The sequence below is a fragment of the Prionailurus bengalensis genome, chromosome A1, assembly GCF_016509475.1.
Source record: "Prionailurus bengalensis isolate Pbe53 chromosome A1, Fcat_Pben_1.1_paternal_pri, whole genome shotgun sequence".
Classification (NCBI taxonomy): domain Eukaryota; kingdom Metazoa; phylum Chordata; class Mammalia; order Carnivora; family Felidae; genus Prionailurus; species Prionailurus bengalensis.
This window is the reverse complement of record NC_057343.1, coordinates 219,401,586-219,671,316: the sequence shown is the minus strand read 5'-3', so window position 1 is coordinate 219,671,316 and position 269,731 is coordinate 219,401,586. Positions and strand designations below refer to the sequence as shown.

The following is a 269,731-nucleotide window of genomic DNA, read 5'->3' as shown; positions in this document are numbered from 1 at the left end:
TTGTACTGAGAGTAAGATATCCAAATTAGAATTGACCTTGTGTTGAGAACATTATTTCTTTTAAAAATGCTTAGTTTGGGGCGCCTGAGTGGCTCCATCAGTTAAGCATCCGACTTCAGTCAGGTCATGATCTCACGGTCTGTGAGTTTCAGCCTCATGTCGGGCTCTGTGCTGACAGCTCAGAGCCTGGAGCCTGCCTCAGATTCTGTGTCTCCCTCTTTCTCTGACCCTCCCCCATTCATGCTCTATCTCTCTTTGTCTCAAAAATAAATAAACATTTAAAAAATAAATAAATAAATATAAAAATGCTTAGTTTATGTACCCAAACATGGCACCAACATACTAAATACAATTTTTAGATTCACTTACCTAACCGTAACAGTTGACATGTTTTTTCCTTTTTAAATTAAAGACATTATTTTTTAAAGTTAAGATGCTTTGTGGTGCTTGCGTGGCTCAGTTGGTCAAGCTGCCAATGTTGATCTTGGCTCAGGTCATGATCTCACCGTTCATAAGATCAAGCCCTGCATCGGGCTCTGTGCTGACAGCAAGGAGGCTGCTTGGAATTCTCTCTCTCTCTCTCTCTCTCTCTCACTTTCTCCCCTCTCTCAAAATAAATAACCTTTAAAAAAAGTTAAGATTCTGTAAACTCTACAAATTCTTTCCATAGAATTTTAAACAATTGTTACAATTAAGTGTGTTGCCCAGTGTGTGTTGTATGTGTGCCCAGTGATGATATGAGTATTCTGGTGTTAACCATTTATTCCACCCTCCATAGCTTGATGAAAAGCTCATTGTGGTGAAGAAAAATATGTCTTTAATATTTTAGCTCATCTCCCATTTTCATTTCGGTAATGTGTTGATCAAGTTTAGTGTCCCACCGATAACCTCTTGGCTTCACAGCAGATGCATTGATAACAAAATGTTAGAGCCCTCAAGGGCAAATTTGAATGTTCAGAGTAGAAGACCTCCTCAACTGCATTAAATGTCATATGCTTCTGCACTACTTATAAACACTTAAAATTAAGTAAACACAGATCTGTTCCCCTTAATTATTCTAGTGTAAGGTATTCCTGAAAAGCCTTTGAATGTCCTCTGAGTGACAAGAAATATAGCAGTAATTTTTTCATTCCATATTACAAGGAAGACAATCCTTCCTCCACTTAGTCATACCTAAGAGCCCCATATTCTGTTATTATTTCCAAATCCCAGAAACACAAAATATTAAGTGTTTAAAATGTGCCTAAACACAATGTTTAATTCTTAGCTATTGATGCCAAATTATATTTAGTAAGGCCTATATCAAAAACGCTAATAAAACTTATGTCATATAAGAATTTGAAAATGCAAAAAACAAAATGTGTACAATCAAACATAAAATTACTACATGACCTAGCAATTTAACTCACACATATTTATCCAAACTAAATAAAACATAGAGGCACACAAAGACTCACATGAAAGTTCATAGCAACTTTGTCCACAGTAGCCAAAACCTGGTAATGACCCAAGCACCAATCAATGAGCTAATGGACAAATTGCAATAAATCCAATATATTGAAATACTAATCAGCAATAGAAAGTAGTGAGCTGCCAATAAATTTGAAAGCATTTATGATCATATTATGTTGGGCAAAATAAGCCAGGCACAAAACCATGTTTTGTTCAATTACATTTATATGACATTGTAGAACTGGAAATTAATCTACAGTGTCAGAAGGCATATCAGCCATTACTTGGAACTAAGGGAAAAGAGCATGAGGGCACTTTTAGAAGTTATAAAAATGCTCTGTATTTTAATTAGGGGTGGTGAAAACCATAGTATATGCAGTTATCAAAACTCGTTATAAAGGCACACTTAAAATGGTTGTGGTGTTTTACATGTAAATTATACCTCAATAACGTTGACTTACATTTTCAAAAGTACTAATATTCATTCATTGCTTACTACATATGTTTCACTATTTAATAGCTTTGCATATACTCTTCTCCTTTCATTTGATGATTCAGAATTGTGTTAACAGTTTATAATGTTGCAATTTTTTTGGCATCTTATTTGCAACATAAGTTTTAATTATAAAATAGGTGATGAAAATCACATAAGTAGGAATAAAAATGTTCAAGTCAATCCCATATCCCACTTACACAATAATAATAGACTGTCAATTCAAAAAACTAGTCTTTTCTTAATAATACAATTATTGGAGTAAAACCTACTCTATTCTACTACCACTAATGTAGTATAGTCTTTTTGATATGTTTTACGTTTCTTAATTTTACTGCTATAAGACTTTGATGAAGGTTTCTGCCTATAAAGTAGAATTCCACCAACTCAAAACATTTTTAAAATTATTTCAATTAGAATGTTTTCAATACCTGCTTAACACTTGCATTCTCACGAGAAAGGTATATTTTATTTTAGTCAGAAAGTCAACAAGTACTTATTGAGCTCTCGCAGGATGTCTTATATTGCACTAAGCAAATTTATTACTTCCTTACAAGTACCTATGAAACATGGGGATGTTTTCCCAGAGTTGCTGTAAAACATATTTCACAGTATTGATTAAATAAGGATGGGAGAAAAGAGAAGAAATTGGCATTTCCATGTAAGATTTTTCCTTTTTATGACATAGTATATGCTTTCAGTGAAACGTCTCCCATTTGAGTATAGAAGACAAATTGTATCATGAATAGTATCATACCTATATCAGAAACTGACACTAACTTTAAATACAAAACTCTTTGAGAAAGATTTCTGCTGTCCCTGTGCATCCCTATGAACAAATAAAGGGTTGGAAAATGAGATATTGAGGCAAATAAAAATTCCCTTGGGTCTATTTATTTCATATAAGCTGCCTAAGTGCAACATTCTTTCCAGTGCTAAATCCTACATTACAATTTTCAAATTATGAAACAGACAACTTATCTGAGCCTTGACCCTTTGATTCTTCCCTGTAAGGATACTCAGTTCCTCATTCAACCATCAATCTCCTCCTACGAGCCCACGCCAAAAATTAATTTGAGACTATGCCAGAGAATATAGTCAATGTTAGCTACTTCACAAATAAAGTAATAAGACATGTAACAATGTTGTTTGGAAGATGTTGGTTTGAGATGCAGAAGTACAATCATTCAGACTTGTGCATGTGTGTGGACACAACACTCAGTGAGATTTTATAAGATTTTTTTCTTAAATCAGAAATCATTGGTTATTTTCTGAAACCCTAAGTGCAGTTTTCCCCAAATTATAGCTTTTCAGTGTTCTCCTAAGTATCCAGTCAGAAAGTGATATAAATGTGTACTTGAAATTGCCCCCTAAAAAGTGTGACTGGTATGGTTGTGCTTCTGTAAAGTATTTAATCATCGAACTATGAAAAATGATACTAGTGAGAAGATGCAGTGACTAGCCAGTGCGTCCTATTTTAGAACAGACACAGTTTTATGTTTCTTTTGTAAATGTTCTAGACAAAAAACTTACAAATGCCTATTTTGCTGATCCTTATCATACTAAGTCTACCTTCAGTTCTTGTACAAAATAACAATTAAAATGAAAACAGTATGCCCACTACTTTTTTCTTTTACTTTACAATGGTTTAAATGAAATAATATAGCAAAAAAAAAGAATACTTAAATGAAAACAATACACATGCTATTTATATGCAATGCTCAGCCCCTTGAGTTCAAAAGGAGTAGAAGAATGTTATTATTTCTATTAGAAGGAGTACTGCATTCATTTCTGTGAGTGGTTGACTTCAGGGTAAGTTACAATTTAAAGTTTCCTACTGGGTTAATAGCAAGTACCAAAAGTTCAGAAGAGCATTAGTAATTACTTCTCCTAAAAGCCAAGATTTATTGGGAATATCATGCAGTTTAGCATTACGCATATCCTGATCTTTTCATTGTGGCTTAAAATACATGCAATTTAATGTTTCTGTTCCTAAGACATTCAAAGACTGTCATGATCAGGGTAGTTTATTTGACTATCTCAAGATTGTGTGTGTGTGTGTGTGTGTGTGTGTGTGTATATGTATGTATATACATGTATATATGTATATGTATGTATATGTATATGTGTATATACACACACACACACACACATATGTGTGTATTCTTTGTGAAACGCATAAAACAGTATTAGTAAAAAGATGATCAGTCTTCAACGTCTCTGATCTATGATGAATAGCCATACATGTAACAGATTTCTTTGGCTTTAGCTAGTCTGGTGTAATAAGGGTAGTAGCAGGGTGATTCAAGAACCAGCTAAGGAATTGTCTAAGGTTTTAAGGACCACCATTAAGTATTTGTTACAAATGTGGATCAACCTCAAATTCTGAGATGGATGTGGCTTCAATCCACTGACATGCCAGTTAAGTTCTATATTAGCTTTGTTTTTCATCTTCTCTGCTCCAGAAAGAATCCACTTGGCTTACTGCTCAGATGTTTGTCAACGTCATTGTGGCTTCCTGTTCCATCGTAGCCTTGACCCTTCTCATTGTCCAGCACTCTGCTCCTCTAAGGCTGCTGCCTTCTGTTCCCACTGAACTAGAGCAAACCCTTTTTTTTCCTGGCTTTTATTTCACTCTGTTACAGTGACAACAATTTGGAGTTGCTCTAAGCACTCATTATCTCACAGCTATTTTAATGATCTATTTATTTATTTCTTGTTATAGACTTCTCAGGCTTCCTCAGAGGACTCAGGGGATGGGCAGTGAAAGAGAAGCCAAGACAGAGGGTTGCCGGAGCAATTAGCCATGATGTACTAAGAACCAGTCTGTGTTTGACACGGAGCTCAAGTGCCTCTGTTCTTTCTCCCAGATGTTCATTCCTCACCCTGAGGTGCCTAGGTTTGCTGTGTGAAGAGAGGTAAGTGCCTTGCTGGCTTTTCACATATATTGAGTAAAATGGCCTGAACAGTGCCCTAAGCTTGACTGAATTGTAGACAAATTTCCTCCAGGTTACAGACCCCTGCCCTCCCTTATCTTACTTACTTAGAAACAAAACAAACAAAAATGAAAAACAAAACAAAACAACAAAAACACACACGCACAATGTCTCCATTGTAATTTTTTTCTCTGCTCCTCTGAAATGTAAATCTTCTCCCAGAGGTTTGCCGGTTTTACAATTCAGGACTGTTTTTTTGTTTCTGTATTTGTTTTTGTAAGGACCTACTAACTATCCCTCTGAAAAATGTAATCATCAAGACACAAAGCCTTATCTCCTCCCAGTTTCTGTGAAAAGTCAGGAGCCTCACTTTGATGAACACCAGTTAGCAAAAAAAAAAAAAAAAAAGTGACCCATACAATTCAGGGAATGCTAATTTCCTTTAGAGAGGGTTCCTACCTTGGTTTATACTAGAAATTAAAATTATATAAATTATAGTGGCATATATAATTATATGTTCTAATAATATACAATATACTCTTCTATTAGAATATAATTATTAGTATTACATTGGTATTACATAACTATAGTACATACTATACTGGAAACATATCATAGTTTTATATTAAAACTGAGTGCACTGTTCTGTTAGTGTGGCAAACTGAGGTCGTATGAGCCAATGGGGAATCAGTCTCCGCCAGCAAAATAATAAATTTGGAAGTTGGACTGGGAAAAGAACGTGCTAACATGGGATGAAAATTTCGTGTAAGATTAAATCCTGTGTACAGATCTGAGCTGCTTCAAGTGAATATCTTCCTTATTTAGAGGATATTTTAAAACACATCTTGGCTCTTAATTCTCCATAGCATTCTAACTTCCCTACATAAATAACCAAGATGGAGTTTGAACTAGATTAATCTGTGTCAAAGAAAATGACCACACTAAAAAAATCCATTACTTGGGTGGTAAGTGGCACTATTTATGCATTAATGCACTCTTCCCCAATATATAGGCATTTGTCTTAAGAGCTATAAAGGTGCTTATTTCTTATTTCTTAAGAAATAAAGGTGCTTTATTTCAATCAGTTCGTACAGGTTCTTATTAGAGTTTGGGATAAGCCTATGTTACAAGACAGGGACTCAGAGCAGGTGAGAATCATATAACTCTTTAGGATTTAATATGACTTTTGAGAATAATTACTATATCTGGGGAAAAGGTACATCTGGGACAAAGAAAAGAATAAAATGGAGAATTACAGAACATTTTTATATTTCCTAAGTGATAAAGATCAATACGGGAAAATAAAATACACATAATTTTTGCAGTAAAGACAGAATGAACCTAAATTATTATTTCCTTCTTGCTGATTGCTAATGAGATAAAGGAGGGAAATGGCAACATAGTTCAGAACAATGTAGACCCTGGGTCACACTCTGCTTTTGACTATGGCTTCTCCATGTACTGCCTGAGGGACTTTGATAAGTTGCCTAACCTTTTTCCATCTCAATCTAGATATTTGCAAAATGAAATAAAATATTACCTACCTCATCATACTTGCATAAATTTTAAATAAGTTGATATCGATAAGGTCCTCGGAAAGAAAACAGCTTTGGCACATAGCAAACATTGTTAAATTATTTGTTGAATGACATAAGATAAAAAGCAGAATATCACAAACCCAGTTCACCATGAACAACTACGGAAGAAATGGGGCTGATTTCTGTGGAATGTAACTCAAAGCCTGGTGACTGAAAGAAAGATGACACAAAGCAGAACCAGCACATTAAGGATCCTAAAAGCACCTCAACAGAAGAAGCCACACCATAAAGTCCTAAAAAATAATCTTGAATCTGGTGAGAAGCATATTGAGTGGTAAAATGTCTATTTCCTCTTCCTTTCTTGGAGAGCTGAACAAAGGTGGCTGAAGAAACTGGTGAGCAGGGTGGGTACCGTGGTGGAAACAAGGGAAGGTGAGAGAGATACATATGATGGTAAGAGGCAGGTGTAAAGTGGACAGTGATAGATTTGGGAGATGGGATTAGATACAATAAATTCAGATTCCCTCACTCGTGCCCTCAAGTGGGGATCCTTAAGGGGGGTGGGGGAGGAAAAGGACCACTTTCATACAAGGGAAAGAGAGTCAGAAGTTTTCTTCCTCTTTCTTAAATAACCAAAAGCATCCCATGTAAGTGGAAAAAGAAGTCATCAGGAGGAACACATAAATTGAGATTCTGCTTCCCTTCCACCTGCCTCTTCAGAGCCACACAACAAGAGCTCACCCGGGGGTCAACGATCACCTTTGCTTCTATGGAGCATCAAAGAACCATGCTGACTAGACTGCAGAGCTACTGTCACCAGATACATTTTGCAAACTGATAACCATTAGGAACTTGTGTTGCAGCCTAACAGAAAAGTTAACACCATCGTTGCTCACATCTGCAAAAAAAGGAAATCCTGTCCTGAGTTTCTTTACTCGTGCCATTCTCTGCTGGAGAGAAGTCTCATGTGGGCACATCTGAGTGACAGAGGACTCTGCTCCAGCTGCAGATGAATTTGGAAATGTGAGTCTTGATACCGTTGCCAGGATGGTAGGATTCATAACATAAAGATATAGAAAAAGGGTATTCAAAAACCGTCATTTTCTATCCCTTCTTTCATATTAAACTTCTAATAACCAACATAAATCAACAACAAAATGTGTAACAAAACGTCATGTTATACAAACAAAAACACATGTTCATAGCAGACTGAGTGTCCTGGGCCAGGTTATTTTAATTTTAATTCAGTTTTTGAACTTTTGATTCAAACGTGCTTATTGATAAGGATATATTTAGTGCAGAGTTTTGGAGATCAAAAAAGATAATATATGTGGAAACATTTCTGGATATAAGTTGATAAGTACTTTTAATTTTTTTATTGTGTCAGTCTACAAGAACAAAATCCTATATTCTTTACCTGCTCTTTTAGTTTTTTCCAATTTTTAAAAATACACCACAGTTAAATTATTAATTATGCTTATTTTTTACTGTCAGTTTCCCTTGCTGAAATTCTGGGACTTGAGGACAAAGATCTTTGTCTATTTTAGTCAAATGATGTTTGCCAAGAGCTAATATGAGCATATAATAAATGGTAGGCCCTTAATAAATATTTATTTATGAATAAATTTATTTTCTTATTTTTTTCTTTTCTTTTCTTATTTTTTTTTTCTCAGTGATTCTAATTCTATTTTTTTCTTATTCTCATATAAACACAATAGCAAATTGTGAAGTTCTCCAGGACATATTGAAAGGTTAACCTAAGATATAAATGGGTAAATAAACAAATTATGGATAGCAGAATTGGTACATAACATGACTTTCAGTGTCACTTTATAGAATAAGCCAAGATTTTTTACTTGAAAGTTTTCCTAATTGTGAAATAAAGATGGACTATAAAAGATATTTAAACCTGGTGGCTTCCATCGGTGTTCTATAAATATTATTTTATAAATTCTGGAGATTATATAACTGAATATTTATTCTGAGAGATAGGATGCTTTTTTTTTGAGATATGACTCTTAAGTAGAAAATATGGGGTGTCCTAAGCATTTCTCAAATATTGTTTTTCACAAACATTATGTGAAGTACAAAATCGTGTTTCTCTATTGCCAGTTGTATCTGTTCTCAGGGTTTATCCCATTATGAAAAATGGGGTGTAATAGAGCTTAAAACTGAATGAGCCTTTGACAGTTTGGTAGATCCGATATTTTTCATGTTCCTCATTTCTGGAAAAAAATATACTCCTCGAGTAACATGCATATTTAGGTGAAGGTAAGATGAACGGCTAACTTCCTGAAATGAAAGATAGAATTCAACTTGAAATACTTCCCATCACTTATGCTCAACTCTCTTAGAATATTGTATTAAATCTCAAGCAGTTACACACCTTTAAAAGTCAGCCAACTGAGGCTTATTTTTCTTAACTATATACATCATTTTTATTGTGTCTACTCAATGTAGAACTAGGCACTGTCAGGATACAGAAGCAAAAGGATCAAACATTTTGGGTCATGTGTTATATACCAGAGTAATCATTTTATTTTATATTCACAATTATCTTTGAGACTGATGTTACCATTCTTATTTTACAGATGAGAAGGCAGAAGCTGATTAACTTATTCAAGGGCAAAACATTCTTACTAATTTGCCATTCTCAAAAGACTAACTAGAACTTGTTGACTGAGAATCTAGCCTTTCAAGCATACTATTTTTTAAAAGCACTCTGAAATCTATCCACACCCTTTTCTTTTTATTCAAAAAGGACTTAATAAATGTCAGTTCAGGATGTCACTATTACTGGTCCCTCAACCCCCATCAGGAAGTTGGCCTGTCAGTTTCCTTCTACCATGCTCCAACTTTGAGGATAGCATGGCTTCCGCTCAAAAAATTTTCCCTGCATACAGGCAGATGCTTGATTACATAATAATAATAATAATAAAAAACAATATGACAATGTTATGCAGTTCCTTCTTCCAGCTTCCTAGGAGTTTTGCTTCCAAATTTACCTAGACTTCAATTGAAAGTTTCATCATAAAATGGTAAGTCAGGCTTCATCTTCCATATTGAGAAGTGTTCTTTAAGAACACTATATAAATGCAAATAAATAAATGTGTGCAAGACACTATCTATACGTATATATAGCTACAACTATACATACACAGGTGTTATGTTCCTATTGCAGCTGTAGCAAACTATCAAATCAAAGCGATTTCAAATTGCACAAATTTTTTATCTTACAGTTCTGTAGGTCAGAAACCGAAAACAGCTTCTACTGGACCCAAATCAAGCTTTTGGCAGGTCTATGCTCTCTCTGGAAGCTCTAGGGAGGAATCTGTTTACTTGCCTGTTCCGGTCTCTAGAGAATACCCACATTCCTTGACTCGTATCTCCCATCATCAAAATCAGCAATAGTCACTGTCTCATATGACATTATTCTGACATTGACTCTTCTTCTGTCTCTCACTTTCATTTTTAAGAAATGTTGTGATTTCTTTGGGTCAAACTGGATAACCCAGGATAATCTCCCTACCCCAAAATTCTTAACGATAATCACGTCTGTAATATTCCTCTTGTCTGTAAAGTAAGATATTCACAGATTCCAGGAATTAAGATGTAGACATATTATGAGGGCTGTGATGTGGAAATTGTTGGGGTTCAGAGCTGATGGCCAAGAAAGAATTCTTGAGACGTGTTCCATGCAAAAGATAGTTTTATTAAATCACAGGGACAGGACACATGATCAGAATGAGCTGCCCTGGGGTTGTGACAGGTGGCTAGATTATATACTTTCAAGTGGGAGGGGGTTAGGGGTAACATAAGTTTCTATAGAATTTTGGAAGCTAGGTTTCTAGGACCTTAATGGGACCAGCTGCTGTGAGGAAAATGTCATCGATTAGTGTTTAGTAAAACCTCAGTCATTGGACTCTTCAGATGTGTATCAGTGTGGCATAAACTTGGAGTACGATTTCGAACATCTATCTTGGGAGGGGTAGAGATAAAAGAAGTTTCCAAAGGAATTTTTATATGTTAAAGTAGACTTACAGGATCCTGGGGGTTTAAGATAATGTTAAACTAAGAGCCTTTTGCTCTTAGCAAAGTGTCATCATCTGGGCAGCTGAGCTCCTAAGAGAAGGTCACTCTGCCTGATTAAAGGACTTGTTAATGGGCTGTAGACAGTAAGGAAATTTAATTTTTTCTTTTGCCTTTGTTTCCACATCAGGCATTATTCTGTATGTGTATGTGTATTCTATAATACATTTTTAAAAATCTGCAAACTGGAAGTATTTAATGGGCAACAGTTTTTGTGTGAAGAATCTAATTCTTGCCTGAAAGTAAAAAATTGGAAGAGGTGTGTTTTATTTTTAAGTCCACAGGGTGCTATTTAATAAATGACTGCTCCAGTGAACTGGAAGGTCTACCTTTAAATAAGCATTAGTTCTTTCATATTACTAGAATGTTAGAAGAGAAATTATAAGAAAAATGGTGCTCCAGGGTTGGATATTTGAATAAAATACATGCAAAATATATGGCAATATAAATACTATACTAACCTTAAAGTAAATGTTATACATAAACAAATATTTCATTCACAAATATGTTTTTCTACTACAGTTTAAAATAAATAGATAATCGGGTTATTCCTCAAATTACTAAGTAAACAAAGGCATCTTGTGTGTATGTGTGTGTATATATGTATTTTTTTCCAGGAATATTTCAAAAAGCAGATGTACAATATCCTGTTTCTAAAAACTGTTACTTCTGTTTGTGGATGAGTACAAATCATGTAGTTGTCCCAGTGTCTTCGATGTGATTTGATTTAGGGTCCAAGAGTGAATGGTCAACAAAGAATTCTTGAGACATTTTTGGTACAAAAAAGAGTGGTTTTATTAAAGAACAGGGATGGGATCCTTGGGCAGAAAGAGCTACGGATAGTGAGGAGCAATTGGTTATACAGTTTTAAGTTGGGGAGAGTAGCGACAAAAGGATTCCAGAAGCATTTTCATATGTTGAAGAAGACTTAAGGATCCTGGAGGCCCCGCTGGGGTCAAGTTAAGGTTGCTTTTTTGCCTTTAGGCAAAGCATTAGCATTAAGATAGTTGGAGTTCCAAAGAAAAGGCCTCCTCGGCAGGTCTCTTATATTTGTCAATGGGCTGCAAGCTACAAGGAAATTTAATTTTATCTACCTTTCCTTTTGCCTTTGTTCTCTACAAAGTCTTTAGTAATTCATAATTTCTTTGACAAAATCATACATGAAAAATTTGTAGTCAAGCCCTTTTCCATTTCAAAAGGCTATTAAAATCCACCTGGATCCACCTGGAACAGGTAAATATTGAATTAAAATCAGGTTTTAAATCTTCAAGGCAAATATAGGTGAATAACTTAACATCTTAAATGGGGAGAAAAATAGCAACCTAAAACTCTACGGGCAGAGAAAGTACTTTAGCTAAACTTCAAATTAAACAATAGAAAATTACCGATTACAAACAAAATTACCCATTTTGCATACGTAATTACATGGGTTTTATTTTTTTTTTTGCATCATTAGATACAACTTAGGAAATTTAGCCTTAGCATTTGCCTATTTTGATCAGAAATATATAAATATACAAAAGACTTGCCCTAATACTATTATGCCTGAATTTTCCTTCAAATCACTGATTTAATGCAAAGCAAATTGGTCCTGTTGCTTCATTGCGCTAGTCATTTCTTTCTTATGTAAAGGAACGAAAAATAAAATTTCCCTCTACCCTCCTAGGTTCTTGACTGGAACACCTACCTAATAAAAGAAAAATTAACAGGAGAAAGATACATAAAAGTTTAATAATATGTATACTTCCTATATCCGTGGGAGATACCCAGAAAAACTGAGCAACTCTGAAATGGCCCAAGCCACCACCTTAAATAACATCTACAGATAAAAAGGAAAGGGTACGGTGAAGGTGACCAGGAAAACCACTGTAAACAAAGGTAGTTGTTATGCAGATTAAGTCCTTGGGGCTCAGCCCATTGAGTGCCCAATTTAGGCTCAGGTCTTTATCTCCTGGTTTTCGGGTAGAGCCCATATTAGGCTCCGAGATGATGTCTCAGAGCCTGGAGCCTGCTTTGGATTCTGTGTCTCGTGCTCTCTGCTCCTCCCCTTCTCACACTTTGCCTTCTCTCTCAAAAGTAAATAAAAACATTAAAAAACTAAAAAAAAAAAAAAAATCACTGCTCTTGACTATTATTTTTCCTTTCAATGAAAAGCAATGGATTCATCTTGCTTTCTCTCATTTTTAAAATTTTATCCTGCCTTTTCCCCAAGCAGCCTCTCTTCCGGCATTTGTTAACTATAAAGATCTTTTGTGTATGTTTTTGTTGACCATGTTTAGGGTGGTTAACACTGAATTTGTTATAGATGTAAGTGAAGGGGAGCGGCACATAACACCCCAAAAATGCCTCTTCACCATATTTAAGGCTGATTATTTTTCAGAAACTGCAGACACAGGAGAAGCTCTGAGAACCAGTGGAAGTGATCCTTTTGTAAGACATTTACATTTATAAGGAAAATCTCCCTTTTGTAAGGTGTCCGTCTCTCTCTGGGGGGAAGGGAGGGACCAATCTAAATCTCTAGAAACTCAGAGATGACAAGGGCTCAATCTGCATAACAACTACCTTTGTTTACAGTGGTTTTCCTGGTCACCTCACCTTCTCTTCTTTTTAGCTGAGGAGGTTATTTAAGGTGGTGGCTTCTGCCATTTCAGAGAGTTGCTCAGTTTTTCTGGGTATCTCCCACGGATATAGGAGGTATACATGTTATTAAACTTTTATGTATCTTTCTCCTGTTAATTTTTCTTTTATTAGGTAGGTGTTTCAGTCAAGAACCTAGGAGGGTAGAGGGAAATTTTATTTTTCGTTCCTTTACATAAGAAAGAAATGACTAGCGCAATGAAGCAACAGGACCAATTTGCTTTGCATTAAATCAGTTATCCTCAAACCTGACTGCAATGTATAATCATTTGAGAAGTTTTGAACGGATAGGAGTGCTTTGGCTCCTCCCACAGGGGTTCTAATTAGCCTGCGGAATGGCATGGCAATTTCAACATTTTAAAAGCTCTTCAGGTGCTTCTAGTAGGCTGCTCAGATAGAAAATCATTGAAGGAAGCAGTGAATATGTCAACCTTAGGAATTTTTTAATTCCCTTCTATACCAAGTACATTGTCACTTGTTTGAAATAAATTCTCTTCAGTTGTCAAAGTGGCTCAGTAAGATAGATGTTATTATCCCCACTTTACAGATGAAACACAGACATTAAGAAAATTAACGTGATATGTTCAAAGTCACACATCTAATAATTTTAAACACCAGGGTTAGAAGAAAAATGTGCCAGATTAAAAAACTCATCCTTTGCAATATTCTATCCTCTAGAAGCTAGCACAATCTCCGGGACCTAGGGGCCATTAAAATCCAAGTTAACTATTGCCCATAAATCCGTTTGTGCTAGTATTCTTAAGTATACCTACTTATCACCAAAATCTATGCATATGCAAAATGAAAATATTCATATTTGGAATAGCACTAAAATATAAATACAAATATATTTAAATAGGTTGACAACAAAATATTACTTTAAGAATAAAAACATTATAGAAAAGGGGCATTTGAGTGGCTCAGTAGGTCAAGCTTCTGATTCTTCATTTCCACTCAGGTCATGATCTCACAGTTAATGAGATCGAGCCCCACACTGGGCTCCGTGCTGACAGCATGGAGCCTGCTTGGGATTCTCTCTCTCCCTCTTTCTCCGCCCCTGACCTGCTCACACAGGCACGTGAGTTCTCTCTCTCAATCTCTTTCTTTCTCTCTCAAAAATAAATAAATAAACATTAAAAAAAAATTACAGAATATCCATTTCTACTCTTCAGGTATGCTTTCCTAACTGAACCATAGTGTCATGAAATCTTTAACACACAATATTCTTTTAAGGAGATATACCCTCTGCCACTTCTAATTTATCTTATCTTTATAGTATTCAACATAAAAATATAACTCCAGATTGTCTCCCAATTTTTATTTGAATATACAAAGTTAAACTTTGATTTACTTCACTTAAAAAATATTTGAAATATTATTGAAAACAAGTGTATTTCTGGTATAATTCCTAGTATTCTCCTCTCTGGTTGTGAACTAAAATCATGGGATGTAAAGCTTGTAAATATTTGGTAAGTTAATTTATCATGTTGTATTTATTTCATGAGAACCCGAGTATTACCTTCCTAAAAGTTTTGCTGTGGTGTATTCCAAAAATAAATCACAATCATCGAGGCAGTCCGGTAAAGGAGCAAGATTCGTGACCTGCAAACAGCAAGTTTTAAAGTCTGACACTGACACTGCGTTTATGACGCCCATGATGTCTTTTTGCATCCTTCAAATTCTGCCTCCCCTTTTTTCAAAGTGTGTGATTCTGCCTTCATTGTAAGGACAGCAATTTCTGTTGTTTTTCTTTTCTAAATAAAAACCTTTGGAATACTTAAAGGCAAATTGGTTTAAACCTAACTAGAATAACCTTTGTTTCAGTGCTGAGTACATTTTGCATGTTAGCTCTTTTGTTACATTTGATACCCCACTGCACATTCTATTTTTTTTCCCGTGTTTTCAGTCTTCAAACAAGAAGTTGAGTCTACATTTTAAAGAAGAGTGATTTTTTTTTCTAATTTAAAAACTAGAAATAGGTATTGATAAAAAAAAAAAAAGAGGATGAGGTGTTAAAGAAAATTAGGTAATTATCAAAAATACTTGTGAGAGAATAACACAATGAAAAACTTGTCTGATTGTAGGATCGAATTAAAGTTAGTAGCAGTTCAGCTTTGGCTAAGATCTTATTTTAAAAGAAGACTAAATAGGCATTTTTACTACATGTGGTTTTAATCAGGGTGATATAATTTTCAGTTCCTTTGATTAATGAGTGCATTCTCAGCTCTTAGGTGTTACCTATTTGTTCAGAAGCCATAGAAACACTTCGATTTAACTGGCTTAAACACAATTTTTGACTTACTTAATTAGCTTCTCTAGAGTTGCTAATAACCATACAGCCTTGACTGTGAACCATGTAATTATTTTGACATTAATTCTCTCCCTGGGATATCTCATGCTTGATGTCATCATTTCTCCACTTCAATTTCTGGCTAGTAATTTTACAACTGTAATGAAACTACTATTGGAAGATGTGTGTGAATATTATACCTTAAAATTTTGTGACATAAATAGGTGTCAATTTTAATCTCAATCTAATAGCAACTATATGCTTTATAATACCTGATAAGTTACCAAAAGGTGAGATGAGAAAACCAGTTATATACCTTAAGGAAAGATGAATCAATGTCAGTCTTATCAAAGCATGGATATACATTTTTAAAAATTTGATTCTTTATATTAAATTACCAAAAATTTGGCATACCAAAATTATGGGTTAGACATTTTTCGACCAAGAAAAATTCTCTTTGAAATTATACCTTTGTAAATATATGTGCGCTCTTGAGAGAGAGAGAAAGAAAGGAAAGAGAGAGAAAAAAATCAGGGGGACCGAACTGCAAAAAAGAGAGACAGGTGACTTAGTGGTGAAAGAAAGAATGTTAATATGGCAAATTTATTATGCATTACATTTTGCCTACTCCCCAAATATCGTAATGTCTTAATTTTCAATTCAGGAAAAAAAAGTTTACTAACACCAACCACATGCACAAAGAAATGAAGCTAGGTAAATGCTGATGAATAAAATGAACTACTGGATTTTGAAGTAAAGGGGCTCAGCCAGGTAGTGCTCATTCCCTTTTATACCACAATCCTCAGGAACTTTCTATACCCCTTGAATCTCCAGTCCTTTGAGAAAACCAACTTTTTCCCCTCCCACGATTCTGTGGGACTATCTTGTCTCTCTTTGCCCAGGTCAAATTCTATGGTTGATCATTATAATCATTCTCCCTTACTTCTCTCACTCCATGCCACTTGCTTGGGAAAAAAAAAAAATATCACACCATGGAAACACTTTTTCTGAACCTCTGTTAGTGCAGCTTCTTGGAATGCTGAAAAATACACTTTTTAAATTTTTTTTTTTATTTTTTTGACAGGGAAAAATGTTTTTTAATTACATACTCAACCCATTGAGGTGCAATACTTTTCTTCATTTTTCAGTGAAAGAAGTTAGAAATTAACTTTAAAAAAGCAATCAGCAAATGGCAAACAAATTTCCTTCAAAGTCACAGTCACATATAGAGTGCATCCTGGAAAAGAGGAGGGGCAGGACAGGTTCCACCTGCTTTCATGAGTTTCATCAAGTACTAGACCTACTCAAGGGTGGAGAGAAAGGCAACTTTCAAAAAGGAGTGTGTTATTAAATGAGGCATTTACTATCCTCCTTCCTAAGAGCACCAGGTGGGGGACAAGTGTTCTAAACTAGATCTAGGAAGTGGAATGTAGAGTCAGTCCATCCTCCTTCCCTTAAGGGCTGTCCAATGGTTACTGAATTTTAAAAACATGACTAAATAAAAACAAAACCCATACACACCCCCCCCAAAAGAAAACAAAAACAAAAAGAACAAAAACAAAAACAAAACCCCTAAATGTCCCAGATTATTCTCCAGAGTGGATGGAGCCCTGGGAGCAGGTTCAACAACCCAAATTAGTCTGTTACAGAGTCATCACAAGCATGCCTTGCTTTTAAACAAAAAAACAAAAAAACAAAAAAACAAAAATTTTTTTTTGGAAACGACAAAACAAAAACTAGTACTAACCCCTCTTCTGACAATACACAGTTACTCAAATTAACTAGTACTGAGGAGGGGAAGGGGCCCATACCTATGGGCCTTGTCTCACACGAGTGCATGTGGGTAGGTGCAGGGCATTTGTCATTATTGCAAAATCGAATTTTAATTTTTAATCTTTAGTTTGATTTAACATCGCTTTCGGTACTATGCTGACACCAGCTGTGTGGAAAGGGCTCTGGAGATGTTCATGGCAGCACACGCCTGCGGGTCTTCTTCGGTTCTGGAGGCTCCAGGGCAGCCAATATTGCTTCGTCAAATACATTCTTTAGGCCTTGCTGTGTGAGTGCAGAACACTCCACATACTTGACCGCCTTCAGGTCACGGACCAGCTTTTCAGCAGTCTCTGGAGTGACAGGCTCCTGTTTGTTCTTGGCAAGTTTCTCAATCGCACAGGGGTCATCTTGGAGATCAATTTGGGTCCCAACAAGCAAGAAAGGAGTCTTTGGACAGTGGTGAGTTATCTCAGGCACCCACTTCTCCTTCACACTTTCAAATGAGGATGGAGAGACCACTGAAAAACAGACTAGAAATACATCTGTTTGTGGATAACTCAGCGGTCGTAATCTGTCATAATCCTCTTGCCCTGCAGTATCAAAAAGTCCAAGAGTATATGGCTCTCCACCAATCATAACTGTGACTGCATAGTTGTCAAAAACAGTCGGTACATACTCCGATGGAAAATATTTGTTGTGTAGGATATCAGGAGACAGGTTTTACCAACGGCACCATTGCCCACAATGGCACACCTAATTGCATGGCTGAAACAGTTTTGTATCCACTTTAAATATTTCAAATTCAGTGATGACCTCAGCTTCTCCGCCGGGGCGATGGCAGCCTGAAAAATACATTTTAAATTCGAAATCTGGAACCTGGAGTGTGTCTTTATGTGTCCAGGCATCTTAACTATATTTTTTATTCCATTATTTTTCCTAGTTGTCTTAGATAACTAGTTTCATTCTTCTTTTCTCCTCCAGTGATTTATACCAACTTCACTGTCTTTTGTCTAAATTGGTAAACATACTTTTATTAAGGAAATTGAAGCACTTGAAAGAGAATTTTTCCAGATTCCTCTGCATATCAGCACATCTCCTACCTCCTAACTCATATAATCTTTTACTGCTTGTTATTATATATGAACCATTCATGATCCTCTTTATAGTTAATGTCCTAACTCAGGCATTAATTTGCTTCCCTTTTTGCCTACTCCAGCATATAGCTTCAGCAATGTCCCATATTTCTAATACAGCCTGTTTTTATTTCTATCAAATCATTTACACTGCTATAAAATAAAATATTATTCTTTCAAAGTAAAAGAGAAGGAAGAAGAGGAAAGTGGTGGAGGGGGAAGAAAAGGAGGAAGAAGAATTTCCTAACCCCCACCTGTCACATTTTGCTTCTCTCCCTTCAAATAGCACTTCTCAAATGAATAAACTATATATATTGTCTCTAATCTTTTCTAGTATCTCTTTAAAGACTTTTTCATCACAAAGCAATCTAATTCGCTTTTGTCAAGTTTACCAAGTTACCAATCTAACTTGCTTTTGTCATGATACCTATGTTGCTATTTCCAAAGGCCACTTCTCAATTCTCAGTATATCTAACCTAATAGCAATAGTCCTCAGAGTTAGTCACACACTCCTTAATAAACTTAATCACTAGGATAACACATATTATTTTGTCTCCTATTTCCATGGCTGCCTCCTCAAAGTCTGCCTTATGGGTCATTCCTCTTCTTCCAGATACCTTAAGTTTAGAGTATCCTATGACTTCATGATGTTTTTTTTTTTTTCTTAGCTATGTACACTCAGACCATACATCAGGTGACTGATATGCACTTAACACCTGAAACACGTTTTTACAGAACTTCCAAATTTGTATCTTCAGCACAAATCTTTCTCCCTAACTCAACACATACACTCAACTTCTTACCTGAATTCTCCTCTTATGTATCAAATAATTGCTTGCCTTTATTCCTTCCTCTTCTTTCTTTCTTTCTTTCTTTCTTTCTTTCTTTCTTTCTCTTGAGTTAAAGAGAAAGAGGGAGAGAGTTCAAGTGAGCAAGAAACAGAGATAGAGGGAAAATCCCATGAGGGGCAGAGAGAGAGAGAGAGAGAGAGAGAGAGAGAGAAGTGGGGCTCATCAGGGGCTCATGTTTTACCCAAAGCTAGGCTTGTGCTTACCCGGGGCACGAGCTCAAGAACTGTGAGATCATGACCTGAGCTGAAGTTAGATTCTTAACAACTGAGCCATCCAGGCACCCAAATAATTGCTTTTCTAATTTAACATGTCCAAGATAGAGCTCTGATCTTCTGTGCCAAATCTTTTACAGTCATAGACTTTCCTATTCCATTTGATGGCCATTCTGTTTTTCAAGTTGGAACTCTCCTTGAATCTTTTCTTACCTATTTAATTCATTTCTTAAAACCCAGAATTTAGCCACTTCCTACTATGTCCCCTGCTACCTTGTCAGTGTTTGTCATTTTAATCCCTCAGGTATACAATTACAGTTGTCTTCTACTTCCATCTTTGCCAAATTCCCAAAATCTGTTCTCAGTGAAATATTGAGAGTGGTCCTTTTAAAAATCTAAGTCTGATGGCATTCATGCCTGCATCTAGAATCCTCCTCAAACTCCTTATTTTATTCAGAGTAAAAGCACAAACACTTATAGTCATCTAAAAAGGCCATCCTGATCCTAAAACAAGATCCTTTTCTTATCTCCTATCATTTCCCCCTCATACTTGCTCCAAGCCTACTGGCCTCTTACTCTTCAACTATGCTTGGTAAACTCCTATTGTGAGCCTTTATACCACCTACTTCTACTTGGAATAACCTTCACCTAGGCATCTGCATAGATATCTTTCTGACTACCTTCATGATTTTGTTCAATGTCACTTACTCAAAGCAGAGCACCCTAACTTCTGCCTTGCGCCTGACCCTTACAATCTTGTCCAGTTTACCCAGTCCATGATCCAGAAGCACTTTCCATGACAGTATAATGTATATAATGTAGTTATTATCTCTATAGATTGTACTCTTTCTCCTTCCCCTAGATTAAAAGATTGGCAGGGATCTGCCATATTTATTCTGATAGTTTATATGTCCCATTCATTTAAAATGGTGCCCAGCATAGTAAGATTCAACTTTTGCTAACAACAAACAAAACTGATTCCCAACTGTTGTATGCGATGCACTCTTTCTCTCTCAACTCTTAGGGTTGTCTGTTTATCCTTAATATACTGAAGTTTCATTACAATGCCTACATGCTTGTTTTTGCTGGAATTTGTTTGCACGTATTATTGTATTAGTGTTGTTGTAGATGTTGTTTTAACTAGTATCGAATTCTGAAGACTCATCACATTTATTATGTAAAACTTGAGACCTTTATTTCTTTACAGGTTGCTTGTCATCCATACTCACTATTTGTACTTTTAAAACTCTAATTAAAAGTATTATGAAGCTTTTGGGTTGACACTATTGCTCTAAACTCTTTTCATATTTTCCTTACTTGTTTCCTTTGGACTATACCATGATCTAGTTTAACATGATTTTATTAACTGTGTTGTCTTTACACTTGATCTTAATGATTTGTTGCTGCTTTGATCATTTTAATATTTATTATTCAATTTCCAAGATTTCTGACTTTTCCTGTTTTATAACAAATTTTCATTTTACACAGTCTCCTATCTTTACAGCACTTGGTTCCATTTTGAATTTATGAATTTTAAATATATGAGTTTTATAATTTTTTTGTAAGTATAATTCTGTTTATCACTTTTTGCAGGTGTTACATATTCTGTATGTTTATATCTAGAATTAGAACTTCCTTGCATGAACTTAATTATGAACTGGCTTTCTATCTTTGGGGGGTGGGAGGAATTTCCCCTGCACCAGTTCTGGATTGTATGTGCTTCCTTCCCAGGAATCAAATAGGGCTAAATTAAATTCTAGCATGAACACATATATTTAGTGTTACCTTAAGGAACAGAGTTTCAGTTTCCTTATCTTTACAACAGAAATGTGTACGTACCGATTGTGAAAATGGATTTAAATGATTTAAATAAGAAAATATATGAACTTTCATATATATTAAGTGATTGATATATGATTAATAAGTATTATTAGCAAACTGTGAAATTCTTGAGAACATATTTTGAATCTTGTTTCTTTTTATTCTCAGTAACTACCATAGTAACTGTCATACCATAGGTAGAGTTCCTACTTGTGGAGTGAATAAAGGATGGAAAGGAGGAAAAGTTGTTTGTTAGTTTGTTTTGGCATTTATTTAGAAGGAGCATTAGTCTTTTTAACTTCTTTGTGACATTTTTTTCTGCTGTGTCTAAAGGATACTTAAAAATCACAGTTGAGGGTCATTGGTTGTCAACGCCAGGTATTAGAGTCATGAGAGAAGACAAAACACTGTGAAAACCTGGTCCTCAACTACAGAGTTTTTGATTTCGTTGTTTTTAGGTGCATCTAGTTCGTTACATGTAATTCCAGTGGGCAAATGTTTTTAAAACAATAATAAAAATATAGGGTTAAAAATTAAAACAAGATGGGGTCCTTGGGTGGCTCAGTTAACCATCCAACTTCAGCTCATATCAGGTCATGATACGGTTTGTGGGTTTGAGCCCTGTATCGGGCTCAGAGGCTAGAGATTGCTTCAGATTTTGTGTCTCCCTCTTTCTCTGCTGCTTCCCCACTCACGCTCTCTCTCTCTCTCTCAAAAATAAGTGAACATTTAAAAAAAAATTAAAAACGATTAAAACAAGAAAAATACAAAGTCTATATATTGATCCTTAATACACATAGCCAATATGTATCTCTGATTATTTCACAGATACATCAGCATAATTTGAACAATATTTAATAGACAATAGAGCTTGAATTAGATTTTATGTACAATAACAATATGGCAAATACACAGCAAAATGTTAAAATCAGATGATAAAATAAGCAATAGTGCTGTTAATTATGTTTCAGATTTAGCTGGGAAAAATTGTTCTGAAGATAATGTTTAAACCAGCCTATAGTTTATTCTAAAAATTATATACACCTGCATTCAACATTTTGATCATTTTAATCATTTTAATTAATTTAAAAAATAAACCTAATTTCACTTATTTGTTTTTTACTTGCAACTTTGTTGTTGTTGTTGTTGTTGGACAACTGATGTACTCTAGGCGCTGTATTATGTACTGGTGGCACATAATAGAGACTGATACTTCTCACCTACACTTACATACTAAAAGTAATAATAAACGGTCCACACAATTATAACCAGTGTTACTAATTTTAGGGTGTAAGTTTCAGTTATGTTTTATCAGATGTCAATTCTGATTAGTATTTGAAAGACACCATAATAAAAGATATAATTACTTGAAAGATGAGAAATGATGAAAAATTAATTTTCCTTTAATAATAAAAACATCTTATTTAGCATATGAAATTAAGAGAATAAAATGGGTTCATTGTTTATGTCTAACACAGTACATAATTATATATTGTTTTTATGATAGAATAAATTTTTTACAACTCAGAAAAAGAGAGCTCTGTGAGATTAATGACAGTTTCTAGCCATCTAGACTATACTTTTATTCCATTAATTGTCCAATGACGTATTTGTATCTTTTTTTAATTTTTTTTTTCAACGTTTATTTATTTTTGGGACAGAGAGAGACAGAGCATGAATGGGGGAGGGGCATAGAGAGAGGGAGACACAGAATCGGAAACAGGCTCCAGGCTCTGAGCCATCAGCCCAGAGCCCGACGCAGGGCTCGAACTCACGGACTGCGAGATCGTGACCTGGCTGAAGTCGGATGCTTAACCGACTGCGCCACCCAGGCGCCCCTGATGTATTTGTATCTTAAACCTGGAGCCAAAAAACCCAACTTATTTTGACATCTTGACAGCATTCTCAAAGCATTAAAAAAAAAAAAAGTGATATTTGTAGCAAAATAAACCTGTGAAGTTAGGGGTAATTCTATTTTAATCCAGTTATATATTCAATGTAATAGATTCCTCTAACGCCTATGGATTCAAACAGCTATTAGGACCACCTTGAATATGGTTCCACATTATTACAAGTTTTTAAGAAATGGTCTCTGATGTCATGGAGTTGGGTGCTGGGATAGAAGAATTCTAAAAATAATCCTCAATGGCCCTTTCCTTGTATCATCGCTCCTTTGTGGACAGAATTTATGAATATGACTAGATGTTACTCCATGATTATGTTACATTACCTGGCACAAGTAATTTTGCAGATGTAATAAACATTGTTAATCAGTTAACCTTAAAATAGTGAGATTATTGTGGTCAGTCTAATCAAATGACAAAGCTCTTTAAAAACAGAGTTTCTTTTGTTTAGTTACAGAATGAAAAGGAGAGAGATTGTAGGTATGAGAAGGGCACTTCCCTGCTGCCTTTGCAGGTGCAGAGGGCCTTGGGAGAAGGAACACAGGCCAGCCTCTAGGGGTGGAGAATGGCCTCCCGGCAGAGAGCTGACAAAACAAAACAAAACAAAACAAAACAAAACAAAACAAAACAAAACAAAACAAAACAAAACAAAACAAAACAAAACAAAACGGTACCCCAGATTTATAGCCACGAACAACTGGATTCTGTTGACAATCTAGGTAAGTGTGGAAGCAGATTCTTCTCCTGAGACTCTAAGCAAGCGCCTGGAACTGCCAATTCACTGATTTCAGACTGAGAACATAAGAGAACTCAGTCCAGCTGATCCAATCCTGACCTAGTTATAAGACCAATAAATGGGTATTGCTTTAATCCTTTGAGTTTGTGATAATAGAAAACTGATACAGGTATGAATCCAGCTTCTGCCACTTCTTAGGTGTACAAACAGGATAACTTAAGGAGTTATTATGGGGATATTATGGGGGATACAGAGAAGGGAAAATACGGTTGAAATGCATAGCATAATGGAACATAACAATAAAGAAAATGAGCTAAGAAGAAAAATATAGACCTTTACTTTAAATGAATCATGTATTACACACAAGAAGAAAATCTTAAACTAAGCGTTAAAATGGTTTTAATGCTAAACATTTCCTATTCTATTGTTAAACTAGTATGTATTGAATTAAACTGATAGTTTATAGTGCTAATCACAACTGCTTCTAAATCCCAGAAGAGCCCCTTATATAGAAAGTGTACACAATAAGAATACAAATACCAACGTAAAAAAGCAACAGAAAGAAACACAACAACGCATATGCCAACATGGAGAACTTTGTATGAATTCATTCCATTCTCATCGTCCATTTATTTGCGCTTTTTGTGTACTAACCCCTAATAGCTTTATGTAGTGTTAAGAGACAAAGTGGGGCATGTTATAAATTCTTTTAGTTATGCATTTATGAATTTGAATAAAGATCGCGTCAAACCACCAGAAGCGAGGAATGATCCAGCAAGTGGAGCCAGGCATGGGGAGAAAAGGCGGAAGCAAAGCAAGGGCCTCATTGATTGGCTATAGCCTAGATAGCGGCTTGTGATTGGTTGTCCTTAGGTTTCGCTCTGATAACTTTGAAGCTTTTGCGGTTTCGATTTGGTTTGTTTACCTCAGCCGCCGCCGGGTGTTAGAGCTACTTCAGGCTAATGGTCTTGTTTTATTACGCGTTAGTACTCGTAGGCGTATTTTAAACTGAAACTGAGGAGCAGAGAGATTTCATAACTTGCAGAAGACCGCCCAGAGGTGAGTTTTGAGCTGATGTCCCTGTGGTTAACCTTTCTTAGTCTTCATGTCATTTTAAATTGGGTCTTGGGAACATTTTTCCATGGATGCGAGAGAACTATTGTATCAGAATTGAGTTAAACTGCTGTAGGACACCCAGCTGGGGTTGCAGAACTGCTTGGTTTGAGAAAAATCTCCGCACTTTTGGTGACCAGAGCACGGAAGTGGTGAGCGTGGTAGTGGAGGAGGAACACAGAAGGGTATTTTTGCTCTGTGATACGTTTAACATTTACCATAGCGCCTCGCAAAATGTTGGTGCGTCTTAAGTGCCTAAAGTCATGGAAAGAATTTTAAGATAGGAAGCAGGTGACAAAAGAATTATTGTAAAACAAATGTTGATGTAATGACAGACACTTGACAAAACGTAAGTTGTGTGTGTATGCACACATTTTGATGTCAAACCTGACACAGCTTATCCATTAAAATTATTATTTAAATACAGGAACACATAAAGCAAACGATAATAAAATAGTTACATATCTATCTTAGAGACCCAGTTTGGCTTTATTTTCACAACTACTATAAACAAATATTGCATGAGCCATTTTTTCAATATTAACTTTTAAGACATGGGGAAATCCTAATAAAATCATTTTCAAGACACAGTCCCTGACAGTTTGTAACAGCAGTGCCTATTCTAACTTGAGAAAGAACACCCCGAAATGTTTTGGGTGGCTGGATCGTGCACATTTGCAAATGTGGCATCACACAGCAGCTCAACTAAATAAATTTCTGATCCTATGTTAAATCTCGAATTGTATTATATTACATGATAGTAATAGATTTTGCTATTATCTTAGCTTTTCTTATTACATCTCAAGATAAAATATTTGTGTTTTAGTAGTTTTGCTATATTTTGTCAAATGCTATTAATATGGAAATACGTTTTAGACAAAATATCTGATAAGCCACTTATTTGAAATTTTTTCTCTTATAAAGCATCGTGCTTTCCAGCTTTGTGATTATGTACTCAGCATGTTTCATAAATGAATTTTGGTGTACATTTATGCCAAGTACAGAAGTTCTTCCAAAGCACTTTTTGGAAGTACAGTTTGGAAATCTCTTCATTGTTTCCAGTTGCTAAGCAACACCCCCTCTTTGCCTGTTGCCATGGTTCCTCATGAATCAGAGATGACACAAAGCCATCTGTTTCAACCAGCACCCCTCCTTTCTCTAAAGTATGACCCGCTCTAGTCATCCAGAGGCAAGATGGAGTAAGTTAAATGTGACTTAGGTAGTCTTAGGTAGTTGTGAGAGTAAAACTTCTATAAGGTAATTTTTTTTCTTTTTTTGTTTGAAAAGTAATCATTCCTTAAAAGAAGATAAAATCACTATGCTGCCAAAATGCTACATTTACAATAGACTGAAAGTACAATCTGAAATAATAAAGAAGAAACAAACAGTAAAACAAAACCAAACAAAATAGCTTCAGGTATTTTAAACTATTGGTTTTATTTCCTTTAATTTACTGTGGTGCTTACTATCTGTAAATGTACTTCCTAAAATAACGTTTAAAAGAAATGTTTGGAATATGTAACTAGAGCAGCCAACTTGTTTAATCCCATGGAATCTTTGAAATAGAAAGTGAACAAATTGTCACTAGGATTATCCTGAATAAAAATTGGAATTTGTCTTTGTTTTTATTTTCCCAAAGCAAAACTAATACTATTTCTTGGACTCCTAACTGGATGGTTTCAGAATGTGCCTGGAGATACGGCTACATTGAGCTTGAAAGTTTTACCAAATATCCTTTATAGATACATAAACATTTATAAAGAGAGTGCTAGTCTCAATAATTTGTTCAGAGTCTGTGAAACTAAAAACAGAAAGTAAACTTTCAGTTATTTGGGATGTTAATAGTTTTGGAGTTTACCAGAGTATTTTTTAGCACAGTAAATGTGAACAGTGCCCTTTATTCATAATATTCTATTACATGTTGCCATAACGTACCTTTGTTTTTCAGCTCTGTGCTATGCCTCTCATTTTAAAATCATTTCAAAATCCCCCAGTTTTAAAAACAGACTATTAAATAAGCGAGTTCTGGTGATTCACCTTTGTATACCTCTCTTCTAACCGCTTGGCAAAATGTGTCGGAAACTCCACGGACTTGCTTTTGGGGCCACATCTGAAAATGCCTTTCTTCCCTCTAAAAATAATGAATATTTATAACCAGCAATTTCCAGTTACTAATACCTAACTTGATTACATGTGCATGTATTTGAAGAGTTGTAATACTTGAACATCAGGTAGAATGTGTGTCTGTTACTATGCTGCCTTATTAATCCTGGAAAAAAAAAAGGTAAGGTCAGTGTTACAATATTTTAGTTTTATGACACACAGATGTCTTTAACTCAATGTGCATTTATCAAGGAAAAAGAAAGGCATATATTTCCAGTGAAATTAGATAAGTAGATCTGTAGCATTATCTTCTTAACACCTATGATTTGTCTCAGATTTTCAGTAATGCTTTCCTGTACCAGTTCCCACAATTAAATTTCCTTAAGCACTTGCAAGTAAGATAAAATAAAACACAATCTACTGTCAGACCATTTTGATTACACTTAATGCTTTAATTAAATCAATTTCAATGTTTTAGTGAATATTTTGGATTGATGCCCTGGACTTTTGAACTATATGTCATATGATTCTTAATAGGACACAGAATTCCCAGTATCTTAAAAAATAAAGTTTCCTTAAATTTGAAAGATAGTCCATATTAATGTGGGATTTTCTGTTTATAGAGGACAATATACAGTATGTACCTTGTTAGATTTAGAGTTTGTGTTTGGCCTGGTGTTCTGACGCTGTTTTGCAGTGAGTATATTCTGTAGTTTGTTAACTAAGTATACTGAAATGTTTATTTAAGCCTTTGCATCTTCCATATAGATTGTTTTTGGAAAACTCATTATAAATAAGTTTTAGCATTTTATATCTAAAAGGAATTTGTGGTTAAATATGTCATAACCTTCATCCCTCTTAATGAAAGTGTGTCTTAACAGAGAATATAACACATAGTATTTCTTCACATATTGAGGTGAAATGTTTTGACATAAGTATACACCTAGGAAACCATCACCAAAATCAAAATGATAAACATATTCATTAGCTCCCTAAAGTTTCCTCAGACCCCTTTGCGCTCCCTCTCTTTCACCTCTGCCTGCCCCAAACTGCTCCCCTCCCTAGCTAATCACTCTCTGTTTTCTGCCATTATACATTCGTTTGCATTTCCTATAATTTTCTATCAGTGGAATTAATATAGAGCGTGCTCCTTCTGTTTGGCCTCCTTAACTGAGCAAAGTTATTTTGAGATTCCTCCATGTTTCCAGGTACATATTTCATTTGTTTGTATTGTTGAGCAGTATTCCACAGTATACCACAGTTTTATTTACTGACCTATGGATGAACATTTGGCTATTTCCAGTTGTGTGCTGTTACAAGGAAAGTTGCTATGAATATTTGTTTCTAAGTCTTTTATGCACATGCGCTTTCAATTTTTTGACTAAATACCTAGGAGTGGAATGGCTGTATTATATAATATGCTTAGCTTAGCTTCTTAAGAACATGAGAAAATGTTTTCCAAAGTGATTGTACCATTCTCATTTCTGTTCCCACCAGAGTTTCAATTCTTACATATCCTCATCAACATCAGAATTGTGTTTTTAATTTTAACCATTCTAGTGACTTTGGAGGGGATTTTGATTTGTTTTTCATTTTATGTCATTAATGACAAACAATATGTAGCATCATTTTGTGAGCTCCCTTGCCATCTATATATTTTCTTTGATAGTCATGTCTAAAATATATGTTTTGTCTACTTTTATTTGGTTAGTTATTTTCTCATTGAGTTTTAAGAATTCTTCATATAGTGTGGATACAAGCCTTTTATCATATATGACTTGCAAAGATTTTCCTCAGTCTATGGTTTGTTTTTTCATTTTGTTTTTAATTTTGATGAGGCCCAATAATCGAATTGGTCTTTTGGGGGCCATTTTTTTGGTGTCTTGTCTAAGAAGTCATTGTTTGACCAAAATTACAAGAGTTTTGTCCAAGGGTGTCTTCTACAACGTTTTAATAGTTTTAGATTTTACATTTAGGTCTGTGATACATTTGAATTAAATTTTGTGTATAGTGTTAGGCTAAGTGTGGAGCACAGTTAATTTTTTTACATATGAATATCTTGAAAGTTGCAGCTCTGGTGAAAATATTTTCTTTTTTTTTTTCTTTAAAAAAAATTTTTTTTTAATGTTTATTATTTTTGAGAGAGAGAGAGAGACAGAGAGCAAGCAGGGAAGGGGGCAGAGAGAGAGGGAGACACAGAACCGGAAGCAGGCTTCAGGCTCTGAGCTGTCAGCACAGAGCCTGATGCGGGGCTCGAACTCACAGACTGTGAGATCATGACCTGAGCTGTAGTCGGCCACCCAACCAACTGAGCCACCCAGGCGCCCCATGGTGAAGATATTTTCTATACATTTTTCCACTGAATTAGCTTTATGCGTTTGTCAAAAATCAATTATTTATCCATTGTTTCTGAAACCTGCATTTTGTTTGTTGATCACTTTTGGTATATTTACTCCAATACCAGTCTTAAATATTTGTTTTATGATGTCTTAAGATCAAGTAGTGTTAGTTCATCTTTTTAAAGTTATTTGTAGTTTGATATCTTTTGTATTTTCATATGAAATTTAGGGTCATCTTGTTAATTTCTACAAAGAAACCTGCTGGGATTTTGAATGATTTTATTGAATTTATGTAGATCTACTGTGAGAAAATTAACACCTTAACACTTGAGTGTTCTGACCGATTAACATAGTATACATCTCTATTTATTTAGGTCTTCTTTAAATTCTCAGGGCAGTATTATATAGTTTTCAATGAAAGACTGCCAGAAAAATTATCAACATTTTTGTCAGATATATCTCTAAAAATGTTTAAAGTATTTTAGTGTTATTTAAATGTTTGTAATATATAGAAATATAATTGATCTCTATATATTGATTTTGTTTTCTGCAACCACACTAAATTCATTTATTCTAATAAATTTTTGTTAATTTTATCAGATTTTTCCTTTTATTTTTTTTTGCTTTTAAGTTTTTTCTCCAATTAGCTAACATACAGTGTAGTCTTGGCTTCCAGAGTAGATTCTCGTGATTCATCACATACATACAAGACATACATACAACGGTGCTCATCCCAACAAGTGCCCATAATTGGCTATTGTTGATAGTGCTGCTGTAAACATTGGCGTGCATGTGCCCCTTTGAATCAGCACTCCTATATCCTTTGGATAAATTCCTAGTAGTGCAATTGCTGGGTTGTAGGGTAATTCTACTTTTAATTTTTTGAGGAACCTGCGTGCTGTTTTCCAGAGTGACTGCACCTGTTTGCCTTCCCACCAACAGTGCAAGAGGGTTCCCTTTTCTCCATGTCCTCGCCAACATCTATTGTTTCCTGACTTGTTAATTTTAGCCACTCTGACCAGTGTGAGATGTTATCTCAGTGTGGTTTTGATTTGTATCTCCCTGATGATGAGTGATGTTGAATATCTTTTCATGTGTCTATATACCATCTGGATGTCTTCTTTGGAAAAGTGGCTGTTCATTTCTTCTACCCATTTCTTTCCTGGATTGTTTTTTGGGTGTTGAGATTGATAAATTCTTTATAGAATTTTGATACTAACCCTTTATCTGGTATGTCTTTTGCAACTACCTTCTCCCATTCCATCAGTTGTCTTTTAGTTTTGTTGATTGTTTCCCTTGCTGTGCAAAAGCTTTTTATTTTGATGAGGTCCCAATAGTTCATTTTTGCTTTTATTTCCCTTGCCTTCAGAGACACGTCAAGTAAGAAGTTGCTGTGGTTGAGGTCGAAGAGGTTGCTGCCTGTTTTCTCCTATAGGATTTTGATTTCCTCCTACAAGATTTCTCCTGTAGGTTTCCTGTCTCACATTTTGGTCTTTCATCCATTTTGAATTTATTTTTGTGTATGGTGTAAGAAAGTAGTACAGTTTCATTCTTCTGCATATTGCTGTCCAGTTCCCCCAGCACCATTTGCTAAAGAAACACTCTTTTTTCCATTAGATACTCTTTTCCTGCTTTGTTGAAGGTTAGTTGGCCATATATTTGTGGGTCCATTTCTGGGTTCTCTATTCTGTTCCATTAGTCTATGTGTCTGTTTTGTGCCAATACCATATTGTCTTGATGATTACAGCTTTGTAATATAGGCTGATGTCCGGGATTGTGATGCCTCCAGCTTTGGTTTTCTTTTTCAACATTACTTTGGTTATTTGGGGTCTTTTGTGACTCCTGTAAATTTTAGGATTGTTCTAGCTCTGTGAAGAATGCTGGTGCTATTTGGATTGGGTTTGCATTCAGTGTGTAGATGTCTTTGGGTAACATTGACATTTTAACAATATTTTCTTCCTATCTATGAGCATGGGATGTTTTTTCATTTCTTTGTGTCTTCTTCAACTTATTTCATTAGCTTTCTATAGTTTTCAGCATAGAGATCATTTACCTCTTTGGTTAGGTTTATTTTTAGGTATTTTATTGTTTTTGGTGCAATAATGAATGGGATCGATTCCTTGGTATCTGTTTCTGTTGCTTCATTATTGGTGTATAAAATACAACTATTTTATCAGATTTTTCTACATACAACATTTTTCCTCTGTAGATAGAAACAGTTTTTCTCCTTCCTTTTTTTTTTAATGTTTATTTATTTTTGAGAGAGAGAGAGAAAGAGAGAGAGACAGAGACAGAGACAGAGTGTGAGCAGGGGAGGGGCAGAAAGACAGGGAGACCCAAACATTGAAGCAGGCTCCAGGCTCTGAGCTGTCAGCACAGATCCAGACAGACATGGAGGTTGACTCGCAGACCACCAGATCATGACCTGAGCCTAAGTCGGAGGCTAATCGACTGAGCCACCTAGGCACAAGTTTCCTTCTATTCATAATTTGCTTAGAGTATTTATCAGAAATAGATATTTGATTTTGTCAAATGTTTTTTCCTGCATCTATGCAGATGAATATATCTTTTTCCTTCTTAAAAACATTTTAATATGGCAAAATATATTGATAGAGTTTTAAATGTTAAGCCAATCTTGTATTTATGACATAAACTCCACTTGGTCATGGTATGTTTATTGTCATTTTATATTTTGTTGTATTTGACTACATTAACTTTTGTTTAGAATGTTTGCCTATATGTTCATGAGGGATATTTCTTATAATGTCTGTCTGGTTTAGAGCTGTGCTCATAGAATAAGTTGGGAAGCCTCATCAGATTTATTGAAGATTTTTATAGAATTTTTATTCCTTTCTTAAATGTTTGATAGTTCACTATGAAGCCATTAGGATCAGAAGTTCTCACAGGCGCACCAGGGTGACTCAGTTGGTTAAGTTTCTGACTCTTGGTTTCAGCTCGGGTCCTGATCTTACAGTTCCTGGTTTCAAGCCCCATGTCAGGCTCTGTGCTGACAGCACTGTGGAGCCTGGTTGGGATTGTCTCCCTTTCTCTCTGCTCCTCCCCCACTCAACACATGTACTCTCTCTCTTTCTCTCTCTCTCTCAAAAATAATAAAAATGTAAGAAAAAGTTCTCTTTGAAACACAGGTTTTAGCTACACATTCAATTTCATAAATATGGGACTACTTTTCCCCTATTTTGTTCACATTCTCATATATGCTCTTAGATTTCTCCACATATCCATTTTCTACTGTTCATTCTAGAGTCCCCAAAACCTTAACAAATACCTCTCCTGGTCTCAGTACCTTAACTGGTAGTGTGACCCTGAACCTCATATTAGGCCATTCCGAGGCCAAGATTATTGCACTTGTCTTTTACCATCAGAGTTAGACAGCTGGATATTAAGAATGTGCAAGTGAACCAAAATGGTACCAAACATATCTTCCCCTAACTCTAATGTATAACAGAAGCCTTATATCTAATGATCCATATCAGTTAACCCTCCCTGAATGACGCTTCACCTTCTTGCCTGCAGGTCCTTTGACATGAGTTGTCCAAAGTATCCAAAGTCACCTGTAGCTTTTGGTGAAAATGGTCTAGTCAAGATGCTACACTTCAGGAATTCTTGTATGTTTCCACTTGTCATTTTATTTTATTTTATTTTATTTTATTTTATTTTATTATTTTGTTTTATTTTGTTTTATTTTATTTTATTTTATTTTATTTTATTTTATTTTATTTTATTTTATTTTATTTTATTATTTTGTTTTATTTTGTTTTATTTTATTTTATTTTATTTTATTATTTTTTAGTGTTTATGTGCTTATTTTGAAAGAGAGAGCACATGCAAGTGTGGGGAGGGGCAGAGAGTGAGGGAGAGAGAGAATTCCCAGCAGGCTTTGCACTGTCAGCACAGAGCCTAATATGGGGCTTGATCTCATGAACTGTGGAATCATGACCTGAGCAGAGATCAAGAGTCAGACACTTAACCAACTGAGACACCCAGGTGCTTCTCCACTTGTCTTTTAATGTCTTTGTCTTTGACATATAACTTTCAGAGCTGCTTCCTGGGCCCAGTCTGAGCCCCAAAGTATTTACATTTGGAATAGACCTGAGTCCAGACTCAAAGAAGAGACAGATCCAGATAATCTGTAGCTTGAAGTGGAGCCTCCATTGTGGGCTCATCCTAGACCATTTAACTCCAGCCAACCCAAAGTCACTTTGAGTCATAAAAAAAAGTGTTTAATGCTACTGAATTTTGACTTGGTTTGGTAAACATATCTAACCTATCCAAAAATTGGTCTGTAAGTGGGGTGCTGATGTAACAGAAGCCTAACGTTTGTGGCAGTGTTTTTATTTTTTTGGAACTGGGTGGGGAAAAAAGTGGGCAAACAAATAGAAGTCCAGAAAATGACCATGAAATTTTTATAAGTGCTTGGAAAAATAACCAAAACTTACTGGAAAATCATCATATAGAGATTTTATGATTTTATTTATTTTTTTTTATCATGATAAGTGTACTCTTTTATCTCCATTCTTTATTTCCCCCAACCCCACCTACTTCCCCTCTGGTAACCATGAATTTGTATTCTGTGGTTAAGAGCCTGTTTCTTGGTTTGTCTCTCTCTTTTTTTCACCTTGCTCATTTGTTTTGTTTCTTGAATTCCACATATGAGTGAAATCATACAGTATTTGTCTTTCTTTGACTTACTTTGCTTAGCTTTATACTCTCTCACTCTATCCATGTTGCAAATGACAAGATTTCATTCTTTTTTATGGCTGAGTTGCATTCCATTGCGTATATATGCCACATCTTCTTTATCTATCTATTGATAGATACTTGGGCTGCTTCCATAATTTGGTTATTGTAAATAATGCTGCTATAAACCTAGGAGTGTATGTATCCCTATGAATTAGTGTCTTTGTATTATTTGGGTAAATACCCAGTAGTGTGGTTCCTGGATTGTAGGGTATTTCTATTTTTAACTTTTTGAGAAAACTTCATACTGTTTTTCACAGTGGTTATACTAGTTTGCATTCCAACCACCTGTTACTGGTTTTTAATGTAATTCCATTGTGATCACAAAACATACTTTATGTGCCTTAAATTATTTTAAATTCATTGAGATATATATTATGGGTCACAGTATGGTCTGTCTTAGTAAGTGTTCCATGTGCACTTGAAAGAGTAGCATACTCTATACGCCTTTGTGGTGGTGTATTTACAAATATCTATTAGGTCAGCTTGGCTGATAGATTTGATTAAATTTATTTCTTTACTGATTCCCTGACAATGATTTCAGAACTTTTCTTGTGAATGTAGATATTTAGTGGTGTAAGACACCACAAGGGCTATTTAAATGGCATCCAGAAAATATTGGTATGTTTAGCTTTTATTTTAATTAATTTCAAAGAACTTTCTTCCCTTTTGATTTCTCTTTTACCCATTGGTTAGTTAAAAGTGTGTGTTATTTACTATCCACTTATTAGGGCATTGTGAGATATGCTTATGTTACTGATTTCTAGGTTAATTCAATTAGTCTCAAGGATCATATCTTCTATTACATGATATCTGTTAAATTCATTGAGACGTGCTTTGTGGCTCAGAACATGGTCAGTCTTTACTAATATTCAGTTATCCCTTTGAAAGAATATGTATTCTGTTGTGGAGAGTTTTATAAATACCTGTTAGGTCATGTTCATTGATGGTACCATTCAGGTGTACTGTAACCTTGCTGATGTAATGCAAGATCTGTTATTCTTTAAAGTACTGAGAGAAGGATTTTGAAATCCCTGAGTAGGATTGATTTTTTTTTTCCAGTTTGCTTGATTTTTGCATCTCTGTTAGGTTCATTTTGAAACTCTGTGATTAGGTGCATACATATTTTGTGTATGTTAGATGGGACCTAATGTTAATTAAGCATTGAATCTGGCTAATTATTTCTCACTACTGGGGAAAGACCACGATGAATACTCAGTGTCATGTGAATTTTGAGATTTGCCAATAAGGTTGGTAGGAATAGGTACTATCCATAGCCCCATGTCAGTTCTGCTGCATAGTTCTCTCTAATCCTTTCGGATAGTTATTTACCCAGCCTTAGGTTATTTCCGCATGTGCTAATCAGAACTCTGCTGAACACCATCTGCAGGTCTCTAGGGGTTCTCTTTGTACACCTTTGTTTCTCTTATTTTGTGAGACTAGCTTCCTTGGTGTTCCCAGACTCTCTCTTTCTCTATTTTTTTAGTCTATCAAATTGGCAAAGTTCCCCTTGTTCCGCTTTTATTGAGGTATTATTGATATACAGAACATTGTGTGTATATAATGTATATGTTCTGATGAGATGGATATGCACAGACCTGTGATTCTTATATGAAGTGTATCTAATAGTCAAACTTACTGAGGCAGATAACATAATGGTGGTTGCTGAGGGATTGAGGGAGGGGATGCAATACAAGATGAATAAATTATAGAGATCTGTTGTGCAACATGGTGCCATTGTTCATTTCATCTCTTCAGCTGTGGGAGTCTGCTGTTGTCTGTGCTGGTTCCCCTCTGTACTGCATCCTATAAGCTCTAAGGCACTAGGCTGAACCACTTGTAGGGGTTACTTATCTCCTGCCTTTCTCATCTCTTAGGAACATCCTTTGCCTGTTCTCCCATGCTTTGAAAAACAATTTTGTATATATTTCTTACTTTCTGTTCATTTGTTTCAAATAGGAGGGGATATGCAATCAATGTTATCTTCTTGCTGGAAGCTTTTTTATTTATTTTGAATTTTTTAATTTCCTCCCCCCCTCTTATTTCCTAGGCTTCTTTGCTCTTGTGTTACTTCTAGTTCATCTTTATTTTTTAAATGATTTTCATTTGTATCTACTTCATTTTGTCATCTCATTCTGAGTTTATTTAATTTTGATTTATGTTGTACTTTTTTTTTTGCTATCTTACTTTAACTCATTTTGGGAGAGTATGTTAATATTTTAAATCATTTTTGTGCAAACATCTTTCTGGCATATTTTATTGTTCGTTCATAGGGAGGTAATTTTCCTTTGATTCTCTGTTCTTATAGCACTTTAAGATTTACATTGATACTATTATGTTTCTCATTTCCATTTGAAATTAGGTTTTCTAATTTCTTGCTCTCATAATGGAGCAAGGTCCAGGACATTTTTCTAATGTCACAGACTTCCCTCCTTATATTTATTTTGGGTAGTTTTCAAAATATTTTTGCTTGTGTCCTCAGATTTTCTGGTACTGTTACATAACCGCCTTTTGGGCTGGATCTCTTCTTCCCTTCTGTATAGAAAGGAGCCTAGTGGGTCAGTTTTCAGACTCCTAAGGCACCACATGTCTCTGGCTCCTTCAGTTCTTAAGTGATCCCTTTGCCTTCACCTAGCATTGGAGAAGGTAAAACCCTGTCATTTTCACCTGCTTTTTAGTAAATATCTGTTGGCTGTCCCAGTATTTTCCTTTCCTCAGGTACACCAAATTCTATCTGAATGCTTTCTTTAGTACACAGATGTTTTTAACTGCACATATCTTGTATGTATTGACAGTTTATCAATATCTGCTCATATTTTGGAATAATTTTTCACTTAGTTTTGTTGTAAATGTTGTCCAGTTTTGGGTTTTGCTCTTTTTGTTATGTAAAAATTCAGTGTTTGGAAAAAAATATGCTTTTGTCTCTGTCAATGTCAACTTTCCCAAATTTCCCTCCAGCAACTTCTAATTTCTGCGTTTATATTTATCTTAGACTTTTCTCCTCCTAGGTTTTCCATCTGGAAACAAGTGAGGAAACTTGTTTTTTGCTAACTTTCATGTCCTTTTAGGTAATTTATGTCATAATCACAGATACCATCTGACTTAACTCAAGGTTTATTGTCTCTTATTCCTTTGTCTGTCACCTTATTCCAAAGCAGATTGGTGTGTAGTTCCTCAAAGTGTCATTAAGGAGCATGAAGAAGCAGAGAGGGCTGTTGAGACAGAGAGAGTCCATCCATGGTTAGCTTTCATTTCATCTCACATCATTAAAGCAACTGTATTTGCTTCAGTCTTTTCCTGGTTGCTTGCTAAATTGCTCTCAGATTTTTTGTGTTTTCTTCTCATCCACATTCACCAGAGCCTCAAACCTCATGCTTTCATAGATGTCTGGAGGGTATTTTAACACCTATAAACCTTTTTATTACTGTCATCTTCTTACATGATTTTGCCTATAAGCCCTGATTTCAGTTAGTATAACAATGAAAGTGTTAGATTTTAAGATAAATAAAATAAAAGTCATTTGTTATCTTCAAGTACATCATACTCAACGAGGGAAGGAGTCAGGATAGGACCTTAACTGAATGAAGCTGAGAATTTTAGTTAAAGGTTGAAGCACAGGATGCTGTGGGAACAAAGGCATCTTCACAAAGCTCCAATCCACATAATGCAAAGGTCTAGGAGGATGGCTTTATCAAAGAACAAGACAGAGAATTCAGTTTATATATATAAGTATGTGTGTGTGTATATATATATTTTTTTAATGGAACCACCTTATTTTATTTTACTTTACTTTTATTATTTTATTTTATTTTATATTTTATATTTTATATACAGAGAGATTGCATGAGCAGGGAAGGGATCAGAGGGAGATACAGAGAGAGGATCTCAGGTAGATCCATGTGCGGCAGGCTTGATCCCACAACCCTGGGATCATTATCTAAGCTGAAATCAATAGACATTCAATAGACTAAGCCACCCAGGAGCCTCATCAGTTTATGTATTTTATATATACTATATGTTGATATACAGAGAAGCTGTTGCAAAGATCTATCTATGCTACTTTGTAGGAAATACATGTAAAGATCAATTCATAAATTAATATTTAATCTGAAAACAGAAGATTTCATCAGAGTTTTTCACAACTTTGTAATGTAATATACTATTTACACACTATATTTTCATTTCTTTTGGATAAATCTTCTCTAGTCTTAAGTAGAGTTAATTTAAAATTAATTTCCTGTAGCATACTTGAAAATTTGATAACTTTTGAAAAAAACATGTGATACTGAAATAAAAATTATCGTATTCCCCCAAATTTACTAATAAAATTAATAAAACCAACCTTATTTCACTTAAATTATACTAAAAGTCATTATTTGATTTTTCCCTAAGTTTCCACACAAGTGGAATATTAAAATGTGAGAATATAGAATACACTCAAACTCTTATTTTATTTCAGTCTCTTTCGGAGGAAAGGTAACTAGAAGGATAGCTTCAATAAGTCATTTTATTCAAAGTTCTTTAAGTGTGTTAATGCATTAAAAATAATGTTGAAGTATAAAACCAAACCATACCAGATGAACAAACAAACACATGAGGTATAATCATGAGGTCTCATTTAGGATTCAATCATTCATCCATTCATTTCACCAAGAGTTGTTACGCTTTTACTGTGTGAGAGCAACTGCATATAATACATTCCTTGCAATGATGACCATATCTAACCATGTCAATATAAGAGATTACCTAAGTGACTATGCAGGACTGAGGAAATACTGTAAAGTGCTATGAGGAAATTTTGAGTGGATCCTAATCTTGAATGGGAGAACAGAGTTACTTTTCTGAGGAAAACACATTTCAGCCAAGCAGTTATGTGGAGAAAAGAAAGGAAAGGAAATCTTGTAATGTGAACTACATAAGTGAAAGCCCTAGACAGACAAAAGGAAATTGCAAGACAGAGGGTGGCATAAATGAATCATGTTGAGAAATTCAGGGGCGGGAAGCAGAAGCCTCTGCTGTGTTAGAATTATTAAGAATCGGGCAAATCTAATACTTTGAGCTTTATTTTAAGAATGATGTGTCTTTTAAAAATGATCAGATTTACATTTTAAGAAGAGATCGGTGGAATTTCTACCCCTTAGTAAGGTCTTATCAGGCAGACCTTACAGATAACAACTATAAATTCTGAACATGGCATAGAAAACAGCTCCCTGAAGGTTCTCTATAGTGAATAAACACAGTTTCTAGCAGGGAGGACGGGCTCTGAGGAGATGAGCTATATTTGGTGATTTGCTGTTTTTTCCCAATTTTATTCCAAATAGCTACTCCTAAGATAGTATGATTAACATAGGTAAAATTGTCTGGTATAGATATTCTTATAGCTATTAAGGTTATTAAGATAGACTTTCTTAATCCAAGCCAAACAATTTAGTTTTATAAGGGTTTAATCTTCAAGGCACCTTTTTGTATTCACCCCAGATTATTAATTTTGGTAATCATTTATAATGTCATAAGTTCTATTATGTCATTACATATACAATACCGCTAGTCTTCCCAGTACCTCTAAAATGTATTCCTTCTTTTCTGTAGTTTGGAGATAAAATCCTAAGTCTCAGAAGGGCAAGTTGTTCAGTGTAATTTAGTGACAGACAAGTAGCAAAGAAAGCCATGGTTTAAACACAGGTTTCCATAGTCCCAAACTGCATGCTCTTTGAATGGAAGACTTGCTGAAGAGAAATATTTAAAGTTTCTAAACACATTCCATTATGACAGAGATCAATATGCAGTTCAGCAAACTCAACTCAGTATAGATTTTTTAAAAATGACTTTTATGTTGACGAAAAACACAAGGGTGAATTATACAAACATAGTTTTCTGGAAAACTAAAATCATCACAAGGGAAAGCTTATTGAAGGTAAGTTGGATCAAGAGCCTCAAGTAGAAGTGAGGACATGGTCACTCCTCCTTCAGAAATTGGCTTCAGCTCCTTCGAGGAAACAGTTGTCCTGATTTACAGTTCAGTTTTCTGTAACTAGCTACCTCAGGATTAGCGTAATTTCCACACTCCTCCTCCTTTCTGAAACATACCTTAATTGATTAACTGGTATTTCAGTGAGATTTATATTTTAGCTAATGTGCAATTTAGGATGTGTACTTATATTTAGTGGTACTAAAGACCATATTCATATGGTAAAACCATATTCATTCATACATTTCAGTGGATAACTTTCTATCTTTGTTCTGGGCTAGGCATGGATGATTTTATATTATTATTATTATTATTATTATTATTATCATTACTATTATTATTATTTGGAGTATAATACATGAGAGAAATTCTCTTGACAAATTTTTAAGTGTACAATACAGTGTTGCTAACTATGGACATAGTGTTGTACAGTAGTTATCTAGAACTTACTCATCTTGCATTAACCTTATCTAAAAAACACATTGAACGGCAGTAGAAACACATTGAACACCAACTGCCCATTTCCTACTTCCTCATCCCTGGCAAACTATTACTCCCCTGTCTGTTTCTGTGAGTTTGACTATTTTAGATCACTTACATAACAGCAGTTTTTCAGCATTTGTCCTGTAACTGGCTTATTTCACTTAGCATAATGTCCTCCTGATTCACTCATGTTATCACATATGGCAAGATTTCCTTATTTTTTTAAAGCACAAATTATATTCCATGGTATGCCTGTACCACATTTATTTTATGCATTCATCTACTGATGGACATTTAGTGGTTCAGTATTTTGGCTACTGTGAATAATACTGCAATGAACATGACAGTACAGATAACTTTTAGAGATTCTGATTGCAATTCTTCTGAATATATGCCCCCACATTGGATTGCTAGATAATATGGTAGTCTATTTTTAATTCGGGGGGAATCTCCATACTAATTTCCATAGTAGCTGTACCACTTACATTTCCACTAACAGTGTATGAATGTTCCATTTTCTTCACATCCTAACCAATGCTTGTTTTCTTTCCCTTTCTTTTTTCTTTCTTCCTTTCTTTCTTGCCTTCTTTCTTTCTTCCTTCCTTCCTTCCTTTTCCTTTTCCTTTTCCTTTTCCTTTTCCTTTTCCTTTTCCTTTTCCTTTTCCTTTTTTCTATTTCCTTCCTTCCTTTCCTGCCATTTTAACAGGTGGGAAGTGGTATCTCATTGCTTTGATTTGCATTTTCTAATGACTAGTCATATTTAGTATATTTTATACACTTGTCATGTCCTTTGCACATTTTTAAAATAGGGATATTTCATTTCTTTGATATTAAGTTGTAGAAGTTACTTATATATTTTGGAGACTAATCTCTTATCAGACACATAATTTGAAAATATTTTCTCCCATATTTGTAGGGTTTTTTTTTTTAACTCTTAATTGTTTCCTATGTTTGCAGAAGCTTTTTAGTTTGATGCACTTTCATGTGTCTGTTTTTGCTTTTTGTCTTGTGCTTTTGATGTTGTATTCAAGAACTCATTGCCAGGACTCATGTCATGAAGTTTTCCCTCTTTATTTTCTTCCAGGAATTTTATAGTTTCAGATCTTAGTTTAAATCTTTAATCTATTTTCAGTTCCTTTTTGTTTATGTTTTAAAATAATGACCCAATTAACATTCTTTTGCATGTGGGTATGCAGTTTTCCCAACATTATTATGGAAGAGACTCCTTTTCTCCTTCTAGGCACTGTTGTCAGAGTTTAGTAGGTTACATATTTATGAGTTCCTTTCTGTGTTCTGTTCTGTTACATTGGTTTATATGTCTGTTTTTATTCCAGGGCCATACTGTCTTTTTTTTATTATTTAAAAAAAATGTTTATTGTTTTGAGAGAGAGGAGGGAGAGAGAGGATCCCAGGCAGGCTCCATGCTGTGAGCACAGAGCCCCATGCAGAGCTCAATCTCATGAACCAGATCATGACCTGAGCCAAGATCAAGAGTTGGACACTTAACTGACTGAGCCACCCGGGCACCCCCATACTGTTTTAATTACTGTAGCTTTGTAATATATTTGAATTCAGGAAGTGCGATGCCTCTAACTTTGTTCTTTTTTCTCAAGATTGCTTTGACTTTTGTTGTCTTTTGTGGTTCCAAATCAGCAAATCAAATTGGCCAGCACATTAAAGGATCATACATCATGACAAAGTAGGATTTATCACTGGGATGCAAGGATGTTCAACAGAGGCAAATCAAATAATGCAGTATACCACAGTAATAGAATATATGATAAAAATCACACAGTCATCTCAATAGATGTAGAAAAAGCATTTGAGGGATACCTGGGTGGCTCAGTCAGTTAAGAGTCCAACTCTTGGTTTAGGTTCAGGTCATGATCTCATGGTTCATGAGTTTGAGCCATGCAGCTGGCTCCATGCTGGCAGTGCACAGCCTGCTTGGTATTCTCTCTCTCTCTCCCTCTTTCTCTGCCCTTCCCCTGCTCTCACACTCTCTCTCAAAATAAATAAACTTAAAAAAGAAAAAGCATTGGACAAAAATTTAGCACCCTTTTTTGAAAAACAAAACAAAAACTGTAAACATGCCATATATGAAAAGTCCATAGCTGATGTCATACTCAGTGCAGAAAAACTGAAATCTTGTCCTTTCAGATCAAGAACAAGGCAAGGATGGCCACTCTCACCACTTCTATTCAATGTACCGGAAATCCTAACCAGAATAACTAGATGAGGAAAAGAAATAAAAGGCATCCATATCACGAAGAAAGAAGTAAAATTACATGATATTTTCAGGGAACATGTTACTATGTGCAGAAAATCCTAAGGATTCTGCAAAAATACTATTTGAACTAATAAACAAATTTATTAAAGTTGTAAAATACAGAAATTAACATACAGAAATCAGTTGTATTTCCATACACTATGAACTAACAACACTTACTAAGAAAACAATCCCATTTACAATATCATCCAAAAAAATAAAATACTTAGGAATAAACTTAACCAAGGAAGTGAAAGACCTTGTACACTGAAAACTACAAAATGTTGTAAGAAATTGAAGAGGACACAAATAGGAAGACATCCATGTTCATAGTTTGGAGGACTTAATGTTGTTAAAATCTCCATACTATCAAAAATCTACAGAATCAGTGCTATCCCTATCAAAATCCCGATGGCATTTTTGACAGAAATAGAAAAAAAATCCTGGACAGGGATGATAATGAACATAATAAATATCCTTAATGAAATGAAATGAAATAAAAAGTGAAATTGTAAACAGATATAGACTTAACACATAAAATAATTCACTCGTAAGGTGTTGATGTACCTCAGACAAGATTTCAAAGTGTAACAGTTTCTCTTGCATATATATACAGTTGTGAATAATGTTAGATGATTATTTACTGAATAATTACTCGTAGAATATTACTATTTAAAAATTAATTATACCATCATTTTCTTGCAAAAATAGATGCATGCATGTTCAAAGCCCAAGGAACTGAGAGCGAAAGATGAACATTAGGGAGGAATATCAGTCCAGAAAAACTATTTCTCACAAGTGAAGGATAAATGAGAGAAACTGGAGGAAATAACTCAATGTAACATCTGTCTGATCGACATCTTCAGAGTAATGAATCATCACTCATGGGAAATTACAGAATTGAATTTTATGTACATTTAGCATTACACTAACTCATTGGTTCCTAGACTCCCAATTTGAATCTCGGTATATTTTCTTAGAACTCATAGTCATACTAAAGTGAAAGGATTTTTCTACATTGTTATTCACAAGATTCTGTAAACATTGAGGATTTTGACATGATCTAGTGCTGTTAAATCTTTAAATAATTAGCACCTTATCTAGCTATAAAAGTAGACACTATTATTAAGTGACAGACTTTAGTGGTTTGGTTTCAGAATTAGCATGAGTTATCTTTTAATTACTTCCAAAGTGATGTCTTTTAATTACTTGGATTGGACTTTAAACTAGTTACGCTTTCATATTAATAAAGATTACCAAAAATAGTTATCACTTAAAAGAAAACAGAGACACCATCATTCATACTTACTATCTTGACAAAAAGTTTGAACTAAGTAAGTGCTCAAAGTATCCAAAGAAATATGTGAGTTACTATATTAGAAAGATTTACACGTAGTATAGGAGTAAAGGAATGCCTAAAGATAAGTATATATTTTGAAGTAGGTACTTTTAAAAAGTAAGACTTTTTTTCTTTGCAAAATAAAGTTAGCAATAGTAATCTTCATTTCTGTGGAGATTAAACAAAGTGATAATGTGAAAGAAGGTGAAAGGTGTAAGGTGAGAATGATACTACCTTTGGATCTTCTTCATAGAAATATCTCCCCTATTGCTTAGCTACAAGTGGAATGATAAGTGGAACCCAAGAGGTTTATTAAAGGTTTATTTGTGTAACTTTGGAGAAAATTAAATAATGCATGACCAGTTGGGGATACCATAAGACAGGAGTAGAGATTAGCTCTTGAGGAAAGAGGAATAATTAACTAAAAATTTTGATCATGCTAACTAAAATAGATGGATAAAGTAGTTAGTGATTCAACCAATATTTGTGTAGTATAAGGTAATAAGCTAGCTTCTACGAAATATCTAAAGATTTTACAAACTGGGAAGGGCAATGTGACTTAATCATCTAAATTAAATTAATAGTGAACAGTCTAAATTAAACTATGAGGGCAGTCTGGAGAGGCCTCATGGAAATACAAGTTAATAATATGTCTTCTTTGGAGGTGAAGAACTGGAAAACAGTATGGATTCTTACCGAATGAAAACTTAGCTGCTGTATATTTAGTGCTGGTATATTTTCAGGCAGAATCAGTACTGCACACTCCTATTGTGAATTTAATTTGTATTTTCCTGATTATTTATAAAGTTAATTGTCCTTTTATATATTAAATAATCATGTAAAACTATATTCACTGTTTAATAACAAGTAAAATTATTTTTTACAGGTTATTGGTCTCCTCACTCTTGGAAATAAGAAAATGAAGTAACAACTTTTGTGTATCCAGATTTTATACTACTATAAGATGTTAAATATTCATTTTTTAAATTAAATTTACTTTTTAAAATTTATTTTTTTTGAGAGAGAAAGAGTGAGGGAGAGCGAGCGAGTGGGGGAGGGACAGAGAGAGGGAGAAAGAGAAAATCCTAAGCAGGCTCCATATTGTAGCACAGATCCTGATGTAGGACTCGAACTAACAAACAGTGAAATCATGACCTAAGCCTAAGTCAGACACTTACCCGCTGAGCCACCCAGGCACCCCTGGATGTTAAATAAAGTTTTATTTTGAAATACTTCTAGAATAAGTATGGTTAGTAAGTTATAAATCGTTCCAATTTGATCAAATGCAGTAGTAATTTTTCAAATACATAGAGACACAGAGAATTCTTTGAGGAATTGCAGTGTTCAAACAGATCTTTTCACCAGCTCTGAAGTTCATTCTTGACAACAGGAAAATAGGAAGTACAAGAGGAAGACAAAAGAAATTAAAGGTGAATCTGCAAGTACAACAAAGGAAAATGAGAAAATAAAACATTATATATAAAGACCTAGTACTAGCCACACTTTGAAGAAATTAGCAAAGTGAAGAATGCAATAAATAATAAGAGGTTACATAAGACATTAAGGATAGTGTGGAATAGAGATGGGGAATATAAAAGTAAGGATGATATTATTCCATTGTTCATTCCCTTAAATCATCCCCTACATCCTTCATTATCCTTTATCTTCTACATCACTGCACTATAACTACACACTTTATAAAATGAAGACTTTTCATACAGCTTAGGAGTTAAGATATTGCTTCAGTTGCTTTGCAGTTTTACGTTATATGCTTTATATTGTTCTCTCTCCTCTCCCATTCATCTTTGGTAGCTTGATCACTTCAAATATGAAAGAATCAAAACCAGCTATTTATTTTTATAGATGGTAAAACTAGGATTCATTGGTGTAAAAGTTTTGCTCAAAGCCCTACGGTTAGTTGCTATGATGAAATTAAAATCCAAGGCAGGGTTAATCCAAAGGTAGCAATATAGAATTTCATGGTAAAAGTGTGCAATGATCTCATCTAGACCAGTGTGATTAAGGCAGAATGTTCTGTCATTCAACAGATAATTAGCAAATGCCTGTCTGCCTAATGTACTTCATAGAGATAATGCAAAAATTAGCATAATTCATTTTCTATACTATCTCAGTCAAATGACATAAATAGGCAAAAGGAGAGGAATGTATACCTTTTTTCACTGTTATGGTATACGTATGGAAAGGGTGATATGGCTGTACATAAGAGAGACATTTAGGAAAAATTTATGAATGTAAATTGGGGAAGAGTGTGTGGTCAGAAATGTCAGGTAGATAATATGAGACCCATAGTTTACAAAAAGAAGAGAAATCAGCCCATTAAAAGCCCTAGTCAGCAAACAGACAAAATATGTATTCTAGGTGAAATCAATGATGAGAAAGATGAACTAATTTCAACATAGGTGGGATTCATATTAGTGAAAAGGGATAGGTAGTAAATGAGGGTGTCTGTGGGATACAGTATCAGGGAGATGAGTAATGTGGTGTTAACTTATTTTGATAACATGTATTATTCTAAAAGTAATTTGATAACACTTAATGATATCATTGTAGTCAGGAATCATTTGGTTGTAAGAAAATTAAAAAAAATTAGAATAATAGCTTTGTTACACTGTTGATCTCTGATGACCAAGCTTTACTCACTTCTAATGATGTATTTAATTTCATAAAGTCAGGTATCCCTGTGTTTCTCCTCCCCTGTCCTAAATGTCTCTATGTCTCATCACTGTAACTCTATAATATTTTTTTAAGGGGAACTAGTTACATGAAATGTTTGCCCCTAAAAAGAGGAGGCAGGTTACCAAAAAACAATATTTTAAGAGGAAAATGTTGCTCTTAAGCCTGGAGTTCATGGCATGAGTCTGGCTGGTTAGGTTGCACATTGTGATACTTAAATTGAATCTGGGTGTAAAATAACATAGTCATAATTGAGTGGACATCCTGATGCCCCAGAGGCAAAATGCTCTTCCACTTATATCCCATCACTGGCTGTAATAATACTCGTGTACAGCAGCAGGGAAACTGCAGTGTAAGAGACACTGGAAATATCTTGCATATTCTGTATTGGGTAAATGGACAATAGGTTCATCTGTGAGATGAATTCTGGCATCTCACCAAAAAAATGAAGGAATCAGCTTAAGCCAGACTTCATGAGAGACTGGAACATGAAACTAGAAAGTAACCAGAAGCTAAAGAACCAGCTACAGATTTCACCTGCTTAGCAAAACTGTCACTCTTTCTTCTCTCTTAGTGGTTACTACATTCTTCTCACTGTTTGAAGATTGGGTTTCAACACAAGCTTAAAAAGGGAGAGACTGTTTGAGGGTGCTACTGTACTAATACCATTTAATATGGTGTTTGGTACATATTGGCTGCTCAGTAAATACAGTTTAGTGGTCCAGCGTCTCTCTACACAAAAAATGGAAAGTGCTTACTCCAGGTTTCTAAATGCTCTCTGAGGTTGAATATTCACGAAACAGACTGGAATTGCCATGATCAAATTACTAATTCCTGGTACAGAAACACTAGCCCTGTAGGATTTCCTTTTTTTCAGTGTTCACTCAACAACATGAGTTAGAGTAGATTCTTGAGAAGCAGATTTGGCTGAAGGGATAATGGAGGCATAGAAAATAAAAAGGCCATGAGGCACACATGGGTGGCTCAGTTGATTGAGCATCCAACTCTTGATTTTGACTCAAGTCATAATCCCAGGGTCATGGGATCAAGCCCTGCCTCGGGCTCTGCACTGAACATGGAACCTACCTAAGGTTTTCTGTCTCTGTCTCCCTCTGCCTCTCTTCCCCACTCATTCTCTCTCTCTCTCTCAAAAAAGTAAATAAATAAATAATAAATTTAAAAATGTCTTAAAAAAAGAAAATACAAAGGCTGTATCTTTTCTGTGCAACTCTTTTGCACTAGAGTTGGTGAAGAGAATAGGATTTTTTCTTTAATAGAGTATAAAAGCCCTCTAAATGTTTTCCAAGAGGTAAGATAATGTAATACAGTCATTATGTCCTTAGAAATTATCACTGGAGGCAACATAATTCTTTGATGTTAGGAAAGATGGGATCCTGAGTAGTTAGCAAAAGGGAGTTAGTATAAGGTAATACATGGTGCCATTAGAAATGCAAGGGACAGGTGCCTGGTTGGCTCAATTCGTTGAGCGTCTAACTTCAGCTCAGGTCATGATCTCACAGTCTGTGAGTCCAAGCCCCACATTGGGCTCTGTGCTGACAGCTTGGAGCCTGGAGCCTGCTTTGGATTCTGTGTCTCCCTTTCTCTCTGCCCCATCTTCTGCTCATGCTCTCTCTCTCTCTCTCTCAAAAATAAACAAACATTAAAAATTTTTTAAAAAATGCAAGGGAAATAATGATATACTTTATAGCTATTAGGGTGAGATATGTCATGTAATCTAAACATATATCAGTATATTATAGGACTTGGAATATGATACAATAAAAGGTTTAATTTAGAAACAGGAAAAATCTCAATGCTTGTAAAGTCTAAATGGGCATGATCTTAAGGATCAGAACTGCCAATGTCATATGTGTCCTTCAGTGTAACCATGGGTAACTATGAATGTCAATGAGGACACTTAAATTCACATCTCTGAAAAATGTTGATCCTTAGGTAGGTGTACTCATTCATTTCAACAATGGATTATAAAATTAAGAAGTCCTTTGGGACATGTGGATATCAGACACCTTGTGGAATATTGCTTTTAACAGAGGAGCTTCAGAAGATTATAATATCTTGCTAGTTTAAACTACATTTTTTGCTGCTGATGATTAAATTTTGTAATCAAATATTTTGGCTTTATCTTTGATAAGGTAGGTAACCTATGTATCACATTACAAATACAATTTTACAGGAAATAGTTATTCTTTGGTAAATTTAGGCAAAATTATAAAATCTATTCAGTATTTTATTTATTCCTAGTTATTTTTTTCTTTTAATTTTGATGAACAGTAGTCCAATCTTGGTACATATGAATGCCTCATTTCCAAAAGCCCTTATCTTATGGGAATTACACATATTCCTTGAAAGATTTTGTGGGAATCACAAGTGTGAGAGAATTTTTTTTTTTTTTTTTTTGCTAAATGGAAGGGCCTTTTTCATATGAAATTATATGTACCATTAGGGTGTACAAAATATATTTTGATTCAAACCAAAATTAATAGTGGGCTGAATTGGTATTGAAGTAGAGCATAGTTTATAAATAAAATAATCCACAGTGAGATACAACGATATCCAAAATATTTAATTAGAGCAGTAAAGACACAAATGTATCTTCATTAACTTGCAATTACACAATAATGGGTGCATGCCAGTTGATGAGGAAGGTCAACCGGCTGCCCTCCTTGAAAGTAGACTCTTGACATACTTATGGGAAGTCAAAGCCTGGAGGGCAGTTTGCATCCATTAGCATGAGTTTACGGTTTAAAATATGTATGGGTTACAGAGATTGCATATTATCATTTATATTGAAGGAAATTTAAAGATCTGGAGGACAAACTATACAAATTGTATCAAAATAAAAAATAGCAGTTTTTAAAATCATCCTTTTTTGCTACTACTGGTTTGATGCATTTGATCATTTGCCACTCAATCCACAATTCTTTTCAATTTTAAATACCAAGAATCTGTCAAGTGGAATTATATTGTTGATTGAAACAACTGAAATCTGACAACTTATTTTGATTAAAAGTATAAACAACAGTATTTAGATATGTTCTAAATCTCTACAGTATGTGTCGTGTGATCTGTTAATAAATTCAATAATAGTAATTCAATAATATTTACCTATTATGTTTATTATTAGACTTTCTTATGCTTCTGTACCTTGATGTACTAGTTTCTATGATCTGGGCAAATAAAATCAGCCATTGTCTGCCTTCCTCCTTCTTGATTTGAGCCAAGCAATCTGAAAGGAGATCTAGAACACAATTCATCAGACACATATTTATTTGCTACCTTCTTACTAAGTAGAACAAATCTTTCATAATTAACTTCCATAAGAAAGATTGTGATGGCCTTGTTTCCTCTAAAACCCAAAAACTGAAGATTAAATGCTAAGAAAAAAATAAAGACAACAGAAATCCCAGATGACAAAATCTTTTCCTTAATAAAGCTTCTCATGAGTTTTTTCCAGAAGTTCAGAAACAACTCCAAAGTTAAAGACTGATGAACAGATTTTTTTTTTTTACTTTGCACAAAAAGACACAGGAAAAAAAGGAAGGGAAGGAAGTTTTATCACCCTGTTAACCCCGGGGTTAGTATCTGTTTTAGGTTTAATTCAGTGTTAGTGAACAGACAAATACAGAATATTCTGTGCCTAGCACTTTCAGAATTTTCAGTTATTTTGCTTTTGCAGAATAGTCTCTTTTAGATATCTATGACCTATGTGACAGTAATGCTTTCCAGGCAAAACCAAAATAAACTCAAAGGTGGGAAATGGAGCTGGTTCAAATGTCTTTATAATAGGTTGAGCATAATTATATGATATAAATGCTTCTAAATCTCAGTGGCATATTATATTTCCCAAAGATACCAAAACAATATCCCCAGATCCTTTAACTCTTTGAATAAATACAAAGCTCTAGAACTTTGACACTCTTCTATTGGGAGGATCACCTTGGTTTCACCCTCCCTTGAATTCCCTTGAACTCTTCTGTCTGTTTTGATCAATAGAATATGACAAAAGTGATTTTTTGAATTCTGGGACGATATTATAAAAATGTCATGCTTATTCTTTGAACCTGTACACAGTTGAGTGAGGAAACTTAAACTGGCCTATGTACAAAGTGCATATGGAATAGGTAGGTGTGGTGGTTAGGGTTGACAGCTTACTGGAGGTTGCAGATTTCAGCACATATATACTTTTAGACCTATGATTGAAGACACTTGATGATTACAGTGCGATGGTGATGAGTTGTAGTGCAGAAACACATCACTCTGCCTAATTTCCTGACCAAAGAATTTGTAAGAAATATGAAATGTTGATTTATACTGCTAAGTTTGGGGTGGATTGTTACACATACTAGTAACTGGAGTGCTTTTGTGTCAGAACGTTAGATCTTAAGTATGTCACCATTAATGGTGACGTTACTTGATTCAAAAAGCAGATTATCCAAAAATAGCTCTGTGTACTTAATCTGGGTTGTCTGGACAATGTTAGTTGAAGGGAGCTTGCCTTTCACTTCTCAACAGAGAGCATGCACATCACCTCTGTTTCCCATATGTCCTGTGGCTTCCACATTCTCGTAGGGGGACTTCAGTATCCCATGGTCACCGAGACTTCCATGATCTGGGCAACAGCTGATACCAGACATCTCTAGTGAATTACTGGTACCAGAATCCAGATGAAGCTAGTACCAGGTTGTCTAGTAGAACATTTCATGGATAAAGTCACTCATACTAATAGACTATACAGTCGCACTAGTAGAATGTACAATTATAACAATATGGAATAGAGTTCATTTACTAAATCAGGTACATACACTTACTGCCCAACAGATGACCTGAACCCTGACACTTCTCTTTATGCAAATAATGGGAAAGTTGGGAATCTGAATCTTACTTCCTGAACTGGCTCTGAGGTTTTTTCTTCCCCCAGGTGAACCAGTTTCTTAACCCATGCTATGTGACATTGTGGAATTCACCAAATATGCTATTGTATATATAAGCAGTGACCTAGATTTGACTTACCTTGCATGACAATTAGGAAGTCAGTTATCGGTTACAATTCAAGATACTTAAGTTCAACATCACATTTTAAAATTTCTTAAATTACATGACTGTAAAGAAAAAATTCAAGACTTCAGAAAGTTTAAAGTTTATTTTGTTCTACCAATAAAATGATTATTCAGGGATCAATTAATCAGTTACTTAGGAATTAATAAATTCTTATATGTTGAATAATGAGGAATATGCAGTACTCGTGTCAAGCTAGCCTAACTCAATTGCATTTGTTTTTCCAGATATTGCTTAATTTTCAGAATATTTTGTCTGTTAGTGGTGATACAGTTTATAGTTCTTATTTGGCAATTTTTACTCCAATATTTCTTATATTTATATGACTGTTTCCCACTGAAAATTTTACTTTTCAGCCCAAAAAAGAAAAATCTCATGTCTCAGCTGTGTTACTTTCACCGAATTATGCATGTTCTGTGCATATAATATTTCCTAAATTTTTAAAATCCAGAAATGCTCTAAAACCAGTTTTTAAAAGGAAGTTTATAACATCTAAGTTTATCAAATCAACTCATTGTACACCTTAAACTTACACTATATTATATCTCAATAAACCTGGAGAAGTTTAAAAGCCCAATAGTATGCTTTTTCATAAGAGCTTACAATTCTCTTTTAAATATTATGGTAGTTAGCTCAAGAATGTTTGAGCTCTCAGTTTTGTGGAAGGAAGAAATTCCTGAAGAATGTGTCCATGGATGAAAACCTGAATGCCAAAAGTAGTAACACATGTATAACCAGGCCAGATATCTGTGTAGTGATAAAACTGTAAGCGATAATGTATATTTTCAAACATACTGACACTTATTGGGGTATATTACTAGTTGGAGAATATTTCTTCTGAGAGTTTTTCATGATGCTGTCTCATCAGTATTCAGTCAAATGGAGCTGTGCACATATCAAGCAGATAAAAGCAAGTCCTTGATTAATACACAGACTGTTTTTATCTACACACTTAAAAATAGGGCTAAACTTCTTTCATTCTTCTCAACATACATGACTATGTCACTGAGATATTTCTCTTTCTTCTTAGATATTATAGTGGAGCCTGATGTCCATTATGGAGTCCAAACTCCATTCACTTAAGACATGGCTTTTGTAGACCTATTCTGGTTAATATCATTATATACTTACATATTTTTCCTATATGTATTCCTGATACCCCTTGACAGTTTATAACTGTCCTTCTTGCTGATTAGAATGATACTTCCTATAAGATTATAAACATTATAAATTAAAAAATAATGCAACTATCTCATAATTCCCATTCATTTCAACACTGAATTATAAAAAGGCTCTGTTAGGGGTTGCTTAGATTAACAACTTTTCTTTTGACTGAGCCTGTTTTCAGAGACAGACATACTAGAAAGTAGAAGCAGACCCACCGAATGAGTGTCAAATAAGGGGAAAATATAGCTAGATGGGAAAATTCACCATTTAATATCTATTGCACACATGATCTTCTCATTCAGTATCATTTTATGTCATTCTAATAATACCATTTTTTTCTTAAAAAAAAACTTATCTCAGTGGTTGCTTTGCTTTTACCAACCAAAGTAGAAAGGATTCGTCCATAGAATATCACAAGGAATGAATCCCTACCTGTCTGTCATTCTTAACAGGAAGGGAGTGTCACTGCTTAGATATATGAAAAAAATTAAAGGAAGGAAACAATGAGCAGAAGTCTGAGGAAGCACTATCTTGAGTAAAACAATGAAAGGGAAAATGATTTTCAATACAAATTATATAAATTGTGTCTGTTTTGTTGAGGTCTGAATTCTAGCGTGGTCAGCCTGCTAAGATCATAAGTAAATTCAGTACTCTAACAGGTTATTAAGTACAAATATGGGGCTTTTTTGTGAGAAGATCATTATTGTGTTGAAAAATGGTGGATAAAACATTTGGGCGTTCTTTCCATTCCCATTTCCCTTGTTATATTTGCTGATTTGTACGTAACTTAAAAATATGCTATAGCTATGGCACACTGAAATTTGAAGAAAAAATAAATTTTGCATTCCAGATAGGATGAGCCACGAGTCTTTCCATAAAGTTAACGACTAAGATAAAATTCTGCCTTCACCTAGGGGACAACCATTGTATCAGGGACAGTAAAACCTTGGATTGTGAGTAATTTGGTCTGCAAATATTCCACAAGATAAGTAAACATTTCCAGTAAATTTTAACTTGATAAATGAGCAATGTCTTGCAGTATGTGTGGAATGGGATGCCAAATGTCACATGACCATAACTGAGCCAATGGTTCTTTTCTCTGTCTGGATGTGGGATAGTGGGTGATTATCTCCCACGTTCAGATGCTTGGTCTCAGGCTGCGGTGTTTGTTAGAAATAAGTGATTTTTCAGAACGTTGGAAGGTGCCCACAACTGGTACTAGTGTATTTTTTTTTTATCACTTCAAAGCATCTATGAACAGTCCTTTGCTTTTCCATACAAGAGGAAGCTTAGGAATACTTTGCTTCATTCTAGGTCATTGGATAGTTTTCTTGATAAGTTGCACAAAACAAAAAGATTCCATTGAGCCAATAGACAGCAGAGATTCCGTTAGTGATAGTGAAAGTTGTCATACACAATAACCTTCCTCTCTCTTGTCTCCCTCACACCAGCCAGGAAGGATTTCAAAGATGAGTGCAGGTTAATTTGTTTTTCTTTATATTTTGTATTTATTATTTTGTATTATATTACAGCATTGTAATCATTTTTATATGAATATTTTGGGGTTGTGGAATGAATCATCTGAGTTTCCATTTTTTCTTATGGGGAAATTCGCTTTGATACACATATGCTTTGGATTACAAGCATATTTCCGGAACTAATTATGCTCGCAAACCAGTGTTTTACTGTAATAAAATCTGATACTTATCAAGTTGAAAATAGTCTGTGGTTCTTAACTTAAATTGTGTAAACATAATATTAACCCTGAGGAAGGCAATGGCTAAAATTCATCATAGTGAAATGGACATGCAATAAATGGTTGATTGTTGGCTACAGTTTTTTAAGTTGTCCAGAGCCAAGAATTACCTTATTTTTTTTCTTTCCAAGTTTTTATTTAAATTCCAGTTAGTTAATATACAGTGTAGTATTAGTTTCAAGTGTAGGATTTAGTGATTCATTACTTACATACAACACCCAGTGCTCATCACAGCAAGTGTCCTCCTTAATACCCAACACCTATTTAACTTATTCACCTGCCCACCTCTCCTCTGGTAATCATCAGTTCTCTATAGTTGAGAGCCTGTTTCTTGGTTTGCATCTCTCTCTCTCTCTCTCTTTCTCATCCACTATGTTCATTTGCTTTGTTTCTTAAATTCTACATATGAGTGAAGTCATACAGTATTTGTCTTTCTCTGACTTATTTCACTTAGTATTATACTCTGTAGCTCCATCCATGTTGTTGCAGATGGCAAGATTTCATTATTTTTATGGCTGAGTAATATTCCATTGTGTGACATTTTTATCCATTCATCAGTCAGTGGGCATAGGGCTCTTTCCATAATTTGGCTATTGTTGACAATGCTGCTATAAACTTCAGTGTACATGTATCCCTTCAAATTAGTATTTTTGTATCCTTTGGGTAAATACCTAGTGCAATTGCTGGGTGATAGGGTAGTTCTACATTATTTTTCAGAGTGGCTGCACCAGTTTGCATTCCCACCTACAGTGTAAGAGTGTTCCCCTTTCTCCACATCCTTGTTAACACCTGTTTTCTTCTGTGTTGTTAATTTTAGCCATTCTGATAGGTGTGAGGTGATATCTCATTGTAGTTTTGTTCTTATTTCCCTGATGATGAGTAATGTTGAGTACCTTGCTTTTGTAGAAAAACTGTGTAAAATTCAAGGAGTAATTGATTATTAAACATTAAAAATTTTAAAAAGAAATGTCTCATAAGGCATATTCAAAAAGATGAACTTCTAGAATATTAATAACTCAAAGCTATTTTACATGTTATATATGAATAAGTATATTTATGCATATAAATTTATAATACCTTTTGCAGGAAAATATAGAGCTCAACTTCCGATATGAAAAGTTCATTAACTTTCAGTACAAGATGCCAGATAAAGTTACCAGATAGGATAGAGAAGGGAAGACTACAATTTTCTAGTCTGAAGCTACCTTTATTCTTCTCTGGACATCTGCTATAAAGAATGATTTGCAGTCCCTCTGGAAATGATGTTAGGGTGTTCCTCTAATTACCAAAAAGCTAATTAAAAGACAAATTATTGGAAAAGCTTCAAATGTAACTCACCTGTTGGGCCACAATCTATCTGTACCATATAGATAAGATTCTAGAGAATTTGTATAATCTTAGCCATTAAGATAAACATGAAGAATAAAGCCAAGTTAGATAGATTTGAGGGTGATAAAAGGTGTCACTAAAGAAAAGTCACCATTTGTCATTCCAAACAGGAACTGCTGGATCTCTCCCACTAAAATTAAATATATAAAATTTATTGGAGGACATTCACGGCTCTGATGCTAGACTTACAAGAAATGGAGTTGTCCTTTAGCATCATTACCTCTTACTCTTTTGCTATTTACCTCCTTTACACAGTTGTTTCTTATTTTTTCTTTTATACATTATCTGTTGAATCTCACCAATAGTCAATTTGAATTTTACTGTCTTCTACGTGTTTCAATACAAACAAGAACATTTCATTTTCCCCTGTCCTCACAATATAACTTAATGACAGCTCTTGGTTATATTGATATTTATTATTTGTTCTAAGTTTAAACATTGTTTGTTGCCAACTGAAGTAATATCACATTCATTTTCTTGTACATTTTCTATGTGGTCATATACATATACCTATATATTTTTTTTCATTAATTTATCCCTAGCTCTTTGATAGACTTTTGAAACATCTATGAAATTGTCTATATCACATATGCTACTTTTTTGGTCCCTTCTAGATTTCTTTGTCTTTCTGTTACTGTCTGCATGGGTTGATCTCTATTTATTTCTCCAAGACACTCTTACATTTTCTTGAGTCATTTTTATTTCTTTTCCAGGATGTATTTCCTTCATTTCTTTTCTAGAGTGTATTTGATGTAAAGATATCATATCTTTATCTTTCTTTTTTTCTCCCTATTTTTGTATAGCACATAAGTGTATGGAAAGCAACGATTTTGAGAACATTCAGATCTAAAGGCAAAAGGTTGCAATTGAGTGAGCATAAAATGAAGTAAAAATTTTCACATTGTGGAATCTCTATAACCAATTTTGATTGACAGTATTTTAATTAGAGGAACATTGGCAAATTGTTCTAAATGATTTTACCTACAAAATCAACTTCTCCCTCTCTTTAATGAGAAATTAGTCATCCTCTGTTTATAGTTTAAACCTAGTTTAAGTTTTCCTAGAGGCTTTAAAACAGATGGTAGCATCTGCTTAAAGCTGATACGGTTTATTAAAGTAGAGAAGTACCTAACCACTGAAGTTTTAATTCAGGATTGTTGGGATTGTTATCAATCCTTCATGTATCCTCCCACAAAAATGCTTGAAAGTTATTTGTATGACATGAAAATGTAAATAACTTAGAAGTATGAAAAGGAAGATAGATAAAAGCTGACAATGCATACTTTCTCTAACAAGACCAAAAGTTGTTGATTCCATTTGATTTGCTATCATAGGTATATTTCCTCCCACATTTTGAAAAAAATCTTTCTAGTAATTTATTTATTTATTTATTTATTTATTTATTTATTATTTTTTTTTCAACGTTTATTTTATTTTTGGGACAGAGAGACAGAGCATGAACGGGGGAGGGGCAGAGAGAGAGGGAGACACAGAATCGGAAACAGGCTCCAGGCTCTGAGCCATCAGCCCAGAGCCTGACGCGGGGCTCGAACTCACGGACCGCGAGATCGTGACCTGGCTGAAGTCGGACGCTTAACCGACTGCGCCACCCAGGCGCCCCTCTAGTAATTTCTTAAAAAATTTTTTTATTTCATTTATTTATTTTTGAAAGACAGAGTGAGACAGAGCACGAGCGGAGGAGGGGCAGAGAGAGAGAGAGAGAGAGGAGACACAGAATCTGAAGCAGGCTCCAGGCTCTGAGCAAGCGTTCAGCACAGAGCCCGATGCGGGGCTCAAACCCACCAACCATGAGATCATAACCTGAGCTGAAGTCGGACACTTAACCGACTGAACTACCCAGGCGCCCCCTTTCTAGTAGTTTCTTAATTTTTTCCTTGTTTCTTTTCCTTTAAAAATGCTTGCTATTGGTGCCTTACGTTGTTCTCTGACTTACTTTTAGGGAATACATCTGAAGGCACTATTGACACTAGCTGGTTCTCCTGTAGGTTTATGTACTTTAAGCTCTGCATACTAAAGGTCTAGAGAGAAGAACAGGTATTCATTAGTCGCCTTTACTTTAGGTATATGTGATAGTTAATGTTATGTGTCGACTTGACTGGGCCACGGCATCCAGACATTTGTTCAAATACAGTCTGGTTGTTGCTGTGAAGGCATTTTTTACATGAGATTAGCATTTAAATAAGCCAACTTTGAGTAAAGCAGATTACTTTCCATAATGTGAGTGGGCCTCATCCAGTCACTTGAAAGCCTTAGCAGAAAACAGACCGAGATCCCCTAAGGAAGAGAGAATTCTGTCTCCAGATTGCCCTTGGAATCAAGCTACAACATCAACCTTTCCCAGCATCTCCAGCCTGCCAGCCCACCTGGTTGATTTTGGACTTGTTAGCCTTTACAGTGGTGTTAGCCAATTCCTTAAAATAAATTTTTCTCTCTGTATGTATACATATCCTGATGGTTCTGTTTCTCTGGCGAACTCTGAGTAATACAGTACAGTAAGAGTCACAGTGCCAGTTTAAAGACAAAATTTAGAGATGTAGGAAAGTTTTCTAAGGAAGAGGAAGTGTTGGTGTCACAGTTTAAACTTAGGTCTGTTTTCAACATTGTCTCTGGAGGATAGTTACTCAGATAATACCACATTTGAAGAGGATTTAGTTCTTTCCCTGCTGGCTTCTAAGTTAGTTTTATTGTATGGTTTTTTATAGTTAGCATGAATGAATTGCAATGTTCTATCAAAAGCATTGCCTTTATACAGTAACAGAAATAGCTAGAGTAAATATCCCTTCGTTTATTTAAGTGGTTCAAAGTAAAAGCATTTAGAGTCATTGCATTTCCATGCTGTTTTCCCATGCACTGCACTGAAAGAAACTGGAAAGTTGGAGGCCCTGTGAACAATTAGGCCTCAGAGCTAAGTTGTTAATATGGAAGTGCATTCAATTATACTTTGTATCCCAAAAGTATGCTAATTTAATTCACTCTCCCTTGTTTTAAATACACCATCCTACTATGTATAATTCTTTACTGAAATATCAAAAGATTGTAGATATTTAATAGATTATAAAGGCAACTCAAATTCTATAAAACGTTTGATGTTTAAAAAAAGTAAAATTTTGATTTATTTTGACTTTTAAAATACATAATTGTTTTGGGGCTCCTGGGTGGTTCAGTCAGTTAAGTGTCTGATTTTGGCTCAGGTCGTGATACTGCAGTTTTGGGGTTCAAGCCCCACATCAGGCTCTGGACTGACAGCTCAGAGCCTGGAGCCTGTTTCAGATTCTGTGTCTCCCTCTCTATCTGCCCCTCCCATCCTCACGCCATGGCTGTCTCTCTCTCTCTCTTTCTCTCTCTCTCAAAAGTAAATTAATCTTAAAAAAATTAAAAAAAAATTAAAATACATAATTGTTTTTTTATGATGTTAAATTCACAAACTACAGTGGAATATTTTGGAGGAAAATATAATTGCTGACCCATTCTTCTCTTTGCCTCCCAACAAAATCAGTTCTTCACTACTCCTCCCTAGATTCAATTTCCCATGGCACAAAAATTTAATTTTCTTTTTTGTGAGTATTTCTAAGATCTTCCTAAACATGCATTTCCTAAGCTCAGACTGCTTATTGCCTTAACCCCAAACAAAAGCTCCCAGAAGCCAACTCTACCACTCAAGTATGTTTTATAAAATGAAGGAGCCACAGACAGATGGTTCTCTGTGGACTTCAGAACCATAGTACACACTCTTGTGTATAAGTTGAAGCGTATTTCTTCACAGGATGTGGAAAGGATGGTGTCCATGTACCTGCCAACTCTTCCGCTGATGAGTAACAGCCTGATTCTTTGATGTGATGCTTGTTGATGGCATTCGTAGGCAACACACAGTGACTGCTCATATGGAGTGGATTTCAATGCCATTGTATGGCTGAAGGAATTGAATGCCCCCACCTCCCCATAAGGATGGAATATTTCTTCAGAAAAGCCCATAAGGAGATGGGTACACATTGTCAGTGAGTCATTAATACTCTTGAGAGGACAGGTTAGTGAGGACTAACAGCTCTTACTGGCTAGGTGGCTGGATTATATACAGAGTACATGTTGCCTGGAGCAGATACAGAGGTCACAGATCCATGTGCCACAACGCCCAAGATTTGGTAGGTCATTTTTATTTACAAACATTTTTTTTAAATGTTATATTTATTTTTGACAGAAAGAAAGACAGAGCATGAGCGGGGGAGGGGCAGGGAGAGAGGGAAACACAGACTCTGAAGCAGGCTCCAGGCTCTGAGATGTCAGCACAGAGCCGGACGCAGGGCTTGAACTCACAGACCACGAGATCATGACCTGAGCCGAAGTCGTAGGCTCAACTGACTGAGCCACCCAGGCATCCCAGTAGGTCATTTTTCAACCAGGTGATTGTGGAGTTCATGGTCACTGAAGCCTGAAAATCTGGTTTGAGTGGTAACTGGATAGAAACAGACTGAGGATTGATAATGATTGGTCTAATTAATCAAATGGGAGGATTAAGGCAGGAGACATACCACCATTTGCTGTTTTTCTTTATTTTTACTTTAGCCATTCCAGTGAGTGTGAAGTGGCATCTCATTGTGGTTTTAATTTGCATTTTCTTAATGACCAATGATGTTGAACATCTTTTTTCAAGTACTTGTTGGTTTTTTGTATTTCTTTGTTGAGAAATGTCTATTCAAGTCTTTTGTACATTTTTAATTTGGGTTGTCTTTTTGTTAATAAGTTGTAATACTTTTATCTTCCTTATGTTATTAAACTTTTACCAGATAAATAATCGGTAAGTATTTTCCCATTCTCTAGGTTGTCTTTTCTGTTTCTTGATAATATTCTTTGATGCAGAAATCTTTGATGTTTTTATATAGTCCAACTTATCTATGTTTTCTTTTCTTTTTTTTAAAGTTTTGGTGTCACTTCTAAGAATCCACTTTCAAATCAGATGTCATGAAGATTTACCTCTGTATTCTTTAAGATTTTTATAGGTGTATAACTTAGATTTAGGCTGTTAATCAGTTTTGAGTTCATCTTTGCATATGCATTTAGGTAGGGATCCAATTTCATTATTTTGCATGTCCTTATGAAGTTTTGGCACTATTTATTTAAGAGCCTATTCTTTCCCAATGAATGGTCTTGGTACCCTTGGAAAAATTCAATTGACCGTGGATGTTTGGCTTATCTCTGCATTCTGGAATTGAGACTCAAGGCTGCAATATCAATTTCTACCTGATTTCTGACCTGTATTCCTTGTGTGTGGTTACTCACATCTCTGTTTCATTCACTTGGCAGTCAGTGACCTCAGAGTGATATTCTTAAATGTCTGGATTCAATAAGAAAAGCTAAACAAAAAATTGTTCTGCTTTTTTACATTATTTTGATAGATGCCTCCCAAGAAGTCACTTTAACCCAGTGTGGTTGAAATGATGTCCACCCTGTGTGCCAGCAAACATTCAGGCTGGTCAAAACACACAACTCAAATTTTTGGAGGACAAGATCTTTATATTCACTGTGGCATCAGCAAACCACATCAAAAATGCAAACTACCATCCCAAGATTGTCTACAATAGGCTGGGAATCAGGGACGAGGAGCTGCTTGCTGAAATACCAAAATTCAAAATAATACCAGTTTCTTTCTTCAGTAAGCACTCCCCTGGACACCACAAGCATTCGACTAGACAAAAAAGTTCTGAAATAGTTTATTCTAACACTTCTTGCTAGCGCAACAGTTATTTCAGTGCGGGAACCAATTCTTAGAGCTCCCTACTCCACCAACTTCGAGGACATCATCCCATTGTTTGTAATTTATATCTGTTATAAATTATAACAGTTATTATATATACAGTATTTATGTATTATTCAATATAAATCATTAATGTCTGTAATCATCATAGAGCTGTTTCCTAGTATAATTTTTGTGGGTCTTAGTTTGCATCTGACTTTTTCTATTTTTGTTTATTCCCATGATTTCCACATTCTTCCTCACATGCATACTTCCCTCCCTGTTCCTGGTTTGTTATTTCACATCTTTTAACAGTTATTCATATATAATTTCTTGTTAGAATTATGGGTTTTCTTGCTTTATGGGAAATTACCTTTATTTTCTGTTTTTCCTTCATTCTTTTTTTTCACAGTGTATTTTAGCTTGAGGAACTGGGCAGAAACATCAGTTCACTTCTATTGTAATTGAAATACCTAGCCACAGAAACATTATTTTTAGGATCTAAAAATGCAATAAATTTAAATTTAATATTTTTCTGCTTGAAAATATATAGAAATCATCATCTATTCATAGTAGTGGTAATTTATCCAGTAGCTAATACTTTTCCTAAATGCATATCAAAACCCAGGTAATCATACATAAGTTATTATGGTAATGTCCTTCAGATATGCACTTTAAAGAAAGAATTACATTTTCAAGTATTTCATTATGATGATACAGGTGTACAAATTATATTGTAATATTTTCATTACTCATATATAATTTTTTTTCTTTTTTCTAATAAGACAAGGAACTACAGAAAGTCTCAGGCTTAATAAAAACACAACTTTATAATAAATACCACAAAGCTTTTCTGTGGGTACTCCTAATTTAGCTGCTAAATTTATGCTAATATTAATTCATGTCTCCTAGAAGATCGGAGAAAATATTTTATTCAATTTTATTTTCTACTAAATTAATCCAAAACTGGTATTTAACAAATTTGTTATGGAGCCATTACCTTGAGATTAGAATTTCTTGAATTTATATGCTATCATAAATAGATTTTTTAAAAACTTAAATTACGAATGCTACCATTCTGCATCTTAATCTTTCTTCTTTTCCAGTTCTAAATCATCATGGCTTATATAGATATTCGGTCCTTAAGGCAGTTAAACATAATCCAAAACAAATTGAAAATGTCTTGGGTAGATGTATCTGTATAGTTTGAGGATTTTGTAAAGATAAGAAAAAGAAAGACATTACTTTCTTTAGGAATTCAGACAAAATCTGTAAAATTGAACATAATGTGAAAATGCTTTGATTACTTGGGGAGATTTATGAGTTCCTGCTTTTATTACCTTAATTCCTTGATTTTAGATAAAACATTGATAGAGTAAATTACTCATAATGTGCTCTTCTCAGCATCTTTGGAAAAGTAAATGTTGATACTATAATTTTTAAAATAATTTAAGTGTTTTAAATAGGGACAGTATATTTAAGAATAGATTATAAAAGTATAAGATAAGGTCTGTGTGAATTTACAGAAAAATACAATTTCAGCACATAATCAAATGCAGTTTCTGAAGCGGAGTTTTGCCACAGGTCTTTCTGAAATAATTCTGCAACAGTGAACTCCCCTTGTGGTATCAGTAAGTGATGTTCCTAACCTCCTAAAAACAGACAGTGATTAAGGTCAATTCCTTCTTCAATTCAGAGGATTTAGACTATCAGTAGAATTATTAATGACAGGTTTTCATTTATTCAGCAAATACAGATCTCTGTGAAAAAAAAAGGTGAGTATCTCTTATGGGAATTAAAAGACATACCATTTTTGATAACATATTACATATTGTCCATTGTTCAAGGACATAAAATTAGGTTTGACACATCATATCCAAAAAAAGCAGCAATTTTCTAACTCACACAAGAAATGTTATTATCATCAGCCATAAGCCATACATATGTCTCCATTTCTATTATCTGAATTTTCTTTTATCTAGTTTTTTACCATGTACAATTTTAGAAAATATATCCAATAAACCCATAGATATATGGCCAACTAATATTTGAAAAGGGAGCCAAGAATAGTCATTAAACAAAAGACAGTCTCTTCAATAAATGGTACTAGGGAAATTGGATATTCACATGTAAAAGAATGAAACTAGGGCATGTGGGTGGCTCAGTCAGTTAAGCATCCAACTCTTGATTTCAACTCAGGGCATGATCCAGGGTTGTGGAATTGAGCCCTGCATCAGGCTACATGCTGAACATAGAGCCTGCTTAAGATTCTGTCTCTCCCTGTGCCCACTTCCCGTGCTCACTCACTCTCTCTTTCTTTCTCAACAAAAAAAAAAAAAAAAAAAAAGAAAAGAAAAGAAAAAAAGAAAAAAAAGAATGCAATTAGACCCCTATCTTACACCTCTCATAAAAATTAACTAAAAATGGATTAAAGGCATTCCTGTAATGCCTGAAACCATGAAACTCACAGAAGAAAATATAGGGCAAAATTGTCTTAACATGGGTCTTGGCAATGATTTTTTGGATATAAAACCTAAGGCACAAGTAACAAAATCAAAAGTCAAGGATTAAAAAATTAAAAATTGCCTGTACAGCAAGCAAATAATTAACAAAGTGAAAGACATCTATAGAATGTGAGAAAATATTTATAAATCCTCTAATAAAGGGTTAATATCCAAAACATATAAAGAGCTCATACAACTCTATAGCAAAAACCAAAACCAAATAATACAATTTAAAAAATGGGCAAAGGACCTTAATAGACATTTTTCTAAAGAAGATATTTAACTGGCCAACAGGTACAGGAAAATGTCCTTAACATCACTAATAATTAGGAAATTGCAAATCAAAACCACCATAAGATATCACAGAACTCCTCTTAGATTGGCTACCATTTAAAAGGAGATAACATGTGCTGGTGAGGATGTGAAGAAAAAGGAAGCCTTGGGCACTCTTGGTGGCAATATAAATTAGTGCTGCCACTACAGAAAACAGTATGGAGATTTCTCAAAAAATTAAAATCAGAAATACCGTATGATTCAGCAAGTTCACTTTTTGTTATTCATCCAAGTAGAAAGAAATCACTATGTTGAAGAGATTTCTGCACACCCATGTTCACTGCAGCATTATTTACAATAGTCCAGACATGGAAACAATCTTAAGTGTGTATCAACAGAATAATGGGTAAAGGCAATGTACTGTTTATCTGTCATCTATTTGTCATATCTAACTGTCATATCTATCTATATCTATCATGTATCTATCTATCATTATCTATGTATCTATGTATCTATCTATTTATGTATCTATCTATCATCACAACACCTATAGAAATGTATAGGAATGCTATTAAGCCATAAAAAAGAGGAATATCTTGCCCTTAGGGAAAACATAGGTGGATCTTGAGGGCATTATGTAAGTGAGACAAATATTGTATGATTTCACTTACATGTGGAATCTAAAATGAAAACAAACTCATGGAAAAAAATAACAGATTTGTTGTTGCCAGAGGAGGGGTGGTGGTGAGACAATTGGTGAAAGTTGTCAAAAAGTACAAACTTCCAGTTATAGGATCTGTAATACTGGGATGCAGTATACAACGTGATGATTATAGATTAACAGTGCTGTGTGGTATATTTGAAAGTTGGTAAAAGAGTAGATCCTAAAACTTTCTATCCCAAGGAAAAAAAATTTGCAACTATATGAGGTAATTGATGTTAACTAAACTTACTATAATTATTTTGCAATATGTACCCATGTCAAGTCATTGTACTGTGCACATTAAACTTACACAGTGTTATATGTCAATTATGTCTTAATAAACTGGAAAGAAAGGAAGGGAAGAATTACCTTTATTTAAAGACATGTACATATAACAGCAAGGTAACAATGCAAAGGTAAACTTAAAGGTAAATATAGCTTCACTTTCATATTTATGTATTATATTATGGACTTGTTTTTAAAATTACTTTGGAATGTTGATCAATAAAAGTTAATATTTTCTTTAATTTTTTCAATGTTAAGTAATTTGTCAATCAAAATATTCATCTCCACTGCCACAGCTCTGTTTAAAATCAATCATCAGGGTTACCTGACTGGCTCAGCCAGTAGAGCATTTGACTCTTGATCTTAGTGTTGTGAGTTCAAGCCAGACACTGGTGTGGACTGGATGCAAAAATGAAATGAAATGAAATGATATGATAAAATAAAATAATAAAATAATAAAATAAATAAAAATAAAAATTAAATAATAAAATTAAAATTAAATAAATTACTAGCTATGAGGTACAGTCTAAGCTAATTAATTTGACATAAAACCTTCCACAACTGAATCTGGTGTCCTTTTTCAGTTCATTTCCTACTCACTATTCATCTTCCAAATACCAAAGAATTAAATATTTCTTTTTTTTTAAACATTTATTTATTTTTGAGACAGAGAGGGGCAGAGCATGAACGGGGGAGGGTCAGAGAGAGAGGGAGACACAGAATCCGAAACAGGCTCCAGGCTCTGAGCTGTCAGCACAGAGCCGGATGCGGGGCTTGAACTCACGGACTGCGAGATCATGACCTGAGCCGAAGTCGGATGCTCAACCAACTGAGCCACCCAAGTGCCCCAAATATTTCTTGTTTTTAAGAATAAGCTGGTTAATCACTTCATTTAGGCAGACTTTTGTTTTAAAGTTTTTATTCATTTATTTGAGAGAGACAGAGACAGCATGAGCGGGGGAGGGGCAGAGAGAGAGAGAGAGAGAGAGAGAGAGAGAGAGAGAATCCCAAGCAGGCTCTGCGTTGGCAGTAGAAACCGTGAGATCATGACCTGAGCCGAAACCAAGAGTCGGACGCTTAATGGACTGAGCCGCCCGGGGGCCCTTCTTTCTTTTTTAAATACTTATTTATTTTGCAAAAGAGAGCATGCATGCTCAAGCTGGGGAGGGGCAGAGAGAGAGGGACAGAGAAAGAATTACAAGCAGGCTGTGCACAATCAGTATAGACCCTGACACAGGGCTTGTACCCATGAACTGTGAGATCATGACCTGAGCTGAAATCAGAGTCGGGCACTTAACTGACTGAGCCACCCAGGTGCCCTTAGGCAGACTTTTCTAACAATTATTGATATCAGGAAGGGCGGAGGGGAGAGGAATATATAACTAGTCTTGGATATTACCATGAATGTTTGGTATTGCCAAATGTTTGGATTACCATGACGTTTCTCAGGCTATACTGCATGTCAGTCTTCTCTTTGTGTTGTAATTTCTGTAGTAAGAAGTTCATTTAATAGAAAGGTAATACGTTCTTATCATCATCATCATCATTTCTATTATTGTAAGCCATCACCTGCATCCTCTCAATCAGTTACTGAAAAATAATAAATAAACCATTAAATATTAACATAGGGTCGATGAATAGATGCAGTTATTATAAAAACAGCGTCAGCATCAGTAATAACAAAAACAACCAAAAACATAAGTTGCCAAAGTCTAATTCTATTAGTGAACATACACATTTGTCTATTTGTTCATCCACTTTCTCCTTCATTATAGACCTATATTCAGCAAATGCTTTAAAAATATCAGGAGCTATGTTTAATGGAAGAGGAACAAACACAATTAATAACAGGTGGTCCCAGGGGGTTATCTAGGCTGGAGGAGGGACCTCCATTCTGACTAGTTCCACAGCCTCAGCTTTCACTGGTTCATACACGTTTCACACACCTCTCCTATCAATATTGGATGTTTGCTGAGAGCTCATGGGGAGAAGAAAATACATTGCGATGAAGTACAAGAGTCAAGTAGCTTCCAAAGCCTTGAAGGAGATAATTAAGTAGAAAAATCAACCAAAATTAATTGAGGGATCAGAAAGTGCATGAACACCTGCAAATTCATTTTGGTAACCAAACCAGTGTGATTCTGTTTAGTTCATTAGCTATAACTGTGCATGTGTGCGCACTCATGCACACACACACACACACACACACACACGCACACACAGTGTGTGTGTATGTAATATATACATACTAATAATTATATATATATATATAATTCCACTTACTGTTTTCACAACCTAATATACTTTTCTTTCTGATTTTTTTTGTTTTGCAATTAAAAAAATACACTATGGGATTAATCAAAATATAGCCATACAGAAGTCTTCATAGAGACATGCTGAAATCCATAGTTTAAAATGACATTTCAAATAATATCATTAACAAAATTATGTGAGGAAAGATTAAATAGTTGTATTAAAAGTTACCTCTTGTGGGGGGCACCTGGGTGGCTCAGTCGGTTAGGCGTCTGACTTCAGCTCAGGTCATGATCTCACGGTCCGTGAGTTCAAGCCCCATGTCAGGCTCTGGGCTGATGGCTCAGAGCCTGGAGCCTGCTTCCGATTCTGTGTCTCCCTCTCTCTCTGCCCCTCCCCTGTTCATGCTCTGTCTCTCTCTGTCTCAAAAATAAATAAAACGTTAAAAATAAAAGTTACCTCTTGGGGGATTAAGATAATGTATGAACGTGATTCTATCATATAACTGCTAATTTTTGCTTGCTGCTTTTTTACTTGATATTACCTTAATGTTTGAGGGACACAAAGTTACTTTTGTAGTTTGTTAGAGCTTTCTCTATTTTAGCAATGTTTGAAAAATAATCTAAACATCTATAGTAGGAATGATAACTATCTCCAGTATACTAACATAAAGTTAAAGCATCTTTTCTGTTCTCATTATACAGAAATAGATGGCATACCTGTAATTTCATTATTTTGAAAACATATTTTGTCTCTAGACTATGTTCTTTTTCCATTTTGAAATTGAGCTTTAGAGTGAGTTTTGCAATATTTTGTTTTTTTCTCCAGTGATATAAAATACATATAATGATAAGGTACATTTCAAATAATGTCTCCTACATGGTATAAATTATACATCTTGTGAATTCCTTTTGTTAAGATAGTGTTGACTTTGTAGAAGTCCTGAAAAAATCCTGTATTTAACTAGTTCAAAATGAGAAGGGCTAGAATAAATTGGAATGATAATTGTTGGATTTAGTCAACTCTGTGCGGCTGGATTCAAAGTTTAGAAGGAATATATTAATATTTGGAAAACAATTTTCATTCAAGATATTATTTAATTTTGTTTATTTTTGTATCTTAACTGACTCTGGTGAAGAGTGTCCTTTTTTGCACAGTGAAAAAGCTGCATTTCTCAAAATTTGTGTCATTTAAGTCATAATAGTCTTCTTGTACTATTTTGGAGATTGATTTTCATTGGAAAACACAAAACAAAGTTTCACACAGGGCCTAAGTATTTCAGAATATAGCACTTTCCCTATAAATGCAGTTTAACACAGGGCCTAGGTATTTCAGAATATAGCACTTTCCCTATAAAGTGCAAAAAATAGTAATTGGAGGATGAGCAGCTTGTAGATGTTCATAAAATGTTTTAAAAATGAATGTGTGTCACTTAAAAACTTTTGCATTTCTTAATATAGAAACAAGTTATATTAAGCCATGAGAAAGGACAGGTTTTTATTTTTTTCTTCCAGAAAATGCCACCATATCTACAAAATCTCTTTCACTTCCATTTTAAAAGATACCTTACTCATAATTTCAACCAGATTGAAAAAATCGTCTCATAAAATTTCTGGTACAAGAAGTTTACTGCTTTGCTCTCTTTTTACAAGATGTGTTTCTAATTATCTTTCTTCCATATAAATGTATATTTCAAGTGCAACACAATTATGACCAAATTGATGGGTTCTCAAGATATTTACAGACTCTTAGATTTCTATAGCTCTGTGTAACGGTTTTTATGATTTTATTTTAAAATAATTTTCCATTGACTAAGAATTGACCTTATTGACTCAAACTCATTTAATTAGTCTTTTACTATATGCATAAAGAAGTTCCCTTTACATTGCTGATACTGGTGCTTTGTATTTTTTACTTCATCATTTTTGTGGAAAAATTAACCAAAGTTTATAATATTTTCAAAGAACTATTTATTTTAATTATTAAGTTTTGTTATTTTATATTATTTCCTCCATTCTGAATTTTTAAATTTTATTATTTTTTTCTGGCATCTTGAGATGGTATATTCACTCAATGAATTTCTACTGTAATTTGATATAAGTATATGCACTAAAGGCTATGAAGTATCCTCTGAGCAAAGTGTAACTGCATCTCATATTTCATATGTTGTTTCTTCATTATCCTTCATTTATTTTTGTTTTAATATTTCTTTTCTTTTTTGTGTGAATGAGAGACTGCAAGCAGGGAAGTGGGGGTGGGGTGGGGAGAGTGAATGTTAAGCGGGCCCTATGCCAGCATTGTTCCAGACGAGGGGCTTGATCTCATGACAGTGAGATCATGACCTGAGCCAAGATCAAGAGTCGGACATTTAACCAAATGAGCTACCCAGGCACCCCTGGTTTAATATTTCTTGTAAATCATAGGTTGCTTGAAGTGTTTTGTTCCAAATGGGTGAATTTTTGATTGATTGATTGATTGATACTCGTTTCTACTGTGTCACAGATGTCTTAGAAGAAGAAATAATATAAGTCAAATCTTGAGAAAGTCGTAATGTATCAGAATTCCTGATAAACATTCTGAGTGTATTTACTAGTAGAATGTTAATGGAAGGTCTTTATTTATAAAAAGTTTTAACAGTACATAATCTGTCAATATAATTTATTATAAATAAATGTTTTTTATGGATTTATGGTATGCCAGATTGTCCAAAAAATGTGGAGTAGTCAAAAAGCCTGCTAATCGGTTCCATTAATTAATGGCTAAAAGTGATGATATTCTAATTTTTTTTTTACATTTATTTTTGAGAGAGAGAGACAGAGTGTGAGCAGGGGAGGGGCAGAGAGAGAGGGAGACACAGAATCAGAAGCAGGCTCCAGGCTCCAAGCTGTCAGCACAGAGCCTGATGTGGGGCTTGAACCCACGAACTGTGAGATCATGACCTGAGCCGAAGTCAGCTGCTTAACTGACAGAGCTACCCAGGTGCCCCCAAAAAGTGATGATGTTCTAAAATCAAAATAACTTTTGTTGTGTAGCAATCTCTGTATTTACACTGCTTGGAAGAAACATTTTCTGTTAAATCTCAAACCAAAGATAGGCCCAAATATATGAATCAAAAGAGCATTTTGGTGGAGTTGTCATGGGCTGTGACAAAATCATTAATTTTGATAAATATAACATTAGGTTCATGTTTATCATAATCATAAGCGCACCTTGGGTTAATTGCATCCATACTGTCCTACTGCAACTCGTTGCTACTTATAACCTGATCCCAACCAGCCACTTGACTGGCATTTCTGACTCCACCTAAGACTGACTATAGTCTCTTCTGTATAGAACATTATAAGTAAATTTTCACCAAAGCATAATAATCTCAAAAACACATGGTTTTGGGGCACCTGGGTGGCTCAGTCAGTTGAGTGTCCGACTCTTGGTTTTGGCTCAGGTCATGATTTCATGGTTCATGGGTTTGAGCCCTACGTCAGGCTCTGTGCTGACAGCAAGGAGCCTGGTTAGGATTCTGTCCCTTCCTCTCTCTCTGCGCCTCCCCCCTCACTCTCTATTTTCTCTCTCTCAAAATAAATAAACTTTAAAAAAATGCATAAAAATATGGTTTTTAAATGAGCAACTGAAAGAACTTCACAGTTTGAGGACACCCATGACAATGGTGGAGGTCAAGAAATAGAATGTTACCCATGTTGCAGAAGCTACTCTAGCTTTCATCCCAATAACTACACCTTCCCTATCCCATGGTGAGAACTGCTGTCTTGCCATCTAACTCTATGGTACTTTTGTCTGGTTTAATGTAAAATTAATGATAAAATATGTGTGCTTTGCGTGGCTTCTTTTTCCAACATTATCTCATAATAGCCATCCTTGCTGAGTATATTTCTTTTATTTTCTGTCACTACACTGTTGGTGAACATTTGGTCTGTTTCCATCTATCTGCCATTATAAAACCATGCTTCTCTGATGGGCATTTTTGTGGTATTTCAGTATTCATGAACACTCATGTATACCTATGAGTACAATTATCAGTCTTGAGTGCCTATATTAATAAATTTACTAGAAAATGCCAAATGATTTTTCCAGGTTGCCCTACTGATCTGTAATACCACAAGCAACATATTAGAGTTCCAGTTGCCTCACATCCAACACCTGTTCTTTTCAGGCCTTCATAGTTTGTTAATTGTGTGGTGTCTAATAGTATCTCATAGTTTTCTTAATTTTCATTAATGAATCATGAATTTCCATTAATTTGTTTTTAATTTATATCACTGCAGCTGATAATAAGATGAAGCATCTTGTCAAATGTTTATTGGTCATTTGGATATACTGTTTAATGAAGCATCTAAAAATCTCTTGCCTGCTATTCTATTTTAATGTCTTTTTTTCCTGTTGGTTTGTAAAAGTTTATCATGTTTTCTGGAAAAAAGAAGATCCCCTTTCAGTTTTACTCTCATGATGGTTTTTAATTTTTCTTAATGTTTATTTTTGAGAGAGATAGACACAATGTGAGTAGGGGAGGGGCAGACAGAGAGGGAGACACAGAATCCGAAGCAGACTTCAAGCTCCGATGTGGGGCTCGAACTCACAAACTGTGAGATCATGACCTGAGCCAAAGTCAGACACTTAACTGACTGAGCCAGCACCCAGGCACCCCACTCTCATGATGATTTTTGATCACAAAAGTTGTTAATTTTAATGTAGCTCAATTATTAATATTTTTCTTTATGTGGAGTGTTGATTTCTATTTAAAAATATTTTCCCCCCAAGTTCATAGTTTACCCATTCTGAAAGTAATGCTCCGTATCAAAGCATCCCAGTATTCAGTGGCCTCAAACAACAATATTTAATTTTTCATGACAAGTATGCAGCAAGGTTGGTATTGGTAGGGTAACTCTGCTTCTCACTGAACAACATGTGCTGCTGCTGTACTGCCTTTGCTTCGGTCTTTAGCTCAGTTGGAATGGCCCTCCAAGTGCCTCTCGTCTTCCTCCTAGGACTGGAGGGCTCACTGGTGCATGTTCTTCTTGTCAAGACCAAAGTGGATGATGAAACCCTCAAAGCTTCCTAAATCCTGAGCTTCCAAATGGCACCTTGTCATTTCTGGTTTATTTTAGTTACATACATACATACATACATACATACATACATATATACATAACAAGATTGGCAAAACGAAAGTCCAGAGGGGACAAGAGGTTAATCTACTTCCTCATTTTAGGGGAAGAAATGGCAGACTCATATGTCAAAAGTTTGGGTTAATAATGAAATATATTTCATGAAATAGTGAAAAATATTCTCTTCTATATTCTCATATAATCTTCATTTTTTAATATTCTTTTTTAGATATAAATTCTACCTATATCTGACTACTGTGAATGGCTAAGGTAGGGATCAAGTTTTTATTTGCATTTTTATATGGGTGTTCCCATTTAATAATTAGCATTTTTTTAAAGACTGGCTTGCTTATGCAGTTCTGAAATGACATTTTTATAAAGATTAGCCTACTGTTAGTCTCTATAGCATGTCTTGGGCTGTAAGTGTATCCTTGTGACATAACCACATTATTTTATTGTTACAGCTTTAATAACATCTTAATAGAGTAAATCCTCTATTTTTTTTCTTTTTGGAGAATATTTCAGCTCTTCATGGAGGAATACAGTCCATATAAATTTTAGAACCAGATATTCAAAATCTGTTAATTTTTTTTGATGGGGTTATGATTGGAATTAAATTGAATCAGTAGACAAATTTGAGAAAAACTTAAATGTTTACAATGATAAGACTTATAATACTTTAAGCAACTATAAATTGATTTAGGTCTTCATTAATGTCTTATAGTAATGTCTAATAAATTTCTGTACAGAGCCTGGCATATCTATTAGAATTTTTACTGAGCATTTGATATTTTTCATTTATTTGTGTTATATCATTTCTAAAAATCATGTTTTGTATCACTGAAATATAGAAATGCATTGATTGTATCAGTGGCCTTGCAAGCAGTAAACTTTTGGATCCACTTAAATTGGATGACACTTACTTGAGGTCTCTGTGGTTTTTATAGACAAGATCATACCATCACCCATAACAATTCCTTTTTAAATTTCTTTTTTATAAGTTTATTTTTGAGAGAGAGAGAGAGAGAGAGAGAGAGAGAGAGAGAGAGAGAGAGAGAGCCCGTGAACAAGGTAGGGGCAGAAAGAGAGAAGGAAAGAGAGAATCCAGAGCAGGCTCCGTGCTGTCAGCACAGTTTCACCAACTGTGAGATCATGACCTGAGCTGAAATCAGGAGTTGGACACTTAACCTCTTGAGCCACCTGGGCGCCCATCCTTTTAAAATTTCTTATACCTTCTTTTTCTTCTTACTCACCTATTGCACTGGCTAAAGTCACTGGTGCAGTGGTGAATAATGCCGGTCTCAGAGGAAGATCTTCCTGGCTGTTTTGTAAAGTATAAATTAATTCAGTTTACTTTTCTGTTTCAAACACCCTAAAGTTTTCCCATAAAAATTAAAATAAAATTTGAATAGTTATGGAACTCTGGCTACCTCTAGCCTTTTTTTCTGTATGTTTCCCTTGATTATCTCACTTTAATTATATTTGGTTATTTGCTGTTTACTTTCATTTATTTTACAAAGATGCACATAATCCTCTTGGTGGGCAGTACACATTTAACGGTTTCCTCTAGCTTGCCATATTTGTTCACACCTAGAAATCTAACAGTTGATTTTTTCCCAGTATTTTAATTTTGAAATAGTTTGTTTTACAGAAATAGTTGCAAAAGTAGAACAAAGAGTTCATGTGTACCCAAGGAAAATATATTATATAACCATAAGACATTGCCAGCACTCAGAGAATTGCTGTTAGTGTACTGTTTTTTTAAATGTTTATTTATTTATTTTGAAGGGGGGGGGAGAGCGCAAGAGCAAGCAGGGAGGGGCAAAAAGAGAGGGAGAGAGAGAATCCCAAGCAGCTCCTGTGCTGTCAGTGCAGAGCCCGATGTGGGGCTCGATCCCACAAGCTGTGAGATCATGACCTGAGCCGAAATCAAGGGTCACTTAACCGACAGAGCCACCCAGGTGTCCCTGTTAGTGTACTTGTTAACTGGGCTGCATAACTTAACTTGGATTTTGGCAGATTTTACATGTACTGTCTTGGGGAGTGGGAAGGATTTGGCCAGGGAATAACTGTGATGTTTTATCACATGAGTAAAATATGTTTCGATAACTGTCACCTCAGTCAGGATACAGAACTGTTCTATCACCACAAAGAAATCCCCCCTGCTAAGCCCTTGTCAAACCTTTCCACCAATCCTAAACCCTGGTACCTGCTTATCTATGACCGCCATTGTAATTTTCTATCTTTGAGAATGTTACCTAAATCTAATCATTCACTATGTAACTCTCTGGGATTGAATTTTTCTTCACTCAGCAAGATTTATGTATCTATCAATGGTTTGTTTCTTTTTGTTCCTGAGTAGTAGTTCCTTGTCTGTTTATCCATTCACTGTTAAAGGACATTTGGGTTGTTTCCAAATTCCATGTTTTTGGCTATTACATGTGCAGCTGCATGAAATTAACATTCTCCCAGTATTGTTACTTGTTTCTCAGTCTCACTTCATTCATTCAGGTCTGTAATAAAATAAGATATAATATTCTATTTCCTATATACACCGTTTTCTAACTCCCACATTGTAATGTAAGTCCCATATCAGAAAGGACTTTATTCATCTCTCACATCCTGATTCCTAGAAGAATTCTTGATATAAATTATTCTTATTAATGTTTGTTAAGTGTTAAATGTTTTTATAAAACTACTTACTATTTCTTATTTTATATAGCTCATCAATAATTCCATATACTCCATCATTAGTCTCCATTTCCCACTGAGCCCTTGATCTTGGTATCACTATTTAAAATCAGAATGTTTGCTCTATATTTTACAGATATTAAGACTTATCCTAATTTTTCCTTCATACGCAGAGACTACGTCTTGTGAATATCTGCTATAATTCTAAACTTCAGTTCCTAAATAAACATCATCAATGCATTTTGAGGGGTGACACTTGTGTTCAGCTCCTCAACTATATAATGCAACTTTGGTGAAATATTTTTTACCTGTTAAAATGTTAGGTTACCATTGTGTAACCTGCTGTTTTTATTTTCATTATTTTGTAGAGAGTTGTGAGTAAATAATAGTATCAATACAGACATTTAGAGAGTATTCATGGAAAAATAAAATCATTTGCTTATAAAGCACATTCATAAGACTATAGCCTTAATTATTTTATAGAAGACAGGCAATAAATGATAGAAGAGAGTTTAGGTGTGAATAAAATTTCATTCTGAAATACCTGTTGCTAATTTTAGTTCAACAATGGACATGCTAATTGTGAGAAAATACCATAAACATGTGACATGATTCTAATGTCTCAGCTTCCCCATCATCTGTGTGAGAATATAAACAGAATGTTTGGGGTCGGTAAACTCATTAGGATAGAGCACAGTGCTAATAATTAATAGGATTTACTTTCTTTAGCCATTTAAAGACCATTGAGAATCTGATGTAGATAGGCGAAAACTGCATGCAAGCAAGACCATGTGTAAACATTTTTACCTTAAGTAATATATAATCTGAATAACTGAAACTTACCAGAAACATACATGTATACACACACAACCCCCTACCCCACTGTACAGTGGAGTATGGCTGCCAAATCTAAGACAATGGATGTATAAACTACCTCTCATTATTTCCTAAGCTGTGCTTTCTTATGATTAATTTACAAACATTTTTGAACTTCTACCTTCATGTTCTGTAAGTACCTTGAGGTCTACAAATTGAAATAATTGTACATTTTAAGTATTACTTTAATAGTCAAATGTAAGTTTTTGTAACGGTTTTTCATTATAGAAGACATCTCTCCCTTTACTATATCTAAAAACATAAAGTTTAACTTCCATTAAGAGTATTCCACTAGGCAACTTTGTAACTCCAGTTCATTAACTTATTATTTTAAAATTTTATTTGTTCACTCAATAAGCATTTATTGAGCAGTTTTTACAAGCTAAAAGTTATGTTTGTTGTATAGAGTTGAAAACAGTACAGATAATTCCTAAAAACTTATGTGTACACACACAGATACACACACACAATGAAAAGCCATCAAAAGAGAATGAGAAGAAAGTTCTAGTGCAGGAGAACAATGTTGAGATAATATAAACATGAAAACTGATATGCCCATTGAATTTATCAATGTGAAAGGGACTTTAGGGATGAAATTTAGGTTCAGTAGTTTATTATGATACGTCGTTAAGAGTTGTGAAAGAGAAATTGTGAGTATAGAACTTTAGAATAAAGAAATAGGCTAATAGCAAAATAGGTATGTGACAAAAAGATACTTTGTTATTGCTTTGTGTGTGTGTGTGTGTGTGTGTGTGTGTGTGTTTTGTTTTGTTTTTTATTTTAATGGGAAAGACTAGCATCCACTTCAATATGTGGTTGTAGTTGAACTGTGAAGGCAAGATGTTGAAATACATTTCACAGAGGATAATAGATATGCCTGACTCGGTAACATATGTTCATTCTACTGAAAGTCATAGTTGCTTATTTAATCAGTGCACTGAGAAAAACCATACAAAATTATTACTTTCTTCTGTCAGAAGTTTTCCTTAAATTCTTAATTCTACTTTCATTTACTTGATACCATAATAGAATTTTCTCAGTGTAGGAAATGCTAGATTATTGTAAGCAGAAATAATCCACATTAAACTTCATATTTTGTAATGAATTATAGCCCTGTTTTTCTGTGTATGAAATGCAACATGATGAAAATATAGAGTTCACTAATGTTAACTTCATTGCTGATTGATAATTGACAACCATGTATATTATAGTCTAAATGTTGAGAACTCTGAAAGAGAATAAAAAGTCCTAAAGAAGAAATGTTAGATGTAGAGTGGTGAAGGCATCGAAGGAAAATGGAATATAAGGGTGTAAAGCAAAGGAACATTATTCTTGGAAACCAGCAAAATAAGACACGTTATGAAGGTAAATAACTATAAGATCATAGAAGTAAAACAAGGGTACAGTTCTTAAAACCTGACTTTTGTCCTATACTTAAATTATATTATTTAATGGAACTAAATCTTTATAATTGATTGTACTATTTCAATACAGTACAATCCAGATAAAGCCCTTTATCTCTCCCTCAGCCTAAATGTACTTTATTACTTTATTTGACAAATTTACTAAGAGTCTAACATGTCCACAACTCTGAAAAGTACTATAGATGAAAAAAAGATGCCCCATTTTGTGAGGAGATCCAATAGTTAGGGGAAAAATGCATATAAACTGATAAGCTGCAATAAAATTTGCTAAATGTAATTACAGAGGTTACAAAATGTGCTACAAAATGGGAACAGAGAAAACTGAGAAATTATACACCTAGGAAATAGGGGAACACTTTATTGAGAAGGTAGTATGTAGATGTTCCCTGAGTAATCAGTAAGAGAATCTTCACAGCCATTAAGAATGAGGAAGATAGATTTCAATGGAGAACTGGGCAAGAAGCTGCAAGGACAGTGTTATCTTCTCACATGCAATTGTAAAGTTCTCATCAGAGAAATTGGCATGCCACCTGATGAACTAGAATATGGTAAATAGGAATCCTGTGCTCAGAGAGCCCATATGTCTGTGTTCTGATGTAGAGTACCTCTTCTAATTCCTACCTTCTTTTTGTGGGTATCTTCTATTATGTATCAATATCGTCATTAATGTGTGTCCTTTTGAGGCTATTTTAGCCAAAATGTTATAACTAGTCTTAATAAAAAGACTGTAAAGTCTCCATATGTCATTCTTAGGAGTCTTACTGGTTAAGAGAAAGGTATAAATTGAGCCCAACAATGAATCTAAACTGTATTTCTATTTGACATGGATAGCTTTACAATGCCATTAATTAATTAATTTTATTCCTTTTTTTTTTTTTTTTAGTCTCTCCTTTTTTTTAGTCACTCTTTAATTTTCCGGTATAGTTAACACGTAGTGTTATATCAGTTTTAGGTGTACAATATAGTGATTCAATAATTCTATACATTAATCAGTGATCAGTACATAATTCAAAACATTTTTAATGTTTATATATTTTTGAGGGAGAGAGAGTGTGAGCAAGGGAGGGGCAGACAGAGAGGGAGACAAAGAATCTGAAACAGGCTGTAGGCTCTGAGCTGTCAGCACAGAGCCTGATGTGGGGCTCCAACCCACGAACTGTGAAATCATGACCTGAGCCGAAGTCGGACGTTTACCTGACTGAGCCAGGCTCCCCAACATAGTTTTTTTAAAGTGTTCTGTCTCCCAATGTATTATGTTGAGTCTGTGGATGAAGAAATCAACGAAACTGACTTGGCCCCTATCTTACAAGATTTATATTTGGGAGCTGGTAGGGAGGTGTGCATTAAATCAACCTTGAAAACATTATTGATTTAAAATTGTGTTGAGTACCACAAAGGAGATGCACATGTTGTTTTAGGAAGAAAGTGAAGCTAAGCTTTCTAAATAGGGAATAATTCCCAGAAAAAGATAAAGATGGATATTATCATAAGAGAATACGGTTCCTCCTGCAGCTGCTGTTATTAATATTTAGTTCAAATTATCAGAGCATTTTATCTTCCATATGCCTGATCACTATTCAGTTTGGCTGCATTTAGTCATCAATTTAGCACTTTAGAAATTAACTAGGTCTTGGTTTCAGAGTCAATACTACTCCTTCCTCTTGCCTGACATCTAGTGGGAGAGAGAATCAGTGGGAGAATCACCAGGGGAAAATAAGTGAAGACAAATCCCTAAAGGGAAAGAGCAAAGAAGATACTTTTCTGGATCACTGTATTTTATAGAATGAGTAAGACTGTACACGTTTATTATGATAGTATGCTTCTCTGTGCTTTCACTGTGTATTCTACTGCGATTTTAATATATTGCCCTACAAATTTCCCTAGTAATTAGCTGACAGTATCCTCCCCTGATGTTGCATCATTGGCTGAAAAGTAGCTTTCTCCTCATTATGGCTTTCTTCTCACTAATCCTGAAATACTACATGCATTTATAATTTAACATGACCTCAAATTAGCTTATTCAAGCTCTTCCTGGAATATCAGGGCACTATTTAATGGCGTTTAATTTTTCTGTCAAATCTAACTTTCAGACTCCCAGAGATGAGGATAAATCAGCATATGGATTTCAAGGTTAAGAAATTGACTCAAATATCATACAAAATAATATGCCTTTAAAAGATTTTTTTAATGTTTATTTTTGAAGGAGAAAAAAGATAGTGAGCAGGGGAGGAGCAGGTAGAGAGGGAGACACAATCAGAAACAGGCTCCAGGCTCTGAGCTGTCAGCACAGAGCCTGATGTGGGACTTGAACTCACAAATTGTGAGATCGTGACCTGATCCGAAGTCAGATACTCAACCAACTGAGCTATCCATGTGCCCCAATATACCTTTTATGTAAGAATTTAATCAATGTATCTTTGTAAAGTGTAGAAGTACACGCGAATGGCTTTAAATAGCATGTCAAAAGATACTTAATTGAGGTACGTTTTACTTCTAGGAGAGTAGAAGTAGCAATTGACATTCATAGTTTCATTGCCAGTAGCTCTACCCTGAGATAAGAGGAAAAACATGTATTTACAATCGCTGTATCATTTTTAGGTCTCTCGTGTGTGTGTGTGTGTGTGTGTGTGTGTGTGTGTGTGTGTGTGTGTGTACAGTATGTCACTGTACCTTTAGATGGTTTTCAAGTTTCTTTTTGTAAACAACTAATTCTATAGGGAATTTTTAATTGCCCACAAATAATGAGATAAAAACGGAACTTTCAAATAACTTCAGTTATGAATGCATTAGTCTCTTCCACAGGCAGGCTCACACTGATTAGTAAAATAGAAAGTACGAATATCTTGATATTTCCCGTGGGGAAGTTTAAAAGTAACTTTTCATCATCTTTAATCTCTGTATATTCATTTTCATATTCTATTTTTTTCTGACTTTGCTTTTAAACTGCAGTGTCTTTAGGAAATCCCATTATTTCACTTTGCTTTATGGTTGAAGTTATGGCCGTATGTTTTTCACTGCTCTTTTGTTGTTTTGTGAACAAGGAACTGTTCTCAATGGCAGTGTGTAATAATCACAAGAAAATTATAGTCACAAACATATAAAAGGATAATTGGTCAAGTAGGTTATATTGGGTTAAGAGATTCTCTAAAATTGGCAATTTTCTTTAAGTTATAAAGAAAGTGTTTTCAAAAACTCGTGAGGCATTTGCAAGGAAAAATGTACAGCAATAAAACAGGTATAATAAAAAAGAAGAAATGAAAAAACTTTAGATAGGTGAAGGTTACCAGAAACGAATTTAATTGAATGCCAAATACAACCATAGATTATATTTTTAGGATAAATAATCAAATGTATAATGAAAATAATATAAAAACTCACATAATTTTAATATTGTAGATAGCTAATATACTCGCCAAAATTTGATTACCCCAATAGGGAATAATAAGGGCTAATTGTCATCAGCATGGAAGATACTAGCAAATTATGTAAAAATGCCTGTGAATCTGTATAGTACTTGGGGGAAAAAGAAAATGTGTGAGCCTCTAGAAAATAAAGTATACTTTAAAAAATACCCTTTAACTTGAAAAACTTAGATGTTGAAAGAAATGAACTGAAAGCAGAAATACATGAGTCCTTTTGAAACCTAAAGGCGTATGGTAATTCTCTAAAAATAATTTTAGTCATGTAGTACTTAAGAAAAACAATCCTCCATTTGAATACAAAAAGTACTTTGAGGAACACGATACCTTCTATTTGGCCTGAAAGCATAGATCTGTAGTATATTAGAAGTTGAGAAAGCTTTTGAACATATAATGTCACTTTTACGGCATGGACTAAATTGATACAAATTCCCTGAAAATATAATGTATTAAATCAACACATTTATTGTATACTTGTCATACAAAGCCATGCCTACTGTGTATAATATGTGTACAATATGTATATATTGTGTATATATGATCCAGGCCCCATGTGTATAATATGATCCAGGCCCCATGTGAAGCCATGTAGACATATTTTGGAATGTTATGTCATTGTAAAAAGGGCCAAGTTTTCGTGAAATGAGAAAACATGTGACCTGGCTTTCACTGGTCTGACACTTAGCAAGAAAACCACAAACCATACTCGTGGACTTGAGCTTCTTAGGCATTATTTGTGGAGTCTGTAAACAGGAACATGCTCAAGTGAAGATGAAGAGGAATGCTAGAAAGTTCTTGAAGGTACAGATTGTTACAGATTTGTTGCTGTATTACCTCCGAGCTGTTTCCTCTGACATCTTCCTAGATGAGCCACTGGATCAAGCTTGATACATACAAAGTACAGGATGTGGGTTCCACAGGAATTACTCTGGTCAATATGTTTCATGCTCTTATCTAAGCTGATTAAATATGATTGCATTCTCCGATTATTTATAATAACTCTGATATCTATCCAGACATGGAAAATCACTAAAAATCTTCAACTTTTATTTTTTTTAATTTAAAAAAATTTTTTTAGAAGTTTGTGTTATTTTTGAGAGAGAGAGGAGAGAGAGAGCACATCTCATGGTATCGTCTCGGCATATCCTAATACAACTAGTGTCAAATTCAGCCTTTAGTATGAAAACATTGTAGGTTAATTAACATTTCACACGTGTGTGAGTATGAGAGGGAACTTGGGTACAGAAAAGCTGAAGCAAGTCAAGTTTCTGAGAAGCAAGTAGTGAAGAATGTTGGTGATAGGTGATTTATGCTGTGTGTGTGCTTGTGAAGGTCTGTGTGTGGGGGGGAGCAAGTTGCAGAGCATTCTTAGCCTCACCGTCAGTGCAGGAGAATTGTCTAAATACCATCGAAAAAAATATGTGAATATAGGATAGTTTCATCTATTCTGTAGGGACAATGTGAAATCCCTATGGCAAAAATAGAAGATAATGCAACATTGTTTTTGGAGGGGGCGCTTCCCTAGTTTATTTCACTTCTGTAAAAGTGTAAGAACTGTTTATGATTGATTGATTCAAAATTAGATATCCTCATAACAGGTCAGGTAATGTATGCTGAAGTCACTAATTGGTCATGCTCAAGGCTTAGTATGCTCAAGCCTTCTGTTCCCATCAAGAACTTCCAGTCGCTGTGCTTATTTTTCATCTTCCGTTGGCACCGCTAGGCCAACATTTAATAATTAAACTACAGTGTCAACTTTCCCTGGATCTCCTGCCAGGCTGCTTTACATTTTTCTGCAGTGGTCAGCAAAATGTGATTGGCCTTACTACGTATTTATTACGGATAAGCTTTTCTTATCGATAGTCTTTTCTTATGTTCCCCATAGTATCAATTCTAAATGTGTTGTATGTTTCTGTATAAGAAAGTAAAAGAAACTTTACTTATGGTACTGAGAATTTTTAGGTTATTGAGGATTTTCCTTCAGCTCTTTCTGTTAACTGAAAAATACCTGTATTTTGTGCCTATATTAAGTCACTCTTACTGTCAGTCACATTCTTTTCTAGACTTCATAAATAATTTGTTTGACCAATTAGTGACTTTATATCTTGTTCTTGACTCATCAAAGTTTAATCTGCAGTGAATCAAACTCTTCCTCACTTGAATGTATTTAACAGGCTTTTATCTATGATGATATTGCTAATTAACATCCCTCCCACTTGCTAATGAACTATATAGTTATGAAACAAGTAGTATTGATTTAAGTCAACCACTTAACACAGACTATTCAGAATGTGTCTTATTGCCTGTCACTATTTTAAGTTGTTGTTTTAAATGTTACTATTATATAGATGAAAATCACCAAATAGCACCATCATTCATTCATGCATTCAATCAACATTTATTAGCTGTACTGGTAAAAAAAAGATTGGTCCCTGGCCTTAAATAATTTACATTCAACTGAGATGGTAGAAATTCAACAAGTAGAAAGATAAATTATCTTTCAGCTGATAATAAGCACTATAGATAAACAAAACCTGGCAGGTGAACAGAAGAGTGGATCGTGCTCTTACAAATAGACAGATCAGGAAGGTCCCTCTCTTGTGGCAACCTTTCAGCCAAAATCTGTGGGAAAGGAGAAAGTTCTCCCAAGGGAGGGTCGAGACAACATGTCTAAGGCATAAGCAAGATTGGTCTGTTTAAGGAACTTTCAGAGAATAAAACATGTTAAGGGGATAGTGTTAGGGGAAGAGGCCAGGTTACACGAGCTCAAAGGAAAAAGAGAACACAAAGAATTTTGGATTCTATTTTGAGTGAGATGAGTACTCATTATAGGTAAAGCACAAGAGATCCCTAGTCTGACATATTATGAAAGGAGCCCTCTGGGTGTTGTGTGGGAAATAAATAAGTAAGGAGAAGGGGCAAAACTCTTTGTTGTACAAAAACTCTTAAGCAAGATGGCCTTAGAAAATTTTCCCTGGTTTCCAATGTGGTTGTCCTCTGCCTGCCTATGAGTTTACTTATTTGATTACTCTCTTTTCTGTTCTCTAAGTGTAAATGCCAGAGTTTTCTCTTCATTGGCTAATCAGAACATTTTCCTTTTTTTCTGGTTCTGTTTCCCTGAGAATACTTCAAACTTTTGTAATGTAAGCCAAAAAGGACCAATGGCATTTTTATTGGTTTACAGGTAGTGAGTTTCTCTCTGTTACATTCATATATACACATGCACATATACACGTGGGTATATTTACACGCACACATATACATTTGGTTGGATTGTGTGTGAGTTCGAGAGATCAGTGGACACCTCTCAAGAAGATTCAGTAAGAAAAACCTACTCTAAGGGAGCTCTGCAATGTTGCTTCAAATGTATGAAACAAAGTGCAGGGGCTTGGAAGGAATATTGAAAAAGGAAATATTTAAGGATTTAGAAGCTTTAGTGGATCAAAGAGTTGAACCCATTCCCAGGGCAAGAAGATAAATTACGTAATAAGGTAAGTAATAAGAGTAATAAGGTAAGTTGTCAGGAGATATTTTTATCAGTGCCTTGTCCAGTATATTTACAAATAAAAGATTATATGCAATAGATGCTTTATCTGACAAGGTGTACCCAGTATAACTATTAAAGCCTGGGTGAGGAGACTGGGTAGAGTGTATCAAAAATGGATGATTCCTTCTGAGAACCTTATAATTAATATTAAATAAGTATACACTAGGTTTTGTGTAAACAAGATGGGATGGGTAAAATAGTTACTAGATAATTTAAACATTGCTTAGAGCAGAAAACAAAACAAAATCACTTTAAAAGAAGAGAGGACTAGAGATATTTTATAGAAGTGTTAGTATAAACATAACCATTAGAAAAATATACAAACCTTCCCTGAAAACAAAAGTACATATTTTTTTAATGTAGGCTCCACACCTAGCATGGAGCCCAACACGGAGCTTGAACTCAGAACCCTGAGATCAAGACCCAGATGCTTAATGGACTGAAGCCCCCAGGTGCCCCTAAGGAATAAAGTATCCTTTGAAAAAAAAAAAGACACTACAGAGGTGCCTGGGTGGCTCAGTCCATTAAGCATCTGACTTCGGCTCAGGTCATTATCTCCCAGTTTGTGGGTTTGATCCCACGTTGGGCTCTGTGCTGACAGCTCAGAGCCTGGAGCTTGCTTCAGATTCTGTCTCTCTCTCTGCCCTTCCTCTGTTGTGCCTTTCTCTCTCTCTCTCTCTCTCTCTCTCTTTCTCTCTCTCTCTTTCTCTCTCAAAAATTAATAACCATTAAAAATTTTTTAAAAGCTTTCAGATTGTCAGAAAAACATCTAAAACCCTTCTGTGTGGCAGTAACACATGCGGAAGTAACACGTGTAGAGGTATTTAAAAGGTGAAGACTAAAAAAAAATAGTCAAACATATACCAGGAAAATACCGATAAACAAAAATAGAGATTGTACTCTTGATATTTAACGAGTTAGATCAAATATTAATTGAGACAAAGAGGACTTTTTTAAAAATTTTTTTTTAATGTTTATTTATGTTTGAGACAGAGAGACAGAGAATGAATGGGGGAGGGGCAGAGAGAGAGGGAGACACAGAATTGGAAGCAGGCTCCAGGCTCTGAGCCATCAGCCCAGAGCCCGACGCGGGTCTTGAACTCACAAACCGTGAGATCGTGACCTGAGCTGAAGTCGGACGTTCAACCGACTGAGCCACCCAAGCGCCCCAGAGGACTTTTTTTTTTTTAATAGTACAGGCTACATACCTAGCAGTGAAGTTCATACAGAGAACATTAATAAATATTTGTCTAAAATTCAGAACATTGCCAATTGTCATAAATCTGAAACTATGGGAGATACAACCAGAAAAAGTTAACAGTAGCAATAGGCATCTTCCAGGGGTGGAGTAGACCTATAACACATAACCATAATAGTTAAAGGAGATATTATATGTAACTATGGAGCTTGGGCTCTGTGATGGTTAATATTACCTGTCAACTTGGGTGGGCTGTGGTACACAAACAGTTGGTCAAACATTACTCTAGGTGTTTAAATTAATATTTAAATTGGTGGATTTTGAGTAAAGTACATTGTTCTCTGTCAGTGTGCCTCATCTAATCAGTTAAGGGCTTAATAAAATAAAATGTCTGAACTGGCCCTGAATAAGAGAAGATTCTGTAGCAGATAGATTTTAGATTTGAATTGGAACATCGGTTGTTCTAGGTTGCCAGTTTTCTGGGCCATACAGCAGATTTTGTATGTGCCAGCTTCTGTAATTGTTAGCTAGTTCCTTATAATAAATAGATTTCTATATATATATATACACATTCCATTTGTTCTGTTTCTCTGAAGAACCCTAATATTGACCTCAATAAAAGATACTACTCCTTTTTAAGGATCTGCAGAATACTCACACACACACACACAAAGAAAACAAAGAAAACTGGTTATCCTTTAGTCCACAAATTTAATCCATGATTATAAAGTGGTATTGAGAAAATGGAATTCAAGGAAGGTTTCCCAGATCATAAAATTTACATGATGGATAAGAAGGAGTCATCCTTGCAGAAGTTGCTGGAAAAACCCTTTAGAGAAAGGGAGTAGAAAGAAAAACTCCCTTGAATTGAGAAAGAAAATCTCAGCATTTTCCAGTAACAAAGCTTGTGTGACTTGCCCAGTATAAAAAAAAGAGACTGTGACATAAAATGATTATGTAGGAGGATTCAGCAAGGGCCACATCACAAAGATCATACTGGAAAAATAATTTATTCCAAGATTAATCATTTCATGGGAATTTTTTAGTGATCTGATAGCGTTAAAAATTGTATATAATATTTGCAGAGTTAAAGTAAGAAATGGAGCAGAGATACCAGTAATTAAGTCATAACATGTGGTGACTGGGGTAAGTTAGAAGGAGTGGATATGCAAAGAAGTGGAAACCTTGAAATTTTGCATGTAAGATCAAGGAAGTTTACTGACTGAGTAGCTATAGGGTTAAAAGATAAATCAAGAATGATAGAGACAAGTGCTTAGGATTTTGCTTTGCAGTATAATAAGTGATGAGGTAATTATAGTGTACTATGTAGCATTTGGAAAGGACAGATAACCAGGACTTGGGAGACCAATTAATACATTCTACAGGAAGGGAATCTAAGCTAAACCAAAAGGGCTAACAGGGAATGGGCATAAATTATTTTAGCCAACAAATAGTATGTATAAACACCTTGGCTAATATAGAGACAATAATAACTATGCTGCACTAAATTGAATCGGTTATAAAGCTGGTGAAGTTATCAGGTGCCTAGTTATGAAGGACCATATGAGGCATATTAAGGATTCTAGACATTATTTAGAAGGTTATAGATACTTCTTGAAAGTTATTAAACTTGGGAGTGACATGATAAGGTTTGCTCTTCAAAAGAACACAACAGGTGCCCTTTAGGAGATTACAGAAAAACATTATTAGAAAAAAAAATTAGACATCTGTTTTAGGAAATTAAGTAGAATAATGGTGGTCCAAATTTGGGTAAAATATAGAGGTCAGAGAGAGCACTGTGGGAGAAATTGCGTGATTTAGCCATTGGTACATGGTAAATTCCTTATCAGATAGATATTCATAGGCATTTATATGAAAAAAAATGGGCTTACTTTAAAATACTCCAGCACTATTGCAAACCACAGAAAGTAGAACAAATAAGATGGTCAAAATGTTAGTAATTCTTGGATTGAATGGCAAGCACATACATTCTTAATACAGTGTTCTCTTCATTTTTCTCTGTGCTTTTAAATTTCTATTTACAACATTAAAACTAGTGAGGAAGGGGTGCCTGAGTGGCTCAGTCGGTTGAGCGTCCGACTTACGGCTCAGGTCATGATCTCACGGTTCGTGAATTTGAGTCCCGCATCAGGCTTTGTGCTGACAGCTCAGAGCCTGGAGCCTGCTTCAGAGTTTGTGTCTCCCACTCTTGCTGCCCCTGCCCCACTCATGCTCTGTCTATCTCTCTCTTTCTCAAAAATAAATAAACATTAAAAAAGACTTAAAACTAGTGAGGAAAAACACCCCTTAGAACTACCAATGTATGGAAAAAAGAGTGAGGCTGTTTATGTCATGTCTTTTGGTAGTGATAGGAGCAGTATGTAGAAAGAACGCTTTTCTGCCATGTATTTGCAGCACAGTTACAGGGGTTTTTCTGCACATCTCATAATAGAGTGTGCCACCTTTAAAACGGAACATGGCCTGCAGTGGGCCTGAAGGCAGCAGGAAGGTTGCTTGTCCATACCGCTGCCATGACTGTGCTGCCTGTAGTGTGTGGGGGGCTCCTCCGGGAAAGAAATCTAGGAGGAGTTGAAAGCACATTTTCCACCCCCAATTACAACTTTCAGTTTGTAAGATTCAGACTCCTGAAACTCCCTGATAATTGTCTTTCCCTGATTACATAAAAGATGTTTCAAGGAATTGAGGACTGGGGAAAAAGTGTGCTCATTCATCAAAAGGTTGCTATATATCTTAGTAACATCCTCCAGTTAAGTAAATAAGAACATCTTAAATAAATTACATTATTGGTTTCTGGAACGATTTAAAATTATTATTATCATTTTAGAGCTTGCTTCCTTATATTATTGGACATAGTAAAGGAAAGCATTTCTATGCAGTCTAATTTCTAAAGAGCTAACTTTCATAGTTTCTTTTCACTATAACAAAGTATAGGAGGGAAGAAATTAGGTGGAATATAGTCTATCACAAATAAAGTGCCATAGACACTTTAGACACTATAGACACATAGACAAATAAAGTCTATCACAAATAAAGTGGAAATGTTTCTTGAAAAAAAGAATGTGCATCAGTGCCTGGGTGGCTCAGTAGGTTAAACATCTGTCTTCAGCTCAGGTCATGATGTCATTGTCCCTGAGCTGGAGCCCCACTTTGGTGAGCCCTGCTTCTCTTCCCTTACTTTCCCTTCCCGTCCCTTCCCGTCCCGTCCAGTCCCGTCCCGTCCCGTCCCGTCCCTTCTCTCCACTTCCCCCCACCCCCGGGATTCTGTCTCTCTCTCTCTGCCCCTTGCTCACTTGTGTCTTCTCTCTCACACACACAAAATAAATGCGCATAAAACCCTATTGCATTTTAAAGAGTAAATGGGAAAATTAGAAGGCGTTTATGAAAAAAATATGTAGATTTTATTTACACGTGTAGATTAATATTACATACTTCTCCCCTTGTTTTCTACAAAGATGGATATAGTCATATTACATAAAATGTTACTGATGGGTATGAATGCAAATACACTTTATAGTTATTTAAAATAAGGCCTTAAAATTATAATATCCAATATTTTAATAATGATAGCAAAATATAGCAATTTTATTCTTTTTCTATAATTTGCTGAAAATAAATGTAAATCACTAAATTAGAAAAATCCTCAGTATTAAGCTAAATTATAAATTATACAGCTATAAAGAATAAAACTTAATAATAGCTATCAAATAACTAAAATTTGGGTAAAATTAGAAAAAAGCCAAGTGAAGTGTCTTCAAAATGAAAAAAAGAAAGAAAAAACTGACCAATGGTGCTTTATAGGTTAAAAAATGTGGTTGGGGTATGGAAATAAAAAGAGGAGGAAGTCTTCTAGTTTGACCCCTTACCACATCACAGACCACAGTAACCAAGAAAAATGGCCTGGAGGTGAGATCATGGCAGAAAAGAGATCGGTTTCGGTGGCCTCTGTAATTATTTTCCCAAGTAGATTGTAGAGTAATGAATGCATTGGACATCACCAGCGAGAGCACTCTGACTACAGTTTGTCATCATGATGATCTCCCACCTAGAGCATATGCTCGTCTCAAAAGGAGTTCTTAAAGTGCAGAGAGACATACGGCTCCAATGAAGGAAGACCTGAATGTAAGAGATAATCTATTCTAAAAAAATATAACAAAAATTAAACCTGCCGGCTACCTTCTCTCCTATCTCCCAGGATACTGCCTCAAATGCAATATTTTCATTGCGTAAACAGAGATGTAGACAAATGTGTACCTATTCTATATTGACATTAAGCAAAAAGAATATCCATGCATAGATGTTACAAAGAAAATGGAATAAACTACAAAAATTAAAAAAAAAATACTAGATGAAGAATATATAACAGGAAGAAAATTTTCATGACTGAACAAAATTTCAAGTACATAAGCACAATTCATTATAAAGAAAATTGAATATGTTTAGAAATATTTAAATATATAAGAAAGAATAATTAATAAAAGTTAAATGAAAATGTGCTGACAGAATTAAAAAAAGGAATGGGAAATACATCTATTTTAATTATTTAACAACATTAAAGCCACATGTTATGGAAAGAAAGAGAACAGACTTTGCTAAAAATAAATTCATGGACCTAAAGAATATGTTTCAAGATTTGACATAAAATGAAAAAGGAACAAAAGTATAAAAAATTACTAGAAGAGAACTGTATTCGGGGCTCCTGGGTGGCTCAGTCAGTTAAGCTTCCGATCTTGGTTCAGGTCATGATCTCACAGTTTGTGGGTTGAAGCTCAGTATCAGGGCTGTCAGGGCAGATCCTGCCTTAGATTCTCTGGCTCTCTCTCTGCCCCTTCACTGCTCGCATGTGCATGCTCTCTCTCTTTCTCTCTCCCTCTCTCTCTCTCAAAAATAAACATTAAAAAAAGAAAATAACCATATTCAGACAAGTGGGCATTCTGTGTAAGCATAATTGATATTCCTGAAAAACAGAGTAACATTAAATAACATATGAAAATAGTTTAAAATGTTTTAAAAAGGTTTTTGTGAAGTAAATGAATATAATGTGTAACTGTATTTTCCAAAAAAATGAAACATTTAAAACTAATTAGGAAAATATAAGTTTAAATGTTAAATGTTAAATTAAGGAAAATGAGGAAATGTTAAAATTAAGGAAACGGTATTTTTGTTTCACAGAAGAAGGAAAGAATACATTCTGTTGGTCTCATACGTCCTTGTAGTAACATTTAAGTTCAGAAAATAAGGATTTTAATGGCCTTTGAAGAAAAGGGCTCTTCACGAAATACTGTGTTCTATGGTGTTTTTTTTTGTGATTAGAGAGTAAAGAAAATAAATTACTTTCATTCCTTTTATGAAGTCAGTATGACAACATAAAAATCAGTCAAAGTGAAATATCTTTTATGGATCACAGACACAGTCTCCTTCAGGTTAACTCTCTAAAATTTTAAATTATTAATTTTATAAATAAATGAGAAAAAACTATATGAGCTGTTTAACTCACCTCCCTTGGCAAAGTGTATATTCATTTTATGTTAAATAATAATAATAACAACAACATAATAATAATTATTTTTGATACAGTGCTATGGGCTATATTTTGTACCCCAAATTCATATGTTAAAGTCATAACCCCCATTAATTTCAGATGTTACTGTATTTCAAAATAGGGTCTTTAAAGAGGTAACAAGTTATTTGTGGTCATTAGAATGGGCCCTAAATTATTATGACTGGTGTCTTGAAATTCCTCAAATTACCTTCCTTGCTGACATCACACATTCTTGCATGCAGTATATTACACATTCATTAACATATGTAGATATTGTGAGTTGAATTTGAGGGTACAAGGAAATATACACCCATTAGGCAGCCTTCTTAAATAGTAACACCTGAAAAAGGTTTTTTTTTGGTGGCTTCTTGAAATGATGACAAATTTCAGGATCTGAGAATAATTGAAGAAAAATCCAAAAAACACAGTCAGCTCTGGAACGGCAGATAATGGATAAATATTCCAAAGTGAGGAGTGCTATCTTAATCTTATTATTGTGTCTAGTTTTACTAGAATTCTCTTAACCAAATTCCAATTATCTGTCTTGCCAGGCTAACTGATGCTTTCCATTTTCTCCTTGATTTTCAGACAAATGGAGTCAGTTACATTTACAGCCAGTTATACTATAGTTATGTGCCCTCTTAAGGTCAACCCACTATGCACAGTTGTGCACAGGGAAAAATAGGGTCAGGGATAAAACTATCAGAAACATTTTAAGTGATACACACAAAATTGAGAGTAACCTAATAAAAATGATAGCACAGATTTACACATGTTAACAGTTGAATGCATAAATATGATAGATAACGCACTGCACCTTGAAAAGGCCCTGAAGCTTCTAAGTATCAGAAGAGTTGCAGCTTGTTAGTTGTTATGAAGAGATAAGAAGGGTTATCTGAAATCAGAAGGAAAGTTGAAACACCTGTTGTCCATGGGCATGGCTTATAGCATACACAGTGAACTGTGGTAACTAGTAGATGTTTGTATGTGTGCATGCTCGTTTGTGTGTATACTTTTATCTTCCAAGAAGGCTCGATTCTGCTGGGTGGAATTTTATCTGATCACCTAGTGATTCTTGTTGATGAAATCACATACAAGCAAATTTGAAACTAGCCTCGTGCTCAAAATATTCCCTAATACATCAATCCTGTTGGGGCAAATTCCTGTTTAAGAAAAGCACGATAGTAGAATGAACTGTATGTAGAGAATTCTTCAATTCTAAACATTAGGTAATATCATGAAATGTGTATGAATAAAATATATGTATGGAAAGTCTCTTTGAAAATAAGATGCTAAAAAAATGGCATGTATTTAGGTTAGGGTGAGACAGTATAAAAATACAAGGAAAGAGTTCATGTAAACCTGCCTGTATACTCAAACTGCACATTTTTTTCTTAGAGTTCTTGTTTCACTTTAAAGATAGCAAATTTTAGGGGTACCTGGGTGGCTCAGTCAGTTAAGCATCCCAATTTCGGCTCAGGTCATGATCTCGTGGTCCATGAGTTTGAGCCCCGTGTCAGGCTCTGTGCTGACAGCTCAGAGCCTGGAGCCTGCTTTGGATTCTGTGTCTCCCTCCCTCTCTACCCTTCCTCTACTCATGCTCTGTCTCTCTCTGTCTGTCAAAAATGAATAAATGTTAAAACAAAAATTAAAGACATCAAATTTTAAGTGTCAGTTTTACACTATCAAGGTAACTGATGAAAGGAAATAAAGAGAATTCTAATCACAATATCCATTTTTCAAGAAAAGAAGTTGGGCTTATATCTTCCAATAGATAGATACATTTATTTATGTTTTAGTTAATGTAAAATTATTAATTTTTTAAATTATTTTTCTCTTTAAACACGTTTGGTGGACACTGATCAATATTTTTGTCTGTCATATTAGGTTAGATGTCTCAGTATTGTGTAGCATAATTAACAGTAGCTCTTTGTAACAAATACCCCTCAGTCTCAGTAATTTATTACAAAATTTTATTTCTCCTTCACATCCCTTCCATGGCAAGTTGCAACACTGTCCTCGGTGGCACTCCTCCAGTTTGTCTATTTAGAGTCCTCAAAATTAGTTAGGTCATTGTGGCCTCTTCCGTCTTCTGGAACACAGCCACTATAGTCATTGGAGAATGGGGAAAGGGAATGTGGGATGGTATAAAGGTTTCATGGCCTGGAAGTTCTATATGTCTCTTCCACCTCATCTCATTAGCTGGAATTCAATCAAAAGATTCTATTCTAAATAAAATGGGGTTGAGAAATAATAATCTTTTCTGATGCCTAGCTGATGTCTATCACAAGCCTGTAGAGAATTTTATTACATTTTATTTTGTGTGTTTCAAGTTTTTCTTTGATAGAAAGAGCTGGATCATTCTAAAGAGAAGAGTAATACATTTTTTTTGACAGCAATACCAATAATAGTAAGACCAGTTTATTAGTCCTTAAAGTGGAATAGTTTTCTCCAGCATGCAAATGTTCTTGTACTGACTTTCTTGATGTGGCATAAAAATTTCATTCTATTTCAAAATAGTAACTAATAATTAAGGTAAGGGAGGAGGATAGTTGTTGCCATTGTTCATTTATAAAAACTAATTTATACATGCCCCAGTAATTTTGCTCCCAATGAGTAGCAATGGTAGTAGACTCTAATGCTTCTCATTCATATGGTATAGTATTTTCAAATGCTAGTTTAACATACTATCAAATAATAGTTTAACAACTAGTGTTGTTGGACACAAGGAGAAAAAAAGAAAACAAAAAACCCTGTGTAGCCACCAGCCAACGAAGTCATGAGGAGTAAGTGATTTTCTGGCATATCAAGTGAACTGTTTGGGGGTGTTTCTGATCTCTTTGACCAATAATTTTGTCTCTATGCCATTAACATCACTGTTTAATCATGCCGTTCATATTTTAAGTCCAGGGCCCACATGGCATAATTTTTCAATTTTTATTTACCCAACAGTCTGTACTTAGATTCCATCTTGTGTCATCATGATCACCACCACCATCATCATCATCTCTATTTTATAGATGAGGGAAATAGTGCCTGGTTGAATTTTCAGAATTTAAACCCAGAAAGTTGACTCCAGAATTTGTCCTTCTATCCATTCTACTATGGTACTGATTTTTTTAAGTCTTTAGGCTGTATATCATCAGACAACTTTTATCCCTTTGGAGCACTACATTGTTTGATCCAATTTACAGACTTCCAATCCATGAGCATTAAATTTTGTGTTATTAACTATTCCTATTCCATTTATTATGAATTAGAAAAAAATTAACTTTGTATTGAGCTATCCTTGCATAGATGAACTAGAACCTACTTAGTCAACTACATTAATTTTTTCATACAGTGTATAATTATATTTTAATTATTATGTTATAATACATTATTTTCCATATTATAGTATATTATTTAACTTGCTTATATTTCAATTTTTGCATAAATTCTCATGAAAAAGAAAGTTAAATGTTTCCTTCTTGACACTAACCTCAATAGATTTGGAGAAAAATTCTTCACTGATCTCATAAAAATAAAAAATGCAAATTTCAGTCATTTTCTGGATTTACAAAGTCATAAAAAATACAAATAAATAAAAGTAAATATTATTGGAAACTTTGATATCATCCATATATACCATCATTTATTTCTAGTTTTTTTTTAATGTTTATATTTGAGAAAGAAAGAGAGAGACATAGACAGAGCATGAGCCAGGGAGGGGCAGAGAGACAGGGACACACAGAATCTGAAACAGGCTCCAGGCACCCATGCTGTCAGCACAGAGCCTGATGCGGGGCTCAGATCCACAATCTGTGAGATTATGACCTGAGCTAAAGTCAGATGCTTAACCAATTGAGCCACTCAGGCGCCCATCTAGGTTTTAAAAAATAGTAGCTAATTAGTATTGGCAAATATAATAATAATAATAATAATAATAATAATAATAATAATAGCGTATTTGTAAATGCCACTCAAAATATGCCAATCTGTTTTAAGAACTTCATATACTAATTCAGTTATTTATTACAAAAACCATATAAAGTTGATGCCATAATAATCACTATTTTTAAAATAAAAAACATGGTGAATTGGGTCGGAGAAATAAATATAAAGCTTGAAATTATTTCCTCAAGAAAAATTCTAATCTTGGGTTTTAATTTATGAATTTATGGATTTATTAAATTTATGGATTTAATTTATGAGTTTATTATTGTTATTTTTAATATATGAAGTTTATTGTCAAATTGGTTTCCACACAACACCCAGTACTCATCCAAAAAGATGCCCTCTTCAATACCCATCACCCACCCTCCCCTCCCTCCCACTCCCCATCAACCCTCAGTTTATTCTGTTTTTAAGAGTCTCTTATGCTTTGGCTCTCTCCCACTCTAACCTATTTTTTTTTTCCTTCCCCTCCCCCATGGGTTTCTGTTAAGTTTCTCAGGATCCACATAAGAGTGAAAACATATGGTATCTGTCTTTCTCTGTATGGCTTATTTCACTTAGCATCACACTCTCCAGTTCCATCCACGTTGCTACAAAGGGCCATATTTCATTCTTTCTCATTGCCACGTAGTACTCCATTGTGTATATAAACCACAATTTCTTTGTCCATTCATCAGTTGATGGACATTTAGGCTCTTTCCACAATTTGTCTATTGTTGATAGTGCTGCTATAAACATTGGGGTACAAGTGCCCCTATGCATCAGCACTCCTGTATCCCTTGGGTAAATTCCTAGCAGTGCTACTGCTGGGTCATAAGGTAGGTCTATTTTTAATTTTCTGAGGAACCTCCACACTGTTTTCCAGAGCGGCTGTACCAGTTTGCATTCCCACCAACAGTGCAAGAGGGTTCCCGATTCTCCACCTCTTCTCCAGCATCTATAGTCTCCTGATTTGTTCATTTTGGCCACTCTGACTGGTGTGAGGTGATATCTGAGTGTGGTTTTGATTTGTATTTCCCTGATGAGGAGTGATGTTGAGCATCTTTTCATGTGCCTGTTGGCCATCTGGATGTCTTTAGAGAAGTGTCTATTCATGTTTTCTGCCCATTTCTTCACTGGGTTATTTGTTTCTCGGGTGTGGATTTGGTGAGCTCTTTATAGATTTTGGATACTACCCCTTGGTCCGATATATCATTTGCAAATATCTTTTCCCATTCCATCAGTGGCCTTTTAGTTTTGTTGATTGTTTCCTTTGCAGTGCAGAAGCTTTTTATCTTCATAAGGTCCCAGTAGTTCATTTTTGCTTTGAATTCCCTTGCCTTTGGGGATGTGTCGAGGAAGAGATTGCTACGGCTGAGGTCAGAGAGGTCTTTTCCTGCTTTCTCCTCTAGGGTTTTGATGGTTTCCGGTCTCACATTCAGGTCCTTTATCTATTTTGAGTTTATTTTTGTGAATGGTGTGAGAAACTGGTCTAGTTTCAATCTTCTGCATGTTGCTGTCCAGTTCTCCCAGCACCATTTGTTAAAGAGACTGTCTTTTTTCCATTGGATATTTTTTCCTGCTTTGTCAAAGATTAGTTGGTCATACTTTTGTGGGTCTAGTTCTGGGGTTTCTATTCTCTTCCATTGGTCTATGTGTCTGTTTTTGTGTCAATACCATGCTGTCTTGATGATGACAGCTTTGTAGTAGAGGCTAAAGTCTGGGATTGTGATGCCTCCTGCTTTGGTCTTCTTCAAAATTACTTTGGCTATTCAGTGCCTTTTGTGGTTCCATATGAATTTTAGGATTGCTTGTTCTAGCTTCGAAGAGAATGCTGGTACAATTTTGATTGGGATTGCATTGAATGTGTAGATAGCTTTGGGTAGTATTGACATTTTGACAATATTTATTCTTCCAACCCATGAGCACAGAATGTTTTTCCATTTCCTTATATCTTCTTCAGTTTCCTTCATAAGCTTTCTATACTTTTCAGCATTCAGATCTTTTACATCTTTGGTTAGATTTATCCCTAGGTATTTTATGCTTCTTGGTGCAATTGTGAATGGATCAGTTTCTTTATTTGTCTTTCTGTTGCTTCATTATTAGTGTATAAGAATGAAACTGATTTCTGTACCTTGATTTTGTATCCTGCAGCTTTGCTGAATTCATGTATCAGTTCTAGCAGACTTTTGGTGGAGTCTATAAGATTTTCCATGTATAATATCATGTCATCTGCAAAAAGTGAAAGCTTGACTTCATCTTTGCCAATTTTGATGCCTTTGATTTCCTTTTGTTGTCTGATTGCTGATTCTAGAACTTACAACACTGTTAAACAACAGCAGTGAGAATGGACATCCCTGTCGTGTTCCTGATCTCAGGGAAAAGCTCTCAGTTTTTCCCCATTGAGGATGATGTTAGCTGTGGGCTTTTCATAAATGGCTTTTATGATTAAGTATGGTCCTTCTATCCTGACTTTCTGAAGGGTTTTTTTAAGAAAGGATGCTGAATTTTGTCAAATGCTTTTTCTGCATTGATTGACAGGATCATATGGTTCTTACCTTTTCTTTTATTAATGTGATGTATCACGTTGATTGATTTGTGAATGTTGAACCAGCCCTGCATCCCAGGAATGAATCCCACTTGATCATGGTGAATAATTCTTTTTATATGCCGTTGAATTCGATTTGCTAGTATCTTATTGAGAATTTTTGCATCCATATTCATCAGGGATATTGGCCTGTAGTTCTCTTTTTTTACTGGGTCTCTGTCTGGTTTAGGAATCAAAGTAATACTGGCTTCATAGAATGAGTCTGGAAGTTTTCCTTCACTTTCTATTTTTTGGAATAGCTTGAGAAGGATAGGTATTATCTCTGCTTAAATGTCTGGTAGAATTCCCCAGGGAAGCCATCTGGTCCTGGACTCTTGTTGGGAGATTTTTGATAACTGATTCAATTTCTTCACTGGTTATGGGTCTGTTCAAGCTTTCTATTTCCTCCAGTTTGAGTTTTGGAAGTGTGTGGGTGTTTAGGAATTTGTCCATTTCTTCCAGGTTGTCCAATTTGTTGGCATATAATTTTTCATAGTATTCCCTGATAATTGCTTGTATTTCTGAGGGATTGGTTGTAGTAATTCCATTTTCATTCATGATTTTATCTATTTGGGTCATCTCCCTTTTCTTTTTGAGAAGCCTGGCTAGAGGCTTGCCAGTTTTGTTTATTTTTTTTCAAAAAACCAACTCTTGGTTTCATAGATCTGCTCTACAGCCTTTTTAGATCTATATTGTTTATTTCTGCTCTGATCTTTATTATTTCTCTTCTTCTGGAGCATTTGGCGTGTCTTTGCTGTTCTGCTTCTGTTTCCGTTAGGTGTGCTGTTAGATTTTGTATTTGGGATATTTCTTTCTTGTGAGATAGGCCTGGATTGCAATGTATTTTCCTCTCAGGACTGCCTTCACTGCATCCCAAAGCGTTTGGATTGTTGTCTTCTCATTTTCATTTGTTTCCATATATTTTTTAATTTCTTCTCTAATTACCTGGTTGACCCATTCATTCTTTAGTAGGGTGTTCTTTAACCTCCATGCTTTTGGAGGTTTTCCAGACTTTTTCCTGTGGTTGATTTCAAGCTTCATAGCATTGTGGTCTGAAAGTATGCATGGTATAATTTCAATTCTTGTATACTTATGAAGGGCTGTTTTGTGACCCAGTATGTGATCTGTCTTGGAGAATGTTCCATGTGCGTTCAAGAAAAATGTATATTCTGTTGCTTTGGGATGCAGAGTTCTAAATATATCTGTCAAGTCCATCTGATTCCATGTATCATTCAGGGCCCTCGTTTCTTTATTGACCGTGTGTCTAGATGATCTAACCAGTGTTGTAAGTGTTAAAGTCCCCTGCAATTACCACATTCTTATATATAAGGTTGCTTATGTTTGTGAGTAATTGTTTTATATATTTGGGGGCTCCTGTATTTGGCACATAGACATTTATAATTGTTAGCTCTTCCTGATGGATAGACCCTATAGTTATTATATAAGCCCTTCTTCATCTCTTGTTACAGCCTTTAATTTAAAGTCTAGTTTGTCTGATATAAGTGTGGCTACTCTAGCTTTCTTTTGACTTCCAGGAGTATGATAGATAGTTCTCCATCTCCTCACTTTCAATCTGAAGGTGTCCTCCGGTCTAAAATGAGTCTCTTGTAGACAGCAAATAGATGGGTCTTGGTTTTTTTATCCATTCTGATACCCTATGTCTTTTGGTGGTCGCATTTAGTCCATTTACATTCAGTGTTATTATAAAAAGATATGGGTTTAGAGTCATTGTGATGTCTGTAGGTTTCATGCTTGTAGTGATGTCTGTGGTGCTTTGTCTCACAGGATCCCCCTTAGGATCTCTTGTAGGGCTGGTTTAGTGGTGACAAATTCCTTCAGCTTTTGTTTGTTTGGGAAAACCTTTATCTTTCCTTCTATTCTAAATGACAGACTTGCTGGATAAAGGATTCTCAGCTGCATATTTTTTCTATCCATCACATTGAAGATTTCCTGCCATTCCTTTCTGGTCTGCCAAGTTTCAGTAGAGAGATCTGTCACGAGTCTTATAGGTCTCCCTTTATATGTTAGAGCATGTTTATCCCTAGTTGCTTTCAGAATTTTCTCTTTATCCTTGTATTTTGCCAGTTTCACTATGATATGTTGTGCAGAAGATCGATTCAAGTTACGTCTGAAGGGAGTTCTCTGTGCCTCTTGGATTTCAATGTCTTTTTCCTTCCCCAGATCTGGGAAGTTCTCAGCTATGATTTCTTCAAGCACACCTTCAGCACCTTTCCCTCTCTCTTCCTCCTCTGGAATACCAATTATGCGTAGATTATTTCTCTTTAGTGCATCACTTAGTTCTCTAATTTTCCCTTCATACTCCTGGATTTTTTATCTCTCTTTTTCTCAGCTTCTTCTTTTTCCATAACTTTATGTTCTGGTTCACCTATTCTCTCCTCTGCCTCTTCAATCCGAGCCGTAGTTGTCTCCATTTTATTTTGCAACTCGTTGATAGCATTTTTTAGCTCCTCCTGGCTGTTCCTTAGTCCCTTGATCTCTGTAGCAATAGATTCTCTGCTGTCCTCCATGCTGTTTTCAAGCCCAGTGATTAATTTTATGACTATTATTCTAAATTCACTTTGTTATATTGTTTAAATCCTTTTTGATCAGTTTGTTAGCTGTTGTTATTTCCTGGAGATTCTTTTGAGGGGAATTCTTCCGTTTTGCCATTTTGGATAGTCCCTGGAGTGGTGCGGAACTGCGGGGCACTTCCCCTGTGCTGTCTTGAATAACTTGCGTTGGTGGGCGGGGCTGCAGTCAGACCTGATGTCTGCCCCCAGCCCACCGCTGGGGCACAGTCACACTGGTGTGTGCCTTCTCTTCCCATCTCCTAGGGGCGGGATTCACTGTGGGGTGGTGTGGCCTGTCTGGACCACTTGCACACTGCCAGGCTTGTGGTGCTGGGGATCTGGCGTATTAGCTGGGGTGGATTGGCAAGGTGCACAGGGGTGGAGGGGCATATTCAGCTCACTTTTCCTTGGGAGATCTGCTTCAGGAGGGGCCCTGGGGCACCAGGAGGGAGTCAGACCAGCCGGAGGGATGGATCCACAGAAGCACAGCATTGGGTGTTTGCCAGGAGCAAGCATGTTTCCTGGCAAGAACTGGTTCCCTTTGGGATTTTGGCTGGGGTATGGGTGAGGGAGATGGCACGGGCGAGGGAGATGGTGCTCGAGCGCCTTTGTTCCCTGGCAAGCTAAGCTCTGTCATCCGGGGCTCAACAACTCTCCCTCCCGTTGTCCTCCAGCCCTCCCGTTCTCCGAGCAGAGCTGTTAGCTTATAACCTTCTAGATGTTAAGTCCTGCTGGCTGTCCAAACACACTCCGTCTGGCCCCTCTGCTTTTGCTAGCCAGACTTGTGGGCTCTGCTTGGCCGGCGGGCCGCCCCTCCGCCCCGGCTCCCTCCCGCCAGTCCCTGGAGTGCGCACTGTCTCTCCACCCTTCTTACCCTCTTCCGTGGGCCTCTCACCTGCGCTTGGCTCCGGAGAGAGTCCGTTCTGTGTCTTCTGGCAGTTTTCTGGGTTATTTAGGCAGGTGTGGGTGGAATGTGAAGTGATCAGCAGGACGCGCGGTGAGCCCAGGTCTTCCTACCCTGCCATTTTCACAGGGTCCTCTGAACAGTTCTTTTAACAGGATAGTCAAAAAATAGTTTCAAAGAGAGAGGGAGGCAAACTAGAAGAGACTCTTAAATACAGAGAACAAACAGCGGTTTGAGTAGAGGGGTGGTAGGTGGGGGACAAAATGTGTGATGGGCATTGAGGAGGACCGTTGTTGGTATGAGCACGGGGTGTGGTATGTAAGCAATGAGTCACAGGAATCTACCCTTGAAGCCAAGAGCACACTGTTAACACTGTATATTAGCTAACTTGACAATAAATTATATTAAATAAATAAATAGATAGTCAGAGGAAACTTGGTAATTGTCTCATTCAGTTTCAAATTCCAAACTAGGATTATGTCTCTGTGAAATTCTGTTTAATGAGTTTTTTCCTCTCCAGTTTAAAAAAATGACCCCTCATGATGACCCCTCAGGAAAAAAAAAATATATATATATATATTGGATATGGTTTAACTTATTTTATGTTCACAATATTAATCTCCTTCCTGTGCAAACATTTTCTGTCTTCACTATTACTTTGCCAGTGCATCCTTCACAAATAGTACATTGTTCTAAATATGAGCCTCATTGTTGTTAATAATAGTAAGTAATGCAAAAATACACTAGATTTAGGAAGAATGCATGCTTAACAATTCCTTAATGTCTCACTCTACCCACTTAATTTGCAAATGTTTTAACATAAAGGGAAATAACAAACAGATATTTGGTGTAATATTTGGCACTAAATGTTTTAAGTGTAATACTGCTTAATGTCTTAATAGCAGTCTTGCAGGTTACTCATTATTATCCTCATTTTGCAAATGACACAAATAAGGCAAAGAAACTTTCTCAAAGGCATACAAGTAAGAAAAAGGATTTGAGACTGTCTGGGTAATCCCTGGGTGCTTTGCAATGTGCAATACAGTGGTGTACTACAAAATTGCACGTGACTCAAAAGGATAGTTTCTTAGATTATTTTATCTGAGTAACTCTGAGAAGACAAATGTTGAATGAAAATTAAGAAAATATTTATCTACTAGCTTTTATCTGTTGCTAAGTTTTGCATAATACTATACAATCAAAGAGTATTTATATTTTAGATATACTCAGTCAAAGATAACACTACATTAAAAGACACGTTTTGGCAAAGTAAATATTATACAGTATTTGTATCTTCCACCATGTCAATAAGGGGAAAATCAATTAAGAAAAATAATGAAGTATAGACTCCTATAAATGTTTTGATTATTTCTTTCTGTGGTTGCCTTTCTCATCATAAAGCTTATCTGCTTAGTGAGAAAGGTTATAATTTCCACTTAAAAAATCATGTACATAAACAAACCAATTTAAAGTTTTAATAGAAGTTAAAATGTTGACTAAGTTAAGCAGCTTTTTCAAAGTCAAATAAACATTGTAGATTACACATATCATTTTCATAGCTTTTACTTTTTATTTGGCATATCAATTCCAAAATGATTTTTCACAAACACTTATAATTTCATTAATTTTAGTATTTCACTTCCTTGCTAAATACAAGTTAATTTCTAGGAATAATAAACTATTTTAATAAGTTTTATATAAATGTAGATTTTATTGAAATATAATTATATGTTATAAATCCCAAATAAGTTTTCACAACCCTAATTGCATTTTCATTGTCTTCAGGAACTTCTGTGTTTATTTTACTTCCTATGAAATGGATCACTACCATTCAAAATCTTCATTTGTGTTTATTTTAAATGTACTTCTGTCTGTGTAAGTATATGTACATAAGTGATATGTAAACATACAAATAAACAGCTGCTTCTTTGCTTCCAGCTGTGTTATTTGTTAATATGCTCTTAACCTCTTTTCTTTGTTTCTCCTTGGTTTGTGTTATTCCAACACATTCAGTTCTTTCTCAGAAAGTTACCATTTTAACAATGTGAAAATATTTTCCTAACATAAACAATAGATCTTCAAGCCTAAAAGAGGAGGGAGAAGATGAAGATTGGTAAATGTCAGGAGAACTTGGGATTCAAAGAAAGCTATGAGGGTGATTCTGTATGAAATATTAAATAAAAGTGAGATATTCAATATTATGTATTGAAAGAAGAAATATACAAAACCTATATGGAAATAAAATTATATCAGTATAATAAAAAAGGAACAAAAGTCTCTAGGAATAAAACAATTATGTATAACAGTGGGTATGTAAATCATTTTCAAGAGCTCTCACCTTAAAATAAAAGCAAGTGGAATATACTTTAGTGCCTCTCAAAACTAATTTCTACAAACCAATATTTTGAAGAGGAAGAGATGAGAAGTTCAGCTTCTACTGGAGCAACATTTTTAATGTTTATTTACTTTTGAGAGAGAGAGAGAGGGTGAGCGAGCAGGGGAGGGGCAGAAAGAGAGGGAGACAGAATCCCAAGCAGGCTCCACACTGTAAGCACAGAGCCCCATGTGGGGTTCGAACCCACGAAACATGAGAACATGACCTGAGCCGAAACCAAGAGTTGGATGCTTAACCAACTGAGCCACCCTGGCACCCCTGAAGCAACATTTTTAAAGTGTAGAAAGAAAATATGTGTTTCCAAGTAAGTCCCACTGTTCTGTTACTTTGATAACAGTGTTATTTCTATTTAATAATATTGATGATTCTTAGCCTTTTCCTAGAAATGGTCCCTTGTCCATGTGTCTTAATCTGCTTAGAGGAATAAAGCAGTCTTTGAAAATTTGTTCATTCAGTATGTAAACATTAACTGTTACATTAACATACCTTCTTTAAGTGTTTGAGTATCAGTCGTTACTATATGTGGAAAAAATAGTAAGGAAGCAAAAAATTTTATAATCAGAGTACATATATTTAGAAGGTAACTTCTAAATTTCATTTGCTTGAGTACCTTTTATCTTGTTAATATGTTTGATTTTGAAGATCATTAATAAAGCCAGTTGAACGTTTGGGATTGAGAAATGACCATTTAATTTCTAATGTTTCAATTCCTATTAGCATGTGATATGCTTTGACTATTCTCCTCTTGAAAAACTGCCTCATCATTTCTCTGTTTTTCTCCTCTTTTTTTAGCTACTGATTTTCAATCTTGTATGATAATTGCTCTCTTTTCTTCTATCCCAGAAATCCAGAAGTTTTAGGTGGTGCTGTCCATTAAAACTGTGTAGTGATGGAGATGTTCTGTAATCTGTGCTGTCCAGTAGAGTAACCAGTAGTCACATGTGGCTCTTGAGCTCTCAAATGTGACAAGTGAATCTGAGGAAGTGATTTTTAAGTTTGATTAACCTTAATTAATTTAAAAAACAGTTATAAAAAAATAACCACAGGTGACTAGTGACAACTGTAATGGACAGCATCGATTTATGACTCAATCATTCCTAGCTTTTCAAATAACACACACTCTTAAGTCTTTGAATTTATTTCCATTGCTTAAATACTCATTCTTCTGCTGATCAATTTCAAAACTATACATTGAGGTAAGATTTTGCTATAATTTTAGTAAATGAGACCTCTGTATACTTAAATGTCCAAGCAAGAATCCAAAGCTACGTTTCTTGACCCTGCATTATCACCCATATCTTCTCGTTCATAAATTTCTATTTCATTTCCCTCAATTTTTTAAAAGTCAGTCCAGCTGTTTCCTTCATTGTCATTACTCCATTCAGGTTGTAACAATCTACTATCTAAATGAGAGTAATGGCATTCAGACAAACCTTCCTGATCCTAGACTTGGTTTCATGAAATCCATCTCAATGATACAAGTGAGAATTAGCCATCTATTTTACAAATATGTTTGCCAGATTCTTATATCTATGCTTATGGCATATATATTCTTAAGCATTTTAAATTGGTAATCTCAGATCATTAATAGCCAAGTTCAAGGCCCTTTTAACGTGTCCCTGAAGCTATCATTACCATTGCTTTCAGAATTGGGTCTTTACACATGCTATTTCCAACTGTTTAGAATACTTATTCTCCTGTAAACCCCAATGCTTGTTATAAAATTTTCTCTAGTCACACTTTGGGTTTTTTGCATATGTAGAGGTTAATTCATCTATGATTTGTTTTTTCCAGCTAGCCCTGTCAAAGCCTCTCTACATTTCTGAAACAACTTGTGGTATTGATATAGGTGAAGAATGAGGTTCTGGGATCAGAATAAGCTGTCTGGGTTCAAATCACAGTACTCAGATTACTGGCCTTGTGATGTTTTGTAAATCAGTCTTATAGTGACTGGGTTCTGCATCTGTAAAATTTGAATCATAATTGGATATCATAATAGAAATTATTATGACTGCAATTGAAATATCATGTCGTAAGGCTTAGGGCTAAAAAAGACTGGCACAGAGTAACTGCTTACTGTACATAAACTAGCACTAACAATAATGAAGATGATAAGAATTTCCTTTATGATGTAACTTTTAACTTTTCATTGCAGTGTTCTGTGTATGTATCTTAATCTTTTGAAAATGAGAACCATAAAAGACAGGACTATTTTGTTATTATATACCAAACACATAGAATAGAATATATTTATTTAACAATAATTAACAAAAATATTTGTTAAATAAATGAGCAAATACATGCATAAATGAATGAAAATTTTCAGGGAACTTAGAGGTATGGCTGATTAAATTGTATAGTAACTTGCATACTTTGCCCTTTTTATATCTAATAAAGCATTTAATTTGCCTGTGATAGAGAATAAATTATTAGAAAATCATTTGCTGTGTTCAACACACACACACACACACACACACACACACACACACACACACAGAAAACATATATATTGTTTGGAGGTTGAATGACCACCTCAAATTTGATGATTTACTGGAAGAACACAAAAAATTCTTCCTTCCTTCCTTCCTTCCTTCCTTCCTTCCTTCCTTCCTTCCTTCCTTCCTTCCTTCTTTTCTTTCTTCCTAGTTTTCTTAGAATTCCAAACAGCCTCCATCCCACAGACCATGAGATCATGACCTGAACTGAAATCAAGAGTTGGATGCTTAACTGACTGAGCCACCCATGTGCCCCATGATTCTATATAATAGTAAATTATACTCATGGCCAAGGTTTATTAAAGCCACAGATACACAACAAAAGCAACAAAACAAATGCAGATTGGATGGAGTCCAGAAAGAAGACACAGGTTTCCAACTTCCTTACCGAAGGCTACACAGAACTTTCTTTCTTTCTAGAAGCTTACTACAAGAATATGTGTGGAATCTCTCTGCCTATAGAAACTTAGTTAAGTCTAAGAATCTGGGGATTTATGAAGGGCAGGTCACATAGCCACATCGTATTATACTCCCAGCCATAGCAACAGAAAGTCAGGACCCCCAACAACCAAATTACACATCATCAATCTTGAATTTTGTGCAAAGAAAGCCTGAGAAACTGGTACAGCATGGTACGTTGTTCTAATTAAATAACAAAATCATCAATCACTAACATTAAGGACCTTCTAAGGGCCACATTCCCAGGTGTTGGCCAAGGGCCAGTCAAGATTCAAAGTTCTCTTGGAGATATGCAAGTAGTGAGCAGTCATACCTACTATTTAACTCTTTCCTAACATGTAAAGAAATAATCTTCATTGTAAGAGAAAAAGGCTTACTATAGAAAATTTGGAAATTATACAAGTATTTTACATTTATAAACACCCTAGTCACAAAACCCAAAGAATGGTTAGTATTTTAAATGTTATTTTTGCAGGCATATATTGCTAGTGCAGTTTAATCATATTACCAGTTTGTTTTATTAGTATATGAATATGTTTTCCAATGAGTGACAAAATAAAAATTTTATTTTAATTGCTTTATTCTTTGGTTTAAATATGATTGCTTAACTATTTATGTTCATATTATTATTACTTTCTTAGTTTTACAAAGGCTGTTGTATCTATGAAATTTTTTTCTATTTGTGGTAATTTCTTCAGCATACCTTCAGAGAAGAGAAAGTTGTTGGCAAACCTTCACACAAATCTGATAAAGTCTGACTTAGACTTTAGGGTTCTGGCTTGGCATACAAGGAATGTGGAAGTCCTGACTCTGTCCTAATAATAAGTAAAACTGTGGTCACAATTTCAGCAGCAATAATAATAAGTGTAAATTCTTGGGTGTCACCCTAGAACAAATAAGCAGAAACTCGGGGGTGGAGCCAAGCAATCTGTGTTTTAACAAACCATCTTGGTGATTCCAACACTGGCCAAAGTAAGCAACTTGGGACAGCTCTGGGTTCTCAAATGAACTGCAGATTTTAGAAAAGAAATGAATAGAAAATCTAAAATAAATAATGATTTTTGTAATCATGGCTTAGGATTTCCAGATGGAAGAGAGGAAATGCAGCAAAAGGAGAGAGATGAGAGTTGGTTCACATGAAGTTTTGCAAAGGCATTAGGAGCAGTGTTTAGGGCTCTTTAGCTATAGCACCTTGTTTGGAAGGAAGGAATGGAGGGAGGAAGGAAGGGAGGAAGGAAAGAAAGAAGAGAGCAGGACCAGTATTTTATTCACTCTTGCAAGTAAAATACCAAGAGCTAGCTAGATTCTAGGCCTCAAACTGCATTGTCAGATGTCTTTTGCTTTCTCTTGTTTATACTTTCTGTCTTTTGTGTTGGCTTCAATCTCCAGCAGGTTCTTTCTAATGTGTAAAAATGGGCCTCGTTTTTTTTATGCTTTACGTCCTTAAAATTGATCACATCTATGTCAGTGATCCGGAGATCTCCAATTGCTGCTGCACATGACTGGGTTCAACCCTGTAGTAACCACTGCTCTGGAGGATTGAAATTCAAGAAGACTGATCTGAGTTATGTGTCCATTCTTGTATTGGGTGGGGTTGACCATTTGACATATTGCCTCCCCAGGGTGACCTGTTCTGGGACATAAGATAGCCCTGGGGAGATAATGAGCAAAATGCAGTGCTACAGATGGCTGCTTTATAAGAATTGAGCAGATATATTTGTCCCTTTGGAAATTTTGAGGTAAACTAGCATATGAGGCAAATAGACTCAGTCCTAATTCATTCTTGGCATGAAAATTAACTGGGTTTAGTCCCAAAAGCTTAAGCAATAATTTGGAAGCAGTCTGACTCAGCAGCTTTTATAACTTCCTAGGTGGCAGGGCAGGATTCTGAACTATTGGAGAGAATTCAAGTTAGATAAAGACTAAATAGTGTCCATTCAAATTAGTGACAAAAAACCATTGGTGACCTTGGCAACAAAAGCTACAATGGATTGACAGTAAGGGAGCCAGATGGCAGTGCTTTGAGAAGTGTGAATGATAAATGAGGCAACAGAGACAGGGGGAAGAAAATGCTTTTAAAATGTTACATAGTAAAGCAAAGTTAATGAAAATAGAAGTTTTCTCAACTTATAGAAAATATAACAGTCATTATCACTGTGTTGTAGAATTACAAATAACTATAATTTTGTTCATATTTTTCATACATTCTAAATTTACTACATTGAACATGTATTACTTTATAGTGAGGAAAAAAATAAACAGACTTTTAAAAATAAGCATTTAGGCTAAAACCCTGAAAATGCTGTAAGGCAAAAAAAATGCATCAAACTCAAAATCCAATTTCCGGCGCACAACCAAATAAGGTGAACATCTGGATCTCCTGAAGCAAATGGAGAGTTGTGTGCTTGGCCCTGTAGCTGCTCAGTAGATCCAGTGAATTCACAGAAGAGTTCAGGTTTAGACCCCGGAGCTGTTATGGCAAACTGTACATCTAATTGACAGCTTTTCTGCTCAAAACATCAATAATCATTCATTGTGGGCTCTAGATCCTGAGCAAGACTCTGAGGGCTCATTTCAGCAAGTTATAGCTTTGCAGTAACCTTTGCAGATTTATATAAGGATATTACAGTGTAAAGGACAAAGTGGGACAGTGTTAGGGACATGTTCTTACTCACTAAAAACCTAGGTTAAAGCTCTGCCTTAAAAAATACACACACGCACAGGTGCGCGCACACACACACACACAGCTATAAAACCAAAACTTTATATCATTTTCCATGTGTTCTCAGCTAAAATTTACTGAGTCAACCGCCTATGGAGCCATTAATTTTTAGTTTTCCATTGCATTAAAGTGTAACGCAATGACAAAAATGTAGAGAGCAAATTATTGATATAAAGATATCTTGATAGATCTTAAGTTATTCTTGTTATTGTTCTAGTGAAAATAGTTTGAAGATTTACCTTTACTGCTAGATGATGGCTCATATTTGAGGAACTTAGCCCCTTTACTGGGAACAATATCTAGACCTGTATAGTCCCGTATGATAACCGCCATCTACCTGTGGCTATTTAACTTTAAGTTGAGCTAGATTTCAGTAAAGAAAATTATTCAGCCATTCTAAATACATTCTGTGTACTCAATAGCCAGATGTGGCTGGTGGCCACCATACATTTCTGTCATACAAACAGTTTCTTTGAATAAAACTGGCATAGATGTAGACTTCTTGGAAGTTAACGGGTGCCATTTACTCCAGAAGCTGGGTAAGAATGATCAGTTTTGTATTAAATGATGGCTGTAGCAGAGATGGCTAGGTTTCCTCAGATCATCAATATTTATTTATTAACTGATATTAATAATAATCAAGACTTCATTTCTCACCCTTGCTTGAAGTTGATAATACCAAGTGACTAAATTTCAACTGCAGATAAGCAGTCGTGCCTTTTAGTGGTCTGCAGGAACTTTCTGAAGGAGAAAGCGGACACTTGGTCTATACTTCATTGAGGAAATGAGCTCCATCTTGGACTACTAAGGTGAAGGTCATAGCTAGAAATGATGAGGTGGAAATAAGATACCTGAGATCCTGATGGGCCAGCACTGCCGTATCAACCCAGGGTAGAGTAACTGGAAAAGAACTATAGCTGTACCATGTTTAACAACTGTATTTTAGGTCTTTATAACTCAGGCACAAACCAGAGAATAAAGAATTTTGTGTGGTAGTACACATGGGTTACCATGATGGTAATCACCTCTGAATCATCGGAGGACCTGGCTTTTCCTGGCAAGTAGGTGTAAGAGATGGAAAACAGGTAACTGCTCTTTATATTGAGATAGTTGTGCAGATACAGCCAACTCCTGATTCACATTTATTCTTTTGTCTTGTTGACTAATTGAATAATGATTTGGTTAAGAGAAAATGAGTACTTCTAGGTTTATCAGCCTGATTTCTTATAGCTTCATCTAGCCATATGTGTACCTCTGCCTGATGATAGGTAAGAAAAGTGTACTAGTCTTTTAAAAACATTCAGTGTTCCCATATAAAAAGGGACAGAATCAGCTTGGGCATGTCCTTTGTCTTTTTCCCTTCACTCTCTTTCCTGATAGAATTTGAAAATGGTACCTAAAAGTGGAGCAACCCCCCCTACAATACGAAAAAGAAAAATTTTACATTAAGAAGAGCAGAGAAGTTTTGTTTCATGATAGCAGTAAGTCACAAACTATTGAACACAGTGAGAAAAATCAGATTTTATTTGGTTAAACCACTATAGAAGTATCTTGATACATGCAAATAAATAAAGTGCTAAATGTTACAGAGGCCTTTATAGAAAAGGTTCTAGGTATGGATAGAGACTTTCACCTATAATGCAGGGCCATTTAACTCTTGATTTCAAGGATCATATGTGAAGAGGGCAAGGACTCATGTAGAAGCAGTAGTGGAATACATCAAACCCATAACCCCATTTCTGGTTTCAACTTAGTAGAAGCTGTAATTCTATTACTGTTCTTCCATGTGGTTATAGTCAGAGTCTCAGCCAAATATCTCCAGTGGGCGATCCATTTCTGTGCTTCAGAGGCCTCCAGTCATCTCCTTTTCCAGATCATGATTTAACATTTTGCTTACTTGTGCCTTTGAGCACCCCTGGGAGATTTCACTAGCCAGTGAATGAAATCAGAATTTCCTTTTGTTTCAAATAAAATCCTTCGTATTCATGAACCTCTGTAATGGCCATATCTGGAACAGGCTTATAATAATTTATCGGTTGGTTGAAGTTTCATTCTTTCTGCTGAAGAGAAATAGAAACTCGCTATGACATCTTGAAATTACATAGAAGGGGCTGGGAGTGTGGAAACATCTTTTATGTCATTAAGAGAAAACCAAGGGTGATTATTCTAACATATGAAATGAATTCGTAATTATATTTAAAATTATTTATAAAATTATCTTACAAATTTACTTGACATTTGTAATTTAAAATGTTGGGCCACCTGGGTGGCTCAGTCGGTTAAGCGGCCGACTTCGGCTCAGGTCATGATCTCGCGGTCCGTGAGTTCGAGCCCCGCGTCGGGCTCTGTGCTGACAGCTCATAGCCTGGAGCCTGTTTCAGATTCTGTGTCTCCCTCTCTCTGACCCTCCCCCGTTCATGCTCTGTCTCTGTCTCAAAAATAAATAAACGTTAAAAAAAGTCATATATTCTACCAATACTTCACATATTACTTAAATTTCCCCTCTCACGTTCATAGATTCAGTTACTCAATATCATTTATCTAGTTAAGTACCTGTTGACAACTGCTAAAATATATCCGCCCCCAAGGGAAGAATTAACTTCAGTCTCACTTTCTATAGGTTACCCAGATATGCTACAGATTTTTCAACAAGGGTTATCAAAAAGTAATCATTCCGTAAATTTGTGAGAATTTAATTTAGAGGAATAATACTTAGTCATAAAAAGCATAGCTCTAACCCAACATGCTTTATTCCAATTTATTTAATGTACAGACGTTCATCACATATTCAGGACATTGCCATAGCTGTTCTATTTAAAATGTCAATTCTAGGGGGCACCTGGGTGGTTCAGTTGGTTGAGCATCTGACTCGGGATTTCAGTTCAGGTCATGATCTTGTGGTTTGTGGAATCGAGCCCCCTGTTGGCACTCTCTCTCCCTTGCCCTCTGCCTCTTCCCTTGCATGCATACTCTCTCTCTCAAAATAAATAAATAAACTTAAAAAACATAAAATACCAGTTCTAGGATCCTGCTATAGACTATGATGAAGTAGCTAATCTCTGCTGAGGCTGGTTATAAAAGGCAAAACAAAACAGTTGCTTATAGGTATCAGCAATTACCATAACCAGGACAAGAGAGACCCAAGTCCAGAAATACAGAAAAACATGATGATTTGAACCTTGTGTTCAAAACAGTTTTTCCTTCCAGCGAATTTTCTATTTTCATTATTTGGCACGGAGACCAAACCAAATTGGGTACTAGTTCTTGTGGCAGAGTCCTTGGACTAGATAAACAAAATCTAGAATACAGGGATACTAAGAAGTTAGAACATGAGGCATAAGTCTCTGAAGAATACAGAGCTGCAGAGGGGTAAGACTTTTATCCTAGTTGCAGTTTCCGCTTGATAAGATAATTTACACTAAACAACACTGCCCTTGGAAAGTTGGGAAACCTAAGGTAATACATGCTGCTTAAAGGATAAATTCTAAGCTTCGTGAGTCTTGGGAGACATAAATGTAGGCTTGGGGATTTCTAAGAAGCCTAGAAAACAGTCTAGTCATCAGAATACTTTTGAGACCCTTGATGTCTTAGGCCCTTAGGATGCAACCCAGTAATGTACCACTGGTCCACTGGTTTTCATTATCTCCCTATCAACTTAAATCATTATGAGTGGAAGATAACACCATCCAGAGGTTCTGTACTTACCCATTCACAATTTGTGTAGTCAGTCAAAAATTATCAAACATGATTTGACACATGACCAGTGGACACAATTCTCAGGAAAAGAAAAGAGAGGGCAGAATTCCTTATATAGATTATCAAGATACTGATGTTATGAGATCCAGATTTTAAAAGTAAAACCAAATTATTAAAAAAATAAATATAAAACGATATTCACCAGAGGTATGGAATCAAGTTTTTAAAGCTAATATAAATAGTAGTACGCAAAGTATTATAATGCAATGTAGATTTTAAAATGTGGGTTGAACTGCAAATAGGGCCTAGAAGAAAAGAGAGTTAATACATCAGAAAACACATAGTAAGAAAATATAAAGATGGAGGCAAACAGGAGGGAAAAAGAAGGGAAACACAGAACATACATGAAAAAATATGTCAAAAACAGTGACATATTCTTAGGTGTGATAACTAGATTCCTAGAAGGAGAGGAAAGAGTAAGGGGCAGACACAGTATTAGAAACAATAAAAACAAAAAACTAAACACAGTGAAAAAAACCAACTTCCTGAAATAGATCACTCTACATTTTCCTAATTCTCTAAAAAGTCACAGAGTATAAATATCAAGAAAACCACGTCTAGAAACATTGTTTTACTGACGGTTTCCACAACAAATTACCACAAACCAAGTGGCCTAAAATAACAGAAACCTTTTGTCTCACAGTTTAGGAGGCAAAAGTCTGAAGTCATTGTGCCAGCAGGGGTGTGCTCTTTCTGGAGGCTGTGGGAAGAGTCCATTTCTCACATCTTCCAGCTTTTGGTGGCTTTCCCGCATTTCTTGGCTTTCCTTGGCCTGTGGCTGTGTCAGTCCAATCACTGCCTCCATATGCACATTGTCTTTTGTTCTGTGTGTCTCTGTTAAAACAGCCTCTGTCTTTCTCCTATGATTGCACTAGGGTCCACCTGGATAATCCAGGATAAACTCTTTTTCTCAAGATCCTTAACATAATCTCCTCACTTGCCAGAGAATATATTTACAGGTTCTGGAGATTCGAAAGTGAATTATATTTTGGATGGTTGGAGAATTTTTCAGCCTACCACGCACACAGTAATACTCCTACTGAAAGACTTAGGCAAAGAGAAAAATCAGTATCAGCCAGAGGAAGCAAGACACGTTACCGTAAAAGGAGCAGCAGCAGGGGCACCTGGGTGGCTCAATTGGCTAAGCGACCGACTTTGGCTCCGGTCATGATCTCACTGTTTGTAAATTCAAGCCCTGAGTTGGGCTCTGTGCTGACAGCTCAGAGCCTGGAGCCTGCTTCGGATTCTGTGTCTTCTCTCTCCTCCCCTCACCCTCCCAACCTCCATCTCTAAAAAATAAATAAGTGTTAAAAAAAATTTAAGGGGCACCCGGGTGGCTCAGTCGGTTGAGCGTCCGGCTTTGGCTCAGGTCATGATCTCACAGTTTGTGAGTTCGAGCCCCAAGTCAGGCTCTGTGCTGACAGCTAGGAGCCTGGAGCCTGCTTCGGATTCTGTGTCTCCCTCTCTCTCTGCCCCTCCCCCGCTCATGCTCTGTCTCTGTCTCTCTCTCTCTGTCAAAAATAAATAAACTTTAAAAAAAATTTAAGATAGAAAAAAATGGAGCAGCAGTAAGAGTAATATCCTACTTTTCAACATAAATGATCTAAGTAATAAGACAATAAAATGAAGTTTTTAGCCTACTTAAAAAACAAATACCAAACCAGAATTCTGTAACAAATGAAAATATCCTTTATGAATAACAGTAAAGAGTCATGGCTAGACAGTAAAATCTAAGATAGTCATCAGGAAATCAATCCTAAAGAAAATATTTAAAAAAAGTTCTTTAGGCAAAAGTAAAAGTGTATCACATAAAATTGCTGAACAACAGAAGGTAGTGAAAAGCATAGGAAAGATAAGATATGTGGATGCACTTAAATACAATTAACTGTTAAATCATGATGCTGTGTTGGTGGATTAAAAAGTACATTGTATTAAAGTATATGACAATGTTAGCATTATTGGTGAGATGGGGGTAAATAAGTACATGGTTTTATGGTTCCTGAGTTACTTGGCTGGAAGAGCCAGGGTTTGTATGAGAGGTGGTAAAAGAAGTAATTGAAGATTCAAGCCAAGGATTCATCATATAATCCCTTCCATCATGGCTAAAAGTAATGTATAATTAACATGTTAACAGATAATATGTGACAGTAAAAGACAATTTCTTTTCTTTTTAAAGAAAATTTTTTAATTCACAATCGTGATAAAAAGAAAGAAATGAACACATTTCAGAAAGGATAAAAGGGAATAAATACTTATGAGGTAGATTTAAACCCATGACTTACAGTAAATGAAAATGTATTAACTGCTCTCTAGTGTATTTTATTATTGTTCATTATTATTTACTTTTGATTTTGGCTCAGAGGGTCATGAACACAAGGTTTGTGGGTTTGAGTCCCACATGGGGCCCTCTGCTGACAGCTCCGAGCCTGGAACCTGCTTCGGATTCTGTGTCTCCCTCTCTCTCTGCCCCTCCCCATTGCTCTCTCTCTTTCTCTCTCAAAAATAAATAAACATTAAAATTTTTAAAAAAACACAACAAAGGGAAAAAATAGGATAATGAAAAGCATTTCAGGATGGAAAGCATCGAACTTCTGGGAAACACCATATTCTCACAGTCTAAGCCAGGCCTCTAGCATCATAGTCAAGGGAAATTACTGAGTGCTGAAATATGAGAGGTTGCGTTCTTTGAGGTATGCCAGAAATTAAGTAATATTTAAAAGATCTATAAACACATTAGTGATAAATACCACCATTTAAAATGTTCTTCCTTATGTAGAATAATGCTTATAAAGCATGTTTTAAGATGTCTGCTTAGTAATTCTTGTTTCAGGCCTATATATTTCTCTGGCACTTATCTAATCTGTCACTGTGGAACATTGTGACATTTAGTCTGCTCTCTTGATACATGGCCTATTTGATCTGGATTCTCAAGTGCCCTGCCCAAATAGAATTTAGATGGTGTTTTTAATCACCATCCAGTACTGACATTTTATTATGCGATTCCAGTGAACTCTTCCTCCTTCTTTCCGATGAGTGATATATGAGGTTTTCTTATGGCAGAGAATGAAAGACTCTTTATAAATTTCATCTTCAATAGAAGAGTCCTCTGTTAATACATATTTCATAGGCTGTCGCAGGCAGTCTACTTTTCCTTGGCGCGTTCTGCCATTTTCATGTTTGGAACTTACTTTGGTGATCTCCTGTTTCATGATGTCATAATCCAAAATCGGATATACTTGTATTGACTGTCAAACACGTCATCTCTCTTCTCAAACTATGCCTACTGGCAGTTTAATGCAATGTGTAGCTTTTTCAGAAAGCTCTTAACAAAGTAAAAATCAGAAAGGAGGAATGACGGAAAGTTGGCATCACATTAAAAGACAAAAACAAGAACATTCCCCCTACTTTGGAGTCTTATGATTATTGATGTGGAAAAGTATGTACTTTTCACATTGAATTTATTTGGTATGAAGAATCACTAATTTCTAAACCATTCACAGTAATTTGCCTATTATTTTATTAATGTCTATATTCATCAGCTATTTATTTTTAAAAATGTTCCCAGTTTTTTCATTAAGATATACCTTCTTGAATTAATTTTCTTTTTCCAAAGTGGAAATATAATTTTAGAATTAAGCCGTGATTCTCCATCTGTCTTTGAGTTAAATATATAGGCTATTATCTACATTTATATAAATTAAAGTACCTTGAAAAATACCAAGGAATATTCAAGAGTTTATGAAGGTGGTCAACTGTTGCATTAAATTCTAATGTAAGTGCAATTCTCTATATAATCACTGAAAATCCGAGTGAAAAGTGAAAAAAAAATCAAATATAAATGGGAGTAATTAAAAAATTGTAGTATATACAGAAGTTAATATTTCACCTCAACTCAATAAATACTTCTTGTGTTCCTACTGATTTTAAAGGTACATGATAAGAACGGAGTTTGAGATAGAGAAAAGCCTCTACCAAAAACAATGAACCCACTGCTTGCTTTCCATTTCAGTGACAGAAGGATTCAGTCTCCAGAACATTTGTCAAAGGAAGCAGATTTTAAAAATTAAAACACAGGATTTTAGGATTGATAATTATCTTTTGTAAATTACTTTACACATTCAAGTCTTTCTGCCATTTTTAATTGGTTTGGTTGTTTGCATTTTCAGTATTTATAGCAGTTGACTTGTATGTTATAATAAAAACCTTTTGCCAGTATCTCTATTGCAAACACTTCCTCCATTGTTGTGACTTGCCTTTACAGTCTTATAATGGTGTGTTTTAATGAACATTCTTGACATTAACGAAGTTCAGTTTATCAATATTCTCCTTTAAAGTTATTCCCTTCCTTAATGAAAATTTGACTATTCCAAGTTCATGAAGACATTTTAAGTATATGATTCATCTGGAATTGATTATTGCTGTTTTTAGAGAACATAAAAGTCATAATTTCTTTTTTTTTGTAATAAAGGTGTTTAATTCATCAATTGCTATTTATGAAAGAAAAAAAATTCTCTCCATTTTTGGACTATCTTTTTAGGTCCAATGGTCAATTTCATTTAAACTTATATATTTATCACATTGCTTTAATTATTGACACTTAATGAGAATTGAAATTATATGGTAGTATAAATCCCCAGGTTTGTTTTCTTCAGTAGTATTTTCGCTATGGCCCTAAGTAGTTCCATATTCAGTTTAAGTCATTCTGTTATCTTTCATACATCTTTAAAATCATTGTGTTAAATTCTTCCAAAATGCCTACTGGAATATTTGGGGGATTTAATTGAACCGATAGGTCGTTTTGTGGGAACAAATGTGCTCCCAGCACATTTCTAGGCAAACACCATCTCTTCACATCTAATCTTAGGCCTTTATAAGAGGTGTTATATTCCAGAGAAAACACTAAATGCTGGTATATACGATGGGTCACTTTCTTTGGGACTATGCCAAAATTAAATAAAAATAAATAGACACTGAAAACAAATTAATGATAACATCATTAAAAATGTCCCATTTATTTAGAATAATGCTTACAAGGACCTTTGACTTTTTATGATTTAAAAATTTTTAATCCATGATCATACTGTAGTTCTCCATTTTAAAACAGTTTCTGTCTTTGGGAAGCCTGGGTGGATCAGTCGGTTAAATGTTCAACTTTGGCTCAGGTCATAATCTCACGGTTTGTGAGTTCAAGTCCCGCATCGGGCTCTGTGCTGGCAGCTCAGAGCCTGGAACCTGCTTTGGATTCTGTGTCTCCCTCTCTTTCTGCCCCACCCCCACTCACACTCTGTCTCTGTCTCTCTAAAAAATAAATAAACATTAAAATTTTTTTAAAAAAGTAAAACAGTTTGTATCTTTCTTTTTCTGAGGGATAGCTAGCATTTACTAAAATGCATAAAATTAATCTCATGTGGACATTTCTGTACCCAGTAATCCTCACCATATTAAGGAATAGAACATCCTTCCAGCATCCTTTAGATTCTCTTATGTACCTTATAGTCTCCGGCTCTTGCCTTAGTAAGCCACTCTTCCGATTTCTATAAATATTAGTTAATTATGTGGCTTTGTGAAGATAATTGAATGGAGTTATACAGAATGCACTACTTTGTGTTTGGCTTCTTTCACTTCAGCATACCTTTTTTGAAATTCATGGTTTTGTGTGAACTGATATACTAACATCAGTCAATATAATATACAATTAATGAATATGCTAAGTAACTAATATAGTGATATTAATATAATGTTAATTGCATGGATATGTCAAAGTTTATCCATTTGCCTGTGAGTGGACATTTTGGTTATTTTTCCATTTTGAATTATCTGGGTTGAAGTGTGGGTAAAATTACAAGACTGATTCATTTGATACATAGATTATTTTAATTATTTTAAAAGCAATGTAATCTTCTGTGATGACTCTGTTCCTCCTAGTGATGCTAAGTAGTATTGTCTCAGCTTGTTTTACTTTATTTTAGTGCCTTACTATTAACTCAGGTAAATTTGAGTGAGTATGTAATATTCTTGATTGTTTCCCCATTCTTTTGTTGTCCCCAAATGCAATGTGTTTTATTGTGAAGAAGAATTTGTGTAACATATGCAGAGACAAAGGGCGGTAATTATTTATGATTAGTGAATACCTATCTATGAATTGTTACATAGGTCTGTCGTCTTGTTCTATATTTTACTTCCTTGGCTGGGAAAGGAAGCAATTATGAGAATATTATACATTAAAAACTTTCAGCCACATGTCTGTCTGTGTTCAGTATAATTACATGTTTTTCACATCTCTGCCTACAATGATAATATGGATGATTACCACTGCAGAATAGGGCATGTGCTCAGCATTTGCTTGATTTTCTCTGCTTTCTTCAAAATGACTGCTTTTTAAAAATTCTTTTTAAAGTTTTTTTTTTAATGTTTATTTATTTTTGATAGAGAGAGTGAACAAGGGAGTGGCAAAGAGAAAGGGGGACAGAGAAACTGAAGCAGGCTCTGCCCTGAGGGCAGAGAGCCCAGTGGGGATCTCAAGCTCATGAACCCTGAGATGATGGCCTAAGCCAAAGTCAGACGCTTAACTGACTGAGCCACCCAGCTACCCCTTTCAATGTGACTGCTTTTAGATATGTTTTCCATTGAAACACATCACACACATGTGATACAATGTCTTAACTAAATGTTACTAAAATATGGGATCATATGGTTAAAATATGATTATGCCATAGTTCATTTTGTGTCCATTTTTGATATAGTTTAGACTGTTAATTAAAATAAGTTGGGTGTCTTAACTTTTCTTTTTCTGTTAGAGATTTATATTATTGCCATCATCTGTATATGAATGGTAAAAATTTACCTGCAAATCCTAGTGACTTTTTGTGATAATTTTTAAAACCTTTATTGGAGGATGATTGATAAGGAATAAAACATTTAAAGTGTACGCTTTGCTAGGTTTTGACATACATATATACACCAGTAAAACTGTCACAGCAGTAAAGATACTAAGTATTTTCTCCTGTGCTCTTTTGTAGTCCCTTTTACCTTCTCCTCCCTGGCAAACTACCTCTACAACTGGAGTACTTTCTCCAGCTCCTGATTGAATTGCATTTTCTGGAACTTACGTAATTGGATGAAAACATATGTGCACTTTTCTCTGTGGCATACTTATTTTGAGACTTGATCATGTTATTGCATATTGTTGCAGGACTTATTCCTGACCAGCAGTCCTACAGCATGGATCTAAAACAATATACTTGTTCATTCACCTATTGATGGCTATTTGTTGTTCCTGAATTTTGCTTTGCCAAGTTGAATTGGTATAAACATTAATGTGCACGTCTTTTTGTGGACATACACTCTCACTACTCTTGGCTAAACACCTAAAAGTGGAATAATTTGATAATGTGGGAAATGTATATTTCACCTTAGGAGAAACCGTCAAACTGGTTTTCTGAATTGACCATTCCCTTTTATAATTCCACCAGAAGGATTGTTCTTTATTGTCACCAACACTTGCTTTGATTGGCCTTTTTAATTTTAGACTTTCTTTTTTAAAAATATTTTTATGTTTATTTATTTTTGGGAGAGGGAGAGAGAGAGAGAGAGAGAGAGAGAGAACGAGAACGCAAGCGGGAGAGGGGCAGAGAGAGAGGGAGACATTGAATTTGAAGCAGGCTCCAGGCTCTGAGCTGTCAGCAAAGAGCCCGGACACAGGGCTCAAACCCACCAACTGTGAGATCATTACCAGAGCCGAAGTCAGATGCTTAACCGGCTGAGCCACCCATGCGCCCCTTTATTTTTAGACTTTCTGAAGATATATGGTGATACCTCACTGTGTATTATATTTGCATTTCCCCAACTACTAATGTAGTTTAGCATGTTTCCAATTGCCTATTTGCTGTCTCTTTATCATCTTCGCTGAAGTGTAAGTTCAAACATTATGCTTATATTTAATTTTGTGTCTTCTAATTGAGATTTGATGCTTGCTTTTATATTTTGAATACTTTATTAGATATGCAGTTTCCAAATATATTCTCCAAGTCTAATTCCTGCACTTTTATTCTTTTAACAATGTCTTTCAATGAGTGAATGTTAATTTTGCTCAATTCTGAATTATGAATTTTTAAAATTTTATGGATTTGTACTTTGATATTTATTACTTCCTTTCTCTTTATATTTTGGATTAAATTTGCTCTATTTTCTGTTTTTTTTTTCTAAATTTTGTACAGAGATCATTGATCTGAGAAACTGTTTTTTGTCTTAATGTAGGGATTTTTTGTTCTACATTTCAACATATGTGCTGCTTTATTGGAATCCCTCAAACTTTGTTTTTCTTTATATTGTGTTTCATTTTTATTCTGTTAAAAATACATTATAATTTTTTTTTTGATTCTTCTTTGACCAGTGAGTTACTTAAAGGCATGTTATTTAATTTCTCAATATTGGGACATTTTCTGTATATTGTCCTATTATTGATTCCTAATTTAATTGCATAGTGGTCAGAGAACATACAATATAATACTTGCATCATTTTATATTTAATGAGACATTTTGACTCCAGATATATTCTATCTTGGTAATTGTTCTGAATGTACTTGAAAATAGACTGAATTTTGTTTTGGATAAACTGTTCTAAACAATTTAATTAGGTCAAGTTGGTTAATAGTGTTGTTAAAGTCTTCTATATCCTTAATGATTTTTCTGTGTACTTTTTCTATCAATTATTGGGGAGAGTAGCATTCAAATCTTGTGGATTTGTTTATTTCTTCTAGCAGCTATATCATTTTTCTTTACTTATAATTTGATATTCTATAGTTATGTTCATGAATGTCTAGGATTATTGAGTTGTCTTGAGAATATGACCACTTGGACGTTATGAAAGGATTCTCTTTATCTTTGTTAATAATTCCTTATCTGAAATATACTTTTTGTGCTACGAATATAACCATTGCAGCTTTGACTTCATTAGTCAACATGGTCACATTTTCTCTTCCTTTTATTTTTAACCTAGTGGAGTCTCTCTATTTAAAATTGGTATTCTTTAGTTAGCATGCAGTCTAATCTTGAATTGTTATCCAATAAGACAATCCCTCCCTTTAACTGGGTATGTTAAGAATATTTATATATAAGGACATTATTGATACCAGTTGGTTTATATCTACAATCTTAATAATCACTTACTATTTATCTCATCCATTCCTTGTGTCCCCTTTTCTCTTCATCTTCTTTCTTTTGGATTAATTTTTTTTTCTGAGTCCACCTTTTCTGATGTTTTAAGCCTATTAGCAATAAATCTTTGTATTGTGTTGGTTGATTGAAGAATAGTCATCCATCCATACACACACATTCCTTTTAGGGTCCTTCACTGTATTTTGTTTTTCTCTATTTATTATGGACATATATCTGTATCTATACATCTATATCTGAATATCTGTATCTGCATCTATTTATCTATCTTAGATGATGATAGACACTTTCCTATACTCAGAAAAATTATTTGTATTGTAACATGAAGATTTTTGCTGTGCATAAAATCTTAGTTTTTTTTTTTTCTTTTACAAGCTTGTTTATTGTGTGAATATATTTTGGACCTATTTATATGCTATAACTTATTATGCTTCACTAAGAACTTGTTTATTCATTTTTTATTGATGTAAAATATACATTATATTAATAGATCATAGCTATCATCTCTTTTATTGTTGAGATTTTTTGTTTTACCAAAATTGTCATAATTAACAAAAAATATTTCTACAGTGTATATTCTAATATTTACCTCCTTATGAATACATGGTACACTCTTTCTAGGCTGAGTGGGCCCAAAGTGAAATTGCTACTCTTTTGATATGCTAAAATTTGGTTTTCCAAATTCAATACAATAATTTTTATCCAATTTACACTTCATTCAATAGTTTACTGAAGTTCCTATATTTATACATCTCTTGAATAATTGGTATTGTCAGACATAAATGTATTCTCTGGTTAATGTAAAATAGTATCACATAGTGTGTATTAACTTGCAGTTCCTTTGATCATAGTTTTCGTTTTTTTCACTTTGGTTTTGATTTGTAGTTTTTACATACATTATAAATACTAATCTTTTCATATGTACCTGAACTTAAAATATTGTCAATTTTATGGGATAGCTCTGTCTTTGATTTTGTTGTCTGACATAGGCCTTTTATTTATTTTTTAAATGTAGTTAAATATTCTAACCCTTTCAAATGTAGACTGTACATTTTGTATTCAAATAAGCTGCCATAAACTGGGGTCATCATGATATTCATGTGTTTTCTTCCATACTTTAAAAAATGTTTGCTTTTCATATATAGATCCTTAATCCAATTGATGTGTGTTAATACAGAACTTTTTTAAGGCATACTCCTGATGGTAATACCAGGGTTTTCAATAATATGAAAGGAAGCTTTATGTTAATTCCTCAAGTTGGAAGAAAGCTTGGGAATTTCTACAAAAGTCATTTAGTTTCACCTTTTCTTAGCATATATTTCCTTCTAACTGAGTCCTAGATATACATAGGTTTCTATGCCACTTTGTTAACACACTTGTTTTATTTAGTCATTTCGTTAAGGGTCCCTACTGTATTTCTCCAGTCAGAATGATCCTGTATAAATAAATATTCAATTCCTAGATACTGGAGGCAGTATTTGAAGCAACATGCATAGTGTCTGTGATTTCACTCATAAGTTTCTCCATGGACTTTATGGTCATTCTTTGAGTCTAAACCCCAGGAATTCTAGGTTCATTTATTTTGAGCTCAACAGTATGTTTAAAAGTATATTATGTAAGGTTTTTTGTGAAGCTGTACGTATAGGTTTGTATTTTCTCTCATAAGACATATTGATGGATATAATGCTTCCTTTAGCCCTGAATTGTTTTCAGTTTTCTAATATACATTATTTAAATTTTATTTTTATTATCGATTTCAAATTATATTGTACCACAATTAAAAATTGTCTTCTCTGTAGCATTTATCCTTATGGATTTCTTAATAATTCCTTTGTGATCACTTTTGTGATAAATGTTTATGAATGTTACATGTGACCTCAAAAGGGAACATTAGTTTTAAGTTTTTTGAGTTATTCAGTTGTTCATAGACTTATTAAAATGTATGTGCTTGGCATGTCTATTTCTGTAAAAATTTGTGTACAAATGTTCTAATCTGATGATTTTCCATTTTTGTGACGTTCATAATGTCTTTTGTGAATATACTATATATATAATATATATATATGTATTTGCTTCATGTATTCCGAGTCAGGTTTGCAATATTTATACAATATAATTGATTGCTGTAATTTCTTAGTGGGTCGTTTCTTTTAATTCATTAACTTCATATTAGTATCATTAATAATTAATTGACAATTATTTTGTTATTAAACTCCAATTAGTTGAAAAGTAAGTAATCGTCTAATCGTCAAAATGATTATGAAATCCATCTTATTAATTACTAAATTCCTTTAATCTCTGCTAATGGACTTCATATTAAAACACAGTGATCTAATATTTAGTGTTTCTATGTGGGATTTCTATTTTGCATGCTATCATTTTTCATTGCCCTTATGTTCAGCCTTTCCGTGGCATCCTGTTTCAGATGGGCATTCCAGCTATTGCTACACTTTAAAAAGATGCACAGTTGAACCTGAAGTTGGATGACAGTTAGTACATCTGTTGACCCTATTTACATTAATACAAATTATTGATAGAGGTGTGTTTACTATCCAGTTTTTAACATCCTGATTTCTCTGTGGTAGTTACTATTGACTGACTAAACCAAAACCCATACCTAACCCTCTTTTTCCCTTCAAAGCAATCAATTACTGTCATCTACTACTTTTTTAAACTGGTGGATGCATGTAGGCTCAGGCATCTGAGAAGGAAAAGCAAATGTAGCCATTGGCACCATTCCCCTTTGCTCTTAATCCTGTTAAGGGCAAAGAGCCAGAAGCTGTGCAGACCCTCTCACAGCCGCACTCTATGTGTGCTGATACACAGCTGCCTGCTGAGGGAGATGGGGGAGGGGGGCGGCAGCGGGGGGGAGGTCGACTATTTACTGAATAGCTGAACCAGTGTGAGCACATTCTGTCCCCCGTCCTGCATTTTCATTTTCTTTCAACATCGTGTTTTAATCACCCTACACTCTTTAATAAATTTAAGCTTAATTAAAACTTGAATTATACTTTTAAATTTAAGCCTAATAAAACTTAAATTACACTTTTTTTCTGGGCTCTGTTCCTTCACAGTGTTTCCTCTCTTACTGACTAGTTACCAGCATCAACTTGTCCTGCAGGCCAGAAACCAGGGATCATTTGTGGTTACCCACTCTCACTCTCGCCCCATACATATTTGCTACGGACTTTAGTTCATTGTATATTTTCTTGAATTCACCTCTGTATTCTGCCCTTTGATACTATAAAAGTTTTCTGGTTTACTCTCCACCTTCCAGGCCCCTTTATATACATCTGATATTGCTATGAGGAAACTTGTTAAAATTCTACAGTAATTATGCCAGTCCTGTTATTAAAATTATTATGTGGGCCCCAAGATTTCAAAATGATTTTCACACTCCTTGTCTTAAACACACAATTTCTCAATAGGCCATCTCTGTTGAACTCCTCCTTTGTAAGCCCACCTTCACTCCACATGCTGACCCCTCTTTAGTCAGTGGAGAATTAATTATCTTCTCTGAATGTTGAACAATTTAACACTGTTGCATCTAAATGTAGAATATTATTTCAAAAATAATACTATCTTTTCTTAAAATCTTAAAAGGAAAGAAAACTAACTCAATCTTTCCCAAAACTCAGCACCATTGTAAATTTCAACAAGCCTTCCTAGAAACTCTCTTCATAGTTCTTAAATGCTCCTGTGCACACCTTAAACTAATTGAAACTGTTATCATTGGGTGATATTTCTGTCATTTATTCTGACTGGACATTTATCACAGTGCAGTCTTAAAATATTCTTTTAAATCATCTCTTGGCTGCACCTTTGAAGAAACTACTCACTACTCTGAATCTTCTGATCACCTTTTCATATTTTCTCAAGCCACTTTTTGAGAATCTTGTTGAAATGTTTTCATACTTCCTCAATAAATCACCCCAACCAGATTATTACAAGTTGTTCTTTCTCTTGGTTCAGTTTAGAGCAAGCAAATACTCATATAGTATGATTTCATGACACATAAGCTGTTTGTCCATCTCTGGGGTACTTCCTTGTTCATAGCTAGTTTTCGGGGTGTTAAGTTTGGGATTCACTATGAGTGAATCTCTTGGCTTCCTAATATCTGGAAGTTAAATGGCATTTTGAAAAAAAAAGAAATCTTACTTAAATATAACACAAATTGTGAACCATTTGAACTGTTTTTTTTTTTTTTCTCTCTTAATATGGTACTAAACGTATATTTGCATTTTAAGCCATTCATAGCTTCTAGGCCTGTCTAAAAGCAAGCTGATGATTCCTCTATTCATGTGTAATAAGATAAGGGTTTGATTGAGCTCCATGCAAGTATGTGTGCTCCTTGTTGCCTTTCCATATTGCAGAGAGAAAATGCTAGCACCTTCAAAATGTAGACATTTTATCAATTGAAAAATAGAGTGTACTTTCAAAGTTATTCCCCTGTTGCTTCCAGATCGATTAATACATGTACAGTGCCTGGCATGTTGTAGAGGTGTCAGCCGATATTCTGCTAGAAAAGGGAGGTAACTCAAAGTGGCAAGTTTTGAGAAGAGCTTAATAAAGGGAAACCAAAGGGAAAGTATAGGACCTTGGGGTGCCGTAATTACCCAGAGCCCTTAAAGTACCGTGAGGCAGCAAGGTCACTGGAAACCAGGGCAAGTTAGCTGTAGGAGAGAACTGCCTTTTGAAAAGCTGAGGTTTCTTGTAGGGTCACAGCAGGCCTACGGCAACTACTAGAGCAGTGATCCAGGATAATGAATACCACCGACTTAACTTTCCCATGTCTATTAGATCTAGTGTTTCCAGTGTTCTGGCCCTCAGATGCAAGGGATCCCACCGAGTCTATACAGGTTAGCTTCCCAGAGCAGACAACAGATAACAAAATGGAGAATGAATTGAGTCACAAAGGGAAGACCTCCAGAACAGTCTACTTCATTACCCCCTCAGCATTCATCCTTACATTTTATTTTGGTGAAAATGTAATTTTTACAATGCAGGAGAACTTGAAGTTCCAGAAGCTACCACATCAGCATTTGCTGATGTCAACTCAGTTCAACTTCCCCCTGAAACTGAATGTATTAGACATCATTAGTGTTCTCCATATAAGGCAGTGAGGTTAAGGTGGTGTACTCATTAATATAGCACAGTCTTCGCTTCAGTGGATGAGAAAAACTGAATTTGTAATTATGTCTCTATATTACTAGTACTTCCTACTACTTCACTTTCCCTCAAGTAGCCACTCAGTTGAATGGCTACTTTAACCAATGGGGTGAACTTAACCTTCATATTTTGGAATAATTTTTTATTTGAGTTTACCTCAGTTTTCTATTAACCAGGATTATAACGTAAGAAGGTAGTAATAGGTATCCTGAATAAATACCTAGAGTTCTGGGCACTGTCCTGCTGTCTTTCATAGTGTAGCAGAAACCAGTTTTCTTCTGGTGACTGAGATAAATCTCCCTGGTGAGCATACTCTCTTTCCCTTCGTGTTCAGTCAACAACATGAGAATTCCAATCTGGACAGATGACAGTCATATTTTTTGCAATTCAGTGGAATTTTAACTGTATTCCTCAGAGAAAACATGCCTTTATTAGGCTCAAAGATGTCCAAGTTAACCAAGTCAAAAATTGTGATTTTGAAAAAACATTCTCCAAATAATTTTTAGGTATAATCATATAATTTGTCTCCCCTATGCCTTGGTTCCCAGTACTAGGCATTTTGCTTATGGAAGAGATGACATAGCAGATGCTGGTTTATGGCAGTTGCCTTATCCTATAGACTGGCGTCTCGATTTTTTCATGTGATCCAATTTCTGATTTCCTCACCCTTCTAATAGCTAGTTTTTTGTTTTGTTTTTGTTTTTGTTTTTTTGTGATGGAACCTGTGAGAACCCGTTAATTCTGTGAGTGTGAATCGATTGCCACATTCATTTTTTGTAAAATGTGTCCAGTGGGTCAGAAGAAGTATTGTGTGTGAATCTACAGAGATAGACACAGCAATTGCTATGGAATCAAGTTCCCTCCCCATGCTCCCTCAAAGATGATTTGTGCAATCAGATTTCCACCAAGTGGTTAGCTATTTTTTCCAGGTAAGTGGGAATGCCTCAGGGATTCAGCATTGGCTCCTGCTATGAGCATGTTTCGCATGCAGTAGTGATACTGTCCATATTAGCCTTGATAACAAGCTCATGTTGCTGAGCTCCTGCCTATCCACTCTCCTTGCTTCCGTTACACGTTTACAAGAGGACATTGGGTAAAGTAGCCTGGGGAAAGAAGCTGATATTTCTACTTCTGGTCATTTTATATATATGATAACCACATGCTTTCTTTGCATTAGATGCTTTGGTAAACATTCATGTGCAACATAAATATCTTCACACTTCATGGCCATGCATCCATACATCATCATTCCCCTAGACTTTCTGCACCACGTTCCAATATTCCAAATAGGGTTTCATTTGTTTCTTTGCCACTGGTCACCTAGTCAAAACTAAATATTTAGTCAAAACTAAATATTGTTCATGAATTGCAAAGATCTACCCATAAAGAATAATTTCCCTTCTCCGTTGTCTTTTAGAGCTCCTGCTGAGTGGGGTCACAGGGAAGAAGTCATTCACTTTTGACTGATAGCGGCAGAATATGCAGATATATTAATAAATCAGGTTCTCACTGTTTTCTGTTCCATTAATTTGAGCAGAGGCACAGGTATGAGATTGGCAGAAAGAAAAAAAGCAAACAAGCAAAGCAAAAGGAAAGCAAAAGCTAAAGGAGATCTAGTTCAGGAATCTGTGACATCTGCACAGCCAAGTTTTTTTTTTTTTCTTCCCTGAGTTTTAGGAACTACTCAGGCCCATGATTTAGTCACATTGTATTAGTTTCCTGTTTCTGCACTAACAAGTTGATCACAAACTTAGTGGCTTAAACAATACAAAATAATTTTCTTACAGTTCTAGATGTCAGCATTCCAAAAATCAAGGGATTGAAAGAGCTGCATTATTTGAAGGCTGTGGGGAGAGTCTGTTTCCTTAACTTTTCCAGCTTTTAGAGGACACCTGCATTCGTTGACTCATGGAACTGTCCTTCATCTTCAAAATCAGCAATGATCTCTAATTCTGTCATCTCATTTTTCTGACACTGAAACTCTTGCATTCCTTTTATTAGGACACTTATGATTACATTGGTAATCACAAGGGTCCTGCACAATCTGCAGGACAATGCTGCTCAATCCAGGATAAATTAAAAAAAAATTGTAAACATTTATTTATTTTTGAGAGACAGAGAGAGAGAGCACAAGCAGGGGAGGAGCAAAGAGAGAAGGAGACACAGAATCTAAAGCAGGCTCCAGGCTCTGAGCTGTCAGCACAGAGCCCGACGTGGGGCTCAAACTCACAGACCTCGAGATCATGATCTGAGCCAGTCGGCCACTCAACCAACTGAGCCACCCAGGTTCCCCAATCCAAGATAATTTTTCAGTCTTAAGATCCTTAATTCAATCATATGTACAAAGTCCTTTTGCCATGTAAGGTAACTTATTCACAGGCAGACTTCAGCATGAGCTGCACACAACATTTCAAATGGAGAATAATTTGTCGGTAGGAAAGGTCATGGCCTTTTCCCCAAATCCTGTGATTTAAGACTCCCAGTCCCTCACTGAGGTTTATCAAGGCTTCATGAAAATTATCCCTCTAACACTGTTTCCATAACAATAGGTTTTTTGGGTCATAAGGCTCAAGTGTCAATAGTTAGCATAGCAACCTGGATCTATTGGAGAGCCCTTCTTGCTCTGGGCCAGCTCAAAATTAGCCACCTTTCAAATTACCCAAGAAGTATGCTGAAATAGGATGGCCAAATGTGATATATATTGCCTTCATAATCTATAAAAAAGATTCTATTCTGTTTATTGTATGCACTGTCCTTATTTTTTGATTGTGGTTGTTGAAAGATGCCACAATTTTTCTTTCTTTCTGAAGCATTAGAAAACATGTGCGCCCCCCCCTCCCCCCGACCACTTGACTCTAAGACATTTCAATCTTATAGATCCCTGAATATTGAGGGGTCTGTTTGTTACCCTTTGGCATCCTGTGTTTTACTAAGGATTTAGGGTGTTGGCTACTTCCTGTGTGTCTGTTTTGGAATGCTCATACAACCAGAGATGTAATGGACCAGTGTTGTATTCTGTACAGCATCAAGACAACACATGTCCTTAGTCTGGAATATTTTATGACAGGGAGATGGGAGTTGACATAGCCCTGAAAAAAACAGGAAGGGTATACTCTTGTATTTATCATATAACAGCAGACTGCTTATGTTTTCCTTTGCTGGCAGAGATAGGGGGAAAATGCATTTCTATTTCAATAGCTGTATACCAGGTGTCAGGGTCTGTGTTAATTTTCTCCAGGGGAGATACCATATCTGGAAATGCAGCTGTGCTTGGAATCACTACCTAATTATGTGGGTGATAATTGACTGTCATTCTCCTTGACACATCTGGCTATACACTGTCCAAATAGGCATATTAAATGGGGATGTGGTAGGAATTAGCACTCTTGCATATTTCACGTTATTGATGGTGGCACTAATCTTTATAATTCCTCTAGGGGTGTGATATTTTTGTTTTGTTTTGTTTTCTAGTAAGTCAGGGTTGGGCAGGTGTGATTCCACTGGCTTCTACTTGGCCCTTCCTACAATAAAAGTCCTCCCTCTGTGGATTGAAGAACCAATATGGGAATTGTGACAGTTATCTCTTATGTTTGCACCCTGTATATAGATTTTGGGTTGAGAGGAACAACTATAGAATGCATCTAAGATTGTACTCTAGGTTCCTTGGATCCAGACTCCATCTATCGCCTGACCTCTATAAGTCCCCACTTCATTAGTTTCCAGAAACAGTTCAAAGCCAGGAGATAATAATCCCTAAAAGATTTGGTATTTATTTTCCACTTGAGAAGGTTTGAAGAAAGATTAAAGTATATATACCATATAGCAAGGTTCTTCCTCAAGTGGATTCTGGCTCCTGCTCAATCCAGATGCTGTAAGTCTTTAAAGTCCCTTCATTTCTTAAATGAGTAGAGAGGCCATGAATCTGCACTACATAATTCAGGCAAGCTTTCTCCCTCCCAGTTCTAAAACTTTTTCTTATTTATATGTCACTGTATACTATATTATTTTGGTAATCTCATTCATTTCTAAAACCCCAGCAAATAAATTACCCAGCACTCTATATCCTTGAAGATCAAATAAATAAATAAGTGATCCATACAATGTGGCTTGTGGTGTAATTTTTTCCATCATGTCTGTAAGAGTTAAAGGCTACTACTTGGGCCTCTACTCACAATTTCATCATTCCCATTGAGATCAAGCAACCCAATTCCATTTTTGCCTCTCCCACTGTTGTCTACATCTTACAGAATTCAGTATCCATAGGGACTTTCAAGAATTCTAATGGCCCCTCCTCAAAGCATTTCTCCATGCCTTGATAAAGAATAGATTTATTTCAGATGATCTCTCCCACGTCATATGAATGAAGGGTAGCTGAGTAGATCACATTCCCAACATTCTGCTTCCCTAAAACTTTGGGCCAGATGCATTAGAGAATAGAATGATATATTGTACTGTCAATCTCATTAACTGTAGGTGACTACTTAAAATTTTTTTGAAGTTTCTTCATTTTTGAGGGTGTGAGAGAGATGGAGTGCGAGCAGGGGAGGGGCAGAGAGAGAGAGGGAGACACAGAATCTGGAGCAGGCTCCAGGCTCTGAGCTGTCAGCACAGAGTCTGACACAAGGCTTGAACTCACCAACTGCGAGATCATGAACTGAGCTAAAGTAGGATGTTTAACTGACTGAGCCACCCAGGCACCCCTATAGGTGAGTGTTGAAACCATGATTTATTTAGCAGATTTTTTTTTAATTTACATCCAAGTTAGTTAACATATAGTGTCATAATGATTTCAAGAATAGAATTTAGTGATTCATCACTTAAGTGTAACACCCAGTGCTCATCCCAACAAGTGTCTTCCTTAATGCCCCTTGCCCATTTAGCCCATCTTCCTCACGCAAAATCCCTCCAGCAACCCTCAGTTTGTTCTCTGTGTTTAGGAGTCTCTTGTGGTTTGTCTCCTTCTCTGTTTTTATATTATTTTTGCTTCCCTTCCTTTATGTTCATCTGTTTTGTATCTTAAATTCCACATATGAGTGAAGTCATATGATATTTATGTTTCTCTGACTGACTTATTTTGCTTAGCTTAATACACTCTAGTTCCATCCCATTGTTACAAGTGGCAAGATTTCATTCTTTTTGATGGTTGAGTAATATTCCATTATATATATATATATATATATATATATATATATATATATACACACACACACACACACACACACACACATATGTATATATACGTATACATATATGTACACACCAGGGCTCTTTCCATACTTTGGCTATTGTCAATAAGGCTGCTATAAACATTGAGGTGCATGTGCCCCTTCGAATCAGCACTCCTGTAGCCTTTGGATACCTAGTAGTGCAATTGCTGTGTCATAAGGTAGTTTTATTTTTAATTTTTTGAGGATCCTCCACACTGTTCTCCAGAGCGGCTGCACCAGTTTGCATCCCCACCAACACTTACTTACCAGGTTCTTAAAGTAACTTTCAGGCATTTGAGCCATTGCATTATACCATGACTTCTAGGTGAAAAACCTATAATTTTCACAGTCATTCGTTCTCTTGTATCTAAACCCCTTATGATTTTCTGTCAAATACCCCCTCTCCCAGTGGAGCAATACTGTTTGTTAAAGTTTTGTAATTATGTGTGTAGCTGTACCTTACCAAAAACCTTTTATTTTCAAGACATTTTTGTAACTAATATAGACTTAAATTTTTTTCATACTTATTTTTTTTTTAATTAAAATATCCATTTATTCCATGCACATCTCTGAGCAAGGCATTGAATTGGTTGTTGGTACTCCACGTATGATTAATATATGGGTATTGCCCTCAGAGTATCATTCCTGCCAACGTTCTGCAAAAACTGGCCCTTCGTGGAGGTGAATAGCGGCCTTTCCAGTACATTTTCTTATCTCATATTTATTCTCAAGCAATTATTATTATTTTTTTTACTGAGCATTACCAGCTTTTATTATTATTATTACTACTACTATTTTAATATATGAAATTTATTGTCAAATTGGTTTCCATACAACACCCAGTGTTCATCCCAAAAGATTGCCTATTCAATGCCCATCACCTACCCTCCCCTCCCTCCCACCCCCCATCAACCCTCAGTTTGTTCTCAGTTTTTAAGAGTCTCTTATGCTTTGGCTCTCTCCCACTCATATTTATTTATTTTTGAAGGAGAGAGAGAGAGAGAGAGAGAGAGAGAGAGAGAGAGAGAGAGAGCGCCTGAGTGGGGAAGAGGCAGAGGGAGAGAGGGAAACACAGAATCTGAAGCAGATTCCAGCCTCTAAGCTGTCAGCACAGAGCCCAACACAGGGCTCAAACTCACAAGCCTTGAAATCATGACCTGAGATGAAGTTAGACGCTTAACTGAGTCACCCAGGTGCCCTTGTAATATAGCCTTCCATTTATTTTGTTTTGTTTGTTTGTTTTCGTGCTATGTTGACCCAGCTGGAGGCCCTGTTAGTTTTCCTTTTTGAGCAGTTAAGATTTAATTAACACAGCCACTTCCCTTACTGATTCTCATGCTGCAGGCCACTATGCACCCACCCTCATTACCCCAGGACCTGGTACTAGCCAACTGGGGTTAGGCCTTATGCCCAGGAATCCACAACATTATTTAAATTAGCCAACCCATAGAGACCTAGGACCAAACCTAGCTAACCCCACCCTACTCACTCTATATAAATTGCCCCCTAAGCTCCAGATTTCTGTTCCCCTGTCGCAGGTTCAGCTGCCTATGTGGCCCTGCCTAGCTGTCTTCTCTCCTTGGAGCTAAATAACAGAATTTTGCCCCTTGTGTACTTTTGAGTGTTTGTGTGTTGTGTCACACCATCAAAAGAATCTTTAAAGCTTATAAAGTTTTTTCTTTAATGTTTATTTATTTTTGAGACAGAGAGAGACAGAGCATGAATGCGGGAGGGTCAGAGAGAGGGAGACACAGAATCTGAAACAGGCTCCAGGCTCTGAGCTGTCAGCAGAGAGCCCGACGCAGGGCTCGAACTCACAGACTGTGAGATCATGACCTGAGCCGAAGTCGGACGCATAACCGACTGAGCCACCCTGGCGCCCCATCTTTAAAGCTTATAGAACATTGATACTGTGAGCAGAATGGTGTGGCCATGACCACTGATTCGTCCATATCCTGTTGGAGGCTAGCTCTAATGTGTAAACTCCAGCAGCTAGACACTTACCCAGATGGGTCTTCCTTAACACAGGAGGAGTGATGAGCCGCTTGAACCACATTTTCCAGATTTTGCATTCCAGTGGGTTTTGGTCACAGCCTATATTTTCATAGCAGGCTATTCCAGGATTCCTTATGTCTTTCACTTTGATATTTCTTTCTTATTATTTGAGACAGAACCCTGGTTTATCCATTTGTTTCTGGCAACCCCTTTAGAAGAAGGTGTTGGTTGGGCTACCCCATGGTAGTGAAATAGCATCCTGCTATCACTGGTGGTGACACTTAGGTAGGGGTAGCAGCTACTTTCTTCTTTGCTGCCACCTAGCCAGCTGCTGTCACCAGCAAAATACAGGATCTCCAGATCCTCAGGAGTACTGTGAATTACACCCTTAAAGCCCAGTGGCCCAATGTTTAATCCAAAAGGGATCTCTGGAGCAAGGGAAATACCTCATTCTTTGCATCTCACATCCCAAACCCAACACCTGCCAAAGTTACCCAGTTGCATGACAATGCAAGGTCCCTAGCTAAGGTGCTTGAACCTTAGTGAGTGCTTCTCCAAATTAACATACCAAGGCACTGAGAATTCAGACCAGGGGGCTATCTGTGCTGTCCTAAAAGGAGCATGCTCTAGTTCTCTAAGTGCAAGTTTTAATGGAAGCTGGATTGGAAAGCTTTAGAATGAGAGAGACACCTGGACTCCTCCCTCCCTGCTCCTTTCCTATAACCACCTAGAAATTCTGCATAAGGAGTTACTAAAAACAAACAAACAAGAAACAAAAAGCACATAAAAACCTAGATACAGGTGGGGGATATTTTAAAAATTAAAAATAAATTATAATTTGACCGAATTGGAAATCCAAAATTTACTAAAATAATTTATGTAACATAAAGATAAAAAGGACACTGATTGGCTTTTGGACCTCTGCATCACAGGTTCTAAATTACATTTGGCATGTGCTAAAATTCACCAATTGATAAAACTTCATGGATTGATCAATACTGGGGTTCAAATTACAGGTATACTTGGGGATCCTACTGAATTTAAACATGATAACTAATAATTTGAGGATTAAATAATTAAATATGATAGAGAAAACTCAGTATACCTCACTTTATAGATTTGCCTAAATTTTCCAAAGTCATAATACCCATTGCCCTATAATATTCCATAATGGGTATGAAGAGTCTGGCACAATGAATACCAAACTGAAATTAAGTTGAGCCTTTGGCAATTATAAATTGGCTTACCCAAATAAGACTCTGTGGACACCCCCATTTAAGTTGGTTAAGATGGTTCAATGTAAGTTAAAATAGGACCTCTAAGTATTAAAATGTATTAGTACACATTATAATTATGAATTATGAATTAATTCATTAATTATGAATTAATGAATAGGTGATTATCTTCACTGCTTCACCATTTGACAGTCTAATTTTGTCTATTCTTAAGCCTAAAAAGATGAATGGTGTCTCACAGTCCCATACTGCAGGCTTAATGCTGTGGTCCCATTCATTAAGGTCTCCAAACCCAATACCCAGTATTACTGAAGTTACTAACTTCATCCAGTCAACAGCCAGTAAATATTTTGTTAGTATAGATTTAGCTGATACATTCTGATTAGTTCTATTTTAACAGCCTCTCAGCTGCAGTTTGCCTTCACCTCCAAGAGGATACGGTATATAATTTTTAGGCTACCCATGGGTTACCTAAGCAGCCTTGCCATTGCACACAGTTTTTTCAGTGAAGATTTCAACTGCTTCCAACTTTTTCCAAGAGCACAGAGGTGACATTGCATTGATGACATCCTCTTCCCAAAAGTTTCATTTGACACTCATTAAGGATTCACATGTGCAGTATCTTTTAGTCATTTTTGAGTTCTGGAGGCAACATATTCCTCACTTACAAATTTTACTTAATCTCACTGATGTTGCTACTTATAAATCCATTATAAATGGAGTTCTCTCCAACAAAGGCTGTAAAATCTGTGCACATCAAAATCAATAGGCATTCCCATTAGTTCCCCCAGAAATGCCCTGACTGCGGAGTCTTTAACAACCTCTTGCCACATTCCCTGGAATCTCTGGACCACCTGTGATGACCATAAATTGTTGGTGGGTTTCTGACTCCAGAGATTACCTTTCTCAACCCAGTATTATATACCTTTAAGTGAAAATTGCTGGTCATGTACTAGGATCTTTTGAGAATAAAGACTCTTACAGATTCTTAAGCCAGTGTACCCAGCTTCCCATTGCAGTTAGTTCCATGGAATTAGAACCACATAAGCTCAGCAAGACTGCAATGGCTTCTTTGATTCAGGGTGGAGCCAAACTTCAGCCCTTTTCATTTTCCACATGCAGGAGGGGATGGTCTCCCCTCTTCTCAGTCTTTGACAAGACACAAGGCATTAAGTGCTGGAGGGGGTCATCCCTCCTCAAGACCCCTTGGCTACCAGGGGCATCTCTAGGGATTAACTGAGTCAGTGGGAGTGGGAATCCATAGAATATATGAATGGCATTGCCACCATCAGAAAATTGCTGGAGCTAAGTGAAATGCTTTCCATCCCTAGCAACGATGTCCCAAATAAAAATGGGACTCAAAGTGAGCACAATAGGCCAAACTTCAGAGTGATATTTTAGTACTGGATGCCAGAAAATCACCCCATCTGCACATTTTTTTTTACAAAGTTTTGGGCCATTGCCTAAAAGTTGTCCCCTTTAGGATTAAAAACAAAACACACACACACACACACACACACACACACACACACACACACACACATACACACACACAATGTCTGGGAATCTCTTGCTCCACAGATTTATGGAAACGATCAATCAAGTTGGCATATCTCTACATAATCTAAGGTCACAATATAATGTCTCATAGGACACTCCTTGTCCCCTTGGAGTTTCAGACATTGCTAACAGAAACCAAGGAACACATGTCACTTCTCTGAACACACAATGCGGTACTCTTTAAAAGGCATGCAAGAGGGGCGCCTGGGTGGCGCAGTCGGTTAAGCGTCCGACTTCAGCCAGGTCACGATCTCGCGGTCCGTGAGTTCGAGCCCCGCGTCAGGCTCTGGGCTGATGGCTCAGAGCCTGGAGCCTGTTTCCGATTCTGTGTCTCCCTCTCTCTCTGCCCCTCCCCCGTTCATGCTCTGTCTCTCTCTGTCCCAAAAATAAATAAAAAACGTTGAAAAAAAATTAAAAAAAAAGGCATGCAAGAGAATGTTCATCTCTCCAATAGGTACTAGACAGCCAGTTTAATAGAGACACATTAGAGACTCCTATTTATACTCCAGTCTGACAAAGGGAATTCCTAAATGGGTCTCTAGCTTGCCCAAGGCCTTAATCACTCTTAATTCAAGGCCTCTTGGCTGACTTCTATCTCACACCAACTATAAAAATACATTCCCTTTGCTGTTTTAAAGGGGGACATGTCTCTCTGCCATGTGCATAGAGACTAATTATATATGAGGTTATTTAATAACATCTGTCTCTATACTTATGGATTTTTTCAACCTGCTTCTGTTCCACATTGGGCTGGAGGTCAAATCAAAGGTGCATTCTCTCCTGAGTCCTGTTATACATAGGCTGTCCCTCTAGTATTGAACCCATGTGAACCTAAGCTTCTACCACCTAAAAACGCTCCTTAGTATTTAGGTTATAAGGAGTGGTTACTTAGTCCAGTCTTTCCCTCAAATCCTCTACAGGAAAGTAGAGTGTAAACTACCAAAAGGGGGATTAAAAAAGCTTGCTTCATAAATAAAAGTCACATTCAGAAGTAATAATAAAATCAATACCATATCCCAAATTATAAAACCAGACAGCTCTTCCTTGGTAATAGTACACGCTGGAGAAAAATCAACATTAGGCGACAAACACCTGTCAGGTGCAGCTGCACACCCTTCTGTTTACTGTCAGTCTTGTTATTACTCGTCTTGGTGCTTCCATTGGTTTGAGATTCAGAGCTCCAAACCCTTCAAGTATTAGCCATTATTTCAACCAAATATGGCAAATGCTAAGACCCACTTGGGTCTTATCAAATTTTGTTAATACAAGCACTGTAGACCAAAAATCTTGCTAACTTCCCTATCAGCCACCGAACTGACAAAAGAGGCTTAGAGCCCATGGTGATTGGTTCAGGTAGAGGGTCCACCTACAGAAAAGATCAAAGACCTACCAATATCTTGATTGTATCTTTGTGGGACCCTAAGCAGAGTACCCAGGTGAACCACTTGGGTCTTCTGAACTGTAAACTGTAAGATAACACGTTTGTGTTGTTTTTAGATGCCAGGTTCACGCTGAATTGTTGTGAAAGCAACAGGCAATTGAAATTATACATGTAAGCATGTATAGGTCCACACACATGTATGTATAATATATATATACACATATTTTGTAAATATGAAATGATGAAATGGAGAGAGAAAAATATTCAGAGATGCACATCATATTTTAAAAATGCTTATAGACATTATTTAAGAAACACTCCAATTAGTTAAGGTTCTCAGTTACCTACAACAGGATTCACTCTGGTTAGATAAAAGCAGAAAAGAAACTTCTTAAAACTTAAAACCATTTTAAATGATATTAGGAATTTCAGAGTCTCCAAAAAATCTAGAAGCCAGTATTATATACAGCAAGATCAATGCATTGGGGCATCACTAACTACATTACCAATTTTGCTGCCATCCCCATCAATACTATAGCTTCTTCGGGTCATACTAATTACTTGCAGGGTTACTGGCTGAAACTGGTGGCTTCAGATAGATGAACATAGCACCAAACACACTAAAACATGGTTTCTGTGTATGAACGGAATATTTGATTGGCAATGTCTGAGACCGAGCATCAAAGGAAACTATGAGAATCAGTTCTGGTGTACATCTTAGGAAAGCAATAGTCATTATATGAGAAACAGTACAAATACATATAGGGCTTTGTAACTACAACAACAATTAGACACTCAAACTCTAATAGACTAAGAGTTGCTGTTAAATGTCACAAAAACATTTTTGGTGAAATGTTTTCCATGAAATTAATCTTAATAACGTTAAATAAATCTTTTTTCCCCTTATTTCCGGTAACTTTTTTTTTCTTTTACAAAGATTTTATTAATGGTCTTTGCAGAGCAAAATCCAGACTCCAGATCTAGCTGCTGAGGCAACCCTGTTATGCAGTTGGTACTGGCTGTGTCCCAGTGGGCGGATCTGGCTTCCACCCTTCTGTTCTGAGATGGGGGTGGTGGGAAGTATCTCATCTTTGATTTCCACAATGCTCACATGATCTGTCAGGGACTTCTTAGGGCCAGTCTTACCACTTGTGTCCCAGGGAAGCATGATCTTCACTTTGATGCCCAGGGCACCCTGTCTGAGCAATGTCAGTGTAGTAGTTAACGGAGCCCCCAGTGTGAATCATCAGGCCATCCACAAACTTCTTGGGTTTAGCTTTCTGTCCTCAGAGTTTCCCGGACACCAGCACCTCACAGCCTTTGGCCCCACTCTCCTTGATGACCCGCAGCATGGGCCACAGCAGCCCTTCCACACGGCGAGGCCTCCTAGGGGTTTGTAACACAGAGACTCTGCCTGGGTCAGCACACTGACCTCTTGGGGCCACCTTTCAGCATAAAGCTCTACACTGCATAAAAACTCTACAGGGAAACCAAACCTCTGCTGAACCACAGCAGTCATTTCTTGAATCCATAGGTCCTTCTCCCCAAGAACATCCTGCGTCCTGTTGGCCAAGAAAATGATTTCTGTCCTGGTTGATGTAACTCGGACTCCAACCCAGGAGTCGCCATCTTCAGCCAGCTCCGAGTGAGAAACTCATTCCGTTCAGCTTTGAAGATGCCATCACCGACAAACTTCCTCTCGGAAATCTGCACCGCATGTACCAAGGAGCCCCACCACCTTTATAATAAGACATTCCAAAATATTCTAACCTAAATGGAATTAGTAGGAACATACAAGATAACATTTGTGTAAAATTACTTTCCAACCAGTAAAATCTCGATGATACATAATGTGGGATTTTCAGCATGGTCCTAAATTAGATGGTGAAGTTAGCTTTATATGCATTATAGTAGCTAATAATTATAATATTAAATAACACTATAAATTTGTGGCATTCAGACTCTCAGTTTGTATATTTAGAGAGGTAAATATAAGTAGCCAAATGTTTTGGATCTCAGTACAGGGGAAAAAAATCAACTCCATACCTGTAAGACAGTTTGAAAAGATTTTTCTCCCTTTATTTTAAGATTCTTAGCACATCTCATTTTCATAACAAGAACTGAGTTATGATTTTTTCACATTTTGTATCATAGCATAATTCAGTGCAGGGCTTTCGGAACCATAATTCCTAACCATGCACTTTGCTTACAGATTCACTTGAGAAATCTCATTCTTTTTACACATCCTGCATGGAAACAGGCAGTTTGCTCCTACCTCGAAATAATGTATTGATACTAATAATGAAAACATCTAAAAAGGAAATCATTCCAAAGTAATATTTCTTGGGAGATGAGTTGAGTTATTAGCAGTTTGTTAGCAGGGACTAAAATTCTTCATCTTTTACTCTTTCTGGGATTAGAGCAGTGATAACATTTCTTTTGTGGTTCAAGGGTAAAACCATATTTTAAAAAGTACGGAGTCAAATGAGTCTTAACCTAAGCGATTCTTTGAACTTACAGCATGGCGGTTTGACTTGTAAAGAGATGGGATAGAATCTGTAAAAATAAAAGAAAGAAAACCTTCTTCAGGCTCCTTCTCAAGGAAAATTCTGTGTATTCTGGATAAACTGTCTGATAACTATCTTTGCACCTAGTGAGAAGCAGAAACAAATTTACACTGAAAATTAAATAAGGCAGCAGGGTGTGTGTGTAAACTTTTGTAGTACAAAACCTCATGAAAATGACATATGTAAGGAATATAGTGGTATTACAAGTAACCAGATTGTCTCGATTGGGGCACTTGATAAATGTAATATCGCCAGTTCTTGTATATTTATATCGTATACCCTTCTATGTGACACACTAAACTTCCCTTGGGTGTAACCATCCTATGCTAAACATGGGCCTATGTACAGTACAGTAACATAGATTCATGATCTTACTTAGGTTTGGGAAAGCAGAGGCAATGCCTATTGTAGTTTCAAATGACTCCTGTGTGAAAATATTTTTACTCAAAAGTTTATTCAAAGACACAGTAAGCTTAGAGCAACATTTCTTTTTTTTAATTTTTTTTTTTTTTTAGTGTTTATTTTTGTGACAGAGACAGCATGAGCGGGGGAGGGGCACAGAGAGAGGGAGACACAGAATCTGAAGCCTGCTCCGGGCTCTCAGCTCGCAACACAGAGCCCGATGTGGGGCTTGAACTCACGAACTGCAACATCATGACCTGAGCGAAGTCAGATGCTTAACCGAATGAGCCACCCAGGCGCCCCTAGCAACATTTATTTTTTAAGAGTTAAGTTTATAAGTTTCACAGATCTGGGAGCTTGTTAATATCCAGCCCAGGATATACAGTTTCAGTTAAATGTTGAGGTAGACAGAATTCCACAGTGGTCTCCTGTGACGCACACTTTTATATAATCCTTCCCCGTGAGGGTGGGCAGAACTTGTGAATATTTCGAAGTATCACTCCTATGATTAGGTTGCTAATCAGCTAACTTTTTGGTAATCAAATAGAAGATTAATCTGGGTGGGACTGACCTAATCCTTTGACATCTTAGATTAAGCGTCCTGAGAGAGTCTCCTGTTAAACTTGAGGCGGGACACAAATGGCCAGGTTGTGAACTACATGTAGAATTGCACCCATAGGGCCTTGCTTCTGCAGCCACAGGGTAAGTGGTTCCTGCCAACACTATGGGAGCTTGCAAGAGTACTGAGCCTGAGATGAGACAATAGCTCCAGTTGGTTCCTTGATTTTAACTTGCTCAGAGCCTGAACTGAGGACCTTGCTAACTCATGCCTGGCCTCCTGATCCATGCAAACTATGAGATAATATCTGATTTTCTCAACTACTAAATGTGTGGTAATTTGTCACACAACACTAGAGAAATATCACAATAGTGTCTTACAAAATGTCTTACAATAACTAGTATTCTAAAAAATAATTGGTAATTGCAACAACTCAATTTCTCTGCAGAGTATGGATGAAAACTGTGAATATCCATAGTGCTAACATAACTGAGCAAAGAGAAGATAATAGAAGACAATAGGGAATGGTAGGACGTGTGCAGAATTGAGGGGTGAACTCTAATTCAGCAACTGGCAATGATGTTAAATGTGGCCAAATCTTACGTTTCTTTAAAAACAACCAAAAAACTCTAGGTTTTTCTGTGTGTGTGTTCAGAACATGAAATCAGTTGGCAGTAACATGCTCCATGCTCTGCAAAAAGGAAAAAAAAAAAAAGAAAGAAAGAAAAAGAAAAAAAAATCCGTGTGGACCAAAAAAAGAGGTCAACAGGACAGTGTTTTGTAACCTGTGGCATAAAGTTTAAGAATAAATACATTTGCTTAAGTTCTCCTTTTTAAGATAATCTTTGTGATTACATATTTGTCCATATGTAAACACTTGTTCTTTTTGTCTCATTCACTCATTTCCCCCCGCCCTGCATTCATTTATTTACAAAAGAAATACTCACTGAGCATCTGTTATGGGACAGACAGTATTCAATGCATAATATACAAAGAATACAAAAATATCCCAGCCCACATGAGGCTTATTTCTCCCAATACCATACATGGAAAAGATAAAATATATACAATGTAAATGTTGATAAGACCTGTAAGGGGAGAAAAAGTAAAGAAATTACAGAGAGAATGAAAGATTAGAAATGGGTGGTGGGGTGGAGAAAGACTGTTTCATGTGCATGTACTTTATTCCAGGTGGTTTCCTATGTGCTAGACCAACAGAGTAAAGAGGATACAGTGCTCTTTCTCAAAGAGCTTGTTATTTGGTGAAATTGATGTACAGGTAATTAGACTATGTTCCAATAAGTATTTGTGATGCATGACAGGACACAGCAAAGGACAGGGTATTAAGCAAACATGCAGGAATGCCAAAAGTGGACTCTGAGAGTTCCTAAAATGTGTGTAAGCTTTCAAATGTTTGCTAGGAATTTTAATTAAATAACCTGTAAGTATCTTTTGACCCTCTGAGCCTCTGTGATTTAAATTCAAGGAAAATATTTTCAAATTCTGTATGAGAATGCAACCTGTCAAACTTGAGATCTCCATAACATCCTAGGAATCTTTTGGAAAGTAGTTTTCCTCATAAACTTCCATATGAAGTCATGCCTAGAAAGACATTTGATATGTGGAAAACATGGAGAGAGTTTGGTTCTGAACTTTGCAACATTTCCAGAGGCACAACAATCCTAAAATTTCAATTTTCAGAGTCCCTAGAAGACAAAGGTGACCTTAGATGTTTCAGATATGTTCTCCTGATGTAAGGAGTCTTTAAGCTGTGGTAGGGAGGAGATGGAAAGGATCTAGACTTGTGGAGTAAATTATCACTGCAGGGAGGACAAGGTCACCCCAGAGAGGAAACTGCTGTATCCAGGATGGCAGTAGAACAGATTTTAAGTACTAGTGAAATTCAATAAAGAAGGCACAAAGTTTGCCAGAGTGACTTAAACAGGTCAGTTTACAGAGAGTTCTACTAAAATTAAGTTTACAAAAATAAATTCATTGTTTTTCTCCTTGGAAATCAAGGGCTGTGTATCTTGATGACAGTGACCCATGAAGTCGTCTAAGAAGGAAAAAGGGAAGCCTAGGAGGTGCCCAAGCTCTTTTGCCCCAGGTTGGCTTCTCAGTATCAGTGGAGCTACACAAAGTGGCTACTTTTTCCATTGTAGCCGAGAAGCCCAGCCATGGAATGGCAAAGCTTGAAAGCATTCTTTCCTACCTCCACGCATTCCTGAGAAACCTCTCGAAAGAGTTCAAGAAATTTCAGTTAATTCAAATCCGAGTAACAAAAATGGAACCTACTTTCAGCAGAGATAGAATTACATGGACGATTACATTAGAATTTGGGAGAAAAAATACAAAGCGTTTGTCCCCCTATACACTGCTTTCAAACTTTTAAGGATTCTCTTTCAAAGATGGTCCTTGCTGGAAACCAGAGTGGATATTTTCAACCACAGTGTGTAGCAGTAAATGAATTACAAATTAGGTGACTTTGGTAATCACAAAATTCTCTTTTTTAGAGATAGTTTATAGTAAATTGTGACCATGTTAAAAGTTTTCATGTGTTTGTTTCCTGATTTAGCAGTATTGTGTACACTTTCAAAACCACTTTCTGTATCTTCTACAAATATATGAAAGGTTTCCTGACTCCAAAAACAAAGAGGAAATGACTAGTCTGTTAAAAGAAAAAACAGAAGGTTAAATTAAATTGCTTTTCTAAAGGACAGCACAAAGTAATTATGTAGTAAGGGGTTAAGATCTGGAGCAAATTTAGCAGGGTATAGTAGTTAAATGTTGCCCTCTAAAACCTAAAATATTGGGGGATTAAGATAAAAGTAAGCCATTCATTATCAATAATGGGTCATTTTTTAGAAATATATTAATGGTTTTTTTAAGTTATTACTTGTGTGCAACTGTTAAATTTTTTCTCTGTTGAAAAATCAGTGCCAAGGACGGTCAGTAGAAATAGGCTATCTCCTTCTTCTCTTTCTGTAATTTTCCACAGTGAAACTTTGAATACTGTTGCAACTCTCTTTTCCCTGGAGTTGGGTATGCAGTACACATAATGAAATAGTACAGTTGGATTGACTTCACCAGTTAACTTGGTAAAATTGCCAGTTGATCTTGGTCATTGAATTGACTAATTAGTCAGCCAGTATCTTCTTACAAGTTGAAACTTTTTACTGTAAAGAGATCAAAACTGTCTTTCCTTCATGTGATCCCAGTTTCTATTAGTAAAATGCATTCAATTCATATCCCTTCTCTTTATCAGGCGTATGTCCACCTTTCTAATCTTTCCTCCCAGGAATAGGACCCTCATGGTGGTAAAGACTGTGGTCCAAATGATTTTTTTTTCTCTGTTTTTGTTGAATTTGCTGCACGGTGGGTAATCAGAACTGCATCCTTGTGATTTTGCACAGAGGAGTCTCATTGTATGACCATTATTCCCATGTCCTTTGGATATCATGTTAACACTCACTGTAGAAGTCCACCTGCTTCTCTTTTTCCTTCAAACATGAGGTGTTGTGTATTATGTGGGTTCCTTGGGTGACCTCACATTATCGAGCAACCACTAATTCTCTTAGCACAGTTGTCTTTCGTGTGGCATATTAGCCCCTTGAACACCAAATGGAGGCCAAGGAAGATCAAACTACCAGTTGGTACTTACTAGTTTGTTTTCATCTTTAACTTTGTCTTTTCTGTTACTCCATCACTGCTGGATGCATGGAGTCCCAGCTTTTATGTTCCTGTACTTTTCCCTCACCTGTCTGGATGTCTTTGAGTACTTTAATCACCTTGTTTTATTTCCAAAGTCTCTCCATGCCGGTATAGCATTTCTTCTTTTGCTTTGCTTTTGGAAATGTCCTGTGCATTCGTCTCCCTTTTCTGCTACCCTGTGTTTTAGTGCACACAGAGATCAACTAATCCAGACCTGATGGTGAAAAGATTGCAAAGAAAAAAAAAAAAACAACTAATTTTCTAGCACATCCAAGTTCACTATTTCAACAAGATTCCCCAAGTCAGCTTCAAATTGTCACTTGAAATTAACCCACCTCAAGATTATTTTACTCTAATAATCCATTATTCTTTTCTTATTGCAGTAGTTTGCACTGCTCAACTCCTGAATTTAATGGTAAGGGATTGAAATGGAGCAGAAACACACAAAATAGAAGACAAATTCAAAATGCCTTTATAATCCATTGTGTAGTCATGGAATAATAGTTATTAGCCATGTTTTCTCTTAAATTCGATTTACTTCTCTTGAGTCATTCATCTTAATCAACCCACTTTAAATAATTACCAGATAATATCTGAGCAGCCTCAATAACTCAGGATTTAGAAAGGCAATACAGAATTTATTAAGAATGACAATTATGATTAGGTAATAAATGACATACAATTTACTAATGACTAACAAAGACCCACATTAATAAATGTCAAGTCAAAATTTTATATGTGCGGCTATGCTAATAACATTAAAATCCTTAAACACTATAAGATTGCTGAAAGTCTTTGGTAAGGGTGGATATAAATATTGGTTTAGTGAGGATCCTTTCCTTTTGTTGTTCTGAGTTGCAGTATTTATCAATCTTTTGAACCCTTTGTGTTCAAATCTCATATATTGATTAATATTTGTTATTTCTTTGTATTAACACTTTGACTAACAATTATATAGCATACTAATCTATCCTCATTTAGACAGAGTTCATACTCTAATAAACTATGTTCAATTGCTAATTTTCTAGAATGAAAAGTGTTCTTTTCCTTCTAGTTAATATGTAATTCTTTTCATTCAATGCAGAATAAAAATGAAATTGGATGACTTTAAATATGTCCAAAACCTGAAAATTACTAACCACAGCTGCCTTTTACTGTAGGTTATGTGTCCACTCTGCTCACATACAATTGTTCAAATAAACCACAGTGACTAACTGGTGTAGCCTGGATCTCTGTCTTTTTATGTATCTCTGGCCTATTCTTTAAAAGGAATCCCACTGCAGACAATCTTTTGGGCCTTACAAGCTTGCAGTAAAGCAGTATTTAATATTCCTTCTGACTTCAGAAGCTGAGTTAAATTGTTTAGATTGTTTGCCTGCATTCTGACATAAATGCCTACTTTAACTTGGCAAATAGCTAACGTTTGGCATACTGTCATTATTATACTTGTTGGTCTAAAGAAGTAATTTGAGTTTATATGGCAGTGACAGTTAATATTTGAAGCTTTCAATTAATCAGATATATATTGCATACTAGATGGAACTATAATTCAGGTTTGTATTCATTCAACTCTTTTGGTGCCATACACAATGCACGGAATGGAATTCAAATATTTTCTTTGAATTTATATTTAAACTCACAAAGAATATAGTGCGTAGTTACCAATTTCAGAAAAAAAATGACAAGTTTGTGTTTGAGATTATCTTTTTTTGTTTGAAATTCAAAAATTTATTTTTATTTAAATTATTTCCATGTTTTTCAAATGACAGAAGATACAGCAGATGTAAAACACAGAAGCAGTAATAATTAAAACATATATGTGCTAACATGCATTTATATATCAGTTTTTAAAATTAAATTATGATAGTGTCACATCTAAAACTGAATACCTGGAAGTTTCTGGAACACTTATTTAAATTAGTAGCTGTCTGCTAAATATTCTGTGCTAAATAAATGTTCCACAAGTAAAAATAGTCCCAAATCATCTTTTTGTTGGTCATTAATTATCATTAACACATTTATTTATTAGGGGGACAGGATCACCTAAAACAACTTAGAAGTATTCCAAAGCTAGTGACAGCTAGTAATGACTCAATATTAACATCGTGCCCTGAAAATTATTCATTCAACTTATATTTGAGTAGAGGAACAGTTTTAAAATGTGATTCTTATTTTCAAGAGTGCATTTAAATTAATCCAAGATGTTGTGGCAATGGAAATTCCTAAGGAGTTTAGAAATGATTGGAAGTGCACCTGACAGTGTGAATTGCCTTGAAGACCAATTTATGTACAAAGACTTTCAAATATTCATCAAATTTATATCTATCTATCCAACTAAGCTTCACATAATTTCTTATTATAGGATTACTTTAAATCAAATCTTTAAACCAAACTGCATAGTTTGTGAGATCCACATATAAAAATTCAAAGAGATTATTTTCTAAATTTTATTCTCTATTATGCAGCAGTTTACTGGTTACCTTGAAATGACAGAAATTCTGCAGCAAAATGATTCTTGCATAAACTGGAATGCTAAAACATTTTGGGGAATAAAAGAATTCCTATAAATGTTTAAATAAAAATTTTATTGTTACAGAACATTTTGCCCATATTAACATCTGTTCCTGTTTGGGGAGATTTTCTTCTTGGCAAGGTAAGACTGTATCTATCCAATGGTTCTCAACCAGTCCCAGAATGCGTGGAGAGCTGCTCAAAGAGCTCATCACTCTGCACCTGTTCAGGCTGCACAGCCCAATTTTGAACTGCAGAGTGAAAGCAGAAAAACACACACAAGGTGCTGTAACTCTGCAAAAAAGAATCATATTATGTGTCCCTTGTTGTCAGAATTCATGAATGCCCCACATAATGTGATAGTAAAAAGAAAAATCTTTGGATTTATCATTACTGTCTTTAAACCTTTAGGACCATATAGTGCTGTTAGAATCTTCTAAAGTGAACCCTCAAGTGTAATTAATTATTAACCGAAGTTAAATGCTTCATACACCATATTTTCTACTTATTCAAATCAGTCATGTTATGACAGACTAGCCCATCTATCTGCAGGAGAGTGCTGGTTGCTTCCACTAACTCAACAACTTCTTGTAAGTCACTTAACTTTAGATTCCTGATCAGTTTTGTTTCCATCGTTAATACTGAGGCCTTCTGGAATCAAGGACAGAATTTGAATCAGAATTCAGGAGTCCAGAGGGACCTTATTTATTAGTAGCTCTGTCCTGGGAGACAGCACATAAAAGGCTAATTGGGCTCAAAGTCTGAGGAAACAAAGTTCCACTCTTATAAAGTGCAGATTTACACAATTCCATGGATTCTCAAAGGATGCCTTGGACCTAAAAAAGTCTCTGTACCTAAAACATTCTCCTTTTCCATATCACTCTTCTTATTCACATAGTATGAAGAAGCCACTGTTTTATTTATTTTCTTGAAAATATTTTATTTTGAAAAAGTATAAAGATTCAGGAGAAAAAACAGAGTTTGTTTTATTTGAGAAAGAATTTGGCTCCTACGACCCTATTTAAACTGCCAATCTTTGGGAAATAAACAGCAGTTGCAAATAATACAGTGAATTCAGATATTCACAAACAGGGCCAATAAAATACAAATTTAAAAAATGAAATCACTCATTAGGTTTCTCTAGGTTCCGAAATATCTTAGAATATCTTTAATTCTATTTAAGCAGAAAACTGATGTAACCCGTAGGAAGAGCCAGCAAGAGTTACAGAAATCTGAATATTGCTGCTGCCAAGATTTACTTTTAATAAAATTAGCTGAAGGCTAAGTTTTAAGAAATTCCCATTACACAACCTTGAAACTTGGAAATCGATGATGGTGTTGGTTTTGAGCCCATGTGTCTCTCAGAAATGAAGTGATTTGTTACTTGGGATAGCTAGTCTTCTGCCAATAAAAGCAGTCCTGGTGTTGGTGATGGGGGTCTAGGTACCACTAAAAATATATATATCATTGGGAGATCATGTCTTTCAGTAGATGGAAAATATAAATCACGCTACGAGAGAAGCTTTATAGTTCTTGTACCCAGCCCAAAACACTGTGACTGTGCATTACCCCTTCTAATCTATACTTCTTGGTATTTTGGGTTGTCACTATTACCATTGAATAAATGAATTAATGCTAGACAACACATATTTTAATGAGCATATATAGTAACAAAAAATAATTGCATAAAATATGTTTAATTGTAGTTGATTTTTTTTAACAAATAAAATACTTATAAATATTTCTTATATTACATTTGGGTCAAGGAGTTGGTTTAACCTATAACTATAAAAGTATTTCTTGTGATCTCCATGCCCTTGGTCTCTAGCGTTCACTCAAATCTTGTTTACATCATACTGTGAGCTGAGGGTAATTATGTGCAAATATGAAACTAGCATTATATTCTTTTCCAACATACCCCAAATTTTTCAATAGATAATTATTGCAAAAAAGACCTCCAATTTGAATTATTGTTCCATTTTAGTATCTTGAAACAAAAATATCTACCAGGGTAGCAGTCTGTGATTTATAAAACATTTTTGGGTGAATTATTGTCAAATAGTTGTCAAATTATTGTCAAATTCATAAAACATTTTCGAGTGCTTCATGTCAAAATTAGACATGAAACAGGCAGTGTAAGAATTATATAATCATTTAAATAAAAATCAATAATTGAGGACACCAGGTCGCACAATTACTATATGAAATGCATTGGTATTCCTTTTTTAAAAAAGATTTTATCCTTAAGTATCTCTACACTCAACTGAGTCACTCATGTGTCCACATCAGTATAAGTTTTTTAATGAGTACTTAAAGGGTCCGTTTATGTATGAATTTATTGGAAGAAGAATAAGAGAAATTTCTGGCGTGTTAGGTTAAAATGGGATTGAGTAGAGAACATGTCATCTGTCTCAGATTGTAGACATGGATGAAACTTTGTCCGTCTCATAATTTTAAGGGATGTTCTATTTCCCTGAGAAAAAATTCCAAGCAGCACTCTTTAATGGATAAGAGACCTTTGCCAACACTTGTGTCATAGAGCATCAAATGGCCTCACAGAGGAACAAGGAAAATCATCAAAGATACCCAGGAAAGGTGATAACAATCACCGAACTTAATGGTGCACAGTGGCAAAAGATGGGGCAGAGGTGTTAAATAGCATTAGAGGAAAGAAACCAAATCAAAAAACCAGGTAGCTGAGTAGACTTTTTATAAGCTAGCACTAAGGCACACTTTAATCCAAAATTTCACAATTCATTTGGAGTCCTGCTTCCTTTTCATTCTGTGTTTCTCTGAGTTTTGGGTCCAGTCTGAGGCTGTACTCCATATGATAGCAAAAACGGTAGTGTGAATTTTAGTCCTTAAAACACCCATGTCATTCTGTCCTTAGGACAATTCCTACCTTCTCAGAAAATGGTTGAAATTTACTATGATTCAACTAGATAAGGTCAGATGCCTACTCCAGAATAATGCAGCGTTCTCAGAGAAATGGACAATTCTGATCAGCTTAACCTAAGTAAAGGCCTTCACTCCTTGAACTAGGTGTGGAGTAACTTTTCTGGAAGATGTTTAGTTCCTAAAGTGGGTTTGTCAGGGGGTCGCCAAGGAGGCAAAGAGGGTTCATTATTGTTAAGAGGGCAACCATCAGTTATCTACTGTATTATCTTGTATGTGTTGTAAAAATGAAGTGAAATAATGCATGTAGAGTCATTTTCACAATGTGTGGTCACTATTAACCAATTATTTTTCAGTGACAATGATGTGATATTCTTAGGATGTGAATATATAATATAGAAATGCATTTAGGCAACTAAACCTACTTCTAGGTAACTTGGGAGTTGAATATTGGCATCTGATTCTGACCTCCTTCCTAACTTAACATAAAAAACACTGATTTTATGTGAAAATAAGGGCTATGATACATATCTGTGCTGGAAGTTAGAAAATGTTAGTATACACGTCAACAACTTAGAAAACTATCTGCCAAGGAAAATTATCTGAAAGAAGAGCCAAACTGATCTGCAGTTATTCTCAAATGCCTCCTAAGAAGTGCACAGAAATAACAAGATTCTACACTAACCCTTTTCTGAAGTGAGAAAGTAGTAGAAACCATTGGGCGCTATTAAGTTACGGAGTACACATGTACAGAGCACTGAAATCGATGTCATAGCGAACAAGGATATTGTGTCTCATCTTTACCACACAAAGGGGGTAAATAAAATAGTACCAGTTGTTAACAGCCACACAAAACTTTAAATAGTTCTCCATCATAAAAACAATCATCCTACCTTGGACATCCCTGGAAAGACTTCTCTCCTTATCCCTCTTATCTGGTCCCCTCAATGGGCAAAATTAAACTACTCTATATTTTAATATTTTCTATATTCCTTACCTAGTCCTGAATGATTTGTACAGCAGTCAAATCACTAATAAACTTCATTTCAGTTTTATTTTGTTTTCAACATTTATTTATTTTTGAGAGACAAAGTGTGAGCAGGGAAGGGGCAGAGAGAGAGGGCGACACAGAATTCAAAGCAGGTTCCAGGCTCTGAGCTGTCAGCACAGAGCCGGATGCGGGTCCCTAACCCACAAACTGTGAGATCATGACCTGAGCCGAAATGGGACGCTTATCTGACTGAGCCACCCAGGTGCCCCATTTTAATTTTAAATACTGATCAAGCAGAGGATTTTCTCTGAAAGGATAAATAAAATAATCAGACACATGAAAACATTGTTTCAAAAAAAAAAAAAAACGAACAAAAAAAACCCCAAACCCAAAAGCCAGAAACCTCCGAAGTAAATCAGTAGTTGAATTAATGCAAAAATTAAGATGTCTAGGAAAGTTTTATAATTTTTATTATCAAAAATTTAAGGTGTGCCTGGGTGGCTCAATCAGTTACGTGTCCAACTTCAGTTCAGGTTGTGATCTCACAGTTCGTGGGTTCCAGCCCCACATCAGGCTCTGTGCTGTCAGCAGAGAGCCCACTTCAGGTTCTCTCTCCTGCTGTCTTTCCGCCCATCCCCTACTCACATTCTCTCCGTCAAAAATAAATATTTAAAAAATTAAAACAACTTCTCATAAAATCAGAGAATATCATAGGAATTTGAAAATATGATCAATGTATTAAACAAATTGGCATGGTGAATACTTAGTGTAATAATGAAAGCAAAGAATTGAAGTTGCAAATTATTGTTAAGAATTTTTTTTGAAAGAAGTGGTATTTTAAAATGAATGAAATAAGACAAAGAATGGTACAGCAAAGCTAAATTCTGTATAATAGTAGTTTAGAAGGAAGTAGATTACAAGAATCAAAAAAAAAAACTATAAAAGGAGCATTTATGATGTGGAAGCAAATAAACTGAACTTGTAATTTCAAATAAAATAAAAATCCCACAAAAAGTAGGGAGAATGGGACTCCAAAATTTTGAAAATCTGGTTGTAATGTTTAAATTTCAAAGACAAAGAAAAATACAGCTTGATATGGAAGAGGAAATGGTTCATAAAGAGGAAAAAACATATGAATATGTGAGCAAACAGAGGATCAGACTGTCAAATCAGAGTCATACAAATCAGTTCTTACCCAGGATTATACTTTACTAATAACATGAAAGGCAAACAAAGAGGTTCAGATACAGCTGGGAGATTTTTTTTAATGTTTATTTATTTATTTTGAGAAAGAGTGGCAAAGAGAGACAGTGGGGGAGGGACAGAGAGACAGGAAGAGAGAGAATCCCAAGCAGGCTTTGCACTGTCAGCCCAGAGCCTGATGCGGGGCTCGATCTCACAAACTGTGAGATGATGACCTGAGCCAAAACCTGGATCAACCGACTGAGCCACCCAGGCGCTCTGAATGTTTCCATTTTATACCAAGATGGCTTATGATTTTATATAGAGCCGCCTGGGTGGCTCAGTCGTTTGAGTGTCCGACTTCGGCTCAGGTCATGATCTCACAGTTTGTGAGTTTGAGTCCCGCGTTGGGCTCTGTGCTAACAGCTCAGAGCCTGGAGCCTGCTTCGAATTCTGTGTCTCCCTCTCCCCCATTCACACTCTGTCTCTCTCTTTCTCTCTCAAAAATAAACATAAAAAAATTTAAAGATTTTTATATAATATTTTCAGAAAATCATGTATACCTAAATCCTTGGATTTTAGCTGTGTTTACTATAAGGAATCCAAGGCCAAGGATATTTGGCTAAGAGTTTTGATAAATAAGGACTCTTCTACTTTCAAGACAATATTAAGAGTCTCTTTAGGATGACTTTCAGTTAGCAATTTGCAAGGAAATTAGACCAGGTCACCTGTCTCTTTCCCTAGGAGCATTTCCCCAGTATTCAGGTCAGCAATGAATCATGGTCTAGCTGCTTTAACTCTTTTTTTTCCCATTTGTATTCCTTTCAGTTTAATATCCCCTTGCTATATATATTTTTAAGTTTTTAACAAATATTTGTCTTACAAAATTTTCTCCAAAATCTTTTTACAAAGTAATATGCAAAAGGACCACTGGGATTTGAATTTTCCAGTGAGAAATGGCAGTCCCCCCTACAGCCAGGGTAATGTGACTCCATACCTTCTGCCTTCCCTCTAATTCAGACTTTCCAGCTCAGCAGATGTACAATTTGCTACAAAGCTAATAATAACATTACATTCACTAGAAATTGCTCTTGGCCCCTACTCCCAGTCATCTAACTTTATTTTGACAAATAGAGAATCCTAGAACTGTCATAATAGAGGGATTCACAATTAGCCTTAATGAGGCCAGATGAGGTAAACTTATGACCCAGGCTAAAGTATCTCTGGAATATACACTGTCAAAAATAAAGTTACTGATACGATGTTTCAGGGCTTCAATTTACTTGGAATGCTTATTTAATCTCAGACCTGGGAACACTAGATTAGGAAAACAAAAGAAAAAACGTGTTGAAGAGGTAAAAAGTTACACAGTTAGGCAATTGCATTCTCCACCAACCAGATTTTAGAAATCTTACTTCCTTTCATAATTCAATTTGAAGGCCCACTAATTTAACTAAAATATCCCAGCTTTTTATAAATTTATGTATATAACTGAAGTACAGTTGACACACCATGTTATGACAGTTTCAGATATACAATATAGTGATTCAACAGGTCTGTATACGTTATGCTATGCTCAGGCGACACTATTTTAATACTGTTGACTGTGTTTCCTATTCTGCACCTTTTATCCTTGTGACTTATTCATTCCATAACCGGAAACCTATACTTCCCACTCCCTTTCACCCATTTTGCCTATCCCCTATCCCCTTCCCAATGGCTACCATCTGTTTTTCTTTGTATTTATGGGTTTGTTTCTACTTTCCTTTGTGTTTTTACAACTTTTTAAAGTAACAAGTATTTGCATTTTTCATTCTGTTTTCAATGAGGTCACTGTTCTAGGGACAGTAAGATAGTTGTGAATTATTCACCTTGATTGATGTATGTTGATCAAAAGAAATTCATCCAGGTAGTCCAAATTGATAGAGTTTGCTAAAGACCTTAAATTGCATTCTTCAAGGCTGGTTTTGTTACAGCATAGGGGTAGTGTAGAATTAGGCATCATTCTGGTTAATACCTACATGAGGCTAGAAGAGAAGTCTCATGCAATCCATTTGACATCTATGCCCTGGAGAATTTTGCTTACAGCTGCTTTCAAGTGATGCCTTTCCTGTGTAGATGGGGCACAGTTCTTTGGCACAGTGACCCTGTAGTTTGATTTTGTCCTTGGGTTTCTGTCATCTCAGTCCATCAGACACAAAGTCTAATTACTGACACAACTAGAACCAGGCAACCATCTTTGGGATATAACCAAGGCATCTGATTTAGCCTTATAATCGTTTTTGAGTCTTCAACTATGTTTTGGTTTTTGGTTTTTGGTATTCTTTTCTTTTTTTTTTTTTTTTTTTGGTGGTCATCTTCATGAACTACTTCTTCAAATTTCCACAAGAATTACATTCATTCTGAGCCTATTTGTCTAATTATACATAAGTGCTATTGGCTATATCCTAAGATTCTGTGCATATTATTATAATGCATTGAGAATGGGAGACACATATAAATATATAGAGATCAATAGTTGAATTAATGCAAAAGTTAAGATGTTTAGGAAAGTTTTGAAATTTTTATTATGAAAAATTATGTATATATACATATATTCCATCATCAAGCTGATTTCCAAACATTGAAGTGTCCCTTAATCCAGGAAGCCTCATCAGTGAGTCAGGTGGCCAACTTTGTCTTGGCGGAGATAGAATCTGGGGCTCTGACAGACAGTCATGGGAGCAAAAGATCTTTGGAACCTTCTCTCCTTCACTTCTTGGGCAGTGAATCAGCCTCCTCCTGAACACAGTAAACTCCCCTTAAATTCTGTTCCCTTCATTGTGTTCTTTGACATAATCCAGTTTACGAGTGGGCTTTACCCCACTGCTTCCTCTTGTTTACTACTAGAAGGCTGTTTTCCCCAAACTATTGAATGTAGCTTATGATTTCCACTTTTATTTCACTCTCAGTAGGAGGCAAGATATTAGCTTTTCATTCAGGCCTTTTCAGGTTCTATGGCTTTAATTGAAGCAATAAATTTAGCACCTTATTTGAGAATTATCTGTTATAAATCAGGATCCTCATAATTGGATTTGAGTTCGTTCAGACTAGGATATAGAGAGTGAATTTGCTAAGGTGTTTGAGGAGTTTGGAGCATGGCTGGGGCTGCTCCCTTCACCAATAAAACTTTGATAATAAGCTGTCAAACTTTTAATAGAAAAACTATATATATTTACTTTTTTCACTCCATTTTTAAAAACTAAATAAACAAAACCACCCAGCCGATCAGGCTGTCATTTCCTCACAGGCCTTTTCAAGTCTCCCCTACAGCCTCCCTTTCTTTTGTAAGGTGTGGAATTTCCCCCCTAATTATGTAGTTCTTTTACCTTTAATACCTTCTCCTGAATATTCCCCTTCCTTCCCAAGTGCAAGTTTATACAAGGCACCCAAGATCAAGAGCCCACCCTATCACCACATCTAGAAACATCCTTGTCAATGGCATTGCATTCATTTGTTTTGAAGTGCCAGGGTGGGTCAGTTGGTTGACCATCTGCTTCTTGATTTCAGCTCAGGTCATGATCCCAGGGTCGTGGGATAGTGGGATAGAGCCCTGCATCAACCACTGTGCTGGGCTCTGTGCCAATCATGGAGCCTGCTTAAGATCCTCTCTCTCTCTCTCTTTCTCTCTCCCTCCCTCTCTCTGTTTGCTCCCATCTTCCCCGCTCTATCACTCTCTAAAATAAATAAATAAATAAATAAATTAGTAAATAAATTAATTAATTAAGTTTGTCTCTGTGGCTATCATAAAGACAGTAGGAAGTCACTTATATGGTTAACATTTTGACTACTTAGGAAGGATTCCATTTATATGTTGGGAAGGGTAGGACCGTTACCCTTCTCAGGGTGGATGTGCCCAGTAGCATTTATCTACTGCTGCAGATTAGATGGAATATGCCTGGAAACTCCTGTCCATAAATATGTGCAATCTATTGAGTATCTGTATCAACTCACATAAATCCCTTTCACTCAGTAGAATAAAAAATTAGTGATGTGCCTTCTGAATATTAAGTCTAAGAATATGTGCCTATATAACTCACCAGGTTTCTGTTGATATTGTTTCATAAAACAATCCAGCTATTTAAAAGAATACTCTCTTTGGCCTCCAGATATCTGTGTATTCTTACAGATAATAGAAGACCTTAATTGAGTTACCTTGTAAGTGAATATCACATTTCTTCACTGCCATAAGGCTTCTTAAGCCAACGGCTTAAGAAAGCTTTTCAGGGATAGGTAAACTAGTCTTACATACAGAGTTTTCTCTTCATTTCATTTATTCTTTCAAATTTTTAGACTGAACGAAGGCTGTTAGCAATGACCAAGGAAGAGAAATTCTGCTATACTTCTTTCAGTCTTATATTAATAATTATTTAACTACTGGATCTCTTTTCTCCAAATTCCACTGGTAAGACTCCCCACAATTTACCCCATCATTTCCCTCATACAAAGGATGGGTATGTAATAATTCTGTCATCAAAGTCTCATTATGTTTTTTTCCCTCACCTTTTCTTCTAAAAAGTACCCTATTATGATTTATGAGCCTGTAAAGCAATCCTATTTATAATGCCAGTGAAAGGTAACACAAAAATTGAATTGTCAGATCTGACTCACACAAATCAGAGACATTACCCAGCATTAAATGTTACTAATAATATGAAATACACAATCATGCAAGAAGAAAAGGCAAAGATGGGAGAAATCTGCACATTCTGCATAGTTCCTTGGTACTTGTTTCACATTGGACACATTCCCTCTGGCCCAATGGGATAGATGAGGTCACTAAGTGTAGTTTCTGGGTCACTTCACCCAAAAGTAAGAGCTTAGGTTTTGAAGCATCTTTGTTTTTTTTTTGTTGTTTTTTTTTGGTTTTTTTTTGTTTTTAATTTTTTTTTTCAATGTTTATTTATTTTTGGGACAGAGAGAGACAGAGCATGAATGGGGGAGGGGCAGAGAGAGAGGGAGACACAGAATCGGAACCAGGCTCCAGGCTCTGAGCCATCAGCCCAGAGCCCGACGTCGGGGCTCGAACTCACGGACCGCGAGATCGTTACCTGGCTGAAGTCGGACGCTTAACCGACTGCGCCACCCAGGCGCCCCTGAAGCATCTTTGTTTTATATTCAGATGATTCTAGGGATTGTGTGACATTTCCCAGGGAATCATGATTCATAAATCTGTAGATTTGAGATTTGTTTACTATAAAAAATCCTAAAGCATGATAATTCCTCTAAGACTAATCCATAGATACTACTCTTACAGTAAATATCAGAAGTTTATTTACCAAAAGATCAAAATGTAAGAATACTTGCAAGGAGATAAAACCAAGCCATCAACCAACCTCCTTTTTCCCAGGACAACTTTCCCCAACAAACTTTCCTTATAATTTGGGGAGGAATGGATTCCAGGCCAGCTGCTTAAGTTCTTCTACAACCCAGAATGAGTTTGGGTGAGTCTATAACTCTAAAATCTAAAAGTTAACAGGGAACAATGTCAGAAACTTGATGGAAAATGAGTTTGATCTAAGACTCCTAAATCTAATGATATGTGTTAAATGTATAAGAAAAATAATGTATATGCAGCTCTAGCTAATTAAATACTTCACATGAAAGTCTTATTTTTTTGAAAATCTGATTTTTTAACAAAAATATTCACCCAGATTTTTAAAGAAACATTATGCATATGTCTCCATTTTCTACTTAAACTCTTACATATATATATTTTTAATTTGATTCCTTTTGAGTTTATTCTGGTGTATGCCGGTTGTATCGATCCAATTTTAACTTTTTCCACATAACTTCCTGCTTCCCAGATATCTTTTATGAAGTCATCTTAATTCCAGGATTTCAGATACTCTTTTAAAAATATAAGTCCCCATAATAGGTTGATTCTATTTCTGGATCCCTATTCTAGTTCATTGGTCTTAATGTTCATCAGGAACTAATACCAAAACATTCTTGTTACGATGGGGCATGTTTGTTTTTTGGGGCTGCTATAACATAATATCACAAACTGGATGGCTTAAATAAACAGAAATAAATATGTCACAATTTTGAGGCCAGAAAGTCCAAGATCAAGGTGCTGGCTGATTCAGTTCCTGCTGAGAGCTCTCTTTATGGCTTATAGGTAGCCACCTCCTTGCTATGTTCTCACAGACTCCTTTCTCTGTTCATTCAGGAGAGACAGACTAGCAGATAGACAGGGAACATGCAGGAGAAAGGGAGTTTTCTGGTATTTCTTCTTATAAGGACACTACTCCTGTCAGATAAAGGCCTTATCCATATGATCTCATTTAAACTTAATTACTTTCATAAAGTCTCTATCTCTAATATAGTCACATTGGGCGTTAGGACTCGAAGATATGATTATGTGGGAACACAAACATTTTGTATATAACATGGGGTTTTATCATATGTACATATTTTATTATCTAGTGGAATCTCTCCCAGCTCCTTACTATAGCATATCATTTTTAGGATTGTTCTTACTATTTATTCTTATGTCTTTTCTTATATGAATACTATAATCAATTTCACTCATCCACACACACAAACGCAAGACTATGTAATATGAAGTAAGCTTAACATAATAAGATATTTCACATATGTGTATATATTGATATTTATATTTATATATATGTGTGTTTGTATACCTGTAATGGGGGGAAAAAAGACACACTTGTTTTCCAGGAAATTTGAACATTTACAAAAGCTACATTAACCTATATTAAATCATTTGTTAAAAGTCACAATATACCATAAAGTAAATCTAATTAAATGCAGTATATGATCAAAATAGAAAAAAAAAGTGTACATTTATTTGGAAGAATAATGGATTTCCCAGTTAGACACTTTAGGTCAAAGGCAAAATGAAAATAGATGGAAAATGATTTTTAAATGTTAATGAATATAATATATACTGGAATTTGAGACACAGTAAAGTTAGAGAGTGAAAGAGGACTTCAGTTACCTCCATTTTGATCTCAGTCTGTACTTTCTAATTGATTAAGTTCTTCTTTCCAACTTATCTCTTACCTCAAGCAAAAGACCCTGAAAGCAAAGTATCCCCAGGCGGAAACTGAAACTTCCCCCTCCACCAATGATCACTACCCCGATTCAGCAAGACCCCATGTGATTGACCCAAAGACAATGATCAACCTGACCTTTGCTGCCCACCTAAATGTACCCACTGACCTTTGTCCTACATTTTTCTCATATAAACCTAGAGGTATTTTCAGCATTTTGGAGACAGTCTGTGAAACACTAATCCACTGTCTTCCTAGTGTTGGCCTTATTGAAATAAATCCATTTATTGCTTCATCACTGTTAATTTCTCTGCCTTTGGATTTTGACAGTGGTGGATGGCTAAAACTGGTCTGTAGGGGACTCCTGAGCCAGGTGTTTTTGCACTCCTGCACCCTGGCTACAAGAATAGTGTTAAATATTTATACAAACAAACCATAGGCCCCAAATAGTGTCACCTAAGGCCCTATGTCCTTAAACCAAGACTTAAACCTAACCTAACTGCAGTTTCAACTCTCTAAGGTATGAATCCTTTAACCAATCACCATTGACATTTCTTAGTCAGCACTAGGAAATTTATTGATAGACCCTTTCTCTTCCCTGTAAGAGGGTGATGTTGATAAATAAATAAATAAATGAATAAATAAATAAATAAATAAATAAAAGATTCTTCATTAATTTTTTCTCTTTTTTTCACTCACTTGTTACTTTTAAAAACATTTCCTTTTATGTAGTACTTTGGACTTCCCCTATACTTGCTAGATGGGATGCTGCCTAATTCATAAATCAATTAATAAAGCCATTTAGGGGCACCTGGGTGGCTCAGTCAGTTAAGTGTCCAACTTCGGCTCAGGTCATGATCTCATGTTTTGTGGGTTTGAGCCCCACATTGGACTCTGTGGTGACAGCTCGGAGCTTGGAACCTGCTTCAGATTCTGTGTCTCCTTTTCTCTCTGGCCCTCTCCCACTCGTGCTTTCTCTCTGTCTCTGTCTCTTGCTCTCTCTCTCAAAAATAAATAAACATTAAAAAAACAAAAAATAAAGCCACTTAGATCTTTAAAATTTACTCCGTTGAATTTTTATTACTTAACAACATAAACATAATGAAAAAAATAGAAAGTAAATGAGTTAAGAAAGAACTTCAAAAAATATATAAAACTTCAACAAAGCAAACCAAAAGAAAGCAGAAATAGGGAATAATATAAAAATTAAAAAAAATCAACAATCCCAAACCATCCATAAAATGGAGGTGCTAAATGAATAAAAATAATAAATATGTACCCCCAAATAAAATTCAGAAACCACTCAATAGCCTAAAGAAGGAAAAATAAGAATTATAAATATAAGAAATCATACTACCGTGCTATAAAACTAGAAATCAACCACAAGAAATAAACCTAGAAAGAGCACAAATACATGGAGGTCAAATAACATGCTACTTACTAAACAATGAGTGGGTCAACCAAGAAATCAAAGAAGAAATCAGAAAACACATGGAGACAAATGAAAACACAATGGTTAAATCTTTGGGATGCAGCAAAAGGTTTATGGCAACACAAACCTACCTAAAGAATCAAGAAAAATCTCAAACAACCTAACCTTACACCTAAAGGAGCTGGAAAAAAGATAGACAAAACTCAAAGCCAGTAGAAGGAAGGAAATAATAAGGATTTGAGCAGAAATAAGTAAGATGGAAACTAAAAACAAACAAAAACAAAACAAAACAAAAAACCCAAACAGATCAAATGAAACCAGGAATTGGTTCTTTGAAAAGATCAATAAAATTGGTAAACCTTTATACAGACTCACATATTCATACAAAATAAATAAATAAATAAATAAAGTGAAGAGAGAGGCGTGGGGAAAGGAAGACTCAAACAAAATGAAATGAAAGAAAAATAACAACTGACACCACAGATACAAAAGATTATGAGAATATTTTGAAAAACTGTGTGCCAACAAATTGGACAATGTAGAAGAAATGGATAAATTCCAGGAACTATATAACCTCCCAAAATTAAGTCAGGAAGAAATAGAAAATTTGAACTGACTGATTACCAGCAATGAAGCCGAATCAGTAATAATAAAAAAAAAATCCCAAAAAACAAGTGTTGGGACTCTATGGCTTCACAGGTGAATTCTGTCAGACATTTAAAGAAGAGTTAATACCTCTTCTTCTCAAAATGTTCCAAAAAATAGGAAAAGAATGAAAACTCCCAAATTCATTCTATAAGGCCAGCATTACTGTGGTACCAAAACCAAATAAAGACACCACTAAAAAAGAGAACTATAGGACAATATCCCTGATGTACATAGTGCAAAAATCCTCAACAAAGTACTAGCAAACTAAATCCAACAATACATTAAAAAAAAAAAAAGAAAAAAACATTCACCATGATCAAGTGGGATTTATTCCTGGGATGCAAGGGTAGTTCAGTATTTGCAAATCAAGCACTGTGATACATTACATCAATAAGAGAAAGTATAAAAACCATATGATCATTTCTGTAGATGCAGAAAAAGCATTTGGCAGAGTACAACATCCATTTATGATAAAAACCCCCAACAAAGTAACTTTAGAGGGAACATACCTCAACATAATAAATGCCATAAAGGAAAACCCACAGCTAACATCATACTCAGTGGTGAAAAACTGAGAGTTTTCCTCTGAGGTCAGAAGCAAGACAAGGGTGCCCAGTCTTATTTTATTCAACATAATACTCAATTCCTAGCCATAGAAATCAGACAAAAGAATAAAAAACATCCAAATTGGTAAGGAAGAATTAAAACTTTCACTATTTGTAAATGACATGATACTATATGCAGAAAACCCTAAAGACTACACCAAAAACAAACTACAACTGATAAATGAATTCCGTAAGGTTGCAAAATACAAAATCAACATACAGAAATAAATTGCATTCCTATACGTTAATAATGAAGCAGCAGAAAGAGAAGTTAAAACAATCTCATTTACAATTGCATCAAAAATAAAAAATGCCTGAGAATAAACTTAACCAAAGAAGTGAAACACCTATACTCTGAACATTATAAAACATTGATGAAATAAATTGAAAACAATACAAACAAATGGAAAAATATTCCATGCTCATGGATTAGAAGAAAAAATATTGCTAAAATGTCCATGCTACCCAAAGCAATCTACAGATTTCATGCAATCCCTATCAAAATATGAATAGCATTTTTTCACAGAACTAGAACTATCAATTCTAAAATTTGTATGGAACCACAAAAGACCCTAAAAGCAATCTTGAAAATGAAGGCCAAAACTGGAGGTATCACAATTCTAGATTTCAGGATATTCTACAAAGCTGTAGCAATCCAAGATAAATAGTACTGGCACAAAAATAGACACATAGATCAATGGAACAGAATAGAAAGCCCAGAAATAAACCTACAATTATATGGTCAATTAATCTCAGACAAAAGAGGGCAAGAATACACAATGGGGAAAAGTCTTCAACAAGTGTTGTTGGGAGAACTGGACAACTACATGCAAAAGAATGAAATGGGACGCTTTCTTACACCCATACATAAGGGTAAACTCAAAATATATTAAAGACCTAAATGTGAGATCTGAAATCATAAAAAATCCTGGAAGATGGCCTAGGCAGTAATTTCTCTGCATTGGCCGTAACAACACTTTTCTAGATATATCTCCTGGGGCAAGGGAAGCAAAAGCAAAAATAGACTATTGAGAATACTCAAAATAAAAATCTTCTGCACGGCAAAAGAAACAATCAGCAAAACTAAAAGACAACCTATTGTATGGGAGAAGATACTCACAAATACATATCCAATAAAGGGTTAGTATCCAAAATATATAAAGAACTTACACAACTTAATAACAAAAAAATAGTCCAATTAAAAAAAGGGCAGAAGGCATGAACAGACATTTGTACAAAGAAAACATACAGATGGCCAACAAGTACGTAATAAGATGTTGAACATTACTCATCATCAGGGAAATGCAGGTCAAAACCGTGATGAGATACTACCTTATACCTGGCAGAATGGCTAAAATCAAAAGAACAAGTTTTGGTGAGGATGTGGAGAAAAAGGAACGCTCATGCACTGTTTGTGGGAATACAAATTGGTGCAGCCATTGTGGAAGACAGTATTTCAGTATTAAAATAGTATGAAAATAATATAAAAAATTAAAAATAGAACTACCATATGATCAAATAATTCTATTTCTGGGTATTTACCCAAAGTGTATGGAAACACTAATATAAAAGATGTATGCACCCATACATTATTGCAGCATTATTTACAATAGCTAAAATATGGAACATTACTCAGCCATAAAAACAAATAAAGTCTTGCCATTTGTAAAAACATGGATGGATCTAGAGACTATAATGCTAAGTGAAATAAATCAGGGAAGACAAATATCATATAATTTCACTCATATGCAGAATTTAAGAAACAAATGAGTAACAGAAACTGGGGCTGTCTCTCTGATTTTAGGGGGCAGGATGGTCCTGCCCAGTTCTACAAAGTTGGGATTACTTTTGCAAGAACTGAAGGGACAGGGCCACCCACAGAGTCATGGAGATGACTCTGTTACTGCAGTAGGACTAGAGGGCAGAATATTGAACTAAAGAGGATTATTTGCAAGCCATAAACTCATGAAATTTGCCTTGCTAGGACTTGGACTTGCTTGCTATCCATCACCTCTTCCTCTTTGAATGGGAAGATCTATCTTATGCCTGTCCATCATTGTATTTTGGAAGCATGTAACCTGTTTAGTTTTGTAACCAAACCAAATGTGAGTTTGCTCCTTGGTGAGTCACAGATAGAAATTACACCAAGTGGAATTGTCATGCAAAGGAAACTTTTAAATAAGGAGACCACAGGGAATAACCTCCAAAGCTGTGACTCTCTGAGTAAGGGTGGATGGCTCCTTTCATTTAGAGTTAGGATAAATATTTAGATAAGGGAGGCTTGTTATCATATGTAGAGATGGGAGTAAGGTTGCACCTTGGGGATACATGCCTATACATACATTGTGTGTTATGTAAATGAGCCTTATGCTTCTCCTTGGCTGAAGACTTTAGTATTATAATGAGGTAAAGGTAACTAACTGTTGGTCACTCTGTGGGTCACTCCATGGTCCATCTACACAAGTCTGAATCAAGGGTTGAGTTCAAACTGGTCTGGGTGGTGTGGCCAGTGGAACTCTTTGTCATGGTAGTCATTACTGCTTGATGGATAGGGAAAGACACCAGAGTCCTCTCCATGTTCATGCACCTAGGAAAGGTCATATGAAGACACAGTGAGAAGGAGGCCATCTGCCACCAAGGAAGAGAGCTCTCACTAGAAACCAAATTGGTTGGTACCTTGATCTTGGACTTCCTAATAGTCTCCAGGACTTTGAATAATAAGTTTCTATTGTTTAAGCCAACTAGTTTTTGATATTTATTATGAAAGCCCAAGTAGACTAAGACAATAGGTTTCATAGTCCCAAGAATCTTCTCTGGTCTCTGAGAAACCTGTGACTAGGTGTATTATTACAGCAATGGTGAAGAGTAGAACTATTCAAGAAAAGCAGTCACTGCAGGGAAATTTGGGGCAGCCCTGGATACTGCTGGGAATTGTTACTTACATTACTAGCTAACATTTACAAGAGCTGTCACTGTTAGTTTCACAAGCTGCCAGGAACTTCTGTCTCTAGGAGGGTTTGACAGCTGATGGAGACACTGGTGTTAGGGCCTCACCTTTGAGGGTGCATCAGGAAGTGTTTCTGTCAAGAGTGACTGTGTCTGCCAAGAGGCACTGCAGTCAAGTAAAGCCCTTAGGACAAAGCAGATCCTGTTCTTTCACTTTTAGAGAGAAAGTGACTGGTGGTGAAGGTATTAAAAACCTTTTACATGATAAAAAGCTGAAGGACTAGAGAATGTTTAACTTAGAAAAGTTAACATTCTGGTGATGTGAGAAGTCCATTCAAATATCTGAAACCATCCATCATGGAGTAGTGTTCTATAGTTTAAGATATAAGATTGGAATGTATGGGTGGAAGCTTCAGGAAGTCAATACTGGCTTAGTATAAAAACTTTTTTTTTCTTTACTTGTAGAACTGTCCAAAGATGTAATTGAACTACAGTGACCTGTTTTTTTTTTTAACTTGTGAATTAGAAAAAAAAATGGTAGATTTCTAGAAGAGTTGCAAAAATATACAAGTTCCACATATTCTTCGCCATTAACATTAACAACTTCTGTAACCATACTATAGTGATCTAAACTAAGACTAAAACTAATAACAAAAACAACAATGATAATATTGATAGAATATTATGAACTAAGCTATAGACTTTATTTGGATTTCACTTGCTTTTTCCACTGGAGGCTTTTTTTTTCTTTTTCAGGATCTAATTTCAGATCTCACATTACATTTTGTTTTCACGACTCAATGACTTGTAATATCTAATGAGGCCTTGCTGTATTATTACTGAAGTGATGAATTAATGCCTATATTAATTAATATAACGCCTATATTGTTAGCTGCATTTATTATAACAATTTTATATTAATTAATTGTGACTATTTTGTCATAAGGCAAGTTCAAATTTATTTGGATACATCAGTTTGGAATTTTGACTGAATGGCACAGTAAAATTATTACAAATGATATTGGCAAGAATGTACTTATGTAGAGTTCTCCAAGATGCTCTTTGATAACACTCTAGTGATTAAAATACATAGTAATAATATGAAAGTACTGATGCACAAAATTATGCAGGAGTCTAAGTACAAACTTCTGGATATTGGATTTAAATATTAATTTCATGTATCTTAATGGTTATAAAATATTTCACCACTTGTACTTAAACACCTGGTCAGGCTCACTGTATCTTATTTATGTATTTAGGTGTGATATAAATAGGTGGAGAAAGTTGATAATATGATAAGCTGAATATATTTAAAAAATTCTTTATCCATTAGTGGTTATTCTAAAACTTTTCTGCCTGAGAACTTGTGTTGTTGAGACTATAGACCCAAACCTCATTGCCTTTGAATCCATAACCTTGTTAGGTGGATGAAACTATATGGGCAGCCTAACAATATGTATTTTTTAAATATTTATTTGCTTTCTTGGTTTGGCTAAAAAGAAATCGGGGCTCTAGAAAGAATATTAAGATGAAATCATTATTAAACAGTATGGCATACACCTAAAAAATACGAAATTTGTACAGTATCCCTCCAAAGTGTTAATGCCTGTTTGAATTGAGAATGCTAGGTTTGGATTTTTTTTTAATATAAATTATTGTCAAGTTAGCTAATATACAGTACATACAGTTTGCTCTTGGCTTCGGGGGTAGATTTCCATGATTAATTGCTTACATACATCACCCCATGCTCATCCCAACAAGTGCCCTCCTCAGTGCCCATCACCCATTTCCCCCTTCCCCCCCACCCCCCATCTATCCTCAGTTTGTTCTCTGTGTTTAAGAGTCTCTTGTGGTTTGCCTCACTCTCTGTTTGAAACTATTTTTCCCCTTCCCTTCCCTCATGATCTTCTGTTAAGTTTCTAAATTCTTCATATGAGTGAAAACATAGGATATCTGTCTTTCTCTGACTGACTTATTTCACTTAGCATAATACCCTCCTCACTCTCTTACCTAAAAGTATGTTGAATGGTGCAGTGCTTTTATGACCAAGAAGCAAACTAGTTATGTAGGATGGAAATTTTGAACAATTCAGAGTAGTTACTTTTCCCATTATATATATGTATATATTATAATATAATAATTATATATATAATATACAAATAAAAGATTTATATATATATAGAGAGAGAGTATTTAGGAAAGTCTGTTCTCTTCCTAAAGTTTCTTGTCTTTTTTTAAATTTACATATTCTGGGTCAACATATGTCTGTAAGGTATTTCGTTGGTGACAGTTTCATCAATCAAAGCAAAAGAACCTCAATATGATGCTGAAACTCAGAGTCAGAGCCATGTACTCACCTGTTCCTGTCCATGTAAAAAGCTGTCTTCCAGGGATTATACTTTGATGAGTCTTTGTTTTGTCTAATTAACTTCTCTTATAACTGTGACATTGGAGGAAAATTAGCTAAAAGTTGTTGAGTTAAAAGAAACAGATAATAATGTAGTTTTGTCTCATTGAGATAGGTATAACTTTTAAAACACAGTCTGACTGTTGGGTTTTACCAAATGAATCTTATTCAAAAGGGAGATATAGTTGACCCATACATGACACTCTACTGACTGGGTCTTACATGAATATGTTCCTATGGAAGTTAAGCTTCCAGTTTTGTTATATAAGAATCTTAGGAGAATTAGAATAAAAATCCACATTCTGAGATTTCTTTGTCATGTAATATGACCTTATTATGAGAGAATTTACTTAATTGCTATAAAAAATGTTCAAATAAACCTGTTCTCTAGAGGGACATTAAGGAGTAAGATGAACTCTTTGCATCCTTTCATACAAACCCCCCTGATTTTGAGAGTTACGGTGTTTTCATGATCAGTAATAGAAATCGTTCTTATGACAGATCCATTTACTTACTTTCTCATTACCTATTGCTCCTACTGTGTAATTTACTCCTTATATATCATGCTTTACTTCTTACCAAAAGCTCTTATTTGGTTCTATTTTGTTGGCAATGGAATTTGAGTTAAGTGCTTTTTCCCCAAAATTGGCCCTCTGAAACCACTCCTTAAAATCTTCCACATGCTTTTTTTTTTTAATATGAAATTTATTGTCAAATTGGTTTCCATACAACACCCAGTGCTCATCCCAACAGGTGCCCTCCTCAATGCCCATCACCCACTTTTCCTTCCATCCCACCCCCCTGGAATCTTCCACATTCTTGGGGCACCTAGGTGGCTCAGTCGGTTCAGTGTCCAACTTCGGCTCAGGTCATGATCTCATGGTTTGTGGATTTGAGCCCCTTGTCAGACTCCATGCTGACAGCTCAGAACCTGGAGCCTGCTTCGGATTCTGTGTCTCCCTCTCTCTCTGCCCCTCCCCTACTTGTGTTCTCTCTGTCTCTCAAATAAATAAGAAGTAAATTTTTTTTTTTTAGAAAAAGTCTTCCACGTTCTTCTTTTGTATGTCTTCTGCGCATATTCTGAGCCTGCTTTTGTCCTTCAATAAAATATCTGGATAATCCTGATTATAGAGCTCTCTATGATTAGTGCTGGAATATAATACTATCTTCCTCTCTGATTTTATTTATTAAGACACTATTTTTTTTCCAGTAAGAAACTAGGAGATGTTTTATCATTCAGTTCCATGAATGTATCCTCTGTCCATTCCACTGTCCTTGTTCTTCTCTATACTTCCATAATTTTGCTATGCTCTTTGCAATACCTCTTGTATTGGAGCTCCACAAATAACCCTCATTTTGAAGATTTGTTAGTAGGACTCGCAAGACTCTGTATATAATTATACTGACTACTAAGGTTCATCACAGTGACATAGTAGGAGTGTATAGTCAGATGATAATGGAAAAAGGCATGGTTGAATTCTAGAGGAATTTGTGTTCAGGCTGTTTTATGCTCTCACCCTCCTATGAGTGCTCACAGAGAGTATTATTCTTCAAGCAATGAAAATGCGCCAACATGTATGTGATGTTTCTAAAGGGAAGCCCATTAGAGACTTAAGGTTTATTATTGGTAGGTAGTCACATAGGCACCTTCTACCTAAAATTTATCCAAATTCCAGACTTCCAGATTAAAAGCAAGTATTGAGTATAAATCTTTTGCACAGTCTAGGCATGATGAAACATTATCATTTAACCCTCTCAGAATCCCAGTTCTGAGCTTTTGATCCAGAGAACAACCTTCCAAGCAATCTCAAACCTAGTATGTTTACTCTCTTCTGTGTACTCTCCAACTTATTTTCTATTATAATTGTTTTGTCGAATCCATTTTCTACAAGGCAGAAAAATGGTTTCCTAGCCATGAATTAAATTATGGTCTTAAATCCTTGAAGTCATTCCAAAGATCCCTTGTAGGGATGTTTTGTAGATAAGATCAGATGTAGGAGATCAGTTTGGTAGCAACCTTCTCAGGGAATTATTTTGATGTATCCAGGTATTTTTTGCCACTTACACTATGATCATTTTTCAGCTCATACATCCTCTACCATTGTTGGAGGTGTTTAAAAAAAATATGTCCATACCTGTGTGTGTGTGTGTGTGTGTGTGTGTGTATTTTTCCGTTTAGTACAGAGTTGACAGACATTCCATAAAGAGTCAGATAACCAATATTTTAAGCATGGCAGGCAATGCAGTCTGTGACAATCATTCAACTTTGTCATTTTAGCAGGAAAGCAACCATAGACAACAGGTAAAGGACTGGGAATGTGTGTTCCAATAAAACTTTATTTACAAAAGCAGCTGACGAGTTAGATTTAGACCACTGGCAAAGTTTATTGACCCCCAATTTAATGCAGATGAACTTAGTCACTTACATTACTAAACCAAAATCTCTACACATATATACTATTTCCAGAATTATTCCAGACTCAGATGTGTTTTATTTTAAGGAGTTATAACTAGAAAGGAAAGAAGGTGGTAGGATATAAGAGGTATTTTTATACAAACCTCCTCTGTCACACTAAATTTTTGTGTTAACAGTTTGAGGGAAAACTTTTTGCTATGTGGATAGAGATGTTTGGTTTAAATGCTCAATTCCCTCTCATCTTATAGGAGTGGAGTAATAGATATTTGGGCTTAATGAGATTTTTGTTATTACATGAATGGCACAGTGTGAACAAAGTAAGTGTAAGAGAACCCAGATAATTGTCTATTACCAAAGAAAGACACACGGCATTCAAGAATAAGGCTCCAGAGAAATTGTTCTCACTGCCACTTGAGCTATCAGTGGTTTTTCCATTTTGGCTGCACATTATAATTGTTCCAGAAATTATGAAAATTTTTAATTAATTTACCTAGAAATAAAAGATGATATTCATCAAAGATAATATCTTAGCATCTTTTAAGGTACTATCAAGATGCAAAATTAGAATTGGTAAATTGTGATGTACAATGACATATTTCTACAATTCATACATAAGATAGCTAACTATATATGAAACAATACAAATTAATCACCACACCAGAAAATTAAGAGAAATACAGATTTCTGATTCCCATTCTGGTTCACATTTAATAGAGTGATGTGAAATAGAAAGATTCTGAGATAGAGATATGTTTGTGTTTTCTTAAACAGGCCATTGGTGGGGAATGAAAGAGGGATTGAGAATGATTGCACATATGGTTCTGGAAATATTTGTAGAGTAAAATAAATGGACAAATGATGATGCTAAAACCGAAATACAACAACTGTTTCAATATTGTGGACTGGTAAACAGTCTATTTGCTTGTATCTAAACAACTCTACTGGTAGAGTAGGCCACATTAACTATTTAGTTATTTATATATATTTAAAATAATACCTATAGTAAAAGTACAGTGAAACTAAGTAATCATGAACCCAGAATTCCATATTCGCTTTCTGTATCCTAGAATTTGCAGTCAGATAGTTAGCAGTCACTTAGGCTCGCTCTGTCATTTCAGGACCTCACAGTTTACACAGTTGATGCTTTGAGCCTGCTTAGAACAATCTTGAGAGACTTTACCATATATATTTAGCATCTAGGTTAGCAGTCTAGAAATGTAAGGTCTAACCAGTGTTACTAATATGATAAATTCCTGCTCTGTTTGTATTTAAATACTGAGAAGTTTTAGTGTTCCTTATATTCAAGAAATTGGTTCTATATCTCTTCAGTTAAACAATCTTCCACCCCAAAGTGCCTATGATTATTATTATAAAGTAAAGTATTACTGTTACAAAGTAAAGGAAACAATATCAAGTTTCTTGCTAAGCAAGAACTTAAGGCAGCAAATGACAGGGAAGTAATAATTTAAATAAGTTGATTAAATATATGTACATCATTCTGCTTTGGCAGAGACAGGAAGGGGAATAAGAGTACAGAAAAATAATGGCATAAAACTATCATTTGCGGGGGGAGGCGCCTAGGTGTCTCAGTCGTTTAAGCATTCAACTTTTTTTTTAAATTTTTTTCAACATTTATTTATTTTTGGGACAGAGAGAGACAGAGCATGAACGGGGGAGGGGCAGAGAGAGAGGGAGACACAGAATCGGAAACAGGCTCCAGGCTCTGAGCCATCAGCCCAGAGCCCGACGCGGGTATCGAACTCACGGACCGCGAGATCGTGACCTGGCTGAAGTCGGACGCTTAACCGACTGCGCCACCCAGGCGCCCCTAAGCATTCAACTCTTGATCTCAGGTCAGGTCATGATCTCATGGTTCCTGAGTTGGGGCCTCGCATTGGGCTGTGTGCTAATGATATGGAGCCTGTTTGGGATTATCTCTCTTCTTCTCCCCGCCTTGTTTGCACTCTCTGTCTCTCTGAAAACAAAGAAATATCATAGGATTTCACTCATACATGGAATTCAAGAAACTTAACAGATAAACATAGAAGGGAAGGAAAAATAAGATAAAAACAAAAAAGGGAGGCAAACCACAAGAGACTCTTAAATACAGAAGACAAACTGAGGTTGATGGGGGTGGAGGGGTGAGGGGATGGGCATTAAGGAGGGCACGTGTTGGGATGAGCACTGGATGTTATATGTAAGTGATGAATCACTGGGTTCTACTTCTGAAGCCAAGACTGTGCTGTATGTTAACTAACTTGAGAATAAAAAAAAAATAGACTATTGTTCAGCCATAAATACATACATACATACATACATACATACATAAAATAACTTAAACAATCATTTTGAATGGTTTACTCCTAAACTAATTGCACTGATTCTGCATTTGCCCAACCTGAGTGTGGAAAACAGTCTTCTTTGGATTGCTTACACTGCACAAAAAGGGAGAAGAGAAGAAAGTTTTGTTCAGAAATGAATACAGAAATAAACCCCTTGAGGTAAATAAAGGTTCATCTGTCGTGTAGTTCTTTATAAGGAAATCTTTAAAAAGGTTAAGGAAGAAGAGGAAGTGGGAGGAGGAATAGAAAGAGGAGACAGACACGGAAGAGAATGGTCTGAGTTCGTAAATATTTGGAGTAAGAACAGGATAACCAGAGTCAATCCAAAGAAACGAAAGTGGAAACAAAGTGGAAGCTATTCTGATGCTATTTTGAAGGGTTCTGGATCTATAATTTCATGTACCAGAATGTGTTGTCTGTCAGAAGTCTTAACTCGGCATTCTCTAGAAGGAAGAAGGATAGTAAAGTTACTAATAGAACATGTTACTGAAATGAGATTAAACCAGATTGTTCTGTTGGCCCTTACTAGATTTATATCTTCCGTTGATGTTACTTACATAACTGTAAAGCCTCAGTTTCCATCCTGGTGAAAGGAGAGCAGCAACTTTTAATTTATTAAAATTTTCATTTATTAAATTTGTAATTTATAAACTGAGAAGATTGAATCAGATCATGCATATAAAATGCTGTTTAATTTTTCATATTATTTACTGCTGCTTCTGTCGTCTTACTCCAGTGTGACTTCAGTAAAGTCACAGGATTCACCATGTGGTTATTTCTCAGAACCCATAGTCACTAAATCTAAGCAAAGGAGTGTGAGATGTATTTTGTCAAAGCAAAATGGCTTTCCAAAAACCACTGTCACTGTGTACATTTACAAATTTTGTTTCTTGGTTATGCTTCTTGATGTAAGTAATTCTTGGAACATTGCCATATTAGTGACAACAATGTGGTTTACCAGAGTGATGCCATCTCCGTAAGGGAACCTATCGGTTTCTGATGGGGTCAGCAGAAGAATCTGTTTTTTACCCTATAAGCAATGTGTAGGCTTAGGATAATGAGATGAGATTTTATGAGAATATTTTCTCTCAAGAACAGATTTCCTGGTGACAGGAACAGCAGATTCCACAAATTTCCCCAAGTTTAACAGGAGCTATGCTTTGAAATTATATGGAAATATGATATTGATTTTATGGTTGCTTGATGAGAGGGACTAGAAGTGCTACTATTTTAGAAAACATGAATGTAATAAATCATTCAATTTAGTGTGACCATTTTTCTTTACCTCACACTTTTGTGGTTCTGTGCTTTGTAAAACCTGTGTTCAGTTATGTTTCATTCCTTTGTTTACCTTATTTTTAAACCTTATCTAGAGGGTGATGTTATGCTCATTGATTCTATATAATATAGAGATACAGAGAAGGTAAAAGGATGTTTTAATGTTAGGGTTGTTTTAAATAAGATCACATCTTCACAATCATTTTGAATGATATTTAGGATCCCCTGTTCTGAAAGTTATTAGAAACCCTTTTATATTGCCTTTAGGATATTAAGGAATAGAAAAGCAGATAGCTTTTCATGGGCATTATCATAGACTGAATGTTTGTGTGCCCCCCAAAATTCATATTTTGAATTTTGAAGCCCTAATTCGCAATATGATGGTATTAGGAGATGGTGCCTCTGGGATATAGTCCGGTGTAGATGAAGTCATTGGGGTGGAGCCCTCACAATGGAATTAGTAACTATAAGAATAGGTGTGAGAGAGCTCTTTTCCCTCTGATATGTGAGTACACATGGCAAAGACTTCTGTCTGCAGATCCAGAATGCTCTCACCAGGAACCAGACTTCCCGGCCTCCAGAACTGTGAGAAATAAATGTCTGTTGTTTAGGCCAACCGGTCCTTGGTGTTTTGTTATAATAGTCTGAGCTGACTAAGACAATTATATAATAATTGTGAACCTTAAAACAAACAAGCAAACAAAAAAACCTGAATCACAGAAACTTCCTCTGTTGGTACATTCAAATATTTAATTTTTAAACAATGGGAAACCTGCTTGTTTCCTACCTCCTTAATCTTTCTCAGCAATATAAACCAAAGGAAAACTAAAGTCAAAACTTAAAATGCCTATGGAGTATTTAAGTAAAATCTTATCACTTAATGTTGATAATTAAATCAAATGGAGTATACCTATGGATGAAGTGAGACCATGGGCTAATAGGACTTTTTTAGCAAGGGTATCATTTGGGTACGACTTTTATTCCTTATATGTCAAATTCAAGCTTCAGAATTTAAGCATATATAGCTTTCAAATTAAAGTGTATATTTAAAGAGATGTATATATGTGTATATATATATATGCATAATTATAGTTATGTACATATACAAATATATATTCAATAACCTGGAATATAATAAGTATCAAAAATCAGAACTGCTTTAGCATGAAGTGACTGTAGCAAGATATTAAAAATATCTATACCAATATTTATGACCTAGATAAATAAGCAACTGAAAAGATTAAGAAATTTGAAAAAAATAAGTAATTACTAAGATTCCAAAGGGGGGATCTTTTTAAACTAGATTTGAAATTAGTAAATAAGTAGAAAAATCACCTTTTAAAGTGTAATTTGTAGTTATTTCAATAATTATTGAAGTGTCTTTAACTAAATAAGAGAGCAGAAACTCTGGAAAGCTAAATTTCCTTCAAAGATATTAACTTGAAATGAGCATGAAAGATTTTTATTTCTATAATAACTTAAAGACCGTTTTGCCAATGCAAAAAGAAAAAAAAAGAGACTTTAAATGCAGCTTAAGCACAAAGATACACTCCAGGCTACTGAGAAAAGTCTACTTAATTTTATTGATTTTTTTCCTTCAGTTTAAATTCCCTAGTCCCCATGGTCTTTTATCATTTTTATTCAGAGGTGAATATGAGGTCAAAATTCAATTTTACTGTATCTTTTATATTATCATTTATAATCATATCATGGAATATTGAATATCATTAGCTACCCATTGAAACTTTTAACCCAAGAATCCAGCTTAGAATATTCTCTAGAATAAATTGAAGTTCCCATTTATTTTACACAGCTTGTATATTTTTAAACATATGCAATAATTTCTGAGGGAGAAATACAGTAACTTCAGCAGTATTTACTGTTATTAAGCTATGAGTGGGTTTTAAAAAGCTTAGCTGACTTTTGACTTACATTTCTTAAAAATACATAACTGTTGTAGAATGCTGGAGATAACTCTTCCTATGCATACATTGTGCCACATTCCACAAAAGGTTGTATGCTATTTCAAAAAAAAAAAAAAAAAAAAAAAAAAAAAAAACAACCCAAAACTTTTTTGGTCATGTATGAAGGCATAAAAGATTTAAGAGAGGCCACTCCCTTACCACTTGAGTCAGTTCTGGATTTAAGGATTGGCAAAAATAAGCATTCTGATGCACACGTGAAATATGCAGAAAATGAGTTTTACCTTAGCTATTTGTAGGTGTCAGCCTAAGGAATATTCGTGAACACACATTCCTGTGTCTCCCTACCACATACCCTTATGAGCAGTCACTCTCCCACTGGTTGCCAGCATGAGTAGAGTGAAGTCTGTAATCTCAGGGTAAGACTAAGCTTTTCAGATTTCTTGTAGCCCAGCCACATTTCTGAGTAATTCTGGTATATACTTTTTAATATAAATGTTTTCAAAAACTTCTTTGTGATGAGCTGTTTTACCCACATGTAGCATCATAGGTCCTGGTTTGAGATACTTCTTACGCAATCAGTGCCACGTCACTGCATTATCTAGTCATCGTACACAACCGGTCACACCACAAGTAGATAATGTAAGCTTTAACAATTAGGAAGGATGGATAATGAGACAATACGGGAAAAAATCATTTTTGAGTAAAAGTCCATTCAAAGCACGAGATAGACTGATGGATATTATCATTGATTAGATTCTATATCACATTCAGTGTAGAATCAAAGAATATCCACAATTATCTCAGAAGTCTTTGAAAAAAATCTTGCTCCTTTCTAACGATTTATCTCTGTGGGAATGGATTTTTTTTAAAGCCATTCCACCAAAATAACATGGTATAACATTGAAGGCAGAAGCAGATACAAGAATCCACCTGTCTATAATGAAGGGAGACATTAATGTAAATGAAGCCATTCCTCTCACAATTTTTTTGTACTGGAAATGTGTCTGAAATAAAAAAAAAAAGGTTACTGATGTTAACACATGCTTGGCTTATCACGGTTATTTTTAAATAAATAATCAATCTCCATTTTAATTTCAGGTATGGTAATATTACTGAAAAAATTCACATCATCATAATCTCTGGGTTCTCAATTGTTTTTAAGAGTATAAAATATTTCTGAGAAGAAAATTTGAGAACCACTGCCTTATAATTAAAACCTTTTCACTTAGAAAACAAAGATGGTGTCTGTTTCAGATGGTGTCTGTTTTAGATGGTGTCTTTAGTAACATAGCCTGGAATTTTACAATGTTCCTTACTGGTGTTTGTTTGTTTGTTTGTTTGTTTTTTAAATCTCTTTCATTTGATCTTTTGAGGCTTGCCTTAATTTTAGGGGGGACAATCTACTTTTTTTAACCTCTCTTCCTAATTATGCCAATGCAACTTCTATCTCTGGTATCTTACCATCTCTTCCTTGATATATTGTAGTTTACCTTTTAAAAGTGTTTGTATAGGACACAGCTTCATTATGACGTTTGTGTAATGATGGCATGTTTGTTGACAATATTAACGCACCCAAAAGCAATATTATTTTTCTTGGTAAGAATGCTTCATATTTCACAGTTTTTTAAGTTCCTTTTTATTTTTGAATTTATATTGTTTATTTTTAACTTATTAATATTTATAGAAGACATTTTTCCCTGAACCAACTATTAAAAAAAAAGTTTGTGTTGTGGGGGGCAGGAAGGGGAGGGTAGAGTGATATTCTTGACTAATTAGGAAATTCCTTTAAAATTTTTTTTTAAATCTTTATTTATTTTTGAGAGAGGGAGAGAGAGAACCGGGAAGGGACAGAGAGATGGAGACAGAATCTGAAGCAGGCTCCAGGCTCTGAGCTCTGAGCTGTGAGCTATCAGCATAGAGCCTGACTCAGGGTTCAAACCCAGGAGCAGTGAGATCATGACTGTGAGCTGACTGAGACACCCAGCCACCCCAGGAAATTCCTTTTTTTAAAAAAAATAATAAGTCTAATGTTTATTTCTTAAGAACAAGTTGACTTCATGAGCTCTTTTTTAAAACAATGCAGCTTCTCTTTAGTGCCATGAGACACTCTTATTCTGCAAGTATGAATTTTCTGTATGATCACTTGTTTCAAAATACTTTTGATTCAAGTGAGTGTCATTTGCTTAGAATCTCTATTTCTATATTTGTGAAGAAAGAGCTTTAGGATTTGCAGTAGGATCCAAAGAAGAAATTCACTGTGATTTTAGAAATGTATCAATTGTGGTGTTTTTTGAAGTATAATATTCTTACACATGCCTATTTTCTACCCCCAAAAATGCTATACTTGCACTTGAGGTATGTTTTTCAATAGTCATGTTATATTTAATTCATAGATTTATGTGGAAAAGCCAATAGATGAAATCCATTTATGTATACAGTATGTATATGTATCTCAATTTGTTGTTTCAGATTTTTCTATAGAATGAAATATCGTTTTGAATTGCACTTTTGATTTCAACGCTCACAAGTGTTTTATGTCAAAATTTTATTGTAAGTGTATTTCTGGCATTTGAACTTGTTTTATATTTATCTATTATTTTTGTTCAAGTAAATGTATGTCAAATGTTATGACGCACAATACAAAATGATATGTTTTCTGAGATGTGTTTTTAGATTTGATGTGACGTCAACTTTTGTACTCCCTTGCTAACAGATATTCTATTTTATATTTAAATATAGTAACCTCTTGGGGCGCCTGGGTGGCGCAGTCGGTTAAGCGTCCGACTTCAGCCAGGTCATGATCTTGCGGTCCGGGAGTTCGAGCCCCGCGTCAGGCTCTGGCCTGATGGCTCAGAGCCTGGAGTCTGTTTCCGATTCTGTGTCTCCCTCTCTCTCTGCTCCTCCCCCGTTCATGCTCTGTCTCTCTCTGTCCCCAAAATAAATAAACGTTGAAAAAAAATATAGTAACCTCTTACATATTATTTAAAATATGTATATATACATATATATATACATAGACAAATGTGTTTTATGTGCATATATCTATATATATTTCTTTTATACATCAGTGTATATATATATATGTATTGATTTTATAAACAAGACTTTAGATTTTCTACATAAATATATCTTACTATCTATTTATCCTAATATTTTTGTATATTTATTTATACCTTAATGGACTACTGGTTACATTTGTGCTTTTCACTTATGTTGAAAATTTTATAAATTCAAAGAAAATGAAGAATTATATAATAGAAATAGAAATTAGTGGAGCTTAAACTTACTCATTGGTGTTATATAGATATTTGAATCATAAAAATAAATATTTCTTAGTTATTTGACATTTTCTTCTTCGTGAGCTTGCCAATTGTACCTATGCTTTTGGGAAAATACTCCCATTTCTTTATTTTTCTAACATAAAACATGCAGATACCACACCTACACCTTTTCTTTCATTTAAAATTCTTGTCTTACTCGATACGACTGCAAAACTGCATCACCCTCTGACTTTTTAATCTTTAGATGGCCTTAATGATGGTTCCTTGTGATTTCCTGTCAGATATAGAATATGTTTGGTCAATTCTTAAATAATTATGTTTCAAAGTTTTGTATGTAATGTCCATGTCAGATACAAATAACACTATCCTCCAATAAGTGGCGTCTGTGACTGCTCAAGAAACCATTAACTTGGTTAGATAACATGTTCTAACTCCTGCCATCTTGAAGGTCATGCTGATTTTATTGATCTGGTTTGCTATTTCTTCCCATTAACTTTTCTTTTAAAGGCAATTGCACTGAAGAAGAAGCAGTATTCACTGACAGCTTTCAGCCCCATGTCACCCATGGAGATCTTTACTTCTCTGTGGTGTTTTCGTGGTTTAGGTTGTTAATGAGCTGTCTTCTGCAGGCTGATTGTCAGTTCATAATACTATGCTGATTCGGCAAAGCCATCCCTAATCTCCTTCTGTGTGCACTTGTAAGGAATGGTTATCAGTTTTCTAGAGTTTCTTTGTTAATAATATCTGAAGGAGTTGTTATGATGCCCTTGGCTTATTGGACTAGAAAGTTTCTTTAGACAAAGTAAGAAATGAACAATCTATCATGGCCTTCTGAATATCTTGTTGCCTTTTTGTACATAAGTATATAAAAATAATTGACTAAATTCAGTCTTACCCTGTACTTTTCTAAACTTTTATGGTGAAGAAAAACAGTCTGCTATTGTATTCATGTAATATTCAAGCAATGAGTAGCTAACATAGCACATAGAAATATGCTTTTAAAAGTTAACGCCAGGCTCTGCAAAGATCTTTGAGGAAAGTTCATATACAGATGCTCTGCTGATTAGAGCCAGTTATCTTTTACACTCTGGTATGCATTCAAGGCAAGAAATGGTAACTCTTTAAATGTATTGACATTTTATTGCAAATTTGATTGTATACTTGTGTGAATGTGTTAATTTTGACATTTTGAAATGTGACATTTCAATAATTTAAAAATATGTTCTGTTGGAGCGCCTGAGTGGCTCAGTCGGTGAAGTGTTGGACTCTTGATTTCAGCTTAGGTCATGATCTCACAGTCGGTGTGTTCGAGCCCCGGGTTGGGCTCTACACTGACAGTATAAAGCCTGCTTGGGATTCTCTGTCCCTCCCTCCCTTGCTTCTCTCCTGCTCACTCTCTCTGTCTCTCTCTCAAAATAAATAAACTTTAAACAAAGTTTAAAAAGCGTGTAAAAAATGTTATATTAATGCTCCATAAAAAACTGAAATGCTGACATAAATTAGTGAAGGTTTTTATAGGCTATATACCTATCAGTTGGCTTCAGTTAGATGATTCTAGTGAATATTCCTGATGTACTACCTACATTCCCTTTACCTAAAGTTGTAACCATCTGCAAGGTGCAGGTAATGGCTTAAGTTTGTAAGCTTATACAAGGAATTGTCCTTGGCTGAGAAAAGCCATCTGGAAAGATATCCACCCCAACTCTTGGAGTCTGTTATATACTTTTTTGACTAGGCAAAAAAGTCTAGGCTTTTGTAAATAAAATAAAGAATGAAATGTATTCTATTTTGTAAGGTTAACATTAGGAAGTGTATGTGTATGACATCAGCATCTGATTTCTACTATAAATACATTTATTTTATAGAAACCTGATTATTTGAATACATTTTCTTTAATTGACATTTTTAAACATTTTAAAAAATTTTAATTCCAGTATAGTTAACATTCAGTGTTATATTGGTTTCAGACATACAGTGTACTGATTCAACAATTTTATACAATACTCAGTGCTTATCATGGTAAGTAAACTCTTTAATTCCCATTAGCTATTTCACTGATCCCCCCACCCACCTAGCCTCTGGTAACCATCAGTTTGTTTACAGATATTTTTGTTTTTGTTTTTGTTTTTTTTTTTTAAATTTGGATCCAAGTTAGTTAACACATAGTGTAATAATTATTTCAGCAATAGGATTTAGTGATTCATCACTTACATGTAACATCCAGTGCTCATCCCAACAAGTATCCTCCTTAATGCCTCTCTCCCCTTTAGCAGTTTCCCAACCCAACACGCTACCAGCAACCTTCAGTTTGTTTTCTGTATTTAAGAGTCTCTTATAGTTTGTCTCCCTCTCTGTTTTTATATTACTTTTGCTCTCCTTCCCTTATGTTCATCTGTCTTGTATCTTAAATTCCATATGAATAAAATCATATGATATTTGTCTTTCTCTGACTGACTTATTTCACTTAGCATAATACCCTGTAGTTCCAGCCACATTATTGTAAATGGCAAGATTTCATTCTTTTTGATTGCTGAGTAATATTTCAGTGTGTTTGTGTGTGTGTGTGTGTGTGTGTGTGTGTGTATATATATATATATATATATATGTATGTATATATATATAGCCTCTTCTTTATCCATTCATCAGTTGATGGACATTTGGGCTCTTTCTATACTTTGGCTATTGTTGATAGTGCTGCTATAAACATTGAGATCCATGTGCCCCTTTGAAAAAGCACACCTATATCCTTTGGATAAATACCTAGTAGTGCAATTGCTGGGTCATAGAGTAGTTCTATGTTTAATTTTTTGAGGAACCCCCATACTGTTTTCCGGAGTGGCTGCACCAGTTTCAAGAGGGAGAGAGAGAGAGAAGAGAGAGAGAGGGAGAGCGAGATCCTCTCTCTCCGCATCCTCACCAACATCTGTCATTGCCTGAGTTGTTAATTTTAGTCATTCTGACAGGTGTGAGGTGGTATCTCATTGTGCTTTTGATTTGTATCTCCCTGATGATGAGCCATGTTGAGCATTTTTTCGTGTGTCTGTTAGCCATATGGATTTATTCTTTACAAAAGTGTCTATTCATGTCTTTTGCCCATTTCTTCATTGGGTTATTTGTTTTTTGGGTGTTGAGTTTGTTAAATTCTTTATAGATATTGGATACTAACCCTTTATCTGATATGTCATTTGTAAATATTCTCTCCCATCCTGTCAGTTGCCTTTTAGTTTTGTTGGTTGTTTCCTTCACCATGGAGAAGCATTTTATCTTGATGAGGTCCCAGTAGTTCATTTTTGCTTTTGTTTCCTTTGCCTCCTAAGACATGTCAAGTAAGAAGTTGCTGTGGCCAACGTCAAAGAGGTTGTTGCTTGTTTTGTCCTCTAGGATTTTGATGGCTCCATGTCTTACATTTAGATCTTTCATCCATTTTGAGTTTATTTTTGTGTATGGTGTAAGAAAATCATCTAGGCTCATTTTTCTGCATGTCGCTGTCCAGTTCTCCCAACACCATTTGCTGAAGAGACTCTCTCTTTTTCCATCGGATATTCTTTCCCACTTTGTCAAAGCTTAGTTGGCCATATGTTTGTGGGTCAATTTCTGGGTTCTCTACTCTGTTTCATTGATCTATGTGTCTGTTTTTGTGCCAGTATCATACTGTCTTGATACTACAGCTTCCAAATACAGTTTGAAGTCCGGAATTGTGATGCTTCCAGCTTTGGTTTACTTTTTCAGGATTGCTTTGGCTATTTGGGGTCTATTATGGTTCAATTCAAATTTTAGGATTGTTTGTTCTAGCTCTGTGAAGAATGCTGGTGTTATTTTGATAGGGATTGCGTTGAATATGTAGATTGCTTTGGGTAGCATCGACATTTTAACAATATTTTTCTTCCAATCCATGAGCAAAGAATATTTCTCCATTTTTTTGGTGTATTTCTTCAGTTTCTTTCATTAGCTTTCTGTAGTTTTCAGTGTATAGATTTTCCACCTTTTTGGTTAGGTTTATTCTGAGGTATTTTATGGTGCAATTGTAAATGGGATTGATTCCTTGATTTCTCTTTGTGCAACTTAATTATTGGTGTATAGAAATGCAACAAATTTCTGTGCATTGGTGTTATATCCTGGAGCTTTGCTGAACTTATGGATCAGTTCTAGCAGTTTTTTGGTGGAATGTTTTGGATTTTCCATTTAGAGTATAATGTGAAAGTTTGACTTCATACTCACCAATTTGGATGCCATTTATTTATTTGTATTGGCTAATTGCTGAGGCTAGAACTTTCAATACAGTGTTGAATAACTGGCAAGAGTGGACATCCCTGTTGTGTTCCTGACCTAAAGGGGAAAACTCTTAGTTTTTCCCCATTGAGGATGATATTAGTGGTGGATCTTTTACATATGGCTTTTAAGATCCTGAGGTATGATCCTTCTATCCCTAATTTCTTGAGAGTTTTTATCAAGAAAGGATGCTGTGTTTTGTCAAATGTTTTCTCTACATCTGTTGAGAAGATCATGTGGTTCTTATCCTTTCTTTTATTAATATGATGTATCGCATTGATTGATTCACAGATACTGAACCAGCCCTGTATCCCAGGAATAAATCCCACTTGATCATGGTGAATAATTCTTTTAATATATTATTGGATCCAGTTTGCTAGTATCTTGTTGAGAATTTTTGCCCCATGTTCATCAAGGAAATTGATCTGTAGTTCTTTTTACTGGAGTCTTCCTCTGGTTTTGGAATCAAGGTAATGTTGGCCTCATAGAAAGAGTTTGGAAGTTTTCCTTCCATTTATATTTTTGGAACAGCTTTTAAAGAATAAGTATTAACTCTTCTTTAAATGCTTGGTAGAATTCCCCTGGAAAGCCATCCAGCCCTGGATTCTTGTTTGTTGGGTTATTTTTGATTACTGATTCAATTTCATTACTGGTTATGAGTCTGTTCATTTTTTCTGTATCTTCCTGTTTCAGTTTTATTAGTTTACATGTTTTTAGGAATTTTTCCATTTCTCCCTGATTGACCAATTTGTTGGCATATGATTGCTCATAATATTCTCTTATCATTGTTTGCATTTCTGCAGTGTTGGTTGTGATCTCTACTCTTTCATTCTTGATTTTATTTATTTGGGTCCTCTCCTTTTTCTTTTTGATCAGTCTGGGTAGGGGTTTATCAGTTTGGTTAATTCTTTCAAAGAACCAGCTCCTGGTTTTATTGAAGTTGATATCTGTTTTTTGATTTTGATATCATTGATTTCTGCTCTAATCTTTATTATTTCCGTTCCTCTGCTGATTTGGGGATTTATTTGCTTCTCTTTTTCTTGCTTTTCAGGTGTAAAATTAGGTTGTGTATTTGAGATCTTTCAAAATAGGAGAGCTAAAGAGTTTCCCAGACAAACCAAAACTAAAGGAGTTCATGACAACTAAACCAGCCCTGCAAGAAACTTAAAAGGAAACTCTTTGAATGGGGAAAAGATAACAAAGCAAAAAGGACCCAAAGCAAAAAAGATTAGAAAGGACCAGACAACATCACCAGAAACACCAACTCTACAAGCACCACAGTGGCACTAAATTTATATCTTTCAGTACTCACTCTAAATGTTAATGGACTAAAAACTCCAATCAAAGACACAGGATATCAGAATGGATAAAAAAATTAAAAAACCAAGATCATCTATATGCTGCTTATAAGAGACTCATTTTAGACTTAAGACACCTTCAGATTAAAAGTAAGGGGATGGAGAGTTTTATCTCAATGAACTTGTGTTTCAAAACCCTACATTTCAGAGACCCCAGAGGCTTGGACCTATGCTCTCTGGGTGAGGGTCTCACTGAACAATAGGTGGGTACCAGCTTGCCCCAGAAAACGTGGAGCAATTGCACAACGGCAGAAGTTCAGAGATTATGCTAAATCACAACACACAGCCAGCCCCAGGTTTTACCATACTCTTGCATCTTTGTGCCAATACCAGCATACGTAGCTGCTCTCCAGGGTCATCTGGGACCTTTGCCTGAGGGGAAGCTGTATGGCCTCTACCAAAGGTACTCCAAGCAGGAGAACTGCTTCTCCCCATGTGGCACATGGACCCCTCAGACCCTGCTGCCTGCTGCTAGGGATTTGCCCTACTTCTTCACCAGGGCATTGCCAGGCACTGAGCTCCAGAACCTCAGACTCCCTGTTCCAGTGTTTATAGAATCCTGGTGTTATTGAAACCCTCTCCTTTCTTCCCGTCAGTGGTTTTGGGGAAAAGTTTTCTTGTTGAGTCCCTGTGTTGTCACTGTTTCTTTCTCTCCAGATACTTTCAGGGGAGTGCTTTTCTTGAACAATCCCAATGTGCTGCATTCTCCCCCTTTCTCTTTCTCTGTCTTCTCTCCACCAAAACAGCTCCCTACCCTTTCCCCCAGTTTTTCTCTCCCCCCAGTTCCCCTTTCCATACCGCGTACATGCCAAGTTCTGTGGCTCAAGTTATGCAGATTGTCGTGGTAAGCCTCAGATCAATTTCCTAAATGTTCAAAATGGTTTGGTGCTGATCTAGCTGTGTTTCAGGGATGAGAAAAGCTCAGGGTCTCCATGCTGTTCTGCCATCTTAACTCTTCCTCCTTTGAGTGAATACATTTTAATCTAAAGTCTGTGAAAGTCTCCCTATAGAATATCTAATTAACTGGTATTTGGAAACCCCAATATTGACAGAATTAGCTTATTAAAAACAGATGCATGACTATAGGCATTTCAAGATAGTGGGTGCTTGAATTGGGAATTGTCTTCCCTCATCAGACTAGGGGAATTTTCTCAGCCCTAAGGAGATTCTTATAAGAATCATTTTGATGAACTATTAAAGTCTGAAGAGGATGTTTTCAACTAGATATTTCTCTGTATTTTTCCCCATATGCTGAAAACTTCAAAGAAGTTATCCATGTGTTTCCATATAATTTACTTTTATTTTTTTTCACAGTGACTATTTCTGTCTTAATTATATCCTGAAAGATAGAGGTGTTATTTTTTACTTGTTCCTAATTATTAGACATTTTTTAAAATTTTGCTTTCTTCTTTATTTCCCAGAATAGATTGAACAATCCACATGTTGGGAAAATTAGTATTTTTGAAGATGTGTCATTTGTGGAATGCATTACACAATGTGTCAAACAAGTAGTTTCCTATCAAACAATTCTGTAGATCACATTTCATACTATTTTGTTCAAGATTTTTGGTATCAAATTGATATCTTGTGTTATTGGGTTGCTGTCTAATTGTCCCTCATGTGCTTCCAGTTATTGTATATTGATTTCCATGTGTATGGTGCAAGGTTTAACCTGCCCAGAACAGTTATCTTTGCCACAAATAAGGAGAGAGACATTATTTTTCTATGTTTGTATGTATTATCTTTGCCACAAATAAGGGGAGAGGCATTTTCTTCTGTGTTCATACCTAAGCTTTTCTTCTAGGCTATGTTCATATCTTCATGATAGAGCCACTTTAATAAGAGTAAGCCCTTTCCCTCTCGGTGAACAAACCCAAGTTCATGTGCTCCAAGAAAGAAGGGATAGCCACTCATAAGGGAATTTGTTTTCTAGGATATATGCTTGTTCATGGCTATCACGAAATTTTGTGGCTGATGGAATTTTAAAAAAATATTGGCAATCCCAATGTATGGGTTGTGTGATCACTTTGGGGGAAAGAAACAACAACAATTCACATAAATTTAGAATTAATAAATCTCTCATACATAACTACAATATAAATGTGGTTAGTAATGCTTCATTTTTCTCTTGGTATGACTCAGCTGAATAAAGAAGGAGTATACACTGTCTTTGTTAAAGACCATTGAACATACATTCCTGATAATTCACAAATTATCCAAGATTTTACTCATTTTGTTGGAAAGGGAAGGGCAATGTCATACCAGATTAAGGAGCAGGATTCTATGTTTGGAATGATAAATCATAAAGGAAATTAAAATCTATATTGCATGATATCGTCTATCTCTGGCTTACATGTGTCAAAAAATGTTGGTAAAATGCTACCTAGACCACACTACTAATGAAAGGCAAAAGTATTTACTGATAAAAATATTATATGTATTAGGAAATAAGGTGGAAATAACCAAGAGAATGTTTCTACTCAAAACACTCAGTTGTGAGGCAAATTCATTTAAAGGAAATACTGGAATATGGATATAGAATTAGAAAAATGTCAGACCCAAACGTCCTGACTCATTCTTGGTTAAAAGGAAAAGAAACCACAGGTCACAAATTTCTTTTGCATATGATGGCAAAGTTGGGAGGAAAAAATGTTTACATAATACTGTGAACATAAAAAGTGTCAGAGTAATTATTATGCTTGGTTGCACAAGTAAGAGAGAAGGTTAAAAGGATGATTACATAAGGATAACTTCAAGTGAGATTAATTTTTGGAATTGAATCTATATATGTTCTGTAATCATGGCCATGAAATTGCCTTTAAGCCATTTATTCCAATAAAAAAATAATAATAATAAAGCTTTCATGTTTTATTCTGCAGTTAGGTACAAAAAAAATGTGTGGAAAGATTCCATGGAAAGCAGCCATTACCTGTAAGGGTAAAATTAACTTCACTGTTTAATTCCAAATTTCCTGTAGTCACAGTGTTTGCAACGATGCCTGTTAGAGGGAATTTAGTTGAATCAAACATAGAACATCTCTGCTGTTGATTGATGACTTACTAAACACAAACTTACATTGATTACATTGATAACAATTATACATTTTCTTATTCTAAACACAAAACATTTAGTCACCAGCTTAAGTGTATCTTTAAAATTAAAAGAAAATAAATTGATGCTGACTAGATACACACAGCATCATACTGAGGAATTTCTCTTCTATAGTTTGCTAAATAACTTATGAGTAGATGATAAATTTTTATTATTAGCATTTTTTGATTCAACTAAGAGAAGCATATGTTTTATCTCCTTTAATCTGTCAAAATGTTTGTTTTTATATGGAATCCCCCTTTCATGATAAACTTTCATTGATATTGATGGTCATGTATTCAATGCATTGTTTGTATATTTGACCTAATATTTAAAAGAAAGATATAGAAGGGATTATGTTCATAATTGAGATTGGCCTATGCCTTTCCTTTGCAGTGGTGTTTTGTTCAGTTTGGTAAAAACATCACTTGGGTTTCATATGAGTTGGGTAGACTTCCTACTCTAGACTCTTGGTGAGAAATAATGAAATATATGTTTCATGAAAGATTGTTAGAACTTGCCTATAAAATTGTTGGATTTAGTGCAATTTGGGTGGATTTTTCCCTCAGGACATGTGCTGTGGGTTGAATAGTGTGCCCCCAAATTCATGTCCAACCAGGACCTCAGAAGGTGTCCTTGTTTGGAAATAGGGTCTTTTACAGATGTAATTTTACAGATGTAATTAATTAAGATGAGGTCATATTGGATAAGTATCGGTCCTAAATCCAATGTCATTGATGTCCTTATAATGAAAAAAACTTCGCAAACATTAGTTTTATAAGCTTCTTAGATAACCCACTGTATCCCAATTTGTTTTCACAAATGCTAAAATGAAATTGTATAGTATTCATAAAAATAAGGTCATTCACATAAATTTAAAACATGTCTTTTCTTTTCCTTAAAATGTTATCTTCATATAAGAACACTGATTCTTTATGTTAACATTTGAGACACATGGCTTAGACAAATTTTAAAGCAAACCAAAAACATTGTATTGATAAATTTGATGTGTTTGGTAGACAAGACCTTATAATATGTGGAAGCTATGGGAGAAAATATTAAAAGTGATTAGTAGTGGAAAAGTTGTGAAACTGGTCAAGAAAGTAAGCTATTCCTAAGTATATTTTTTCATAATTTCTCCCAAAGATTATCATATCAGTACTTTAAATTTTGATGTCTCCTATCCAGTTTCCTGAAACCATGGACTGCACAATTATACCACTACTAAGAACATTAAGAAAATAAAATACAATGGATTAAATTCAGATTTCTCTTGTGTTGAATGACATCTTTACTAGTGGCTTAAATTATTGCAACCCTAAAATGAGTCAAAAAACTTTAAACATATTGGAGACAGACACAATTTCATTAATAGGTTTAATTATTAATTAACTTCATTAACAGGTTTTGATTTATAAAGTTTAATCTAGAGCTAAAACAATAAAAGTTACCAAGTAAAAACCAATAATTTTCTTCTAGTCTTTTCAAACATTTTCTAAGAAGTTTTTATAATCTGCTCAGTGGAAAACATCATGTGAAGTCTTTATTATGTAAAGTTTTCTTTAACTCAAATTTTAGACTTATCTTGGAATATAGATGAATTTCTGTTAAAAGTTAGATTGGGAAAATCAATCAATTTCATATATGCTACCAAGCAGTCACTAAATTGAAACCCATCTATCTTCCATTTTATTCTGGTATCTTAAAGTGACATTTCTTTGAACAATTTCTTTTCTTCTAGCAATTTTAGTTAATATTTCCCCCTTGACTACTTTTAGTTTCCATCTTTGAAACTTTATCATTGTTAGTTTGCAATTCTTCATTCTGTGTTTATTTCAACTAACTTTTAGAATCGTTTTGGACTAATATTCCAAATAATACTTGGAGAAAAAAAAGAACATAACACTACAATACAACAAAACAAAAAACATATCTCAGTAAAGGTTTCTATGTCCTAGCAATACTATTCATCTTTTCAAAACAACACTCTATTGAGAACTCATTCTCTTGAGGGAGCACTTGTAAAGAATTTTTGCAACTCACAAGCTAAGTTCCAATATTTTATTTTATAGCAAGAAATAAGGTTACGAAAAGTCCAAGTCAACTTGTATCAGCGAGTAAACTACTGTGATGTGTAAAACATGGCAAGCCAGACTTCCTCATCTAAAACTTTTTGTGTAATAAGAAAGTAAAACCAGATCTAAGTATCTGAGTATTTTTATCTAAGCACAGAACCAATTATAGCATTTTGAGGTTATGAGAATCTTTTGCCTCTTTATTTATTTTTTAAAAGAAAAATATTATTTTTAAAGGAAAGCTCAACATTCTTTGTTTTGTACTTTTTTAAATCATTTTAAACTTGATATTTTTCTTCCAAAGGTAGTATTTTCAGTTACATATGGATACATGTAGAGATGTATTATTATAGTGTGAAGGGATCATAGAGATCATAGAATTCACATCAGGCATACATTACATGTGAACGTGAAGCACATTAATCAAGAAAAATATAGTTGTCTAAAGTGTCTTAGGTATCTCTGCCTGTATGTACATTACTGTCTCTCTGTTCCTCTACTCATTCAATATCAAACTCGTGCCCTCTCAACCTTTTATGCTATAATCCAATACATATTTTAGTAAATTTGCTTGGAGTTCATAATTAAACAAGACAGTCTTACATCATCATGGAGCATCCAACCTAATGAAAAGAAAACATATTAATGTTAAAAAATAAGTAATATATAGTATAATGATAAGTAAAATTTAAAAAAATTAATAAAACGTGATGATTAGGGAGGGTGGGTGTTGGAGAGATTTAAAGAGATGTTCAGGAAGGATTTTCTGAGAGCTGAAACATGAATGATGACAGGGAATAACCATGCAAAATGTGGGTTAAAGAGAATGAGTAGAGACAGGAAACACAGGTGAGAACTGGTTTACCTTAGGGGTCACGAAGAAGCTAATGTGTTGTATTCAGAATGAGGAAAACAGATGGTGTTAAAGGCAGATTTTGCACTGTAGTGGGGTTTCTGGATGGTCTGATGCAGAAAGGATGAGTCGGTATCAACTTTTTTGCGTTATGTAAAAATGGATCCTATCAGGTCAAATATGTTATCAAGGGGCAGTTCCCACACATATTCATGATGAGGTAGCCTTTGACTGGAGTGACAGTTGTGGATATCAAGGGAAGTGATCCAATATAGGCCAGATTTTGGAAGTAGGAAAGAAAGAACTTTCTGTAAGTTTAAATACATCAAGTTAGGAAATAAAGAGCCACAAATTCAACCCCCTTCCTAGATACCTGGGTAGCTTCACCTCCGTCAGGTTCTATAAAGCGCTATGAAGATAGAGGTGCTGAAACACAGCGTTACTAAGTAGGTGGCTGATCTAATGTTTAGCTCTTGAGCAGTTGGCACCCAAGCTCAGAATGTCCCCATCATATATGGCAGGTCATTAGAATGCTAGCAAAATTCACCATAGTCACATATCTGTTACGAAAAATGTAGAATATCAATGCGACAGGAAGGAAGGCTTTATGGGAGAACAGTCTGACTGTACCCATGTGGTAAGAACCTTCTTTGTGCTTCTGTCCTATTATTCCATTGGAGACCAGATAAAGGAATGAAATGAAAATGTTTCCTGCCTTGATACTGTCCAACTGTCCAAGTGGGTTGATGAACTGAGATGGGGACACTAGGGGGATCGTGATCTTTGTAGGAAGGATTCTATCATTAATTTTACTTTTTAAAAATTATTTTAAAGCTTGAAATAACTCTACAGATTATCTAGTCACCTCACTCGTGATGAAAGAAATATGACTCAGAAACATGAAATGACAACTTGTCCAAGGTTGTGTGACAAGTTACGACTGCAGCGGAGACTAGGATGCAGAATAGCCATCCGTTCGCTTCTTTCCACTGACAGCACAATGCATTTCAGTTTACCACTTATCTGCCAAGAAAATATATTAGTTAATAAGTGCTTAGAATCCAACTTCCTGGAAAACATCATGGTATGCCTTTCTTGTGTACACTTATGTTTAATTCAAATCACAAAATGCCCTTGGAATGTAAATGAGTGTGTGCTTCTCGGGTTAAGTGGTAACATTGTGACAAAGAATAATTTAAAATGTAAGCAGTTTTATTAGTTATTATGCACAGTGTAGAACAGAGATACTATCTTGTGGGTATAAACGTTTTATCTTTTCTCTAAGTGGAAAAATGCCTTGGCATTCTAGGGATCAGCACAATGAAACATACCTAGAGTTTGGAGACAATTAATTATACCTTGGCTCAGCCTATGAAAACCCACACAATGCCTTCCACTCCACTGAGCCTCAGTTTCCTTTTTGTGAGTTACGAATAGGATAAAAGAGTGTTATTATAAAAATTAAACAAGATAGCTCCTAAGAGAATGTCTAGAGCATAATATGCATTCATTAAATGTTAGATTTAACCAATATTAGAATATAAGGTGGCTTATCACTGTTTTCATTCAAAAACAGTTGCTCCTTGAAGGAATCTTAAAATGCTACCTGTATCTTCCCAGGCATAACTACTCATATGGTCTCTCTTACAGATATCATTGCATGCCTTTTCAGAAATGTGATTATTCACATTTGAATCACTGGGAGGAACTATTCAAAAATGTAAGAGATGCTAGGGAATACTTTTAATGATTGTTCAGCAGAAGTTTTCCTTGGGGAAAGTGTAATCATTAAAACTCCCAGGTATTTTATTATCATCTCATGCAATTCCCTGAATAACCATATCCCTTGTTAATCCACTAATTTATTCTGAGGCTTGTCCTACTGACTAATGTCCCCAGATGTCTTTTGACTGAGGAGAAATACTGTCAATTATGGAGTTTCTTTTGACCTTTGACCTTTATATTTTCTACCTAGCGTTGATTATTAATATTGGGATGATATTTATTATGCAGAAGGTATTTTTATCTGAGTGAACCACTAGATAAAAATTAGTGTGGAAGAAATACTTTCCTACACTCAATATGTGGTTTCATGAAGGAGTAGTAGTTCTGGACAAATCTAGAATATTATTTTATTACCTGGAGATCTAACTACAAACACAGAGCTTCCAACTTTATGTCCCCAAGATTCCTATAGAGTTGGCATGGGTAGTGCTCAGGACTAAATATTATTGAGAAATAGGAATTTCTGACAGAAGTTTTATTTTCCAAAATGCAAAGCCACTTCACACTGCATACAAATGTAATGAAAATGCATATGCCTGAATAACATGTAGCAGCAAAACCTTGGATTGTGAGTAACTTGTTCTGTGAGTGTTCCTCAAGCGGAGCAAACATGTGTAATAAATTTTAACTTGATAAACGAGTGATGTCTTGCAATACAAGTAGCACGTGATGCTGAATGTCACATGATCACAACTAAGCCAATGCTGCTTCTCTCTCTCTCCCTGTGGGATTGTGGGTGATTATCTCCCATGCTCGGATGCTCAGTCTCAGGCTGCAGTATTTAGCAGAAATCAGTGATTTTCAGAACGTTGGAAGGTGCCCACAACTGGCATCCAACTGTTGCATCATGAGTGACAGCAAGAGGTTATGGAAGAGATCTCATCTGCAGAGGAGGAGGAGAAAAAGGTGCGGAATCCCTCACTTCAAATGAGATTAGGGAGATGTGTAAAATGTTGGAAACAGCACCAAATTTTGCAGAAAAACACCACCCGGATAAGACTGTAGCAGTGCGAGCAATGAATCTGTTAAACCACAATGCAATGTCACATCTCCATGAAATCCTCAAAAGGAGGCAAAAGCAAGTGTGATTGGATAAGTTCCTTGTTAATGTTGCATGAAAAGAAAGAGATTCCATTGATTAATAGAATTCAGTGATTCTGTTAGTGATCGTGAAAGTTGTCCTGCACAGTAACCCTCCTCTCTCTTGTCTCCCTCACACCAGTCATGAAGTGTTTCAAAGTCAAGTGCAAGTTAGTTTGTTTTTCTTTATAGTTTGCATTTTCTTTATTATTTTATATTATATTATAAAGTTCTAATCATTTTTACATGAATATTTTCAGGTTGTGGAGCAAATTATTTGAGTTTCCATTTCTTATGGGGAAATGTGCTTTAATATACAAGTGCTTTCGATTACAAGCATATTTCCAGAAAGAATTATGCTTGCAAACTAACCAAGGTTTTACTGTCTATGTGAATTATAAGAAATTTAGTGACTACATGGACCTTATTTTATTTATCTGTCTCTTCATTTAATATATTTTACAAATATTTATGGACACCTTTCACCTTTCAGGTTATTTCTAGATACTGGGAAAAATGAAAGAAAAAAGAAAAGACAGTTGCTGATAAAACATAGCATAAGATCTAGTAAGGAATGTATATTAATCAAAGAATCACACAAATAAATAGAAAATTAAAAGTCATTTATAAAGTGCTAAATAGAAAGGCCCTTGGTGTTATGAACTGCATTATGAAGCAAATTATAGTTAGGCCAGCAAAAGATCACCTAATGAAATAATGGAGGTAAGATTTAAGACAGAAAGGGTGCCTGGGTAGCTCAGTTGGCTAAATGTCCAACTCTTGATTTTGGCTCAGGTCATGATCTCATGGTTCTTGAGCCCACATCAGGCTCTGGGCTGACAGTGTGCAACCTTCTTGGGATTCTCTCTTTCTCTCTTTCTCTGCCCCTCCCCCACTCGTGGATTCATTCTCTCTCAAAATAAATAAATAAAGTTTAAACAATAAAATAAAATTGACAAAACAGAAGTAACATGGTAAATGGAGGAATGAATGAGAAATTGCTAGTCTGAGAGACGAGTGTTTTGGAAAAGCCCTGTGCTAGAATGAACATGAAGTATACGAGGTAATAATAAAATCAATGTAGTATATCTGGGGCACCAAGGTCAAGATGGGAATATGTTTACATGAAGTTAGATAGGTAGGGAGGATTAGAGTACCTAATCTTGTTTTCTGTTTTAATACATTTTGCTTTTTATCTAAGGACAAAAGATACTAAGATATTTTAAGCAGAGGGCAGTGTGATCAGATCTGAATTTTGACGAGTGGATTCTATTTGACAGAGGAAATAGCTTAGTTAGGGCCAACCTTGTATATACTGGGATAGACTGATTTATCCCACTACATAGGTGCAATATTTCATACCAAGATTTATGGTAGCTGGAAATTGCCAGATAGGAGAGGAAGAAAAGCTAATAGATTCAATGGATATAAATGACCAAGAAATGTTGATAGCTTGAATAAAAATGGAAGAGACAGGGAAATGTTGAATTTGGTTCCTGGGTTCTCAAGTTTAAATATTTATGATGATGCCATCTATCAAGATAGGGGACCCCCACAAGAGTACAAAAACATGGAAAGGGGAGTTCAAGAGTTTTATTTCAAACTTGTTAGTTTTAAGGTGAATTGAGACTTCAAAGGAAGGTGCCGTAGAAAAATAGAGATACATAAGTATAAAGCTCAGATGACAGAGTTTGCTGGAAACATTAAAGTAAAATAAATCTGATAAAAGTGATAATTGAATTCACTGACATACTGTTGTTTATTGTGGAAAAAAATGACATAAGGAGAATCATGTTCTACACACAAGATTTGATGGAACCCAAAAAGGATAAGAAAAAAAAGAGGGCACTAGAGAGAGGTAGTCAGTGATGTAAGAAAAGAGAATGAACTCAAAGAATCCAAGAAAGGTGAAGGTTTCAAGAACAGAGTGGCCAGGAGTACAAACCACTATAGGATTCACTGTCACATGAGTCACCATTGATCTGAGCAAAATATATTTTGGGGGAGTAGGAGGAGGCAGTCCCAATTATAGTGAAGTAATTAGTGAGTGATAAAAAATAGATACAACTTTCATCAAGGGTTTGAAGAACGTGGCTACATAGTTGAATATAGGGACGTATGATTGCTGCCTTAAGATGGAAGTTTAAATTATGTTTGCTTGGGTTTTTCCCCCCTGTGGAAAAAGAAAAATAAATCTTGAGTATCTACTAAAATATACAAAGAGAAAAAGAAATACATTAATTTGGTTTGAGAAATAGAGGTAGAAAAAAAAAACAGCCAAAGTGCAGCCTTGCAATAAAAATAGAAGATGTTAACATTACATGAAAAAATGCCCATCAAGAAAGAGTCCTAGTAAATGCAGGTAAACCGGGAGAGCTGTTGCAGTAAAATAATGAGTGTGGAAATGATTAGATTACAATAAGAAAATGATAAGAAATAGACATGGGATTTTTTTTCTTTACTATATTTCCTTATTTTCTTTACTATATTTCAGCAAGTTTACAAATTAGAGAGTTACATATTCAGCCTGAAAAAGGGGAAGGGAGACTACTTGGAAGTCCATGCCGCATAGCCAGATTACTTTGTATTTTTCCTTATGTCAGCAAGTTAACCACCTCCAGGTCCTCTTCCCCATAAATACTTGAAGACAATTCAATTGACTTACTCTCCTCTTTCAAGCCCAATTCTCTCCTCCTGGAGGAGAAAAGGTTTTACTCATCTTATGGTAGTATTTTTAATTGTAATAAACAAGTCTCCCTTATGAAAGAAACACAATTTTAACCTTTAAAATTGTAAAAAAAACCAAACCAAAACAAACAACAACAACAACAACAACCCTTTCAGATTCTCTGGAAGGTAAAGGTTCAGAAATTATGAATCTATTACTTCTTTTTTTTTTTTAATTTTTTTTCAACGTTTATTTATTTTTGGGACAGAGAGAGACAGAGCATGAACGGGGGAGGGGCAGAGAGAGAGGGAGACACAGAATCAGAAACAGGCTCCAGGCTCTGAGCCATCAGCCCAGAGCCCGACGCGGGGCTCGAACTCACAGACCGCGAGATTGTGACCTGGCTGAAGTCGGACGCTTAACCGACTGCGCCACCCAGGCGCCCCTATTACTTCTTTACTTGATATAGAAAAGAACTTTCAAAGCATCACAATGTAATTTCATTCCACAAAGTAACTATTTTTTTCTTTAATTTTCTTTTCATCTTATTCCGCATATTTTTCGCGTTTTTAATTTTCCTAATCTCATTTCCCCTCTGCTCTAACCTGCTTTCTCAAATCATCTTATAATTTATATAATACTGGTAAACTTTTAGGAACTACTTTTATGAGTTACTGATTATTATAAAAAATAATCATGGGGAGCCTGGGTGGCTTAGTTGGTTAAGCATTGGAGTTTTGATTTCGCCTCAGGTCTGATCTTACTGTTTGTGGGTTCGAGCCCTGCACTGGGCTCTGCGCTGACAGTGCGGAGCCTGCTTGGGATCCTCTCTACCTGCCTTTCTCTCTGCCCCTCACCTACTCATGCTCTCTCACTCTCACTTTCTCAAAATAAATAAGTAAACTTAAAAAGATGTCCTCTTGCTATTAAAAAAAACCCTAATTACTATTTTTAAAGTAATGCATGATTAGATGAGTTAAAATCAGGTACTACACAAGATATGAATTGAATATTAAAAAGACTACTTTTCTTCTGTTATGAGATGTAACAAGGTGTTCATTTTACTACTCATGTTCTAGAAAAGTACAATTTACACATACAAATATATATATATGTACATTCACATACATAAATGTTTTTATATATAAATATATAAATAGTTTTTATTGTATTTATTGTACGGGCTTACAATTCACAAACAGTACTGTAGTGGATATTTTATTGAATGTTTTACTGAAGGATTACAGGTATTCTATTATATTTTATTCCTGATAACATTCTTGAAGTGTGCTCTGCCTGAAAGTAGCATAGGCACTGCTACTTCTTTTGATTATCATGAGTAGGGCATACTTTCTTCATGTATTTACTTTTAACCCTTATGTGTTTTTATATTTAAAGTAGGTTCCTTGTAGAAATACATAGAATTGGGTCATGTTTTCTGATTCATTTTGACAGTCTCTTTTAATTGATATATTAAGACATTGACGCTAAAAGTGAGTATTGATGTGAGTATTGATAGATTTAATATCAACCATATTTGTTAGGGTTTAATATCAACCATATTTGTTACTGTTTTCTATTTGTTGCCATTATTCTTTCTTCCTAGTTTTTTATTTCACCTTTTTTCTATTTATTGTGCTTTAGAATGAGTGTTTTTATATGATGCTATATTCTTTCCTTTTTCACGATATCAGTTATATATTTTTAAGCTTTTCTTTAATGGCTCCCCTAGAATTTTCAGTATACATTTACAGCTAATCCAAGTGCACTTTTAAATTGCACTCTATTACTTCACACGGAGTGTACCTTATAATAACAAAACGTTCTAATTCCTTCCTCCCATCACTTTCATTACTTTTGTGATTCATTTCACTTATAAATAAGCATGTGTTTGTATATGTATGTATATATATGTACATACAAATATTTTGTTGGTATTATTTTTAACAATTTAAAATACCTGCTGGAAAATATGCAATATATATCTCCAACCCAGATTTCTCTTTTGAGGGCCAAATGTTGCTATATTTTGAACAAACTGCTATTAGATCAATTCAGATAAAGAATATGAAAAGTTTTTATTTTACCTCTACTTAAATTTTTTGATGCCCTTCCTTTCTTCATGTAGATCTTAGTTTCAAACTATTATTTTCCTTCTCTCTAAAGAACTTCTAACATTTTTTGTAAGGCAGGTCCACTGACAAGATTTCCTTCAATTTTTGTTTGTCTAATAGTCTTTTTCTTTACTTTAGATGGATAATTTTACACACTGCAGAATTCTGGGTTGGAGTTCTTTTTCTTTCAGCACATTAAATATTTCACTTCACTCTCTTCTTGCTTTCATGGTTTTGGGGAGAAATAGATACAACTCTTTTTCCTCTGTAAGTAAGGTGCTTTTTTTCCCTCCTCTAGTTTTCCTTCAGGATTTTTTTTATCTTTGATATTTTGAATTTTGAAAATGATGCTCCTATGTGTAGTTTTTTTTTTCTTTGTTTGTTTTGAATTTATCCTGTTTGGTATTCTCTGATCTTGGTGGATCTGTGGTTTGGTGTGTGACATTAGTTGGGAGATATTCTCAGTCACCGTTTTTTCCAAAATACTTCTTCTCTTCCTTTTCTCTCTTTCTTCTGTTTTTGGTCTCCCCACTGTACAAATGCTACATTTGTTGTTGCCACACAATCCTTGGATACTGTGTTCAGTTTTTATTTTTCATTATGTTATCTTTACTTTTTGGTACTTAAGGATTCTATTGATATGTTCTCCAGGTCAGAGATTCTTTCCAGAGCTGTGTTCAGTCTAGTGAAGAAAAAACAAAAAACAAAAAAACCAAAAAAACCTATCAAAGGCATTCTTTATTTCTGTTATAATGTTTTTGATCTCTAGCATATCTTTGTGCCTTTTTTTTTTATTTTTAGCATTTCCATCACTCTGCTTACATTGTCCATCTGTTCTTTCAGTGCTGTCCCTTTTAGAGCCCTTAGCACATAAATCATAGCTGCTTTAAGTAGCCTGTCCGATAACCTAACATCCTGCCATGTTGGTTCTGACGCTTGCTCTGTGTCTTCAAGTTGAATTTTTTGCCTTTTAGTAATATTTGTATTTTTTTCTTGATAACCAGACCTGATGCACCATGTAAAAGGAACTGCTTTAAGTAAGCCTTTGGGAATTTGCAGTGAGGCATGGTGGGAGGGGAAGCATTCTGTAGTCCTGTGATTAGGGCTCACTTTTTCAGTGAGCCTGTGCCTCTGGACTGTGAACTTCATAAGTGTTTTTAATTTTTCTTCCACCTTAGGTTATACATGATGGCTAGCATGGGCTGAAGTTAGGTGGTTCCCTTTTATGTGGAAGACCATAGGTGACTAGTCTCAATTATTTCCTTTCTCCAAGGTAAATTAGGCTCTGATAATACCCCAGCAGCTTAGAGTTCTGGTTAACTAGTTTCTCCTGAGAGCAGGCTTGTGTAAGAACAGAGTACTCTGACATACTTCAAAATCCTTAGTAATCAAGAGGCGACATTTCGCCGATATTTTCCCTGGGAATATGGTTGAGCCTTTGGAAATTAATCTCAGGAAAGTGTGTGACCACCTATGACTGGATCCTTCTGGAGTTCTTAACTCTCAGACTTGTCCACCCTGAATCTTTAGCAATTCATTAATTACAGTTAAGGTTTTCCTACTCTGGCACTGCTAAACATGAGTTTATACCATTGTCTGCAACTCTAAATCATCATCCACCACCTGGATCATTCTAGCATCTCTCCTTGCTTATCTGTAAATTCCCAGCATAACAGAGAGAAACTGAGCTCCTAATTATTCAGTTATCAGCATACGTGTGTAGTAGTATCAGAAATATTAGCCCCTACTCCATGGGAAGCAACCAGAATGCCATATTGATGGGTAGTTTCTTTTGTCTTTAGTCCTCAAAACTCCATTCATTTCCAAAATTAGTTATATCAGCACCTTTTTCTTTTTCAGACATTTGTCATACAGGTAGATTCACTGGTAAAAGTCTATTTTTCCTCATATCTTTCAAGTTCCTAAATTATTTTTTTAGAAAATTCTTGTCCATTAAGTTTCTTTCTTTATGCTGTGTTTGACGTATCCGTAATGCCATATAGGCACCATTAAATAATAATAATAGTTCACCACCATCAAAATCCCCTGTGCTTTCTGTTGAGACCTTCCTTTTTAACCCTCAAACCACTGGCAGCCACTGAACTTTTTACTCTTGCATTAATTTTCCTTTTCCAAATGACATTTAATTGGAAACATACAGTATGTAGCCTTTTAAAACTGGCTTATTTTACTTAGAAGATTTTTCCAAGTCTTTCCATGAGTTGATAGCTCATTTCCTCTTACCATTAAAAATATTCTGCTGTATGGATATGCTGTATTTTTATTTATCCATTATATGTTGAAGGACATCTTAGTTGCTTTGAATGAATCTGCTAGAAACATTTATGTGCATTGTTTTTGTAGAAATAAATTTGCAATTCACTTGGGTAAATACCTAGAAGCATAATTGCCGATTGCATTGTAAGACTATTTTCATAAGAAACTGCCGAGTTGTCTTCTAAAATGGCTAAAGATTCTGCAGTTTTGCATTCTCACAGTGTTCATGCCATTTGATATCTTTGCCAGCATTTGGTGGTGTCAGATTTACTGAGTTTTCTTTTTAGTATTGCAGATATTCTAATAGATATACAACAACATCTCATTGTTTTATTTTGCAGTTCCCTACTGATAAATTACTTTGAGTACTGTTTTGTTTGTATATGTTCTTTGTTCGGATCTTTTGCCCATTTTTTTTTTAATTAGACTTTTATTCTTTTCGCGGTGAGTTTAAAAGTCCTTACATGTTTTGGATACAAATCACTTATCAGATATCTTTTTTTCAAATTTTCTCCTATGTGTGGTTTGCTTTTCATTCTGTTGATAGTGTTTTTTACAGAGTGAAAGATTTTAAATTACTAAAGTCCAGGTTTTTTTTATTTTAAATAAATCATGATGATCAAAACTCACTGGAAAACCTAAGAGCAATTAGGTTTTCTCCTATGTTTTGTTCCAGAAGTTTGGTCAATTTTGCATTTTGCATTTAGGTCTGTGATCCATTTTGAGTTAATTTTTGTGAGATTTGTGAATTCCTTGTCAAGATTAACTGTTTTGCATTTGCATGTCCAGTTTTTTTCCTAACAGTTTGAGGAATAGACTGTTTTTTTCCATTGAATTGTCTTTGTGCCTTGGCCAAAAACTGGTAGACTGTATCTGTATGAATTTATTTGTAGGTGCTCTAGAAAATGGTTATTTTCCATTCATATAGCTGGTGTTTTGTTTTGTTTTGTTTTTGCCAATACCACAGCATCTTCGTTATTGTTGTTTTGCAGTAAATCTTGATATTAGATAGTGTCAGTCCTCCAAATTTGTTTTTTTTTTTTTTTTTGTCACTGTCATGGTGACTGTTCAGTGTCTTTTGCCTTTCCATACAAACTTTAGAATAAGTTTCTATCATGAACCTCAAAACACTTTGAGACTCATTACCTGGTTCTAAATTACTTCAAAATTTTTAAGTATTTCTTACAGCAGCACCTCACTCTCATTACCAAGATCTTTATTAATATTCTAGGTCTGCCATTAACAAAACACCACAATCTGAGTGATGTTAAACAGAAATTTATTTATTCTTTCATAGTTTAGTAACCTAGCAGTCCAAAATAAAGTTGTTGGAAGGTCCCATTTTCTCTCTGAAGGTTGTTATTCTTCCATGCATTTTTCTAGCTTCTTATTGTTACTAGAAACCATTGGCATTTTTTGGTTTGTAGATGCATCTCTCCAGTGTCTTCCTCCACTGTCACATGGCATTATCTCCAAGTGTGTCTGTGTTCAACTTTTCCTCTTCTTGTAAAGATACCAAGCGTTGGATTAGGATTGACCCACAATAATCTAGTATGACCTCAGATTAATGTAATTATACCCACAAAGACCCTATTTACAAAGGAGGTCATACTCAAGTACCACAGTTAGAAATTCAACATATCTTTTTAGCTATACAATTCAACTTATAATATTGCATAATAGGAACTGATGTAAATAAGTCTTTCATGTGAGATTTTATGTCATAGGGTTAACATTGGGCAGTTTTTAAGATTTACTGTAGCATTAAATGGAAGAGGCCTCATGATTCTCAGGTGTTCTTGTTTTTTGTCTTCTCAGGTGTCTCTTGTTTTCCCTAAGCCCACCTTCCCCCACCCCCTATTTAAAGAGTATTTATTATGTTTTTAATTTTTATTTAAATTCCAGTTAGTTAACATACAGTAAACATTAGTTTCAGGTGCACTATATATACATGTGTGTGCGTGTGTGTGTGTGTGTGTGTGTGTGTGTGTGTGTGAGCCTTCCTCTTAAAAAAAGGTTGAGCTTTGTGGCTCTTTCGGCTGTAATCCTCTGTTCGCATACTTGAGCCTTGGATGCAGGGGTAAAGAGTTGGAGAGAAAAATGATTTGGTTTCAGCATCTAAGTGAGCCTCTGTTTCTGGACTGCAACCTTTAAAAGTGTTTCCTTATTCTCTCTGTTCCCACAGGTTAAAAAGGAAGGCTAGAAGGAGCTGGAGTCAAGGAAATGCCCTTCCACCAAGTGAAATGTCTTTTTCACTGGAAGAAGGCATTTGCTAAGGAGAACACTCTCAGCATACTTCAGAATGGTTACTTTCCTCTCTTCCTGCCAGAGATATGAGGTGAGGTTTCTTTTTAATATACCTTTATTTTTGAGGAACTAGTGGGGTTCTTAGAGGTAAACCCCACAAAAATAATGGGGTTCTCCTAAGACCAAAAACTCTAGGAGATTCACACTCACTGTGTTTCACACACATTCTCCAGCAATTTGTCAAAATTACCTTTTATATGTTTCTACCAGCTTATGACCCCAGGAACTTCGACTCCAGGTAAGCTTTCTCTGTGATGTTGTGAATTTGCCAGTCTCTCCAGATTTCAAAGTGTCAGTTTGGTCTGTGATCTCTTTTCTCTGATGGATCCAAGAAAATTTATTGATTCTTAGTTTGGAAATCTTTCTTGTGGTAAGGATGGTATTGAAGACTTCCAAGCTTTTTCATGTCAGTGTTGAAACTAGAATCCCGTTGCTTTCAATGTTTGAAAGATAGTTTCATCATTTTTAAGATTCTTGTTTGGTTCTTTACTCACCGTGACCCTGCCTTTTGACCACCATTGTTTCCACTGAGCAGTCAGATATTTGGGTTTCTTTTGTATGAGTAGCTTTACTGTGGCTCCTTTTAAAATTTGTTGTCTTTGGTTCTTCACCATCCTTACTATTAATGTATCTGGATGATATGTTGATTTAAGATTTTTCTGCTTCTATCACTGTTACATTGATTGAGTTTTAATATTGTTCTACATAGATATGTCTGGTATGAAAATAATTTGGCTTTGATTTATCTTTTTATATATTATTGGATTTGATTTTCATATATGTTTTACATGTGTGCATCTATGTTCAGGAAATAACATTCCCTTCTTGTATTGTCCTCATTAGGGTTTTGTACTGAGGTTGGTTACCCTGGGCTCGTGAAAGATGAGGAAATGTTTTCTCTATTCCTATTAAGAATTAATGTAAATTTGTTATTCATCAAATGTTTCACGTGTTTTGCCAATGAAGCTATAAATTTGTGCAGGTTGTTTTGGGGTTGGGATGATCTTTAACAATAGATTAATTAGTGTGAATCAGACTAAATCTATAATCTTCAGTCTTACTTAGTTACGCTATTGAGGAATTTGTTTTTTATTTAATCCAATTTTATATGTATTAGGGGAAAGCTCTCCTTTCATACCAAGTTATTTTTTAATGCATCTCTGTTCTCTAGAATATAGCATTTTATCCTGCTATGTGACTATATGATTTGTATTTTCTCACTTATTTCTTTATTAATCTTTCCCGGGATGTTATCATTAAAAAAAACATTTTCCTTTGTTGATTTTCTCCATTGTAATGATACCAGTCCATTAATTTTGTGTTGCCGTTTATTATTTTGTTCCTAATACATTTTGTGTTAGTTTGATTTGGCTTTCCCATAAAGTCTCGATGTGAAGAATAAATCATATAACTTCTGACATCACTTTTCTTATATAGAGATTTAACTATCAACTTCCGTCTGAGCTTTTAGGTTCAGGTACATGTTTTGAAATCTATTATTGTCTTTTTTTCCTACTTATTTTATGGATTTTCTTGACTCATGTATTATTAAGAATTCTGTGTTTTAGTTACAAGTGGTGTGGAGCAGGTATTTTCAGACTTGGCTCTTTCTAAAATAATGGCCAAAACTCCACAGGTCACAGAACCAGTGTGAGTGTTTTGCCTGCTGCTATTTCTATCTCAATTATGCAGTTCAGTGTGGGAAATAACCATCAGCTGTATGTATGAAATCACCATGTGCTGCACTTGAGCTGTAGTTTCATTATTTCTCCTAGCCTAATTACAACTAGATTCCATTCAGATGCCACTGCTTCCACATACATCCATGTTCCATATTGTCCCTCATGAGAAAATATCAATAATTCGCCTATAGTCCAAAGGTTTTATCACTGTACATACTAGCAACAATTGAGTCCTTATCGTCACTTTGAGAGAGAGAGAGAGAGAGAGAGAGAGAGAGAGAGAGAGAGAGAGAGAGAGAGAGAGAAGTCCTATTCTAAAATACCATTCTGAAGGTCTTTCTAGGGCCACCCTTGGTACCAGGTGCATTAGTTTTGATTTCTCCAACAACACAGAGCTTGACATAGAACTTGAGTGCATATATTTTAATGCAAAAAATTATCTGAGGAAGAAGACAAGTAAACTGGGGAAGAGTAAGAAAATAGAGAAAGAAAATAAACAAAAAAGTTATTGACCTCATTTCTTCTTTAGTTAACTGGGGCATGATTCTGCTGAGATCATTTGAGGAGTTGTATGAGAATACCTAAAAAGTATTAACATTACAGATAGAGGGAAACATATCTCTATTGGTTCATTTTCCTCATTGGTCAGGGGTCCTAGTATGGAGCACAATTTCCTTATAAAGTTGGATTTTTAAATGTTCAAGAACCCAGTGTGTTGCTTGAAATTCAGATTCCACAGTGTTACAGAAGGTGTGGCATAGAAATGTAGAATCACATGATGGCATTGAAGCAAGGTTCTGCCAATGTCTATCTGCAAGATTAGTTACCATAGCATAGTTAAGATCAAATGTGGGCTAAGAGAATTTCAGGTGATACACAAGACAGGTCTGATACAATAGTGTATTCTAACTCTTAAAGTTGTAAGTACCCAAAGAATGTTTCAAAAATAGAAGAAAGAGGTAAGTATGCCAAGTAGATAAATTCTCTTCTCTAGTTTATGTTTAATATTTATTACATTTTCTAGATAGAAATACTAAAATGTAATAGTTTTGGTCACCTTTTGTGTCAGTATAACTAAACTATAGTTTCCAGTTTTTCAATCAAACACAAATATGTGTTTGGTATTATAATGTGTTAAGGTAGTTTGTAGATGTGACTAAATCATATTACCTGACTTTAAAGGAAACTTAATCCTTGATAATGTGGACCTGATTCAATCAGTTGAAAGGCCTTGTTAGCAGAGCTGAGACTTCTTTGAAGAGGCATAACTTCTGCCTCTTGATAGCAGCTTTAGTTCAAACCTAAGAATTCTAGCTAGCCTTTCTATATGCCTTGCCCTAGGGACTTCATACTTGTATAGCTAGGACACACAATTGTGTTAACCAGGTATTTATAGGATTCCCTTAATATATATCTTCCACTAGTTCTCTTTCTCTGAACATTCTCTGTTACTGACTTTGTTACCAAAAGTGGTTCTAGAGAAAAGAATTTTAAGAATGTGATTTTTGGATTGGTTCTGTGTCTTCTAAAATTTGTTCTCTAGTCAGATTACATACAAAGCCACTAAAGACTTTATTTTCAAGAGTGAAGAGAGCACTGGTGTTTCACAACATGATATGGCAATATCCATGAGAAAAATACATCATATATTATTTTTTAATGTTTATCTATTTATTTATTCTGAGAGACTGTGTGCTCCTGTGCACATGAGTGAGGGAAAGGTGCAGAGAGAAAAAGGGAGAAAGAGAATCCCAGTAGGCTCCATACTGTCAGCACTAAGCCTGACATAGGGCTTGATCTCATGGTCAAGACATGGGTGCTTAACCAACTTAGTCACCCAGTATCCCTCATTGTATATTCTTTAAAAATATCCATATAGTTGTTGAGATTCTGTTCACTAAATAGAACATTCAAACTAAAAGCTTATGGGATTTGCTAGTTGCTCATAACTGAGCTGTAAAAATAATGAGGAAAGGATGGAACAATCTCACAGCTTCAGATTACCAGTTTAAGTTCCACATAAATGATCTTAAGTCTTCTATATCTGCTCCCAAATAAAGTCTATGCCCTGGAGACTCAGGGCCAAACTTTCTGAAAGTCATTTTTTGTGAGTGGTTAAATTACAACTCAAATTGAGTTCCAAATTAGTAAAATTTCTGTTAAAGCTATGACATGTATGGGGGGGGGGTGTAAAAATGGCATCCTGAAAATTGGAATGGGAACATATAGATAGATGTTGATAAATCTAGGGACTTTGACACTTAGATTCTACCAACTCTTCTTTGCCTGTAGAATTAACTCTTCTAGGGGCATCTGGGTGGTCAGTCAGTCAAGGGTCCAACTTCAGCTCAGGTCACAATCTCACAGTTCGTGGGTTCCAGCACTGCGTGGGGCTCTGCACTGACCGCTCAGAGCCTGGAGTCTGCTTCAGATTCTGTGTCTCTCCCTTTCTCTGCCATTCGCCCACTTGTGCTCTCTGTCTCTCAAAAATAAATAAACACTTAAAAAAAAAAGAAATAGCTGACTATGAAGTTTAGCACTTCTTTGCCTAAATAGTCTCCACTGAATTAGTTGCCATGCATGGAACTGCTAATCCTCTTTAGGTCCTACCTCCATTACCTTTCTTGTTTCTAGACCAATAACATGCCCCATATGGCCACAAAGGGTAAAAAACAAAGCTTGACCCACAGAGAATTCTTCAGTACACCAACAGAATTACATATTTTTCCCTAATTTATCCTAAAAGAAATCTGAGGAATATGTATGGAAAATGATCAAAAGGGTTTCAGATCATAGTAGAAGGAATATAAACTTGGGTCAAGATGAACTTATTGATTTGTGCCCACTAAACAGATTCCAGATTCAATGTTTCAGCTTGAAGATTTAGAAAAGGCTGTAAGCCGTTTGCGTGGTCTCCTGAAACATGGACCCAAAATAAGTATATTGAAATACCAGAAATTTCCTAGCCTATAGAGAAAAATAGCAAAGCTTATGGAGGTTGGATTATTAGAGTGTAATTACCTTATAAGAATTTTTCATCTACCCCAGTGAGATCCAGAGGACATACCTTTCACCACACTGTGAGGGAAGCCCCACCATACTTGAGGAGCTCTGGGGTTTCACTCTTTTTTGTAGGTCAGAAGTTACAGTAAGAATTGCTACCCTTGAACTAGAATCCCTAAATTCACTGGATGTATTTGGATCCTGGAGCAAAAGGACAAACTGGTGACATTTAATCACCAAAGACAAGGAAGGTGGGTTTACCATAATGGACAACTGAGGCAATGCATTGACTAGTTAATCATAATATCCCCAGAAGAGAAATAGGACAGTCTATCAAATATTTATTTGATCTGTGTAAGCAAAGGAGTTCAGGATTGAATGAGCAGAATTCTTATTTTAATTGCCTAAACACAGTCATGGCTCTTACATTAGTTCTCAAACTGGAGGCAATTTACAAGATATAGAACCCTTTGAAGGAAAAAGAGTCTGGGTCCCCTTGAACAAGAACTCTGCTAAACTCTCAATTAGTACTGCTAATGTATCTCTGACTTTTCCATAGGCACTATACAAAGTTAGTGTGACTGTGCAATAGGGAGAGAGAAATAATCACAATCCTCTGAGATTGCTAGACATTGGCTGTGAACTGGTAATAATTCCTAGAAATCAAAACATCTGTTGGCGCCCATGAGTCCCTGTAATGATTTTTGGAAGTTAGGTGATCAATGGAATTTTAACTTAAGTCTGTCTCACAGTGGGCCCAGTGGAACTCTGAACCCATTCTGTCTTTATTTTTCCAGTTCTAAAATGTATAATTGGGGAGAAAAACATATTCAGCAACTATCAAAATATCCACATTGGTACCCTGACCTGTGGAGTGAGGACTTTTATATTACAAAAGACCAAATAGGAGCCACTACAACACCTCAACTGACAGAAATATTAAACCAAAGGCAAGGTGACATTCCTGGAGTGATTGCAGAGGTTAGAGGCACCACTGAGGACTTAGAAGATGCAGGGGTTGGGACTCCCTCCGTATGCCATTCAGTTGCCTGTTTGGCTTGTGAAGAAAGTAGATGTGGACAATGACCATCCTCCTAAAATTAATTGGTTGGTGACTCCAATTGCAACTGCTATTTCAGATGAAGTTTTATCGCTTTATCACATCAGCAGATACCTTGGTACCTGGTATGCATCTATAATCAGTCAAATGTTTTTGTCAGTGTTACCATTGTTTGTTCATTTCTTTCACTTGGCATGGCCAGTGATCCTCCTTCACTGTACTACCTCATGGGTATATCAACTCCATGGCTTCATGGCATAATCTAGTCTTCAGAGAACTCGATCATCTTTCCCTTCCATAGGATATCATATTGATTCATTACATTGATGAACTTATGCTGATTATACCTCAGGTGCAAGAATAACAACTATACTAGACATACCGATAGGAAATTTGCATGTCAGAGGTTAGATAATCTAAAAACAGAAGAGCCTTATACCTCAGGGGAATTTCTAATGCTCCAGTGGTATGAATATACTTTCTAAGGTAAAAGATAAATTGTCACATCTGTCTGCTTCTAGACAAAACAAGGTACAATGTCCAGTGGGATTATTTGAGTTTTAGAGGCAACATATTTCTCATTTTGGTGTTAATTTGGTCCAAGAAGCCCCCAAACTTCTATTTTTAAGTAGGACTCCAAACAAGAGAAGGCTTCACAACAGGTCTAGAATGTTGTGTAAGATACTTTCCCACTTGAACCTCATGATCCACCAGATCCAGTGCTATTTAAACTACCAATGAGAGATAGTCATACTGTTCGGAACCCTTGGAAGGTCCCTGTAGATGAATCACTGTGCTGACTCTTAGGAGTGCTAAGAGTGTTTCTCTTTTTGAGAAACAGCTTGGGCTTGCTACTCTACTAACCTATATGGGTAACTACTCTACTTCTGAAAAACAGTTTGGGCTTGCTACTGGAACTTAGTAAGGGCTGAAGGCTTACCCATGGGCCATTACTCACCAAACTTTAGCTGCTCATTATCAACTGGGTGTCATTTGACTCAACCATAATGTTGAGTGTTCCCAGCAGCACTCCATTATCAAATAAAAGTGATATGAGATCAGCCTCTTGCTTTCATGGTCAGCTTAAGAATAAGATAGGGACACACATTTTTATGGCCCTCAGTCCTACCTTACTTTCTCTCTCCTAATCTTTATCTGTGAACTCATGGGGATTCCATTATAACTAGTGGACTGAGAAAGGGAAAGCTTTAGCCTGGCTTATAAATGCTTCTGCAAAACATACAGGCACCACCCAAAGTAGACAACTGGAGCACCAGGGCTCCTTTCTAGGATAGCTCTGAAGGACAGAGATAAAATCCTCTCAGTAAGCAAAACCTCAAATGGTAAACCTGGCTGTTCATTTAGCCTGGAAGGATAAGTAGTCGGAAGAAGTGGTCTGTATGGGTTGTGACCAGTGGTTTGGCTGGATGGCCAGGGACTGGGAAGACACATTCGTGGGAGATTGGTATCAAGAAGCTCTGGGGAGGGTGTATTTGGATAGTTCTTTATGAATAGAAATCAATGTGAAGATAATTGTGTGCCATGTGAATTGTCACCAAAGTGTGACCCTAGCAAGGGAGGGTTTTAACAAGCAAGTGTGTAGGATGACTCATTCTGAACAAGTCCAACCTTGCTCTAGCCACTGCTGAATGAGTAATCTACCAACAGCAAAGAACAACACTAAGACTACAATGTAACCTTCATTCCCAGTATGACCCTCATTCCCAGCTGGTGGTCAACCAGCTACCTGGTGGTTGATTACTTACATTGGAGTGTTTTTATCATAGCAGGGGTACCCCTTTGTAGTTCCTGGAATAGTTACTCTGGATATGTATTTTCCTTCTCTGAATGCAAAAACATACACTTGTAGATTTATACAGTGCCTAATCTGCCTTCATGGTATCCCACATAGCATTTCTCCTGATCAAATAAGTCATTTTGCAATAAATGAAGTATGACAGTGGGCTCATGCTCATGTAATTCATCTATCTTATCATGTTTCCCATGATCCTGAAGCACTTGACTAGATAGAAGAATAGAATGGCCCTTTGAAGACAGTCACAGCACTAACTGGGTGGCAGTGCCTTGTAGGACTGGGAAGTGATTTCCAGGAAGCTGTCTATGCTCCACATCAGTCTCCGGGATATAGTGTTGTTATTCCCATTGCCAAGAATTGCAGGTCCAGGAATCAGTATGTGGAAATGGAAGAAGCCCCACTTATGATCCACTGGCAAAATATTTACTTGTCATTCCTCCGTTAGGCTCTGTGGGTCTAGAAGTGTCAGAGGGAGGAATGCTTCTTACATGAGAGACAATAATGATTCCACTTAAGTTGAAATTTAACTATCACTCGGCCAATTGGATTTCTCATGCCTCTAACTCAACAGTCAATAAAAAATGTTATTGGGGCACCTGGGTGGCTCTGTTGGTTGCATGTCCGACCTCAGCCCAGGTTATGATCTCGCAGTTCATGAGTTCAAACCCTGCATAGGTCTCCCTGCTCTCAGCACAGAGGCCCCCTTGAGATCCTCTGTCCCTCTTTCTCTCAGCCCCTCCCCCTCCTATGCTCTCTCTGTCAAAAATAAATGAACATTAAAAAATAAGTTCAGACTTACAACCACACAGACCCAGCCTGTTCTTTAAAAGAAAAGGTGGGGGGGGGGGGTGGCGCCAGGGTGGCTCAGTCAGTTAAGCGTCCAACTTTAGCTCCGGTCATGATCTCACAGTCCGTGAGTTCGAGCCCCACGTCAGGCTCTGTGCTGACAGCTCAGAGCCTGGAGCCTGCTTTGGATTCTGTGTCTCCCTCTCTCTGCCCCTCCCCTGCTCATGCTGTGTCTCTCTCTCTGTCTCAAAAATCAATAAAAAAATTCTTTTAAAAATTAAAAAAAAGTTATTGTACTAAATGGGATGATTTTTTTTATTGATTATCGAAGGGAAATTGTGTCATAACCATAAAGTGGAGATGAAGAAAGTTATGCCTGGAATACAGAAGAGTCCTTAGGGATCTCTTACCATGTCCTGGGATTAAAGTCCATGACAAACTTCAGCAATCTAATTTATGCAGAACTGCTAACGATCCATACTCTTCAGCTTAAGGTTTGGTTCACCACCTAACCACCACCCCTCCCCACCACCAGTGCAGTGATCCATCAGCCAAAGACTTCGCATCCTTCTCTGAGGAAAGAGCATGTGTTTAGTTGTATGTGGGGTAGTTTGTATCCCATATGTTGTTGGTATGCTTGTTTAGATATTAATTATGGATCAAGGAGATGAGGTGCCAGTGTGAGAAGAGGTAGACTATGATGGTCAATTTCATGTGTCAACTTGGCAAGGCTGGAGTCCCCAGTTCTTCAAACACTAATCTAAGTGGTGCTTGGGAAGGTATTTCATAAACATGATGATGAAGTCGATAAGTGATATTATTTTAGATAATCTTGATAGGCCTGATTTCACCTTTGAAAGGCCTTAAGAATTGAACTGAGGCTTCTCTGAAAAAGAGAAAAAAAAATGTGCCTGTGGACTGCAGCTTTACCTGATGCCAGAGACTCCCAGTTTACCATTCCTGACATTACCTACAATGCCAGACATCCATAGCCAGTTCTAACAATCACATAAGGCAATTTTTTCCTTTGCAATAAATCATAGTGTATATCGCCTAATGGTTTTGTTCCCCTGGGTGATACATATTTTGACACCTGAATTGATACAGTATCTGAGTAGTATGCAGAAGGAAAGTAATCCAGTTTATTGTTTTAGCACATAGGCTGATTAAAAACACTGACAATTTTAGAGCAGGATTTCCCTTCACACACTGAAATTTATTTATTTATTTATTTATTTATTTATTTATTTATTTTTAATTTTTTTTTTCAATGTTTATTTTTTTGGGAAAGAGACAGAGCATGAACGGGGGAGGGGCAGAGAGAGAGGGAGACACAGAATCAGAAGCAGGCTCCAGGCTCTGAGCCATCAGCCCAGAGCCTCACGCGGGGCTCGAACTCACGGACCACGAGATCCTGACCTGGCTGAAGTCGGACGCTTAACCGACTGCGCCACCCAGGCGCCCCCACACACTGAAATTTAAAGCAACAGGTTAAGGGCTCCTGAGTGGCTCAGTTGGGTGAGAGGCTGACTTCGGCTCAGGTCATGATCTCACTTGAGTTTGAGCCTCATGTCAGGCTCTGTGCTGACAGCTGGGAGCCTGGAGCCTGCTTCAGATTCTGTGTCTCCTTCTCTGCCCCTCCTCTGCTTGCGCTTTGTCTCACTGTCCCTCTGTCTCTCTCTCTCAAAAATAAATACACATTAAAAAAAATTTTTAAACAACGCATTATAGTAGCTTCCTTAAAGACATGACAGGGAACATAACCTACAATTTCTAATAAGCAAAAGGAACAGAAAATGAAATATATTTGATTCTTTTTAATATATTTACTGTCATTAAATGATTCAAGCTGATATTTCTGTTTTCAACGCAGCTGTTCCCTTTGATGTTCAGGTATGTGTTTAATCCCTTAAATTACCAAAATCTTTATAATAATCAGTTTTCCCTGTATTTTCAAGTAGACTCCATTTTAAAGAAAGTCTTACCTGATTGCACATTAATATTTAAGTGATGTAAAATGCATGAAAGAAATTTAGAAGCAGGCTTTTAGCATGTTAGATATGTTGGAACTGATGGGAAATATCTATAATTAATACATTGTTATGCATTTATTCATGTCATTGTCTTAGTTATATTTAGTCATAGAATTGATAATGATAATGAACAGTAACCTCTGGTAGAAAAATGTTTAAATGTTCAGTTATATGCTATGCTGTTTAATACATCTTTACTTGGCGGGGGAGGAGATTATTTTAATGTATGTAATACAGATGTAATCTCCTCCCCACCCCCAAGTAAAGAAATAAATTTACCAATGTTCTTTTGTAAAGTAAATTCAATGGTTAAATATTTAATACAAATATACCTATACCTATATTCACTGTGGCTTTACTTCTAAAAATGAGCTGTTTATCTCTTCTGCTAAAAAATGTTGGGAGATAGGCTTATGTCATTCATTACTAAGGAACATTGTAAAAGGGTATATATGAAAGATAGTTTATAACCTGTCTCTATCACCGTATTTAGATGACCAGTGACATTTTCTGTGTCCCATCTTTTAGTTCATATTGAGACTCATCTTTTCTGTAGTGTAATGTGAACCACTCATTCCTTTGATTCACAGAGTAATAAACAAATGATGAACATTTTCCTTTTCCTTTTCCTTTTCCTTTTCCTTTTCCTTTTCATATTGGTTTACGGATTCTTTTCAGTCTGCTCTTTTATACTGTGTTCTCAAATAAATCTTAATGCCAACTCCATTTTGATTCCATTAGTTTGGTCCCAAATTTGCCTAGTAAATATGCTTTTTTTTTAAAGAATGCATTTCATTAGAAAGTTGACACATTGACTTCCTAGAATGACATTGCTCTTGACCATGGAGTTTAGAATCTTTAATGTTCGATCAAGTGTCATCTTACCCCACTCAAACTTGTACACATGTTATAGAAGGATCCAGTGGCAAAGGTAAAACAACAGATTTTATCTGTTGATTGAACCTATTAAGTGAAACAAGTAGCTATTTAGTATGTATTGCGATTTCCTCAAGATACATACTCATATATAAAAATGTATATTAAATACAATTAGCTTTCCTGGAGATTACTTTTAAAACTTTTTTTTTTACCTGACTGGGAATTTAAATTTATATTTTTATATCAATATGGAGGAAAATTATCTTAATTTTTGAATTACATAATTTTAAGACACTTTCTGGTCAATATCAAAAGTAAAACCTTTTTTAGTTTTATGTATTAGTTCTCTCCTAATCCTCTGCAATATTTATAAAAGTTATACCAGGCTAACCTGACAAATAGAATGTGACAGATAATGGAGTTGAGGTTTAGAGAACATGTTTTACTTTCTTAAGGCCTCAAAGCTAATTAATGGTAGAAACATAATTTATATATATTTTTTTCTGACACCCTGGAACAAATTCTTATGTATTATTGGACTTTTTCTAATTATAAACATAAAAAAAATAGTTTACAAACTGATATCTCAAACAACTATAAAAGGTAACTGATGACTGGGAATAAGTAAGGGAAGGAAGGAAGGAAAGAAAGGAAAGAGGGAATGGGTCCTGTTCTCTCTGGCTTCCCCATGTCAGTGGTGTTGGGAAAACTGAATATCCACATGAAAAATAATAGAGTTTGACCCTTACACCGCCCCCCCACACACAAAATCAAAGACTTAAGTATAAGATCTAAACTCTTAGAAGAAAACATATGGGAAAATTCTGATGCCATTGGACTTGACAGTGATTCCTTGAATATGACACCAAAAGCACAGGTAAGAAAAGAACAATAAATATATTGGATTATATGAAAATTAAAACTTTTGTGCCTCAAAGACACTATTAACAGAGTAAAAGGGGAACCCATTAAATGAGAGAGGTTTGCAAGTCTTATATCTGATGAGGGGTTAATATCTAGTACATGCAAAAATACCCCTATGCAACTTAGCAGCAAAAAGTAAAACCTAATTAGAAAAAATGTACAAAAGACTTGAATAGACATTTTCCAAGGGTGATACGCAAATGGACAGTAGCATATAAAAATATACTTAACATTAATTATTATACATGCAAATTTCTCCAAATGATAATGATCTGCCACCTCATACTCATTAGGGAAATTGAGGGGTGGGAGGGGGGATTGAATGAATAGTAAAATGGTATTTTCTATCTCCATAGTTTTTCGTTTTCCAGAACATCATTCAGTTGGAACCAGGCAGTATGTAGCCTTTTTAAACTGGGTTATTTTACTTAATAGCATGCATTTAAGATTCTCCCGTGTCTTTTCATGACTTGATTGTTCATTTCTTTTTAGCACTGAATAACATTTCATTGTCTGGATGTAAGACTGTTTATCCATTAACCTACTAAACGGCATCTTGGTTTCTTCCAGGTTTTGGCAATTATGAATAAAAATGCTATAAATACCTGTGTTTAGGTTTTTTTGTGGACCTTAGTTTGCCGCACATTTTAGCAAATACCAAGGAGGACAATTGCTGGATTGGTATAGTAAGGGTGTGTCTAGTTTTGCAAGAAACTGATTTCTAAAGTGATTGTATCATTTTACATTCCCATTAATGAATGAGGGTTCCAGTTGCTATATATGAGCCATAACCAACATTCAGTTATCTCATTGTTTTATAGCATTGCCTTGAAGAATTGAGGTTATATCTAGAAGCATCAAATCGGTGGCCAAGCTTAGCTCATACTCCCTTCTTTGCATTTTCTAGGGGCAGTGAAAGGGAGTATCTTGTTCCTTCATCTTCTGTATTAATCCATGAAACACTTTCATTAAGAAATGCAAAAAACGGGAAGAATGTTAGGATATTATTAAGATAAAAGTAAATGAATAGGAACATAAATAAATATAAATAAAGCACTGAACATTATAAGATCAGAGTAGTAGATGATCTATTTATCTCTCTCTCTTCTTAACTTTAAAAATGGTGACATTAGGGGCGCCTGGGTGGCTCAGTCGGTTAAACGTCTGACTTCAGCTCAGGTCACAATCTCGCGGTCCGTGAGTTCGAGCCCCGTGTCGGGCTCTGGGCTGATGGCTCACAGCCTGGGGCCTGCTTCCGATTCTGTGTCTCCCTCTGTCTGCCCCTCCCCCGTTCATGCTCTGTCTCTCTCTGTCCCAAAAATAAATAAACGTTAAAAAAAAACGGTGGCATTATTATTAGTGCCTCTGCAAAGGGCTATTGTAAGAATACCTGACCAGTGGCCCAATGACCATTTTTCTGTGGTATAAATGTCACAGTTATTATACTCTGTTTTTAAATGTAAATTTAATTTTGCAAGATAGATATAATTAGTTCTGTTCATACATAAAGAATCTGAGGCTTCAAAAGTCAGTGTTTTCCTGAGGTTTCATTACTAGAAAATACCAGAAATTTATTTTTTCCCTGGAGTAAGAAGAGGTATTAAATCATTTTGTGAATTTTCAGAAGTGTTAAAATTTAGAAAGGAAATTGTTCTGATGGTAAGTAAAGGTGGGTGTGTGATATAAGTTCAAATGCATGTTCTGTCCAATCATAGATCTTTATAATACTCTAATATAAAGCTATATTGTTAGATATTAATTATTAACATACTTGTCCTCTACCCCACTAAATTTTGAGCACCTACAGGTTTAAAACAAGACATACTTCAATTACTCTTTAAATCCTAGAGTCCTTAGCATGGAGCTCAATTTATAGTGTTCAATATATATGGGTCCTATTGATGGACTGATTGATTGTTTGAGTCCATGAAGGGGCTTATGAATTCCAATTATTATGGAATAGTAACAAAAGGTGATATGTTAACTGAATATTATGCATCTAACTTGTTCCATTGGAGAATAGTGTCTGCTTCGGAGAATAGTGTCTGCTTCAGTATATATATTGTCATGATGAACTACATATGTAAATGAACATGTTTTATATGTATATGTATATCATACACCACACGTGTGTATATATAACATATATATGCACATTGTATATGTGATAAATACTTCAATATAAAATGTAGAATGAATATTGTTTTACAGAGACAAGAAAGAAATGTTTGTAGCAATTGTGTCTGTTATAGAGCTTATATCTCACAATCCTGCTGAGTCCCTAGTTCTAAAAGAATGTCTTTCCTGCTGAGAGCAGTGCTTGGTACATGCATGGCTGGGCTTTTTGAATAGTGTTGCATCCTGTAGCAGTGAGTCATGGAGGTGCTGAGAGGCCTCGATTCTCATTGATTTGAGTGGCCACATGGGAAAATAGCTTCAATTTATTATTTTATCATTATTTATCCAGTCCCAGATTATTTTATGAGTTCATATCACTAAAAACAAATAAAATTTTCTATTATTTTCCTATTAAAAGTAAAAACATTTTACATATACTATAGCTGATAGTTTGTGATTATTCTTAAAGAAGCTAACGATGCTTTTTCTTGTTTTTTTTTTAGCCTTTTGCAGATTTTGAGAATCAAGGCAATTCTCATGTGCTTTTTGAGAATCAAGGCAATCCTCATATGTTTTATTTTTCCTTGCAGAAATTTTTACGTTGAGATACAGTAAGATAAATCCATTGCTTAGATTTTTTTTCTTGGAGAAAGAAAAATATGAAGGTGATGATAGATTGATGTTGGGTTTTAGACGTATTTTTTTTATGATTGATTTCTCCTTAAGAGAATTGTTACGAGTTTGTCATGCATTTATTGGTTCTTAATAGAGAAGATATTTTTTACTGACAAAAATTATGAACAGAATTTTCAGTTGATTTCTAGGAAAGGTCATTTAGAAATAAATATTGACTTATTTTTCTTTGTTAATATCAATAATTTTGGTAATAAGAATTTAATTATAGAAGGATGAATGGTATGATCATTTACCAAATGTAATTACATGTCTGTTTTTCCCAACTGCCACACTAAGAATTAGTGACTAATAAGATGTATCTGAAAGATTTAATGGGCATTTGGAGTCCACTTAGTTCCTCCATAGTGAATGTCTTTAAAGCTCCAGTGTGCTCTTTTCTTAACACTTGGTAACCTGGCGTCTGTTTTTAACTTATCCTACAGTATCACCTGTACTTAATTCCTCAGTTTTCATCCCCTTTAACTTTTCTTCAATATTTGTTGCTCAGTTTTTATCCCAGCTAATACTATGCCATCTTCTGTATTAATGTATTCTTTAGTTTTTCTAAATCTCACTGTCACACTCTGTGTTTCCTTTAGTTTTGTCTTTATTTTGCATTTATTGATACATGAGACATTTATCTCTTGCATCAAAGTGCTTATGTTTCTTGAATCTTCATTTTAAATTTGACTCCACATTTCTAGCTAATATAACTCATGCCTTCTTGGATACCACACAACTATCTCAAATGCAATGTATATAAAATTAAATTATTTCACCCCTCCCATCTCTACAACAAGAATAGGTCCTTTTGTATATTTTACGTCTTCTGAAAATCCACAGAATAATTCTCTTTGCTCTGTTTTTCTAGAAAAAAAGGGACTGCGTTTGTGTTTTTTCCTTTCTTTGTGCCTTCTAAATGGGATATATATTAATTTACAATGTATGAAATAATTTCACATATACTTTTTTCAGCTGATATTCCTACCAAAAGCAACCTGTATTTTATAGCAAGATTAAATGGCTTTACTAAAAAAAGTCTGTATATGTATAAATAAGGATCTCATTACCTGTTTATTTAAATCTTTACTTTGTGAAAAGACAAAGTACAATTGGATTTAGTTTGGATAAAAAAAATAGTTTGGATTACCAAATATTCCCCACCCATAGAGAAAGTTTAGATAAGTTAAATGATTATATTTTGTTTGCTTGAGCTAGAGAGATCAGGAAACTACAAAGCAGAGTTGAGGAGAAAGAAGAAGGGCAGAATGCCTATAAGCTTCAGTGCAGGCAAATAAAAGAGAGGGTTGAAAGATAGTTCTCTTCCTTTTTGTCTTGCATTTAGGTAGAAGGGGGCCAGTGTTTCTTCCTTCATCTGGGGGAACTGATGTAAAGACCCCAACAAGTCCAGTAGAATGCTCTCCTTGTGAGAACTCTTTCTTGGCAGTCTTTGGAAATGTATGTTTTTCTCTGAATCTTATAGTCTGAGGAAAATTGTTTAGGAACATGGGAAATGTAATTCTCTTATGATAATTAGATTTTTGACAATCAACAGAGATATTACTGATTCACAGGTATCCACCGATACCAAATCAAAATCAGGACCCTTGATCATTTCTGAGACTCAGAGCAAGACCAGATGGGAAAGAAGTGGTCATGGTCTAATCAATGAGTCCCGCTTGTAGTTGTCACCATGTTATGAGTGTTTGTTTGTGGACCCAGCTATTGTACAAAGGTGAATCACTTTTCAAAGAAAATATGTATATTAATATGCCTATATACACGGTACACATTATACAAATCTTACGGGTGATGTTCCAAAGTATAACCTGTTTTGGGAGCAGTTGTGCTCTAACTTCAGCAGTTTACAAGGTAATTTGAAGGTCATGTTTATTTGAATACTACCCAATAATATTTGCTGGCATTTCTCAGTGCATCAGTGCTCATTATGGGCTCATTATGGGCTGCAGTCCATTGAATACAATAATAAACTTAATATTTCTTATGCTTTAAGTAATGTGTAGATATCTGTAATTATGAGTAACAAGTATCAAACATATTAGATATAGTTCAAGAATGATTCCTGGTTCTAGAATTTTATTGAATTCCAGAGAATTCTGTTTTCTCAATTCTGAATCCTGAAGATTAATATCTGTTGGTAAATGAGAAATATTCTGAGTAGGTTATAATGTTTGGAGTTCGACATGGAGATTGACTCTGTAAATATGGATTATATTTCTGTAGTTTAGAAAACCTCAACAAAATCTGGAATCAAGCACAGAAAGTTTAATAATTCCAGTCCTAATTCCAGAATTTCTATTTTTCGTTAATGTAGCTATATTATTCTCCCCATTCTTCTTTTCAAGTGCTTTAGAATTTTTCCCTTTTACATCTGATGAAGACTTCATCATGCTACCACATAGTAACCTGCCTCATCTTTGCAAGTCTCTACTTTCTCTAGTCAGTGCTAGGCTGTCTTCCTAAATGAACGTTTTCTCTATATCCCCCCGCCTTTTAAATGATAATCTTAGTCTTCTGGTATTAAAAAAATGGAGAGAACCCCCATGGCCTTTGAAAAATGACTATTTCCCTTTTGTCTTTCAAATCTCATAAGATATCTCGTATGGCCCACGATAATTTGAAACAATGCAAAGAAGAGAATGCCAGGAAATGGAGTTCTGGCTTAATTAGGTTGATGCTATTCAAAAACTACCACAATCAAACATTATCAACTTGGTATCTGTGCATACTACTTTCAATCAGATTTAATATGTATTGCAAATAAATATATTTGCAAAATCATTCTTCTCCCTAACAAAATATCTGTTCATAGAGCTGAGAACACAGGAACCTTCTCTACAAGTAGGATGGAGAGCACTTTTGTTTTTTACCCATCTTCAGTGAGTTCCGCCCCCCCCCCCACTTCTAGTTGAGTAGAATTTCTTCTTCAATTAGAATTAGAATGTGACAGGAAAGGAGAGAATTAAGATTAATATATAGACAAATTATTTACTTCATAACAAGTAGGAAATACTCATGCCTATTACATTATTGAATTCTAAATTCAGTCACATAATTGTAGCTAGTTGTAAATCTCTATTGAGTGAGCTCATATTAATAAACTCAATGTGATCCAGTATGGGGAAGAAGTTCAAGAATTCTCTGAGCTTGCACCAATGGGTTAAGGCTTAGGGCAGAAAGCCGCCACAGGGTGAAAAAGCCCAGCATAGAACAAAGCATAGAAGAGAAAGCTGCTTCCACAGGACAAAATTGTCCGAGAACAGGTAGATGAACAGGTAGAGGCAGAAAGCTGCCACAGCACGGTGAAAGTGCCCACAGCTAATTAGTGATAAAAATGCCTTGTTAACCCTGAAGTAACCCCTAGAAAAATTAAGATAAACAGACACAGTGCCTGGTGTCTGCAGTAAATGGCTCTCTGCTCCGCACTGGGACTTTGATTTTTGACCCTAACTGCTAACATTGCATAGCTTTGAAAATCCCTTTCTCTCACATGCACGAGTTAATGATCACTGTTTTATTTTCTCTTTCTGCACGTTCATCACATATGTAAGCCTTCTGATCCTAATAAATACAGAGAGAGACCCTTACTCAGGGCTCTTGTCGCTTTCCTGGACATTAGCCTCTCTCATATTCAATTCTGCATCCATTCTCTTGCTGGACAAGAGAGAACTTCAGACTCAAAATCTGCGACGGTCCAGCTTATTTTCTTTCCTATATCATGATCCCCCAATCTTGAAATACATCCCCACACATGTTCCCTAGGTTTCTTTTGATACCATGTGGCAAAATCATGCAATTATATCTTTGATATACCTCATCTCCTAATGAGGTTATACTTTGTCATTCATTCTGAAAGTTCTTTTTAACTCAAGTCTGATGATAAATATGGGATCAATGAAAACTGAAGTAGTATAATAAGCCAAATCACTACCCTAGGGTGTTCATGTCCTAATCCCCAGAATCTGTGAATGTGCTATCTGATATGGCAGAAGGGACTTTAAAATGATTAAGTTAAGGGAATTAAGATGGAATTGTATACTGGATTATGTGGATGGGCCTAACAGGAAAATAGAAAGGCTAAAATCAGATAAGGAGATGTGATGATGAAAACAGAATCTGAGACTGAAAGATACCACACTGCTGTCTCTGAAAATGGAGAAAAGGGCCCTGAGCCAAGGAATATGAGCAACCTCTAGAAGGTGGAAAAGATGAACAGATTCTCCCTTAAAGCTTCTGGAAGGAAATGTAGACTTGTCAACGTTTGTTGTAATTTGTGCACAGAAACAATAGAAAAGTAATATAAAGGTACGTCTTGGAGAGGATCATCAGTATTTTGAAAAGCAGTTATTTCAGAGGAAGTTGTCATATATTTTTTTCAGGCAAGGGAAGATTAATCTCATTGAGGGTATAATGAGATGTTTCCACAAGTGAAGGAGGATTAGAAAAATGTAGAATTTAAGTTCCTTGGTTTTATTGAAATTTATCTATAGATGCATTCTGATTTTCGAAGTCCTATTCCTACAAAAAGTGACACTCGAAAATTCTGGAATTTCTTTTGTCTTATAATTCAGTCATAAGCAGGATTAGATCTGGGGCTTTGTTTTCAGAATTCTTAACCTTGCAGCTACGAGTTTCTTTTAGAGCGTTAATAAGCAAGACCTCAGTAGTTAAAGTCATGAGCTCATCTTTTTACTCTGAGTTCTCTTGTATATTTGGAAGCAGTTGTCTAACTCAATTATATTCTTTATTTCCACTATATTATTTATGGCAGCAAATAATTTATCACCTAATAATCTTCATAGACACTTGATTATAGGTATCTACAAATGACACGTCATTGTTTTGGCACATGTTTTTTCATATATTGTGAACTACTAGCACTGTCTATCACTGGAAATACTGTCATTAATGCCTTGAAATATAGTCCTATAAGAGAAATCATTGCAGATGAAGTGTACCAAATGATCTCTTTCTAAGGTTTTGTTCTACTGGAAACACTCCCTGTACAAAATTGTGTATCAGAAAGTTAGAGAAGAACTCACTAGAGAGTATGGATAAAAGCATTTATTATAGACAGCAGAGGGGATATTTAAACAGATTGAGATGGCTGCTCCCATATCTGGAACTAGATTCTAAAGTTTGTAGGGCCTTCAGTAAGGAAAGATAAACAGGAAGTAGGAAAAGCAAGGAAAGCGGTAAACCAGGTGGGTATGCTCGTGCACACAAGAAGACCTGGAACCGTCCTCAGTCTCTAAATACCTGGATGTCTTCACCTTCAATGACAGGGTTCCACAGGAGAGGATAATGCCATTTATCATGAAGCAAATCGTACATCTGATGATTGTCCAGGAGTTGGACACCTGTAAGGAAGAAATCTATCAGGATTTCTTCTAGGGATGTTTTGGGTCTGCTTGCTGCCTCATATCAACAGCGATTGCCCAATTATGCAATAAATAATTTCTGCACTAACTCTTTGACTATAAAAAGAATGAGTCTGCTGCTTCACGTCCGTCTTCAATATCACAAAGAAAATATCTGCGTTTCACAATAACGGCATACTAAGCAGGAAAGAGAAATCTGGGAAATTTAGTCCCAACCTAGCTGAGTTGTCCCAATAAAAATCCACAATACCACACAAAATATTTAAAACCAGTGTACTAGTGTTGGGTATTCACTGTAGGTAAAAATCATAGTGTTGAAATAGTGTCCCAGATACTACCTGTTTTTATCTGGATTTGAGCCTTTAATTATGGGGAGTTTGGGGCCCTGAGGCATGGAAGAACACTCATGGGAGGGTTGGGACAGTGGCTATTAAATAACCTGTGAATGAGTATTTCAGATTTTAATCACTTTTATCAATGTACTGTTGTAACAGTTCAACAAATACTTGAAGGATGAATGAACATTCATATGGTCTTGATGTTTAGTAGAAGTGTCCTTGTATCTTCCAACTTCCTTCCTCTTTTTAAACTCTTAGTTTAATGGACTGGTTCTAATAACACTTAATATTTATTTTAAATAAATTTACGTCTGGTTATGGTGAATATATATTTCAAAGATTCTCCAGGTTACAGATTTAATGAGAATTATTTGAACATATTTTTAGTTTACTTAATATATTTCAAATACAGGCATAGATTTAACCTATCAGGAAGATGATCCAAGGATCTGAAAATATAAAGTGTCTTAATTTCTGTGTGTGTGCATATGGAATAAGCTAATATGTTAAAATTTTTGTTTTTCATTTTATGCCAATTACTATTTGCATAGTTATTTTGTGAAAGCTTAAAAAAATCAGTATTCCTTGTTACATGTCAGAATAAATTCTACATTTGCAAATTTTATATGAAGATGAAAATTGTAATTTCATCACTTATATATGAATAATTTTACATTTATAATCTCACAAAATAATTATATAAACTCAATTATTTCCCTTATTCAAAAATATTCTAATTCAATGTTTCTTTTAATTTAATTTTTTATAATAGTAGCTTAAAAATATTTTTTTCTAAATTCTAAGTTTTATATTTACACTATATGAAATTGAAAGATATAAAACTTTCTCAAGAGGAAACTAAAGACTATTTGACCCTTAAATCTCATTTTCTTCCTAAAACTCTAGAGAACCCAGTTCATTATTTCTTCAATTCTAATACTAATAGTATTTTTCTGAGTGTATAAAATCTCCATTAATGCGTAAACTTGATTTCCATTTTTATAATATATTTTGGCGTTAGCCCATCTGCTTTTAATATATGCAGTAAACCTAAATGACAGGAAAAAACTTTAAAAATGATCCATTACATTAGTTATAATTAGTATTCTCTGATCATTATAGTATATTTCAAATAATTCAATATTAAAAAATAAAATTGATTTATTTGTAAATACTTTTAGGCAATACAAAAAGGTGTGTGTGTGTGTGTTGGGTGAGGGCTGTGTATGGAAAGCCATCTAGGAACCCAATCACTCTGTCACTTGAAGTGAGAAAAATTGGGATTTATATGTTTGGTTTTTTTCCTAATATATGTTGCCTTTCCATGTTCACTGATAATGTTGATGTAACAGAAGTAATAGAGTACTTAATATTTCCCAATTTCTATGGATTTTACATACTTGCATACTTATTAATTTTTATTGTAGGTCTTTTGTACTTTCATGACAGTATGTCATCTGTTCATTCATTGAATACTGGCTGCGTGGTGGTGAATAATCTTCCAGGCAAGATAGCTGTTATTTAGAGTTATTTATTCTTGAAAAGGGAGAAATTCTGCAGTTACGTGCCATCAGCATCCAGTACTTGCAACAGTTCTCGGACAGGTGCCTCAGCCTTGTAAAGGGATCTGGACATGACCACTCAGGCATTTACCCTTGGTGTTTTTGCTCATATTCATTTACTCTTCACTTTAACTACTCCATTTGGGCAGAGCTTCACCCAGGTTATTTTAAGTCACCACTTGCAGAAGAAACTTATGAGAGATGAGTTAGGGAGACAATCTGGTATGCTCTGCCACAGTGGAATTTGGGATCAAAATTATATATTACTTCTGTATCATTCATTCAAGTTCACCCCACCTGCTCCCTCAGGTATATTTCTCTGGTTGAAGAGGCTTTCTTGGAGGGGTGATCCAGGACCTTCTCCTGATGGTCTTATGGCTATTTATTTTAAATACTGTAAATAGAAGTACCAAGAGATACACAAGTGTATCCAGTGGAATCCCAAATCTATTTATGACTGTCTCTATTAATTTACAACTACTCCCCTTTCTCATGATAATCAGATTCAGTTACTCTTGCTAATAGGGGAATGCTTTTCTTTGCCTTTGCTGGACTCACATTAGAAATCAACTTGACAAGGCAAAGCAACACCATTAAATTTAGTTAAACTCTTAAAATGTATCTTGGTGGAAATAAGCCTTTCTGGAACCCAGACTCTTGTAAGAAATCTACATTTGTAGGAATTAGGAATCAGACATTTTCAAATGTGTCATTGGCAGTAATGGAGAATAAGGCTTGCTTCCACCCCTCAGTTCCTAGAGTCATGTATTTAACCTACCAAAGCCAGAACACATATACTGACTCTTGGTTAAAAGTATATTCTCCATTGTGACGTATGTTATGTCAGTGGTGTCAACATCAAAATGTCACCTAATTCTATATCAAGAATTTCAGTGTTCTAATAGGCCAGAAGTTTCTGCAGAGGGAGTGAGTGTTACAATCCCTGCATCTTCTGATTGTGTTTATTGCTATATTATTGTAAGAGGTGGGTCTGTTACAAGGTACGCTACCTGGGATTAGATACTCTATGATCCCTTGGGAAGTACCACTGGCTGAAGTATTCTCTGCAGAAAAGGCAAACCAATATCTGTAATATGGGTCTCTTCTGATCAGAATGAAGCATTGACTGACGTTATCACCTTACAAGTAAGTGGCTGTCTTCTCAAGGGATGATCCTATTCTTGTATCTCTAAAATTATTTTATCTACCTTTTTTTTTCCTGAAAAATGGTTTAGTTTTTTGATTTATTACTTTGGTGGAGAGGAACTTGTTTTCAGTTCTTCAATTTGGACTTTCCTACCATGATAAATATTTACAGATCAAAGAATCAGTGTAATGTTTCTGCCAACTTCTAAGCATGTTCATTTGATTTATAGATTTAGATATTGAGAGAATAACTAATTGAGCTGAGGAATGTCACCCAAACCAAGGAATTGCCCACTTCCCAGGTCAACTCACATGTGGTGATGGAATGATACAGGGTTAAAACAGTTGTTAGGGACAGAATTATGTACCCTCAAATTTCATGTTAAAGCCCTAATCCCCAATGTAACTATTTGGAGATAAAGCTTATAAAAGGGTAATGAAGGTTAAATGAGATCATTAGGATGGGGCCCTAATCCAACAGAACTGGTGTTTTTATGAGAGCAATATCAGGGATGTGCATGCATGGAGAAAGGGCCATGTGAGGATACAGGTGGGGCCCTCTGCAACAAAGAGAGGCCTCAAGAAAAAACAAACCTTCCAACATCTTGATTTAAGTTAAGCCTCCAGAAATTAGAGGAAACAAATCTGTGTTGTTAAACTGTTCAGTCTGTGGTGTTTTTTTTTTTTTTATGGCAGCCCTCACTGACAAATACAGCTTCTCAGTACTCTTTATCTATCTATCTATCTATCTATCTATCTATCTATCTATCTATCGATATATCTAGATATATCTAGATATAGATCTATCTATCTATCTATCTATCTATCTATAGATATTTAACGTTTATTGTTGAGAGAGAGACAGAACATGAATGGGGGAGGGAAAGAGAGAGAAGGCGAGACACAGAATTCAAAGCAGGCTCCAGGCTCTGAGCTATCAGCACAGAACCAGATTCAGGGCTCAAACTCATGAGCCCTGAGATCATGACCTGAGCAGAATCCAGACGCTTAACCAACTACGCCCCCCAGGTGCCCCGGAGCTCAGTACTCTTGCTCCAACTTTGGATCACTGTGAAGGGTCAGCTCAGCTTCAGAGATCCCCACAGGATCAGTTGAGGCCTGTGACTGCATTATTGTTTACATCCTTCCGTGCTAGGTAAATAGCTAGTAGGGCAATTGCTAGATGGTAAGGTAGTTCTGTTTTAAACTTTTTTGAACATAAGGAACATAAATTCTGTATTTTGGATACTAACCTTTATATCAGATATGTCATCCGCAAATAATCTTCTCCTATTCCATAGGTTGCCTTTTAGTTTTGTTAATTATTTCCTTCACTGTACAGAGATTTTTATTTTGATGGGAAGCCCCAATAGTTTATTTTTGCTTTTGTTTCCCTTGCCTCAGGAGACTCATCTAGAAAGAAGTTGCTATGTCCGGTGTCAAAGAGGTTACTGCCTGTGTTCTCCTCCAGGATTTTAATGGTTACCTGTCTTGCATTTGGGTCTTCCCTTCAGTTTGAATTTCTTTTTGTTTATGGTATAAGAAAATGGTCCAGTTTCATTCTTCTGCATGTTGCTGTCCAGTTTTCCCAACTTTCTTGCTTTGTTTCAGATTACTGTACCATACAGTTGTGGGTTCGTTTCTGGATTTTCTATTCTATTCTATTGATCTATGTGTCTGTGTTTGTGCCAGTATATACTGTCTTGATTACTGCAGTTTTGTAGTATAACTTGAAGTCTAGATTTGGGATGCCTCCAGCTTTGCTTTTCTTATTGAAATTTGCTTTGGCTATTCAGGGTCTTTTGTTGTTCCATACAAATTTTAGGATTGTTTGTTCTAGATCTGTGAAAAATGCTGGGGATTTGCATTAAATGTATGGGTTGCTTTGGGTAGTATAGACAAACAATGTTTGTTCTTCCAATCCATGAATATGGAATGCTTTTCCTTTTCTTTACGTGCTCTTCAGTTTCTTCCATAAGTGTTCTAGAGTTTTCAGAGTACAGATCTTTCACCTCTTTGGTTAGGTTCATTCCTCAGTATCTTATGTTTTTTGGTACAATTGTAAATGGGATTTATTCCTTGATTTCTCTTTCCATAACTTCATTATTGGTGTATAAAAATGCAACAGATTTCTGTATGTTGATTTTGTATACTGTGACTTTCCTGAATTTGTGTATCAGTTCTAGCAATGTTTTTTGGTGGAGTCTCTTGGGTTTCCTTATAGAGTATCCTGTACCTACAAATAATGAAAGTTTGAGTTCTTCCTTGTTGATTTGGATACTTTTTATATCTTTTTGTTGTCCGATTGCTGTGGCTCAGACTTCCAATTCTATGGTGAGAGTGGACATCCCTGTCTTGTTCTTGGCTATAGAGCTAAAGCTCTGTTTTTCCCCATTGAGGATGATATTAGCTGTGGGTTTAATGTATATGGCCTTTAATTATGTTGAGGTATGTTCCCTCTAACCCTGCTTTGTTGAGTTAACCATAAATGGATGTTCTACTTTGTCAGATGCTTTTCCTGCATCTATTGAATTGATCATATAATTCTTATTTTCATTAATGTGGTATATCATGTTGATTAATTTGTGAATATTGAGCTACCTTGGCAACCCAGGAATAAATCCCACTTGATCATGGTGAACAATTCTTTTAATGTATTGTTGGATTCGGTTTGTTCGTATTTTGTTGAGAAGTTTTGCATCCATGTTCATTGGGGATGTTGCCCCATAGCTTTCTTTTTTAGTGTAGTATTTATCTGGTTTCAGTATCAGTGTAATGCTGGATTCATAGAATTCATTTAGAAGTTTTCCCTCCTTTTCTGTTTTTTGAATAGTTTGAAAAGCATGTGTTGACTCTTTAAATATTTGGTAGAATTCCCCTTCGAAGCCATTGAGTCCTGGACTTAATTTTTTATTACTATTTCATTTTCTTTGCTGGTTGTCAGTCTGTTCAAAATTTCTATCTCTTCCTGTTTCAGGTTTGGTGGTTTATATGTTTTTCAGAATTTATCCATTTCTTCCAGGTTGTCCCATTTGTTGGTATATGGTTTTTCATAATATTCTCTCGATTTCTTGTATTTCTGTGGTGTTGGTTGTTATTTCTGCTCTCTCATTTGTGATTTTATTTGGGTCCTTTCTCTTTTCTTTTGGTAAGTCTAACTTTTTATCAATTTCATTAATTTTTTTCAAAGAATCAGCTCCTGGTTCATTGATCTGTTCTATTATTTTTTGTATTTTAGTTTCTATATCATTTGTGTGTTCTAATCACTATTATTTCCTTCCTTCAGCTGGCTTTAGGCTTCATTTTTTTTTCTAGCTCCCTTAGGTATAAGGTTAGATTTTTTATTTGAGATTTTTCTTGCTTCTTGAGGTTAACTTATATCGCTATATACTTCCCTGTTACAACTGCTTTTGCTGTATTCCAAAGGTTTTAGACTATTATGTTTTCATTTTCATGTTTCCATTTATTTATTTATATGTATGTATGTATTTATTTATTTATTTATTTTAGTTTCTTCTTTGATTTCATAGTTGACCCATTCATTGCCTAGTAGCATTTAATCTCCATGTATTTGTGATCTTTCCAATTTTTTTCTTGTGCTTGACTTCAAGTTTCATAGTGTTGTGGTCAGATGAGTGGTATTATCTCAATCTTTTTGTAATTGTTGAGGCCTGATTTGTTTCCTAGTGTGTGATGTACTCTGGATAATATACCGTGAGCACAGAAATAATTCTTAATTAAAAAAATAAATGATTTTGTTCTATTTGCTACATTATTCACTGGGTGTACACACACAGACGCACACACACACACACACACACACACACACACACACTCAAGAACTCTTCCTCTTTACAGTAAGCAATGTCAAATGCCCATCTGAGCACTCAAACTTTAATGACACCTTTTTGCCTGACAGTTTTTTCCAGGGTGATCTTGACACCCTAACTTCTCTTCCATTTCTCCTTTACTATGACCAGGAGGTCGAACTCCCTAAAGATATTTTCATTTTCTAACTGTATATAATGTTTATTAAATGTTGTCTTTAAGATTATATGCTTGGATCCCTTCACGCAGGCTCTCTGACTGCAAGAGAGAATATATTTCTCTCCTATATGTGGTCTCATAGAACTCTAAACATAAGTCTGTTGCAGCCCTTACTCTTTTTTAAAAGTTTTTTTTAAAGGTTTTATTTATTTTTGAGAAAGAGAGGGAGAGTGGAGGGGCAGAGAGAAGAGAGAGAGAGAATTACAAGCAGGCTCCATACTGTCAGCGCAGAGCCTAATGTGGGATTCAGTCACACAGAACCATGAGATCATGACCTGAGCTGAAATCAAGAGTCAGATGCTTAAAAAATTGAGCCGCCCAGGCACCCCACTACTTTTATCATAATGATTTCTATGTCCTTTCTTACTCCTAGGCATATCACTTACTGTATCACTACCTGAAGTATCTCCCTGTTTGCTTCTTCTCATCCCAGTCCTTCATTTTCACTATCACACCATAGAGAGTAACTGGAATCACTGAATGTCTTGACAGATGTGAGTGGAAATATGAATTTAGCAGCTATGTAAATGTGAGACTCAACATAAAACTCGGATGCAGGAACTCTCTATTCATATCCTAGAACCCATGGTACGACAGAAATGATGATGGAGGGGGTTTCCTAAAATTCTCTGATACAAAGTTGTCCTATTTACCTTTAAATTATCTCCAGATTCTCATATCCAAAAGGTTGCCACTACCGCAGAGTGGAGAGTGGCACAGGTTACAAAATACATCATGTTTATTTATTTATTTATTTTTATTTCCAGAATTGTACAGTCTATCTTTTTGAAGTTATACCTATCTTTATTATTTAGGCTATACTGGGGTTAGAATGAACTGTGTGAAACTATTTAGAAGTTTCAACTTAAAGTAAAATCTCCTTATCTGTAGTGTGATGAATGCTGTAGCACATTCTAAATTTTTTTTCAAATTGATATAAATCTGTATAACTGGATTTCTTAGTGTAAAATATGTACCATCTTTGTCTCCTCTCTACATTAACTATTTCTAGTTAAGAGGACATATAAGCTTTTTATTTCTTAGCAACAAAGAGTCCTATTAATATAATTAAAATGATAATTTAATGTTGTAAATCTTGACTAAGCCAATTTAATGACCTATTTTACAGTTTCTAAAGGAAATCAGTCCCATTGACTAATCAAATGTTAGCAGATCCAAGCGTTTGTTGTATCAACTATGTGTAACCAGTTACCTAAAACTGCTAAGTAAGCACTTTCAAGAATATCCAAGTTCATCATCTCAAGAAACTCCTATACCCAACCCTTTCACAAATGACAGCACACAAGTCCTGTACTGTATGCTAATTCCAAAAGATGCATATGAAAGGAAAGAGTCACTATACTAACAAACTATTCATTCTTTCATAGCCCCATTGTGGCAATCTCTCCTCTTACTTTATTGGATGCATTATATTCTTCAAAGGAAATATTGATAACATCTACTCAGTGGTAACTCAGACCATGAATCCTAGGGAATTTTCCACATCAAGCAGCATAAAAATTAAGATCTTCTGAAGTTACCTATGTAGTTTTATCAAAAGAAAAGGTGAACTTTATAGGTACATACAAGATGCTATGGACACACTAATTTGAGGGGTAATTACTTCTTTAGGACACAGTTGTGAACGTATTTTCTGTTGGGAATATTTAGAAGTAGATGTAGAAAATTTACTCTTAAATAATATAAAAATTTAAAATCTGTTCAGGAGTTAAGTATTCACCTGTGTTTTTCCCCAATAGCTATGCTATATTGTATTTATATATTAACACAATACAATATTATATATTAAACTGTAGGGATGCACTAAAATGTGAGCCAAAAAAACCAAAACAGCAACAAAAAAACAGTACTACTGCAGGCATCTTGAATCATTTGAAGCCATGTTTTTAGAAGTTGGAGTTCTGAGAAATTATCTAATGGTAAGATTCTTCCCTAGTTATTCTTTTCACAAAATATTTGAGAACATTAGGAAAAGAACATAAAAATCGTATCATTGATGTAGATTTTTTAATAGAAGTTTTTCAAGTGTACAAAGTAAATGTATTCACACAAAGACATTGTGATGATATAGTTTACCAAGATCAGAAATAAAGGTGCTATAAATACTTTATCATTATTTGTGGGTACATGGAAAACCCAAAAATGGAGATGAGTCCAATGATGAATAATGAAGGTAGGTATGTTAAGAAGGGAAATATTAGGCCATCAATTTTATTCTTTTAAATAATGTCAGTTTTCTAAAATACATGTTTGCCCTTATTTATTAATATCAATTTTAGGAAATGATTTTATTTTTATAACTGCATTTATTTCTTGTATCTTTTTGACAAACAGAAATTGTAACTTAGAACCAAGTGCCTCAGCTAAACTCCCACGGAGAGTAGATTACAGGTTGCCACCCTCTTTGATATTCATATTCTAAGATGCTCAAGAAAGATAAGCCCTGGAATGTAAAACTGGCAAGAGCCTCATTTATATATATTTAAAAAAATAAACACATCTCTCAAAGATATAGAGAAATGATTTGCAAACACAAGTGTTTTCTTTTTCTGTGCTTTTCTTTCTCTTTGCTTTTTTTTTTTTTTTTTTTTTTGGAGTGGGGATGCTAAAAGAAAAGATAGGTTGTCTTTCTCTTTTGAGATTGGGGGAATCTGAAATTTATTATTTTTAGATTAGTATTTACCTTTCTGATGTGTCTGCCATTTGTTTCTATTTGATAGTAACACTACAATTCTTGTCATTATCATCATTACTAGTTCTTGTTTTCTCTGGGTAATTAAAGAAAAATCTGACTATATAAATAGCTAGTAAGTCTCCAATAGAGTGCAAAGCAAAACAATTATTGGAATTACAACAGGATGAGTTTTAATGTATTTTTTTAAATTTTGTAATGTTTATTTTATTTTTGAGACAGAGACTGAGCATGAGCAGGGAAGGGGCAGGGAGAGAGGGAGACACAGAATCTGAAGCAGGTTCCAGGCTCTGAGCTGTCAACACAGAATCTGATGTGGGGCTTGAACTCACGAACCACAAGATCATGACCTGAGCTGAAGTCGGACGCTCAACTGACTGAGTCACCCAGTCGCCCCCAAAATTTTTAAAATTAAGTACAGGGAATCTGGGTAGCTCAGTCAGTTAAGTATCTGACTGCTAGTTTTGGCTCAGGTCATGATCTCACAGTTCCCCATGTTGGGCTCTGCACTGATAGCATGGAACCTGCTGGGGATTCTCTGTCTCCCCTTCTCTCTGCCCCTCCCATGCTCATGCCATCTCTGTCTCTCTCAAAATAAATAAATAAACTTAAAAAATGAAAAATAAAAATTAAGTACAATATTTGCCTTGGGGGAATTACCCTTAAATATATTGATAATTAATGGTTAAAGCAGATTGGTGATTAGCAGTGCAATAAAATTTTTCTTTATCATACATTAATTACACAAACTGTCATGATGTCTTTATGCTTGACCCTGGAGCTTGATAATCTAAATTTTTATCTAAGTGTTTTTCTTATAAAGCTCACTGCATTTCTCTTGAGTTTTGTTAATCACATAAGTTACTTTATATTTACACACTAATCTAGGTGTGTCAGTAACTACTCAGTTTTCCCCAAATAATTTTTCTCAGATGTGAAACACAATGACACTCATTGCCATTATTCAGTTTCAAAGTTTTATTATGAGGCACTCACCGAATATCAATTGTAATTCCAGTGTTTAATTTACATAGCTTTAATTGTTTTAAGTCATTAAGACAAATACAACATATGGGACAATTTTCACATTGGTCAAAATGTATAGCTATATTGATGTCAGTTAGGTCTCCGTGAATAATAGACATCCACCTTTGTTTATCTACTTGTACTCTTCCTGGAGAGAACCTCCTCATTGTTAACTGACATTGAATCTGTCCTTTGCAGCTTCTGTCCATAAATGCTAAATTGTTTGTCTTCTAATGAGAAATTTTTCTTTTCTTCAACATCTTTCTGTATTTCTTGATGCGGTCGTAGGCTCAGTACTCTAGTTGTTCCCTTTTATATGCATAGGAATCATTACTGGGACTATGGGGGAAAATAGTGCAATAGGTTTAATGTTTATCTTCTAGTAAAAAATCCTTAAAGTAATTGAAGAAGCCATCACTGAAGTAGGAAGGCAAAGTAAAATATGAGAATACTAGCAAGTTCTCTGGAATACCTCCTTTCGTTTGAGTTAAATACCAGTATCACTTACTGGGGAAGACTTAGTTTTCAAGTGCTTGTGGAGGCCACAGTTCAGTCCTCCTTCTATGCTGGCGTCTCATGGGATGCATTATTCTTGCTGGATATTCATGTCACTTTATAGCTTTCTGACTGGTCAGTAGCACCTGAAAGGCTCCCTCTCAGCATGGGGAGAGCCCATCTTTCCTCTGGAATATTGTTACGTAGATGAAATCCCCTGATAGATAAAGGTGACAAATTTCTTCATGTGGGTCCATCCAGGTCCTTTTGACTTTGCCTCTGGTTTCTTAGGAAGAGAGATGCAGTGTTTAAATATGAAAATGATTATAAGAAGATTCAATTAAATTTAGCACAGGACAGATTCTCAGACCCAAATTTATAGGCCTGTCAAACATAAGCCCAAAAGAAGAGGCACCATCCCTGCAAGCAGGATTACTGTAGTTCTTAATAAAACTAATAGTAAATCTCTAGGCCATTTTGTTAAATTGGGTTTTTTGTACTTGCAGTTGTTGTTCTTGAGTTTGGTTCATCCATTCCATTTGTCCAAAGAACTGAAGATCAGGAAATATGAAAATAACTAATAGGAATCTGTAAAACTTTCATAAATTTCTAGATTACAGTAGGAATAATCCTCCAATTTGATTCAGTATGCTCTGATACCCCAAAGTAGGAGTTTTGTGTATTCCATAATGAAGCCACATTTCCTCCTTTGTACAGGCAGTGATTCTGTGAAATGCAGCTACCACCAGGTAACTTATAAAGTTGATGGGCAACTTCCTGAAAATATCTTAGGAATGGACTATAAAAAATTCTGACATATAGAATGTTTCTTAATATGTTTTGAATACTTTTATCTTTTTGGTAGGTACACTAAGAGCCTAGGTACTCAGATGCTTGTATAGGCAACACAACAATTTTAACCAAGCAAATAAAGACTGTGGTGTAGAAATTATTTCATCAGATAATTCCTATTACTCATTGAATTATTTTTATCCTCTTTCTGTAAGTCCATTTGTTCATTTCCTTTTGTGACTTTTTTTTTACATAAATGAAAATTTTTATTATGTTAAAAGTGGGGCTTCTAAGTTTGGAGTCTGCCATATTTTGAAGTTTTTCTGTTTTTTAAGTTTGTCAGCAAAATTATTGCCTTTAGAAATGTTTTTCTGCCCTATGTGAGCTCTACATTGCATTACTGATATCTAAGCAGGCAGTTAGTTATAAAGCCTCTCACAAATCAGTGATGAATTTTCTGTGCGACATTTTAGTTCTCATCAAAGTCAAGAATCCCCTATTTTTTCTAAATGTTCCCTGTTGCATGACAGACACCAAACACTCCCAAACACACACAAACTCACTGTGTATGTCCGTATAATAATCTTTAAATCGTAAACCAACAATTTTAGTTCCTATAACTGCCATAAATTCAGCTACTTGTACCTACTTAATTTCAGACAAAATACAAGCTTTCAGTATTTCAAGGGAAATAACCACAGCATTGGATAACTTAAGTTGGCAATTGTTGTCCCAAGGATGTGACTCATAAGTAAATACTGCCATATTCCTGTTCCAAATACAGATACATCAGATAGATCCAGTGAGGGACTAGTGTCTTCTATTAGCATGGTATAGTCATGATCCTCTATTTGAGCAGCATCTGGTTAAAACACCAAACAAAACAACAACAATGAAAAATGCAGCAAGCTTTAGGGAACTGTGTCTCCCAAGTAGATATCAGTATTAGAAAATAATGCCCGGGGCAAATGGGTATCTTATTCGGTGAAGCAACTGACTTTTGATCTTGGCTCAGGTCATGATCTCACATTTCATGAAATGGAGCCCCATGTTGGCATCAGACTCTGTGCTGACAGCACGGAGCCTGCTTGGGATTCTCTCCTCTTTTCTCCCTCCCATACATGCACACGTGCTCTGTCAGTCTCTCTCTCTCAAAAATAAACATTAAAAAAAAAGAGAAAATAATGCTCATTCATAGCTAGTCTGATAGTGCACTGACAAATGCTGGGTCCTGTGCACTTGTAAGGTAGCAGCTTTCCATAACCCATGGGTAGGGCTAGAGCTCTTTACAAGTGTGGCTTGTTGGACTGCTTGGGGCATCCAGGCATTCCCAGTGTCACCTCTTTCAGAAGAAGGAAGAAATATACCATTGATCTCTAGTCCACATCCAAATTTCAGTTAAAATTTCACTAGCAGCACCTTTATTTTCATGACAAAAAAAAAAGGTTTTTCAGAATCTTGAATTTCTAAGCTAAGAGAAAGACAATAGCAAGTTTAAGTTGTTCAAAATCTCTGCAGTTCCTAGGAACTATCCTAGGATCTGGAGAATTACCTTGCAGTTACTGTGTCAGTGGTTTTGCTGCTTCTGCAAAAGCTGGGATCCACTGTCTATGATATCCTACTAGTCCCCAAATTGTCTATTTGGGTTTTTGTTTAATTGCTTTTTTTTTAAAATTAGGCTATCACATTTGCAAGCTCATAGATTATAACATTGTGTTAATTAGCTGACTCCTGGACTGTAATACTTGCTGCCTTTAACAGATGTCGTAAATATTTTACTTCACTTTGGCAATATTGTAATGTCTAGTGAGGCCTTATGCCCCTGTGAAGCAAGAAATTGTAGCCAAATTTGAAGTGTATATTTTGCATTATTATTTCATTTCTCAGGGTATCAGCAGATCATCTACATAGTAAATAAGTCACGGATCCCTCTTGTGGGACAAATTTCTATAAGTCTCCTTATAAAGGACTAGATAAAATAAGAAGAGTACTGAAATCTTGTGGCATACTGTGCCATAAATACAAACTCCTTCCTAAACAAAAACCAGTAAGACTTTGAATCATCCACACACTGGACCAGATGGATTTGTTAAATACTTGCAGAACATTTCATCCTAAAGCAGCAGAATACATATTTTTCTCAAGTGCACACGGAACATTGTCCAGAATAGATCACATACTGGTTCACAAATCAGACCTCAACAAGTACAAAAAGATAAGTATCATACCATGCATATGAAACTTGAAATCAACCATATGAAAAAATTTGGAAAGGCCACAAATACTTGGACATTAAAGAATATCCTACACAATAATGAATGGGTTAACCAGGAAATTAAAGAGGAGATTAAAAAAGTACATGGAAGCCAATGAAAATGAAAACACAAAGTCTAAACCTTTGGTATGTAGCAAAGGGGTCATAAGAGGAAAATATATAGCAATCCAGACCTTCTTAAAGAAGGAAGAAATGTCGCAAATACACAACCTAATCTTACACTTAAGGGAGCTGTAAACAGAATACCAAATAAAGCCCAAGACCAGCAGAAGAAGGGAAATAATAAAGAAACCAATGATCTGAAAATCAAAAAAACCAACCAACCAAACAAACAAACAAAAAACAGAAGAGATCAACAAAAGTAGGAGCTGATTCTTTGAAAAAATTAATAAAATTGATAAACCCCTAACCAGATTTATCAAAAAGAAAAAGGACCCAAATAAAATCACCAGTGAAAGAGGAGAGATCATAACCACCACCACAAAAATGCAAACAATAATAAAAGAATATTATAAGCAATTATATACCAACACATTGGGAAATCTGGAAGAAATGGATAAATTCCTAGAAACACACAAACTACCAAAACTGAACAGGAAGAAATAGAAAATTGAAAAGACTCATAACCAGTAAAGAAATTGAATCAGTAATCAAAATTTCCCAACAATCAAGAGTCCAGAACCAGGTAGCTTTCCAGGGGGAATTCTACCAAACATTTAAAGAAGAGTTAATACCTATTCTTTTGAAACTGTTACAAAAAAAAAAAAAAAAAAAAAGGAAGGAAGACTTCCAAGCTCCTTCTACAAGGCCAGCATTACCTTGATTCCAAAACCAGGCAAAGGCCCCTATAAAAAGGAGAATTACAGACCAATCTCTCTGATGAACATGGATGTAAAAATTCTCAACAAATACTAGAAAACTGGATCCAACAATGCATTAAAAGAATTATTTCCTACAATAAAGTGGGATTTAGTCCTGGGGTGCAGGGCTGGTTCAATATCTGCAAATCAATCAATGTGATACATCATATTAATAAAAGAAATGATAAGAACCACATGATCCTCTCAATAGATGCATAGAAAACATTTGACAAAAGACTGTATTCTTGGGGCGCCTGGGTGGCGCAGTCAGTTAAGCGTCCGACTTCAGCCAGGTCACGATCTCGCGGTCCGTGAGTTCGAGCCCCGCGTCGGGCTCTGGGCTGATGGCTCAGAGCCTGGAGCCTGTTTCCGATTCTGTGCCTCCCTCTCTCTCTGCCCCTCCCCCGTTCATGCTCTGTCTCTCTCTGTCCCAAAAATAAATAAAACGTTGAAAAAAAAATACTGTATTCTTTCTTGATAAAAACCCTCAAGAAAGTAGGGATAGAAGGAATATACCTAAATATCATAAAGGCCATATACAAAAACCCATGGATAATATCATCCTCAATGGAAAAAAAATGAAAGCATTCCCCCTAAGGTCACAAACACGACTGGGATGTCCAGTCTCACCACTGCTGTTCAGCATAGTACTGGAAATCCTTACCTCATCAATTACACAACTAAAAGAAATAAAAGGCATTCAAATTGGCAAGGAAGAAGTCAAACTTTTACTCTTTGCAGACAGCATGATCCTATGTAGAAAATCTGAAAGACTCCACCAAAAAGCTGCTAGAACTGAGATAGGAATCCAGCAAATTCTCACGATATAAAATCAATATACAATCAGCTGCACTTCTATACACTAAAAATGAAGCAGTGGAAAGAGAAATCAAGGAATCAATCCCATTTACAATTGTGCCAAAACCCATAAAATACATAGTAATAACTATAACTGAAGAGGTAAAAGATCTCTATGCTGCAAACCATAGAAAGCTTATGAACAAAATTGAAGAAGACACAGAGAAATGGAAAAATATTCCATGCTCCTGGATTCGAAGAGAAGATATTGTTAAAATGTCAATACTATTCAAAGCAATCTATACATTCAGGGCAATCCCTATCAAAATAACACCAGCATTCTTCATAGAGCTAGAACAGACAATTCTAAAATTTTTATGGAGCTAGAAAAGACCCTAAATAGCTAAAATAATGTCGAAAAAGAAAACTAAAAGTGGAGGCATCACAATTCCAGACTTTAACCTATATTACAAATCTGTAATCATCAAGACAGTATGGTTCTGGCACAAAGGCAGACACATAGATCAGCGGAACAGAATAGAAAACCAAGAAATGGACCCACAAACATATGGGCAACTAATCTTTGACAAAGCAGGAAAGAATATCCAATGAAAAAGACAGTCTATTCAGAAAATGGTGTTGGGGCATCTGGAAGCTACATGCAAAAGAATGAATGTAGATCACTTTCTTACACCATACACAAAAATAAACTCAAAATGGGTGAAAGACCTAAATGTAAGACAGGAAACCATCAAAATCCTAGAGGAGAACACAGGCAGCAACCTCATTGACTTTCACTGCAGAAACTTCTTACTAGGAATGTGTCTGGAGGCAAGGGAAACAAAAGCAAAAATGAACTGGGACCTCATCAAGATAAAAAGGTTCAGCACAGGAGAACCTGGGTGGCTCAGTTGGTTAAGTGTCCAACTCTTGCTTTTAGCTCAGGTCATGATCTTATGATTTGTGGGTTCGAGCCCCACATCAAGCCCTGTGCTTGAGTGTGGAACATGCTTGGGGTTCTCTCTCTCCCTCTCTCTCTGCCTTCTCCATGCTCAGTGTCTCTCTCTCAAAATAGCTACACTTAAAAAACTAAACATTCTTTATAAAAATAAAAGGTTCAATACAGCTAAGGAAACAATCAACAAAATGAAAAGTCAACCGACAGAATGGGAGAAGATATTTGCAAATGACATATCTAATGAAGGGTTAGTATCCAAAAATCTGTAAGGAATTTATTAAACTCAACACCCCAAAAACAAATAATCCAGTAAAGAAATGGGCAGAAGATATGAACAGACACTTTCCAAAGAAGACCACCAGATGGCTAACAGGCACATGAAAAGATGCCTAAATACACTCATTATCAGGGAACTACAAATCAAAACCACAATGAGATACCACCTCAAACCTGTCAGAATGGCTAAAATTAACAACTCAAGAAACAGCAGATGTTGGTGAGGAGATGGAAAAAGAGGAACTCTTTTGCACTGTTGCTGTGAATGCAAGCTGGTGTAGCTACTCTGGAGAACAGTATGGAGGCTCCTCAAAAAATTTTAAAATAGAGCTACCCTATGACTCAGCAATTGCACTACTGGTATTTATTCAAAAGATTCAAAAATGCTGTTTCAAAGGGGCACATGCACCCCAATGTTTACAGCAACGTTATCAACAATAACCAAATAATGGAAAGAGCCCAAATGTCCATCGATTGATGAGTGGATAAAGAAGATGTGGTATATATACACAATGGAATATTGGTGATCAAAAATAAAAAAAAAATCTTGCCATTTGTAACAACATGGATGGAACTAGAGTGTATTATGCTAAGCGAAATAAGTCAGAGAAAGACAAATGTAAGATTTCACTCATGTGGAATTTAAGAAACAAAACAGATGAACATAGGGGAAGAGATGGAAAAATAAGATAAAAAGAGGGAGACAAACCATAAGAGAGTCTTAAATACAGAGAACAAACTGAGGGGTATTGGTTGGGGGTTGGGCTAAATGGGTAATAGGCAATAAGGAGGGCACTTGTTGGGATAGGCACTGGGTATTAAATATAAGTAATATGAATCACTAAATTCTACTCCTGAAACCGTTATTACACTATTTGTTAACTAACTTTAAAAAACAAAACAAAACAAAAAAACATTGTGAGATATCCACTAGAGGAATAGGGAAAAATAGAAAGCTGAATATAGATCAACTACAGAGAAAAAGTTTACAGATGATGGTACCAAAATCAGAATAGTTACAAGGTTAGGAACTACAGTAGTTACTAGAATGACACATTTATTTACTAAGATCTTGAAAAAAATCCATATAGTAGTGAAATGGTGACAATCTTAATCAAATTTACCTCCCTTCTTCACTGGAAGTGTGAGAGAATTACAGAGTAACTTCCATTTTTACTTCTTGTTTTCTAGTTATTTTATAACTATTTTGCTGTTTCTAATTGAACACTTGAGAAAGGATATTATTTTATATATGGCCATGGCTAATCATTTTACTTAGCTATTTTTAATAGTTTTATATATCAAATTAAACCAATATCATTATGCTTCAGGGCCCAAAGTAATATTGATTTCCATTCATTCAGGACATTTTTCCCAACATAGTGTGAGATTGACACTCTATACCATACCATGTTTCTTTCAGAAAGGACAAAATAACCACGTTAGATGCCTTCCTCCCTAAGCCCCAGGGAACTCCTTAAGCATTCCATCTGGAGTACAGAATATGGATGGAGGTCTTTGTATAGCAAATATCTCCCCAATTGGTTTATGGATGAATCAGGAGAAAGAATGCATGTTCCTCTGTTAGAGGAAACTATTTCTATGAAAACTACAGAAAAAGAAAAAAAAAGGAAAAGTAACAAAGGAAAAAAAAAGTAGAAACCTGATTCAAAATACCAACTAATTTTGATTTATCATCATGCCAAAGGCAAAAAAATTCTATGAAACAAATAACCCCAATACTTACCAGAAAAGGCAAGGATAGGGTAGCATAAAAAATATTGAAACATATTTCACCATTTCCTACCCCTGAGATTCCCTCAATCCATCAACCTAAGCCATTTGACAATTATTTTCTGGCTGAGAGTTTTATCCTTCTGGGATTTCCTGAATATTTGTTCTTGCCATTTCTGCATTTGCCAGAGTCTCTTTCTACTATCCATCTTCCAGTGTCCTGGCCTCTTGCAATAATGATATACGGTGTTTGTTTCTTCTTTTTCTGCCTTCAGAGGATATCGGACTAAGGATTATATTGAATAAATAGTTCTAACTCAGCAGTTAATGCTGTGTTTTTGTTTTTATTTCTACTTGTCTCTGTTGTCCTTAAAGTGAGTAGCTGCTGCTAATATTTGAGTAATAGTCTGTCTTTGCTACCCTACCACCTTTTCACTAACTTGAGTGTGAATAGTTGTCATGAGAGCACAGGGGAAGAAGAAAAAAAAAAACTTTAGTAATATTATCAGGTGAATAAAGCAGGTGAATTACCTAGGAGGCCTGGGGAGCCTCTCAATGGCATCAGCTCCATTGGCAATTGGAATAGGAAGGGCTGATTTCCTTCCTATTAAGGTGAAAACAAGGTAGAATTTATGGTGTTGAGTTTTTTCTCGGTGTTAGCATTTTTCTACTTAATAGTTCTGTTTACCTTTTTCCAAGTGTCTAGTGTAACTACTGTCCAACTGATCGCCTTCATGTAGGGGCACAGTATTTTATCCAAGTTCTCAATTATTATCTGATCGCATCTCTTTTATTTCTGCTTCATCGATATGTGATGCATTGATGTTGCAAAGGATTTTTGTAGATGAAATTGGGCTAATATATGAAATGAACTCAGAGCTAGGGCATGAGATTCATAAATTTATGTCCCCAACTAAGCAAGTAATTCATTACCAGGTAAAGATATTGTGCACCCATCCCCCTTTGCAGGGAGCTCCATAAATGAAAAAAACAAAAACAAAAACAAAACAAAACAGAACAAAAACAAAAAACAAAAAAACAAGAACACATTCATCTAAAAGGTCATTCTTCCTTCTTCTTAGAAGTTGATCTGAGGAATGTACAGAAGTAACAGATGCAGCAGGATGAAAGAGAGTGGGGACAGTAGGAAAAGGAGGAGAGTTCTATAAAGAAAAAAATAATTTTAATTCTCACCTTTCTATTTTTCTCAAGATTTTCTCCTGGCTATCTAAGTTTTAACTTTGCTATAGGTATGATATACATCACACAGATACCTGCAGTCTATTTATTTTAGACAAATTCCATCTAAGGACTCCCATAAATACCTTATTTCATCCAAATCAGAGGCACCATCCTCAGGTTGCTGCAAAACTAGATTCATGTATGTTTACCTATTCCAAATGTGACAGAAATATATTCCCATTTTTGAGAAAGAGGCATTTCTGGCTTAATATGTTTTTCTACCATCAAAACTAATGGCGGTCTTGACTGGTTTTAAGAACCTATATTACCAATACTTACTTGACCATAAAATCTTGATTTTGGACAGTGTGTTTTGTCTGGTTCCTATTTCAAAAAGCACAGAGCCAAAAGGGAGACTTTTTATAATTTGAGGTCTCTTGCCTGATTTGTTATAATGCCAAAAGACCCTCAGCAGGCCCGCCCAAGTTGGGAAACTGTCAGACCAGTTCCATCCTCATTGTCAAATTGTTTAAGAAATATAATTAAAAATAAAATACCCTGCCAACCCAATAAACCTACCCCAAAATAAAAGAACAAATTATCTTTATCACTGAATAAGCATTAAGCCAGACTGTAATGTGCAGCACAGGTAATTTGCTGAAGAGATTATGAAGACCAAAAGAAATCTCACCCTATTAGATAGCCAGACAGACACAATCAATTACATACATGCCATTTTTTATTCAAAGGAACTATAATACTTCATATGTCTTTGCAACAAGCAGAAGTTACTACTTGGAATCAAGTGCCTAGGCTAACCTTCCATTGGAGAGACACTCTACTTGATGTTCACATTTAGAATAGACTTCTCGAAGATCCCCAAGAAAGACACCTGTAGAATTCATAAGTGGGAAAAGACTCTTTCGGCTTTTAAAAATATTTAAATATATCTCAGAGATACAGTTTAAAAATACTGTTTCTCTAAGAAAATGCTGAAAGAAAAGTATACGGAGGCTATCTTTCTCTTTGGGCACTAGGAAAAAATTGAAGATTTTTGGTTTGTGTTTAACACTGCAATATACATATTTGACATAGCTACAGCTAGTGAAACTTTTTTGCATAAATACGTGCAATATATGATTAGGTTAGTGATTTCAGTAATGGAAAAAAATATCTGATTTCTGATGATTTTATGGCTATGTTCTTGTAAGTTTAACTAGAATAGTATATCATCTTAGTTAAGTTTATTATATAAAAATTAAAATAGTGGTTAATAAAACTACTTGTCAAATTCTGATACATATTTATTATTTCATTTACTCCTACATTAGTCCTATCATCTTCTAAAGTTTATAGATAAGGAAATTGGGATTGCTGAAATTAAATAGTGAATACATTAAAACATTCTTTCAAGGGTAGATAATTGATATTACAGGTAAGAGTGACAAATATGCAATTATAATTCCTTAATGTCCATAGATATCCTCCACTCCCTAGTCTTTACTGTCATGATTTATTACTGAGAGTAGTTGGATTGTTTAAAAAAAAAGAACTGAGTCACTATCATTTTGTGGTTAATCTTGAATAGATAGATGGTAAATCAGTTCCAATTATTTTCCTGGCTCTCCTATGCTATTACTTTAGAAAATTTATTTAAATTACCTTAGATTGACTAATTTTGGCTACAAATAGGTTAAACAATGTGTGCATCTCAGAATACACTTGATATATATTAAAATATGTTAATGTTCCTGAAACATTTTAAGTGCTCAATAAATGTCGGTTTCCTCCCACTTAATATTTAATCAATACCACCTACCCCCATACCCGACCAGTCTCATTTCAAGGTAGTCATCAGATTAGGTTTTCAAGTCAGGTAACCTTCTATTCATAAGGTTATCTTTCTTTTATTCAACAAAATTTAAGTTTATTTATTTATTCTGAGGCAGAGAGAGAAAGAAGGTGGGGAAGGGGCAGTGAAAGAGGGAGAGAGAGTGAATCCCAAGCAGGCTCCACACTGACAGTGCAGAGCCCAATGCAGGGCTCAAACTCACAAACTATTAGATCATGACCTGAGCTGAAATCAAGAAAGAGTCAGGTGCTTAACCGACTGAGCCACCCAGGCACCCCTCTCTTCTATTCAAAATATAGAAGTAATACTACCTCTTTGGGGGCCTGCAGGTGTTTTTTTCATATAAGAAGGCAGGTCAAATAACATATTCTCATTTGATTCGTCCAGAAGCACAAAATCTTTGATATTTTTGTAAAGTATAAAGAATACACATTTAAGTATTTTTTTTTCTTTACTCTTTCAGGGCAGAGTTATCTAAGTTATTTTCTGTGTTATTATAGTTGAACAATCCTATATGCACGAATAAACTAGGAATTTCTTTAGTTGTTTGAGGAAAAAGCTGAATTAACCATGGCCCCTCTTTTTCCTGCAACACCTTTTTGTTGATCAGTTCATCACTGACGTGATGCTTTATGTTTCATGATATTCTCATGGTCCTCGTGGTGAAGGAATCAAACTTCTTCCACTAAATGCTTCACCATGGATGTATAGACTCTCAACTTTACGGTACAACATGACAGTTAAAATTTAATTTCAGCCATTTCTTCTTTTTGGCAAAAAAAAATGTTGGAAGGGACAAAGACGTGTCAAAGGGCACAAGCTGGTTATCTATAAGGAGGTTTTCTGGCGTCAGCTGCATGCCACTTCTAGTTACACATATATTTGGTACAAATTTAGACACATATGCATGCCTCAGGAAAAAAGGAAATGAGGTGTAAATCTTACTCAGAGAAAAATATACCATAAGGAGTTCTATGAAGACAGAACTGATATCTGGCGACAAGTTGGCATATCTGCCTCAAAAATGATATTAATTTGTTCTTGAAATGACGTTCTATCCAGTACTTTATATGACCACTTCTTTATTATTCATCTTAGTATGCTTATGGCTTTGTTAGAAAACTCTCCCATGTCAAACCATTTACCTTTATCATTCACCTCTTTTTTTTTTTAAGTTTATTCACTTATTTTGAGAGAGAGAGAGCAAGCAAACAGGAGCAGAGAGAAAGGGAGAGAGAGAATCCCAAGGAGGCTCCCGCTTCTCAGGGCAGAGCCTGATGTGGGGCTCCATCTTACCAACCCTGAGATCGTGACCTGAGCTGCAGTTGAGTCAGAAGCTCCACCGACTGAACCACCCAGGTGCCCCTGTCATTCATCTCTTACCCTATCTTAATTATTTGCAGAATATGAATAACAGACTCATATTTTCCAAATGGTTATTCAATGATTCATTCATTTTGTTTGCTTTTTTGTCCCTTCTCAGAAGAATGCAGGCTTTCTGGGGAGAGAAAACTGTCTGTCTTGTTCAGAGATGCATTTCAAGATCTTCAAATAGTGCTTGGCATATAATAGGCATCAAATAAACACAAGTAGTTGGGATACATGCGTATAAAGTCAATTATTTCTAAGTATTTTTAAACACCTCAGACTCCATAAAAACGAACTCCTACCTATTTTATCCCTTAACCACCTCAAGTATTTTGGGAATACATTCCATTAGAAATTATAAATATATTTCTATTATATGATGAGAAATTTAATGGTTTTGCACACTCCTACCTTTGAAATAAGTGGAAACAATACAGACAAAAGAAACCATGAAAAATTATATAATTGCTATGAAAACAATTTTATTGTCAGAATATTAATTCACACACAAGAGAAAATGATACTTTGAGGATACGTAATGCGTTTTTTCATCAAGCTCAGAAACTGCTCCATTTCAGCATAAAGACAACATAAGCTTAAATTTAGTTGTAGCTAATAGAGCTACAACTTAATGTAGCTTAATGTTGTTGCACAACATTAAGGCTGCAAATGCTTTTAAGAATTTTGATGCTGTAGTACTTTTAAGCAACTGTGATGCAATTAATTTCTACTGGGCATGGGCAATAGGCACCATTCAGGCACTTACACAGAAAATATAGAAATTGTTAACAAAGTAAATTAGAATTGAAAGAAACCTGTAGTAAAGGAAAGTCATTTTGGTTTGCATGATTCCACAGCACAACTTCTCTTGATTCATTTCCAAACTGATAAAAGTAGAGAGAAAACCTTACACAAGACCTACAAACCAGGTTTTTTTAATCAAATTCCAATGGTTGTAACTAACCCAGCATCCTATCCAGACATTATTTTCTTGAAATTTGGTGATTTCATGATTCTGTGGCCAACTTTAGAGATTATTATACTGTGTAAATTACCTCCTTGATGTAAACTATTTTCTTTCTTTAAGCCTGCATTTTTCTTATTTTAGTTGGTGTACATCATTTTTTTTTTTTAGATTCAAGATGAGAGGGATAATGTCCCTGCCCCTGTTTCTTCAACTTTGGTAATTCCTATATAGATTATTGACATACTACCCAATTTCCATCAGTGTCTCACTTGTCTTTTAAAGTAATGCTATCCTCTGGTCCATATAGCCTATTTTTTGCCTTTTGAATCTTCATATGAAATACGTGTTGCCATACTGTTTGATTTTTATTTTTCCTAACTAGAGTTGGAGGTCTTGAAACATTCAAGGGTATATTTAAAATATTTCAGAATAAACTGCTTCAGGTTTTAAAGGGTTCAGTACTTGAGAAAAATGTGAATTTACTAGTTCAGTTGTCAGCAACTTTTTCCATTACATAATTTTTAAAAATATGATATATAATAGTAACTCTGTCCGAATTAGGGATTCTTTGTGCCATTTTAAAGTGGGTGGTTTCTTAAAAATGACAAAGCCTAGTGGGAAACATTTCAAACTATGGAAAGCAGCTTCTCTGGTATGTTTTGTTACAGGGCACTTCGGATCATTTGCCTGGCTCTATCTCTTTGGTCACTTCCTCTAAACAAATTGGATTTCCTCGAGGAGCTTGGCCTGTGTGCAGCTGATAAGTAGTGCGGCCGGCTGTACTCGTATTGGTATTCCTTCTAGAACTTTGACTTGTTTCTTTTCATCCAATTTTCTGGTTGTTATAGTTTGCACTGATGTTTTTCCTCTTCTGCCTCTCCTTCCCCTTTCACTCAAATACAATTTCTTGTCCTTTTCTGTGCTTAAATAATAAGTTGCTTTGTCAAGCAGTACTAATATGCTGTCTCTAGTCACATTCCTTGGAGTGACTCATCCTGTACAAAGGCATTTTGTGTTGCTTGCCTCCAAAAATATAGGTAAATAACTATAAAATCTGCAGGAACGTGGATTAGAGTTTAACATAAGATGCAATGAAAAAAAGCCACATTAACTCCATAAGATTTTTTTGCATTTCTGCATTCAGTAAGTTAAACTTGTATTTGAGGTTACAAAAATCATAAGAGATTAATGTTCCCCATTCTTGGATCTATAAATTAGGAGGAACCGTGTGTGATTGTAATAAACAACAACCAAAAAGCTCTCCAAAGAAAAGTGCATAAAAATGAGCATGCTGGCAAATCTTATCTATGGCTTGTCCTTTATATTAATGAAGTCCCTAGGATGAAGAAGGTAGAATGTTTGGAATTGGCAATTCTGGTTATTATTTGACATATTTATTTGAATTAATAAGCGTAGAAACAATTTCCATCAAAGGATTTAAAATAGTAATTATAAACATTGCGTTATTCAGCATAATGCTGGGATTGATGAGGGTAAGTAAAGGTTACATGTAAACCTTTCATAATGTTTAGAATCAACTCCATAGGTCAAATAAATTTGCATTAAAATGTGTAATAAATAATTTAATACCAAAATACAGTCAAAACAGTAAAAAGGCCAAAGCTTCTCCTTTATATATGTGAATCAATCTACTGCAAGAGTGTGATAGTGACTGAGTCAGTTCTATGCAAAGTACTTTCAATCCAGAATAGAATTAGCTTAAAAACCACAATATTGTGCATTTCAAATAATGAAAATATACACAGCAATGAATCACAGGATAAAAATATATTTTGTTTGTTTTATGTGTTTATTTTAGATTATCTAAAGACAAGCCACATATACTAGCAGAGATTGTTTAAATAGTTTAATCAACCAGAACCAAAATATCTTACTTTTAAACTAGGCAATTTTCCAAAGACTATAATGCCAGTGAAATATTGGTGTGTCAACTCTACTTTTTCCTACAGGGTAACGTTTTCGTAAGCCTGATAAATTGTATCATTAAAGAAATTGACCTAGATAATTATTTTCTGGCTCTTTTTTATGCTACTTTCTCTGCTATGGTACATAGATGGCAAAATTTAAAATTTAGTTAACCTTATAATATTTAAAAAGCAAATACAGATTTAATTCAATTTGTTCCTTCTAAGCAATTTTCATTACATACTTACTGTAATTCTTTGCACTAATATTAGAAAGAGCAATCTAGAATAAAACATACTGATGCTTGTCCAAATGCTTTTCAGACTTTGAGAATTGTAGTTTATCATTTTGAGTGTTAAAATGCTAAGAGATTATAAAAAGGAAAAATAAGAACAAAAGACTAAACAAATAAGAAACAATAAAGGAAACCCTGATTTTTTAAAAAATGAGATATATTGGGGCACGTGGGTTGGTCAGTTGGTTAAGTGTCTGACATCGGCTCAGGTCCTCATCTCACAGTTCGTGGTTTCGAGCCCCATGTTGGACTCTGTGGTGACAGCTCATAGCCTGGCGCCTGCTTTGGATTCTGTCTCTCCTCTCTCTGCCCCTCCCACTCAGGCTCTGTCTCGATCAAAATAAATCAACATTAAAAATATTTAAAATTGAGATATAATTGACACATACCATTATATAAATTTAAGGTATACGTCATGTTGATTTTTTTAAAAAGCTTTTTTGAGAGAGCATGTGCACACATGTGCACAGGGGGTGGAGGAATGGGGCAGAGAGACAGCGTAAGAGAGAATTCCAAGAAGACTCTGTGTTGTCATCAGGGATCCCAGTGTGGGGCTCAATGCCAGGAATCCTGAGATCATGACCTGAGCCAAAATCAAGAGTCAGAGGCTTAACTGACTGAGCCACCCAGGTGCCCCCATGTTGATTTCTGTGGTGGGAACAATTAAGATCTAGTCTGTTAGCAACTTTGAAGTTTATAATATAGTATTATTATCTATAATCACTATGCTTTGCATTAGATCCTCAGGACTTCATTATCTATTGTTTTCAAGTTTGTATCCTTAAACGACACCCTCCCAATTCCTCCACTCCCCAGCCCCTAATAACCACCATTCTACCCTGTTTCTATGAGTTCTGCTCTGCTTGAGTTAGATTCCACGTATCAGTGAGAACATACAGTAATTGTCTTTCTCTGTCTCACTTATCTCACTTAACATAATGCCCCCGGTCCATCCACATTGTCACAAATGGCAAGATTCTTTTTTTTTTCCCTCATGGATGAATAATATTGCATTGTGTGTGTGTGTGTGTGTGTGTGTGTGTGTGTGTGTGTGTACAGCACATCTTTATCCACTAACCCACTGATGGATAATTGAAGTTGTTTCTGTATCTTGGCAATTGTGAATAATACTACATTAAACACAGGAGTGCATGGGTCTTTCGATATCATGAGAGAACTCTGATTTTTAAACAAGTTCTTTTATTTTTTTAAAACGTGTATTTATTTGGGGTGGGAGGGGGAGAGAGAGAAGAAGAGAAAATCCTGGGCAGGCTCTGCACTTTTAGCACAGAGCCCAACGTGGGGCTCAAACTCACACACAAACTGTGAGATCATGACCTGAGCCAAAATCCAGATTTGGAGCCTCAACTAACTGAGCCACCCAGGTGTGCCTAAACAAGTTCTTTTAAATGATTAGGTAGTTGGAAAATGCCGTATTCTTAAGGGAGCAAATAAACTAAATGTCTGCTTATACTACATCAAAGATTAAACTATTTGTGTACAATCTGCCTATATAAATGTTGTATTAGCTTTTACTTTTTGAGCCTACCAATTTAAATTTTTACCCCAAATCTATAACACAACTATATATAACAGATCACTGAGACTACTTGAAATTTATTTTCAGTCACCAAAATGTATTAAGTACCTACTTTATGTCACATGATATGCCAGCCTTTAGTGATAAAGCAGTCTGTAAGATTTTTTTCCCTAACTCATTTAATTTTCTGTTCAGTGCTGCGGACACAATATTTCTGTTTTCCAAAATGAAGTTAAAACTACAGTAAATAAAATGATAACCTATGGAAGCACCAAAAAAGTGGAACTAGGCTCATTTGAAATAACAAGTGATACTAAATCTGAGGTTGTGAGGTGCAGGAAAAGGATTGAATGATCATTCACAATATAGAGAGAGGATGTGCAAAGTCCCTGCAGCAACAAAGACCATCAGAAAAAGGGATCAAAGAAAGCAGCTAGAGATTAATGAATGAGGCAGAGTTCCATGAAATTAAGTTGAGATGAAGCAAGAGACTTTCTGCTAGGCATGTTGAAATTCATTCTACATTTAATAGGAATAGAGTGGTATTAAGCGAGAGAGCAACAAGAATAAATTTGCTTTTTAAAAATATCACTCTTGCTGTCATTTGGAGAAGGGAGCAGAGGTGACAATTTTAATGGCAATGAGGAGATCATTTAGGAGTGTATTTAAAGGGTCCAGATGAGAGATGATGGTATTGTGTTAGAAAGCAGAAAATACCTGCCCAGATGGGCAGCTTAAATATTGTTATATTGTAAAATTTATGTAATCCACATATTACACTTTAGTCATGTCTTTTTAAAACAGTATATACTATTGTTTTCTATATACTAAAAATATACTTTGCACAAATAGATTGTTATGACAATCTTTAATGTAAACATATTTTGAAAATTGAATTATATTTTATGTAAGCCAGAAGATCTAGTATATGAAGAATATATATTTAAGGATATATGTGTGTGTGTATATATGCACATATATATATACATATATACTTAAAATGTACATATTAGTCTTAGTCTATCAGTGTAAGTCTTACATATATATTCTCTTTTATATATATTTTGCATAATTTATGTAACATGCATTTTAATAAGTTTTTTAAATTAAAAAAAATTTTTTTTGAGAGAGAGAGAGTGTGAGCAGGGGAGGGGCAGAGAGAGAGACACACACACACAGCATTCGATGCAGGCTCCAGGCTTAAAAATATTATTATATTTATAAAGATGTAATGGATTTATATAAAGTTAAATTAATGATAGATATGATTCATACAGTAAATTCCAGATTTTAATTTCTTAATTTTACCTTTTCCATACAAGTATTATATATAAGAACTTACAATATTAAAGTATTTGATTATTCATCTGTCAATGTTTAAAACAAATTTGGCCATTTATCTTTTTACCTGGTATTAGAGTCTCCTTTTTCAATGATATAGTTCAATTTTTTAACTTCAGAAAATTTTGTTTTGAATCCAGTTTTGATTCTTTGTTTTCTCCAAATGTTTCTGTGTGGGTGCAGATGTTTTTGGGATAGGAAATATTACATTCTCTTTCCTTTCACAGAAAGTTTGAATTCTTCATAGATGCTTAAGCCTAAAGTTTTATGGCAGGTGAAAATTTAAATATAGTTCAGGTTTAATAAGTCACATAACCTCCTTCCTCTTCTCTAATACTGAATCACTATGAAAGGGCTCTAATTTGACCAGGTCATCACGAAATCTCCAGGAAGGACAATAGTGTGGCATTTGGGGGTTTTGATTATACTTCATTAATTTTACCCAGTTATTACCATACGGTAGTAAGAGGGTCTTTTCAGTGCAGTAATACAAAATGTGATGCTAAGAGGTCTATAACACAAATAAAGAATATTCTATTTTCTAAGTAGTTCACTCTCAAAAATTTAAGAATTTACTGTGGAATTTCCATGATTGGATGCTGCTTTACTGCCATCTGGCTTCATATACAATTAGCAGTGGAAAATTTGAAGGAGCAACCATACCTTTTTGAGTATGCATTGGACCATTTTGAATAATGCAAGCCAAATTTCCTCTGTAAGACCCTCTAAATATTTGAAGAAGGGTATCGATGTTTTTAACTTTCATGTGCCTTCACTGAGTCATTGAATATGAATATTGTTAGTCTCTCTCTAAGAAATATTTTATATTCCTTTATATTTAGTGTTAATTTGTAATTTAAGCTTATCCTTTTAAAAATATGATATATAAAATTGTCTACAACACTCCAGAATCAATCATCATATGACACAATATAGCGTGTTCATTAATATTTATCTTCAGAACTCTACTGAGCAATCTAAAACTTGTTAATAATTGTATCACTTACATTTAAAAATTGGCTTATAATTAGTATGGAAAGATAAGTAAAATGATTCTTCTTTAAAATGTATTTAAATATTAATGTTTTTACATAATCAATACGTATAATCATTTTAAAAATTTGTTTCTCAAAGCTCACTCTCTCTTCTCTTTGTTTCTGTCTCTTCCTGTGTGTGTCACTCTCCCTCTCTGTCCCTGTACACACACTCAAATACATGAATTTTTAATTACCAAAAGGATTGTCTTACAGTAGTATAACCAAATTATCAAGAACTGAGTCTTGACAACACATTATCAGTCAATAAACCTAACTTTTCTTGATAATGAATTGGAATACTTTTATTAAAAAAATGGTTTAAATTATATTTTTATTTGTCACTATTTAAATGATGCAAATATAAGCTTGTTCACAATTAAATTTCCCCTTGGTAAATATAAACATGGGGATTTAAGTGAGTAGAACTGTAAGGAATATGAAAATTAATTAATCCTGGAAAAAGGAACAAAACTTTGCTATTCTGTATGTTCATGAGCAGAATAGGTGTAATTCTTACTTTATATTATCAACTAAATTTTTACCTTAAAAATAAGTTGAAGTACCACAACCTTTTATATAAAGTCCATTTTCCCCCCAAGACAATATGATTAATATGACAAGTATTGTATATGACTTGTCTTATTTTTCATTCTTCTTCTTTCTTTGGTTAGCTCTACTATAGCTGTCTTTCTCAACATGCCAGTGAAAGAGTTCTTACTAAGGGCACCAGCACTGAAATCTTACACAATATTAATCCCATGTTTTCATCCTAATTTGCCGCTTAGCAGGATTTGACTGCATTCCATCCTCAATTTCTTGAAAGACTTCCAATCCCAGGCATCAATGACAATAGAATATCTTGATTATTGGCTTTATTCCCCAACTACAGCTGAGCCTTTCCTTCTAGGCCTCAAAATACTAGACTGCTTTAGGGCGTCAGCTGGGCTTTTTTTTTTTTTTTTTCTATAATGCCATCCATCCTTAAGGCTTTGAAATATCCTATATTCTGGTGATTTGCAGATTGAGAGCAACAATCTTGATATCTCCTAGGAGTTACATACTTATATGTCCATATTTCCAGGTTACTTAGAATCTTCTTTTGGAAATGTAATAGTTATCTGTATTTTACATGCATGAAGTAGGATACTTGAACTTCTCTCTTCCGCTTCCTTTCTGCTGAAATGGATCTGTTGATCCATTTTCATGTTATAGAATCAGCATTCTGTTACAGCATAAAAATTACCCTGGATGTATCTGTTCATGTACTGCCTTCAGAAAATTCATTTTCTTGGTTCTGTCTCCAAAATATTTCCCAAATGAGCTTAGTCCCCTCTGTCTCCACTAATTCTATTTATTATACATCCATTTTCTCCTACTTAGATTAATACAAGAGCCTAACAATTAGTTGGATTTGGATTGCTGTTTTAAATAGATTCAATCATGTCAACCACCTGGTTAAAATTACCCAAAGGCTTTCTACTGGAATTTGAACAAATCCAACCTTCCTGTCATGGTTTAAAAATCTGATACCTGCCTCCTCCTGCAGTAACATCTCTGTAACCTTCCTTACCGTGTTGTAGCTACATTAGCATTCTTCTTCCTTCTGGTTATGTCTGCTTTCTTCCCATCTCTCGGTCTTTGTTTCTGCTGTTTCCTCTGAATGGGAATGTATTTCCCTAGGATGTGTATGTGACTGGTTCTTTCTCATCATTAAGTCCTAAGTTCAGATGTTACCTCATTACCCTGATCATTCTATTTAAGGTAACTTCCCAGTCACCAGTTTTCTCATGCTAATTTATCACCATATTGATCACTCTCTGAAGTATCACATTTATTTTGTGTGTAATTCATTTTCTGTATCCCTGACTTTCAGACTCATACTGGAAAAGGAAGCTCCATGGTGGGCAAAGCCTTCTTTGTCTTGCTCAGTTATATATCTCCAGTGCTTACTATGATGATTGACACAATCGAAAATTATGGGTAAATATTTTCCTCAGTAAATATTGGTGAAATGTCAGCCAGTTAGGCCGAATAACAGATGAACAACTTAATTTCTCAGAAATAAGAATAAATTGCAACTTTGTAAAATGGTATTATATTACTTAAACTTTTTAAAAATTATGTACTTATTGGGGCACCTGGGTGGCTCAGTTGGTTAGGCGTCCAGCTTCGGCTCAGGTCATGATCTCAGGGCTTGTGAGTTCAAGCCTGGTGATGGGCTCTGTGCTGACAGCTCAGAGCCTGGAGCCTGCTACAGATTCTGTGTCTCCCTCTCTCTCTGCCCCTTCCTTACTCATGCTCTGTCTCTCTGTCTCTCTCTCTCAAAAATAAACATTAAATTTTTTTTTTTAAAAATGTGCTTATTAGCTTAATGACTTTCTTGTGCCAGACATTAGTGATACGGTTTACCTAAGTTAACCCCATGACATTGACTTTGTGAGGAAGATGATACTGTCTTTATTTAATGTCTCAGGGAGTAGTTACAGAGAATTTAACTCATTTGTGGATATACTCCTATTAAGTTATGCATCAGTTATGGACTGAACTTTGTCCTTTGATATAGAATGTTCACTAATAGAAAAACTCACAAGGCTTTCAAAATGCTATTTTGTGTCAATGTCATCATTAACTATAGTCACTGTTTAATTTTTGGGGAAGTCTTATGTGGTGGCAGGCATATGGCTTTTCCACATTGTAAAAATATGACACATTATAAGGAAAACAAAGTACATTTTTAAAATAATGAAATGTGAAATAGCCTTCATCTGTGTCTTTATTTTTATAACAGTCACTATTCAAGAAGCTATTATAGATGCTATCAAGCTCATACTTCATTTTGACATGTTAACATTATAAGTATTGATATAGAAATAAATATGTCATGAAAACAATAAGCCACATTCTAAAGAACTATACATTGAACCTATTTTCCTAAAAACAGAAGAAACTTATCATAAAATAGCCAGTTACTATTCAGGTTGAGAAGGGATCATATCCCTTACAAAATCGTTACCATTAAAACTTAAAAAAATACATTTTGAGCATTGATATTAACATTATTAACAGCAAAAATATCTAATTCTGTTAATTATTCAATTTTAAGTTAATTACTTAACAAATCTAAGTTAAACAATTTAAGAATTTTAAAATATAAGTATAACTTTGTTTTGAGTCTAAAATTTTTATGATATCCATCATATTCTAGAAAAAATACTCTGCTCACCATTACGCTTTGCATTATGCAGCGTTTCAAGTTCTTACTCTTCAAAGCCTCCTTCCTGCGTGGGGCCATGGCAGCCGCGATGCTGACCTGGACCCAAGGTTCCTTCAGTGGCTGCTGTCCCCTGTATGGCACCGTCACCCTGAATGGCTCCTCCCTGGCCTTATCGTGATCCTCGGCCCCATTCCTCTGCTACTTTGCGGCTGGGGTCTCTGGCCTCCTGCTCCCGCCCCCCCCCCCCCCCCCCCCCCCCCCCCCCCCCCCCCCCCCCCCCCCGTCTCCTGCTTCTGCTCTTCTGGGTCTACAGCAACTGCATCGAAGACTCCCTCAGAAGCCCCTTAGGACTCCTCATTGCACTGGCCATCCTAGCTATAGCCATCTTCCTGGCCTTAGTGCCTGTATCCTTCCACTTGGCACTCATTCTCTGCAAATCTGTCATGTCCCTGAACATTACGATTAGCTACTCTGAAGCCCAGAAATCCACGGACGTCCCCTGAAACTGCTCTGCAGTTTTGCTCCAATCCACACAATGTTGATACCTCTTCTTAGGTGAATCTTGTATTGTGGTGCATGGTTTTGGTGCTGCAGGTGGTGCACTGGAAGTTTGAAGCCACCCCTTACCAGCCTGTAGAGCGGGCGACCCTGAATGGAGCTCTGAGACAGATGCTTTCCTTGGGCTACTTCTTTCCCGTTCTTGAGAGTAACCAAAGAATGCTTCCTGCAGCCAAAGACTCTGCCCAAGTGCCTGCAATCCTCTTGCCCCCACATGGCCCTGTTTATTCTAGGCACCGTTTTCCCCTCCATGAGGGAAACATGATGGGAGGCCCCTTCCACCTCTTCCTGTAGCTGTTTTTGTAAAAAATACTACATTACTTTCTTCAACAAACATCCCCCAAAACATATTTGAGATTAAAATTACAAATAAATAATTATAAGAGAAATAAATGCAAAACATAAGCAGGCATGATGTTCTAAGGAAATAAATTTGCATGCAAGCTTGTGCCCGTGAACATGACGATAGAAATGCACATTTAAAATATTTATTTAAGGAATTTAAATATTGTTATAACACTGTGGTTCCCAAATGCATTAAAGTTACTTTTTACCAGCGCCCCCCCCCAAGCCTCAGTGAACTTAAAAGGTGCCCAGGGTATTCTAAATTTTCAAAGGAAATAGAGACATATGTCAAACATCTAAGCTAATATATTAAGTCATTCAGGTTTAACTGCTTATTAAATTAAATAAACCATGTCCTTATTACAAAACAGAGCATGTTAAGTTTTGTATTTCTTTTAATACTAAAGATAGTCTGAAAATCTTACCCACTAAAAGGCATGAACTTAAAATATTTAAGAAACTCTAACTTGCTTGTCATTAGAGAATAGTTTTCAAAATCTGTTAATATAGCATAAAATTATATAAGTAATAATATAGTGTCATTTTCAGGAATTCAAATAATATCAAAACATAAAAGAAGTAAAGCATGCCACCATGCTTTCCTTCACATTTCCCAATACATTCCTTTACAGAAAGTTAAGTACTGTGTATATATTAGCCTATGACTCATTAACCAGCAACAAGTATTTATCTAAGGCTTAACAAGGCACTGTTGCTAGAAAAGAAAGCATATAAAATAGATACAGCAGCGGCTATTATGAAGCCTATATTTTGGTTCATCAGGTGGAATTTTGATGTTTATCTTCCCATTCTTTTTCTTTAAAATTTTTAAAATGTTTATTTATCTTTGAGAGAGAGCGAGCGAGCGAGAGAGAGCAGAGAAGGGGCAGAGAGAGAGGGAGACACAGAATCTGAACAGGCTCCAGGCTCCGAGCTGTCAGGACAGAGTCCGATGTGGGGCACGAACTCACAAACCGTGAGATCATGACCTGGGCCAAAGTTGGACGACCAACCAACTGAGCCACCCAGGCACCCCTCTTTTTCTTTTTAAAACATTTATGTAAGTGTATAGCTACAGGCATTTTTTTCCCATATAAATAGGATTTTTTTTCTCTTTAAGTGTCTCCTTCCTTTCTTTCTTTCTTTCTTTCTTTCTTTCTTTCTTTCTTTCTTTCTTTCTCCCTCCCTCCCCCCCCCCCCCCCCCCCCCCGCCGGGAGATAATCTCTTAATGTGAATAACACAGGCTGGGGGCTGCCTTGATTGGTTTTAAGGTTAACCATTCACTAGTTCTGCAACCTTAAGCAAGACCCGGAAAGATGTCTCAGTGACTTAGTTTTCTCATCTGTAAAAGAAGGGTTATAATTTTATCTACACTGCATAGTCATTGTGATGATGTAAGTGTAATACACTTGGGGTGGATATAATAATACTCCATATGGAGAAAGAACCCAATAAAATTAGCTGTGATAGTATTGTTACTAAGTACTTAACCCTATGCCTTTGTGAGTCTTCCTTGCCAGGGATACTTCCACATAAAGTTACTTTATATGCAACTTTCTTTAACAACTTGGTAGTATTTCATAAAATAATGACTCATTATTTTATTCTTTTTTAAAGTTGTTTGTGACTGCTGGGGTGGAATAATCTTATCCCCTCAAAGGTCCTTCCAGCTGGACTAAGAATCAAATTGACATGAGGCAGTTGAACAGCAGAGAATCACATCCCATAGCATATTCACTGGGGAATCCACACAGACTAAGAAATTCCAAAGACAGGCAAAATGAGATATATATGTCTTCCTCAACTAAGGAGAAGGGGACAGGAGTCTAGGACTGCAGGGAAAGGAATGCAACTTCACAGGGAGATGAGAAGAGCAGGTGTTTGGCAGTTAGATGTTTGTCCTGCCATTACAGATGGGTCATTCAGATAATATCTATCTCTGTTAATAACTCTTATTCTGGGACGCCCCCCCCCTTCCCAAATTCTGTACTTCTGTGTGGTTATGGGAGGGACAAAAATTTGTCTTGAGCACCCAGAATCCTTAAGCGTCTTCAGATCAAAATAACTCACATGTCACAGTGGCATATTCTGGGGAGAGGGAGTGCTGTCCTGAACCCTTTCATGACATTTGATAGAAAATCAATGATGCGGCACCTGGGTGGCTCACTTGATTAAGCATCCGACTTCACTCAGGTCATGATCTCACAGTCCATGAGTTCAAGCCCTGCGTCGGGCTCTGTGCAACAGCTCAGAGCCTGGAGCCTGTTTCAGATTCTGTGTCTCCCTCTCTCTCTGCCCCTCCCCTGCTCATGCTCTGTTTCTCTCTGTCTCAAAAATAAACAAAAACATTAAAAAAATTAATGCAATGTTGAACATCTTCATAAATTTTTTCTACAAATGTGCATGAGTTATTAGGACTAGTGCAATATGCCGTGTAGGAATTTTGATAACCATGATGTAATTAATTCCAAATGAACATTTTAACAATTTCTATTCCTAGTGGCAAAATGTGAATGTTTGCTTGCTTTTCCTGCATCATTTTATTATTAAAGTTCCAGAGTTGTAGTATTTTTGTAGCCTTGTAGTTTTTTTTTCCTTAAGGAATGGTTACAAATTTTAATTTGTAAAAGCTGTTTTAGAGACTTTCTATATCAACATATTCTTCCACCCTTTTTCATCTCCATTTCTGCTGCTTACCTGGCCTACTGCCCATCCATAAGGGTTTAGCTGATTTATTTAACACAAACATGTATTTCACAATTTCAAGAGCTCGTATTGGCTTCATTTCTTATCTTTACTGGAGGCAGTTGTAATTTATTATTGGATAAAATTTGTACATTTATTTGTAAATTTGTAAAATTTCAATTTTATTCATGGTAAATTGAGTGGAAAATGATTTATAATCCTATTTTTCATTACAGAAAGTTAAGTGTTGTGGGGGTTAAGGAGAATTTTTGGGAAAATTGCTTTTAGTTCTCTTTCAGGAGAACCTTCTCAATCACAGAACAGATAATTTCTTAAATTTCTGCCACAGGGATCTCGAGAAAATCATCTGGAATATTATGTGAAAGGGTTAATATCTATTATGAAGTCAGTTTAGTTAAGCACTTACTATTAGGCAAATCAGGATACAGACATGTAAATACAAAGTATAATTATGCATATTTGAAGCACTTTATCATATTTCAAATCATTTTACCTTTTAGCGTAGGAACATCTATATTATAAATTGTGACTTCTTTTTCATTTCCCCCTTTTCTTTTTGGGCTGTACAAATTATTGCAGTGAGAGTACTCACCAAATATTCTTTTTTTTTTTTTCACTACATTTGTTTGTCTTCCTTGTACTTTGGCAAAGTCATATTTCTTATATTGGCCAGTAGCTCTGAATGATAATGATGTAGGTCACTTGAAGAGGACATAGGGAAAAGGAAACATTTGGTTCTCCCTTTGTCTTTCCCTGTTGCAGCAAGTGAGGCATCCCACGTGGTCCAAATGTTGTTATGACAAGGTGGTAGAATCCTTGTCAGCCTGGATCCCAGGGTGCTTTGAGAACAGAGCCCCTGCTATAGACATCTTTACATTGCCTGTCACTATAGCATATCCTTTTCTACCCTAATACATAGTCCACACTTTTAAAACATGAAACCTTAACTTTTTAGAGACAGGTTAAATTGTAAAGGTGGTTCTTCCTTGGAAAAGGTCAATTCCATTGTTAAATTATTCAGCATCCACATAGAATATTGGCTGTAGTGAGTGCTACCTGAGGAATTATGAATAACTTAATACAATACACATGTTTTGCTGTAAGATAATAACACATTATATTTATGTAATTATATGATGAAACTCAAAAGTACCAAGTTTGGTTATCATCAAAAAATTTGTGGCTTTAAATTTAAGTACTAATGTCTGCTGATTAGTGCATGCAGAGTTTTATACTTGCCAAATCTGTAAATTGTAGCTTTATGTAAATAAGGGCTTGGACAATCTGCAGAATAAAAGAAATTCCCTTAAAAGCTGACTCTCGTCATTTTAAAGTGTAATAAAATCTTAATCAGAATCTCTGGATATAGTGTTCTAGTTCAATTAAATGCTTTCTTTCCTCAGAAAGCATAGTATATACAATGACATTTGATGTCTCTTTGTGGTTTTTTAACCATGGGAAAAGGAAGATTAGTTTAAGTCTATTTTGTTTATTCAGATCAACCACAATTATTCAGTTATAGGTGCAAGGATAGGGTCAAGGAAAGGATTGGTAAAACAATCACAATAAACTTGAGGTTGCGATCTTTGTGACCCTAGGTTGATGGAATTTAGCTGCATACTATCCATGTTTAAGCACAATTATAATCTATGCTACTATAAGAAATTAAGGAATACTAAAGTTGTATGTTAGGCCTCTACAGAGAGACGATTCTATGAAATATCATAGTGTCAAAGGTAAGTTGTGAGCCTAAAAGACAGAATTTGTAGGAATATATTGAAAACTTGTCATAGAATGTAAGTTTATTATGAAATGATTTAAATTTTTTTTTGTTTTTACTATTTTGTTTTTTAATAAAGCCCTAAGGACAGGCCTTGTGGTAATGCTCCTTTGCACTACTGGTCTTAGAATATGCATAGGAAATGCTCCTGGAATGGCAATTATGTATTTTTATGTATGTATATTATTATGTATTTATCAGGTATTTATCATGTATTTTAATTATAATATTATATAAACTCATACCCAAAGACATACTGTCTATTAGAACAACTGCATACCTGTTATATTTGCTTACATTATTTTATTGGCAACGTAGGTGATTTATACTTTCATATAAATGTTATTATTGGTAATAGATTATTAATCTAGTTCATTGAAAAGTTTGAACTGAGTAAATGTTTACAAGGTTTATAAAATAAAAATAAATAAATAGCCTGTTAAGTTGGCTCTTGTTGTTACAATGCCAGAATTAGATTCAATTATTGTAACCCTGTACAAGAGCACATAATCAAGCTGAGGAAAAGACACATTTTCTTTTTTTGAATTTATAAAGCTAGAAAACTTCAGGGATTTTTGGTTAACTTTTAATTTTTTTTAAATTTGCATGCAAATTAGTTAGCATGTAGTGCAACAATGATTTTGGGAGTAGATTCCTTAATGCCCCTTACCCATTTAGCCCATCCCCCCTCCCACAACCCCTCCAGTAACCCGGTTTGTTCTCCATATTTATGAGTTTCTTATGTTTTGTCCCCCTCCCTGTTTTTATATTATTTTTGTTTCCCTTCCCTTATGTTCATGTGTTTTGTCTCTGGAAGTCCTCATATGAGTGAAGTCATATGATTTTTGTCTTTCTCTGACTAATTTCACTTAGCATAATACCCTCTACTTCCATTCACGTGGTTGCAAATGGCAAGATTTCATTCTTTTTGATTGCTGAGTAATCCTCCATTGTGTGTGCCAAGAAATCCTCCATTGTGTGTGTGTATATATATATATATATACACACACATACACACACACACACACACACACACACCCCACATCTTCTTTATCCATTCATCCATCGATGGACATTTGGGCTCTTTCCATACTTTGGCTGTTGTTGATAGTGCTGCTATAAACATGGGAGTGCATGTGTCCCTTCAAAACAGCATACCTGTATCCCTTGGATAAATACCTAGTAGTGCGATTGCTGAGTTGTAGGGTAGTTCTATTTTTAGTTTTTTGAGGAAACTCCATTCTGGAAAACTTTAGGTTTTTTAGTATATGATTTGGGATTTCTAGAAATTTAAAAATACCTATACATTGCATTTTATTGATAGAAAAAACAAACTCTTTTATTAGTTGTTTGGAACACTGAATTTTCCTTTTCTTATATACTAATTTATTCATCAATTTATATATATATATTTGAGGAATATTTATTGGTCCTTTGGCAAAATATAGAACAGAAGTAACAGAAAATAATCTGTGTTTTTCTTTTATTTCTTTTCTATGGAGAATATTTTAAGAATACTATGGTTGATAAACTTTATATGGATTATGTTAGTCATAATTCCAGATCATAAAATATACATCAAAGTCACCTTCAAGGTGAGTCTGTTATAGTATTGATGGAAAAATGGCATCCGATATAATAAAAATATAAGTAGGCATCTATTATGAAAGAGGATATGGAAGCATATTTGTATGTATTGAGCTACATGTAGCAGAAGATAGAATAAAATGCTCCCAGATGGAGATAGAACTTTCTTAGTCCCCCACATTCCCCATGAATGACAATCACCATCAATACCATAGGTGTGCAGTGGGGAAAAATTTATATCTTCCCTTTATCAGGTATCTCTGTAGCCTCCTGGCTGTCAGGGATATTCTGGCTTTGGGTCCACCTGTTCCCCAGGTAAAAGTAACTTGAACAAGACAATCCAGCACTCTTTTCATAAGATTGAATGACTCACAGGTCAATTTCCTTTTGTTTAATTCTCTCAGAGCTGAAACTTTAGTCCTATTCTAAACAACTTACTAGTGTAAAATAAAATAAAATACCAAATATATAATTTATATCAGTAATATGGTTATAATGTAATTTTATTAGAAGGCATTATTTGTGAGATTTGGCATATTGCTACCTTTCTTATCTGTGTGTGTGTTTGTACACACACAAGCATGAGTTCTGTCAGAGGTTTCTGAACATCCATGCATGTTAATTGCACATATATACTTGTGTTTCATTTAAATAGGATACTGTCCATATATAGAATAATTCACTTTTTCACTACTATCAAAACATGAAATCACTTTCACAAATTTCAGATTACTAAATTTTGATTTAAAATAATTGTAGAATATCATGTGCATAGTTTAAATACTATACATAATATAATATTTTACAGTTATAATGTTGAGAAGTGAAAACAATTGTGTCCTATTTGAAATTGAAGAAAAATCATCATTCACCCTCTTTTTATAGTTACTTTAACAGTACCAAATCCAAAATGATATCTTGCAAATAAATCAGAAAATGACATAGAATTTGACCTTATAGAAAATGATGTAGAATTCAAAAGGAGTAAGATCATGAAAATCTAGAATATTTTTCCTATTATTATTATAGAAATTGCCCATTTTCTTCCATCACATCATATATTTTGACTGGATTTGTATTGGAAAACCCTTATATTTTGACATTAAAAATTTAACCACAAGTATAATTTTTGTTAGATATTAAAATAACATAGAGCACCTGTCCAGTTATTTTTTTCATACGGGTGTAATATACTTACCAGTAGATAGCATAAAGAAAATTATTCTGTAGAAACTAAACCAAAATTAGGTTATTAAAGTTTTGTTTTCTGAAGAACAACTCCAGCAGATAAACATTATAGAGAATACAAAGGCTTTATTTTCTTTCCTTATTTTAGGTAGGTGTTACTTTATAGTTTTTCACTGATAATAGAATATGATAGGTTTTGGATATAGTGCTTGAAATACCAATACATGTCTAAAGAAATAAGGATAAAAGCATTATTATCATAGTCTTTCAAAAATAACAAAATTCACTGAACATTTTAAAGCTACCTTAAACAAACATATGACATAACTGTACCTACCTGTCCATCAGTAGGGACCATGACCTGCTGCAATTTATCCAATTAGATACATTCCAGAGGTAATGGTATTCTTGAATCATTTCATTATCTTTCAAGCAGTACTCATGAGAAGAATAATATGGAATCAAGAAGAGCTGAAAAATGTCTCTTTTCTTCTTTCACCATTCATCTCTGTGGGCAGGCATCAATATCTATTACATTATCAGTGTGAATGCTTGCTACAGATACAGTAGGATGCCTGATTTCCATTTTTCCTCAACTTACCTCAGTTCCAAAGTTCCTCATCTCCAGGGAAGTACGGTTACTTCCCACTGAGTACTCTTTCAGGCCCTCATCTGACTTGAATTTCTGCCATAAAAGCATAGTCATTATTCAGTGAATTAAGGCATGCCTGTGAGCAACCCATTCTCATTCTGGCCAGTAGATTTCCGTCTTAAGGGGAAGACAAGCAATGCCTTTTGATTCTCACTCCATGAAATTTCTTCTCACCATGGGTGACTATGATTGAGTGGCCATTATACATCTCTGATCACATTTGTATTCATCTTAGGTTATTTTGTCTTCTACAAAAAATAATCCAAATATAAGAGTATCTTTGAAATTCATACTTAAAATCAATTCAAATTATGTTCATTACAGAGCCGTAACATCATTGAAGCAAACCATATATTGTGGATATAGTAGTTGGCTATACTTCCTTCAATATGGTGAAAACCTCTGAACAAAATAATTGTGGGGGTAAAAGTTACTTTCCTCGATATTGAATTGTCAGAATAGTGTATCACAGGTTTTAACAAAAATAGCAACAATTGCACAATTTTCTCATACTTGGTAATTTGCTTTCTAAATTATTTGTGATAATAAAATATTGTCAAATAATACAGTCATAATTGGCTCTTGCCAAATTACAAAAATTAAGGATAAGACTAATGACCTGGATTATTTTATTTTTTCTTTTTCTTGCACTGGTTACAATAAAACGAGATTGTTTTCAAAGAATTCTAATCCATCTTCTATTGTTCAACTGAAAATTTAACATCACTCTAAAACTACTAGAAAATATCTGTTTCATGATTCTCCGAGTATTTAAAAAGGAACATATGTTGGATTCATTTTTTTTTAATTTATAGTCATTCTATAAATGTTTTACTTATCTTTTAGGTAAACAAAAGAACAAGCTAAATATGCATAAGCATACTAATTAGGTCAAATAACCGGCACCTGATAAGTGAAGTTCTGCCTATATTGAAAGCAAGTATGTGGTCCAGGCACATAATAGGTGATTACTACATAATTAGTACGTTTGAATTATTTGTATTGTACTTATTTCACACAAAGGACAACCATTAGATATATAACAATACTGTAAAGCCATGGCTGATTTTTTTATGCACAAACAGACTTTTGCATCCATATTTCTACTGGGAATTTATAAATTCCCAACTTGAATCCTTTTTTTTTTTTTTTTTTTAGTTAGTATCCCTAATGAAAGGCTAATTATTTTTTATCTTTCTCTAAAGCAACATTGGCATTCTTTCAGAGAATAAGATCAGAGAACTTGTTGAAGAGTGAATACTGGGTTCAGTGATAAAGGTAAGAGACCCCCCCAATCTTGCTATTTATCAGCATGGACAAGCGCATACTGCCATCTCTTAGAAACTACAGACAACACTACAAATGTAACACATTTTGGAGTTATGCAAACATATGTGAAGATATTGCAGAGTTTGAGTGATTGTATTTCATGCTCTATACATTGGAGGGCCCTTCTTCTAGGTCTTTTCTCCCAGTGGTTTAGACTCTTACTGGCTCTATTCAATTCTGTTTTTCATTTTTCAGTCATAGCTTATTTGAATCTTCTCTGTCCAGATAAATCTTGATTGGATTCTAAGTCTATCATGGGACTTAATCCACAGACCATTCAGTGCCTTTTACCATCCTACCTCTGAAATCTGACTACGTATACTATTTGTAGATCTGGGAGTGTTGCCTGGAAGACTCAAGTTGAGTCTCACCAGGAAGCTGAAGTAACATCTATATTCTGAATCTAGAATACTTTCGAGAGTGTAATCTCTAATGACTGAACATGTATTTCTTTATACTGTCAGTAAACCTTCCAGTTCTTTTAGCTTTCTTATGCCTTTCATTCATTTAACTTTTATTTATTCATTTAAAAAATAGTTGCTAAACCCTCCATTGTGTCATGAAAATGTCTATAACACTATGCATACATTGATATAGTTATGGTGTCAATCTCCATGTTTTTTTATAATTTGGAGTGGCACACAGATAACAGACACTAAGCAGGAGTATCATGGCTTTTAGAAAATACATGCTCTCAGGGTGCCTTGGTGGCTCAGTCAGTTAAGCATCTGATTCTTGATTTTGGGTCAGGTCATGATCTCATGGTTCCTGAGATCAAGCCTTGTATTGGACTTTGCACTGATAGTGAGGACTTTGCACTGCTTGGGATTCTCTCTCCCTCTCTCTCTGCCCCTCCCTCTCCTTCTCTCTCTCTCTCTTTCTCAAAATAAACAAAGACAAACAAGAAGATGTATGTTCTAATTTTCAAGTTTCCTTTACTATTTGGGTCAAAAAGAAAATGATTTTAACATTTACAGAGGAAGTAAAC

At 35.3% G+C, this 269,731-nt stretch overlaps 1 protein-coding gene and 2 pseudogenes across 1 annotated transcript; 1 reads left to right on the top strand and 2 right to left on the bottom strand.

Moving 5' to 3' along the window:
• Positions 1–17,296: 17,296 nt before the first annotated feature.
• LOC122480120 (cell division control protein 42 homolog) lies at positions 17,297–18,113 on the bottom strand. Its single transcript, XM_043574137.1, is given in 2 exon segments — positions 17,297–17,897; positions 17,900–18,113. Coding segments are annotated over 2 exon segments (711 nt in total). The 3' UTR covers positions 17,297–17,400.
• A 122,333-nt stretch (positions 18,114–140,446) lies between these two features.
• Positions 140,447–140,867, bottom strand: LOC122479323 (annotated as a pseudogene).
• A 1,099-nt stretch (positions 140,868–141,966) lies between these two features.
• LOC122480112 lies at positions 141,967–259,491 on the top strand (annotated as a pseudogene).
• The last annotated feature ends 10,240 nt before the right edge of the window (positions 259,492–269,731 follow it).